The 288,358-nt window shown below is 39.3% G+C and overlaps 2 protein-coding genes, 3 long non-coding RNA genes, 1 other non-coding gene and 1 pseudogene across 16 annotated transcripts; 2 read left to right on the forward strand and 5 right to left on the reverse strand.

Moving 5' to 3' along the window:
* Window positions 1-29,027: 29,027 nt before the first annotated feature.
* PANK1 (pantothenate kinase 1) lies at window positions 29,028-82,318 on the reverse strand. Of its 4 annotated transcripts, none has more exons than XM_028512169.2 (7): window positions 81,385-82,318; window positions 50,681-51,033; window positions 42,604-42,857; window positions 37,617-37,793; window positions 37,004-37,127; window positions 32,672-32,797; window positions 29,028-30,441 (listed from the first exon to the last, which is right to left on the reverse strand). In XM_028512169.2, exons 1-7 carry the CDS (start codon window positions 82,085-82,087, stop codon window positions 30,382-30,384), a joined length of 1,797 nt encoding a protein of 598 aa, XP_028367970.1. In that variant the 5' UTR covers window positions 82,088-82,318; the 3' UTR covers window positions 29,028-30,381. The 4 variants fall into 4 exon arrangements, with proteins under 4 accessions (XP_028367970.1, XP_028367972.1, XP_035882870.1 ...); XM_028512171.2 differs by lacking the exon at window positions 81,385-82,318 and adding an exon at window positions 80,485-80,749; XM_036026977.1 differs by lacking the exon at window positions 81,385-82,318 and adding an exon at window positions 76,669-77,100.
* Window positions 55,018-62,041, reverse strand: LOC118500856. The gene is made up of 2 exons (XR_004903440.1): window positions 57,982-62,041; window positions 55,018-57,934 (listed from the first exon to the last, which is right to left on the reverse strand). It is a non-coding gene; the product is annotated as an uncharacterized LOC118500856 (long non-coding RNA).
* LOC118500855 lies at window positions 68,659-70,387 on the reverse strand. The gene is made up of 2 exons (XR_004903439.1): window positions 69,018-70,387; window positions 68,659-68,987 (listed from the first exon to the last, which is right to left on the reverse strand). It is a non-coding gene; the product is annotated as an uncharacterized LOC118500855 (long non-coding RNA).
* A 4,186-nt stretch (window positions 82,319-86,504) lies between the features above and the next one.
* LOC114498250 lies at window positions 86,505-86,608 on the reverse strand. The gene has a single exon (XR_003684694.1). It is a non-coding gene; the product is annotated as a U6 spliceosomal RNA (small nuclear RNA).
* Window positions 86,553-112,128, reverse strand: LOC118500857. The gene is made up of 3 exons (XR_004903441.1): window positions 111,408-112,128; window positions 87,060-88,292; window positions 86,553-86,964 (listed from the first exon to the last, which is right to left on the reverse strand). It is a non-coding gene; the product is annotated as an uncharacterized LOC118500857 (long non-coding RNA).
* LOC114498174 lies at window positions 108,520-108,617 on the forward strand (annotated as a pseudogene).
* Window positions 111,155-189,779, forward strand: KIF20B (kinesin family member 20B). Of its 8 annotated transcripts, none has more exons than XM_036026980.1 (35): window positions 111,155-111,183; window positions 118,496-118,553; window positions 121,371-121,518; window positions 123,502-123,588; window positions 123,697-123,813; window positions 124,291-124,429; window positions 124,955-125,139; window positions 127,647-127,683; window positions 128,160-128,384; window positions 129,299-129,410; window positions 130,511-130,582; window positions 130,668-130,814; window positions 131,493-131,655; window positions 132,170-132,457; window positions 136,408-136,547; window positions 137,316-137,451; window positions 138,400-138,628; window positions 139,371-139,423; window positions 141,073-141,192; window positions 145,199-145,352; window positions 150,350-151,556; window positions 152,125-152,263; window positions 154,270-154,389; window positions 156,053-156,113; window positions 165,167-165,292; window positions 166,504-166,631; window positions 168,302-168,457; window positions 176,304-176,483; window positions 177,446-177,556; window positions 179,674-179,871; window positions 180,652-180,717; window positions 182,198-182,296; window positions 182,910-183,060; window positions 188,226-188,368; window positions 189,528-189,779. In XM_036026980.1, exons 3-35 carry the CDS (start codon window positions 121,372-121,374, stop codon window positions 189,603-189,605), a joined length of 5,514 nt encoding a protein of 1,837 aa, XP_035882873.1. In that variant the 5' UTR covers window positions 111,155-111,183; window positions 118,496-118,553; window position 121,371; the 3' UTR covers window positions 189,606-189,779. The 8 variants fall into 8 exon arrangements, with proteins under 8 accessions (XP_035882873.1, XP_035882874.1, XP_035882872.1 ...); XM_036026979.1 differs by lacking the exon at window positions 111,155-111,183 and adding an exon at window positions 114,977-115,066; XM_036026982.1 differs by lacking the exon at window positions 111,155-111,183 and adding an exon at window positions 114,977-115,066 and having other exon boundaries at window positions 141,073-141,168.
* The last annotated feature ends 98,579 nt before the right edge of the window (window positions 189,780-288,358 follow it).

Here is a 288,358-nt window from a genome sequence, read left to right on the forward strand (position 1 = left end):
GGCATATATTTGGGACTCCGTTACTGGATGAATGGATGAAATGATCCACAGTTATCAAGGTGTGGAAGTCCCTGATAGAGACATTAGAAACTTCCATTTTGGGTGGGGTGAGAGGGAGTGTGTTCTGAAATTAAATTCCATTCCAGAGTTGTTTTCATGACTGGTGACCTAAAATTCCCAAGCCTATTTTCTTCCAGCCCAGTGAGGCTAGATCACATGGCCACTGGGAACATTCTGTGAAGCTAACAGGTTGTTTTTCCCATTTGGAAGAGAAATTTATTAATGTTCACCCATAGGTACAAAGATATCACAGTAAGAAATAAGAGTTTGAGCTCTTTGTGGAAGAATGCCAGTTGATTATACGGCATGCACTATTAATTCTTATTATGGTTGTATTAAAATCATATTAATTTCATATAATCTCATTTGTACAATATAGGCTTTAGGCCAAGAGCATTATGGCAATCTCATCTGGACGAAGTTGCCTCAGTGTGACTGAATTAGACTTGGCTGCTTGCCAACTACGGCACAACATTGAATTTCCCATCACTAATGGACGTGGAGAGGAGGGAGCACTGTCATCCTCTGAGGGGTGGGAGTGGGTGCAGGTGATGAGAACTAGCTCTCAGGTCCTTCCAATGGCTTCTGATTCTTCAATTCCAGCTAAGCCAACTCAGCACAACCACATATTCAGGGCCTCCTGAGTGCCAGGAACCCAGCGAAGAATGTAGACACTCGCTCTGCGCTAACAGAGTCTGGAGACAGTAAATGGGAGGTGAAAAGAACAGCTAAGTCAGATGGTGACATCAGCCCTTGGTTCTCCTCTCAGAATGTCACCTTGACACAAGAGTTAGCCCATGCAGTAAACAATCAAAGAAACGGCACTTCCTTGAATGTCACCAAAATATTTTTGTCTTCGGTACCATGAAATGACTGTTGGCTGTATTTGAAATGACCCCAGAATTAGAAGGCCCAACTGTTTGACTTGAATGTTCCTCCAACCCCTCATTCCTCTGAGCTCCTTCACCATACCTGCATGTTTATTGTGTTTTCCTGTGTGATAGTGAGTCGCTGTCTCCTAACCTAATAGCAAAATCCCTATGTACCTCTCTTATTAGATTTATGGCGTAATAGAATGTCTGACTTTCCCAGAATCTCTTGAGATGTTACCCTGCAGCTGTTTTCCAAAACACTGTTGAGTCTGTAGCTACATTTCACAGCACCATCATGGGGCCTGTTTGCAACTAATGGCAGCCAGAGTAGTGCATCTGTGTTTTCTCACTAGTTCCTCTGCAGTCATCATCACTCTTTATGTTAGGGACCACACTCATTGTCAGTATAAATCACTCTGTCTCAGCACCAACATTGCTGAGTAGCATGACTCATTTCGAGGCTACTTGTAAAGCGGACAACAGTTGCCTCACTAGTTGTCAGACATTTTCTCCACATTTTTTAAGATATTTTATGACTAAATTGAGAGAAAATGAATTATGTGGTAATGTGGGCAAGTCATTAACTTCTCTGAGTCTGTTATTTAGTCATAAAATTAGAGGATTCCCCTGGCTGGCATAGCTCAGTGGATGGAGAGCGGGCTGGGAACCAAAGTGTCCCAGGTTCGATTCCCAGCCAGGGTACATTCCTGGGTTGCAGGCCATAACCTCCAGAACCACACATTGATCCCTCTCTCTCTCTCTCTCTCTCTCTCTCTCTCCCTCCCTTCCCTCTCTAAAAATAAATAAATAAAATATTTAAAAAAAATAGAGGATTAAATTAGGTTAGAGGTTAAGCTACTGAGCAATGAGGGAAATTTAGCTCTCAGATGAGCTTGGATTTATTCTCACAGCATATTAAAACTTCTCAGCCATCAGTAAGATTCTAAAATTGGGGGGTTTCTATAAAACTCCAGATTTCTGGTTCCCTTGAAAAATAAAAATCTGAATTCCCTTGAAAAGTCTGGCTTCAGAGAGTGCCAGCCATTCTTCTCACATTCACAAATGATGAGGAAGGGAGGTGACTAAACTAACCCATCTCTTCTGATAGCACCTAAAGATAGTTATGCCCTATGCCCTTTTCCTGGTGAAATCCAAAAAGAGACTTGGAAGAACCATGCTTGGAAAAGGAAGGTCTCTAAATGGCCTAGAAAATTCTTTGAAAAAAAGAAGAAAACAGCAACCTCAGCTCTACCATAGTCATGGTGCATGTTGTGATCTTGACTTGTTCCGTATTTATCATTGTTTGGGTTGAATAGGTTTGTTTCTTTAAAATAATTGAGAGGGGTGTGGTAGAGAAAATTTAGTTTATCTTAATCCTTCACGCCTCACAGTTCTCTGAATCCACCTAGAGCAGCTCATTCTACTTGGTGACTTAGGAAAAGGAGTGTTTGTATTAAGGAGAGTGGGTCTTTTTGGGTTATAAAAAAGGAGAGAAGAACTTCTGATCAAGAAATGGGAGGCATAGGTAAACACGCTTTACCCCCTTGCAAACTACAGAAAAAATTACAACTAGACCTCTAAACAAATAACAACTAAAACCATCAGAAAAATGAGCTATATGGAAGTCTGACAACCAAGGCTGTAAAGAAGCCACATTCACCCAGACAGGTGGGGGGCTGGAGATGCAGAGACAGTGGGGAGAGGTGCAGAGGCATAGTGTGGCCAAGAGGCAGAGGAATGGGAAGTTCCATTCATAAGTGGTGAATAATAATCAGGAGGAATACCTCGGGAGCAAGGGATCCCAGCCCTAGGCCAGACCACACAGCCCAGGGTTCCAACACCAGGAAGATAAATCTCCATAACTTCTGGCTATAAAAACCAGTGGGGGCCCTGGCTGGTGAGGATCAGTAGATTGAGCACCAACTATGAACTGAAGGGTCACCAGTTCAATTCCAGACAAGGGCACATGCCTGGGTTGCAGACCAGATCTCCAGTTGGGGGATGCGAGAGGCAAACAATCAATGTATCTCTCATGCACTAATGTTTCTCTCCCTCTTTTTTCCCTCCCTTCTCCACCCCTCCCCTCTTTTTAAAGATTTTATTTATTTATTCTTAGAGAGGGGAATGGATGGGGGGGCGGTTAGAAACATCAATGTGCGGTTGCCTCTCAAGCAACCCCTACTGGGGACCTGGCCTGCAACCCAACATGGGCATGTGCCCTGACTGGGAATTGAAACTTTGACCCTTTGGTTTGCAGGTTGGTTCTCAACCCACTGAATCACACCATCCAGGGCCCTTCCTCTCTCTCTCAAAGAAAAAAAAAAGCAGTGGGGGTTGGGGTAGTAGAAGAAACTGCCAGATTGTCAGGAGGCTCCACTTAAAGGGCCCACATGGACTTAGAACTTATGCAGACTTACCCCCTCTAGGGTTCAGCACCAGAGCAACAGCTGGTAGGGCTCCAGACACATATGAGGAGTAAGTGAAGTGACTGGAAACAGGGCAAATGCTGGACAAACCTACAAAAGGCAGACAGCCACACTGTCTCCTCTCTGAGCCCTCCCCCGACAAAGAGTCACAAAGAAGTGAGGTGAAGTGGGTTGCCCTGCCTTGGTGATTACCTAAGGCTCCACCCCACACAATTTACAGGTGCCTTTTCTACAATAGGCCATGCTACTAAGATAGGGAGTCAAAGCTGCTCTACCCAATACACAGAAACAAACACAAAGGAGGCTGCTGAATTGAAGAGAGAAAGGAATAGAGCCCAAATGAAAGAACAGATCAAAAGCCCAGAAAAAAAAAAAACTAAGCAAAATGGAGAGAACCACCCTATTAGATGCAGAGTTCAAAACATTGGTTATCTGGATACTCAAAGAACTCACTGAGTATGGCAGTGGCATAAAAAAGATCCAGGGTGAAATGAAGGTCACATTAAGTGAAATAAAGAAAAATCTACAGAGCACTAACAGTGGAGCAGATGAAGCCGAGATTCAAATCAACAATTTGGAACATAGGAAGAAATAAGCATTCAGCCAGAATAGCAAGAAGGAAAAAAAGAATTCAAAAATCGAGAGTAGTATAAGTAGCCTCTGAGACATCTCCAAACACACCAACATCTGAATCATAGGGATGCCAGAAAGAGCAGAGGAACAGCAATAAATTAAAACTTATCTGAAAAAATAATGAAAGAAAACTTCCCTAATCTGGTGAAGGAAGTAAGTCTGGGAATTACAGAGAATCCCAAACAAGTTGAACCCAAAGAGGACCACACCAAGACACATCATAATTAAAATGCCAACGGGTAAAGATAAACAAAGAATCTTAAAAGCAGCAAGGGAAAAGCAGAGAGTTACCTACAAAGGAGTTCCGATAAGGCTGTTAGCTGATTTCTCAAAAGAAACTTTGCAGGCAAGAAGGGTCTGGCTAGAAATATTCAAAGTGATGAAAAGCAAGGACCAACAACCAAGATTACTCTAACCAGCAAAGCTGTCATTTAGAATGGAAAGGCAGATGAAGTGCTTCCCAGACAAGGTAAAGCTAAAGGAGTTCATCATCACCAAGCCATTATTATGTAAAAGGTTAAAGGGACTTATTTAAGAAAAAGATCAAAACTATGAACATTAAAAGGGCAACAAATTCACAACTATCAACAATTGAATCTAAAAATAACAAACTAAGCAAACAACCAGAACAGGAACAGAATTCATAGGTATGGGGATTACTTGGAGGATTATCAGCTGGGAGTGGGAAGAGGGAGTCGGGGTAAAAGGTGCAGAGATTAAGAAGTTTAACTGATAGATACAAAATAGACAGGGGGGTGTTAAGATTAGTATAGGAAATGGAGTAGCCAAAGAACTTACATGCATGGCCCATGGAAATGAACTAAGGGGGGTTATTGCTAGAGGAAATGGGCATACCAGGTGGAGGGGGCCATAGGGGGGGAAATGGAAACAACTGTAATAGCACAATCAATGAAATATATTTTAAAAAATAGAATAGAAAAGCAGAAAAGAAAATTCTACCTGAGCCGTTTGGGAGGAAGTACTCTTAACTAGACACCTGATCTTTGCTTAATGGTAGTCCCCACGTGGCCTTACTTGTTTATATTATCTCTCTGGCCCTTTTGGTCACCAGAGTTTTCACTAGAAATTTCTAAGTGCCCTTTCATCTTAATAAACTTCAACATTTTAAAAAAGTATTTCAATGGGGCTGATCCTCCACAAGCAGGCATTTTCTCCCTCTCCTGACAGAATATCACCATCTAAACACAAAGATACAAACCTTGTCTGTCTTCAGTTAAGGCTTCTGCACCTATAAAAATCCCTGGCATCTAAAAGGCACTCAATAAATATTTGTGGAATGAAGTATTCAAGGGTTAGTAATTACCTTTGGAAAGGATCCATAATGATTAACAGAGCAAATGAGTGTTTAAAAGGGCACAGAATCACCTTAATTGCAATATCATTATATTTTATGTTACCAAATAGGGAGGGATACCCAGCTTAAAATTTTGTTGTTGTTGTTGTTGTTGTTGTTTTGGTTTAAATAAGTTGTTGTTTAACATGTCCTAGGTATAAATGCCGTCAGACTTTTATTTTTTTTTTTTTATTTTTACTGAAGGATAGGTATATACTCTGGGAAGTAATGAAACAAAAACAGTAAGCTTCAGTCTTAAAGGAATAAAGAATTTATTTTTTGATTGAGATTAGGTTTAGAAATTGCACTTTTCTGAAAATCGTTACTGAAGGGAGCCGGGGTGAGGATAGGTGGCAGAACACTACCCCCTTGTGTTTAATATTGGAACTTCACCCATCTTCACTGACAGCCCTGAAAATTAATCCACACATGCTCCAGGCATCTTGCTAGGCGCTAGGGGGCATTATTGAGCAAAACACACACAGCTTCTGAAAACTCATGAGAGAAATGCTCATCAATAATGTAATCATTCAAATACATATGAAATTTCCAACTGCAGTAACTGTTTTGGAGGCAGGAATATGGTGCTTTCAGAATGATTCAGCTTTTTTCTCTGCCTCTCAGATAACTATAATAACATAATTTATTGAGAACCCTATATGCCCAAGTAGTAAGTATGCTAAGCATTCTTTTGCATTATCTCATTTAATCCTCTCAAAAATTATAGGCAGATAATGTGTAGATAAATAATTTTGTACAAGGTCACACAGCTAGAAAGTTGTCAGACTAAGATTTTTTAAAAATTTAAATTATATTTTATTGTTTATGGTATTACAGTTGTCCCAATTTTTCCCCTTTGCCTCTCCCACCTAGCCACCTACATACACTTCCTCAGGCAATCCCTACACCATGTACATGTCCGTGGATCAGGCATAGATGTTCTTTGGCTACTATATTCCCTATGCTGTACTTTACACCCTCACGACTTTTCTGTAACAAGCAATTTGTACTTCTTAATCCTCTGACCTTTTTCACCTATCCCTCTGACCCCCCTCCCATCTGGCCACCATCAGATGCTGTCTGCATTTATGATTCTGTTTCTGTTCTGCTTGTTTGTTTATTTTATTTTTTAGATTCAATTATTGATAGGTATTTATTGCCATTCTATTTGTTCACATTTTTGACCCTCTTCTTAAAAAAGACCCTTAAACATTTCATATAATATCGGTTTAGTGGTGATGAATTCCTTTAGCTTTTTCTTTTCTGGGAAGCTCCTTATCAATCCTTGAATTCAAAATTATTGCTTTGCTGAGTTGAGGAATCTTGGTTGTAGGTCCTTGCTTTTCATCACTTTGAATACTTCTTTCCAGCCCCTTCTTGCCTGCAAAATTTCTTTTGAGAAATCAGCTGACAGTTTTATGGGAGCTCCCTTGTAGGTAACTAACTGCTTTTCTCTTGCTACTTTTAAGATCCTCTCTTTGTATTTGACCTTTGGCATTTTAATTATGATATATCTTGGTATGAGCCTCTTTGAGTTCATCTTGTTTGAGACTCTGTGCACTTCCTGGATTTGTATGTCTATTTCCTTTACCAAGTTAGAAAACTTTTCTGTCATTATTTCTTCAAATAGGTTTTCAATTTCTTGCTCTCTGTAGGGTAAACAGAGGCAGCCTGGCATCCTCATCCAGGTGTCTGGGCAACTGAGGGAAGCAGTTTTCCCATAACCTTGAGAATGGGCCTGGTAAGTAGTGTTCTCATAGTCTTGTGACTGGGCCCGATGAACTGTTTCCATAGCCTTGAGTGGGCTCACTTGCATAGTATGAAGCTCTGTTGCATAAGATCTGTTGGCACCTTGCCAGCCTTGTCTGTGTCTAGTACTTAAGCAACTAGGGGGTCCCCGCTGGGTGCCACAACATGTGCCATACAAAGAGACAGCTGAAATGCAGTGTGCCACACAGAGACATGCAGGGAGACATGCAACTTGCAGTGTGTGTGGCTCACCCATGGGTGAATAAAGGTCTGTCAAGCGTCTCCACGGCTCCGTGCATTTTCTTCCATCTGCCCAAATCAGAGTGGACCTGCCAGGCCTTAACCAGCTGCAACACACTCTCTCTCTTCTTGTTCCAGCACCTCCATAATCTGAATGTTGGTATGTTTGAAGTTGTCCAAGAGGCTCCTTACACTATCCTCATTTTTAAAATTTTTTCTTGTTTTTGTGATTGGGTGTTTTTTCTTCCTTCTATTCCAAGTCACAGATTTGATTCTCAGCTTCATCTACTCTACTGTTGATTCTCTGTAAGTTATTCTTTATTTTAGTTAGCGTACCCATCATTTCTGACTAGCTCTTTTCATGGTTTCCATGTATTTTTTTATGCAGTTGAAGTTCTCCCTGAATTCATCTACTCTTCCCTTAACGTCATTGAGCTTCCTTATAACCAGTGTTTTGAACTCTGCATCAAGTAGATTGTCTCTATTTTGTTTAGCTCTTTTTCTGAAGTTTTGATCTGCTCTTTCATTTGGGCCATGTTTCTTTGTCTCCTCATTTTGGAAGTTTCTCTGCATTTGTTTCTATGTGTTAGAAACATGTGTTTCTGTTATGACTCCCTGGCTTGGTAGAGTGGACTAATATAGTAGGTGTCCTGTAAAGTTTAGTGACACAGCCTTCCCTATCACGCAAGCTGGGTACTCTAGGTGCACCCACCATGTAGGCTGTGTGCACCCTCCTCTTGTAGCTGAGTCTGATTGCTGTTGGCATGTCAATGGGAGGGATTTATGCAGGCTGATCAGTTCAGTGACTGGCTGTGATCACTGACCACCAACCTCTAACCACTGTGGAGCATCAGTTTGCAGGAGTCTACTCCACAGAGAAGAACTTACATCAGCAAGGCTCTGGTGACTGCTGAGTCCACCCCTTGATTGTGTTGCTTACAAAGGTGGTTGGGTGGTGGTATTCTGACATGATTTGTAACTGTCCACTGGGTGAACAGGCTTTGAAGCCTCCCAGAAAGTGCAGGCCAAGGTCAGCCACTCGGCATAAGCTACAAAGCAATCTGCAGATGGCTGCCAGTTTTGCTGGGCTTACAGGTGCCCAAGCAAGGCCAAACTCTAAACCAAAGCTAGCTGCTGCTAGTGCTGGGTCTAGAGCTACTTAGTGAGAGGTACAGGACTTATTGAGGCCAGATGCTGCTTGTTTGAGAGAATGTAAGAAAGTCTGAAGCATCAGCCAAGACAAGCCATTTATATGGAAAAGCCACTGGAAACAGCTTGGGTAGGCCCACAAGTTAGGTGAGGCAAAGCCTCAAGGAATCACTGGGGTGGGGCAAACCGTATGAGCCAGGCTGATGGAGTCTCAGATATGGAGCCTGCCTGCCAGTTCTGTGTAGAGAGGGCTCAGAAAGGAACAATATTCTCTGCCAGCACTTCTGTCTAGGAGAAAGCTGACCCTCAGTTCTTGCCCTGATGGCAGGCACTTCAGTTTCTCTCCACATGTTCCTGGCCTTTCAAGCTGCTGCCCCAGCACTGGAGCTCAGAGGGAGTGAGTCTGACTAAGTGTGTGTGGGGGCCCTTTAAGAGGAACTGCTTGGGATCCCATATATTTCTGTGTTCCACAGCCTCAACCCCCACTAGGTTTTACAGCCAGAAGTTATGGAGACTTATCTTCCTAACACTGGACCTCTGGACTGGGGAGCCTGGTGTGGAGCTGGGACCCCTTGCTTCTGAAATATCCCTCCTGATTTTTATGCTCCACGTGTGAGTGTGGGACCAGCCCATTCCACAGCTCTGCCCCTCCTGCCAGTTTCAGTGTGGTTTCTTCTTTAATTCCATAGTTGTAGGGCTTCCATTCAGCTCAATTTCTGGTGATTCTAAATAATGGTTGTTCTGTAGTTTAGTTGTAATTTTGGTTGCTTATGTCAGGTAGCCGGCTGTGTTTACGTATACTGCTATCTTGACTAGAAGTCCTAGACTAAGATTTTTAACTCCCATATTCCTTACTAACTGGGGGGGGGGGTGGGGGGTGGGGAGGATGGCGGGAAGCAACCCAAGATACTATAACAGTGTTTCTTAATATGAGGAATACATGAACCTCTTTTAAAGTCCTCACCAATTTTAGCCCTGGCTGGTGTGGCTCAGTGGGTTGAGTGCAAGCCTGGGAACCAAAGGGTCACGAGTTGATTCCCAGTCAGGACACATGCCTGGGTTGTGGGCCAGGTCCCCAGTAAGGGGTGCATGAGATACAACCACACATTGATGTTTCTCTCCCTCTCTTTCTCTCTCCCTTCCCATCTCTAAAAATAAATAAATAAAATCTAAAAATAAAGTTCTCACCAATTTTGCCATCGTTATATCCAGGGTCAGCTTGTGAGTGTAAAGGGGACAACACAGTAGACCCAACAAGCTCAGGAGGCCACATGCAGGGCCTGATAAGCTAAGTGATCAAAATTAACCTCACAGGCTAGTCGGATCATAAATTCCTAACTGGGCAGGTCATGGTTGTTGGTCATCTCCCAGGCCTATAGCTTCCTTAGCAAAGGTCAGTCTTTGCATTAAGTGAGTCCTACCCATTGTTCCATGCATCTAAAATAACAGAGCTTTGACATGTTAAAGTAATTTTTGTTTCTAGACCCTTTGGAGGCATAACAGCCAGGACCAAAGCACAGGACCATGAAACTCCTGATTATAATCTTGCAAATGCTAAATATTACCCACCTTGTACCCCCTGATGTAAAAGAAGCATGGATCTCTCCATTTTTACCCAATCCTAGATATTATCCCACTTTGCTTTCTCCTGCCTCCCTAACCTACCACCAGTGAATTTCATGTAACCTTTTCATCGTCTCATTTGATTCTCAATTCATAAAAAGAAATGCAAAATTGCCATTCTCAGAAGTATTTTCTCAATCCCTTAAAATCTTGCTATCAAGCATGTCTGCAGATTTGGCTCACATAAACTTTTTAAATTCTAATGCTTGCTGCTTTAGTCTGTAGAAAAAGGTTAAGTATGAACTTTGAATGTCTGTAGCTCTTACATTACTATAAAACAAAAGTAAGTGTACATGTTAAATGTAAACAAAACCATCACTCAAAGGGTATATTGTAATAACTTCTAATTAAGAGCAATGATGAGGCACTCGTTTAAAAATAAACACATATGATTTGCCTACAACAAGCCAGGCACTGCTCCCATGCTTTGGGAGCACTTGCTCCCATCTTTGGGAGCAAGGTGGCAGAGACAAACAACAAACAAATAACTAATAAAATATCTAGTGCACAGGTGGCAAACACAAGGCCCACGAGCCAAATCTGGCCCTCCACTTTGTTTTATCTGGCCTGGCACCTTGTTTCTACCCAGTGGCAGCACCAAGCTCTCGCTTAACTATTAGGGAGTAGTTACATTTACACAGCCCTAAAATTACATTCGGCCCTTTGAAGGTAACTGTGAGGCTGATGCGGCCCCTGGTGAAAATGAACTGGACACCCCTGATCTAGTGCATCAGTTGGTGAGAAGTGCTGTGGAGAGAAATACAACAGGAAGAATGGTCGTGTTGGCAAGATGGTCAGGGGAATAGTGTTTGGGCAAAAACATGAAGGAGGCAAGGGGGCATGCCTGTAGCTGTCTATGGAGAGATCATCCCAAATGAGCCTGGGCAAAGAGAAGACCCCGATCTGGGAATGTACTTGGTATACAGTGTTTGAGGGCGAGTGGTTTTTTACAAAACTAAACAAGTTTGTACAATACAATCCAATAATCACATTTCTTGATATTTATCCAAAGGAACTGAAACTTGTCCACACAAAAGGCCTAAACATGAATGCTCGTAGCAGCTTTATATACAGTTGCCAAAACTTGGAAGCAATCAAGATGCCCTTCAAGAGGTGAATGGATAAATAAATGTCGGTAGTAATACATCTATACAATGGAATATAATTCAGCACTGAACACAAATGAGCTATCGAGCCATGACAAGACAATGGGAAGAAACTTAAATGCATATTGCTATGTGGAAGAAGGCAACATAGTGTGTGATTCCAAGTATATGACATTCTGGAAAAGGCAAATCTATGGAGACAGTTAAAAGATCAGTGCTTTCCAGAGGCTTGAGGTGGGGAGGGAGGAATAGGGGGAGCACAAGGGGATTTTAGGGCAAAAAAAACTGTGCTGTGTAACACTCTAATGGTAGATATATGTCATTTTACATCTTTCCAAATCCATGGAATGTGCAACAGCAAGGTGAACCCAAGGTAAACCATGGACTTTGGTTGAGGATGATGTGTCAGTGTTGGCTCATCGATCGTAACACGTGTACCACTCTGGTCCCAGGCATTGACCGTGGAGGAGGCTGTTGCCGGGAAGGGACATGTGGGAATGCTCTGTATTTTCTACTCAATTTTGTTTTTAACCATAAAGTGCTCTAAAAATATAGGTCTATTAATTTCTTTAAGTCTAGGACAAGAAAGTTTGCTATTCAAAATTCATCAGAATGGAAGGTGGAGGTATAGTTCAGTGGTAGAGCACTGGACTGCAGATCAAAGTTCATCAGAATGCACTCCAAGAACTCCTGCCCTTGTTTGCATTCCTTGCTATTCTGGGAACAGGATTATTCATGATAATAAAGTGCAGGTTACAGGAAATTCAATAAACACAGGAGAATATGCTTCAGAATCCGGCAGACATTGGTAAAAGTTCCCATAAATAATAATCTCAGAAAAACAGCTTGAGAAAACTGCCTCACGTGACCAGAATAAACTAACAATTCAACAAATCAGCACTCAGGGCTGGTTGGAGAGCACAGATTTGTAGGTAACTGGAAATCAGTTACTTTGTAAACTCACCAAACGAATATGTACTGAACGTCTAAACAGAAGTCTTTGGAATGGAGATGGTGAATAAGATCATGGAGTTACAAAGAGGAATTCCACACTCCCCTAAATTTAGACAGTTCTCCATAGGGTTTAACTCCTCCTGCCTCTCTTCAAGACCACTTTGCCAGGGCATTTGCACTCAGGAGCTTTGTGCAGAGGCCGAAGCCTTGCCTTCAAAATTCCATGCCTCGAGGCCGTCAAAGGGTTGGCACCAGCAATTTTGGTTTGTCTGTGATTGAGAAGTGGGCTGAGTAATATCAATAGTAACACCTAACGCTTTGTGGACTGGTCCATGTGCCATGCACTGTTCTATGTGTTTATATGCATCCACTCACTTATTCTGCATAACAACCAGTGAGGTCAAATTAATTGTCTAATTTTATGAGTGAGGGACCATGGCACAGAGAGATTGCTCTGTTACTAGTAGGCTGGGAGACAGTGGGACCACTCTGTCTTACCATCTCTCAATGACAATAGACCCCAGGCCTCCAAAAGTCATTTTGTGGGTTGTTCACTAGACAAGATGGCCACCCATGGGAGCAGCAACTGGGGACAGAAATCCAGTCCCCACTCAGCTTGCAAATGATGGGCCCACAGGGCTGCATCTGCCCACAGAGGTCTTTACCTGAATAGCACAAAAGTGCTGGGAGCCTGGTACTATTTTGAAGGCTTTGTGTGAATGATCTCATTTCATCCATGTGTCCCCACACCTCTGCCTATTCTGTGTTCAAGTTCCTAGGGCTTCCTACACATGTAGAGTGTTGTCTGCACTTGCGAAATGTAGGCCCCATGAATCAGGTGTAAACCTACCTTTGAATGCCAACACCTTGTTTTGGTTTCATCTTTTAAAAGATGTTTACAGGTATTAACTGCTCAGGCAGCTTGAGGCAACAAGGTCAACTCAGGGAGAATGCATAATTTCGAAATAGGCTGTCAATAATTTAAAAAGATAACTTAAAGTGCCCTACACCTATTTTTTCTGCATTTTAGTAGTAATATGTTTATCTATTAATTTATTAATTTATATATCCAATAAATAGTTATTGTTTTGTTTTGGGGTTTCTTATTTTTTTTGAGGACCAGCCATTATTAGGCAATGAGAATTAAGTAAACACTGAAACTATTATTACCCTAAAGAAACTTCTAGTCAAAAAAGAGAAATATGGGAAATGGAACTCATGTATTTGGTTATCATTACAGACTTCATACTTATTGTATGTTGAACCGTGTGGTGCACTAACGGGGCAAAGAAGCTCCAAACTATTAACACCACACAGGACAAATGTTTCTCATACTAACATATGTTTCACTAATGTGTACTAATATTTCAGTGAGGCCAAAGTTATTTCCTCCAACTAAACTAAATAAAGCAGGCATGTCCAGTACAGAGGCCACTTAAAATTGCTACAGTTTCTTCACAGACTGCTCTCCAACTACTCTCTTCAATAATGGTCTCAGAGAGATGATCAAAATGGAATTGCTTTTGAAATTATTCAAATTCTTGATCAGCTCTGAGCTTAATTACACTGACTACCTTAAGCAGAATGACACTCTAATGAAGGATATAAATACCTATGAGTCCAAATTTTTAAATCCTCAAAATTAGGAACAATTAGCATAGTGTTTACCAGATTAAAATGCACTTCCACAAACATATTTCATTTTATGCTCATAAAACCCCAGAAGAGACATGTTACTGACTTCCATCCCTTTCTAGAGGATGAAGCCCAGGGAAGCTCGCCCACGGGCCTTCCGCTAATAGGTGGGATCTGGTCTCTACACCAAATCAAGTCTTCTGTAGATTTCACAATGACATTACAAAATCCCCTATTTTGTTATTTCAGTCTTGACAGGGACATTAGCATTAATTGACAGCGTGTTAAGATGTTTCATATTAAGATAATTCTTTCAACATGAGATAGTTATTTTGAAACCACCTGGAAAGTACTATCGACTTTCCCAGAAGCCACTGCTGCCGGTAACAGCGCCCTGGTCCGTGACAGACCGCACGCCCTGGTGGCAAAGCGCACCCAATGGCTCATTGATTAGGCATCAAATGGCTTTGCAGTGAAAGCAGTGCTCAAACTGATAGAATTTCACACTTAATTTTACTAATTACAATGGGCAATGACCAGGGAATGTCTAGGAAAATAAGGCCATCTAGTGGTGAAATCAGGCCAATGTGATGTACCCGCAATTAATTGCAAATAAAATACATAAAATAATTATTCAGCCGTAAAAAGGAATGAAAAACTGGTACCTACTACATCACTGATGAACCCTGAAAACATGCTAGGTGAAAGAAGTCAACAACATAAGGTCACCTATTGTATAATTTCATATGAAATTATATCCGGATTATAGGCAAATCCACAGAAAAGAGGACAGTACCGGGGCTTGGCTGGAGGAAACTAGGGAGTGACTGCTCCATAGGCAGGGGATTTGGGCGGGGGCGGGATACAAACGCTCTGGAACTAGATAGAGCTGTTGCATAAGGTTGTGAATATACTAAATGCCACTGAATTGCTTGTTTTGAAATGGTTAACTTTAGGACTTCTGGTCAAGGCAACATTGTACGTAAACATGGCTCATCTCCTCACACAATCACATCAGAATCACAATTAAATTATAGAACAACCGTTACGCAAATATTCGTTTGTTAAAGATTTTGTGAGTACCTACTACGAGCCAGACTCTGTACTAAACCCATTAAGATTCTACCAAGATGAGGACTTTGCGGACCTGAATGGCTGAGGTGGGGAGACAAATGCTGACAATACGCATTTTGCCTCCACACACTCTTCTGTTCAACTCTTAATCTTCTCTGATGAAGAAAATGAATTGACTTGGTTCCAGCGCTAAGACTTCAAAGAACCTGAAAGCGAGGTAAACACCACATGAAGAGGACAGAATAACTGAGCTGGAAGGGGTGGGAGGCGAGAGTCCTGTGGGTGCCGGCCCCTTCCACTCGCTCTCCTGAACAGCTGAACACATCTTCAGGATCGTTGTCTCCAAGTTCGCATTCCAAACCTTCTTTGTGCTTCCTGAAGGACAGAGTCAAAAAAGAGGGTAAATTATGTCCCCTCAAACTTCAAAGCACTGACATTTTAAGAAAACTCAAGCTAACTACGTTGCTGTTAATGCAGAGCGCCTCTGTGGTCCTGCCATGTGTTTTAAATTACGGGTGCCACAACTGCTTCATATTCTAAAATAAATATTTGAGCCAGCTGCCAAAATGAAATTCGGTTAAAAGCACATTTTTAAAGCATATAATTCCAAGTTTGATTTGTAACAGAAGAATAAAGAGTTTTTAAAAGGCCAGAGAGCCCTTCTCAAGTAGAATGGAATGTAAAGGTCAATTATATGCTTATTTTGCTTCTCCACTGAAACCAGGAGAGTTTGCCCTTCATAATCACGCCAGTTGACTTTCTTAGTCAATGTGTGCTATTAATCACCACTATAGGCCTGACTTAATTTAAACACAAAAATGTGGTGTGGTCACATGATTAGAATGTTCTTTATAGTCCCTGCCTTCGGTTGATTAAAATACCAACTTTAACTTTTTTTTTTTTTTGAAAGAAGTGGTCTCTGTCTACTCCCCTATTTCCCATATTAGTACCTTCATAAAAGTGGAGGTTATTGAAAATAAAGTAATGGGGCGGGGGCCAAACAAACAAGAAAGAGGGAGAGGGAGAGAGAGGGAAATGACCACTCTGCAGTCGGTGTTGATTTTGGAAGCAGAATATGTGCCTCACAACTCTTAGCAAACACTCCTGCTCCGGGGGCCAGGTGGGTGGCCAGCTGTTAGAACAGCCAGCTGAGTTAAAAAACAATGAGTCTTGGTTCAAGTAATGTGATTGGTTCAAATGTCAAAATCATCTGGGGATGTGTATACCCCCTATTGACTCTTTGTTTAAGTGCTACAATGAAGCTCTAGAAGGTCATAAGTGTACAAAATGTAACAATTAATGAAAGTTTATTTTGAGCCCTGGCTGGTGTGGCTCAGTGGATGAGTGCCAGCCTGGGAATCAAAGGGTTGCTGGTATGATTCACAGTCAGGGCCCATGCCTGGGTTGTGGGCAGGTTCCTAAGTAGGGGGCACGTGAGAGGCAACCACACATTGATGTTTCTCTCCCTCTCTTTCCCCCCTACCACCCCCTTTCTAAAAATAAAGAAATAAAGTCTTTTTTTAAAAAATGCAAAAAAAGTTTATTTTTAGTAGAGTTTTAACACGCTATAAATGTTCATTAATGATAGGATATAGCAACCTGTGCACACACATTGTAAGTCCATGAAGCAGTGGCAGAGATGTAGATAGAGAGAGCTCTCTGTCTTTGCAGTGAAATGATTCATGCAGCTTAAGCTTTCAACGTGATTTTATATTTTCAAAATAACATAGTGTATACAGAGCAAAAAAAAAAAGACTAGGGTTTTTTCCTTTATGTTTTCACTTTACTATAACCTCACTAAGTGGGGAAAAAAACATGTCTCTAACTCTGTATAAATTGCATGACCCTGGAAAGAAATATTTTAGCAATTGTATAGTAAGAGTTAAATAAAATGTTTATCTTAATGATCTTTAATATAATTCAGGCTTTTCAAAGCATCATTGTTTCTGGATATACTGGAGATTAATAGAGACTTCTAAAATACCTACGCACCTAAATGAGTAAGTGATTTGCAGTCATTTGGGAATTTTGACATTCCAAGAATTGAAGAATTTATAACAATCCCTCTCCTCATGGGGACACTATTTGTTTGAAGAAGAATGAGGAGGAGGGGAAGGGGAAGGGAGAGGAGGAGGAGTGGTGGAGGATGAGAGGAGGAAATAGTAATGACTTTCAACTACTTTTACATTGAAATTTGAGGAAAACGGAAAGACACCTTTCAAGATGATGAGAGGGCTCTGGCAATCCAGAGATGGGATTTGGGGCTAGACTGTGCCAGGCTTGTGAGAGGTGATTAGTCAATACTTACTGAATTTGGTGAGCCTTCTGTGGAGTGGAGATTAATAAACAGGGTTTAGCTTAACTTCGGTCACGGAGACCTTCATAAACATGCTCTGTGTTAGGAGACTGAGTTTTTTGGAAATAGATTTTTGGTTGCTGTCACCAGAGGAAATTTGGAAGACCCCTCAGTGAAGAAGGACTACATGGTTGTAAGGTATGATCGCTCTTTCCCATAGCCCAAAATAATTCTACCACAATGCTGCCTCTGCTGTTCAGTATGGAATCTTTAAGTTTCCATGCAAATTGTCTGTAAAGTTTTTAACGTGTTTTCAGAGCACTTCAAAAATGCAAAGCATTTGAGTAATCGGAGTTGACAGCAAAAGTATGTGCAGGCTGACCTTATGAAGATATCTTTTGTCACTTCTATACTTGGAGAGAGGGTAGTGGCTCACCCAAGATGACCTTCAGACAATCTGAAGCCCAGTAACTGCCCAGATAAGAGATTCCTTGTCCCCTGCAAACTAATCTCAGAACATTCCCTTCTTTTGCCAAAGAAAGTATTAGGAAAACATGGAAGTGGAACAGGAACAGAAAACTAGACTCCAAAACTGAACTGGCAAAACCAGAGTCAACATAAGGGAAGGACACCTTTGCCTGTTGTTTGAAGGGGTACCGGTCATCAAGCAGTAGCCGTAGTTGATTGCCTTCTGTGGGGTGCCGCCATTTTTACCATAAAGACAGAATTGGTCTAATGAGTAGTTGATCATGAAACAGTGCTACTTTCCTGCACATGAGTATGACTACCAGAGAATCAGGAAGGTTTATTTTAAGTATGGGTATGTTTTTTTAAGTGCACAATTCTATAGTGCATCATCTGTATATCGCATGCGCACCCATCACCTAAGTCTCGTCTCCCTCTGTCACCCACGTCATTCCACCACCACCCCACCCCTTCCCCTGTGGTAACCATCATAGTGTCATCTCCATCTACAAGTTTGTTTGTTATTGCTTGCTCATTTGCTGCTGTTTTACATCCCTCATAAGAGTGAAATCATGTAGTCATTGTCCTTTTTTTACATGATACTCTCAAGATCCATCCGTGTTGTCTCAAATGGTAGTATTTCATCCTTTGTTACACAGCTGGAATTTATTCCATTGTGTATATGTGCCATATCCTCTTTACCCATCACCAGGTCTTGGCTACTATGAATAATGCTGCAGTGAACGTAGGGGTACATATCTTTATGAATAAATGTTTTCATGTTTTTCAGCAAGATCCCCAGAAGAGGGACTGCTGAGTAGTATGGTAGCTCCAGTCTTAATTTTTTGAGAAATGGATATGGTTTTTAATGCTGGTAGTAATACAACCTTAGGACAGTGGTTCTCAAATATAAGTGTATAAGGATCACCTGGGGATATTGTGAAAGGCCTTCTGGGACCCCACTCCCAGGAATTCTGGTTCTGAAGGTCTGGGTCCTCACACAGTCATTTGAAGCAAACTTATTCTGAGGCATGTTAACCTACACCACACTTTAAGATATCCTGTATTATTGAAAAAAATTACAATGAAAAATGAACTATTTATTAAAAAAGATAATCTGTATTACATTTCATAATGGATATATTTGTCTAATCACCATGTTGTACACTCAAAATGAATATAACACTGTATGTCAAATATAAAAATAATTTTTTTAAAAAGATACCTGGATTATGAGCATCTTTTTCAATTAAAGCCATCTGACATCTGAAATGCTACAATTACTTAAGCACTTGCACTGGGCTTAGCTATTGAGAACATAGGATTCCATTTTTTTAAAAGGACAACTTCATACAGCTCTACATCATTTCTAGGCACAAAAAAAACTGAAAAGAAATAAAAATAACTCAATAAAAAATTTATTTTTAACCAATGGATTTAGAAGACAAGCTCTCCTAAATTGTTATATAAGCGGTAGTCAAGCAAAATGATAGATCATTTAAAAATTAATTAGCTGTTAAAAAGAGGTTTACTTGATGAAATTAAAATTGCATCACCACTAAAAATTTTAAATGTAATGAGAAACACCAAAAGCCAAATACCATAATTTCCAAATACCTCTCTCCCAACATTTAATAACTGAAAGATTAGTAAACACAAAAAAATCAAGATTAACTGGTTTCATAAGAAATATACAGTTTGCAAAGCAACATCACAACTAAGACACATAATTTATTGAGAATAGAAAGTGTTTATCTCAAATCATAATAGAGAGAGTTGATACAGAAGTCAATAATTATTCTAATTTTCAAAAGTAATTTCAGCATGTATCTTTGCAGTGACAGGTCAGTGTTTCATAGACTCCAGTATTTTTTCCTGGACAAGATGAAATATTATTTTAACCAAATACAGGTTTTAGCTAAGCAATTTAAGCTATTGTTTGTTGTTCATGGGTACTCTGGAATGCAGGAGTCTAGTATCAGTGTCTGTGCAGAGTGTGGTGGAAGAGGAGGAAGGTAAAAAGAGAAAAGGCCAAATGGGGGGATGTTAGCATTTAACAGAATAACAAACAGGGAAAGCACTTGAGCTAGGAGTTCAGACCAGCCAGTGGGAAATCTTGAGCCAGGCGTGAAGAAATTTCAATGAGATGAATACTGGGAGTGACAGTTAACCAGTCAGATATTGCCTCTCTACACAATCCCTTTTGGGTGGTGGAGGCAAACACATGGATCAGACTGACCCAGAGAAGCTTTGACTTTCCCCAGAGGGTCACTTCAGGTGTCTGGATTTCAGGTAGGTGATCAGGAGCATGTTCCTTTACCTCTCCAAGCCTCAGCCTTTTCTCCTGTCAGATGAAGACAGGAATTCCCACCTCATTCACTGCCTGGCGGATTAAAGGTTACTTACCTACACAGAGTGCCAAGCATATGAAAGTCTTAACCCATCAGGGCTGTCATTGTTATGAATTCTCTTTTGCGTAAACACCCCCTATTTCCATGGGGCACTTTGTAAAGGGCAGGCTCAATGCCTAATTATTAGAGCCCCAGAGGCTCAGGTTTGGAAGAATGTCAAAGGCCGTATCTATTCCAAGCTCTCTGCCTTCCTCCAGCACCAGGTCAGAACCTCTGAGAGTTCAAAGCAGGCTAATAATTTGGCACCTTCCTAGTTGATATTCCCTGAACAGTGGTTCAGCATTCATACGGGAATTTAAAAATTAGAATAATAGCAAAAAGTGTATTTTCCACTTCTCATACTTGGTAACCTTGCTTTGGGCAAGCCTTTTAGCATAGTTTTGCAACCTATCACTTGAATGATCATGATTAACTCCTTTGGAGTTGTAACAGAATTACGAAAGAGTCAGTCTCTTTTGTGGCTGACATTACAACATGAGTATTAACTCATCAATAATTAATATTATATGATGAGTTAATAAATCTCTGCATCTTAATATTTGCATGCCAGTGTATTTAGATTTTGCTTGGCATCCAAAAACTAGGCAGAGTGGGTGGGGTGATTTATTTTTAAAACAAATCTTAATGCCATGTATGCTTTTTAAAGGTTAATTTCCTACATCCAAGTGAGGTTATGTCTTGGTAATGTTCTTCCCTGTTGCCACTAAAACAGATAAAATGATCCTTAAGGTTCTCTGAGACCAAGTTTTATAATGGACAGGGATCCCAACAGCTTGATTTTGCTGAGAGAGTCCTCATGGTTAATTAATGACCACAGCCATGATGGCCACTGACAGCTGAGGTCAGACGTGACCTGCAGAAACACGGGCTAAAGAATGGGAAGAACTGTGCAATTAACTAAATGTTTAGGGTATAGCTAACAAAACTCAGTTGTTCTGGACAGCCAAATCATTTTCTTCACAATTGCTGAAAGCTGTGTGGGTAGGATCCACAGACAATCGTCTCCCTTCTCCATTTCATTTTGCTTGTCTAAACATTACATAAGTAACTACTTGATAAACTCGGTATTGACGCTGGCCCATGAACAAACAGACAAGAGTGACTGCTTTTAAAATTTGTGAATCCAGTATAAATAGTAATCAAACCCCAAAGGAGAATGCTTTAAAATGTTCCTGTTTAAAACTCAGTCGCATTTAACTTGCCTAATTTCAACCCACACAAGTATGGGGCTTAATACAAAAACATTCTTGGTCTATATTTAAAGGAAAGTGACACTTGACAAATGATTCAAGTATTAAGTTTAAAAATATACTCTGCCTAAATTATGGTTTTCATAGACATTGTCTAGATCCATTATTTGCAGGATTAACTTGTGGTCTCTCTCTTCCCTAACACAGCACATATACATGAACGAACAGTCACACGCAACACAAATGCTAGAAAACATAGTCTGAAAACATACTATGAAAAAAATCACTTTGTCAGGGTAAATCAACTTGAGTAGTTAATGGGAAACCATTACTTTAAATTGAAGTATCTCTTAAAGACACACAAGAAGACATGGACCACCTGCCTCACAAATGGAACATGCTAAAATAGACATAATTCATGAAGGGTCTCTGAGCCGTGTCATGGCAGCCAAATGGTATAAATTCTTCAGATGCCAAACTTGTTTAAAATAGCAGAAAATGTCATGAACTGAGTGAAGGGGAGGAAGAGAAGAAAGAAGTCTCATTTAAAAAGTCTATTTTTTTTCTAGTTGCTTTATAACCTAAGAGAAAATTTAAAGCTTTTCATAAACTATAACTGAAAAAATTTTAAAAAGAAATCCATTTGTTAAACAAAGGAAAATTTAGACAATTGGGCCATCATTTAGATCACAGTGGCCCTACTGTAACCACATTAATTTTGGACCACACAAATTGACTAAAGGTGCTTGGTGGTTGTGTCTAATAATGTGAGTATTTAAGGAAAGTACAAGGAAAGAAGGTGAGAAAAATCAAAAGCAACAAGTAGAATATTTTACAAAATTGAAAAATGATACATTAGCTTTGTAAAAAAATCTAATTTACATAATTTCACTTTTGCACTATGTTCAAAGAATTTTTTTTGATCTTCAAATTAACTTGCTTTTGAAAAGCAGCTTTATTGAAATATAATTCACATATCATTCACTTATATATTTCAATCATTTCTACTGAGTTATACAACCATCATCTCAAGTTAATTTTAGAACATTTTTATCCCCCCAAAATGAACCTCATAACTATTAGCAGTAACTCTTCATTTCTCCAAATCCCCAGCCCTAGAAAACTACTAATCTATTTTCTGTCTCTATAGATGTGCCTGATCTGGATTATTTCATATAAATGGAATCATACAATATGTGTTTTTCTGTGATTGGCTTCTTTCCCTTAGCACAATATTTTCAAGGTTCACCCATATTGTAATAGGTATCAGAACTTCATTCCTTTTTATGGCCAAATAATATTTACAGCTATAAATTTTCCTCTGAAGTAGTGCTTTAGCTGCATCCAATAAAGTTTTAGCATGTTGTATTGTCATTGTCATTAATTTCAAAGTATTTTGTTTTTCTTTATAATTTCTTCTTTGACACACTGATTATTTAGGAGTGTATTGTTTAATTCTTACCTAATTATCAATTTCCCATATTTCTTTTGTTATTGTCATCCAACTTAATTCCATTGTCAACATAGAACATAACTTGTCTCATTGCCATTCTTTTAAACTCATTGAGACTTTTATATGGCCTAGTGTATTTTCTTTCCCAGAGAATACTCCACATTCATTTGCAAAGACACATTCTGCTGTTGCTGGGCGAAGTGCTTTATAGATGTCTGTTAGGTCTAGTTGGTTTATACTGTTCTTCACATCTTATATTTCCTGGTTGGTATCCTATGTCTACGGAAAATGGTGTGTTGCAATCTCTAGCTATTGTTGAATTTTCTATTTCTCATTTCAATCTATTCATTTTTGCTTTATATAATTTGGGACTATGTTATTGTTCTCTAGATTTAAAAAAATAGTCCCCCCAGATTTGCTGGTATATTCTTACCTAAATTCTTATAGGTGATTTTCAGAAAGTTTTATATTATAAGAGACTCTTGAGATTTTTTTTAAGGATCAATCCTTGTTATTAAACAACAGTACAAATTAGGTTGATTTGCCTTTTTTACAATACAAATATAATGGAAGCTTAGTTTATTAGTTTGCAGAATGGATGTACTACTGATATTAACTCCAACACATTTATAAGGAAAATATTTTAACTGTTTTGCATAGTTTTCAAAAACCATTAGACATTTTAGGAATGAAGTATGTTCATCTATGAACAACTGATATCTTAATTATGATTCACCCACATTTATTCATTAAAGTGTTTATATACTATACCAAGTTAGTTCACCTGGAATAAAATGACACTTTGGCACTTGTTCACTTTTAAAACCTAAATTTTTATCCAAGACCTGCAACCTACTCACTCTTAACCTAGACAAGTTGTTTTGGCTTTGTCTGTCTTGTTTTCGTCAACTGTAGAAATAGTGTTTAGAAATAATACTACCTGTTTTCCTAGTTCATAATGATACTAATAGGTAAAAAGTGCTAATACATGGGACATTTTGAAAATTGAATGTACTTAACACATATTTATAACTACAGATCTTGCATGAAAAGAAACTAATTCATCACGCAGAAAAAACCAATCAGCATTTGCAGAAGACAATATGCAGGTCGCTTCTACAACTCCTGGAGGCAGCGGCGGAGGCAGCCTGAACGGGTGCACCCCTCTGGGGTTGCCTGTCACTGACTTTTACTAAGCACCAAGGCCAGGAGGTTCTCTGCTCTTTGCCTATCATTTAATGCTCACAATCATATGTGGAATTTATTTTCTCCCCATTTTACAGATGAGCTAACTGAGGGCTTCAGAGATTGAGAAACTCAACCCAGGGTCACACAGCAACCTGAGAGTCAGGCCTTGACCACAGAAGATTAGAGCTTCTGCTAACTCTTTCAACTGCATTACCTTCCCAAAGGCTGCATGACAGCTTCTCTTTTGAACCAATAAATTCCTTTTAATGGCCAACATTAGAATCAAAACATCAGGAATAGGAAGATCTTGAAGACTTTTTATTTATATTAAAATTAGGTATTTTTCACCTATAAGACTGGCAAAGGTAAAAGAATTGATAATACCTAGTTTGGGTGAGTAGGAAGGAAAATAGGCACTATTAACATTTCCAGTGTATATACTCATACTTTTTGGGAGGGCAATTTGGCAGTAACTGCCACAGTATAACATGTGAAGATAGAGAGTCCTGGACTGATGTAGCTGTTGACAGGGTCTAGTGTTGAAAATACATGTTGGAGCTGAAACGGGAAGTTGAAAAGTGTCTAAAAGCTTCCAGGAAAGAGGAGGGAAAATAGCACTCACACACAAAGATCAGGAGCCAGAACTGTATCAGCTTTCTCACGACATGGGAAGCTTGGCGATAATAAAACTATACCTTCAGAATCCTGACGAAAAATAGTATCTATTCTAAAATTCTATACCTTGCTAAACTATTAATTGGGTATGAGGGTAGAGTGAAAATATTTTTAGAAGTTTTTACACATGCAAGTACTCAAAAAAAGTTCCCTCCCCACCTTACCCTTTTCTGGGAAGCTGCTTTGCCCCAAATGATGAAATTAAAGAAAAGAAAACATGGATACTGCTATTTTTCATAGTCTTGTGGAACTATTTGACTTTATAGATTATGTGCATATAAAAGTTGTTGAAATTTTTTAAAATACTTACCCTTTAAAAAAAAGATGAATTCTCATTGAGAACTGGTTGAGAATTATTTGGTAACATGAACTGGAACATCAATTAATTCTAGTTTGGAATGTTTAGTGTTTACTTTATAAAGTGAGTATAAAAAGAGGCCAAGAGTTTTAATACAAATTTTCTTTTATTTTTGTATTGCTAGTGATGAGTACTTGTAAACTAGCCTTTTAAAAAAGGCTCCACATAAATGGTTACACCGTGGCATCACCGATATACACCTTTTGGAAAACGAAACAAGGAACAGAGCTCATTATAGGAGTAGGTGCCTGTGGCTTGGTTAAAAAGAATCCAGTGTCAGTATCATACATGGATGCAAAAGTGCTGTGTGTCAAGCTTAGTGCACTCTGGAAACTACTAAATGACTGATCATGACAAAGACATTGACAATGAAGATTCAAGCGAATGGTTCAAATAATATTGTTTCATAAAATGAGTAGTAAAAATGCATTACTAAATATATTTCATGTAATATATAACTTTAAATGTATATGCAAACTAAATTAAATATTCTAAGTAAAATAAAAAAGAAAATAAGTTAGTTATCAAACTGTTTTCCCAAAACTTTCATTTTCATTAAGGTGAAAATGAAAGCAAGATGAATTTGACTGTCATTCTTCAAAAGACAAAGCTGTAACTTACCCCTATTTATATCACATGCCCATCTAAGAAAGTCCTTCTTCCTCTCTATCATGCCACCTGTTTCTGTCCTTTAGAGCTTCTATTGCTATCTTTTATTTTGGCGTTCATTTACTGGTTTGTATACTTAAAAGTCTTATCTCCCTGAAGAGAATGTAAACCCAATGAAAGCAGGGAACTTGCTGTCTTAGTCACAACTGAGTGGATCCTAAATGGTACCCAATGCCTCCCAGACCATAGGCATATAGTCAAAATTAAATACATAAAAAGTGGATGAATGAGCACCAGGTAGACCCAGTTAAAAAATGTGCATTAATTAAATCTTCCTCACAAATTCGAGGTCACCTTCTGACCAGAAGGAAAAGTGCCTTCTTTCCAAACAATTCCACAAGTAATGCAGTTTATGGTGCTCACTAGTGTTGAAACCGTTCTGCACACTGGATAGAATCATAGTAGACTTGTAGCTTTTAGTAGCCTTTGTCCTGTGAGAAAATTCTCAAGAGTTTATGTAACAATCTTAGTTACAGAGAAATGTGGTCCACGAAGCAGATTTGGCACGACAGAGGAAATAAAGGAAACACGATAACGGGGTGGGTGGAGCTACGTATTCAAAAGCGCAGTCACTGGTTTACTACATTGACCTCGATAGGACGTTTTGCTCGAGTATCACTTTTGAGCCAGATTAATTCTAGTTTCACTTTACCTGGAACTCTTTGATGGCTCCACAATGACTACAGAAAAAAAACAAAATCTGCATCACGGAATATGAGACATGAGACCTTCCATAATCTGCTTGGTTTCCTCTCTCCAAGTGTCTGGTTTCTCTCTCTCTAACCAGGCTCCAGCTCACGCAGTGTCCAGTTCCCTGAATAAGCCAGGCTGTTCACGCAATGTTTCCCTCGCCCTGCTCTCTGCTTGGGAAGCCCACCCACCCTGGGCCACTCCATGCATGGTCTCTAAATGTTGGTTAAGACTCCGGAAACTTTTCTAGTCCCCTCCTCAAGAAGTAACCAATGCCTCATTCTAGGGCAGCCTTCCACCCTCACTTACGGACTTCGGACGTCGTGCAGGACCTCCTCCATGGCTATGCCTAAAACTGCATTTCCCACCACTTTCCGCACTGTTTGGTCCAGGCACGCCGGCCTGCTTTGCAGTTCCTTCAAACCTCCGTTCTTGTTTGCCAGGAATGAAATATTTTCTGCCAGGTGTTTACATGGTGCATTCCCTACTCCATTCAAATCTACTCAAATGTCACCTCTGAGAGATGTTGTCTTTGATCACTCTAACCAAAAAAGTAGTTTCTCTCCTCGTGGTCTAAATAGCATTACCCGCCCCCCCACTCTAGCCCCTTACCTTACCTTTCTCTTTGGAGAAGGGTAAGTGTTAATGCATCTGTCTTCCCTTCTAGGAATGCAACCTCTGTAAGGATTGGTTTTTGTTCACTACTGTAAATATTTGTGAATGAATGAATGAATGACACCTGAGAGAATTTATTATGCATTGGCTTAGGACTTCTACCCTCCCCTTGCTGGACAGCAGGGGCTGTATTCTAGTCTCCTTAGTTCCTTCCTGGCAAAGTAACTTCTTAATACTCCTTGTGTGACTGAATGATGTCAAGCATATTACCTGTAACCACAGTTCCCAACAAAGGCACTCTGAGTCCATGCTTACTACATAAACTGAAGAATACAATTATATTTCCACAATCTGTTTATTGGAAAATCTTGGGACCAGATGAACTTCAAAATTTAGAGTTGTTCACTACTTAACACCCCTAGCAGTATTTGGGGCAGTACCATGTCATCAAATACATTAATAGCTTTGCAATAAAATGTGTGAAGAGTCCTACAAAGTGTGATAATTAATGCTCCAGTAACTTTTTCTGTCAACTGAGTTATCAAGATAAACTTGAAGAATTTGGGATTTGGAATTGGGGCTGAAGGCTAAAGATATGTACTAGCATATGGAAATCTGTGAAGAACCTCTGTGCTAAAATAAGTTCACCACATTCCAAGCCCTGGCTGGTGTGGCTCAGTGGATTGAGTGCTGCTGGCCTGAAAAGCAAAGGGTCGCCAGTTCAATTCCCAGTCAGGGCACATGCCTGGGTTGCGGGCCAGGTCCCTAGTAGGGGGTGTGTGAGAGGCAACCACACACTGATGTTTCTCTCCCTCTCTTTCTTCTCTCTCTAAAAATATATCATCTTAAAAAAAGAGTTTCCCAGATTCCAGAAGGCTAAAAATCACTGATTTAATGCATTAGTTAAAACTTCTATTTTCTTTTCAGTATAGCTAACATTAATGAAGCATTTGTTACGTGTCAGCCTCGGGCTAATCTCTCTCTTTTTTAAAGATTTTATTTATTTATTTTTAGACAGAAGGGAAAGGGAGGGAGAAAGAGAGGGAGAGAAACATCAGTGTGTGGTTGCCTCTTGCATGCCCCCCACCGGAGGCCTGGCCCACAACCCAGGCATGTGCCCGGACTGGGAACTGAACCAGCGTCCTTTTGGTTCGCAGGCCCAGGCTCAGTCCACTTAGCTACACCAGCCAGGCTTAATCTCTTTAAATATGGAGGTGAAAACTACTATTTGCCCCATTTTATGAGTGAGGAAACTAGGGTTTAGTGAGAGGGCTAGTGACTTGCCTGCACAGCTGGTCAGTGGCTGAGCTGGACCCAGACTGAAGCTGACTCACAATCAGAAGCTGTGCTCGGGACCACCAGACATTCCTGACTTCATGTGGTTCAAGATAAAAATTCTCCCTTCTTCCCAAGTTTCCTCATGACATTGAGACAAAGGAAAGTTTCTGTAATTCAAGTAAATGTAAAAATCCTCAGGCTACAAGTCCCTCGTTGTAAAAAAAAAAAAAAAAAAGGGCTGGCTCTATGTAGACAACATTTAACTGATATTTGTTTTAACAGAATAATTTACTTCCTTAGCTGAACCAATGTTTTAAACATTGCTAATGACAGATCAAGTGGTTCCAGATAATTAACAAAATTATTTAGTCACATCGACCTGCCCTGATTTCTTTTGCAGAACCATGACCCAAGGCGTGCTATTCCCTGGCAGATGAGAGTAGGAAGGGTAGAAAAGAGCAACTTTTTTAAAAAGGCACTATCATAGATAATATGTAGATTTCTATACCTGCCTTTTTCAAGAACACCTTAGTTGTTTGAATTTTTTAAAGCCTGGTGGAAGTTGATAAAATATATTTGTGATGACCAAATTCTGAAACTTTTTTGGAGTTAACCAGTATAGTAGCGATTTTGGGGATAAGGAGTTAATTATATAAGAAAAAGAAAACTATTTTAAAAATTCCTACATAGAGCTACAGCGTCAATTGAAGACACAGTGTTTCGGACTTTGCCGTGACTCACGGGACGGCTTCCATCTACCAAATGCAGAGTAGCAAACATGCAACACACGTCCATTTCATGGGACAAAAGCACGAAAGGTGAACATGAAGATTAGGAAATGAAAATAACATATACACTAAAAAATCACAACAGAAACAGGCTTTATTTCAACCAGACAAGTGAATACTTCAATTAACATCAACTTTAAGCCTTGATATGGAAACTAAAGGGGTGCTCAGAAGGCAGAGAAGGAAAGCTTCCTCATGGAGCAACGCCCTTGCAAAATCCCTTTTGACAAGACGCTCAATTCACACTATTAATTAGTTCTTAATTGTTAGGTCGAATGTGTTTCAATGTCCATCTAGATTCACATTTGAAAGTTACTCATCAGTTCCAATGATGTCTTTAAAAAAAAAATATGTACCAGCATCATTTTTTTTAAATTTTAGCAACTAGGACTGAAACACCATTTTTAGTTGAAAATATTTGAAATGAAATAACTTTATTATTATTTAAGATGACATGTTACAAAGCTCCTAGGCATATACATGTACAAAACAAAAAGATGTTACTACCTGATACCTCGATCCACGACTTCCCCTCAATCTCCCAATGGGAGCAGTTAATCTCCTGGGAGACTGTGTTCTGTGAATGCCAATGTCTCGCACCAGGGTTTGCTGCCCTTCATATGCTGTGCATAAATGAGGACATTTCATCATAGGGCAGATTCATGAGGGATATGACAAAATTGCACATAATTTTCAACTTTTGCCAGACTCCTTACATTTATGAACACTTTCAGAGTTTCCCCTTTGAGGGCACTTTTGAGAGCTTTAGGTCTCATGGTTAACTTTGTATTGAGTTGGACAGCACCTTGATTAATCTGAACAACTACAGTGAAGGAAGGCATGGCGGCGAAGGGGAGTCATCCAAGGACAGAAATGGGGAAGACTCTTTCTCCATAAGACATTCAAACAGAAAAAAAACAAGACAATAAAAGATACACAAACACAAACGAAATAGTGTTCACAGTAAAACATGCTAGATTTGTAGTTTCATCTGAAACCAACAGCAAATCATGAAACGTCATGAAAAATATAAGTAAAGGTAAAATCTCCTAGAGTAATTACTAAACGAATTTAAAATTACCACACTGATCAGTAAACCCCAGAAGAAGTATAAACAGCACTTAAATTTTCAGGTCCTTCTTAAACATCATACAACTTTGCAAAGTTAATGCATAAAATTGGTAGGTTTGGCCACGCTGCACAAAATGTTGTTTTTTCTTAAAAATACGGTATACAGAAAAAAACTCTTGTATTTCCCATTTTGAATCATAAGCTCAAAACTCAAGAGTAAAAGATCAGCTAGAAGGATTTTAGGTTATTTACAAATCTAGCAGGTACATCTGCCATGAATGGCTTGGCTTCCGTCCCACAGCAGCTTCCACCTTTTCCAGCAGCGGTTCTCAGGTCTCTGCCCCATCTGTGGCTCCTCCCTACTGGTCATCGGTCATTTTGAACAGTTCCAACAGTGCCCCAACAGCTCCAAAGTAACCCTACAAAAACAATGGGAAAACTGTATAACTACCTCGTAACTGAGCCAAATACCTATGGTTCTTAGTAACTCTCAGAATGCTGCCCCCTAATGGTGTAGCTGAGAAAAATTTAAAACCTTGACTCTGCCATGAGACACAGTGGAATAATAATGCAATTTATTGAATATGGATTTGTTTTCACGTATTAAATAAGTTAACTGATGTAAAGTGCTTACAAAACTGGCACACAGTGAGTGCTACAGAAGTGCCATGTATTGTTGGTATTATAATGATTTCTTTTATTTTTTTATGTGCCCCAGGCATGAAACAGCTCTGGCCACCAACATAGGCATCAGGCTAAGATAAATAGTCCAAGAGAATCTGGACTTAGGGTTGCCAGAGAAAAGGTGGATAAATGCCACGTAAAATAAGTTTGTCCCATATTTTTAATCAGTAAATATGGCAACACTAGCTGGACTAAAACAGTGGTGTTCATTTTTCATTTTAACTATTTTTTAAAGTTGAGGTGACTTTTTCTTTTTCAAATAAAATCTTATATGGAAAATCAGTAAGTAAGCAGATAAAAAGGGAGCTGCTCTGCTTGGGGGAGGGAAAGTGAAAATTATGGAACTCCATTCCCCTCACCAGGGAAGAAGGCAAGAAGCTATATTGCTTCATGCCTTAAGCTTGCTTTTTAAAAAAAAGAAAGAAAAGAAAAAAGGCTTTCTTTAGTATTAATTTCTATCATTGGCCTTAACTATTTAGTATTTAAGTTCCTATTGTTTTACGCTTTAATGAAAACAAAATAGGAGCTTCGAGAGGTCTAAATAACTAAAAATCCATCAGCAACTTTTCAAATAAATGATTCAGTTTGACAATGAGAAAAATGCAACAGGTTTATTCATTACAATGGAAATTGGTGATACCACTTCCCTCACCATTTTTTCTGCTGCAATATACCCAAGTGATTAGGTACCTCCTGTGATACACAGCTGCTCTCTACAGTGCTGAATTTAGAGGTAGGGATAGAGAAGGTGGCGAGAGGGGTGCCCCTCACACGCTCTCAGAAGCCTCTGACGGGCACTCGTGTGTAAACTCGATGCAAGGGACTCTGAACTAACCAACACTGTCCATTTCCTCCGTAAACAGGCTGGCTGACGTTCAGGTACACCAGTCGATCAGGCCACGCAGCTCCTCTCAGTAGCCTAAAGGCTTCCGTGCTCACCAATTGAGTTGTTTATTTGCCAAAAGTCAGCTGTGTTTATCCTCACATTTACTTATGACAATTTAATTGTTAGTGTAACAATCTAACTTAATTATATGCCAACTTGACTAATAAAGAGAATATAAAATGGTCACTTTTATAAAAATCCAGTAAAATTCTTGAAAAAGATTGAAAAAGGTAGTTAATAGTAAAATCTGTTATGAGATAAGAGAGTAAATATTAAAAATTCTCATCAGAAGGAAGAATTATCTTAGTAACGACGTGTGGTGATGAATAACTAAACTCACTATCGTCATCGTCTTGTAATATATACACATATCAAATCTTTATGTTTTAAAGTGCGTGAAAAAAAGAAGAAAAAAGGCTTTCTTCAGGATTAATTTCTATCATTGGGCCTTAACTATTTAGTAGGCCTAAAACTTATACAATGTTACAGCTTTTAAAAAAATCTTCCCTGTATTTTTTTCCATTATCACTTAGTCCCGGTATAGCCCCTTCCCCTCGGCAATCATCACACTGTTGTCCATGTCCCTGAGTCCTTTTATGTCAACTGTATCTTAACAAAATTGAAACCAAAACAAAACAAAGATTAAAAAAGGTAGTCACAAACTTAGTTCTTCAGACAGGTGCCACATATGAAACCCAGAGGGGGACACCTAGAGTTCTACAACCAAAGTGCTTATAAGTATCTTTAACTTCTTGATCCACTTTAAAGAAACAAACCAGAAATCAAAAAAGGTGAATATGAAAACAATTATGAAAAACAAGACAACTACAGAGTTCCAATAAGCAGAACTCATGCCCCAAAACTGGCCTTGGTCTGACAACAAAAAAATGGTGAGTGAATGAACATTTGCACATTTGTGTTACAATAAAATGATTAGAATAGAAAGATGCTTTTTAATGAGCAATTACCAGCCCTCACTGTTGGGTAAGAGAGCTTCCATTTTAGATATTGTTCTTTATCCTCTGCATAATAAATACAGATTAAGAAACCCCTCATATGCTAGACAAACTGGAACTTACCTCGTGTTCCAAAAACAGAGCTTTTAGCTGTCCTTTGGACCAAAAATCCATGGCATATGCTAGTAGCTTCATGGAGACCATATTGATTCTGAGAAAATTCCCAACAAAGACAACTCTGTCAATATTCTGGAACAACAAAACAAAAGAACATAATTGAGCCATGGCATAGAACAATGGCAGTTAGCAAAGACCCAATGTTCCATACATCACTGTACTTCCAAAACCTTGCAAAGTAAATTTCTTTATTAAACATGGAATTATTTTAGCATTTCCAAGATGAAGTGGAGCAAACCTTGTAGTGCTTTGCACGAGAAGAAGAGGGTGAGACTTTGTTTGGAGGAGGCAGAGACTGACACCGGATTTATCTGCAGGGATCGTTAGGTTGCCTTAAGTCTGATATGAAATTCATGTCCCAACATTCATACATAAAATTGTAACTGGAGTTTTAGTTCAGCTAAACTGGCTTGTGCGCTTCTTCAATCCTCCAAACTTCTGACTATGAAATATTATTACAACCAACTCATAAATAAAATGGCCATGGCATGGGTTATTTCTAATGTATTTGCTCAGTTTGCTCTGTGCCAAACACTGGGAACAAAAAGAAACAATATTCTTTACCTTTAGAGTATGTGGGGGAATATCCTGTCTGGTCCATACATGGGCTAAAATACAGTAACAGGATACATTTGTATTTTTGTTGTCACAGATACAGTCTGGTGTTCTGGACACCACACAGCACTGGGCTGGGCCTGTCTATCTGCAGAGGCTGCCACCACTCACTCCCCGAGCCAGGTGCTATGGTCACTCACACCATGGGGAAGAGTCTTGGAAGCTGCTATTATTTTCTTTTCAGTCTGTCAAGAGTAACAGAGTTTTGGAACATCACCTTTTAACCGTCTCAAATTTTAACAATGCGTGTTCATGAACCCATTAAGCACTCTGAAAGAATTCCCATGGGTAGAGGGGTGGGAGGTTGTACTAGTAAATTTCCACAAATAAGAACTGTAACCACAGACCACCCAGACTGAGAGGTGGCAAAGAACACTCAAAGTAAGAAACTTGGATTAAAAAGGAATTTAATTAAATTTGAGAGTTTCACCTTTTACCCCAGAACAAGGGGGTCCAAGGTAGGACTTGCTTAAAACCCCAGTCCTGCATTCCTTAGGTAGAAAGCCAGAGGAATAATAGAAGTGGTATTAAAAGCTGATGGACATTCCTTATTTCAAACAAATCTCAGGTAAGCGAAAAGTATAAATGTTAAATTAAAAAAGAGAGAGAAAAGAAAGAAGAGATGAGAAGAAAACATGGGAGGGTTCTTTTTATAGAAAGTGTCATACTCAGAATTCATTAAAAAAGGCATATATTTACTTTAAAAACTCATTTATTCTGAAGGACCCAAGAACAAATCCAAATGGAAAGCAATTATCAGAAAATATTTTCAGTACATATAACATAAAATGTATTATCTACCTACAAATCAGTAAGGAGAGATCAACAACTCGGCAGGAAAATGCACGAAGAGGACTGAAACGGACAGTCCACACACACTCACAAAGGGAGAAATGCTTGCGGCTATTAAACAGATTTAAAAAATGCTCAGCCTCACTTATAATATGATACAAATTAAAACCAAAATAAGGTAGCATTTTTTACCCAGGAGGTAGAAAAAAATAAAAAGGTGTGATAACCCTATGTGGAGAAACTTATACTCTATAGTGGGAAATTAATTAGAACCATCGCTATCTGTCAAAATTACAATCAACATATCTTTGCCTCAGCAATTTCTCTTCCAGGAATTTATCCTATATGTATAATTCCATGTGTGCAACATGTTGCCTGTGTGTACATGTATATATTCACAAAATCAATTTTAAAAAAATAACAGCAAGGTCTAGAAAAACCTAAATATCATTAGGAAAATGAACAAATCTAGAATAGCCTATCTACAAGTTAGGATACTGTATGACCATTAAAAATAAGGCAATTCTAAATGTATGTATATGAATAATCTCAACATGTATTATTATGTAAAAAAGTATGAGGCAACATTTCCCAAAGTGTATATTAAAGCATGTAGGGTAGACTGATACATAACGTCTGGGGCTTGCTTTCTAATATTTTAGCAAAAAAGAGAGGAGGGAGAAAGCAGAGATAGATGAAACCTGTATGGCAAAGTCTTAATAACATCAGTTACTTAATAACAGTAACTGATATCTCAGTTGATGGCTACATGAGGATTCTTTATTCTCTGTCTCTCCTTTATGTATTCTCAGCATTTGCACACTAAAAGTTTGATAAACAACCAAAGCGAGATGTAGAATAGTCTGTAGAAGGTGAATGGCTTGGTGTATCATTATATCTCAATAAAACTATTGTTAAAAAAAAGAATGTTATATAGAGTTTGCTACCTTTGAAAGGATGTTTTTCCTATAGTGCATACAATACAGAGTAAAAACAAAAAAACTAAAAACAATGGCTGCCTCTAGTGAGGTCAACACTGAGTGCCAGCTGTGGACATGGAGTCTCACTTCCCTGTACCCATCCGGTGTCTTCAGGACTGTGTATTATGTATTTGCATTGTTCTCTCTTCAATAGTATGAATAAACATTTGAAGTTGATGGAGAAGGATTTCATAACGTTCTGATAAGCACAGCAAAAATATTTTATATTTAGTGCACGTGGTTGAAACCAAAGATTCTCCCGTCAGTGACTCCGGGGAGCAAAGCCGTGCCTGAAGAACTTGCATCACGGGTGTTGGGAACACAGGGTGCTGCCAGTCCCCGTGTGTCCGCCGGGAGCCTGTCCCCGGCGGGGCGCTGGCTAACAGGGCTTTTGCCTGAGGCGATCAGTGATTCCTCCCATTCACTCAACTCCACAGAAATCTCTAAAATAGTTACTTAAATGATTGTAGAACACTTTCCAACAAACACTTTTGCTAAGGTTATAAAATAAATGGTATTGAACTTGAAATCAAAAGTTAAAAATAAAATCATTTGTCCTCCCTCTCGAGTGCTTGTGATACCTGTGAAAACAAACCGGCTGGCTTACTCATGCTCTGTGGAAAGCAGGGGAAAGGGCATCTATTGCTCAGTTCCCACTGAACTGACCTTTGAGAGTCCGTGAGCACAGCCACCTACACACATATTAGTCTTAGGGCTTGTGTGTTTGCTTGGAAAAACTCTGTTTAAAGATTAATGTCAAAAAAATAAATTCTCTTGTTCCAGTGAATCCCATGACTGAAGTGGACTTTGAAAGGGTATGTCTCTGGAATACATTCTTTCATCTGAGTGTCAGCTTCACATTTAATCTCCGTCTGAAATGGGGACTTACAAAAAGTAGGGCCCTGACCAATGGGACCAGCAACATATTCTATTCAATAGGGAGGCTGTGTCTCGTAAAACCCCAGAGCTCAAAGGCAGGGCTGCACCTGCCTGTCACCAAAACTGCCTCACACCTAGTTTGACACTCCACCGTTCAAGGAGGCAGGACTTAGAGGGGTTTCTGCAATACCTGTTATGTTCTATGTCTTGATCTGAGTGGTGGCTAAACAGATGTGAGTGTAAGAACTCCTCAGGCTGCACGCTTACGGTCTGGGCACTCTTCTGTGTGTATGTCATATTTCTGTTAAAAATTAAATAACTGATGCCATGATTCTTAAACCCCCCTTCGTCCCCATCACTTGTTGCATGCCCAGCTCCCCTTTCTTGTCTTCCTAACACTGCTCAGTAAGAGCCGGTGCACTTCACACGGTTTGTATCTCAGGAAAGGGTTCCCTTCTCTTTTCCCAGAGGAAATTTACGGTATTTCAACCACGTTCCCAAAGCTTTGTCTGTGACCAGCTCTACCTCTTCCTGTGCCTGGGGCTCTGGAGGCCTTAGCTGTAGCAAGCTCTCTGTGCTTTGATAGCCCTGTACAATGCTGCTTGAACTCCATGCCACAAGGCAACACTGTAAAGAAGCTAAAAGCAGAGAGAATATCAAATATTGCAAGAGGAATGCTTCACACACAAATATTTGCAAGGGTGCACAAAGCTTTCCTTTCCTCATACTTCAGGAGGTACGTGGTAATAACGGCGGTTAGAGAAGCTAAGCCATGGGCTGTTGTTTTACCGTGTTTCTTCCGTGGTTGGGTGGTTCCATCCGTTATTATCCAGGGCCTACTTAAAATACGTATTTTTCCTCCTCCCCCACCACACACCCTTCCAGTTCTACAAGGTGTGACTGCAACAAAGGGCAGGTTTCCCAAGGGTGTTAGTTTTGTAAGGGTCAACAGTTAACTTCCAGAGGTGATGAACAGGAATGACACGTGGCTTTCCCTGGGTTAAGGCCTTACCTCATTCAACGCACACATCCGAGCAATGGAACCAATGTTGTTGGTGATGGTGACCAGTGTGGCTCGGGCGAGGTCTTCCTTGCTGATGGACTCTCGCTTTTCCTTACTCATCATGTTGCCAAAGCTATGTTGGAAATATTAGCGAGAATGTTCAAACTCATCCTCAGGCAGGCCCCACACTTCCACCACCGAGCTGTGGAAAGCTGTATGAGTAACTGTTCCACCTCACATGACCTGACTTCACTGCCATGGTTTACAAGCAGACAGGATTACAGTATGAATGGTTGGCTGCTCTTTTCTTAATAGGAACAAAATAGCATGGCTATTAATGGGGAAATTTTTTTTAATGCCTCTAGATATCTGGACAAGAATGAAACAGGAAACTTTTGCAGTTTTCCAGAACCTTCTTTCAAAGCTGCCCTATTTTAAGCACAAGCATCAAGAGCTAAACATCTCAGTGCTTCATAAAGGGCAGGAGATCAAATCAGAACTCCAATCCCACAGATAGTTGCACCTGGTGGGTTAAGATCTTTAAAAATAACTAGATGAATAGCCAGGGTGGAGAGGTTGCCTTGTGTTGAATCTCTACTGTTCCTAGCTACTTAGTCTCTACCTTGATGCTACAGCAGATCCTTGAAGGCCAAATCGTTCATAGTCTCCTCCGTAAATGTCCTTCACCAGCTTATCAACATTGGTGCTGTCGCCTTTAGCTGCCATTTCCAGAGCTTCTTCAAAGGTCTCACAACCAGTCAGCAAGCAACATAGGCCTAGGAATGTTCCACCTCCAAGACTGAAGGAACAATAAGGTTTATTTTTAAATTTTACTTAAAGATATGCCCATCCAAGTCCCCAGTGACATCAAGACTACTAATATAGGTAAATAAAATCAGGAAAAACCAAGAGGCACTTGAATTCAAGTGCTAGGGTACAAAAGAGCTTTAGGGTAGATTGGATACAAAAGAGGGCAGAGACTAAAAAGAAACATCAAGGAAAACTTGCCCCTGAATTTAAGAGCAAAACCAGAGAGATTCTCACTGATTTCTGTTGTGAGACCTTCAACTTAGCCACTAACCTAAGGGATCCATTCGGTCTCCCTGCCTATGAAATGAGGCCAAATCATGGTCGCTCTTATTTAGGGGGTCTGAAAGCAGCAAATAATCAGAGAAATGACTATTATATATTTAATATATATACAGGATTGGGCAAAAGTAGGTTTACAGTTGGGAGTATGTGAAACAGAGTTTATTCTCATTATTTATTAATTATGGCGTTATTTGCCATATGAACAACTGTAAACCTCCACTTGCCCCTCCCTGTATGTAGCAGGAACACAAATACTTAGAAGCAGCAGCTGTGTGGACCTGAAGCACAGTCACGTCTACGGAAGCACTCTGATGACAAAACTGGCCTAGGACTGAGTCAGGAATAGCCAGCTCAGGAGCTGTGCCTTTCACCTGACCTCACTTTAGCTGAGATAACCTCATTCAACCTCCCTGGAAATTTCTGAAAGGAAGCCACTGATGGGTCTCATATTGTGCTTTTTTCTAGTAGACTCTGGAAAAATTATTAATATTTTACTTATCACCAAGAGTCAAAAACAGTAACAATGGCCATAAAATGGCTCCAAGGTTAAACTATTTCAAAAGCTTTTGATCGTTGCCCTGGCTAATGTGGCTCAGTGGCTTCAGTGCCAACCTTCGAACCAAAGGGCTGCTGGTTCAATTCCCAGTGACGGCACATGCCTGGGTTGCGGGCCAGGACCCTAGCTGGGGGCCCTCGAGAGACAATCAATGTATACATCAGTGTTTTTCTCCCTCCCTTCCCCTCTCTCTAAAAATAAATAAAATCTTAAAAAAATGCTTTTGATTGTTTTGGGGTGGGGGAGTTCCCCTAAAAGTCTCTTTAATCAAAACTGACTATGGTAGTTGAGGATTACCTCAGGGAAAGAAAAGCAGATCTGGAGTAAAGCTCTGAGCAGGGAGCTCCAGGCAGGACAAGGAGCACTGGCGTTACTGTGGGTTTTACTCTCCATTCACCACAACGAATGGTAAATGTGAAGAGCAAATTGCTCACATCAATTTGTTCTGAAACTCCAAGAGCTGTCAGCCCTAAGAACCCCTGATTTGTTTGGATCCTGGCTTCTAACTCTAAGAGAAAAATGCAGGCTGACAGTGAGGTGATTTTTAACTTAAATTTGAGAAAAGAAAATTTAGGGTAAAGTGTATTTGCTGTCCAAAACCACTAACAAGAAGGTACCAGGATTGTAGATAGGCACATTGTCCTTTAAATCACATCTAAAGCAAAACTGTAGGTAATACTTCTTAACTAATGATTCTTACTTGGTGAAAATTAAGGGTGAAAATTAAGGGTTCTCACAAAAACTTTGAAGCTAGGCACCTCCAGTAGCAGCTATCCGAGCTGGAGGTGCCGTACCATGAGGACATGAAGAGCTCCATGGTCACTGTTGCCTTGACAACACAGTCACAGTAGAAACTGTGGATTTCCCCTAAGAAAGTCTTGTCTTCACTGAGTTCTAACATGGTGGGCTATGCTGTGTTGTCGGGTTCAGTCTACCCTATAAAGCTACTGTGTTTTAATGGGGACACTTTTGTGTGCCTGCCAGTTGGATTTGCCTTGTTTTCTCTTAGCGTATATTTTCAGTTTTTGCTCCTTTTTCTAGCTTTATCTTTCATCGATATAACCTTTCTTTGAACATCAGACATTGGTATTAATCAAGGCATTTAACAACCTACTCCCAACATAGGCAACTGAAGATATTGGCTGACTTAGAAAGAAGGCAACTCATCAACTGATGTGTTGGTATGAGTGAGAAAGAACAAGTGCTTTGCATGACTGGGAAATGACAGGTGACTCCAGACAAAGACTCGGAGCCAGATGGGGAAAGCAAGCATGCATTTGCACAGCTGGCACCTGCAGAGAAGAGGAAAGAATGCACAGTCGCAGAAGAGCACTTTATTGATATCCCCAGCCTGCTAACTTGATTATTTAATCAAGTGATTCTCTTGCCCATGATCAGACACATCTGATTGTTTTAGCAGACACACAGCCACACCCTCAGCATACTGCTAGAAATAGCTACTAAGTGTGATCATTTTTTTTTTAAACCCGACAAGCTTATAGTGAGGGATTTGGAGGAGAAGTAGAAGAAAGCTTCAATTACTGACTGCTTATGTTCTTAAAATAGATTCCCAAACAATGCTTATTGCAACTCTCCCAAAGTTTCAAAATATTCTACATTCCTTTCTTTAACAGACTACACATTCTAACATCAGTTGTAAAGTCCTGTTTTTTCCATTGACTGCTGTAGTAAAACTGGAGTTGTGTCAATAGAAAAGAAAATGTTGCTACCCAATCTAGGATGTAATAAAATTACACGTAAGACTGAAGCAAAGCATTAGAAATCATGTTTAAAAGAAACCTGATACTCTGCAATGATGTGGCTTCTTAAAATAAAAACATTTAATGAGAAAAGAGGGTATAAAACCGTAACAACCTGGAGTTAAGCTATGATTTCACAATAGTGGCAGAACTTAAAAGCTTAAACCCTGTGCTTACACCAGTGATTCCCAAAGTGTGTTCCACACACCGATGCACACTGCTGACCCTAACCGTTTACGTCAGTGGTTTTCTGACGTGGATCCCAAAGCAACTCTGGTAGGACAACTCCAGTGGAGTGAGGATGATCTGGGGTCCAGAACTGATGTCTCATTCCCCTCCCCTGCCGGTGGCAGCCCCTGAGCAGGCTCTTTATTCACATTCAGTTTCCTGTATCACGCTTCCAAAACCACTGGTTACAGGGAGCTTGTAGCTAAGCTTGGACATCAAGATGGGTCTGTTGATGATCACAAAGCCCTGGTCATTAGTGGGCATTAGCCAGTAACTAAAATTTATAGGCATTATTGCACGTGGAATAGAAGCCAAACACCACAATTAGTTCCTTAGCAGCTATTCAAGAAGCAGCTATTTTGGAAGCTTAGTGGCTTCCAAATCCCTGGGAGCTCCAAGTTTGAGGAACTTTACTTGTGTTGTAATTCATGAATTTAAGAACAATTTATTTAAAATTATAAATATCTCTAATTGTGGAAAATGTTCAGTTTGTTGTTACATTGGGATTAGCTCTGCCAATTAAAATTGTACCTCTATGAAGAGGTCACTCTCTAAGGTAAAACCAGCTCCACTGAAATGTTCATTTGTCTCTAATGCACCTCACAGTCCTAATGAGGCCATGGGGGTCAGTTGTGATTCTTGTGTGGGCAAGTGGGCTTAGCTCTGTGTTCTCAGTGAGCAAATGCATGCCCAGTGGCAATCAACTTACACACCCAACCTATGTTCTGGACACAAACAGGATTCAATCAGAGTGTGTGTGTATGTGTGTGTGTGTGTAAGCCAGGGTTTCTCTACACCAGTACTATTGACATTTAGGGCTTAGTATTTTTTAAGTCATTGTGCGGGGGGGCTCCCTAACCTCTAGCTTTAAGCTGCGAGTTGCACCCCACCTCCAGGTGTGACAACTAAAAAATGTCTCTAGAAAATGCCAAAATCTCCTGGGGAAAGAACTCTTTCTTTTCCCAGCAGTGAACCATAGATGTATAGAGACTCATCACAACTCATGGAAATAGAGCAGAAAGCAATACTGCCACCCTAATGGGTGAATGTACTACAAGATTTCAGTACTTGAAAGCCTGGAGAAACTAAGAAACAACCCCATTCATGACACAAATGAGGATACTGAGGCCCAGAGAGTTTACATGATATTGTCATCTATCAAAACCAGTGGTTTCAATACCACGTCCCAAACCACATTCCACATGGCATTCCAAATGGGTTGGGTGGTCCAATAAGCTGGAGAAACATTCAAACCAACAGTTCTCTTAGAAGCAAGAAAAACCTGTTTAATTTTGTTTCTACCAGGATTTCTTAGATTTCTGAGCCCAGATCCTTTTCCCATGTTGAATCCCCATGAAGAGGAAGCTGAGCCCACCTGCCCTTGGGTGTGTCTGCGCTGAAAAACAAGGCGCTCTACCCAACTGTGGCAGCAGCGCTGTTTGCCTGTCTGTTATAGTCCAAAACTCCCTGTGAGATACGCCAACTACTCCATTTTCCAGCTGGAGCGTTTATCTGAGGGTAACAAGCATTCCTTATAAACCCAGTTTGTTTGACTTATTGGAATGATGTATTATCCCAAGCAATTCATCTGGAGCTAGGCGCCAAGGTGGCTCCAAAAGACGGATTCTTTAGAAGCCCCCTGGCCTTTCCCTGTGTTCTTCCATCCAGATTCTACTGGGCTGACTGTCCCTGCCATTCATAGGGACTTAATATGTACTGCATTTTGGAAAAACTTCTGATGTGTATGACCCTTCACCACTCAACCTGATCAGTTTCCAAGAGAGTAAGGACTGTTTTATTAACCTTTAAATACATCACCCTCATAACATATCTAATACATCATTTTTGGTTGGTAGAGGGTAAGAGCTTTCTTTTAAAAATGTATTCAATATAAATAACATTTTTATAAGCTGGCCTTCAAGGAAGAGACCTGGGCTTAATAAAAAGGCTCTCCTAGTGAAAACCATGTTTACCTGGTCCCTGTAACTCTTTTATAGTTGTCCTTGGAGTACACGGCTAGGATGCTGACACCTGAGCCCATGTTCACCAGCAGCATAGGGTACGGGTTATCAAGGCAGTACGGCTTTTTTTGACACAATTCGGGATTTGTGGGATTTTCAAAATAGTAACATTCCGGCTTGCCGTTGAAGCCAACAGAGTCGACGTAGAGCAGGCCCTGAATCAGACAATCCAGTTCGTCCAGTTTATGGAGCTGCAGGTCCGCAATCTGCAAGAGAACAAACCCTGTGAGAAAGGCTGCCCCAACCTCAGGGGGAGTGCCAGAGACTTCTAGCTGGACCAAAAATGTGTTATTAACATGAAAAGTATAGAAACACCCTGAAACACCAAGGCGTAAAATCTTGTTGGTAATTAGCCTTGGCTAGACATCGGACATCCCCTCTGTCCACAGTGCAAGCTAGAGGACGGTAGCTTGTCTGGCTGCTGAAAAAGCATCTCATTAGTATGTGTAGTGGGCTGAAGGGTAGCACCTGAAAGATAATGTCCATGTCCTAATTTTCAGAATCTGTGAATGCTACTTTATCTGGTAAAAGGGTCTTTGCACACATCATTATTTTAAGGATGCTGAGATGAAGAGAATGCCCTGGATTATCTGTTGAGGTTCCAATAACAAGCTTCTTTATGAGACACACAGGAAAGACCTGATGGACACAGCGGAGAAGGCCACGTGAGGGTGAAGGCAGAGACTGGAGGGCTGCACCGCAGACCAACGAACGCCAATAGCCACCAGAAGCTGAAAGAGGCCAGGAATGGAATCTGCCCAGCAGCCTCTGAAGCAAATGTGGTCTTGCCAACCCCTTGAGTTTGGTCTTCCAGCCTCCAGAACTACAAATGAATAAATTTCTGTTGTTTTAAGACACTAAGTTAGTGGTAATGTATTACAGCAGCCACAGGAAACACATACAGCATACCACTGAGATAGGGGCTTCCCACAGGGAAAGGAGAGTGAGAATATTCCGAAAGCAGCTGGAATCCTGTATTCCTTGGCAGGACATGAGGTCCCGAGGGTGGCACATTGAGCCTGAGAGTGGAGGACAATCTCCTTAGCCCACAAAGTCCACCTCTCCTTTTCCTAGGCCTGGGCTTTGGAGTTACACAGACTTGACTTTGAAATCTGGTTCCAATACTTACGTAACTAAGGGATGTGGGGCTTGTTACTTCACTTCTCAAGCCTCAGTTTCCTCATCCGTAAAATGGGTATAATAATACCCACTGCCTAGTGTTATTGTGAAAATTACATAATAATAGCAGCATATGTGAAATGCTTACACAGGGCCTGGCATGTACAAATGCCTCAACAAATGTTGGCTCTTTTATTAATAGTTAGGGTGGCCTCAAAGTGTCCTTTCATATTCTAATGGCACAAAACTCCTATCCTCCTAGGTACAGAGGGGAAAAGGTAAAAGGGAGTGAGTTGGCTACAGGCTAGCCTTAGAGGTGAGTGGCCACTTTGCATCCTCAGAAGTCTAACTCATGATCCTCAAGAATGGCATTACTGCTGGTCCAAACGTCTGGGTGATGCTCATTTTCCATGGACAAAAAGAAAACAAAAACCTAGCAATCACCAACAGAATATAATCAGTCAATGAGAAAAGATAATTTATAATATCTAACTTAAATTTTTTAAAAAATCTCTGTAAGAAAATAATAACTGGTATTTATTGTTCACTACATGCCAGGCCTTGTATTAGATCATTTAACTCTCACAAAAACCCTGTAAGTAGGTACTATCATCCTCATTCTATGGCTAAGGCTCATAGAGCTTAAATAACTTTCCCTACGTGATACAACCTGCAAATATCTCCCAGAGACGTGCTATTCCTCTCTTGTCTTCATTCACAATAGATACTACTCTGAGATCTGGAAACCACTTATACACTCAGATATTTTGCCAAAAGGGGCATCATCTTTGTCATAAAAGTTAACAGCTAGAAGAAAAACTTTTGACTTTGTGTCACTGATCTGAATTTCCCACTCAAGTTACCCCTGCAGAACAAAATTAGAACAGGTTACCAACAAGGTGGTAGACCTTTTCCTGGTACACAGAAACCATCATTCTAAACAATAACTGGTTAGAAATTAAATGCATCCCATAAGTAATTCTAAACATTTCATTTTTTACAAGTGAAACTTCAGTGTGAGATGCATGTAACTATGTACATTTTAAGGGGTAATGCTAGAAGTATAAAATTATCTGAAGACCTAAAAGACTAAAGTACAAATGCTCCTTTCTTAGTCCTGGCTTCCTCAGCATCCTTTGTGTTATACTTAGAGCACCAGTCACTTTCTGGCTTGTTTTCTGGTTCACTGAGTGCCCCTGAGCACCATGTTCAAAGGCCTGTCCATAATGATTGCTCAACACTTATTAAACTGAAACAGTAAAGTTATCACCTCTTGGATCACCCCAAACTGAAAGATAGCAATTTTATCAGCCAGTCTTGCAATCATAGGTTAACCTGTTTAATAATTACTCTGAGATCAGTCAACAATATTGATAGCCATGTCCAGAGACAACATCACAAACATGGACAGAGACACAGCCTGTCCTGCTGGACATCCTGAAATTATGCCAGGGGGAAAGAAAAGCCTCTTACAGCAAATTAAGCAAACAAAACATTGCTATCTCACCTTTCCCCGCAAAATCATTTTCAAAGAAAGCACTAGCAGCAAACAAACATCTTTTCTACACGTTTTACTGAGGGATGAAGATTTCTGAAGCCTGAGGCTGTCATACATCCCCAACCTGGAAAACAAAACTATGAGTCACTTTCACTGAGACCCTTAGAGACCTCCCTCAGAGGTCTTTACCATCCGGGTAAAAGGATGGGTTTCCCCATGTAAGCAACGAGTCCTGTCATTACATGGACTTTTATACACGCCATCTAAAATGCAAAACAAGATGGAATTACTGTTCAGACTTTGCAGGTCATTAGTCAACTGAACCAGCTTTGGGGAAAGCCTAGAAAGGCATGTCGAGATCCCAGCTACAGAGAAACATTTGCTCTGGGCTGAGTTTTCTTTGTTATCAGTGACTCCCTGCATGGTAAAATTAGAACAAATATGGATCCCAAACACAAAGCTTGGTCAGTATACAACTGGAAAGGGCTCACTTTATGTGCTCCAGCTCAGTCTGTCGAAAATAACTAAGTAGCTACATAAATAAATGAATCTGCTAAAAACCACCCCCAGAGGTTCCATACTCCCATACTCCACATGGGGTATTCTATGGACCTACCCCTAACCAGTTTTCTCAGTCTCCTGGAGCTGAGAAGTGAGTCTCCAAATTGTATTTCAGAAATGATAAAATACACATCTGTATGACACCTTATACTTCTTGAGGTGCTTTTGCTGACACTGGCTCCATAAATCATTGGAAATAGCAGAAAAGTTATCTTAACCAAGAATAATTTGCATATAAAATCGTTACCTCTGAATTACAGATTACACTCAAGGAAATTTCTCTGCACAGAGAAGACCTGAGAGATGAATTTCAAACATGTTTTGTGAGTGAGAAATACAACAGATCCCCACAGATGGCTTCTTCCCCCTCACACACACAGTTATATAAAAGGGGCCACACACCAGTGGTCAAGAGTATAAGGCAAGAACGAAGTGGAAAATGACCCTGTCTACCAAACCTTATGCTCTGCACTATCACAGATCAGTCCGGACTAATAGCAGAAACTAAGCTAAAAATATTCTTGGATGGCCGATTTAGATTTAGAATGTCACATATCCACAATTACCCTACTCCCTCCAGATGATTTTTCGCCATTAACTTTTTTTAGATTGTTCCCTCAAGAAAGGGCAATTCTTAAGTCTTCACATCTTAAAAAAAAAATGTGATGAAACAATCAGAAAATCTTTTTGTCTTCCCTAAATCTCACGTCTAACAAATAAGATTGTCGTTATATCCTGTTTGTTCAGAGGGCAGGCTTTTTTTTTAAAGTAATTAAAAGAATAACTTCTAATTTCAAATTCATGTTCGTTTTGGACTGAATAAAACCTCACAAGGAAAGCTGTGTATTCTAATGAAGAGCTAGGTGGACAAAAAAGATAATTTTTTTCTTTAATGTTGCTGTTGTTAGAATACTGTGCCTCCTAAAGAATACTTTTATGGAAGTCCAAGAGTGTAGTTGTGGGTGAAAATATTAGGGTTGGTACGTAAAGTACTCTGGTAGGCTCTTCAGTCCCGGCAGTGGGGGGAACACAGAGTAACTGAAACACGTACAGTGTTGAGTGCCTGGGTGCACAGCCCATCGGGCCTCCCCCTGGAGGGTCACTCTGAGTGCTGGCATTCCTCACTGGCTTACCAATTCCTTACCAATTTTGAAGGCTAACTTTCATCAGCTGGAAATTTTTGTGATAGTGACCCCAAAATCTTAGAAGAGAGGGAAGAAGGGAGAGTGGGAGGGAGGAAAGGGGGTGGGGGGAAGAAGGAAAGAAAAAGGAAGAAAGAAATGCAGCTTTGTTCAACCAAAAGTATGCTACACTGGGGTCTAATTTCATGTTCGTCTCATGGTTTATAGCTCTTTCCTGTACCTTCTAAATTGGATGAAGAATAGTTAAGTTCAAGCGCATTTACTATATATGAAAAGGACACAGTCATTAGACATAATTGCTAACTGTTCAGGGTCTGCTAAACATCTTTAGTTAGTCCTAATTACTCAGATTTTTCAAACACGTACCTACAAAGATGTATTATACCAAAAACAGTGATTTTATACAATAACAATGATAGGACTTCACAAATATGCTATTTTGTTTGTCAGGCTGTTTAATATATACAGTAGTATATACTGATCCTTTACAGCTCAGTAAGCACCTTCAATTTCCTATTCCGGAAAGGAGAACTTGGATTTAGCATACCTAAGGGACTCTTACTGTTCTCTCTACCTGAAATGCTCCTCCCCAGATGCTGGCCTGGTTGTTTTATTACTTCTTCCCGTCCCTGCTGCGACATGAGCTTATCACACAAAGACCATCCCAGCAGTCCCTTCCCCCCTTGCCTTGCCTGTCTCGCCACTTACTGCCCTTTGCTTTATTCTATTCACTAGCTTACTTGGTGATTGATCATTTCCCTGTACTAGAATATAACTTTAAGGAGAGCAGAGGCTTTGTTTTGTTGTTTGCAGTACTTGGCACATGAGAGCATAGTAAGTACTTGCTGAGTGAGGAAATGAATGCTTAGGAAAGAAGATGATAAAACCTATTCTTCCTTAAAAAACCTTGGAAGGATAAAGGCACATCATGTAGTGCACAGACAAAAGGCTACGGGAAGAGATTGGTCTTCTTTAATTCTGCCTTCACTTTGGCCAAGACTGAGCGTGGAAACAGAAGGTAGCCACGCACTTTCTTTTAAAGGCGAAGGTTCCACCTGGCCAGGCTGTTTGGCTAACACAGTCATGTGGCGCATAACACTTCCGTCAGTGAGGGGCAGCATGAACGATGGTGGTCCCATACGATTATAATGGAGCTGAAAATTTCCTATTGCCTAGTGACACCATAACCGTGGTAATGTGCTAGTGCGACACACTACTCACATCTTTGTGGTGCTGCTGCTGCTATAGGAAAACGCACTGTGCTGCCAGTCATACAAAAGTATAACACATACAATTATGGACAGTACATAATACTTCATAATGATAAAAATGACTGTGTTCCTGGTTTATGTATTTACTACTCTTATGCTATTTTAAAGTATATGCTTTCTACTTATAAAAATAGTAAGTTTGCTATAAAACAGTATGCCATGTTATGCCAGCAGCAGCCTCACACATCTGGTACTTACCACATCTCAAGATTGTATCATTTTCTCTTGTGCTTGATTTAATCTCATGTTATTTTATACAGCAACATGCTAAACAGGCTTGTGGCCCAGAAGCAATGGGCTCTTAGACCATACAGTGGTAGGCTACACTGCATAGATGTGTGTTAAGTGCCTTCTACGATGTTTTTGCATAACAATGAGATCGCCTAATGATGCATTTCTCAGAATGTGTCCCCATCATTAAGCACACGTGACTGTACTTCAAACCGGCTCCCTGCTCCAGTCTATTCATTAGGCTCCAACAGCCTGCCTGAGGGAGCAAAGGCTTTTTTACCTTGGTTGTAATAATGTATGACCTTTCTCAGTTCAGGACCTTGAGAAACACGCTTGCTCATGGCCAACGTTTATTGAGTAACTTCCTCCCAAACACACATTACCCCAGAGGAGGGATGGAGGCATTAACAGACATTGCATAAATGATCCGGGTCACCTTGGTTCACTTCGGGCTCCCGAGGGTAGATGGACAGTAGGGTGTCCCTGAGTGACCCAGAGAGTTCACAGCATGAGGGCTGGGTCAGCATTCCTTCTGTATGAATCCGAAATGAGGTGATGATAGCTCAGCTCTTGCCTAGGGGCCACTCCTAGGATCTCTTAATCTCTCTTTAGCTTTAGCTTTCTTATCCATATGGCACAAGAACGCTATACTTCCTGTACTCCAGAGATCACTTCTAGTTCTGAAATCAGATGATGAAACTCAGGCCCAGAGGAGGGACTATCTCACCCAAAGTCACCTGGCTAGTTAATGAAGACACAAGATTAGAATTCAGGTTCAATGCTTTTTTTGCTTATGAGCTCAAATTTAATTTTCATATTCCTGGATCTCAGTTTTAAAACTCTTTGATCATTGGGCCTCTGTGATGGGGAAAAGATCCTATGAATCATTTAAGTGGGTGGCAGCGTCAAATTCTACTGCTAGGTAGGGAAAGGGGACATAAAAGAAAGAAGCTAACACATGAGTATAATCAGTCTCACTTAGGGTACTGTGGTAGGACTCCTCAGGAGAAACTACTTAGTATATAATCAAAGAGATAAACGATGTTAGCTTTAATGACAGAAATAAAATTTTCACTTACAGCTTAATACCATGAATAACGCATTGACTCCTTAATTTATTCATTAATGATAGACTTTGACAAGACTGGATTACATTAGTTCCAGGACAGGGTTCCTTTCAGCAGCCCATATACATTACTTCCATGACAAAATGCCACTAATTTGTACGCTAGGCTCTGAGAAAATGTATTTTACATCTTACATCACTACGTTTTCAACTTTCTGACAAGACTAATCCCCAAACTATCCAACCTTTCCTTCTCCTATGTTCAGTCACTTTGTTAATCTGGTTCCCTTTACTTTCTCCACCTATTTTTTTTCTCACTTTATTCCCTGTGAGATGAGGGTGGACAGGACAGAGATGGCCTTGGCTGTCGAGATGGGAAACTGGAACACATAAGTGTTAAGGGATTGTTAAATAAAAGAGAAAGTTTGGACTCCATGGCACTCACTCATATCTTCCATTTAGCCAATGTGTCCAATCCAAATGGGCAACCCAGGTTTGGAAAGCAGTGCCAGTCAGAATACGGCATGAGTCTTATTATGCAGCACCACACTCCCCAAGTCATGTTCATTAGTAAAGGAATTCACCTCTAAATAATATCAAAGAGTTCATTTTTGTTTGTGAGTAAAACTTCTGAATGACATTCATAAAATAAAAAGACAGTGCAAATGGGTACACAGAAGTAATCATTTTTATCCCGATTTATAGAAGGGTTTTCCTGTGGGCTTCAGTCTATATATCTATAAAACTGGCACAGTGATTACGCTCTTCAAGGAATGGTAGTATTTGTGGAAAACTCTAAAATACTTCAGAAGGGAGTTTTGTATTATCTTCTCTTTAGCGTACTGTGCAGCAGTAATCATAACAAAAGTGGTGATGATAGCTAATATTTATTGAGCATTAACAAAGCACTAGGTACATATTATCTCATTTAATCTTTCACATAACAACCCTATGAGGTAGTAATTATTCATATAAATGAGGAAACTGAGGCAGAGACGTAAAGTAAACTTAAAACAAAACCCCAAGGATAGTAGTAGTCTAGTTCTTTGGTATGAGACACCATGATTATGGACACATGAGAGGTTTTCTTTCTTTCTCTAAGAGGTGGTTTTGTTGTTTTAACAAGATTAAACCTACATACCATTCTGAAGTCCTCTTCGAACTTGAAAGCCCCGCCTCCCGTGGCACAGAGAGTGGTGTGAAGGCTGGAGAAGTTCTTTTCGCTGCCCATCTGAATGAACAGGTGCATGGCACAGGTGGGGAAGCGGATGAAGTGCAGGTTCCCTTTGCGCCCACACATGGTCAAGTTTTTCAGTTCCAGGTGGACATCTCGGATCCCAGTTTTCCCATAAGCGGTGTTAGAAGTCAAATACTTCCTGATGCTCTTCAGGTTCTCCACTTCCTCTTGCTCCTCTTCAGCTGTAATGTCCTTCGGTTCAAAGTAGACCAACTTAACCAATGTTCCACCGATATCCATGCCAAACCATGGAAATGCTAGAGGACAAGAAAGATAGAGTGCCGATTAATTCTATACATACATAGAAATACTCGATTTTTTAATATTCAGTGATGAAATGCCACTGTGTCACATCCAAATGTGCATTTAACTTTCAGTTTACTTGATTTCATCTTTATGTACAACAGGCAAGGAGAAATGCACAATTTAAATGGTGCCTGTGATTCTGCCCACACTCCACTCAGTCAGAGCCTGCGGCAGGACTGACTGAGATGAGAAATAGCAGCGTGCAGTTCCCTAAGCCAGTCTCAGCTCCCGTGCGCTTCTCAGAGCTTGAGAATCTCACCAAGATGCCTGCAGCTCCAATACTTGAAAGGTACATCTGTCCCATACCTCATGGCTCCCAAAAGCTATTTTATCAGAACCTTAGCCAAAGAAACACTGACCTATTCTGATGCCAGAGAAGCTGGCTATGCTAGGTGTACCAAAAGACACTGCATTGATTTCTAACCCTCATGGTGCCTTCCTAGGGCACTTTTCAATGATAATTTTTATAGCATTTGACTTTTGCCTCTGTGAGCTGACTTTATAAGGCATGACTCCACTGTTTTAACCTACCAAATAGGAAGCAGAAAGGGAGGAAAAGTGGGCTATGAGAGATGCTGGGCAGACAAGACAATCCCTACGGCAGCTGAATCCTAAAGAGAACAGCTCCTGTTACATCTGATCTCTTTCTTTGTTAAGCAGAGACACTCACTCCATCTCAACTGGCCCACCCAGAATTCCCCAACCAGCTGCGTGTTACAATTGCCTTTAACGTTCCAATTTCTAGTCTCCTCTGCCATGAAGTCTGATGTAATTCAGGGGCAGGACCTAGGCATGAGTATTTTTTTAAAAAGTTCCCCAGTGGTTCCAATCTACAGGCTGAGAACTACTGAACTGGAAGAACCACAGCCACTGACAGACAGGCCCACGAATAAGCATAGTTCCTGACCAGGTCTGCAACACAAAGCCATACCTCAGATGTTGGTACACAGATGTACCTCACAGATGACATTTTGTGGCCCATTTTCTAAATGGGTTCACTGCATTGTGTAAACACATATACACACACAGTGTGTATTTGAATAACACTGTTCTGTTATAATGTTGATGGGATGTCATAGGAACTTAACTCTTGTTTTTATCAATTAGCCTGCAGTAAAACTGGTTTTATTATATGCCATTTCACTTAAAGTCACACAGAAACTATGGCCATTACATGAGTACTTACATCTGCTAGAACTGTTGGCTTATGACAAACTGAATCTCCATTGATTGCACTTATTTTTACTGTTGTTAAGAGAACTGGCTGAGCTTTTGAACCAGCCGGACTTTATTTAGAGGCAACCTGGAAAGTGGATGCTGTGTTGTCATATTCTGCGCAATGAACAGAAAGCAAACCCAAATGTGTAGCCCAAATCTGGAGCCTCCCTTTTCCTTCCCTCAGCAGACACCAGGGGCTAAATCTGAAACTGTAATATTAAAACTGAGTGAAGACCCAGGGAGCTAAATGACTGTTTCCAAAAAGTTAGTTTTATGTAACCCTAGAAAACATCCATACAAGCCCTGGCCAAACTGTGCATATTATGCCTAGAGACTACATTGACAGGAACATAGGTAGGACCTGCAAAAGTTCCTTTTTCTAACCAGCCCACTACCCTCACCATCCATGTGTTGGGGAGGGAGGAGGGAGAGGTACATGGGAGGAAGCGGTACAGGTACATCCCTGTACACTGAATCTTCTTTCCTGCATATCACTGCTGTCATTTAGCTGTAGCTGCACCACACTGGGCAAGCAGTAACTCCAACTGTATAGAAAAACAGAATTCCAAACTCCCGAAAGATTAAGATCAACAAATTCCACTGATCAAACCAAGTTAACAACAAATGGCTTATTATCTTTGCAAAACAAATCCCACGCAGCCCAGTGCAGGCAGGGAAGAAGCTTGCTCTTCCTAGCAGAAGATAACAGAAAAGTGGAAACAGTTCATCCCTACTAGTCAATTTAGCTCCCAAATGATGTTTCTTGGTCCACTCTCTAAAACTCACTGTGCCATCAGCATGGTCCACAGGGTAGGTAAAGGATGAAGCCCAGAACCAGGATTCAGAACAACTGCTTTCCAGAAACAGCTAGCTCACTGCAACTCCCTCTACCTCTCTGGACCTCAGTTCCCTTAGCTGTGAAAAGTGGATTACATTAGAATGGCTTCTAGTTCCCTCCCTACTATAAATTTTCTATGGATTCTTTAAGAAGTATAAAAATTAATCACAACCACCCTTCATCATATAGGTTAACCAGAGCCCTACTTTCAAACTAATGAAATACGCTGTGGCATGTCAACAGATGGCTGGGCTATGCAATCAGCGTTGCAGTTGCAGTCCATTCTTATCAAAGTAGGGTAGAGTAGACACCTACGCCTGGGAGGCTGGGGAAAGGGTATTCCAGAATACTGGTAGGATGACCATTTTGGAAAGACTCTGGCAACACCTGTTAAAATTAAAAATGCACATACATTTTTCACCCAGCTAATCCCTCTCCTGGACCTTATTTTCAAAATCACCAGTATTGAAGGATAGGTATCAGAATGTTCATTGCTGCACCCTTAACAGCAGCCAAATTAAAAATAAACAAAAACCAGAAACAAAAGTGCATGCTCTTTAACAAGGAAACCGTTCAATAAAATGTGTATCTTCCAAACCATGGAATACTGGGCAGCCATTAAAATAGAATAAGTGAGACCTATACTAGCTCCCTGGAGAGATATCCCCAATTTCCTGCTAATGAGAAAACCAAAAGATTCATAGAAGTATAAATAATTTATTTACCCTATTTGGTCTGAGAAGAAAGGAGGTGAGGAAAACAGGGGGAAAGAGAAGAAAAAGGGGAAGGGACAGAGGATGGAAGGAAGCCCCCAGTGTGTTTATGATTACATGAGCCCACAGAAGGGTAGACAAGCCCACCCTCCAGACTGTTACTATCATTAGAGGGTGCCAGGATGAGCGAGCTGCATGGGTGGCGGCTAGAGATCGGGGAGGGGATGGAGCAAATTCTACACCTAGAACACACAGAAGTAAATTTAAAAAGAATTCAGTGATAATGTACATTAGGAGACATCTCAGCACAGAATGGACAGAACAAGCAGTGTGAAACCCAGAGAGTAATCTAGTTCTGTACCAGAAATCCAGTATTCACCCAGCCACAGCTGTCATCGGCCCTCTGGAATGAAGTCACTACTCGGCCTTTTGTTTGGCTGGGTGTTGGTAAGCACGGGCCACTGCAAAGAAGTCTCACTTTTGAAAACGCAACAGGGGACACCTAAACATTATGTAAGTTGTTTAGAGTCCTGGTTTCTTCTTCCTGCTTCACCTCCAGCTCATTTTTCAGCCATTTCAAAGCTTTCGTTGGCAACTCAACAAAAACAGTGGGAAAAGTGTCAAGTTTTAAAAATGCAGTTAAATGTTATATCAGCAGTTTTGGTTAAGACAAAAAAGAAATAGGACTGGAATACTGTGTTAGTTTAAATGGCAGTAGAAATTGCTTCCACTTACCTATGTTCCTTTCTTACCTTCATGAAAAACTGAGTGATCTTATATTCACATTTTAATGCTTTTATAGAAGTGTCATATTTTTATTGATTGATTTTTTTTGAGAGAGAAAGACATCGATTTGTTGTTCCCTTATTTATTCATTCATTGGTTGATTCTTGCATGTGCCTGACCAGGGATCGAACCCACAACCTTGGTGTACTGGGATGACTCTCTAACTGATTGTGCTACCTGGCCAGGGCAGAACAGTGTCATATTTTTAAATGTACAATTTTATTTAGTTCTCTTCCTGATATCAAGAGGTCTCCCTAAATCTAAGCTTCCCACACACAAGCTGCCAATGGAGACAGAAGAGAAGGGGAAGGAAGAACATCCCAACGCAGCTATCACTTACGACTCATTTTTCCTTTAACCCAGGATATCCAGATGTTTCCATAAATTCAGCTGAACCACTGATTAAGAGTCTGTTCCATGTTTGCCAGAAGTGATGGTGGTTCTAGACACAGAGTGTCTGCATTCATCCTCTACTCCTCCACATTACACCAGATGTCATGATTTAAAATTTCTAGAATATTCATCAAGGATGTTCGGAAGGAGGCGAGGTTCAAACTGCATGAGAAGATGCAAACAAGTAAGCTGATCTACTCATTCAAAATGGTTTCTTCCATAATGAGGTGTGTCTAAACCAGAAGCTGACATTCATAAAAGCAGGTGCTGTAGATAAGTAGTTGAATCCTAAACTACAGTTACAGGTCTCAACATGAATAAGGCTCAAGAACAATGCTGAAGAGCATCTGCTTAAACGGTGAGAACTGACGAGTAGGTCATCGCTTCCAGACCAGGGCATTAAGTTGCAGGCATGAGACCCTCTAGCAGTGGTGTCCAACCTGTGGCCCATGGGCCACATGCGGCTCGGGACACCTATGAATGGGGCCCTACACAAACTCATAAATTTACTTAAAATATTGAGGGTCTTTTTTGTGATTACATGTCACAATGTATTTAACATGTGGCCCAAGACAACTCTTCTTCCAGTGTGACCCAGAGACACCAAAAGGTTGGGCACCCCTGCTAGAACTTCCCCATAGCGATGGGAAGCATTCCAGATAGTGGCTGACCTGTCAGCCTAGGTCCTAGAGTGAAGACGCAACCAATCCTCAATAAATACAGCATGAGCACAAAATAAGCCTTTGTTCTTTAACCACTGAGATTTGGCAGTTGTCTGTTGCTACAACAGAACCCAGCCCATTCTCATGGCTGCTTGACATGGAGTGCTGCCTCAACAGCAACGAAAAATGCGACACTGGCTTAGAGGCCAGGCGCCAAGGAGGTAACAAATTTTGGAGGCTGGCAAAGCATTTGGTAAAACCATCATGTATGATAACTTGGAAGGCAGATAAATACCCAAAGAACTGGGGGATCTCGTGTAAAAGGTTCAAGGTCAAATGTTGGTAGCATGTGTTGGTGACTGTTGGCTGAATTTGAAAAGGCGTGACCCAGAAAAGAGTGAGAGATGGGCTCAGAAAGTCATTGACTGCTTCACAGACAAAAAGGAAAGGGAATAGAGTCCATCAAGTCAGACTTGCAGGGCTGGGAAAAAGCACCTACTTCTCTTCCCCAACATTTATTAATAAATGATAAAACTCAGAAAGCATTTTGAGTGAAAAAGATAAATTAGCACTTAGTGTTGGCATGAGGTTCAGAGGAAGAAAATGACTATCACACTCACTCTTAACATGGTTAATATGTCTCCAACTAAAGATGCAGTTAAGGTTGTGGCTTCTTAGTTAATTCTTTCAATTATAATAGTTCAGGAGAAAAGACATTGGAGGTGTGGATTCCCCACCAAAGCCTGACAGGTTCAAAGTATCATTGACTAAATCAATTAAGAAAGGCTAGAGGCACAGCACAAAGGCATACAGTGAATGTAAAGTATGACACCAAGAACAGAGGCTGGGCATATGGAAATAAACTACAGTGAAACCGTTAAGAAACGTATTTCCTTTGGAAAAGAGTTGTACTGGCAAAGGAACCAAGAGCCTCAACCTAAAGTGGCTGGGAAAAACTGTTCAAAGCCTGAAAGAACTCGAGAACCCCCAACCCTGTAAAGTCAGGAAGCAGCACAGAAACCTGCTCAGCCTCCACGGAGGACACACCTAAGACGTGATAAAACTGGCTACTGGGAAAAGCCAAGGGCTGAAAACAGCCATGCGGTGGGGAGGCCCTCCCAAGAGGAGAATCGGGACCCCAATGGAATATTCTCCACCGACAAGGCAGGAAGCCCTGAAGATTTCAGAAATTCTTCAAAATTAGAATGACTAAGGTCCAAGTGGATGGTCTCCTACTCACCCCCTTTCTGAATAAGAGTGTACATTGGGTTTTCCAATCTTTGTCTCACCAGTATATATTAACATACAATGGATGGGGGTGGTGAACAGCAGGTAACTTGCCTCTTTTATTTCAGAAATTTCTAGATCAAGAGTTGACATCAAAATGAATTTACATCATCCCCTAATTTAGAGCCTCCTGTGTACCATGCAGATGCTGTAACTGGGTAGGACTTCGGGGTTGTTTCCGTTGGGGAGGGGACAGCTGTGTCTCCCCTGCAGGTGGGAGAGCGGGCCAAATATCTGGTAAACAGACACACAAACTGTGGTAGTCACTAGTGCTACTGGCCAAATACTTCTGGCCCTCTTCCTTCAGGCCCATGGGGTCAGACTGCCACTCCTGGCCATTTTATAACTGAGATACAAAGTGTGCCTCACCTAGCCAGTGAGTTGTGAATGAAAATGGTGCCTGTCACTTGCAGGCAAAAGCACCTAGAGCTCGTGTGAGCCTCTTCAGAATTCGTTCTCTATTCCTGTGACTAGCAAAATTCAAGGTTAATGACTGCTCCATCATTTGGGTCAGAGTGAAGATGAGCCACAGAGGAGCCCCTAGCCACCCCTCAATGGACTTGTAGTGTGAAAGAGAAATAACCTTTGCTATTTTAAGTCATTGGCATTTGGAGGTTATTTGTCGCTGCAGGGTGATCCTAACACCCCCTCCATCAAAATCTGTGGCTGCTGTTTTCCCTAAAACGCCCCCTCTCCTGCAGCACCAGACCCAGGGACTGCCAGTATCGCTGATAAACATGTGGGAGCTGAGCGCTAATAAAAAGGTATGTAGGTCCTGCTGCATTCATTTCGGTCTAAAAATTTCTCTAAACACAATCCAGGACTGGCAATCTGGTAGTAGTTAAAACCATGAAATGACTCCGTATTCCAAATATTGTGGTGAAAATAATAAAAAATTTTATTGGTAGTTGATGGCTTTAAAACAAAGCCTGCTTCTCAAAGGCCTTTCACAACACTAGCATAGTCTCTGAGGGAACTTACCCGTCCTGCAGTAAATTTCACAGGTTACAAGTGAACTCTAAATAGCAAATATGAGGGTGCAGGGTGGGGGGTGGGAAGCAACCACCAGAGAAAAGGTTTCCTACCAGTCAAAAAAAAAAAAAGCCAATTTTAAAAAGCTAAAGGAGCCTGACATTAGAAAATCTACCTCCTCGTGGACAACCAGCCCCAAAGCTGTAAGGTGTTCCTGGTGAGGCTAAGTTCCCTAACACTAACATTTCTTCCTGTATGTAAATTAGGCCCCAAGAGCTCAAGATCAGCTCTATTTGTTTGGCACAGAAGTGACTCACCAACAAGTTGCCATCACAGAAAGCTGAACAGATCTCCCAAGTTCTACCATGCTGGAATTTATTGTCATAACATGTTGTGAATAGGGGAGTGGCAGGATGGAATTCTTTTCCCACTATTTGTGAATAGATTTGCTAGGCAAAGTAGTAGGTGGGAAAGATGTCTGAGGATTGTGTAACCAACAGAAAAAAAGACTTTTAAAGCACTTTGGAGGTATATTTACACTATGTAAATAATAATCACGTTGGAGTTGCCTAAGGACCTCTACATGTTTAAAAAAAAAAAACACAACTTTCTTCAGTTAGGTCCAGGTGTGTAACAAAATTGTATTTCTTTAAGAACTTGCTCTGAGGGCTAGCCTTCCCCTCACCATGTCTAAATTTGGTTGCTAGTAAAATGTAATTCTTGGCTAATATATTCATAGAGAAATTTAACTTTAAGAACTGGAATGGACCTTCCATAGAGTCCAAGACACTATTTACAGATAAAAAGCAGGGCTTAGAAAGATCAAGGGTTACCTAAGGTCAGCCACACTGGGTATCATCAGAATCCAGTTTCAGTATCAGGAGACTACAATACACCCCCGTCCTGCAAGACTGGCTGGAGTGGACTTGTCTGTCAACTGCTGCTGAGAACATCCCAACAAACGGAGGGAGTGTGAGTAAGTTTCTTTATTGAGCCACTAATTAAGTTGTAAGAGGGGTGAACCAACTAATCACCAAGATTCTGTTTAGTCCATCATCCTAAACACATATACACAAAGCCCTCCCAAACCATATTTTTAACAGCCTTTTAAAAAATAGAGTTGAAAACCTAAGAACTATTTAAGATTCTTGAAAAAAGTGGTAAATGTAAAATTTAATAAAAGGGTTTCCGTAACACTGTAAAGAAAGCCATAATTATTACACAGAGAGCAATCTGCTAAACATTAAATACTCTGTGCAGAGAAACGTGAGTCACAGTTTCTTTCAAATTAATGCATACCAGATTCCTTCAGTTTGAATTTTAGTCACATGGCAATGCCCAGTGTTGGCAAGGGTACAAGGACACAAGCACGCAGAGTACTGATGGGAATGTAAACTGCTGGAACCTTTCCATGGGGCTATTTGGAAATATATATTAAAAAGCTCCAGATTGCTCTACCCTTTGATACATCAGTTCCACTTTACACTAAGTAAATAATTATGCATGCATTCAAAAATTTACCTTAAAAAATCACTGAAGGTTTGCCAACAATGAGAAAGCTAAGTTATTGTCTAAAAATAAAAGGCAGGTTAAATAAATGATTATCCATTTTGCAGGATGGCATTTACTAATGTGAGAATGCTCATTATGTATTATTAAGTGCAAAGATCAAATAATTAAATGGTATATGTCACATGATTGTGATTTTGTATAAAATTAAATGCCTATTTGCAAAAAGAAAAAAAAAATCAAAACACAACAAAACAAACATGAGAAACTTTAGGCCAAAATGGTAACAGCCTTCTCTGGACCATGAATCAGGGGGACTTTCTTCCTCTTCTTCTGGATATTCTGATGGTGCTTTTCAATTCTCTACAATCAATATATTTAATCTTCATAATCAGAGTTACTTTAGAATTCTCAATCAAAATTTCTTTGTAACGATGCAAAATAAAGAACTGTCTTAGCTTGGCTTCAAAGGACAAACAGCTGGTTTATGGCTCTGGCCATGGAAGTGAGCACGCCTGCATGCCCCCATCTCACGCATTCCTTCCCTTCCCAGGCAGGACCCTGCCTATAGGAAGCATGTTAGCCTTTAGGCTCAAGCCCCAAACATGGCAAGGAAGAGCAGGGTGGGCTGAAGGTCTGGCCCAGTCCCCTTGGTGCTGGGAAGAGAAAGGTAGAATTAGAAGATCATGTGATGTTGGGGTGGAAGCCTTATCTTGGCAACCCTAGGCTGCTGGTTCCATTGTCGGGATAATTATGCAAAACTAAGAATAAAAAAAAAAGTGCCAGAGAAGGAAGTAAAAACAAGATTTTACACTAAAGTACCCACCTTGGCCCTGAAAGAAAACAAACCAATGGTAACAGCAGTAATTGAGCTGTCTTGAGAATAGAAAACCAAATACAACTCACTGAAGTCAGCATGAGCAAAGCAGAGATCAACTATGTAAAACATCATACATACCATAAGAAAGCTTTCACTCAAGTAAATAATATGTAAGTTGTATTGAGAGAGAAAGGGAGAGAGATAAGGAAACCTGACACCCAAGAGCAGAACCGTCTAGCTGGTTAGGTGGCCAACACCACCAGGTCTCCCTCAGGTAGGAATTTAGGATAGGATGAGAAGTGATTGACCCACCTGCATTCACTATTTTCAGGGCAAAACCCTTAAGTTAAATTTGGCATTTCAAAACCCGTTTAAAGGGACAGAGGTATGTTTTCAGGAAAGGATCACTGTGGGAAAGGTCATACACCCCTGTGTGACAATAGCCCTTCTCCCGCTGACACAGCCTCAGATTCTGATCAACTTTCTCCCTCTCACCCACACAAGGGCGGGAACAAAAGGGCTGATCATATTCTCATATTCGAGGGGGAAAAAGAATAGTGAGGATTGCTTTCAGGACTTCTGAGGCAAGAAATATTATCACATCAGCCACCAGAACTGAGCCTGGATTTCACCGCCTTTGCCATGCCCAAATTATGTGTGGGGCACACTTGGCTCAGTGCCCAGGGCCTACAGTATTTTTTTAACAATCATGAAAATACTTTAATTTCTTATAAAATCAGAAGAAAACATATAAACTTTCAGCTCAAAAAAAAATGCTATACTATATATCATATCAATACAGTAATCTTTATACCAGCACAGTGGTAAGATATCATTTTTATTTATTTCTTATGGAGGAAGAGGGTCCATGAAAGCTGGCCTGTTTCACATTTTGTTTCACACTCAAGCCAGGTTAGAACCAACAGGACACCATACCAGAGCCAGCTTTGCATTTGCAATTTACACTGGACCTTCAATGGTTTGTTTACAATTGTAGTTCCTTAAAGCAACTTCAATTTTAATATTCAGTGCAACTAAACTTTAAAGTCAAGAATTTGATTACATTTATTTTAAAAACTATTAGCTATACCCACACATTATGTCCCAAATTTGCCTCATGATAAAAACCAGACTACCGGGCCCTTGCCTGCAGGTTCTGATGCAGCGGGCCTGGAGAAAGCATTTTCACTGAGAGGCCTCTGTAATTCTCACTGGTCAAGTTCAAAACCACTGTTCCAGTTGAATCAAAATGAATACTTTGAGCTGGACCACAACATCAAAGTGAGAAACTGGAATTTGAATGATCTGTCCTTGCTTGTGACTTCGAGGGACTGAGGCTGGCAGCCGAGGACAAGGCCTGGAAATGACCTGGTAGACGTTCCTATTCCCATGAGTGCCCTGAACACATCTAATTGCTTGCTAATGAAATTACTTATGGACAATTTATTACATGAGTGCTGCAGGTGATTTTCAAATTTTAAGCACAGCTTTTGGATGGATGATACAGCTATTATCCATCCATGACTAAACCCCATGGCTATCGCTTTAGAGACATTCCACATATAATTAAATTTTGTAATTGTGCTCCTCTCTCCCAGGGGCTCCCATTTTAAAGATAACCAGGCATTCCTCCATAAAGAAGTTAGGTCTGGCCCTGGCTGGCTAGCTCAGTTGGTTAGAGTGTTGTCCTAATATGCCAAGGTTGGGGGTTCGATCCTCAGTCAGGGCACGTATAAGAATCAACCAATGAATTAATAAGTAAGTAAATGAAGAAATCAACATTTCTTTCTCTCTCTTTCTCTCTCCTCCTCACTCTCTATAAAATTAATTTAAGAAGGAGGAGGAGGAGAAAAAAAGGAGAAGTAGTATTTAGCTCTGGCAACAGTACTCATGTATTTCAGTCAGGCAGGCAGACATTCTTTGATTTGAAAACCATGTGATTGACCATGATACAGATAGAAACACCAACTTAAAAGCTATGTTACTTTTTTTGTTTGTTTTCTAAGGTTAAGATTTGAAAGAGGAAAAGAAATGCTCTTGCAGGGAGCCCTCCTTAGATCTGGACCGGGAGGAAGCAGGGGTAAGATGGAGCCAGAGATAAGGGAATCTGAAACGTCAATTACATGAGGTCAAAAATATGTTCCCATGATTCTCTGCCTCAAGTCCCTGAGCAGCTCAGTGAAGTACAGTTTCTTTCCCAAGATCCTGGGAGGTCTCCCTACCACCCTTATGAGAGAAATCAGAGTAGAAAGAGGGGGCCACTCTAGTGACCACTGAGTTAATCTTCTCCCTCTCAGTCAAGCCCTATGTTTCTGCTCCAGGCCTTCAGAAGGGGAAGTGGAAGGCAGAAGAAATTTGCTTCCCATTTTGAAGTTACGTTCTCAGGCCAAGGAGATGGGGGGAAAACACAAATACAGATACTAATGGTCATCATCCCTATTCCCCACCAAGAAGCTGCCTGTCCTGCCGAATCTAGGGGCAAGGGATGGTAAATGTCAACCTTTTCTGTGGTCCTCACCTTTAATTATACCACCTTCCTCAGCAGAAATACAGTCCCTGGACTAAAAAGAAGAGATTTGACTATGCAGAGACATGCCAAGAGATACAAGTGCACCTGTGTGACTATCTCCACTGTGACTACGGCAGCCACCAGAGCTGATCACAGCTTCCACCAAGAAAGGCTCCTCCAGCTATCCGACACCCTACACTGCGGCTCAGGATGGTAATCTCATTACTTGCTTACACAAATCCCAGTTTAAACCACCAAGAGGTTTAGCTTTCTGTCTTGAGAAACCACCAGAGCATGATTCGTTACTTCAGGGATGCTCCCGACAATTCAACATCAGAGAGTAGTTAATTAAAGAGGCTCTGGGGAGAGCAGCACTGCTAGTCGGCACTGCCAGGCAGAACAACAAGGTTTGTTCGTTTATTTTACGTTGACAGCAAATGTCTGGCAAATCTCTAAAACTGAGCTGAGTGGGAACCAAGGAAAGATGTGCCAACTGCTCGCCTCCAATGCAAGCTGAAATAAAGAGGTCAGACACATCCTCACCAAGTAATCTGAGAACTATGGGCTCTTGCATCCATTGATTCATTGAACAGGTATTTATTTTGTTCCTAGACAGTGTGAAGCACAGTGGCAGAATTGGGAGGCGACAATGAACTCCAACTGACATTCTAGTCTGCAAGGACTTACTGTCAATCAAGAAGTCTGGAAAGGAGTGACAACTCTGCTGAGTGAAATTCACATTGCCCTGGTACCAGACACTACTTAATTAAAACAATCCTTTAATATTTACGAATGGCAGCTCTATGCAGGCTTCCCCCTTAAGCACAGTAACTGTAACAAACTAAAACCTGACACCTCCTGGCCATTTAAGGACCTTATAATTAAACTGGAGATGACAGTCAAACCCAAAGAAAGTTTAAAATCATAGGATGTTACTGTTGGAAGGACATGAGAGCTCTTTTAGGGAAAATGCACATCAAAACCACAAGGAAATACCACTTCAAACTCTAGATGGTTATAATCTAAAAAAATGGAAAATAACAAGTGTTTGTGAGGATGTGGAGAAACCAGAACCTTCATACACCACTTGTAGGAATAAAAAATAGTGCAGTCACTTTGGAAAAGAGCCTGGAAGTTCTGCAAGAGGTTGAACATAAGTTAGTTTATTATCTAGTAAGTCTACTCTTAGGTATACACCCAAGATATATAAACACATATGTCCACATAAAAACGTATATGCAAGTGTTCATGGGCATTACTCATAAATGCCAAAAAGTGGAAGCAACCCAAATGTCCACCAACCAATGAATGAACAAATAACATGTGATATCTCCACCAATGAAATATCATTTGGAAATAAATAGGAACAAGATACTGATACACGTAAGACATGAATGAACCTTGAAAACACTAAGCGAAGTGAAAGGAGCCAACCACAAAAGACCACATATTACATAATTCCATTTATATGAAATGTCCACAATAAGTAAACCTATGGAGACAGGAAGATTAGTGACTGCCTAGGGTTGGAGAGTCTAGGGGTAAAGAGAGAGTGGCTGCTAGTAAGTTTTTTGGGGGGATGCCAAAGAGTCCTAAAATCGTAAGGTATAGTATAGGGAATAAAGTCAACATTGTAATAACCATGCATAGTGATGGACGGTTGCTGGCCTTTGGGTGGAGATCACTTTGTGAGGCTTATAAACGTTGCATCACTGTTTTGTACACCTAAAGCTAATATAACACTGTATATAAATTTTAATTAAAAATAAAATTGTGGTCATGGTTGCACTCAATATGCTAAAAAACTATTGAACTGTACACTTTAAATGTATCTCAATAAAGCAGATTTTATACATATACAAAGCTCTGGTTTTCACAGATAACTTAACATTTAAAATATAAATGCCAGCCCTGACCAGAAAGGCTCAGTTGGTTGGGTGCTGACCTGCAAAGCGAAAGTTTACCAGTTTGATTCCTAGTCAAGGGCACATGCCTGGGCTGTGGGTTCGGTCTTCTGCTTGGGGTGCATGTGAAAGGCAACCAATTGATGTTTCTCTCTCACATCGATGTTTTTCTCCCTCTCTTCCTCCCTCCCTGCCCCTCTCTCTAAAAATAAAGTCTCTTAAAAATAAAATATAAATGCCAAATTATAATAGTTTTTGAAGGAATTCTTTCTAAAATGTATGATCCAATTTCCCATATCCTTAAAGAAAATTTTAGCTCTTTCTGATGACTCAGGGCGATATAAGAATCAGTTACTGGGCCTACCATACACTGATGTTCTCGGAAACCACATAAACCCGTGCTTCCCAGGCTGCTGCAGTTTAAGTATTCTTTTGTCTTTATATAGCTTTCTATAAATGTCCACCAACCAATGAATGAATAACATGTGACATCTCCATCAATGAAATATCATTTGTAAATAAATAGGAACTATTGGACTAACTGTTCATTTCTCGCTGCTGTTGGTATTACTGCAGTCTGTCTATCCCAAACCTGCAATGAATACAGAAAAATCAAGTCTGTTAAACTGTGAGTTTGATAAGAATGGAGAGACTCAGAGAGAACACAAGAAGTATTCCAAGCATGAAATGCATAAGCAGATCCAATTTTATCTACTTTCCAACACTGATTTTGGTTACTCAGAAGTGTTTACTTCCTTCCAGGTTCTCAGCTGCCTTCTGGGTTATTGGTGACAAGTTGCCAGAAGTGATGATCACTGTAATTAATAATAAACAGGTTTTTTTTTTTTACTCTAACAATCTTTATCAAAGGCACAGCTAGATTAACATTTAACTGGGAAGAGATTAAAACTTAAAAGTATAAATATGAATTTTAAAATATTTTATTTATCTGGCACCACTTAGTTTGGGGGCATATGTCCTTACGTTGTTGAGATTTTCAAACTCTTTAGCATTGGAACTTTTTTGTCCTATTACTTCTTAACTGTGGACCTCACATATGAAAGAGATAAAAAGCAACATCTTATTTACATTGGTTTATTTTACCCCCAAAACTCACATTTCGTGTAAAGTCAGTGAGAACGATGCTGTTTCGATGAACAAAAGGACTGGAAAGCTGTCACTTCCATGTGACAGCCGTGGTCCCGTGAACTTGCTGCACCCCATCCGTTTGGACTCCACAATGTGGGGGAGCCCACTGCCCAGAGAGTATGTGCCCATCCTAGCTGTTTTTCAAACAGCTTTCCTTGCCATCTTAGGGACTTCCTGAATCAAAACTGATTCAGTAGCTTGAAAAGAGTTACTGAAAGTGTTCCACAAAAAGCTGAATACTAAAATTATCTAACAACTCCTCGCTTTGCTTATAGTAGATATAAAAATCAAACAGAAAGCATCTAAACCTGATAAGTGTTAAAAATCTAAGAAGAGCATTACCAGGACTTGACAGGTTACCCATTTACGTGTTATTACGTAACTGACCCAAGCCAAACAGAGAACATTTGCTAAGCAAATAAACTTAAGCTTCTCCTAAAAATTAATCAAGTTTGGTACACATGAGCCGAAGTGGTGTACTGGCTTATGCAATTTTGTGTGGACATACACACAGAGGCCAAACTTTTTAAAAGACTTCATGAAGTGCTACAAACTCACCAATAAATAATCTGTTTATAAGAATTCAGAAGCTTATTCCAATGTCTATAAATAATGTGTTAACCCAGCAGCAGCACTGTACCAACTAACACTCTGGGCTCAGTACATGCCAGGCGCTGTGCTGAGAGCTTTCCATGCAATATTTAATTTAATTCTCATATCCCAATGGGGTCGGCAAGCACTAGTGTTATGCCCATTTTACAGCTGAAGAAACTAAGGCTCAGAGAGATTAAGGAACCCACCCAAACCTTAGTTAGGTGGTTGCCCACAGGCTTTTTAATTATAGCTTTTAAGTAGACAAAATTATTTTTAGAAGAGAATTTTGAGCGAATTATTTGAATCCCTTAAAAGTTCTATCCTTTACATAGCTGATGCATAACAAACACCCACTGACAGAAAAATGAAAGAGCAAACCCGAACATTTTGTCCACCATGACCTATACAATCTGGTAAAAAAACTGATATTAGTGATGTCCCTGTGTTATTAGAAAATATTAAATGATGTTCATTATTCTGTCAAAGAAGGCAGGGGTGTATAAAATGCATGTGAAGCCCATTTTGCATAAAACTGAAAAAGTCATGAAACTAATAGAAGTAAACCAGCTCTGGCAGTTATCTAGATGAGAATTCCATGATGTTTAATCGGTCTGATCCCCAGGAACACCTGACAAAGAAGAGTGACACTAAACAGACTCAGGTCTTTGTCTTAGTTCCAGGTTCCACCCTGGACCACTAGGCTGGCAGCCTCCAGGGCCTGCACCCAGGCAGTCCTAGGTGTTAGCTTGCCTGCTCACACCAATGACTCTTGTCCTTACTAACGACTTTTGAGGAATGGAGAGGAACAGAATTCTCTTAATATTATTCCTAATTTCTCAATCTCAAAACAAAAACTACAGAGGAGATACTGATTGCTTGCTTCTAGCCCAGTGATTTGGGAGTGATCCCAAAGCACCTTTTTTGGTAGAGGGCTGTATCATTCCAAGAATGAGGTTTCAAATCTCAGACCATGAAGAAATGGTTAAATTGATAATAAACAAAATGCTAAGAGGTACTGAAAAACAAATGAATCCTCAGAAACAACCCAGTATCAGATTATCATCTATATCTATCAACAAACGGAATGTAATAATGTGAATTGTGTTTAGAGAACAAATTTATTATCTAATTGTGCATCATAAAATTCTATGGTTTCTCAACTGGATACAACACATTGTTCACTTTTTCAGCAAGTAACAGATTACAGTTATGTTCTTTAAGAGAGTTCTTTTAGGACTTGAACAGACTCTTCTCCCAGGAGGACATACAGAGGGTCCAGAGACATGTGAAAAGATGCTCAGTATCTCTAGCTATCAGAGAGATGCAAATTAAAACCACAATGAGATACCACCCCACACCAGTCAGAATGGCTATCATAAACAAAGCTATAAACAACAAGTGTTGGAGAGGTTGTGGGGAAAAGGGAACCCTAGTGCACTGTTGGTGGGATTACAGACTGGTACAACCACTGTGGAAAACAGTATGGAATGTCCTCAGAAAACTAAAAATGGATCTGCATTTTGACCCAGCAATTCCACGGCTAGCATTATATCCTAAGAACACTGAAACACCAATCCAAAAGAACCTATGCACCCCAATGTTCATAGCACCACAATTTACAATAGCCAAGTGCTGGAAGCAACCTAAATGCCCATCAGTAAATGAATGGATCAAAAAACTATGGTACATTTACATGATCTAATACTATGCAGCAGAAAGAAAGAAGGAACTCCCACCCTTTGCGACAGCATGGGTGGAACTGGAGAGCATTAGGCTAAATGAAATAAGCCAGGTGGTGAAAGACAAATACCATATGATCTCACCATTAACAGGAACCTAATCAACAAAACAAAGAAACAAGCAAAATATAACCAAAGACACTGAAATTGAGAACAGACTGACAGTGACCAGAGGGGAGAGGAGAGGGGATTATAGGGGAAAAGGGTGAAGGGTTTACAGGAACAATTATAAAGGACACATGGACAATAACAGGTGGAAATGGGAGGGGGGTAGGGAGGGATGGGGGGGTTTGAGCTGGGTTGGGGGGAAAAGGCAGAAAATTGTACTTGAACAATAATATAAATAAATAAATAAATAAATAAATAAATAAATAAATAAATAAAAATTTTAAAAAGCGTTCTTTTAGAAATACATATGAAAACATTTACCAATGAAATGATATGATATCTGAGATTTGCTTCAATATCATCAGTTTGGAAGGGGAAGGGTCCCATGTCATAGATAAAGTAAGATTGTACATGAGTTGATAGTGAGAGAAGCTGAGTGATGAGTAATTAGCAGTTATCTATACTCTATACCCTGGTTTCTCATAACTTCTAAAATTTTCCCAAATAAAAAGATTGTTTTTAAATTTCAACACTCCCCTCATATTCGCTCAGGGCAGTGAGAGGGCCAATGGAGCACAATGAGTTTGCCTTTGGACTTAAATTCCAACGGGTGTGAAGGGGAAGTCCCTTTTTGGCCTCACGGCTCCTGTGTACAGAACCAAACCTACCAAGCTCCTTCCCTCTTGGCTGGGACAAACTTCAACCTGCCTGTCCTAACTGGGACAAATTTCAACCTGCCTGTCCTACCCAGAAACCTGCAGTGATGATATTCTGGCAACTCCACCCTGACATTTCAGCAGCAATACAGGCACTGGAAAGGTGCCCATCTCAACTGGGGCCAGATTTACACCTAGTTAAAGGAAACAAATGTTGGTCTTCCCTAATCCCTAAGTAATAAATGTGGAACTCAAAATAATCCAAGTCATTTAAAATAAAAACAGTGAATCATGAGATAAGGATAAAGAAGTTCAAAGTTATGAATTTCCTATGATTAATATGTTGTTGCATGTATATATACATATATATCATGAAGACATGTAGTATATTCTTTTCTTCTTCTTTCCTTGGTCCCTGCTACATTGCTGGTACACTTAACACCTGCTCGTTTTACTTACTGGGCAATTCAGCACTGGGGCCAACTGTATTTGAGGTAGGACTTGAAGAGGGAGAGAGGGAGGCAGATAATATGATTCTAAAGTCTACCCTCGTACCTTAGTGGGCCCTCAAATATTTATAGAACACACTATTTCCTGAGAATGAGGCTCCCTCATCTAACTGGTCTTCTGGCATTGTCCTACTTAGCAGAGGACATGTTGACCTTTCCTCCCATGCTCTGCCTCCTGTCCTTTAATAATTCAGTTTGCTGACGCTCTCTGGGACTTTTCTCTGAGTGACATGTGACCTGAATCCCAGTCAGTGGTATACTGGTAAATGCTTAACAACTGGCTCTCTGAAAATAAAGCCCTAATTTTCAGCATTTGCCAATTTTCATTGCATAAATACACCCGCTATAGCCATTTTGAAGCTACAAACACAAGGACATTGAATGCAGAGTTGGGAAGTAATGCATACAACCAGCTCCCAGAGCCTGTAGGAGCCAAGGCCAGCATACTACCAGGGATCCTGTGGTACTCCCACCACTCTTCTGAAAGTGTGGATGAAATAGTATGTGGTCACCACAGAGAATAAATCACATTTTGGCCAGTTCCTTATAGTAAGAACCTTCCTTTAAAGGTAGAAAGACATGATGTTTCCTTGGCTAAACTGATACTATTACCTTCCTTCCCTAAATGTATAGTATCACTTTAGATGTTTTCTGTCAAACACAGGCAGTTGGGAAAGTGTAAATAGTAACACCCTCAACTATGCTCAAGTCCTCTGACTCAAATGCCCACAGCACAGTGATCTGTGGAGCCACCAGAGCATTTAGTGAAATCAAGCCAGGCAATAGCGTCAGGATGCCCTTCAGCTCAGAACTACATGAGACCAAGTTTGTCACCCAAAGTTGAGCATAGTGCCTGGCCCAAAGGAATAAAATCCAGTTTGCCCCTGTGGGATCCATAGGGATTATGAAATCTCAGTGCTCAAGACCTCCCAGGTCAACACTTACCTGATCCCTTTATGAAAACCCCAAGAAGCCATCCTTCACTCTAAACTTTAATACTTTCTAGCACTCCAATACAACCCGCACTGAATCTCATGGGTGATGAAGTGTGGCAAGGGAGGGCTTGGGTCTTGGTTCTTCGGAGGGCAGGACCCCAAGAAAAGTCAAGATGAAACAACTGTTTTAACTACCTAACGAGCTGTCATGTAGAAGACATTAGGTATACTGTATTGTCAAGGAACACAGGGTAAAATGTAGGCGGGGCAGATTTTGACTTAATATAAGGAAGGACAGCTAACACCAGCACCCATAAAAATAGCTAACATTTACTGAGTGCTTACGTTTTGCTGGAAGCCTCACCACACTTACGCATATCAAGCTTGAGGTTAACTGAGTCCATCCCAGTCTCTTTCACTCCTGGACTGCTCACCTCAAGATGGAGAGAAGCTGTTTGTCCAGAAGCCTCAAAGGGTTCCTGGTAACCTGCACTGTCCAGGCTGGCCGCAGGCCACAGATGTTGACAAAGGGCCAGACTGTCCTGAGCTGCAATCTGAAATCCCTGTGGCCTCAGATTCAGCATAGGGTCAAGGCCAGACACACCAGAAGGTTCATATGCTAGTCTCGAAGGCAACAGGTGCCCAGAAATATCTGTGTCCTCATCTGCCAGAACGAAGTTTGCTTGGCTGTGGGTTAAAACTAAGGTCCAAGAACTGGATGCAGCTGTTCTGAATTCTGAAGCCCTGTTCAATTCATTCAGCTTTCATAAAGGAAACACGCTCACTTTCCAATCCTTATCTCTTTTGTGCATATCTGCCTCTCTCAAGGCCTGAGATACCAAACAGTAGAGATCAAAGGAAGATAATAATTCCTTCTTAAAAGGAACTTGGTCCTGACATTAGATTAGCAGTAATGTGAATTATACTCTCTTCTTAACAAAGTTGCCAACATCACTCTCACGCAGGGTATGCTCACTGTATTCAGTAGTCGTAATGGAGCAATCTGTGAAAGTGACAATGAGGTCAAGACTTGTGACACAGGTCAGATATCCTTCTAGAAATGTCAGAGGGAATTAGGGGAGATTCCATTGAGCTGATGTCAGTTCAAGTTGGAGGATATCGAGAAACCCAATCTCAAAAAGGTTCTCAGTTGGAACAAGATGAGCTCATGGAAATTCTGAGACTTAAGAAAGTTTTAAAAGCCTCTGTAGCACCCTGGCCAGGTAGTTCAGTTGGTTAGAACATGATTGCCATACACCGAGGTTGCAGGTTCGATCCCTGGTCAGGGTGCATACAAGAATTGATTGATGAATTGATGCATAAATAAGTGAAACAAATTGATGTTTCTCTCTCTCTTTCTCTCTCTCTATCTCTCTCTCCTTTTCACTCTCTAAAATAAATACATATGCATATATATATCTATGCCTAACAGCAATAACATTAATAATAAATGTCCTTTATTAATAGTAGCTAGTATTAATAGTAAAATATCCTTTACTATGCACACACGGGGTCCAGGCATTCTACCACACAGTTGATGTTTTCTACATTTCTACACAGGCACCATTTATTTCTACTCAACAAAGCAAGCTTCTAAAAAGTTAAGAATCTCACATTTAATAATTACTAGAATGAGGATCAGAATCCAGGCCTGGTGGCTCCACTCCAGAAACTGCCCGCACTTCCCAGGAACCCACCAGAATCTCATGGCCCAGCAGAGTCAAAATCTGAACTTAGGTGGTTTCACCCCATGTAATTGAGCTCTCCCTCAGCTTCTTCTCCTGCAGAGGAAGATCATGATAGTACCTGTCTCACTCCATTTGGTCTGCTTTAACAGAAATACAATACACTGGGTAGTTTATAAACAACAGAAATTTATTTCTCACAGTTCTGGAATCCAAGATAAGGTCCTGGCAGATTTGCTGTCTGATTAGGGCCAGCTTCCTAGATAGCCAGCTGTCTGTTCGCTGCAACCTCACTCGGCAGAAGGGGCCAGCTAGCTCTCCGGGGTCTCTTTTATAAGGGCACTAATCCCAATCGTGAGGGCTCAAACATCATGACCCAACAATCACCTCCTAAAGGCCCTACCTGTTAATACCAACACCCTGGGTTTCAGATGTAGTATATGGATTTGGAGGGACACAAACATTCAATCTACAGTGATACCTACCTCACAGGGTGCTGGGAGTGTCTGCTGCTACTGTTACTTCCACACACAGATGAGCTTTTTGCCAAAGGTGTAAAAATTTCATACACTTATCTCTTCTGAAATTTTTACAGAACATACTTTTTTCCCAACATATATACATAATAGTCTCATTGGGGCAGAAAAGAATGTCAGCTAGCTGGCCATGGAGTTGGACTTGTGTTGGTATTTTGACCCTGCCAGTCACTGACTACAGGTTTACGGCAGGTTGCTTCACTTCTCTGAGCCTCCTTTTCCCCATCTATCAAATGCACAGTGGGAGTAGTAATTGTGTGCTTTTGTAAAAACACATACAGAACAATAGGCACATGGCTGTTGCTCAATAATAGCTACTCTAATTACTCAATCAAGCAAAGTGACTACTGTAGGGACCCACCATTGTCCTAATTTTTCTATCCTCTTCCCAAACTATAAAGAAATCTGTAGAGGATACAAAATTAAAGACCAGAAATTGATGGCATTTTTATATACCAATAATGAGCTATTAGAAAGAGGAAGAAAACAATTTCATTGCAACAACAAAAATAATAATAGTAAGGTACCTAAGAATAAAGTTAACTAAGGAGGTAAAAGACCTATACTCAGAAAACTATAGGCCACTAAAGAAAAAAAAAATTGAAGAAGATACAAATTAGTGGAAGCACACACCATGTTCATGGACAGTAAAAATTAACATCATTAAACTGTCCATACTACCCAAAGCAGTCTTTACATTCAACACAATTCCTATTAAAATACCAATTGCGTATTTCACAGAACTAGAACAAATATTCCAAAATTTTACATGATACCAAAAAAGACCCTGAAGAGCCTCAGCAATCTTGCAAAAAGAAGAACAAAGCTAAAGAACAATATCACAACTCCTGATATTAAACTATGCTATAAGGCCACTGTAATAAAAACAGCCTGGTGCTGGCATAAGAATAGACACATAAACCAATGGAACAGAACAGAGAGCCCAGAAATAAATGCACACCTGTATGATCAATTGATATTTGACAAAGGTGGCAAAAGCATACAATGGAGGAAAGACAGTCTCTTCAGTAAATTGTGTTTGGAAAACTGGACTGGTACATGCAAAAAAAAAAAAAAAAATGAAACTAGACCACCAATTTATACCATACACCAGAATAAACTCAAAATGGATAAAAGACTTCAATGTAAGTTATGAAGCCATAAAAATCCTAAAAGAAAACATAGGCAGTGAAATCTCAGATATCCCACATAGCAATATTTTTGCTGATCTATCTCCTAAGGCACTAAAAATAAAGGAGAAAAATAAACAAATGGGACTATATCAAATTTAAAAGCTTCTGCACAGTTAAAGAAATCATCAGCAGGACGAGTAGGAAACCCACTATTAGGGAGATCATTTTCACCAATGACACATCTGATAAGGGTTTAATCTCCAAACTAACAAAGAACTAATACTAGGAAGACAAACAACCCAATTAAGAAATGGGTAAAAGACCTGAACAGACACTGCTCCAAAGAGGACACACAGAGGGCCCACAGACATGTGAAAAAATGCTCAACATCACTAATCATCAGAGAAATGCGAATTAAAACCTCAATGAGCTATCATTTACACCTGTCAGAATGGCTGTCATCAATGAGCCAATCAACAAGTATTGGTGAAGATGTGGAGGCAAGGGAACCCTCGTGCACTGTTGACAGGAATGTAGGCTGGTGTAGCCACCGTGGAAACAATATGGAGTATCCTTAAAAATTTTTAAATGGAAATCCCTTTGACCCAGAGATTCCACTTCTGGGAATATATCCCAAGGAGCCCGAAACACCAACACAAAAAATATATGCACCACTATGTTCGTAGCAGCGCTATTTACAATAGCCAAGATTTGGAAACAGCCTAAGTGCCCAGGAGTAGATAAGTGGATAAAAAAGCTGTGGCATAACACATTTGCACAGTAGAATACTATGCAGCAGTAAAAAAGAACCTCATATATTTTATAACAACATGGATGGACCTGGATAGTATTATGCTAAATGAATTAAGCCAGTCAGTGAAAGACAAATACCATATGATCTCACTCATATTTGTAATCTAATTAACACAATAAACTAACCAACAAAATAGTAACAGAAGCTTAGATACATGAAACAGACTGACAGCTGCCAGAAAGGGGTGGGGGGAGATGGGATGAAAGATGGTGAAGGGATTTAACAAAGAACCTTTATGCACAACCCATGGACAGAGACAACAACGTGGAGGGGAGAGAGTGGGGCAGGGTGGGGGTGGGTAAAGAGAGAAAAAGTGGGAACAACTATAATAGTGTAAACAATCAAAATAAAGAAATTAATACAAATAAATAAATCTGGAGAGGTCCAATTATTTTGAACTGCCTTTAAAAATAATGTTCTGTCAACTCTGAATTATTTGCTTCTTTCAAATAAATTTCCAAGGAGAAATACACACACACATACACATGATTAGCCAACTCTACACATCTAAAAGATGTCATAAATAAGTAATGAGATACTAAGCTTGACACCTGCACTATCTAGAGAAAGGGTCTACTTAGAAATTCTGGCCCTGGCTGGTATGGCTCAGTGGATTGAGTGCCAGCCTGTAAACCAAAGGGTCACTGGTCTAATTCCCAGTCAGGGCACATGCCTGGATTGCAGGCTAGGCCCCTAGAAGGGGACGTACCCTTCAAAGGCAACCACACATCGATGTTTCCTTCTCTCCCTTCTTTCCCCTTTCTCTAAAAATAAATAAAAACAATCTTTAAAAAAAAAAAGAAAAGTTCTGTGTACCATGTTGGGTACACTGAACAGTTTCCATACCTGGTTCAAAATACTGTTTTCCCAACATGAATATTGGCTTACATATTAAAGCTAAAGCACATGTAATTAAATATAACAGAAGTCAAACCATGATTTATTTTTATTTTCATGGTAACTGGTTGGTATTAAAACACACACACACACACACACACACACACACACACACAGCCTTGGCTGCTGTGGCTCAGTGAATTGAGCACAGGCCTACAAATCAAGGGGTCACTGGTTTGATTCCCAGTCAGGGCACATGCCTGGGTTGCGGGCTGGGTCCCCGGTGGGGGACACATAAGAGGCAATCACACATTGATGTTTCTCCTCCTCTCTTTCTCCCTCCCTTCCCCTTTCTCTAAAAATAAATAAATAAAATCTTTTAAAATAATAATAAAATACACACAACTAAAAGCTACACTATCACACACAAATACAAAAACCCGTAAAACCTGTCAATTAAAACCAACATTCCTTTGTTTCCCTACTAATTCTTTCTCCAAAACCATGATGGATTTTGCTTTATTGGCTTGTTTAATGTCCCACATGTTAAAAATTAACAGCACTCTTTCAATCTTTGGTTACTATGCCAAACAAAATATGCTTTATATTAATGTTGAAATCCACTTACTGATCTTTTGAGGAAAAGTGGTGTTCATATGTCTACCAGACCCTGACACCTAACTTAACCACTTGGACGCTGAGTGTGCTCTTGCTTTCCATTTTGGTCTTTTGTTCTTAAATTTGCGATGCTTCTCATCCATCTAGTACTGATTATATATTTAAAAATGCAGCCCTGGCTTGTGTGGCTCAGTGGATTAAGCACAGGACCACAAACCAAAAGACTGCCAATTCGATTCCCAGTCAGGGCACATGCCTGGGTTGCAGGCCAGGTCCCAAGTTTAGGGCACACAAGAGGCAACCACACATTGATTTTCTCTCCCTCTCTTTCTCCCCCTCTCTTTCTCCTTCCCTTCCCCTCTCTAAAAATAAATAAATAAAATCTTTTAAAAAAACTTTAAAATTTTTTAAAAAATGCACACGTATCCACACTCAATGCAGATTCAACCAAAAAAATGCTATCTATGTATCTCTTATTCTGGTTTTTCTAATTAGCCTGATTCAGAAGTTGTGGAAAACACATGTGCCAAAGCTAAATTCCCCGATATTTAGAATACTGAAGCCTTATTACTCTCACATTGGTGGCTCACTAAAACTGGTAACAGATTTGGATTTATTCTGTTTGTACCCACGAGTGTGTGATGTGCACAATGAACTCTCACCTATTTTCTGCTGGTGTTCTATCTGGATGATCTGAGAAGTCAGATCTTCCCTCCCCATGAGGCCAACGCACTGATGCAGCACTTATTCCTGCTCGTTTGGACACACTGAGAAGGAGGAAGGCAGCTCACATTCCCCAGCATTCTCAAGATGCTCCAACATTTGCCTTTCTGTTAGCATACTGTTCAGCGAGTGGCTCAAACAATGATCTCTTTTACTTTTCTCTCCTCTCCTCCAGTCTGCTTATCTAACAGTGTCCTTGGGGTCTAAAATATCCAGGATTTCAAGGCAACATCACTATACTATTTCGTGTCATTTCTTCAAAAGGAATGCATGTATTTATCAATTTCATCAAAAATCACACTGGGTGAAAAGAGTCATGTTCACAGGTGGTACTGTAGCACTAGTAATGACATAGAGACCCAATTGCAGCCTGCAGTTATGTGATAGGGTGGGTAAATCATGGCATATTCACATAAGGGAATATTGAGGAAACAATGCAACCATTAAAAATGACATTTTCCCTGGCTGGCGTAGCTCAGTGGATTGAGTGTGGGCTGTGAACTAAAGTGTCGCAGGTTCGATTCCCAGCCAGGGCACATGCCTGGGTTGCAGGCCATAACCCCCAGCAACCGCACATTGACGTTTCTCTCTCTCTCTCTCTCTCTCTCTCTCTCTCTCTCTCCCCCCCTCCCTTTCCTCTCTAAAAATACATTTTTAAAAAATGACATTTTCGTACTCGAAGAAAATGCTTATGCTAAATTTTTTTAAAATAAAAATGTAATTGTGCCCTGGCTAGTGTGGCTCGGTGGACTGAGTGCCAACCTGCGAACCAAAAATGTAATCAAAGTGTCATTTTAGTCCTACCTTTAAAATATGGCACATTTTAAGCTGTTTTCTGAGTGATGGGACTGTGGTCCCTGCTTTTTTGTGGTATATGTTTGCATTATCCAGTTGAGGGGGGAGGGCAAAATAAAGTACTTATGGGAGTAGGAGTGTTACAGCTAATCAAACAAAACTTTTTGGTCTTTCTTATTCTAGGACTTTTTTTTTCCTAACTGAGAAAGTCAGTCTGATGTTCTCTCTGCCAGCTCAATTGTCTTGTGCTATGGATTAATGATGGATGGTGTTCTGTGTGGTAAAGAGAGCTGGCATTTACAGAATAACTGCTATGTGACAAGCAGGAATCTAAGTTCTTTGTGTGTATTACCTCATTTAATCTCCACATCAACCCAATGAGGCAGTATGATTATTTCCATCCTACCGATACTAAAACTGAAACATGGAAGTTAAATAACTGGTGCCTGGTCATCCGTCTGCAATTGAAACTCAAGCCCTCTGGGATTTGAATGACTACAGCATTTACAATACTACATTAGGCGCTCACTGAATCTTACTAGAACTACCATTAGTTTCAAAATATTTGGGAAGTGAGCTGATTCCTTAAGTTGCCATTTATACAACATATGCTTCAAACAATCAGCGCACCAAAGAGCAGACCAAAGGAATCTCCCTATTGATGCCTGATGGGAAACTCCACTGAAGACTTTGCCAAAGTCTGTCACCGAGATGGAAACAGCTACCTTGATGAGATGATAATCCCACTGGTCCCCTTTTTCTGTGACATCAACCAAATATTCATGTACAAGGAATGAGAGAAAAAATATATCATCTATTATCAGTCTTCCAATTTAATTGGAGGGGTCAGACAAATGACATGAAACAACTGGAGCAGGGCTAAAAAATGCATTAACTAAATACTAAGTCATGTGTGTGGCAGAGTGAACAACTTCGTGTACAGGTCAGGCAGGAAGGACTGTCAGCTCCAAAGCACTTTAGAACTTTGAAGGTACAAGAAACACTCGGAGATCACCTAGCCAAGTCCAGCATTTCAAAATGAGAGCTAACAACTTAAGGTCACACAATTGCTAAGTAGCAGAGGCAGGTAAAGTAGCCAAGAAAGGAAGCTATGCTGGAAAAGCTTTCCAAAGATAAGGTTCGGTGAGGTGATGGTCCTTTAGATGGAAACAGTAGACAGTATTTCCCTTTCCTTGATTACCAAAATCAGTCTGCCACTGGTCTCATTTTTATGTTGAACTATTTATTTTTATTCCACTTATTGTGTTTAAACATTAGGCATTTTATTGAATATTGTATTCTACCAAAGTACTACCAGACAGAAACACATCCACACACAGGTGCCTGAGAAGCGATAACCTGACTGCCCTGACATACCTCTTGTTTGGACAGAAGTAGGTGTCTGATGTTGTAAACTGGTAAGGAGAAATTATTTATCCAGCTTTAATGCTTCCACCAGTGACGTACTCTTCAATTTCATTAAAAGCACTTAAATAAAGTGGTGGGGGGAGGAACGGAGGCAACTGTATTTGGATATTAATTAAAAAATGATTAATAAAAAAGCACTTAAATAGTCTTTGCAATAATTGCTCACAGAAAACCTATCAAGCACAAGAAAATAGGGATATGCTTAACTTTAAGTAGATGGATCTTACAGTACCTAAACAGCAACTGATTGAGCAATATTTTTTATAAAAAGATTCCTGAATGTTAATAGGCAATGTATTAAGATTTTGCTAGTTTTGCTTTGTTTTTAAGATTTTATTTATTTATTTTTAGAGAGAGGAAGAAAAGAAGAAAGGGGGGGAGAGAAACATCAATGTGTGGTTGCCTCTCACATGCCCCCCCCACTGGGGACTTGGCCTGTAACCCATATATGTGCCCTGACTGGGAATTGAACCAGCAACCTTTTGGTTCACAGGCCCACACTCAATCCACTGAGCTACACTAGCCCAGGCAAAATTAAGTCTAGTTTTAACTAAGAAATTTCAGTGGTGGATGAACCCAGCATATGTGATTCAGAACACGTGCTATTTACTTTAGAAATGTTTGTTCGAATTGGAGAAAAGAAAACATGATAGGATAATCAAAGTCAATTTTGATGAGTCCTTTTTAAAAGTTCATAAGTAAGTATCATGGTCACTAAACTTAAAATAACTAAAATTTTTATTTTTGTAAAAAATACAAACTATTTTCTGACACAAAGCACAGAGGCATAAAGTTATATTTTCTTGTATTCTAAAATAATGATCCCTGTGGATTTGCAAGCATAAGTGAAGGCTCAAGGTTATTTTTACTCTGCCCCCAAGCCATTATTAAGAGTGTATTTTCAATTCCTCATAAATTATTTTAAGATGTGTTATACCTTCAATTAAGCACAGACCACTCACAAGCAATACTAAACAAAAACTCAGTACAGTTCTTTCATTATAGTTAGCTATTTACATTTCAAGCTCTCGTACAATTTGTTAATGTAGATCAGAAATAACTAAAATGTAGTTTCAAAAGAAGTAAAACAGGTTAATAAATCATAAGTAACAACACTACGTGCGTAGTCATTTTCCTTTAAAAAAATCTCAAAAACAAAAGTAAAGACAAATTCAGGTACCGTATGTCTTCCTTAGAACCATAGCCAAATCTGCTGTGTGGCTTCAAAGTTCTAGAGAAGATCTTAACATCCGTTCTAAACATTTCAGACCTACAGAACACAGTATCAGTCACCACATTCCAATCAGGTTAAAATACTTTCCAAAGTCTCAGGGACTTTAATTGAACGCAGAAAAGCTAAGAGTCTAAATTGATAAATTGACACAGAAGAAACTGAAGCTGCTTGCCAAATACCAAGCTTTTACAGACACATCCCAAATTTATCTAGCAATTTCCCTATATCAAACAGAATAATCTATACGCAAAAGGTGCACGTTTTAATGCAATTATTTAGTAGCATACATTCTACTTACTTTGTTTTTTGCCATTTTTAAGCTTCATTAAAGACACCCAGAAAGAGGTAACTAGTTGAGCGAGGTTCGTTCAGATAGGAAAAACCAGTTCTAAGTTCGACCTACAAACTTACATCCCAGAACGCCCTGCTGGGAAGGTACTCTACAAATTAACATTATATATACAAGCTTTAGATTGTGAAATAATGCATTTCAGGTTTCTGCGCTGGGTATTACCATTAGAAACCCTCAACTCTACCTCTCCACTCCCGGGGGAAAAAAAAAAAAAAAAAACCACCTCCAATCCTCATTGGCCCACAGAGTTCCGGCCCACATGGTATCAGTGGGTGTGTCTGGCCCAACAGGTCCTTTCATTGGCTGTGAAGAAACAGCGTTTAATAGGCTGTGATTTGGAGGTTGTCAAACTCCACGCCTCCAGATCTAGCTCGCCAATAGACCCACGGTTCTGGCGGCTACTCTACGATTCAAAGGGCAAGCTGGCTGCCGGAGCGCCAGCCCCAGGAAGACAAGCTCTGAGAAAGGAAAGGGGAGCTCCGACAGTTCCTCCAGTTCTATCTTTATTCCCGGAACCCATGAAATGTTCACACGCGTGCATTATTCCACCAACAAACTAGAAAGCCAGACAGTGCCTTTGCCTTCTATAGAGCCGCGACCCAAGTAGCAGCTCAGGCTCTGTGTCCAATCGCCCCATTCTACAGATGCAAACAGGCAAAGCTCAGGCTCCAGCAGCGACCTTTAGTACTTAGAACCGCTTGGGAGAAAACTAGTTCCAGACGCGCCCGCCCGCAGTTCCCCGACCGACCGACGCTGGGGCGCTCCGGCCGCCCCGCCGTTCGGGGGTGTCTGGCCCCGCGCGCTGCGCCTGTCTCGCGCTGGCACTCCCCTCCCGGGGGTACTTACGCGGCCTGTTCTTCTTTCCGGAGTCCATCCTCCTCCGGAGGCGGCATTTCTTGGCCGGGGAGTCGTGCTGAGGGGGAGGCGGCTGCGGCTTGAGCTCCGGCAGGAGCGGTAGGCGCGGGGGCGCGGCGTCACCGACGCCCGCGGGGCCCCGGCTGCAGAGGCGCGGCGGCTGGACGGGCGGTGGGTGGAAGCCGTTCTGCAGCAGCCCGTTCACCGCAGCAGCGCCAGCGCCCGGGGGGGTCGCCGGGGCGTGAAGGGCTGAGCGTTCAGCCTGTCCACCGTAGTCACCCATACTGGAGGCTGGTGGGACAGCTCGCGGGCCCCGCCTCAGGCGGCCTCGCTGGAGGTCATTCTCGGACGTCTTTATTTCCCCGGATCCTCCCTGCGGCTTCCGATTCAGCAGCCGCAGAGCCGGCGCCGGGGGATGGCGAGCTGAGCGCTCCTCCCCTCCTCCTACCGGCTCCACCAGCTCCTCCGCGTCCTGCCCCCCGCATGCGGTCTCCGCCCCACCCGCCTGAAGCATGCCCGCCCCGGGCGCGGAATCTGAGATTTCCGCGCACCCCCAACCGGGGCCCCCGCAGCCCACCTCCCTCCGATCCACGAGCCGCGCGACTTCAAACGCGGCTTCCTCGCTTCCCAGACCTGTCCCTGCTACTGAGCATGCCCAGTCCTGCCCGCCACCGCCGCCGACGACTTTCAACATGGGGACTGAAGTTCTCTGGGTTTGCAAAGAGATGGGCGGGTTGGGCTTTGTCTAGCCGAGCGAGCAGAGAGGAGGCTGGACGAGGTGGGCGAGAGAGAAACGAGAAGCTTCCGGAGGAATGCAGGAGGAAGACGTTAAATATTTGTAGAGGTTTCGGGTTTGTTAATCTTGTCCCTGGTGGGCTAGATACCTCTGCAAGGTCATTCACGTCGTTCCCACCCTCAAACCTTAGTGAGTGTGCCTGTGTTTGGTTAAGTGACTAAACTACTCACAGTCCTGAGAGGAGGGAGGAGACCGATTATTTTTAGAAGGGTAGGATGATTTGGAGAGGGAGAGGAGTACATTTCTTTGCTGGCACAAACACAAGCACCATGTGGTCTCGTGGAGTTGTCTTTTGCAGAGAGGAAACCTAGGAATACAGTGTAAGGACAGTGAAGGACACAGCTGTAGGCAGGATTAACAAGTGCTGGAAGAGACCAAGTAAACAGAAGCAGTCCCAGCTATAAAAAGCACTTTCCTCACCCAGAAAGGACTCGAAGAGACAATGTCATGCTATTTCCGCACCGAATGGTGGTGAACTCCATAAGCGTTGGAGTCGAAACTGGGTTCAAATCTCACTTTAGCCACTGAGCAATCCCAGGGAAAGTCATTGCTGAAGTTAACACACCTGGCCATACAAAACAGGATTGGGCATGCTTAATTAAAGGCAGGACAAATTTGGGCGGTACAGACCTTCCCAAAATTGTGTAATCCCCGAGGCCTAAATTTTTTAATCTAAAAGTACCTGGTACAATGTCACAGGGTAAATGCCCAGAAGAGGTCATTATTCTTATTACATTGTTAGTAGTTCACCCTTCATTTCAAACAAGAGAAACAAACCATGCTTGCAGCCATATTTATTGTGTGATTTATTGTGCGTGATGTTCTCCATCATTTGTGCTTAATCTAGAGAGGAGTCAGGGGCCTGCGTGAGTTCAGCACCAGCCAGGGCCTGCATCTCAGATTGGGCAGTGCCTTCCAGCAGAGCCTTATCTAGCTAGAATCAGAGATTTAGAACCAGTGCCCACTGGAGAGTCCATCCACTCATTCTTTTTCTCCCCAGAAAAGGAAACTGAGCCACAGAGAGATGGCGGCTGAGGTTATTAAGAGCAAAGCCAGCTCTGGCTGGTGTGGCTCAGTGGATTGAGTGACAGCCTGTGAACAGAAAGATCTGGTTGATTCCCAGTCAGGGCACATTCCTGGGTTATGGGCTATGGTTCTCACTCTCCCTCCTTTCCCCTCTCTAAAAATAAGTAAATAAAATATTTTAAATTTTTTAAATTTTATTTCAATTGTTGCAATATAATTTTCTATCCAATTTTACATTTTTAAGAAGAACAAAGCTAGGACTAAACCCTAAATCTCCTAATTATTTGCTTCCCTAACCTTATTATATTTGAAGACAGAAAAAAACCTAGGTGGTGTGGCCTCTGCCTACCTTTCTTCCCTCATCTTGGGCTCCCTGTGCTCTCTGTCTGTAAAAGAGACAGCCTTTCTGTCCCTCAAATGATCATCCCTTTGCATCTGCTGTTTCCATTGCCTAAAAATCTCTTCCCCCAGAACTCTGTCTACTGGATTCAAACTCAGGCCTCAGATCTCCACCTCAATCTCTTATGTTTAGAGAAATCTTCCCTGATCCTTACGACTAGATTAGGTCTCCCTGCTCCCTACACTTTTACCTCCCTGACTCTATAGTTTTAACTCTATAGTGGGAATAATAATAGAACACTACTGAGTTGCTACAATGATGAAATAAACATATACCTTTAAAGTGCCCAGCACATCATAAGTGCTATGAAAAAGTTAGATAGTATTATTAGGTTGTCCGTCTCCCCCCACTATACTGTAGTCACCATTAAGGAAACTGACTTTTGTTCATCACTGTATCCCTAAAAAGCTCTTACTAATTATGTGTGACAATAAATGATAGGTGATATTTCACCCAGGGTATCTCTTACTTTCTATTGTAAATTTGCTTAAAAAAAAACCCTCTATTGCTACTCCTAAATATTCAAATATATAGTTTTCAAATTCCTACATAATTTAAACTGAGTAGTTTAGGCAGCAGTTTACATCAGAGATGCAAATAGAAGGATTAGCAATGCAGAACCTCCAAGGACATAATCTCTCCAACTTGATGCCCAGGCATGGTGAGGAAGGCCGGAGCCAGGTGGCTTAGAGCCAGGCAGGGCAGAAGTGCTGGTGCTGGGGACAGAACGTCCTCCGCCTGCTTCCTTTCTGCCGCCCTTGTCAGGATGGTGTCCTGGATCAGTTACACCCAGCATGGACATGTGGTCAGGAGGAAGCCAGGTGGCATCTCACAGGTTTATTTGAAGGTGGGGGGAGGTGTCAGAGGTGTAACTTTGAGCATGAGCTATCCTGCTCCAGCAGGGGATGAAACAAATAATGTTTGGAAGGGAGTGAGAGAGAAGGGAACCCACAGCCTCTTCTCTCCCTCTGTTCATTCATTCATTTATTTGCCAATTACATGTCAAGTGTGTACTATGTTGCAGACACTAAGACAGATACCTTCACTGCCCTAGGGCCATACAATTCTTGGAGAGAGGTAAGTCAAGTGTTCTCCAGCATCAGTGTATGTAAGAATAAACCAGGGAGCCCTGGCTGGTGTAGCTTACAGGATTGAGCGCAGGCTGTGAACCAAAGGGTTGCCAGTTTGATTCCTAGTCAAAGCATATGCCTGAGTTGCAGGCCAGGTCCCCAGTACAGGGTGCGGGAGAGGCAAGCACACACTGACGTTTCCCTCTCTTTCTCCTCTTCCCCTCTCTCTAAAAATGGATAAATAAAATCTTTAAAAAAAAAAAGGAAGAAGAAACCAGGGAGTTTTTCCTGGTCAACATTTTGTTGAAAATCATACATGTAGAAATGTATCCTAAGGGTAGAGCTCAATGAACTTTGCAACAAATAAATGCCCTGTGTAAACTGCACCTGATCAAGAAATAACATTACCAGTAACCTAGGAGATTTTTTAAGATCAGGTCTTGGGCTAAGGCCCGTAGACTGATTCAGTAGGGTTAGAGCATAGGTATCTGCATGGTGATGATGATGATGAAGAAGAATATATGTTAAATTAAATAAAACTAACAATTTAAAAAAAATGGGATTATGATGTAGATGGTCTTTGCTCAGAGAAGCAATGAACGAAGTAAAATATATCACCTATGCTATAGGAGGTGTGAACAAAAAAGGGGCTGTGTAATAAGTAAATGTAACCAAAAGTAACTTCACAGGCTTATCTGATGATAAATTCCTACCAGGGCAGGCCATGGTGGGTAGTCATATCCCAGGCCTATAAAGGTTTTATATTCACCTTAAGCAAGCCCTGCCCATCTAGTTTTTAACATGTAAAATAAAATATACAGAAAAGGGGCAAGACCTTCTAACTATATCCTCTCTGGGTCTTATACCTTAAAAAGGACGGCCCTTTACAATACAGATATGATGATGATATTCTGACAGCAAAAACAAAGTCCCTACCCCTTACCTAGATTACAGTAAAGACAGGTCTTAAGCACACAATCACCACAGAAGCAAAGGTGTAAGCACAATCTGTGACGTGCAGGAAAGGTAAGGCTCCCAGTGTCCTGAGGACACGTACCAGGGTGACCTGGCCTAGTCTTAAACTTTCACAGATTACATGATATTTAAGCTGAATTCTGAATATTGAGTAGAAGTTAGCCAAGGTGGGTATGGGTGTGAGTGTAGAGGAGGTATTGTTACTCTGTCCTATATTTTAACTATGGTAGGTACTTCCTAAATACTTGCTGAACAACAGAATAAGTTGACTCTGAACTTCTCAGTAGGGCAAATCAAACGTAAAGAAATTATTCACTGGAATAAACCGCTGGAGAAAGGTTAGGCCAGTCTCTTTCTCTTTACTGCCCTATTCAATTGCTTTTCTCTCTGGTGATGAAGTATTTTCTACTCAATATTATTGTTGCCTATTTAAATTTTATTTTTTTTCCCAGTCAACAGAGATGGAAAAATAGCATCAGCAGCTGCCACTACCAGTAATAACTTTGTGTACAGGAATGAAACACAGCCCACAGGAACAAACTTCCTGTCAGTCACTAATAGTCTTTGAGCACCTACTAATTATGATTTGGTGAAGGTCGGGGAGTATGGCTACCTAGAAGTTCAATAAGCTATGATCAGAGTAACCCCAAGCATAATTTTAGGAATGGAGCTGGGTTTAGCAAAATTATGTTACTATCTAATATTTATTGAGTCCTTCTATGCCATATACCATACTAAGCACACTAAGTGCCATCTTCATTTTTATTGTTATCCTAATACAGTTGCCCAATTTTTCCCCCTTTGCCCTCTTCCACCCACCCCACCTCCTGCTCCCACAGTCAAAAAAAATATGGAATGCTTCACAAATTTGCGTGTCATTCTTGCACAGGTGCCACACTATTCTCGGTATCTTTCCAGCGTCAGTGTATGTGCTGCCAACGCAAGCACCTAAGTGCCACCTTTTTCATCGGCACAGTAGCCATGTGAGCTGGGTCCTGTTATTATTCTCATATTGCAGATGAGGGAACTGAAGGTTTGAGAGGTTCATGAACTTGCTGACGTTCACGCAGCAGAAAATGTATAACTGGCATTTGAACTCAGGTCTGGGTGGCTCTAGAAACTGCACAATTCCTAGCTGTAGTGCCTCCCAAAAGGTGGTGTTCATCCCGTTACCGGCAGACTTTGCACCTTGGCTGCAGACACCTGCTATACTATTCCCCTGTCTGCGTAGCATTGCCTTCCATAACAATTATTGGGTCCCTTTATTTCTCACTGAATTTTTTTGCAGTCTAACATCTTAGATTCTTCCGAAAGAGTCTTTTTTCCACTTTTTAAAAATGTTTTAGCTACAACAATCTCTACTATGGCCATCTCTCTTTTGTATATCTGTTCAACGAACATTTTTAAATGATGCCACTATGTGCAAGCTACTGTTTCAAGTGCTAAGGTTACAGTGATGATCCAGGCAGAAAAGTCCCGCCTGTCATGGTGCATACATTCTCAGGGGCATGGACAGGAGATGACAAGGAATAAGCAGGTACAAGTAAATAAGTATAGACTTTACTAAGTGACATAAAAATAAACAAGGCAAAGGGATAGAGAATGACAGAGTGGGGGCAGTTTAGATGGGGGTAGTTCAGGAAGCCTCATTGATGCTGGTACCACAGGGTTGAGAGATTGAGATGAGATCTGTCACGTAAAGCAGTTTGGAAGAGCATTTCAGCATGCGAAAGAGGGAAAATCGTATGTATAATCTGCGTGTGTGTTTGTGTTCATGTCTCCAAAACTAAAGTCCCAGTGTTTGGGGGATGCTGGTGACAACCTTTGAGCGTGATAGCAGTGGTAGGGCGAGTCTTATGTTAGGGCCCCAGCATTCAGAGCGTTCAGATTTGTCATATTGCTTCCCTGTTTTCCAGGTAGAAGTCCCTCTGAATAGTGAAGGTTCTGTAGCTGCAAATAATAAAAGTGACTTTAGGTCATGTCAGCATTGAATGAATTAATAGAGGGAACTGCATGGAAAGACTGAAGGAATAGCCTCTAGCCTGGGCTCCCTGCAGTGCCTCCCCAAATTTTGCCAGAATTAGCTTATTAGGGAAGGAGGCTGCTAGTTCAGGTTCAAGAGCAAAACAAGAAGTCGGGACTCACTACTCTTACATTGCCAAAGCTCTGTTTATTGGCCAAAACTCATTGAATTGTGCACTTACATTGATGAAATTGATTGCATTTAGGTTATATCTTAGGAAAGCTAACCCAGAAAATAAAGGATAGACTTGGAGAGAGCTGGATGTGGAGGCATATTAATATGTATAATGTTTTAACATTATACAATGCTTTTTTGTATACCAATATTTTCACATAGTCTTATTAAAATGAAAACTATGCCCATTTCAAGAAGCCAGTGAGATAAATAAGATACTGTGTCCATTTTATATATGAGGAAAATAGGCCTGCAGAGGCTGATTAAGTGGTTTGTCCAGTATCATAGGGCTGCTGCATAGATGAGGCAGAATCTCTTCCACATGTCGCCTCTGCAGTTTTCAAATACTTAAAAGTTGCTTACAAAAACTGAAGGAGAGAGAAGCAACACTTTCACAGAATACAAAAGTTCTCCCACATGCTGGTCTTCCATGACCTGGAATAAAAATGAAAAAAGTGATACCTTAAATCACAATAACTAGAACAGAGCCTCTGAGAAGCAAGAAAAGTTTTAAAATATCCCATCTTTGACTGCAATGCTCTTTTAAGTTGCTCTAAGACTTGAGCTTTGACTCTACTGAGAATATAATGTTCTACATTTCCTGTTTTTACCAGGGTCTGTGTTCCCGACTTTCACGTGTGCTCAGAGCCTTTGCCTGCTGTCCGCTTGCTGTGCTCAGTCAGGCCAGAGGTCCGGCTCCTGCAGGCTGTCTTTCTCAGGTCCCTGCGGTCTTCCTGCTGGCTGAAGTCCATGGGAGGCACTGGTGAGGGAATGGCAGGATCCTCCTCTCCTCCCTTCTTTACCTTGGGAGGCATCTTCCAAGCCGCTGCCGCTCTTCTGGGGTATCCTTGATTCTGTCTTTTACTGGGTGATCTTCACTCCTGGGGTCCAGTTACGCCACTTTGTCTTTTCTTTTTTCTTTTTCTTTTTTTAAAGAATATTTATTTATTTATTTATTTATTTATTTGTAGAGAAAGGGGAAGGGAGAAAGACCCACAGTCCCTCCCTTTGTACGTCCAGGTTGGTTTCTCTTCTCCTGATTGGACCTTGAGCGATAGACAGTCTGCTCTGTTGACTCAGGATTAGATCTACGACTATTCCTGGAAACAATGTGAAGGCTTTAACCACTTCACTTTACATCCCTTTACAGCCCACCCCTGAGGCACATTTAGACTGGAAATCCATTATTCCATTCCGGGTTGGGCCAGGAATTCCATTCTATTCGTGTCAGAAATACAACCCTTAGAAAATTACAATTTATTTATCAAATCAGCTGGTCTGTGATCATCTAACAACTGAAATAATGTATTTAATAGGTCTGGAATCCCTGAATAAACATTTAGTTGCCCATTTGTCACACAACATTTAGCATGTTAAATTAGTATAGTGGAGATTTTATTAGTTGGCATAATTAACACTAATTTCTGTAATAAATAACTCCAAAATCTGAGTAGCTTCACATAATAAATGTTTATTTGTAGCTCACAAAGAGTTGAATGTGGACAGCTGGGGCTTTCTGCTCCGGGCAGTCACTTGGGAACCTAGCGTTGCGCTGGATGTTGACACCCAGCTAGCAGACGAGGAACAGAGAGCACACAGAGGGTTGTGGGCACGTTTTAGGCAATAGGCCTGGGAGCAACGTATATCAACTTGGTCCACATCTCACTGGCCAGAACTCAATCATGTGGCCCCTACCTAACTGCCAGAGAGGCTGAGAAATGTAGTTTGACTTAATGCATACAAGAAAAAAGAAATGACCCTGGGAAATACATGGTCAGTCTCAGCTGCCCTTCTGGTCAATAACTTTGTTTCACTCCTCCTTCCACAGATGAACTAAACTCTTCCACCACCACCACCCCTAACCCCCAGAACATTATCAAAGCTGGTGGTGCTCAGTCATCTCCATCTGGTCCACATGTGGTAATTTTTTGGTTGATTAAGTTATAAACTAAAAAGAAGAGGCATTTGGGAAATGTCTTTTATTGGATTCTGTTTCCCCTCTATGATAGGAATTATTTTGTCCATACTTTTCTCTGTTCCCTGGTTCCACTCTTTGGGACTTCCTTTTGTTGATTATTCTCCATGGCAATACCCAAAGTGGTTGATGAGAAGTCAGTTATCTCTGGGGCTATGCAGGTTTTAGAGTCAGCTTCCTCATATGGAAAACTATGAGCCTGAGGCTGTTTGTTGTTTTAGGCCTTTGTTTCCTTTAGAAATACTCTTTCTTCATAAACTTGACAGGCTTCTCATTGATTTCCTTCTGCACGGTTCTTATGGCACAAACTGTACCCCAAATACTGTCCTAGACATAGCTTCTCAGTCTTCTTTGTCTTTTTTCCCCTTTTCCTTAAGTTTCTCTCAACTTAATGGCAGTCACCTGGATGCTGTCTGGATTGAGTGGGAGGGCCACAACTTGAATGACATCTTTGCCATAATGTGGTCCTCTAGCAGGCCTTTGCTGCTACAGTTTTCTCAATATTATTTCCTACTACTTGGGGTCTAGGAGACTTCGAGACCTCAAATTTATGTAATTTTCCTGTTTTATTTCTTCCTGCACACTGCCTAAAGTCACCAACCAATAGCAGCCAATGTACACTGACAGTTTGATTCTTTCCAGCTGCTTCTCTTGGAGCTGACAGATCAGTGAGAAGATGGCTGACTCTTATGTTATTACAAGTGAGGATTTTTGTCAAATGTTTGGCTGTTGCACAGCATGGATTGCCACCTTCTCTGCCTCTGCAGTCAGTTTCCTTTGTTCCCACCACTGGCATGCTAAGCCAGTATCACTTATTTTAGATTTGTGTTTTCCTAATGCCCTACTTTAAGGTCCCATTTGGGGTGTTTTCATTATAGTAGTAATGCTAGATCTGTAAAATGAACTTCCAAATCTTGGTGTTTTAAGACAAAGACATGATGAAGTTAATTTCTCACTCTGTAACCCAATGTAGGTAGGAGAAGGGGGCTGAGAGGAAACTGCATCATGCAGTCAAGCAGAGCCTAAGCTAACAGAAGCTCCCTCATCTTCAATGCCTGACTCCCGGTTTCTCTGAGCATAGATGTCCAGCTAGCAGCTGGGAGAGGATAGAGAGCGTGGACGATCACATAGGATTTTTCAGAAGCCAGCTCTGTGAGTGGCACATACTTCAGTAGTTTCAGAAAAAGCCTTGGGATTGGCTCTGATGGTCCTGTGGAGTCATGAGTGTCCTTTAACTGATCCATGTAACTAGGGAGTTCAGGCTTCCCTTACCAGGACTGTGTCGCATGCTTAACCCTAGAGCTAGAGGCCAGGGTTAACTCCCTCTGAGGTTGTACTGAGAGATACAAGATGTAGTTCCTTCAAATAAACCACCAGAAGAAGGGAAAGGAGGTATTGGAAAGTCAACCCAATAGGTGTTTATTAGACAAGCTTAAAAACTTGACTGACTTTGATTGACAGGAGGAGCACAGGAACAAATAGGAGAGAATGATGGAACAACAACCCCCCTAAAGCAGGGCCAAGGCATCATTTCCCACTTTCTCATGAGTACTTCCCTTCACCTACCTGGCCTCCTGTATCATGAAACCACCAGGGCATATATTTGAGTCCCAGGACATTTATGTCAATTCCCTGCCTTGAAAAGATTATGTACCTTCTCTCCATGAAAAGTCATCATGTGGAATATTCTTCCCTTTCCCACCTCCAAGCTTCTCTAGGAGTTATGCTTAGCAACTCCCAAACACAGTCTCATGGACACAGTAATTCTCACATAAAGCAAAAGAGATTGAAAATGCAAGTGGCAGGTGGAAAATAGGAAAGAATGATAATACAATCCAACTGAGGGAAACATGGGGCTCCCAGAAAAACTTTTTACTTTATTTGGCATTTTCCCCTTCTGTTATTTATTAAATTGCCTCCCAGACCTGCCAAAAGACAGGAAAATCTTGGACATTACCTTTACCACAAAACAGAGGTTGAAAGATCCAAGTAGGTTACATGAATAAGTTGAGAGGGAACCAGTATGAATGCTGGAAGAGCATGCTCTTTCCAAAGCGAGCAGTAGCTATTGAACTCCAGTGAACTGTTGTCAAGTGGGAATGAAGACCCAGGGTTGCCAAGTCTGACTTTTCAAGAGAAGTCAGAAATCTAGATTCTTAAATAAAATCTCATGATGTTTAATGTTCATGCGATAGTGTCAGAGAATGTCTTGGATGGTCCTGTCTGCATAGTATCTGTGCCCTGGTGTAGCCATCTAACAAAGTGCATTCATTGCATCAGGGCTGGTCTGAGTGGCCAATAAAATATGGCAAAATTGACGGTATGCGACCTACTTCTGAGGTTAGGCCGTAAAGGATATGGAAGGCTGCCTCCCCTTCTCTGGGATTAGGCACTCTGGGGGAAGGCAGTCACTCTGAAACGAGGACACTCAAGCAGCCTTTGAAGAGGCCCACATTGACTCTGGCCAGTGTGGCTCGGTTGGAGCATCACCCTATATACCAAAAGGTTGGGGGCTCAATTCTCCAGGTAGGGTGTGTATGGGAGGCAACCAATTGATGTTTCTCTTTCACATTGATGTTTCTCTCTTTCTCTCTCTCCCTTCCTCTAAAATTAATAAACATATTTAAAAATTTTAGAGAGGCCCACATGGGGAGTAACTGAGATCTCCTACCAGCAGCTGTTACCACCTTGCCAGCTACATGAGTGAGCCATTCTCCAGTCAAGCCTCCAAATGGTACAGCCCTAGCCAACGTCATGTCTGAAAACTCAAGACACTAAGACACTGAGTAGAATATATGTTTATTGCTTTAAGCCACTGAGTTTAAAGATATTATGTTGCAGAGCAATAGGTAACTGATTTTTAAGATTAAAAAAAATTTAAACACTGTGCAAGTAAAAAAAATTTTCTTGGGCTGAATTCAGGCTGCCTGCTTATAATATCTATAAAGAGGAAAAGAAGAAAGAGTAGCCTCATGTTTTCTGATTCTTGCTTGCTTTGAATTGAATTTTTCAACCACAATGAATCCAAGAAGGAAACTGATTTAATAAACAGAGTTATTTTTTTCCCAAATTCAGTTATATTTCCAAATATGATTACACCACTTAGTGGTTATGAGACTTTGGAAAATTTACTTAACCTCTTTTGGGCACAACTTCCTTATTTGTAAAAGGGGAATAATGATAGAAGTACTTCTGACAAAAAATTGTGAAATACTTTGAAATAAGAATAAAAAAAATTGGTGGGTGTTCTATCTAGTTTACCCATTCAAATTATCTCTGCATTTTACTGTCTTTGAGTTGTCTGTGGTCTATAAATTGTAGAAAACAGGGTAATGCAATGATTCTAGGACATGGATGTCTAATAAATTGCTTGAACTAATATCACGTAAATATCATGTAATTGTGTCTAGTGGTGTGTAATTGATTATTGTCCTTTGACTGTACATCAGTTTTGCACCTGTAAAATAAGTTCATCTTAGCATTCTGATGGGTAAATTTATCTGTCTGCTCTTTGGCTTCTCATTTGAACTGGTTGTAACATCTTATTGAATTCATCATTAATTGATATGTTAAATAAAATCACACACATGTTCATTTTATATTTGTATGTGAATCATAATTCAACTTTTAAAAATTTATCCCCCAACAGACTTCAGAGTGTTGTTATGATGATTTATTAACCAGTACAGGCATGCACATGGGTATGCACGTGGGTGTACAGTGCTGTGTCCTGAAACCATGGATTCCATTGTACCTTGAGGGAACTTTCCCTGGAAAGTGAAAAGTTGCATTGAATACCATGCTGTCTCGTACCATTAACTGTATTGTCCTGTTCTTCATTATGTTGATTAGTGACGTTCACTGAAAATCCAACTTGACTGCATGCTCCTGCTCTGAGGCCTTCACGGCCATAGCTGGGCCCAAGCACCCCAAAATAAAACTACTAAGGGTATGACGGTACAGTTCCACCACAGCATGGGCTGATTAGTCAGTAAAGCCCTTAGCATACTGCCTGGCACACTGTGTTCAACAATATTAGCTCATTTTATCATGATAAGGAAAAAGGTAGCAAAGAAGCATTGATAATGCAAGGTCACAATTAGGTGAGTCAGAGGACCATTGGCCTACCTGTTCTACCTCTTCTCATTTTCTGAAAAATAGTTCTCTGAGACAACAGCTTTGTAAACAAGAACAGCAGTCAAAATTCTAACATAGCAATTATGAATAAGATCTCAGAAAAGTCACCTAACCTCTCCCACGCCCATGCCAGTGGTAATACTGCAGTGGTTGTTGTGAAGGCAAAAGTAACATCTGTGACCTAAGGGTAGTATGAATGAGCTAGACAGGCTGTTGATCTGCAAACAGATTTACAAAGCACATGTGTGAGTGTTCTTCCAAATTCTGAGGCTACTAGCAGGTAGCAGAAATTTTGCCTTAAGTGGGCCAAGTATAAGAAATAGCCAGATATCCATCCACTTTTGTTTGAGAAGGAGATCAACTATTTGATAGAGATAAATATTTCTTTAAGAGCAATAGAACAAACCTGATGATAGACAGAGATAGATGCTCTGGCTTGGCGTCAGAGAAGCAGTATGGAATGGGGTGGTGCTCCGGAGGGGTAGTTCCAGGTAACTGTTGCCAAATCCAGAGTTTTATAAGAGCCATAAGAAATCTTAATTGTTGCATGATATTTATCAGTTTGAGCAATTTATTAAACATGCCAGCTAGTTAAAACATATCTGCCATCTTTTGTGACCTCTGCCTTAAGCCATGATGTTTTGGATGTGCTCTTTGGGTGGCAAATTCTTGGTGACACTCAGCACAAGTTGCATATCACTGCTGAAACCTTTTTTACTCGTGTGAGTAAAAGATGAAGTGCCAGATAACGACCTGGTCATTTCTGTTGGTCAGGCTGGAGTTGTTAATATGGGAGTGAGACTTGTGGCTCTCTTGTCACTTTGTTTCACCTCTCACACTAACCTTTGTCCATCACGAAGTGTAAATGTGAAAAGGTTTTAACTATGCTCATCCTTTCGGGAAGCTTTGTACTCTAGAAAATAGATGTCTTTGGAGTCACACAAACATAGATTCGAATCCCAGCTTCACTGCTTGAGAGCTAAGTGACCGTGGATAATCTGCTTAGAGTCTCAGCTTCCTCACTTATAAAAAGAGATTAACAGCTGCACAAGAAACCAGGATCCTTTTATCTTCCTGCTTTATCATCTTTAATGTGTGGCTTTTAGCCCTTAGGTTACAAGGTGGCTTCTGCATCTACAAGCATTGCTTTTGAGTTCAAAGCAGGAAGAAGGGAGGAGAGTGAAGGCTAAAAGGCATGTGCCAGCATGTAAAAGTATGTCTCTTTTATAAAATTCAGTAGTTTTCATAGCTGTCACACCTAGCAGACTTTTGCTTATTGGCCATATTATCCAGTCTTGGTTGCAAGGACACTTGGGAAATAGAGATTTCTTTTTTTAAGCTGGGTGCATTTACATTTACATATGCAGCAGAGTTCTACTGCTTTGAATAAAAAATTCAGCTTTAAAAAAATCAGCTACTGGGTTATAAAAAACTCCCAGCACTATCTGTGGAAGGGATTAATAATCCTAGATATTATATTTACATTAACTTTTATCTCATCTAGTCTCTCTCTTTTGTCATCATATCCAAAACGCTGGGCACATGGGGTGGGGGTGTATGTCCATTCTGGTTTCTTTCCCATTTAATTGGTACATCAGAAGCATATTCTTCCCAGGTAGATTTTATAAAAGGCTAAAAAATTTTTTTAAAGGAAGAAAGGACTTTTTTACATAAGTAACTATGTCAAGAAAGTAATTTTGGGTTTTCTTCTTGCTGAATATTACTACAATAACAATAACCATTTTTATTACAATACTAGCTACAATTTACTAAGCATTAACTGTGTGTCAGACACACAGTTAAGACACACAGACACACATAAAGTACAAAGTGCTTTATGTTTATTTTATTCATCATAAAATCTCTATAAGGCAGACTCCATAATTCCTACTTTGTCAAAGTGGCAACTGATGCTCAGAGAAGTTAATTTGCTTGAGGTCATACAGCTAATACACAATGGAGACAGTATTTGAATTTGGATCTTTCTGATTGCAAAACTCCTGCTCTTAGTCACCAGATTATACTCAGAGTGCAAGATGTGTCTCACCTACTTCTGGGGAGCCTTTCCAAACTTATTCTGAAGTTCAAATCTTGGTCTCAGCATTTGGCCAAAACTAGAATAATAATTTTTGGAGGTAAGAATCATTAATGTATGTAAAATTAGTGGCACAAAGTCTGATGACTAACAGGATTTATGCATATTTTCACAGTATCTTCACAGAAGATATTTGTTAATTATGAAGAAAATAGGAGTGACAGTGGAGAAATCAGGTACATATGACTATAATCTAATAATCATAGTTAACTTCACTAGTAATTAGACATAGTTACATCACATTACTCTTTAACTGAGGATGTAAAAGATCTGTAATTAAAAAATTATAAGACACTGAAGAAAGAAACTGAAGAAGATACAAGTAAGTGGAAGCATATACTGCATTCATGAATAGAAAGAAGTAACAGCATTTGAATGTCCACACTACCCAAAGCAATCTGTAGATTCAATGCAATTCCTAATAAGATACCAATGGCATATTTCACAGAGCTAGAAAAAATATTCCAAAAATTTATATGGAGTCACAAAAGACCCCAAATAGCAACAATAATCTTGAGAAAGAAGAACAAAGTTAGAGGAATCATGCTACCTGGTATCAAACTATACTACAATGCCATAGTAATCAAAACAGCATGGTACAGGCATAAAAGCCAACCTATACATCAGTTGAACAGAATAGAGAGCCTTTAAATAAATACACACCTTTATGGTCAATTAATATTCCACAGAGGAGGCAAATAGGCTGAAGGTAATTTATTCAATAAATGGGGTTGGGAAAATTGGACAGATATATGCAAAAAAAATTAAACTAGACCACCTTCTTACTCTATACACAATAATAAACTCAAAATGGATTAAAGACTTAAATGTTAGACTTAAACTATAAAAATCCTAGAAGAAAATATAGGCAGTAAAATCTTGAACATTTCTTTTTTTAAGATTTTATTTTTATTTATTTTTAAAAAGAAGGGAAGGGAGGGAGAAAGTGAGGGAGAGAAACATCAATATGTGGTTGCCTCTCACATGCCCCCTAATGAGGACATGACCTGAACCCAGGCATGTGCCCTGACTGGGAATCAAACTGGTGACACTTTGGTTTGCAGGCTGGCAGTCAATCCACTAAGCCACACCAGCCAGGGTTTGAACATTTCTTGTAGCAATATTTCTCATATAGCTCCTTGGGCAGGGAATGCAAAAGAAAAAATAAACAAATGTAACTACATCTAATTAAAAAGTTTTGGTACAGCAAAGGAAACCATCAAAAAATGAAAACACAACCCACTGAATGGGAGAACATATTCACCGATGATATATCTGATAAGGGGTTACTATCCAAATTTTGTAAAGAACTATGGGCCTGGTTGTGTAGCTCAAGTAGTTAGAGCATCCTCCTGATACACCAAGGTTGCAGGTTCAATCTCTGGTCAGGGCACATACAAGAAGCAACCAATGAATACCTAGATAAGTGGAACAATGAATCAATGTTTTTTTCTCTCTCTAAAATCAACAAACAAAAAAAAGGTTTAAAATTTTATAAAGAACTTAATACCAAATAAATAAACAATCCAATTAAGAAGTGGGCAAAGGATCTGAGTAGATGATTCTCCAAAGGGGACACACAGATGACCAATAGACACATGAAAAGATGTTCAATGTCATTAATCATCAGAGAACTGCAAATAAAAACCACAATGAGATATCACCTCATACCTATCGGAATGGCTATCATCAATAAGTCAACAAATAGGTGTTAGCAAGGGTGTTGAGAAAGGGATGTGGGAATGCAGACTGGTACAGCCACTGTGGAAAACAGTATGGCGTTTCCTCAAAAAACTCCTTATGACTTAGTGATTCCACTTCTGGGAATATATATCCAAAGAAACCCAAACAACCAATTTGGAAGAATACATACGCCTCTTGTTCATTGCAGTGTTGTTTACATAACCAAGATTTGGAAGCAGGCCAAGTGCCCATCGGTAGATGAGTAGATAAAAAAAGATGTGGTATGTACACAGAAAGCAATGCTATTCATCTGTAAAAAAGAAGGAAATCTTATCTTTTGCAACAGCATGCATGAAGGCTAAGTGAAATAAGCCAGTCAGAGAAAGACAAATATCATATGATTTCACTCATATATGGAATTGAATGAACTAGGTAAACTAACAAACAAAATAGAAACAGACTCATAGATACAGGAAACAGGCTGATGGCTCTCAGAGGGCAGGGGGATAGGTGAGCTCAGTGAAAATGGTGAAAAGATTAGGCAAAAAAAAAAAGACCGTTAAAATCCCCTCATAGACACAGACAGCAGTATGGTAATTACAAGAGGGAAAGGAGGTTGGGGTAGGTAGGTAGCAGGGGGATAAATGGTGATGGAAGGAGACTTGACTTTGGGTGGTAAACACATTATACAATATACAGATGATATATTATGAATTGTATACCTGAAACCAATATAATTTTATTAACCAATGTCACCTGAATAAATTCAATAAAATTAAAAAAAATCATATGACTTCTGAAATGCACTGAGAAAGGCACAGTATCACTGTTGTCTATTCTTGCCAAAAAATACATAATCTAAATGTAATCATGAGGACATCAAAAACACCCAATTTGATGTCAACTTCTGGCCAAGATGGAGGTGTAGGTGGATACACTGTGCCTCCTCCCACAACCAAAAGGGGGACAATGACAAATTTAGAAACAAAAACAACCAGAACTGACAGAAAATCAAACTGTATGGAAGTCTGACAACCAAGGAGTTAAAGAAACATGCATCCAGACTGGTAGGAGGGGCAGAGCTGCGTAGCCTGGTGGCAAGGACTTGCAGCAAGGCTGCAGCTGGTGGAGCAGGCAGTCCCACATTTTTATGTGTATAAACCAGGAGGAACAACTGGGGAGTGACACAGACCAAGCAACTCAGGGTTCCAGAGTGGGAAATAAAGCCCAAAACCTCTGACTGAAAAAATCTATGGGGGTTACAGTGCCAGAAGAAACTCCCAGCCTCACAGGAGAGTTCACTGGAGAGACACACAGGGTCCTAGAATGGACACAAACCCACCCACCCAGGAAGCAGTGCTACAAGCACCCAATTTGCTTGTGGGTAGTGGGGGAAGGGACTGGAAGTCGGCAGAGAGTCCAGCTAGCAGCATTGTTCTCTTTGGGACTCCTCCCCCACGTACAGCACCACAATGAAGTGATATGGGTTGCCCCACCCTGGTGAATACCTAAGGCTCTGCCCCTTACTCTGTAACAGGAACACCGAGACCAAAAAAAAAAAAAAGGCCCAAATGGAAGAACAGATTAATACTCCAGAAAAAGAAATAAGTGAGGAGGACATGGCCAACCTATCAGCTGCAGGGTTCAAAACACTGGTAATCAGGATGCTCACAGAAATGGTTGAGTGTGGTCACAAAATAGAGGAAGAAATGCAGGCTATGCAAAGTGAAATCAAGAAAAATATACAGGGAAGCAATAATGAAGGGAAAGAAACCGGGACTCAAATCAATGATTTGGAACAGAAGGAAGAAATAAACATTCAACCAGAACAGAATGAAAAAACAAGAATTTGAAAATATGAGAAGAGGCTTAGGAACTTCCAGGACAACTTTAATTGTTCCAATATCAGAATCATAGTAGTGCCAGAAGGAGAAAAGGAAGACCAAAACATTGAAAACTGATTTGAAAAAATAATGAAGGAGAACTTTCCCAATCTGGTGAAATGAAATAGACTTCCAGGAAGTCCAGGAAGCTTTGAGAATCCCAAACAAGTTGGACCCAAGGAAGCACACACCAAGACACATCATAATTACATTACCCAAGATTGAAGTAGGAGAGAATCTTAAAAGCAGCACGAGAAAAGGAAACAGTTACCTACAAAGGAGTGCCCATAAGACTATCAACTGATTTCTGAAAAGAAACCTTACAGTCAAGAAGGGGTTGGAAAGAAGTATTTGAAGTCATGAAAGGCAAGGACCTACATCCAGGATTACTCTATCCAGGAAAGCTATCATTTAGAATGGAAGGGCAAATAAAGCAGTTCCCAGATAAGGTCAAGTTAAAGGAGTTCACCATCACCAAGCCCTTATATGAAATATTAAAGGGACTTATCTAAGGAAAAGAAGATAAAAAACTATGAACAGTAAAATGACAACAAACTCACAACTATCAACAACTGAACCTAAAAACACAAAAATAAACTAAGCAAACAACTAGAACAGGAACAGAATCACAAAAATCGAGATCATTTGGAGGATTATCAGTGGGGAGGGGGAGGGGAAGAACGGCAGGGAAGTACAGAGAATAAGAAGCACAAATGGTAGGTACAAAATAGACAGGGGGAGGTTAAGAATAGTATGGGAAAGGTGTAAGCCAAAGAACTTATATGTATGACCCATGGACATGAACTGGGGGGGAGGGGATGCAGGTGGGAGGAGGGCAGGGCAGAGGGGGATAAAAGGACAAAAAATGGGACAACTGTAATATCATAATCAATAAAGTATATTAAAAAATAAAAACATAAAAAAAAAATACCCAATTTGAAAAACTTTCTGCAAAGTAACTGGTCAGTACTCTCTAAAAGTATTAATGTCATAAAGGACAAAGAAACATTGGAGAACTTAAATTGAAGGAGACTAAAAAAACTTTTGAGTTAAATGTATGTGTGATCCTGGATTGGATCCAGGACCATAAAAAAAAAGTGAGACAGAAATTTGAGTAAGATTTGTATATTAGTTAATAGTATAGTATCAAAGTTAATTCCCTGATTTTCATAATTTAGTATCATTATGTAAGTTGTAAACATTTGAAAAGCTGAGTAAAGGATATATGAGAACAGATTTTGGGTTTGGGTGGTGAATTTTGTTTTATTTTTTTAAGCCTGAAATTATTTTAAAATGAAAAGTTAAAAATAAAAGCTGATATCCCCAGTCTACCTGTTAAAGTTGTTTACCTGTCAAAATTGTGGCTGACCTGAAAGTACTGTAAGTACATTACCAGCTTTCTCATCTGCTCTGCATTCTGTGTTCTGTCTCTCTCTAATAAGCTGCCACATTCCTTTGTCCAGATGGCACCATGCTCAGTGGTGCCAGACCAAAGAGAGAGCTATTTATACCCTAGATAGCATAGACTTGTCTATTCATTATGACAATTTTCTGGCAAATGAAAGAATGTTTTGTGCTAACAAAATCAATGTATGTATTATAGCAGTTTACCATCATATGGAAGTAAAATGTCTTGGGAAAAACACTTTTTTTTTCTAATTCACATAAAAATACAGGATTGGCTAGCAGTAGCTGTGTATCCCATCCTCTCCAAAGCCACCACCTAGGTACAACCTCTCCTCCTGTAGGTTAGGTCTAGTCACAGGCCATCTCCTTATAGGAGGAATAACCACTTTCTTCATCCAACCTTCAACAATAGAATGGAAACCTTCTCTTGGATTTTAAAATGTTCTGAGATGTCATGTCCCTCGGCTGGTTGTGGGAAGACTACATTGACCAGCCAACGTGTGAAAAGGAAGTACAACCAGAGCAGTTGTTAGACCTCAGGTTGTAAGATAGATAGGTAATTCTCAAACTTTTCCCCAAAGGTCTGAACAGCAGAGGAGAGTAACATCAGATAGGATACTTTGGGCTGCACATAACTGAAAACCCAGCTCAAACTAGTTTAAACAATGAGTAAGTTTATTAGCATGCAGTCTGGAGTTCAGAAGGGCTCCAGGTCCAATAGCATAAGGGCTTCACTCTATTTCTTTGATATTCTCTTGCTTTAGTCATCATTTGTGTATCAGTTTTGTCTCCTGATTAGGGTCCTCATTGTTAATAAATGGTTTAGAGGAGAAATGGGGACATACTGTTTGTATTCATGTTCTACAAGAGAAAAAGAAAACCTTTCACTCAACTGTGCTACAGAAACATTTCCCTTGAGTTCCCTTGGGCCAACTTAGGTCATATGCCCACTCCTCTGCCAATAAGAGGTAACCCCGCAAAGGAAAGCTGTACCCTAAATGGCTGAAGTCTGAGTTCCTACACCATTCAGTGGCAAGCTGGTGGGATTACCATGAGTGGTTTAAAGTACGCAAGACACACTCCCAAAGCTGATGTTGAGGTTAAATTCCTTTGAGTCATGAGCCTTCTGCAGGAAGAGTAAACACCTGAACAAAAATCAGGGTTTGGTCAGGGAAAGGAGTGGGGGCAGTGGAAGCTGAAGAAGTGAATTCCTGTTGCAAATCTAAGGTGTTGATCCAACATAATCCTCTACAAGCTGGATATTTGTTTGCCATTTCTTCTTTTTAAAAAGTGTTATACTGCTATGGGAAATAGTATGGAAGTTCCTCACAAGCTTAAAAATAGAACCATCATATGATCCAGCAATCCCACTGCTGGGCATATATCCAAAGAAACTGAAAACAGGATCTCAAAGACATATTTGCATACCCTTGGTCATAGCGGCATTATTCACAATAACCAAGAGGTAGAAACAACTCAAATATCCAGCAACAGATGAATGATCTGACAAAACTTAGTAAAAATGAAGGAAATCCTGTCACAAGCTATAGCATGAATTAACCTTGAGGACATTATGCTAAGTAAACCAAGACAATCACAAAAAGACAAATATGTGATTCCATTTTTTATGAGGTATCTAAAGTAGTCAAATTCATAGAAAAAGGAAGTAGAATGGAGGTTACCAGTGGTTAGGAGGAGGGGAAAAGAAAAGTGGTTCTCTACTGGGTATAGGCTGTCAGATTTGTAATAGGAAAAGGTGCTGAAGATGTCTTTCAGAACAATGTAAATATACTTAACACTACTGAGCTGCATACTTAAAACTATTAAGGTGGATAGTTTCATGTTATGTGTTTTTTTTTATCACAATACATTTTTTTAATTTTGAGAAAAAATGGGTCATAAAAGTTCCTTCATAAATCCATTTTAAACATAAATGTCTCCCACAAAAAAGAAATAGGTACAGAAAAGAAATAAAACTCACTTCAAATAATGCAAAAGAAAAATAGGAAAAATAATGCCAACATGATCAAGAGTAAAGAGCTGATTGCTTGTTTTATTATATAAAATACAAGCCAAGGATAGACATACTTAACATGGAACAGGGGAGCAGATACTGAGTCCTGGAAATTCTTCAACGAAAGCAAAGAAAGGTTTGGTTTGGTTTGTTTTTTTTTAATGTATTCACATGGCACTGCTTTCTTATAGATGTATACTTCCAAAAGATATAAAATTAAGTATTACGAATGACAATCACACAGTCCTACCAATGCAGGCTGCACCTATAATTCACAAATATGTCAACAAAACCATTTTCTCTCCAACCACATTTCATTTAATTTTTAAAATCCTTTTTCTGCTTTATCTTAAAAATTCATGCATATTGATAGCTCCATTTCATAGTATGTGTAGGTTGGATTTATTTTAGAATGAATCTCCTCTTTTAATTTTATGAAAAATTGACTACTCTAAGAAGATATTTATCCTGTGGAAGTAGAAACCCCTGGCACTTGGCCACATACACCAGTGTCAGCTTGAGAGGCAGAGCATGGGATCCAGAAAAAAAGATTTCCTGGAAGATGACCCCTCTGTGTCCAATAATAGGGAACTATCGTATTTTTTGGACTATAATACGAACGCCCCCCTCCCAAATTTGGGAGGGATAATGGTTGTTAATGTTGCCATTGAGTTCTGTTTACATTTACATTGGTGAAATATTATGTTATTTATGTTATTAAATATTTTACCATATTTTTGCTTCAAAATTTTTTTTCCTATTTTCCTCCTCTAAAACCTAGGTTCATCTTGTAGTCTGAAAAATACGGTAAGTGAATTATAATGTGGCCACATGACAGATTATTAGACAGCCATTAAGGAGGCTCCTGAAGAGCCCCTTTTATAAAGGTGGGAAGGCTTATTCTATAATAATAAGTAAAAAAGAAAAGAGGGAATGCAATGTCGACCCTGACTATAAAAGAAATAGGCAATAGTAACCACAGTGGAAATTTGAAACATGTTTGTATGAAATGAACCCCACCCCCCGACAAATGAAAGAGATGAAAAGGTTAACAGTGGTCTTCTTTGGGTGGTAGGTCATCAAGAGAGTTTTTCTTTGTACTCTCAATTTTCTTGGATTTTTTAAAAAAGATTTTATTTATTTATTTTTAGAGAGGGAAGGGAGGGAGAGAGAGAAACATCAATATGTGGTTGCTGGGGGTCATGGCCTGCAACCCAGGCATGTACCCTGACTGGGAATCGAACCTGCAACACTTTGGTTCCCAGCCCGCGCTCAATCCACTGAGCTATGCCAGCCAGGGTGGATTTTTTTCATAATTTATACAATATTATCTAAAATGTTTAGTGAGGGAAAAGTGAACTGTGGTAAGCACAAGTGGGTCCAAAGTTCTCACTTATGAAAAGTGGGACATAATCATCCCCATTTAAACTGTTCAGAGGACTTGTGCCCCCTCCCCCATTCCTGCTTTTTTATTTTTAACATGTTTTGACAGTTGAGATCAATATAAAAATATTACTGTAAACATATAAATAATGATAGAACTAAATTTAAGAGCTGGGTCAGTTTTCTCAGTAATTTAACTCCTTAGCTATTTAAAATTTTACTTCTGAGTAGTAACAAAAAGTGCCTATTAGCATTGGAAGTAAATTGATTTAAAATGAAATGAAATTCTTGGTTGTCTGAAACAGGGTTAAAAGTTTTCCACCTGGAAATATGAAGTTATCATTCAAAAAGATATAATACAAAAATCCCCTGAAAGCCCATCTATATGTGAAAAGTCATTCTTATTTTACCTCTCCCTTACATAATGCATGTATTACAATTTGAGAAAATGCCTGGGTTTGTTTCATTTAAATGCTCTTAAAAAAGATTTTTTTTTTTTAATTTTTAGAGAGAGAAAGGGGAAGGGAGGGAGAAAGAGAGGGAGAGAAACATCAATTGTTTACCTCTCATACGCACCCTGACCAGGGACCAAACCTGTACCCAGGCATGTGCCCTGACTGGGAATCAAACCGGGTACCTTCCACATTGAGGGTTGGTGCCCAACCGAGCCACGCCGTTCAGGGCTATAGGCTCTTAATAGAGTTGTCATCCTGTTTCCAGCAAGCACAGGTTTGCATAAGCATAAACCAAGTGGAAATTCCAAGATTAGAATAATTTAGATTCTGTCCTGGAACACATTGTGTTTATCCAGTTTAAAACTATGGAATGTTCCCCTGTAGGTGAGAGAGTCCTAGGTTTGGATTGCAAACTCCAGTCCCTTGATCTCATCCACTTGTGATCTCCACCACAGGGGTCACGAGGCCGTTCTCAGCTGAGACCTGCAGCTGCCGCTCCCCGCTGTCCAGGATCACTGCCCTGCAATAGTGGAGGCTGACCTTCACTGTGTGCTCCACTTAGGTGGAGTGCATAGCTCTGCCTCTTACTCCTGTGGGACTTCGGATCAGTCTCTTAATTTTGGTGGCAGGTGTATTTATTGGAAATTTATTTTTCATATGCTCCACATCCTCTGCTCACCACTTCCTTTTTTTGGTTTGTTTCTTATTTTGAAGGATAGTTACTTTATTTTTATGTATTTGTTTTTCATTTTTTTAAAATTATTTGGGTAACAGGTTAACAACATATAAGTTTCAGGTACACAATTCTTTTTTTTATATTGCTGACACTATTACAGATGTCCCCCAAACCCCTACCTCCCGTGTTGCTCCCCTCCACCCAGCCCCCACCCCTCAACATCTCTAATCAGCAGAAAGATGCAAATTAAAACTATAATGAAGTACCACCTCACAACGGAACATTGAGGGTAGGTGAGTGTGAATATTCAGAAGGCTGGCTCCAGAAATTTAAAAAGACTCATGGGATCAAGTATCTTTTTTGTTTTTTAAAAGATTTTATTTATTTATTTTTAGAGAGAGGAGGAGGGAGGGAGAAAGAGAAGGGGAGAATTATTGGTTGCCTCTCCCAGAGCAGGAATAAAACAAGTGACCTTTCAGTTTGTGGGATGAAGCCCAACTCACGCAGCCACACCAGTCGGGGAGGGATCAAATATCTTCAGATCTGTGGTGAAAAAGCTTATTTTGAAACTGCTGAAATTATATTGATAAATTTGCCAAGATGTCCCCAACCTCTTCTTTCCCTAAACAAATGAACAGTGCCGATGAAACAGCTCTGTACTGCTGCTACATTCATAGAGAAACCCTAACAATGGCTGACAAAAGGCACCAACAGATTTCACAGATGACAAGCAAAGACTGAGTGTTCCTGGTAGTGTAAATGCCATAGGCACACACAAGATAACATATGCAGTGATTGGGAAAAGCCCGTATCCAAGATGTCAAAAAGGTGTTTGCAATTTACCTGTGCATTATGATGCAGACAAGAAAGCAGCAGGCTCTGAATGGTGTGGCTCGGTTGGCATCAACCCCCAGAGCAATAGTTGTTGGTTTGATTCCAGGTTAGGGCATGTGCCTAGGTTGCGGGGTTTGGTCCATGGTTCCCAGCTGGGGCACCTACGAGAGGCAACTGATGGATGTTTCTTTCCCTCTCACCCTTCCTCTCTTCCCCTCCCTATAGAAGCAAATAAATAAAATCTTTTTTTTAAAGCATCAGTTATAAGAGACGTCTTTTCTGATTGGTCCCATAAACACTTTGTGTCAGCAGCATGAGCTCATTGCAAGTAAGCTGGACTGGAAGACAATTGCAAGATTTTATTGTTTCTAGACAACTGTTGTATATACATCTGCCTCCTGAGCTCTCTGCCTCTTCTGTGAACCATGAGTGGTATCTTTTTCTGTCTTTCTGTAGACCAAATACCATATAAATCACTCTGCTGTTTATTTTAGGTCTTAGTAAAATATTCCTGTCCCAGAGTCTCATACACAATGTAGAAACGTTGGCAGCTTCATTAGCAAAGGTCAGAGTTTAGTGCTCAAAGATCCTTGACAAACATCCACAAATTGCTGGTGGAAGTCAGTAATTATTTATTCCCTTGTTACCAGGATCTGTCTGAGGACTAAGCAGAGAGAAGCATAGTGTTAAAAAAAAAAAGTGAATCATTAGTCTTTCTTCACTTCAGAATAACATTTTTTCATAGCATATGTGTAATGTCTGAGAACAACAAAATGAATAAACCCATAGCATTAGCAAGCGTCCCCAAGACCCAGACTCCAAGTGGAAATAACAGCCGGTCCCTGAGCCAGAAACTGCACATCTGAGCAGAGAGGAGAAGGGGTTTCTTTACCGTCCCTCCCCTGCTCAGTCCTTTTCGGAGTTTGTCGCCAGGACAAAAGTCTCCTGAAATTTACTGTACTGGACAAAGAAATTTTGGGAAGGGTATTGTCTGCCCAGATTTGAGTTGGGGTATTTCTAGCAAAAGAGTCTCACACCCTTGGCTGTTGGGCTGACACAGTCAGTAGCTGAGCTTCATGGTGGACAACATGAAGAAGTCTTGGCAAGAAGAGGGTGGAGATGCTAAATTTATAGTCATTGAATGAATATAGATGTTCTTTTTTGTACCAAATTGTCTGTTTGGTACTTATCTGCCTAGTCACATATTGCCCCACAATGAGCAATCAAAAAGAAAAAAAAACATGAAAGAAAACAGCTCATTTCAAATATATCCCAAACACTCCCACAAATTTCCCCTGCATATCCACTCATTTGAAAGGTTTTCTATTTGTTTTTCCACAAATTGTACATCACAACTGTGACTCATAATTAAAGTATATTTTGGGAACTCTACTAGAATATTTCCTTCAACTGAGAATTCATTAGAATTTTGATTGACTTTTAAGCTTCTGTGGCTTGGGCCCTATTTTATGTGTTATTTTATGAATTCTTTTTGGAGAGCAAGCTTTTCTTTCTCATCATCCCTATATTTGCTTAGCTCTTCATCAAACATCTAACATGAACTGTTGTGAAAGGCTGAAGACTATTGATGCAGTCCCAAGTCTCTCTCTCCTTTCCTGTTAGTTCAAGAGCAATCCTTTGGGCTAAGGGACTTACAAAAATGAGTGAAGCACAGTTCCTATAATTCCAAATGGGTCTAAAATCTAGCAAATACACACAAGATATGCATAAAATCCAGTGAGGATTCTTTCCCTTAGGAGAGGAAGAGATTATATTTGTTAGGTTGGGGCTAGATCACTCTACTATTTTTCTACATTGGGCTCTCCTGTTACATTGTAATATAACTGCCATTTATTGGGTATCTCCTGTACCTAAGAGAAACTGGCACTTAAGAAACATCACACTCAGAAAGGTCTGTTGAGCTTGCCCAATGTCACAAGCTTTAAAGTGACAGAGCCAGGAATCCACCCGTGTATTTGACTATGTAGCCTGCTTAACTGCCTGCTCCCCACCCATCTGTTACTTCAACATATTCTTTCCTCTGCTTAGAGCACACATTTTGTATTCCCACCTTTCCCTTCATTATAGTCCATTCTCTTACTTTATGAAAAAAAGGTGTAAAGGCTGTACTTTCAGGGATCATTTCTATAGTTCATTACTAAAAGAAAGGTATACCCTCACTTCTCCGGAATCTTCTACGTGTATTGTCCCAAGGGGTAAATTCTCCTTACTGACCATAAAAGGAACAATAATTCGAACAATTGGTTTTGGGGAAGCCCCTTTGAAAAATTAGCCAAAGCGCATAAAAATCTACCTAATGCTTGTCTTCTTTATACATATTTCCATTAAGGGCAAAGTGTTGCTTTAGAACCAGGGTATTTTGCCCAGCGTTGGGATATTCTGAATTAAGTTAGAAGGGCAGTGGGAGTGACTGTGCCTCTCTCTCTTTTGGACTACTATCCAAAAAAAAAAAAAAAATGCAATGCTTTTGAGAGAGTTCAATGGTAGCAAAGCAAAGACAGCACAAAAAAACTTTTTAAGGAAGCAATTCTTTTCAGCTATTTTAAAGATACTCATCCTAACCCTGACTGGTGTGGCTCAGTGAGTTGGGCATCGTCCTGCAAGCTGAAAGATCACTGGCTGGATTCCAGGTCAGGGCACACACCTCAGATGCAGGCTGGGGCCCTGGCTGGGAGTGTGCGAGAGGTGACCAGTTGACGTTTTTCTCACACATTGATTTTTCTCTCTTTCTCTTTCTCCAACCTTTCCCCTTTCACTGAAAATAAATAAAATCTTAAACAAAAGTTCCTCACTCGAGCACTTGTCATTAGGTGAAAAGAGAGGCCCCTGCAAATAGCCCAGACGGTAATGGTAGCAACGCTGATTATTTTTTTAGTGTAACTAGAATGATTTTTAAGAATACTAACTTTTAAAAAAGATGTTGGTTAATACCCACAGGTAAACTTCTTATAAGATTTCTTTCAGGTTATTTGTACATAATCCAATAAGGTAGTTAAATCCTATTTTATCAAATCAGATTATGTAATATTTATTCCAATTACAGTCAATTTCCATTTTATCTTCTGGATTATTTAATTTTTAGTATCTCCCAATAACAGCCCTTGAATCTGCTAGTTGCTGGACTAATCAATTATTAGCTATGTGATAGAGAGTGGCTATATGCTCTTCCTCAATGCACAGAAAAAACACATTTCCCATTCTCCCTTGCAGTTAGATTAGGGCTGCATGCCTGGGTTCCTAAGGAATATGAGCAGCAGTAGTGTACACCACTTCCAGGCCTACCTAGTAATAAACCCCACTGTATGATTATTCAATCCCTCTCTTTCCCTTCCACAAGGTCAATACTGCAGATAACCACATAAAAGGAACCAAGTCCTTGTTTTGAAGGCAGCTACACAGGAGAGTCACTCCACTTACACTGGGGCCACGAAGTGAACGAGAACTAAAAGTGTGTAATTATGTGGCGGGTTTCCCATATAAGCCATAAGACATAAAAAATTATTTGTGTGACTATTTTTTTAAGATAGTAAGAACTAGTACCTTTCTGGATGCACAGAAGAGAAATTGATATATTACATGCTACGGGTGCCTTAAGGAATTAGGGGTTAATTCTCTCTGGGAAACCCAGATTGAGAAAGGCTACTTTAGACTGAAGGCTTTTTTTCCTTTAAATTAAAAAAAATATTGTATTTATTTATTTTTAGAGAGAGGGGAAGGGAGGGAGAAAGTGAGGGAGAGAAACATCAATATGTGGTTGCCTCTTGCACACCCCCTACTGGGGACCTGGCCTGCAACCCAGGCATTTGCCCTGAGTGGGAATTGAACCGGTGACCTCTTGGTTCATAGGCTGGCACTCAATCCACTGAGTCACACCAGCCAGGGCTAGACTGAAAGCTTCATAAGGACAGAAACATCTGCCACATGGTAGATGCTTGACAAATATTTGTTAAACCTGTTATACAAACCTTTGTAATCTATATACTCAGTTTTTGGATTGAGAAAGTAGCTATGTTATTCCTGCTTTTGGAGGTGGCTTTGCAGCAGGAGCTACATATTCAATCTTCTTCCCTTTTTTAGATTTTATTTATCTGTCTCTAGAGAGAGGGAAAGGGAGGGAGGAAGAAAGAGTGAGAAACATTGACATGAGAGAGAAACATCTTTCGGTTGCCTCTTGCAAGAACCCTAACAGGATGGAACCCACAACCTGGGCACGTGCCCTGACCAGGAATCAGATGGGTGACCCTTCCCTTTGCGGGACAACACCCCACCAAGTCAGCCACAGCAGCCAGGGCTCAGTCTTCAGCCTTTTAATAGAATTTCAGGGTTTGTTGGGTCCACACTTCGACGAGACGGGCGCAGCCAAGGTGGTGTGACGGGTGCCAGGTCCACATGTTGAGAGGCAGTAGAATGCAGTGGTGAGTCACACAGACTCTGGAACCAGATTTCAATTCCAGTTCCCCTCTCTATTTTTTATACAAATTTAAGAAGTTATTATTTAACATGGGCTAGGTACTTTTATAAGTACTTTACAAATATTACAGGATTTAAACTGCTTAACACCTCCATGTAGTAGATACCTTTACTATTCCTGAATTGCTCCATGCCTCAGTTTCCTCCTCTGTTAAATGGAGATAATAGCAAAATACCTCATAGAGTTACTGTTAGAATTAAATGAGTATAAAGTGCTCAGAATAGTATCTGGCACATACAAAGTTAGCTATTGCTACAGGTAGAGACTGACCAGGATAGGAGATCAGCTTGAGGTAACTCAATCTTTTCATTTTATGCTCACTTCAAGGGCAGAGATGAAGTTATTTTGAATGGGAAGTAAATCTTGAGCATCTTCCAATCAAGTTGACTCTATTTTTCTACAGGAAAACTCAGTAGCTGGTGTTGAAATAAAAAAATGTAGAAAAGATACCTCTGAAATCCAATTTTCTACATCTGCTCTGCCATCTCCCAAGTCCACATTATCATCCTGTCTTACTAGGATGGCTACAACAGCTTCATAACTGGTTCAAGAGCATCCTCCAGTTGAGTGGTTTCTCATTTCTCCTAGAATAAGGACTCAAGTCAGTAACTTAGCTAAACCTTGTAGGATCTTGCTTTGGCCCATCCCTCCCCACTCACTCCTGGTCATCTGCCCGAATGGTCTCCCCCTGGAAACCCCCTCCCCACAACCTCCCAGACACATCCGCCTTCATTCGTTATTCAACAAATAGTTTTTGATCTTCATGTACTTGAGGAGTCATTGAGGGTGCATCAATGACCAAGAGAAATGTAGTTCTTGTAGTCATAGAACTTACATTTTAGCAGGTGGGGGAACAACAATGATAATACCACCAGAGAAATGCGATAATTGCTACTGGTAGTATGTATGAAATAAGAATTGAGCCGGTTAATAAAAAGGGACCCACTTGAAATAAAATAGTTGGGAAATTTTCTCTAAGAAGGTAATACATACAATTTTATTCTAAAAAGTCATTAAAGGGTTGTAAGCCAGGGAGTGACATGATCATTTCAATTTTGAAAAGGTTAGTTTGGTCATTCTATAAAGAATGGTCTAGAGGGGAAAGGGTCTGATTCAGGAGATGAACTGGGAGGGTATGGTATGGTCTGGGCGATGAAAAGAGTATTTATTTTACTTATAATGACAAAGTACAACACATATATTTATGAACTATATTAGGGTGGGGAAGGAAAAGGAGACCTCAAAGATGATTCTTGTGCTGACCAGCATGGCTCAGCTCGTTGGGCATCCTCTTACAAAGTAAAAGGTTGCCAGTTTGATTCCCAATCTGGGTACATGCCTGAGTTGCAGTCTGGTCCCTCTTTGGTGTCATGTGAAAGGCAACTGATCAATGTTTCTCTTACACAGAGATGTTTCTCTCCCTCTTTCTCCCTCCCTGTCTCTCTCTCTAAAAATAAATTAAAAGATGGTTCTTTTGTCTTGAGTAACTGGGTAGATTCCTGGTGGTGTCATTTACTGAGAGGGAGATTAGGGAGAAGAGGATTTGAGTTTTGGAATGAAAAATTAGGTCCCACATTGAGTATATTAAGTTAGAGATGCCTGCTATACACCCAAGTGGAAAGATGTTAGGTGGGCACTTAGATATTTGCATCTGATTGGAGCTCAGAGGAAGCTACTCCCCTTATTCTGGGGAGAATAAGGAATTTAGGGGGTCACCGGTATAAAGATATTTACATACATGGGAGTTGATGATGTTGCCAATGGGAGACTGTAGAAAAGAGAAAAAGGAGGACTCAGAACCAAGCTCTGAGGACTACCATAATTTAGAGCTTAGGCAGAAGAGATAGAGAAGGAGACTAAGAGACCTGGCTGGTGTGGCTCAGCAGATTGAGTGTTGGCCTGCATGTAAGGGGTTGCTGATTCAGTTCTCAGTGAGGGCCACAGGCCTGGGTTGTGAGCCAGGTCCCCGGTAGGGTGTGTGCAAGAGGCAACTACAACCATACGATGGTGTTTCTCTCCCTCTCTGTCTCCCTCCCTTCCCCTCTGAAAATAAATAAATAATTTTTTTTTTTTAAAGAAAAGGAGACTAAGAAGGGTGGTCAATGAGGTTAGGAGTAAACGAGGAGAAAATGACTTTTTGATAACCTAGAAGACAAATGAAGAGTTTCAAGGCTGAAACATTTAACTGTGTGGGTATTACATTCAACTCTGGAATGCTTCTTGGAGCTAGAATAAGGCAGAGAATCCACTGAATTTTGTATTTATTCTCCCCCCAGGTATTATGTCCCCTAGGCCTAGAATGCTTACTCCTCTCTTTAAAAACAAAACAAAACAAAACAACAAAACAAAGCAAAACAAAAGAAAGCAAAACAAAATGTAGTTAAGTCCTAATGTCCCTTGGAGATCCAGATCAAACATTATTTATTCAGGTTCCCTGTGACATAATAGTCTTACAGCTCTAAGAACATTCCCTTCAAACCACTTAGTATAGTTGTACTTTCAATTATTTGTATTTTTTTAACTTGATTGCCTCTCCCATTAGAAAGCAAGCACCTTAAAGGTTAAGCGTCTGTTTTGCTCACTCCCCTCCACCGTTTCCCTAACTCCTAGCCTACTGTTCAGAACATAGAAAGTTTTCCATAAATGTGTGTCAAACAATAAATAAATGTAGTGCCTCAAGGGTTCGAGATCTGGAAATCAGTTAACAGCTAATAAAAGCTATAAAGGCAGTATATAAGGTTTGACAGGAATCATGGTCTTAAGGGCAGACTTGTCTGAAGGAGCAGTGGAGACTGACACAGAGCCCACTAAAGACTTTAGTTCCAGCCTGAGTAGGAAAAGTTTTAAAACTATCCTGCTTTCTTCCCTTTTACAACTACTTTCTTTTGCTCATTTTTACCCCTGGCCCTGAATCCTCTTCCGTAATCCAAACTGGCTCACCTCAAACATAATTATTTTGTGGGGAAAGAAGGCAAGCTGAATGAGGAGACAGCAGGGAGTTAGTGAGGGGAGGAGGAGATTATGGGAGATATAAATACAGAATGATAAGGAAAGGGAGACAGTAAGCTCATGAAGCTACTAATTCTAAAAATGCTACTAACCACGAAAAGTAGTTGGAAATAAGACCACATGTAAAAGCTGAGACTCACTCAGCTGAGTTTAAATCTCAGTTCCACCAGTAATTTCCTTTGAGCAAGTTACTTAACCATATGAACTCAGTTCCCCCGAATCTATTAAAATGGGGGATAATAATAGTACCTGCGTCAAAGGCTTGTTCTTCTCAGGATCAGTAAGGCAATCCATTTTATAAGCTTAGAACCATGACTGGCACAAGGTAAAATAAATGTTCAGTTAACGTTAGCAGTTATTTTTCTTTAAAATGAAGTACAGCCGGGAGAGACGGCCTAAGCAATATTTGCTGGTAATACGGATGTAATAGCACCACACTCAAAATAAGTGGATCACTTTAACAAGGCAGAGAAGGATGTACTGGCACTTAAATTTTGGGCACTGCAAAGACCTTGATTATGTATGGAATTTTGATTGTCACAGTCCAGCACCTCGCAACGGTGGCTACTTTATATTTTCAGAAAGGAAAAATAAAGATAAATGCTTATAAAAATCTATCCTGGGACAAATTTTCGTACAGCAGGGCCGCTGGAGACGGTTGGGCACCGAGAAAAGAGACTCTCGGGATGCGGACAGCGCTCGCTCTTAGAAATTCTCCGGATGCCAGAGAGAGGGCCGGGCACTGACCAGCCCGTCATTCCTCCACCGGTCCCTAGGGGAGTCGCGGGGCTAAGTCTGGTGGCAGCACCTCACCACCGGGCCTTCACCACACCTATATTGTCAGTGTGCGACCGAGAATGGTGTGCTTAGTAGTCACTAGGCAACGCCATTCGCCGCGTGGCGCGCCCAGCCTCGTGGGAAGCTCCAACTTTCTACACTCCCGGCCCCTCCTACCCCTTCGCCCGTGGGTCGCTCGGCATTTGAAACCGTCTTCCGGGAGCGGGTGAAAGGCCCACGGAGCGAGCCGGCGGCGCTCGTGACGTTTTTTCAGGAAGCTCCGCCCACTCCCAGCGTTCAGTGCGGTGTCCGGCCGCCATTGTTTGAATTTGAAATCGAAGGCTTCGTGGTTGTTCTTGCAGGTTGGGCAGGCTAGGCTATATTTGCAGGTGAGGAGGTGGCCGTGGAGTGGGAGGAAGGAGGTAGTGGCTGCGCACATACCAGGCCTGAGGCGGGGAAACGGCTCTGGCTGTGTAAGCACCTTCCCAGGGGGCTGTAACGCCCCTGAGGTTACTCTCTGGAACGGGTTTGCAGAGCGACGGAGTCCTCTAGGGTACCTAGTGCGGGATGGAGGGTTGAGCCGCATTCTTTGGGGTAGGGTTTAAATTTCGTCTCCACTGCTGTTTAGCTGAGGGGCGCAAGGCAACGTATTTTTCACAGGCCTCAGTTTCCTTATTTGTTAAGTGGGGATGATAATATTAGTACCTGCTCATAGGTTTCTTGTGGAGATAGTGATACTGTGCAGAGTTGTTAGAAATAGTGCCTGTATGTAGTAGGCTTTAAGTGCATGCAGTAATTAATGTTTTATTGTTGTTATTGTTCAGGCATAGGCCTCTATTGCCAAAGCTGTCTTACTGAATTCCCGAGATGAACACGTTGCTTGGCAGGTGACACAGCCTCTTTTGCGGGGAGCCCTGTTGTGGGCCTCGAAGCATTTATTTAGAGCTGCTGCCGGTGCCTGGGGCTTGTCCTTGGGCTTTGCAGTGTCAAGCGGAAGGGGGTGTGTGTGTCTAGTGCAATGACTGTTGTCTGTCATCCGCCTGGTTAGAAGGTTTTCCCCATCTCATTCCACCTTCTGCTTCAGTGATCCTGCCTGGCACAACTCTAATATTCCATGCTGAAGGTCTGGTTGACAGAGTTCGTGGCTTTAATTAATCCTTGCTTAAGGTGGTCAAATTAAAGTTTGTTTTTGTTTTTAAAACAAGATAGCATTTTACCTAGAAGCAGTGTAGCTGTGTATATATTTTATTACATGTCCAAGACCCAAAACTTCAAGTTGCAAAATAATACCATATAGAGGACTCATCACTAGTTATGAAGACTTGTTTTTGAGGCTATATTTTGTTAGTGACATTCAGAAACATCATTCGGTAGCAGATTTTTAAATTTTTTCACTAATCTTCCATGGAATCTCCTGGAGCAAAGATAAAAATTCAGTCATGGCAACAGCCTTCTGAAATGAGAAATGAGGTCCTGAAATCTGCTATTGCTAGATATCACTAAAAGAGTAGGACCATTTTTTTCTTTTTGGTATAGAGGATTTTATTATCATTATTTAAGTCACTAGACGGAGTTTTCATTACTTCTACATCTCTGAATTTGTTGTAGGGGATACAGAGTAGTATAAAACAAGGTTCTTGATGTCAAGAAATTTCTAGTCTATTTGGGGAAGCCACAAACTCGTAAGTGAAAGTTAACTAAAAGTACAGGAAATGACAGTATATTTCAACAGTTTTATAATTGTTAAGAGACAATTTATTCAATGAAAACTGACCATATGAAGAAGTACAATCTACTATAACCTTACTTTTTAAAGGAGATAGACATTCTTTTTAATTCCAGGATTTTATAAAGGATTTATGAATACATTTTTGGGGGGAGAATATAATTAATTGAAGGCAAAGATTGAAGCTTACCTTCCAGTTTCCTGAGCATTTCACGAAATCTGAGTTATGACATGACAAGCCAGTACTTTAATGTTTCTACAAGCATTTCCCCTATGTTCTGAATCAGAGGTTATTTTTTTACTCTATCACATACCCTTTTCTTAATTTTCACCCATAAATTGCATATTTGAAATATTCTATCAAATTATACTTAAGTGATTTCACTATTTCCATTACATCATTGATTATACAATAAAAAGAGAAAAAATTAAAGACATTAAACTTGTTTAATTGTATGGTTGAGCCTGTAGTTTACTGGGCCTTGTTGAAAGTAAATGTATAATTTCCTTAGTGTTTTTTCAATTTAGAAAAATAAAAAAAAATGAAAACCTTGTATTGAGTTTTGGGGTTTCAGGGCTTATCAAGGAAAGAGGTATGACCACAAAGTGTCAGGAGCACACAAGGAGCTTTATTGGGGTAGCACTTAGCAGGCAAGAGAAGTCCCTCACAGCGTGAAGCCTTCTGGAGACTAGAAACAAGGCCCACCAAGTGGAGGAGGGCAAGGACCTGGGGGCAGGGAGAGGAGAACCACAGCGGGGACTTAGGTATCTCAGTGATGTTGCTCCGAAGCACAGTGTGGAGTTCCTGGGTCAGAACTCCAAAGGGCAACAGTGGCTTGGGTTTTCAGTTCTGTGGCTAGCAGATGCTGCATGTAGTTTCATGGAATGTGCAAAGAGTTAGGTTCTAAATAGCTAAAAATAAGATTATTTGAGCTTTATTAAAAGCGAATGGATATGTAAAAATTTGGGTTCCCCACCTCAGTAGGTTTTTGAATTAATGCTCCTGGTGTGCTGTGGGGAAGAAAACAACGTAGGGGCAGTGTACTGGGACCATATTCGACTCATTTATATAACACCTGTGGATGCCCATACTGCTTTCCTGAGCCTGGAACCATAGTGTGGGAGTCAGTGTTCTGCATATTTCATAATATTATCAATAAACAGGGAGCTCTCTTTCTCCCTCATGTTAGGTGCCTAGTAGAGTCTCAGTAAATATTTGAATGTTAGTATTTTTTCAGTTAAGGTTGCTCCTAAATTTAAGCTTAGTGGCTTGATGTTTCATTTAGTTCTAATAGTTTACTGCTGCATTCCGTATTGACCTTTACTTTTAAGACTTATGATCTGTCAGGTACTGTTTTGAATATGTCCACATACTTTATTTGCCTTTTCACTTGCATTATTTGGGAGAATTCAATGGAAAATAATTGTCTAGGTAACTAAATTATGTTAAAAAGTCTGTAAGTAATTCTTCAAAAGAAACTAAATAACTACAGTAACACAAGGTTATAATTGATTCCACCCTTACTGTTTGATTTCTTTTCTTCTTTTTTTTAAACATTTTTAATTGTTGTTCAAGTACAGTTTTCTGCCTCCTCCCCCAGCCCTCCCCACCACCCCAGCCCTCCCCACCTCTGTCCCGTTTCCATCCCCCATCGTTATTGTCCATGTGTCCTTTATAGTTGTTCTGCAAACGCTTCACCCTTTTCCCCTATAACCCCCTCTCCTTTCTCCTCTGGTCACTGCCAGCCTATTCTCAATTTCAGTGTCTTTGGTTATATTTTGCTTGCTTGTTCGTTTTGTTGATTAAGTTCCTGATAAAGGTGAGATCATATGGTATTTGTCTTTCACCGCCTGGCTTATTTCACTTAGCATAATGCTCTCCAGTTCCATCCATGCTGTTGCAAAGGGTAGGAGCTCCTTCTTTGTTTCTGCTGCATAGTATTTCGTTGTGTAAATGTACCATAGTTTTTTGATCCACTCTTTTACTGATGATTTCTGAGAGGATTTTAGGCAGAAATATAAATGCCTTATATTGTCTTACTTTATGGATTACCTTTACTTAAGAAATTTATTCTGATGAATTTGTCCATAGGTTGGATCATATGAATAATAGTGGTCGGCTGTGTCCAGTTGAATTTGATTCAGAATCTGTAAGTAATTTGATCTTTTGTTTTTTTTAATGGGTCATCATGTTATATATCATCAGTTCCCAACCTTTTTGGTACCAGGTATCAATTTTGTGGAATACAATTTTTCCATGGACCAGTGGGGGTGGAGGGGTAGAGGGGTGGAGGGGATTGGTTTGGGGATGATTCCAGTGCATTACATTTATTGTGCAGTTTATTTCTATTATTATTACATTGTAATATATAATGAAATAATTATATAGCTTACTATGATGCAAAATCATTGGGAGCCCTGAGCTGGTTTTCCTGCAACTAGATAGATGGTCCCATCCGGGGTGATGGGAGACAGTGACACCCGAGGTGTGTTACTTATGTCTGGTCTACTCTGTAATTTCATTTTGGTTGCTGTCACTGCAGAAAACCCTGCTTTCACAAAAATAGGATGCTGGAAATAGAAGCAGGCTTTTCACTGCTTTTGTGGTAATCTCAAGATATTCTGCCTTGACTTTAATTTAGAACATACAGAGATTTGAAGTTGTCTCACACATACTATTAAGGCCACTGTCATCTGTGATCTAAAGCAGTTTGATTGTCTTCTAGCCAAGACAAAGTCGATTCAACTGGCTTATTCACAAATGGGCCACCAATCCATTCCTTCCCAGTTCGGGGGTCTTTTGTGGTTGGGAGTCATGCTCAAACTCTTCTGAAAGCTGAGGTAGGCGATTGTGCCCCAGCTGGGAGAAAGAAGGCCCTGGCTCAGTCTCTTTCAAAATATCTGCTGTTTGAAACATGTCAAAAATCCCAGTGTTCACTTGTCCCCATAATCCCAGTTTGACTTTTTTTTTTTTTAAAGGTTTTATTTATTTATTTTTAGAGAGGGAAGGGAGGGAGAAAGAGAAACATCAATGTGTGGTTGCTGGAGGCTGTGGCCTGCAACCCAGGCATGTGCCCTGACTGGGAATGGAACCTGCGATGCTTTGGTTCTCAGCCCACGCTCAATCCATTGAGCTATGCCAGCCAGGGTCCAGTTTGGCTTTGAATGCAGCCGCTTTATCTGCCGACTTGAACACAGTTGTCATTCTCCCCTGAAGTGACAGACCGAGTTCCTTGAGCAGGTTGACTGTGTCACACAATAAGCAGGTTTTGTGATGCATTCTGTGTCACTGAAGTGTGTTGCCAGTGGTGACTGTTTTTCTAAAAGAAATCTCTGGAGTCGCTCTTGTTAACTCAAAAACTCTGGCCAGTGAGTCCCTTTTAGAAAGTCACCTCACTTCAGTGTGTAAGAGAAGACATGTGTGCTCTGGGTCCACCTCCTCACAGAGCTGTGTGAATAGGCATGAGTTAAGGGCATGTACTTTAATGTTGATGATTTTAATCACATCCTGCAAAATGTTGTTAAGTTCAGGTGACATTTTTCGGCTAGCCAGCATTTCTCTATGGATGACAGTGTGCGTAGGCTCACATTCAGAAGTGACCTCTTTGACCCGAGTAGTGAAACCCGAAAGCCACCCATGAATCTGCTCCGCCCATGCATGTGCTGACACAAAAATGACCAGTTCAGTTTTCCTGATATGTAATCATTCAAAGACTTGACTAGTTCTGCAGCTGTGGCATTGGTTGGCAGCAAAGTGCCCATAACATATCCTCCTGTACATCCTCCTATAAATATATTGCACAAAAACAAACCTTGCTGACTTATTGTCAACATCAGTAGACTCGTCAACCCAGATTGTGTTCCATGGTGACTCAGTCGTCTCTAACAATTGTGCCTCAATATCCTCTTGCTATTTCATTAGTTTGTCTAGTTATGGTGCTGGTCGAAAGAGGAACTCATGCCACCTTTTGAACTGTAGCCTCCTAAAAGTTCACAAGAAACGTCCTTAGCAGCAGGCAGGATCAACTCTTCACCAATAGTAAAGGGCTTCTTAGCTCTAGCAATGTGGTCAGCCACTAGGAATGATGCTCTTAGTGCAGACACATTTGATCAAGTGGTGATCTTCAGTAATTGCTTCTGTTCTTTGTGTTCACATTTTTTTCTTTTGAGAAACTCCAGAGGCTTGTCTTTTAATGCAGGGTACTTGGTCTCCATGAGATGAAACAGTTTTGAAGGTTTGGATAGTCGTTCCCCACATGTTATACAAAGCGGGTTTGGAGAATGGGAATCACCTGTTGCAGTGTAGCATCACTGCTTCAGCTCCACCTCAGGTCATCAGACGGTAGATTCTTATAAGGAGTGTGCAACCTAAATCCCTCGCATGCACAGTTTACAGTAGGACAGTAGGGTTCGCACTCCTGTGAGAATCTAATGCCACTGCTGATCGGACAGGCGGGTGGAGGTCAGGCGATGGGGAGCAGCTATAAATACAGATAAAGCTCCCTTACCCGCTGCTCACCTCCTGCTATGCAGCCCAGTGGCCCAGGTGTTGGGGACCCCTATTCTAGATGAAGCAGTTTCATGTTTTCTTCCCTGGAAATCTAGTTATATGGGGGAAGTGTTGGGCTGGACTCAGACTTTTTAAATTCCATAGTCTTTTTAAGACTCCATAGTCATTTAAGACTATGAGTCTTAAAATTTGATTTACTTATTTTTAGAGAGAAAGGGGAAGGGAGGTGAGAAACATTCATACATGAGAGAAACATTGATTGGTTGCCTCTCAAATGCCCCCCACTGGAGACTTGGTTTGCAACCCAGGCATGTGCTCTGACCAGGAATCAAACTGGTGACCTTTCAGTTCACAAGCCTGTGCTTAATCCACTGTGCCACATCGACCAGGGCTAACCTCCATAGTCTAAATACTAATTTATTAAGGATATCTAAAGAAGTTGCTGTTATTCTTGCAGAATGGAATCTAATTTAAATCAAGATGGGATGCCTAGACCATCATATGTTTTTAGTGCCGATCCAGTTGCAAGGCCTTCAGAAATCAATTTTGACAGCATTAAGCTTGATCTCTCTCGTGAATTTTCTTTAGTTGCTTCAAGCACTGAGGTAGGTATAAGAAAAATTTTATGTTCATTATCATGATTGAGTAGAAATGTGTGTGGTACACACACACTTGCAGATAGGTAGGACTAGAGCTTTCTAAACTGTGGGTTTAAGGCAGCCTTTTGAAGGGAACTAAAGTTTTGCCATCTTAAGATGAGCCTTTTGGGATATTGATTTTAAGGTTCTTTTAATTTATTGATTTGAGAGAAAGACAGAAACAGACAGACAGACATCAGTTTGTTGTTCTACCCCATTTGCACTCACTGGTTGTTTCTTGTATGTGCCCTGATCAGAGACTGAACCTATAACCTTGGCTTATCAGGAGATTTTCCCATTAACTGAGCTACCCCTACCAGGGCGTAAGTTGGTTGTTAAAGAAATGGTTCTGAAAGAATCTTTGACCCTCCCCCTTTTCTGCCTAGGTAATTTGAATGGAAAAGCTTGCTTCAAGAAGTGAATCTTAGCATATTCCCCTTGAGAATTTTTATCTTAGACTAATTTGAATTAAATATGGTAGAGAGGAAGGATCCAAGTAAGGAGGGGCCTATTAGCTAGATTGCCCACTCCCCCATTGTTTCTGGGTTACCTGGCAGTAATTGTTTGCATGTGTTATGCTCTTTTGCCTTTGCCTCTTTCCCCTTCAAAACCTCTGCCCCCCTTTCTTTTTTCCCGTAATGCCACATAAATTTGAACTACCCAGTGCCTCTGGGGGTTTTCATGTTCTTATGGACTTCAAATGTACATTCGTGTAAAAAGCTCTGGATACTCTCTCCTGTCAATGTGACTGTTAATTTTATTTTGGACCCAGCTAGAAGAACTTAGAAGGTGGGAAGAAAATAATTTTTTTTAGCTTTCCCACTTCTTGTCTTCGTAATTTTTTCATGGTGCCTTAAGTACATAACAGTTCCTTTCCAAGTAATAGGTCCAAATGACTTAACTATCTATGACCTAATGTAGTAACCATTTGAAAAAAAATTGACAAGTAAAAACAATTTAACTTTATTCTTCAATTACAACATTATTTACTAATGGGATATGTATACCTTTTGGGCACTGCACAATTTCTCAGGCTTTGGAATTGGAGTAGACATTACTGTGCCTCATTGTTTTGGGATTGTACATGTTTCTTGTTATCAAAGCAACCATTGAGAAATCTAGCTTCACAGAGATACGACATCAAGATAAATAATTGATCTAATATTGAAACTGAAATACTTTGAGCTAATAGTTCATGGAGGTACTATTGTTATTGGCTCAAAAATGTAAAGTACTCTACTATGCCTCTAGGAATTGCAGGCCTTAGTTTAAAAAAATAATCCAGATTTTAAAATGTTAAAGTAATTCAGTAGTGTTTAAGAAGTAAAAGTCCTTTCACCACTCTACCAACTACCTCTATAATGTTTGCTTTGTGTCTTTGTAAACTTTTTGATTCAGTCCATATATATATATTCTGTTTGTTACCTTTTAGATTGTTAATTGCAATTCTTTAGAGAGATGGATTAACCCAATTCATGGGAGTATAGGAAACATAGATGAAAGAAAAAAAGAAAAGACAGGAGGGATGGAGGGAGGAAAGAAAGTTTCCTTGTACCTCCTTATAATCCCTCCCTCACATCACACCTAAATGCATGATGGAATGGAGCATGTGAGTTGATAGACTATTCTGGTTCCTTGTGATTTATTCTAGAGTTCTATGTTTTAGTGACTTAGAGCCCTATTATTAGTAGTTAGAAAAGTTAGGATTTTATGGAAAAAAGGCTCATTGTAAACTTCAAGTATAAAATATAGAAGGTAGAGAACATTTTGTTATTCTTTTTAAAAAGTTTTTCTTTATACATGTAAAATGTTTAAAAACAGAAGAATCACTGTTTGCTTAGAGTTTCTATGTAATCTTGTTATATAACTATCAGCCACATTAATGAAGGATGATCTCTGAAAAGCCACATTTGTATTTTATAAATACAATTATTTGTTCTTCATTTTTAGGCAAACAGTTTGGAATCCAAAGATTATCTCCAGGTTTGTCTTCGAATAAGACCATTCACACACTCAGAAAAAGAACATGAGCCTGAGGTTTGTGTTGACTTTAATTGGTTTTTAACATTATACCTTCATTAAATGGACAAAATATAATTGTTTGTATTTATTTATTTTGGGATTATTTCTATTTATTTTTTCTAGGGCTGTGTGAATATGCTGGACTCACAGACCGTTGTGCTGAAAGATCCTCAATGTACACTTGCTCGGTTAAGTGAGAAAAGCTCTGGGCTGATTGTACAGAAATTTAGTTTTTCTAAGGTAAGTACCCATGTGAAACTGAAGATTTTTTTTTTTAGGGAAAAGAGACTTGTCTTAGGCTAAACCACTATATAATTATATATAATTAACTATATACATCTTGTGCTAATGGAACTTAGATATTAGGCAATTATACTTTTTCCTAAAGGGTAGGACTCAAATTTCAGGTCTGTAAATATATATTTGAAGTGAATAAATCACAATTTAGCTCTTTATAATCTTTTTTTAAAAGAAATTTTTTTTTTCAGAAGTCAGATGAAAACTTGTTTAGCTGGGTCAGATTTCTTTCTTGAAAACGTGATGAGAGTAGGTAAACTATCAAGTGTGTTTGTGGGAGTTGGGCTTGTAACGCCTATTTTAAGAATGAATCTTATAAAATCATTAAAAAAATTTTTAAGCAGGAGAGATAGGGTAGAACTTGTGGTGAATATTAACTTGAATTTCCTAAAAAGATTTGTTTTAAAAATTCTTATTTAGGTTTTTGGTCCAGAAACTACACAGAAGGAATTCTTCCAGGATTGCATTATGCAGCCAGTAAAAGACTTTTTGAAAGGACAGAGTCGGCTGATTTTTACTTATGGGCTAACCAATTCAGGGAAAACATATACATTTCAAGGTAAATTGTTTTATTTTGGCTGGAAAGGAAAAGTGAAGCACTAATATTCGCTCATATAAAACTGGCATGTAGTTGTGTTTCCATTATGTAGTCCATTTGCTCCATTTTTAATAGTAATAGCATAATTCACTGTATACTGCTGATGGCTTTTAATTCAGATCAGTTTAATTCATTTGTGAATCTGAAAAATTCAGAAAAACAATTAATGTGACACAGTGAATTAAGCATGGATAACCAGGGAAATACTTGATTTAATTTTACTTTTACAGCTTGCAGTTATGGGTGATTGCAAATCTGTGACTGGATAGGAATGTAAAATTTCAGGTTTTGCATCAGAATAATAGTTGATAAAATATCTATTATACAGTGAAGACCAAAGTTATCCCTGAGTAATTCTTCAACTTAACTCACTTTTGTCCTAGCTGTTTACTCCTGCATATGGTGGTATAAAAGGAGCCTTGGGAGTCCAGGGATGTTTTGATTTCTCAACTCTGAGGGAGCGTAAAACAAAAATTCTTTTTACAGGCACAGAAGAAAATATTGGCATTCTGCCTCGGACTTTGAATGTATTATTTGATAGTCTTCAGGGAAGACTATATACAAAAATGAACCTTAAACCACATAGATCCAGAGAATATATACGGTTATCACCAGACCAAGAGAAGGAAGAAATTGCCAGCAAAAGTGCATTGCTTCGGCAAGTGAAAGAGGTAAGGAACTATTTTAGTATGTAAAACACATATAAATCATGACCTTTTATAAACTCCTTAGTTTGTTTCAGCCTGTATTGGAATGCTTATGGTGGTGGTGGTGGTTGTGTTTTTGAGAAAGTATTAAAAGCTTGTTTGATGACATTGATGACCCCCTCTTATTTTATATTGTATTAACAGCAGAAATGTTTAAACAAAACAAGTGTAAATGTTTTTGAAAACTCTTTTGGTTGTTGTAGAAGCAGCATTGCACTTATTATGTAATGATTTTTTTAAAGTATATTTTATTGATTATGCTGTTACAATTGTCCCATTTTTTTCTCCTCTTGTCCCCCTCCGCCCTGCAACCCTTCCGCAACATGTTCATGTCCATGGGTTGTAAATATAAGTTCTTTGGCTTCTCAATTTCCTATACTGTTCTTAACCTCCCTCTCTCTGTTTTGTACCTACCAATTATGCTTCTTATTTCCTCTACCTTCCCCCCACCCCATTCTTCCCTCTCCCTTCCCGTTGATAACTCTCCATGTGATCTCCATTTCTATGATTCTGTTCCTGTTCTGTGTTCTGTTCTGTTCCTTAGTTTGCTTTTTAGGTTCAGTTGTTGATAGTTATGTTTGTTGTCATTTTATTTACATAGTTTTGATCTTCTTTTTCTTAGATATGTCCCTTTAACATTTCATAATAAGGGCTTGATGATGATGAACTCCTTTAACTTGACCTTATTTGGGAAGCATTTTATCTGCCCCTTCCATTCTAAATAATAACTTTGCTGGATAGAGTAATCTTGGATGGTAGGGCCTTGCGTTTTATGACTTTGAATACTTTTTTCCAACCTCTTGCTGTAAGTTTTCTTTTGAGAAATCAGCTGATAGTCTTATGGGAACTCCTTTGTAGGTAACTCTCCTTTTCTCTTGTTGCTTTTAAGATTCTCTCCTTATCTTTAATCTTGGGTAATTTAATTGTGTGTCTTATTATGTAATTGTTTTTAAAAATTCTCTTTTAATTGTAAAAGTAATATGTATATACAAAACTAAACAAGGGAATATGAAAAGTAACATTTGAAAATTTCCTATAATTCCTTTTCTGAAGAAAAAATGCTGTCATTAACAGATTAGAAAGTATTCTATATGTTTATTATAAAATCTATAACGGGTTTCTCTATATTTGTATGTATATATACATACACAAATACAGTCATATATTTGCATATATCTTTGTATGTAGAATATAGTCTTTTTCAAATAAAAATAGAAATTTTACTATATATATGTTCTATAACTTGCTCCTTCATTTAATGCATTTTAAGTCTCTTACTGCCTTAATTCATTCATATGTCTCTTATCTACTAGGTTATGTTTTTACCTTCCCTCTTCTTTTTTTTTGGTCTGTTTCCTTTTCTGGATTTTGTAATGTTTTGAGAAATTTATTTTATTGAGAGTTATTTAAAACTATAGCCCTGGCTGGTATCATTCAGTAGATTGAGCATTGTTGGCCTGTGAACCAAAGGGTTGCCAGTTCGATTCCCAGTCAGGGCACAAGTCTCTGCTGTGGGTCCGGGTCCTTTGTGGGGCAGCACACAAGAGGATGTTTCCCTTCCTCTCTTTTCCCCTTCTTCCCCCTCTCTAAAAATAACTAAATAAAATCTTAAAAAAAGGGATTTAGAAATCAAGGTTTCAAGGTAGTAAAAATTCTTGATTGGTAGAGTTCAGAGTTCATCATTTTGGTCTGGGAAAGTAAAATAGTATTTTAATAGAAATTATGGAGATTGGTAGATAATTTCATAGATAATTCATAGTGAAAATTAGTCATTAATAATGAAAAAAATTCCCCCAGTTATTTACTTTAGAACAAAACATGATTTTACCTGTGAAATTTAAAATGTAAAAAAAAAAATGAGATACTCAGTTTCATATATTGATTGTAAAGTGTTTTTTTAGAAAGCAACTTGTCCATACTATTAAGAGTGAGATTTACATATGTGTTCTATGGAAATGACTAGCATGCAGAAGAAAAATAACACATTAAGATGATAATACATTAAGATACTTACATTTACATTATTATTATTATTTTTTATTTTCCCTTGAGGACTTTTTTTTCATTGCTTTTAGAGAAGGGGTGGTGTCATTTCATTCACATTTATTCAGATATGTGGCCACCAAGTGTATACAAATTAATTTTAATTAGAGAAAAAGCTTATAGTGTAATAACTGTGGAGAAAAGAAATTGATGAGAATATATTGAAATAGTAATAGTAATTGCCCCTGAGTGGCTGGGATTAAATATGATGATACTCTTTTTAATACTCTTCTGTAGTTTGCCAGATTTCCTTTGTGAGAATGTATTATTATAAATAAGAAAAATAATTAATTGACAGAGGTCACTGAATTGAGTAGATGAAAGGGATGTGATTTGGTTGTTGATTTATTTGAATAGGTAATTAATATTACTGGTTTTTTATTCTCAACTAAAAATGGATTTTAACTTCTAAAATGAATCTTTTTTAGGTTGTAATGCAAAATGACAGTTATGATGCTATTTCTGGTAAGATTTCCTTTCTCACCTTTAAAATGCTTATTATGTGAAATGCATTTGAAAAGCTTTTAGGTTTTAGAAACACTTGCGATTTAATTCCTTCAATAACATAACAATATTTGGAAAATGGTATATAACTGTATATAATGCATTTACTATAAAGTTTTATTTGATTATCACAGATAACTGTTTGACTGGTTGTAACTTCCATGTAAAATCCAAAGGAGGTACTATTTTTTTCTTTTATTGTGCATTTAATTTCAGTTTAGTTCATTAGTATATTTTCCAAAAGAAAAGAGGAAGCCAAACTTTGGTTAATACAAATATCATTTACATCTGCTTTGGTCCAAAACATTTAACATTGCGTGTCAAAAGATTTAAGGATACTTAGTTTTTCAAGTGTAGGAGACTTGATCTGTTCTGTTGACTTATTTTTTTAGTCAATTGCTTAATTTTGTGATTATCCTTTTTTATTTTTTTTGCAGGAAGTTTAACAAACTCTTTGAATATCTCAGATTTTGAAGAATCTATGAAAGATTGTGAACAAGCTAGCTTGAATATGGATAATATAAAATTTTCTCTGTGGGTTTCTTTCTTTGAGATTTATAATGAATGTATTTATGACTTGTTCGTTCCTATATTATCCAAGTTCCAGAAGAGAAAGATGCTACGCCTTTCCCAAGATGTAAAGGGCTATTCTTTTATAAAAGGTATACTAGGTACTTTTTATTTCATTGCTCCTGAGTTCTTTTCTAGGCTTTGTTATAACTATATGAAAGCAAACTGGAAATTGAAAAATTTATTATCAATTATTAATATCAAGATAATAAGTTTGTGCTTTGCAGGTATGTTTTGGTATGTTAATTAAATCTGAATATAAAGGGGTTTATTTTAGTAAGTGTTGTGTTTGAGTATCATTGATTGAATTTTGAAGGACAGGAAAAGCTGTGCATGATGATAGTTACATTATTATGTTGCTTGGTAATAGCATCCAAACTTTGGGGATTCAGAAATATTTCTGTTATTCCACAGTGGCATCTTTCCAGCCTTTTTAAACCACTATTCACAGTAGGAGGTACATGCATATTAATAAGATGGTGACCCATTAGCTCTGTAAATATGTTTATGTATTTACAACTCAAAAGTTTCATTTATTATACCTACCCTTACTATAAGGAATGCACTTTGATGTTTTCTATTTCTACTTCATTTTTACAAAATGCTGCTTATGACTAAAATTGATTTTATGATTTATTAATGGGTTGTAATCTGGAATGTCTCACAGCTACATAATTTTGTAGATTTAATCTATACTCTTTTTTTTTTCTGGATATTTATTCTAAGTAATTTTATCCATTTAAAAATTTTCCCTTTGGTCAACTCTGTAAAAGAATTTACTTTGCATGTTTGTATAACTTACATACTGGAAAATTATTAAAATATTCTTTTGTGTACCTCTTTTGTAGTGGAATATGGAATAGCTGAGTTGACTCCATCTAGGGCATGTTATTAAAAGAAAGATTTCATATATTTCTTTGAGCAAAGAGAGTACAAATCTTCAAAGAGATTACATTGTATAATAAATCCTGAGTTTTTATTGATGTGTCCTCTTTATTTTTTAAAGATCTACAGTGGATTCAAGTATCTGATTGCAAAGAAGCATATAGACTTCTAAAACTAGGAATGAAACACCAGAGTGTTGCCTTCACAAAACTGAACAGTACTTCTAGTAGAAGGTAAGGAGTATATCCTATGTTGTAAGCCTGAAGCATCCAGGCTATTCTTTGCTAATGTAAATAGAATTAATTTAAGCTTAAAGTGGGCAGTAGCTTTTCTGATATGTTAAATGAGTTTATAGGCATAAAATCATTTTGTAAACTAAAGAGTGCCACACATATAAGACTATCAGGACTATTTCTTGTTCTGACAAAATATTTACTAATCTGTATAAAGTCTGAGGCATTTTACTCTTTTTGTGAATATTAAGCTTAATATGTTAAGAGTTGCCTATAATGGTGGGCTTTGCTCTGTGTGTTTTCCACTTACCCCCAAAACACAAATACTAGGTGCACACTCTTAAGACAGCATCTCAAGCATTTAGAAATAGAATGTTTTTTTGGGATTGATTGGAAGATGAGAGACAGAAAGAAATAAGATTAAGCAATGAGATATCTAAACAGGCCTTCTCTTAAGTGGGAAAGAGCCCTGTCCCTCCCCTACTCAGTATGACACAGGGATAATCCTACATGTAGGCTAAATATATGCTTTGCTCTAGGTATATATTTAAAGAAGATTAGTTGTACATAATACTATTTTAACTAATAATATGGTTTTTATTATAAATGATTATATTAGTAGAAGTTGGAATGTTAGGAGAAGGAGCCCTGACTGGTGTGGTTCAGTGGGTTGGGTGTTGACCCGCAAAGTGAAAGGTCACCAGTTCAATTCCAGGTCAGGGTGCATGCCTTGGTTGCAGGCCAGGTCCCTGTTTGGGGGTGTGCAAAAGGCACACCTTGATATCTCTTTACCTTTCTTTCTCCCTCCCTTCCCCTCTCTCTAAATATGAATAAAATCTTAAAAAAATAATGTTAAGAGAACGAGTAGGTTCAAGAGATTTTGGGCTAAGTGAAAGATACGATACTTGGTTTTGGATAGTCAGGTATTTAGGTGGCAATGGAACATTGGATTGAAGTATCTTGACAGCTAGTTGGAAAATGTACTGGAGCTTTGGCTAGTGTTAGGATATAAATAGATGTGGATTTAGATGCTCTGTCTCCTATTTAGAATGCAGAAATTATAAATGAAACAACGTTTGATCTTTGTGTATTTCTTTTAGTCACAGCATATTCACTATTAGATTATTACAGATTGAGGATTCTGAAACACCTCGTGTAATCCGAGTCAGTGAGTAAGTTGAGCTTTCTTCAAATTGTAATTATTTTGAATTGTTTTATTTTGAAGAACTTGTAAAGTTTTTTTGTGTGTTTATTCAGATTGTCTTTATGTGACCTTGCTGGTTCAGAGCGAAGCATGAAGACACAGAATGAAGGTGAAAGGTTGAGAGAGACTGGGAACATCAACACCTCTTTGCTGACTCTGGGAAAGTGTATTAATGTTTTGAAGAACAGTGAAAAGTCAAAGTAAGTGTTGAAAGTGTTATTAGTATATTAAATATTGTAATATTTAAATTTTCAGCTCTACTAGCTTAGAAATTTCTTTGTTGTTTTCTACCTGTTTCTTACGTAATGACTGTGTATAGGTTACAATTAAAATATGCAGAGATCTTGGGTTAAAAAAATGATAGAAATAAAAAAGTGTCAGTTCATGCCAATGACTCATCAAGAAACCACAGTATTTTTCATAGCAAATATAGATCAACAGACACTTTACACAATAAGCCTCTCTAAAATAATTTTATTCTTACTAGTGCATTGTGTTCTAGATGTGATAGATTTCTGCATTAGTTAACCTTTTAGGCTAAATAAATTCTAAATCAGTCTTCATCATTTCTATGCAGTTAAGGTGTTTCATGGCAAATGTCATATAATTGCTCTACAGTAAAGAACACAGTCCAGTTCTGTGTAATTTTCTTAACATTTTAACCTAATGGGTTATTATTAAAAATATTAGTAATAATGGTAGTAGTATTTAAAGAAAACAACATAAACAGAGAATTACTATCACAGGCAGAACCAGTCATTAACCTAGAATTTAAGACCTTGTTAGCTAGGTTAATTATTTCTTTGTAAAATGTATCAGTATACTGACTTCATGGGATTTGTTTTAACTTACAGTTATTTGAATATTTTTTTCCATAGGTTTCAACAGCATGTGCCTTTCCGGGAAAGTAAACTGACTCACTATTTTCAAAGTTTTTTTCATGGTAAAGGGAAAATATGTATGATCGTGAACATCAGCCAGTGTTGTTTTACCTATGATGAAACACTCAATGTGTTGAAGTTCTCAGCCATTGCACAAAAAGTAAATATATTCAAGGCTCTTATTATTAGAATATTAATGATATTTTTCTTGGGCTAGAGAATACATTTTGCAGTTGTAACTATAAACCTAAGAAATAATTAAAAATTAAAAATGTAAATGTTTGACCAAGTAGGAGGATGTGGGTAAAGATTGAAAGATTACCCTGCTAGGGTTAAAATGATAATAGACATCTGTTGCAAACTTTAGTACTGTTCTTGCAGTAAATTGCCAGCTTTTCCATACTGGTTCCTTTAGTGGCCAACTGGGTCGTCCCCTGCTAGGAACAGTACTAAAAATGTAGCCCAGCCCAGTAAATTTACCTGTAGTGTGCATATGTAATTAACTTTTCTGTTACTGGAATGTTCACTGAAGGATGCTAATTTCTTCTTGAATATTTGCATAGGTTTTATTTTAAACACTCTAGTTGTTATTTGACTTAATAATATATAAATTACTTTTTAGTGGACAGCTTTTGCCTTTCCTGTTTTAAAAGTCGCATTGGCTATTTTAACAGGTTTGTGTTCCAGACACTTTACAGTCCCTTCAAGAGAAGTCATTTGGACCTGTCAAATCTTCTCAAGATGTACCATCAGGCCTGAATAATTCAGATAATAAAATATTAAATTTAAAAAGATCTACAATTTTATGGGAAAGTAGACTGGAAGATCTGGTGGAAGATGAAGATTTTGTTGAGGATCTAGAAGTAGCTGGAGAAAACCAAAATGTTGGAACTGAACTTACTGATGAAGATCTAGATGAAACATTAGCAGAAGACAAGGCTTTCATTAGCTGTGAGAAGAGGGTATGTATTAAGAACTCATACTTTTAAGTTTCACTTATTATTATTCTGAAGATAGGGTTAACAATACTTAAGGCTCCCTCTCTAGTTTTTCCATAATACACTAAATTTTTTATATCTCAATTTTATATTTTGAAACATTTCAGATCTATAAGAAGACTAGTCCAATGAACACCCATGTACACTGGTTGCCATTTGTTAACACTTTGCCTCATTTACTTTATTCTCTTTCTAAGAATATTTGAAGACACATTTCTTTGTACCTTTTGAAAGTAAGATTCAGACATAATGACATCTTATGTCTATTTCAGCATATATTTCCTAAGCACATGGATATTTTTCATGATCACAGACCATTTTCATACTTAAGTGATTTAATATTGATACAATAATTATCCTATCATACTGTCCACATTGAGATTTCTCCAGTGGTTCCAATATGTCCTTTATACCCAATTTGTTTTTTGATCTATAGCTAAAATTAACACATTGCTTTTGATTATTACTTTTTTTAATTGTCTCAAACGTGGCATAGGTAGTTTTGAAAAGTTGAGGCCAACTGTCTTATAAAATGCCCCCAATCTGTATTTGTTTATTTCCTCATGATTTAGGTTTTAGACTTTAGGCAAGCCTGTTACATAGCTGACTTTGTGAATTTCCCATTGCATCACATCAGGGGACACACAATGTATGGTTTTCCCATTCTTGGTGATGCTAAGTTTTGCTCACTTGGTTAATGTAGTATGTTTCAGATCTCTCTCCATTGTAAAAGCATGTCATCTGTGGGATGATACTTTGAGACCACGTGCATATCTTGTTCCCCAGTATCTTTTTACCCAATGATTTTAGCATAGTTTGTAGTCTTAAGTACAGATACTTAAAATGTCTGCCCAGTATCAGTTATTTTATTTCTTCAAAAACGTGAATTGCTTGGTTCTTTTAGGTAAATAAGATTTAACAGCCTCTGTTTAAATACAGTAACCTTGTGCTCATCCATGTGCTTTAATGTTGCTAACACATCTCCCATCGTAGCAGTCATTTGGACTTAAGAAGTCTGAATAGATGGGCAATGTATTGGGTTAAATACTCATTTTTTTAAAATATTTTATTTATTTTTAGACAGAGGGGAAGGGTGGAAGAAAGAGAGGGAGAGAAACATCAACATGTGGTTGCCTCATGCACATGCCCGCTACTGGGGACCTGGCCTTCAACCCAGGCATGTGCCCTGACTGAGAATCGAACCAGCGACCCTTTGGTTTGTAGTCTGGCAACCAATCCACTAAGCCACACCAGCCAAGATGGGTTAAATACTCATTTTTAGTAATTTATTTCAGTGTCCCTGAAAGCCATTTTTGCACCTGTTTTGGAAATTAGAATGAAAACATTTACCTCGGTGAGAAAAGGAGCCATTAAGAGTTCTGTTTTAATTTGTAATGATCTTAAAGCTGATGGTTGTGTATAATGTCAATTAAACTTGAAATGTTAGCAATATTTCTGAATTTACTAGGGAAAAATGATGCTACAATTTATAATGAATTAGTTTATAAGGGATAGTGTAAATGCATATCTTGTAACATTGGTAGGTGCTTTAAGAGAAATATTTCATCAAAGTTTTTCCTAATTTTAAAAATAAAAATGATTAGGCCTTGCAAAAAGCTTTATATTAGCATTTTTGTTGGAGGATTGTGAGTATTAAAAATTGTTATGAAACTTATCGATTAGCATGTTTATACTTATAATTTATTTAACTAGGATAACCAACAAGAATTATCAACAAAATCTTTATCAGATACTAATAATGATAAAAAACTTAATGTTGTTCAGAATTAAGATTATACCAATCTCCCAAGGTATTCCCACATTCAGATTTCTCTAAGTCTCCCACATTTCTTCATAGTCACTATTTATTAAACAGTGGGAAAGTTTGTGGTTACTTAAAATTATAAAAGTACTATATAATGGTGGAACCTGGAAAAAGATACAGATGGAAAAAGTTAAATATAAAGCTGTCTCTGCCACTTAATGGATGTTTACCATACATCTGTTTTAAAACCTTATTTTTTTCATTTAAAAATGAGAAGCATGGATTGTTAAAATATAAACCATAATTTTTTATTATAGTAGTTGACAGTACCATAATTGAGCTGATCTTTTATGTATAATTATCAAATTAGGTTTCACTTTTTAAAATTTTAAATATAACCACCACTGCAAAACATCAACACTGTAATAACCATTCTTACAACCAAAACACTGGGTCCTGTTATATAATTATTTTCTCAGTATTAACTTTTTAGCAGTGTTTCAAAGTCAGGATAGCTATAAAAATATTGTCAAATAGAAAATTGAGGCATTGAAAGGTATCTGGCTTTGAGACACTTTAATCAGAAACTTTAAAAAGTGATCAGGCTGTAATCTTCATTTTTTTTTAAGATTTTATTTATTTTCAGAGAGAGAGGAAGGGAGGGAGAAAGGGAGAAAAACATCAATAAGTTGTATCTTGAGTGCCCCCAACTGGGGACCTGGCCAGCAACCCAGGAATGTGCTCTGAATAGTAATCAAACTGGTGACCTTTAGCTTTGCAGGACAATGCCCAACTCATGAGCCAAGTTGGTCAGGGCAGGCTGATATCATAATTCCATAGTTTACTGTATTACAAATCTATGCCGGCCATGTCAAGTGTTAATTGATTTATTTATTGTATTACATGCTTATATGAGGTCTGTCCAGAAGGTATCTACCCATGCAGTTTGAAAAATAGAGACATGTATTGATGAAGATACAAGAAATATTGTACATAGGACAATGATGGGTCATCCCTTTCAAAGTAGCCACCTTGGGACCTCACACAGTTCTCCCAATTGCCATCAGCTGTCCCATCGTATTTTCCCAAGTCTCACTAGTGGTCTGAAATCTCTTCTTTTTCAAAGGTTATTTTAGTTTTGGGGAAAGCCAGAAACCTTGGGTGTCAAATGTGGGCTCTAGGGGGGCTGAGTCACCAGGGTGATTTGATGTTGCTCCAAAAATCTCTGCACGAAACATGATGCACGAATAGGTGCGTTGTCATGATGAAGCTGCCAGTCACCAGTTGCCCATAGCTGCGGACTTCTGAATCATCCAAATAGTTTCTTTGGAGGAATGTTAAAGCTTAATATAAAATTTAATGCTGATTTGTTGCTTTACTCGCTCAGTCATTTTGAATGTGATGGCCACACAGTATACATGCTCATTCAACTACATCTACTGCCCCCACTGACTCGACAGTGAAATCATCATTGTTCACACATGCACATTCTAATCTATTCCTGACTGCCAGGTTACTTTGATGCTGTGCAAACCGTTTTCGTTATATTAACAGTGGACTTCTTCTAGACAGATCTTGTATATGTGTGTTCAAAGGCTATGAAGTTATTGCTCACACTTGGATAGTTATCAAAACCCCATAAGTTAAGTTTATAAGTTTATGTAACAACTCTTTGTCATTTTGGAAATTGTTTAGGGGTACTTAGCAACTACTCTAACATTTAGGCTTTAGCTTTTGACAGACTAATTAAAAACCCAACCTTAAATATTTACTACAGACCTGGTTTTTTCTTTCTCCTGCTAGAAAATGTAAATGCTCATAGAAGTTTGTGGATTGAACGAAATCAAATGTGAACTCCCCAAGTAGTTGCTTAGTGGATAATTGATGTTTATACTATCATTTCCTTTCTTATTATAATTTGGCAGTGAGACATTTCAGTTACTATAAGTCTGTTTCTAAAATTTGGAGAGGACCACTGATTTTTCAGATGAATGAATCTCTGCAGATAAATAATTTTCAGTGAGATTATTATCACTGCTAAAGGATGCATTATTATAATTGACTAAATGAAAAGAGTTTTATTCTGAACATTTGGACAGTATTGTCTTGGGATACATTCTTTTATTAGAATTTTAATATTATGTTTTAGAAACTATTGGATTTAATAGAAGACTTGAAAAAAAAACTAATAAATGAACGAAAAGAAAAATTAACATTGGAATTTAGAATTCGTGAAGAAGTTACACAGGAGTTCACTCAATATTTGGCTCAACGGGAGGCTGACTTTAAGTAAGTTATTTCTTCCATGTCCTGGCTAAAATTGAGAATATTATTTACTTGTGTAAGTTTTTTTTTAAAATTATTTTAGGTGGCTTCTGAATTCATACCTCTTACTTAAAAATTTTTTATTCTAGAGAAAGGGGAAAGAGAAGGAGAAAGAGAGGGAGAGAAACATCAATGTGTAGTTGCTTTTTGTGTGCCCCCTACCCACTGGGGACCCACCCCCAAACCCAGGCATGTGCCCTGACTGGTAATTAAACCTGTGACCCTTTGGTTTGCAAGCCGGCACTCAATCCACTGAGTCACACCAGGCAGAACTCATACCTATTTTGTTTTGTTTATTAACTTATTTTTAAGATTTTTACTTATTTTTAGAGAGAGGGGAAGGGTAGGAGAAAGACAGGGAGAGAAACCTCGATGTATGAGAGATACATCAATCAGCTACCTGTCACACACCCCCAGCCTGGGACCTGGTCTGCAACCCATGCATGTGCTCTGACCGGGAATTGAACTGGTGACCCTTTGGTTTGCAGGCCAGCGTTCAGTCCACTGAGCCATACCAGCCAGGGCCTTTATCTCTTTTTATAGGCTTGAAAAATAGCTGGTAGTAATCTCCATGGTGATTCTGTATTATACATGAGTAATTAATTAAATCTGCTTTTAACATACCATGTCCTTAATCTTAGAAACTAAAACAAAAACAAAAAGTAGTGATTTTTTAATTTTTTAATTTTTTATTCTTTTGGTTTCTTAATGGGATTTATTTGTGTTATGCAGGGAAACACTCCTTCAAGAACGAGAGACATTGGAAGAAAATGCTGAATGTCGTTTGGCTATCTTTAAGGATTTGGTTGGTAAAACTGACACTGAAGAAGCAGTAAATCAAGATGGTGCCATGAACATTGAAACCAAAGTATGTTAACTGAAGTATTAAATTCATTGAGGATTTTGGTACCAGAATTTAGTGTACCGCATCAATGATGTCAAACATTAATATACTTTAGAATTTGAAAACTTACTCTCTAGCTTTTTATAATTAAGTATGCTTTATTAGGAATGTAAGGACACATAATTTAAATTAGCTATTAGACTTGAAAAAATTTGTGTCTGTTATATCTCATTGTGGTGTTGCTTGAGTTATTGTGTTGGTTGTAGTTAAGTAGGTTCATTTTTGTCTGATTATGCAACACTTCCCTCTCAGATTTGTCTTCAACTTAACGAATTTTAAGGTTATAAGGAATTTAATGGGTCATTTAATTACTGCTCTGATTAAAACAAAAACCTGTATATAGAAAGGATTGCTAGTCTAGCCAACTAATCATTCCCTACCATTGAAGAAACATTATTCTTTTCTGCTGCTTCCACTGATGCCGAAATTGATCATATCCCTTGGGGTTGTTTGTGGTTTTATTCTTTAATTACTCAGTCTGGGGGCCTGGGTTGGTGATGTCTGGCCCCCTGCTGTCAAAGCATCATGATATGTCCCTGACATGTTTTGGGTCTTGGTCTAAGCTGGGAAATGGAGGTTTTCTTGGCTGTCTCAACAGCCAAGAACCTTTTTAAAGACATTATCTAACTGAAAGTACACCTAAACTAGCTAATCGTAATTGTTCTATAATGACTTATCACAATTTACAACATTGTTTGAGTGGGGATCTGTTTCTTATGTTCCATAAAGCAGAAAATGAATAATGGAACACAACTTTTCCTAATTAGAGATACTTGATATAATTTATTTTTTAAAACATTTCAAGTTACCTTTTTTGCTACGTGTTTTTAAAACTGTCTACATCAAATGGTATCACGCTGCAAGAGTGAAAGCCACTGTTAACGTTAGCCATGTGGTTTTTGCTATTTTTAGGAAGCACATCATTATGTAGGCGTTGAAGAAATTATTGATTCTCTGCAAGATGATGTCACTGATATTAAGAAACAGGCTGAAATTGCTCACTTATATATTGCATCTCTTGCTGACCCCCAGGAAGCTATTGCTTGTTTAGAAATAAAGTTTAATCAAGTTAAAGGTGAATTAGCTAAAACCAAAGAAGAATTAATCAAAACTCAAGAAGAGTTAAAAAAGAAAGAAAATGGTAAGTAGATGTATTTTACTCATATTTAGATGATATAAATGCATAAAAAGACAGCTGGTTAGTATAAGAGATTTATGCAACTTATGTACCAAAGTGACTAGAAAATTATTTGAGTAACAATTAATACTATGGCTTTATAGTAACTTAATATTAAAATATTAAGAAATCTCAGGAAATTAAAAAGCTGTAAACACTGGTTTTGTTTGTTTCTTTTGTGAACTCTTTTATATTCTTTACAAACTTATATGTAGTAGATTTTACACTTGGCTTGCAAATTTGAGATAGAGTGACCCCTGTGAATGGTCTTAAGACTGTTAGATTGGTGCTTCATTCTAACTCTGATTATCATATCTGAGTTTTAAGAGAGTTACGTAGATAAAATACTCCGTCTTTTTCTCTGAAAAGAGATGTGTAGGAAATAGCAGGTAAGTGGCACCTCTACTTTATAAAGTAGTTTAGAAAGGTAATAGTTTCTCTCCTCTCTGAAGTTATGCCAGAAGATTTTTACTATTTAGCATATGTCATTCATTTTTATTCTGAGTGTTGAAAGTAGCTTTTTCAGAACATTACCCTCTGGTTAGAATTAGTAGCTCAGTGCTATGTACTTCTAGTGCTGTCAAAATCCTTTTTCCTAAATAAAATACTAGTTGGAGTGTCTACTAGAGCAGCTTATGTTTTGTGATTACTCAATGATAATTTTTTAGGTGCTATATGGTTTTTCAATTTATTTATTTTTTTGCAGAATCAGAAATTAACTTAAATTCATTGGTTCAAGAGCTTGAGAAATCTAATGAGGTAATACTTTAAGCTTTATTTTTGTGTTGATAAGGAACTTGATAAGTAATTGAAGGGGTATAAATTATGAGAAGGTAATATTTTGAACATAATAAATGAATGTGATAAAAATTGAAAAATAATGTGTCTTCACCCTTATACTTCTTTTCAGTGATGGCCGCTGGAAAGTGTTTTTAGTGCTTCCAGAAAATATTTACTTGTATATGTAGAACACATACACACATTCATATACATTTTTAAAAGTTTACACCAATGGGATTGTGGTTTTGTGTGTTGGCTTTCTTACTTTAGAAGATGTGTTGGAAGTGATTATGTATTGGCACATACAGATCTATGTTAGTTTTTAAAACTAGGTGCGTGGTGATGATTAGATGATTTAAACTGTTTATTTTATCTGAAATTACTGAGTTTTTTTTTTTTTAAGACTTTATTTATTTTTAGAGAGAGGGGAAGGGAGGGAAACATCACTCAGTTGGCTCTTGTATGACCCCAACTGGGGGGACTTGCATGCCTGGGTATGTGCCCTGGCATGTGCCCTGACTGGGAATCGAACTGGTAAACCTTAAGTTTTCAGGCCAGTGCTCAATCCACTGAGCCACATCAGTTAGGGGTGAAATTACCAAGTTTTTAAATTACAGAATATTACCTGAGCAGCACTGGAACTCTCAAGATCTCTGGCACCATGTTCTTTTAGAGCAGATAACCATTCCAAATAGTTGTAGATAGATTTGACATTGATTGATCTAGATAATGAGATTTCAAGTATACATGGAGTAAATTACAAAATTCAAATATACAAATACATTTATAGCTCTAAACTTAGTATTTTTCTTGTCTTTTTCTGGCATGGGTCTTACTTTAACTTACATTTATCCTAGTAAAGAGCTAAGCATTTTAAGATATAATCAGATAGAAATTCAAAATCTCGGTATCAAATACCCAATATTTAAAGAGGTAACCCCAATAATGCATTTAGCAGAAGACATTACAGCTACTGTTTAGATAATTTCCTAATCTTTTATTTTTTCTGATTATACAAATAGTAGATGCCAGTTGTAAAAATTCAGTTATATTAAACTATGTAAGATAGAAAATGAAAAGTCCCCTGTAGTCTTTCTCCTAAATTATGAAAAAAGAGAGAAAATCAATAAGTTGATTGATAGTTCTTTTAGACTTTCACTTTATATATATTTTTATGGAATACTTACTATGTACTCTTTTAAGTATTTTACATATACTAATTCATTTAAATCTCAGAACCACTTTATGGTGTAGATACTATTATTTTTTTATTTGTACAGAGACATTAAATAACTTGCCCAAGGGTCCCACAACTAGAAGGTAGAGAAACTAGCATTTAAACACTGAGAATATGATTACAGATTCCTCTTATCCAGTATTCTGTATTACAGATTCCTCTTATTCTGTATTCTGTATTCTGTATGATTACAGATTCCTCTTATCCAGTATTCTTTTTCCTTTGTTTTTATAAACATGTTATTTTTTAAGCAAAATAAGGTCATACTCTGCGTAGTGTGGGGTTTCTGGTATTTTTGCTTAGTCATTAATGGAATTCTAAAACTGCATCATATTTGCATTTTAATTTTCCTAAAACATATTTACTAAATATTGCTATTTTCTTTTGAAAGAAAATAATTATGCAGAATCAAAGAATTCAAGAGTTGAAAGATGTAATTGATCAAAAAGAAGATACTATTAACAACTTTCAGAACCTAAAGTTTCATGTAGAAGACACACTTAAAAGCATTGTAAGGATTTAACTTTATTTGTCTGCATTTTAAATTACATTAAAAAGTATGTTTTGGTTCAAAGTAAAATAATTTAAAATAGCCTAAATAACACCGATTTTCTAAGACTGTTGAATTGTTTATTCTGGTGTTGAATTCAATTTACTATTGTATGAATCTGAATTTTTGAGGACTTAAAAGAGGCATTGGCTCCTTTGAACATATGTAGAAGAATATGAGAGGAGAAGAATGTGTACCCCTTGCAAGTTTAAGCCTCAGCTAGTTAGTTGGAAGGGGAACTCTGGCATAAAAGGAACTTGGATACTCCCAGATATCTGCAGATCATAAAGATCCCCATCTCTTTATCTCTATACCTGTATCTATATCTAGAATGGTAAATGAAAATTGGTAAAATAAGATCTTTTTTCCTTACAGACTAGTTTTTATTATATGCACTTTAGATAATGTTTATATATTTAATAACTAGGATATTTTCTTAAAAAATTACATTATCTACAGTGGCATATAAAGCCTTTAAAGGTTTCATAAATACAAATTTAGAAAATTCCTTATACAGTTAGTTTAGTGTAGGATGATTAGCCTTTTAATCTTTTTTTTTTTAACGGTTGGTTTTGGTTGTCGTTATGAATTTTATTGTAAGCTTTAAGTTATTTTTTAAGTAGAAATGGTAAAATGCATGGTAATAATGTAATAGACTGAGTAACTTAATAGCCAGGCATCTCTTCTTGGTTAGAGGTGCTTTTGTGTATATTTTCTCTTGCCAGAAGAAGCAGGAGTGGTATCTTATAAAATGTGACTGTTGACCCTCCTTTGTATCTTGAGAGTTAAACTCCCAATATCCATCAACATTTTCTGAATCATCTCAACAGTGGGTAGACTTGGGATACTACAAGAGTAAATAGGCATTCTAGAAGAGTAGTAGCTCACCTCTGTTCTAATCTCTGGTAGCAGGCCTGTGTTTTGCTTTTTATTCATACCTGAGCTGGGAGAAACACTGTAATAAGGTAGAGAGTAACGATGAGAAACATAAAATGATTATTTCAGTTGAGAAACACTTGAGTGGCTACTGTGTGCCAGGTACTATACTAGATTCTGGGAATTATATAGATTATTAAAACCTAGTCATCTTAACAACTTCCCAATAAGAGAGAAATCACATAAACATAGTAATGATGAAATGTGCAGTGGCAGTTAGTATATGCAAGAAGTTGAGAATTAAATGGGTGTTTATGGAATATTTTCTGGAGATGAAAATGATTAAGTTGAGCTTTTTAAAAGGGTGATTAAAATTTAGCTTGTTTAAAGTAGGCAGAGGGTGCAGTTTGTTGCCACAAGAGACAAGAAGATGCATTGACCTTCAGCTATAAGGATCAGAATGCACAAAGCCATGGAAATGGAAAGCCTCTCAGTCAGGAAAGTACACGTAATTTGTTGTTCAAGAAGAAAGTTTGAAGTAAGGCGAGGTGATAGATGAGAAATAGTAGAGGAGACTGGGTAGGATGGTGGAAGGCCTACAAATAGTGCATTAAAGAGTTTGGGTTTTACCCTATAAGCAATGAGGAGTCACTGATTCTAAGGCAAGGAGTAGCAAAGGTGATTTTTTTTTTTTTTTTTTGAGTAGATGTTTTTGGAAACTTGGAGGTTGGCATTGAGATGGAATTAGACTGGTAGTAGGGAAACCAGATAAAGGTCTCTTGAAAGAAGAGTTCATGAGGGTTTATGAGGACTTTGATTTAAGGTAGTTGAGTAGTGTGGTTGAGATTAAGAAGAAGAAATCGATTTGTGAAATAAGAGGTGGGTAAACATATTGGAACTTGGGCTTGACTTTGTTCTTTTGAAAGATTTTATTGATTTATTTTTAGAGAGAGGGGAAAGGAAGGAGAAGGAGAGTGAGAGAAACGTGTGGTTGCCTCTTGCATACCCCCTACTAGGGTCCTGGCCAACAACCCAGGCATGTGCCCTGACTGGGAATTGAACTAGCGACCCCTTGGTTTTTAGGCCAGAACTCAGTCCACTGAGCCACACCAGCCAGAGCTGCGGCTTTTTTCAGTAACTGAATTGTTGGATCTCAAGGCTCTCAGTGTTTTTATTTGGTTATTTACCACATGCTTTTGCTTTGATCACTTAATTTGGAATTTAAATCTGATCTTTGGTTTGGGCAAGGAAAATAAAAACAAGAAAAAGAAAAACCAGAGACATCATTCTGGTGACTACAACTTTGAAGAAAATTATTGGAAATTATGTTTACTTCTGTAGTATGTTTGCATACCACAGTGTGCTAGTAAGTTTAAGTAGTAGTAAAAAGGTAACATATATATAAAACAAGCAGTATTCCCAATTTAGTAGTTCTTGCCTATAAATAAACTTAAGATACGCTGAAAACAGTGCTAAGTTGTTCACGTAAATGCATAAATGAACAAATAGGAAATAATTTGGAACTTAACCTGACTGTGTTCATTAACTGTTTATCTAGGATCACTGTTCAAAACTGGTCCTGAAATGGACACTAGTGATGAAAAAGTTTATTTTGAATGATGGTTCTTTATTGTTCTTCCAGCCAAGCATACCCTAGGGGCAGAGAGCACTCCTTTCAGTAACTCTGGTCTGTAGAGGAAAGATTTTTGGCTGAGGATTGTATAATTTGAGGTGAAAAATATAATCAGGTCATTATGATAGGTCTAGGACTGAGGGAGGGAGACAGCTTGAATCTGCATGGAGTTGAAAACTCTCCGCTCTGTCAGAGCTGTGATCCATGTATCCTAGGGTTTTGTCATTTATCACTGATATGAAGGTAATTATTGTGAGAAAGCATGGAGATTGTTTTTCATGACATCCTTTGTTTAAGGTTATCTCAAAAAACATTGCCTTTATTTTTAATAGTCCATGACTTTATGATTTAAAAAAATCATTTTTCTTTATCTCTTAAGAATAAAGTGTTTGCTGATTTTATAATGTAAAATGGCATTTTATTTTTTTCATAAATGTTTTTCCAACACAAATTGCTACCAGGAATTTATATACTGTATTTTTCGGACTATGAGATATATTCCCCCTCCCCCACATTTGGGAGGAATAATGGTTGTTAATGCTGCTGTTGAGTTCTGTTTACATTTACATTGGTGAAATATTATGTTATTTATGTTATTAAATACTTTACCACATTTTTTTGCTTCAAAAATATTTTTTTCCTGTTTTCCTCTAAAACCTAGTTGCATCTTATGGTCCAAAAAATATGGGTATATATCTCTGCCTTTACCATAACTTTCATTATTTTATAGACTTGCATTTAACTGCTGACTTTTACCCTTCCTTTTTTCTGGTTAGTACCATATTGCACCTCCTTACTGCTAGCCTTTTAGGGTGACAGAGTATCTGCCTTACAAGATTTTTATCATTTAGATAAACTAAGAACTCAAATTTAAACCTGTATGTAGACTGTATATCTTTGAATATACAAAGACTAGAGGCTAAGGTCAAAGCTTTTTATGGGAGTTCTTAAAGTGTGAAATAATACTACTTATCTTTGAGAGGCATTGGTTACAAAACAACTGTTAAATTTCTAGAGTTGACCTCAAGATTTTAAGTAAAAGTATAAGAAACAATTTCGTCTTACTGTTTTTGTAGTCGTCTTTTCAAAGCACATTACAATTGTGACTTTGGCATATTTTAGGGTTTTATAGATATCTCCCAACAAGTGTCCAATCTACCTGATCACCTTAGGAAATCTAAAGATGAATTTGTTTTTTACGTTTTAGATTAAACCACATGCTTACCTGATTTTAAGGCAAGTTTTCTTCTATCTTTAGTGCGTGCACACATTAGTTAACATTACTCCTTTGCAGAGCTATCAGTTATTTGAGGGTGAGGCTTAAGAAATAACATAGAAAACTTCCAACAAATCTGAAAATAAAATTTTTATGATACATTATTGAAACATAATTTATATAGTTTTTACATTTATTGTAGCTTTTGGTATGTGAACTAATCTGAATTTATTTTATTTTAGGACAAGGCTGGTACATCTTCTTTAATAATAAACAATAAGTTGGCTTGTAATGAAACAGTTGAAATGCCTAAGGACAATAAAACTAAAACTTGTTTAGGAAGAAAAAGATTAAATGAAAATGAACTTGAACAAGGTGACCCACCAGCAAAGAAAGGTACTACTTCATTTGCCAATAAGAGGCCTTTAAGGAAATTAAATTCTAAACCAGTAAATATAAAAATTGCAAGTGGAAGAAATTTACTTGTCTAAAAAAAAAGAAAGAAAACCTGATGAAATCTAAATGTCACTAATATTTATGCTAACATGTTATGAACTTTTTAGAGGATGGATGTATTTAAAGCTGTTATTAGAATAAATATATTTTTAGGTATTATGCTTTTATCACCTTCTTTTTATTTATTTATTTTTAGACAGAGGGGAAGGGAGGGAAGGAGAGGGGGAGAAATATCAAGTGTGGTTGCCTCTCACAGGCTCCCACCTGGGGACCTGGCCTGCAACCCAGGTATGTGCTCTGACTGGGAATCAAACCAGTGACTCTTTGGTTCACAGGCCAGTGCTCAATCCACTGAGCCACACCAGTGCTCTGCTTTTATTGCTTTTGTGTGCCTTAATCATTTTACTTCTTTGCTAATAATAGTTTTAAAAAAATCACTTTTATTTTCATAAGGATAGTACATTTTAATTTCTAAATCTCTCCACATTTTTTTCTATCTTCGCATTTCCTATTCATTTGGAGAAAAGGACGTTTGCAGGAAAACTTTTAGCTAAATATTACTAAAGACAACTGTGCTAGAGTTCTTGTATTTACCAAAAAAATTAGTGGGTGCCTGCTGTTTATATCCCCTTTTATGTAGAAGAATATACCAGCATTTACATTCTTTCTATGCTATTCATCATTTCTTTGGAAAAATTTTGTGGTATGATACAGGGAGATGGGGCTTTCTAAGAGAAAATGCATAGCTTTAGAAACTTGATTAGTTGCTTCACCTTGACAAAAATGGGTAAGTCTTACTTTGGTTATTAGTAAAATAAAATAAATAGTACCTATGTCCTGAGTTGTCAAGAATGACAACAATTAGGCAATACTTTAATATAATAAACATCTCAGTAAAGTGAATGTTTTTAAAAGTAGGTGCCTTAAAGGATAATATAGAATTAGGTAAATTGTTTATAGCATGTACAGTCCTTGTGTGAGCTAATACAGGAGACTAATGCATATGCCTTCTGTTGTCCATTGAAGGAGGGGTACTTTGCTACAGGGAGGATGACCTTATTATTATTTCTATAGCACTGTTCCTCTCTTTCATTCATCTTGGTCAGTGTCAGGACTAGTTGAGGCTAGATAACTAGGAAGTGACCAGGAGTAAGTGTTATACACACTATGACCAATCCTAAAGGTAACCCATGAAGAATATTTTAAGAAAAATATAGTGGTATGCCCTCCTTGTGGCATGCCCACTCCAATCTCCTTATTCAGTGAATTTTCTTTCTCTTAAACTCTAAGGATACCATGAGACTTATAACCAGGGGAGCAGTGGGCAGTGATAGAACCTGTTTCCAAGGCTTTCTTTTCTCTGACTTTCCAGTGAGCTGACAGCAGCCCTACCCTGGCTCACTTCTTTCTCATAATGTTCCTAGCGAGCTAAACCTGCCCTTCCTTGTTTCACTGTTCCCAGCTTTAGAAATTAAAAAACACAAAACAAACAAAACCTAAGCTAAATAATTTGGATGTGAGGAGATCTGAGTAAGTTTAGGCAACAACAAATTTGTATTTCTTCCACTTACAACCACTTTGGCTATTTCTACATTTTGTATGTTATTAGAAATTATAGGGATTACTCAAAGGATCATATGAAAATTGTAGATATAACCACCTTCTTTCCCCTCTGCCTGCTGCTAGAAAATCTCCAGAACAAAATATGTGACTTCTATAACCACTAGGATAGTAGGGAGTAGACGGTTTCATGGGAAGCATGTTTTCTGTTTTTAAAAGGGAATGCAAAGCCTTTTCTTTCTTTTCCCAAAGATTTTATTTATTTATTTTTAGAGAGGAAAGGGAGGGAGGGAGGGAGAGAGAGAGAGAGAGAGAGAGGGAGGGAGGGAGGGAGGGAGGGAGGGAGAGAGGGAGAGAGAGAGAGAGAGAGAGAGAGAGAGAGAGAGAGAGAGAGAGAGAGAAACAAACATCAATGCGTGGTTGCTGGGGGCCGTGGCATGTAACCCAGGCATGTGCCCTGACTGGGAATGGAACCTGCGATGCTTTGGTTCTCAGCCCATGCTCAATCCGCTGAGCTATGCCAGCCAGGGCAAGCCTTTATAAAAGGGAATTCACTCATTTGAGATCACTGTACCTATACTTTGGGGAAACTGGCAACCATGTAAACAGTTCAAGAAATAAGGCTTCAGATAGTGATAAAGGAGACAAACCAGAGGTATGATACAGTCTACTTGTGATTTTTCAATCAAAACTAATTTTTAACAACAAAAAGGAGTAAGCTGTATAAAGTATAGGTTGCATGTAGTATAAATATTGAATTAAAGTGTTAACTTCATTTTTCATTGTTTATTTTTTACTTTTCTAATATACTCTTAAATCCTCAGCAGAGGATATGTTTATTGATTTTAAATAGAGACAGAGAGAGGGGTATAAATATGTAGAAAGAGGGGGTAGGGGAGAGAAACTCGGGGTGGGGGAGAGAGAGAGAAACATTGATGTGAGGAAGAGACATTGATTGGTTGCCTCCCATACACACCTCGACCAGGGATGGAACCTGCAAGCTAGGTATGTGCCCTGACTGGCAATCAAACCACAGTCTTTTTGGTGTACAGGATGACATTCCAACCAACTGAGCTACTTGCCAGGGCACTCAATTGTTTACATTGTATAAGTAAACTGTAGGTGTGTCAAAAGTTTTTCCTATGTTTATTGCTGCACTCATATTTTAACTTCCCCCAACAAGGCTATCCTGAATATGTTCTGTAAATCTTTTGATATAAAACATTTAAAAATTTATGAAAAAATATTACAAAAATCTGAAAAAATCAAGTATAAATAAATTAGTTTGGTTTACCTTCTCTTATGTAATTATACCCTGGTTCTTCTTTTAATTAAAAAGATTTTTTTTCAGTTACAGTTGACATACAATTACTAATTTCAGGTGTACAAGAGAGTTGTTAGTCACTTATATAACTTGAAAAGGGATCATTCTGTGTATCCTGGTTCTTTATTTTTTAAAAAAATATTTGATTTATTTTTAGAGGGGAAAGGAAGGAGAAAGAGGGGGAGAGAAACATCAATGTGTGGTTGCTTCCTGCGCACCCTCAACTGGGGACCTGGCCCACAACCCAGGCACGTGCCCCTACTGGGAATCGAACAGGCAACCCTTTGGTTCGCAAGCCATCATTCAATCCACTGAGCCACACCAGTTGGGGCCTGGTTCTTGAAATATAGTGACATTAAAGCAACAACATTGCTTAATCACAGAAGCTTTTTGTATTCACTTCAGAGTTCAGGTACTGTGTCTTACATAGTATGCATGACTCAAATCTCTTCACTCAGGATAGTCAGGATCTATCTGTGAGCTTTGAATTTTTTATAATTGTCATTTTTAGGTTGCTCAGATCCCATATCTTTCCTAGTAAAGGATTCAGACATTTTTATAACTTGTATCTTTATAAAGTAAGAGGATTTTTATTAACATGTCAATTATAAAAGTCCAAAACTCTTAGTATCATCATTAAGTTTTCTCAGTCATTGCCACCGATAAATTCATAAGTGTGAAAATATCATAATCAAGAATAACATTAAATAGAAAGGAGAACAGAAGTCTGAACCAGTGGAGAAGACCAGGTTATTTCACGTTTGGATGACTTGACACATTTTTGTATGATTCTGGGAGACAGTCCACTAAAAAATAATAAATTGGTTCAAGATTATTTAAAAAAAATATATATGAGTTCAAGGGCAGGTTTGTTGTAAAAGTAAATATGGGCAGCTCTTTAAGCTTTCAGAGTAGCTGGAGTCCTTAGGATAAACTGAGAGTCTAAGAAAGTGACACTCTGCAGTATGGGTAATGTTTCTTTCATTCTCTTCCAGGCAAGAGACAGCCGTGTAAATTACAGATAATATAGCTTTGTCCAGGGAGCTTTTAAAATTAGTCTGAATTAAAGAAAAGAGATCTTGGGATTCCCAATTACAGCTGATCAAAAGCATTTAGACAGTTGGGTGAAGGAAAAGAAAATGGATAGTTTTTGAAAAGTAAAAACTTAGAATACAGCTTGTTTTTGCATATACGTTGAGGAAGGTAAAACTGGATAAATATTTGGATGAAGTAAGGAGGGGGAGATGCCTTGATTATATAGTGATTTTCGGATGTGGCTACTCTCACTGGGGCAAATAGAAAGCTGGGATTATTTTCGGGTTTATTTTGGTATAATTGACAAGTCATACAGGAAGGCTTACAGAAAGTGTAAAAGTAGGCTTACAGTTGTGAGTAGGTAGAAACAGTTTATTCTTGTGTAAATAAATTATTTTATTTTCCATACGAACAACTATAAACCCGCATTTAAAGTATAAAATGTTGATTTTTTCCCAGGTTTATTAAAGTATAGTTGACAAGTTACAATATATTTAAAATATAAAATGTGATATTTGATATACATATAGGATTACCACCATTCTGCCATTAACATTGTACTTTATGATATCAGGTGTCTGTCTTGTTGTATCTCATTAGGTAATCTCTTTGCCTCTGTCCCATGTTATGATGATGATAAAGATTTGTGGTAGACGTATGGTTTACCACCTGCTTTTGCTTTTTCACTGAGTAGCTTATTTGTGTGTGTGTTTTTAAGGTTTTATTTATTTATTTTTAGAGAGGGAAGGGAGGGAGAAAGAGAGAGAGAGAGAAACATCAATGTGCGGTTGCTGGGGGCCGTGGCCTGCAACCCAGGTATGTGGCCTGATTGGGTATTGAACCTGCGACACTTTGGTTCTCAGCCCACGCTCAATCCACTGAGCTACACCAGCCAGGGCTTGTGTTTTTCATTAAAAGTTTGCATCCATATTTTATATGTTTGAATTTTGGCTTATCTGATTACTTTTTGGTTTTATTAAGGATTGCCAGATTAATAACGATTTTCTTATTTTTAAAGGACCTGTACACGTTAGTCTAACTACCACTGAAGACCAAAAGAAAAATGAAGAAATGCAACAGAGCAGTTCAGAAGATGAACAAAACAGAGTTTTACAAGAAAATGATTATGAAGAGCTGAAAACACGATTACTTGTTGTTGAGAATGAACTTAGAAATGAAAAGGAAGAAAAAGCAGAATTAAGTAAACAGATTATTGGTTTGCAGGAGGAACTTTGTTTTTCTGAGAAGAAGAACTTTTCTTTAAGTATAGATATGCAACAAATTCAGTCAACTTATGACCATGCAGTTTCTGAATTACAAGTGCAGAGAGGTATAAATCAAGAACAGGAGGAAAAGATCATGAAATTATCAGAGGAGATAGAAATTGCTAGAAGAAATATCACACATAACGTTTCACAAATAAAATTAATGCAAGCAAAAATAGATGAACTACGAAACCTTGATTCAGTTTCTCAGATCTCACACATAGATTTACTCAATCTTCAGGATAGTGTTTCTCAAGAGGATACTTTGCTAAATACACAGTTACATCCTTTGGATAATGATTATTTGGCAAGTAAGCAGGTTAAACTCAATAGGGAAAGTTCTTTCTACTCTAGTATTGATGCCATTTGGAAAGAATGTAAGGAGATTGTAAAGGCCTCCTCCAAAAAAAGTCATCAGATCCAGGAACTGGAACAACAAGCTGAAAAATTACAAGCAGAAGTAAAAGGCTGTGGGGATGAAAATAAGAGGCTAAAAACAGAGAATAAAAATCAAGATGACCTACTAAAAGAAAAAGAAAGTCTTATACAGCAGCTGAAAGAAGAATTGCGAGAAAAAAATGTTAGTCTTGATGTTCAAGTACAGCAAGTAGTTGAAGGAAATAGGGCACTTTTAGAAATTACACAAGATGCTGCTTCCTATAAAATGAAAATAAAGGAGCTTGAAGCAATCTTAGAAACTCAGAAGGTTAAATGTGGTCATTTAGTGAAGTTAGAACAAGAAATTTTGGAAAAAGAATCTATCATCTTGAAGCTAGAAAAAAATCTGGAGGAATTTGAAGCAAATCATCATGATTGTATCAAAAATATCAAAGATTTAAATGAAAGAGAAATCAGGTTGAAAGAAGAAATCATACAATTAACAAATGATTTGCAAGATGCAAAGCATTCACTTCAATTAAAGCAAGAAGAAAAAGAAACCAGCAGGCAAGAGAAAGAAAAGTAAGCTAAATATTCAAATGTTTCTAATGTGCAAAGCACTCATTTTATTGATTTTCTTATGTAAGTTTTTTTTTTTTTTTAAGATTTTATTTATTTTTAGAGAGAGGGGAAGGGAAGGAGAAGAAGGAGAGAAACATCTGTGTGTGGTTGCCTTTCACCCGCCCCCTACTGGGGACCTGACCAGCAACCTAGATATGTGCCCTGATTGGTAATTGAACTGGCGACTCTTTGGTTCGCAGGCCTGTGCTCAATCCACTGACCTACACCACCCAGGGTGATTTTCTTTTGTAACTTTTAAATAAGTTAGGTAGGCATAACTTAATCTGGTGAATTATAGCATGTATGATGAATGAAGAAATTGACCTTTGTTTATATAAACTTTTGGAACCAAAAATCATGTGAAAAGATCTTTTTATAAAATCTAAAATCCTCTCCAAAAGACTCATTCATGGTTTGAACATTCTAAATTTGTGAAAAGGTGTAATTATGTGGATTGTTACTATCTCACATGTATGATCCTGAGTGATTAATGGTGCGTCACTATAGAAAAGTGGTTTGTGTTTTATAGATTGAAAGAGGAGCTCTTTGCAAGCTCTGGTCTTATCCAGAATCTGAAAGCAGATCTTCAGAGGAAGGAAGAAGATAATGCTGAGCTGAAAGATAAACTGGCTGATGCTAAAAAGCAGATTGATCAAGTACAGAAAGAGGTAGGCTATTGGAAAAGCTACATATCCAATTTAAATGATGAAGATGGTTTTCCTTATATGTCAAGTTTAGATACTAATTTTAGGATAGAACAGAACATTTGTCAACTTCATAATTTTCCTTAAAATAATGAGAACAGTACTTCACAAAAGAAAATTTAGCTTAAACTGAAGAATGTCAAACATTAAGAAAAATATGTGCCTCGTGGAGGATTGAGATCTTTTGTTTCTCTTAAGGAATGCTAAGTTCAAGTTCTTCCCAAAAAGTAAAAAACTTATTTTGCAGATAGTATTTAGGAGAGTACGCAGTGCAGTTGTAACAAGTTTTTATTATAGTTTAAATTTAAAATAAGAAATACAGTCACATGATTCCAAATTCAAAATATACAAAAGTAATAATACAGTGAGAAAGAAACTTTCCACCCATTGCAGCCATTAAGTTTCTCTGCAAGACGTTGAATATTATCAATTACTTCCTTTTTACTTCTTTTGCCTTCTTTCCTTTCTCTTCCTATAAAAAATAAAAATATCTTATAAATGTTGTTGTATATCTTGGTTTTCAAAAAAAATTTTTTTAAAGTTTTTATTTGTTTATAGAGAGGGGAAGGTAGAGAGAAAGAAAAGAAGAGAACATCAATTGGTTGCCTCTCACACATGCCCCAAAAAGAAATTTGTAGGATTTCTTTATTCTTGATTCTAGTTGTTAGTTAAATATGCGTGTACCAAGCCTGCAACCCAGGCATGTGCCCTGACTGGGAATTGAACTGGTGAACTGTTGCTTTGTGGGATGGTTCCCAACCAACTGATTGTATAATTGACTGTTCATCATTACTCTAATGATGGTATTAAGAGTGTTTTCTATTAAACAATGCATAGTGTCAGTGCTAATAATAACAATAGCAGCATATTCTGAGTTTATACGTATCATCTCATTTAATTCTCAGACAAACATTAGGGGTAGGCACTTTTTTTAACTTCTTTTATATGTATAAAGAAACATGCTTTGAGAGAGAGAACTTGTTCAGTTCACTTAGCTAGTATATGGTAGAACGAGGATGGAAATTGAGGCAGTCCTGTGTGCATCTTGGTGCAACACATAACTCTGTATTTATTATTGGCTGACAATTTATATCTGTAAAATCAATGTGGATGTTGTTTATTACTGGAAGTCCCATATTTTTAAACAAAATAAGCTGATAAAAAGAAATATTAATGTATAAAAGAAATAATGAAGTTATTGTCATATATTTGGAACATACAGAAAGCCTGTAAAAGGAACATAAAATCTCCTGAAACCAAACAATTAGAGCTGTTATTATTGTGGCATCTTCATTCTTGTTATGAGGGGGAACTTTCAAAAATTAATTTTCTTTAGTATTTGAGATCTGAAGGAATGGCATGATGGAAATTGGCTAAAGATGTATACAGATTTCTCTCTCTGTCTTGGAACATTTTTATACTAGTTCATAGTGCTTTTGATTTCTATAACAAGTTTGTAGAATTAGGTACCACTAATACCAAAAATCAATGAATTTTCCCTTGCCTGGGTGCCTTCTGGTCATGTAATTGTTCCACTTTTGCCCTCTAAGTGCCATTATTAGCTTTTAAAAAATTTCTTGTATTGCTGGATTCCATTACTGATTAAACCTTGGAAATGTGAGCCATTATTTTCCCTCTGGAATGTTTCTTTAATTTTTCCATGATAATGATTTTGCTGTTGTATCCAAGATGCTATGTTGATTCTTTTCTGAGAGCTTACAGAATTTGAAATTTTTAAAATGTAAGAAGAAAATGATTTCTTCATATGCATTCTCCTTTGAAGTATTAAGAAATATTGTAATAATTTGAAGCTGTATTTTATACCATGTCAGAATCTGTACTCTCTCTCAGAATCTGTAAAATAGGTTTTTAAGGGCATGAATCTTTGAACCAGTGGCCATGAATTTTAAACAAAAAGCAATTAATATTTAGAAAAATGATTAATTTGTTTTATAATCATTACTTTGTAGGTAACTCTAATGCGTGAGGAAGAAAAATTACTGAGGATTAAAATTAATGAACTGGAGAAAAAGAAAAACCAGTGTTCTCAGGAAATAGATATGAAACAGCGAACCATTCAACAACTCAAGGTAACAGTTTTTGAAAATGATTGTTTAAGTAGAATCTGTATATTTTAGTGTCTAAAAAAAAATCAGTTCTTTATACCAAATTCTCTTTTGACTTTTTCTGCAATTGAAAAATAAATTGGTTAAAATGAAGTTAATAGTGATTTGCTTCTAATGATTAGAGTATGGAAAGGAAAAAATAGGAACTTTACAGTGGAGAAATCTGGCAGATACCACCTTAACCAAGTATTCAAGAAGAGCCTCATGAGTGGTAAGGCATATTTGTTAATATGTATTTTCTGATTTGATGTGACCAGAAGGGCACGTCTTCCCTGTGGTATTCTTCCTCCAAATCCATGAACTCAGTCTAATGGTGAGAAAACATCAGACAAACCCAAACTGAGGATGTTCTAACTATGTGACCAGTAAAAAGTGTCAAGGTCACTAAAGAAAAGCATTACTGAGAAACTGTTACAAATGTGATACTAAAGAAACATGATGACTAAATGCAGTTTTGTATGGTGTGTGGGGTCCTAGAACATCAGTGGAGAAACTGGTGAAATCCAAGTAAGGTCTGTAGTGTTGATAATATTATACCAATGCTAATTTCTTTTTTCCTTACAAAAATGATTAATTCCATTTTCTAAATAATAGCTTTGAGAGTCAACTGCTTATTTTTTTGTGTCTTATGTTCATTTCTTGATTTTTAAGTATATATACCATGGTAATAAAAGATGTTGAAATTAGGGAAGCTAAGTGGAGGTTTTTATAGGAAATCTCTTCTATCTTTGTTATTCTTTTATTAATCTAAAATTATTTCAAAACAAAAAGTAAAAAGAAAAAGCGCAGATCTTATAAAAAGTTTTTTTAAGAGGACACTTAAGCAAAGAGGACACCAAAGCAAAATCTCTTTGTAAATCGATATATTTTACTTGACTTCAATTAATTGGTTAAGGCAACAGTAAAGAAAGATTGTCATATCCTTCGCATGTTTATTTTTAAAGGAAGCAAACTAATGAATATTCAGGCATAAACATGTGATTTAAAATTTTAACTGAATATAATCCTAATAAAGCAATCTGTACCTTCATAGTACAATTCAGAGATTTTCAGGTTCTGTAATGATTCATTCTAAGACTTAGGAAGTTAGAACATAGTGCTCAAGTCAGATGAAATAATGAATGAGGTTGGATTACCTGACAGATTAAAATTGGAATTGGAGGATTTTCAGTACCCATAATTTAATATTGGCTTTTAAGGCTTTGGTTATTTTTCAAACCTTCCACCTACTTTCTATCTACATAGAGGGGATGGAGGACCCTATTTTCCTACATTTTGAATTTACCGATATGGAACTTTCATACTGTTTTTTTGCTCCTGCTTTGTTAAGTACACAGTAAACCTCCATTTCCTTGTTTTTGCTTTTTGTGGAGTGTAAGGGAACATAGTAACTTAAAATCTTGAGTAAAATGAGGTAGATTATAAAATTATTATTACTGTTTTTTTCCATACTAAACTCTCACTCTCCTCTTTTCTCCAAGGTGAAAGACACTGGAATCTTGAAAATAGTAGCTTTGTAGGAGAAAGATATCAAACCTAATACTGAACTCTGTTTTCAGGCCCCACTATACATTGTTGTTGTGTTTTTGTTACATTTGCATTTAAATCATATTCTTTCATTTTGTAGGAGCAGTTAAGTAATCAGAAAGTGGAAGAAGCTATCCAGCAGTATGAGAGAGTGTGCAAAGGTCAGGAACAAACTTATACTCCCATTATTAAAATGACTGGCAAAATTGTTGCAATAACAATTGGTTTAGCATTTTCCTTTGAAAATTCAAAAGTAAAATAAGGGCAACATAAGCTGTAACATTATCAGAACAGAAAAACATTGATTCTAATGAATAACTTATCAGTGTAAGGTTTATTCTTGAAAATATAAAACATTAAAAAACACTCGGTCAAAGCTACATTCATCTCTAAGTAATGCCTAGTATTTTGTGAAAAATAAAGTCAAAGTTACATAGGTCACAATGAATGGAATAGCATTTTAGACAAAATTATGTAGAGTATACTTGAAATAAAATAGCTTTAAAATTTAAAAAGTATGAAGTATTAAAAAATTAAAATTTTAGGTTCAAATTTTGTGTACTGAATTATGCTTCTTAACTCAAATTGCATTTTTTTAACTTCAAATATAAAAATAGGTTTATAGTTCTTTGTATGGAAAAAGACATGCAGGTTATGATTATTACAGTAGCTTTATTAACTCACAAGAATATCACAATGGCACAGTGCATTTAGGTACAACCTTGTAAGTGCTCAAATCGCCAGCCTTCATTATTTACATATTTTTGTAGTCTACTTACTATATACTCAAGCACACTTTGGCACAGAGTTCTTACCCACTTTTGCCCACCCCTTTATTTCTGTTCACAAATTATGCAGATTCCTCTTCTTCCCATCACTCACTCCTGAACAAAAAGGTGTATTTTCAGTTTTCGAGGCTTTCTCTGGCTTATACATTTCTATTTACTGAATGCCATTCACTTAGCTATCTTAGTAAATTTGTTTTCAAAATAATTGAGATATATACATATACCATAAAATTTACCCTTCAAAATTGTACATTTTAGTGGGTTTACTGTATTCACCAGTTCCTGTCGACCACCAATCTACTTTCTCTCTCTCTGTGGATTTGCTTGTTGTAGACATTTCATGTAAGTGGATTCATACAGCACGTGTGTCTGACTTCTTTTACTTAGTGTGTTTTCAAGTTTCATCCATACTGGAGCATGTCACTACTTCATTCTTTTTCATGGCCAACTAATAGTTCATTTTATGAGTAGGACATTTTTTTTAGAGAGAGAAAAATGTGGCTGGGGAGAAAGAAACATTGATGGTTGCCTTCTTGTACATGTTCCAACTGGGGATCAAACCCACAACCTGGGTATGTGCCTTGACCAGAAATCGAACCCGTGACCTTTTGGTCTGTGGGACAATGCTCCAACCAACTGAGCCACACAATCCATGGCCACTTTTTATTTATGTATCAGTTGATAGGCATTTGGATTGTTTCTACTTTTTGGCTTTTATGAATATTTGTGTACAAGTTTTTGGGTGAACATATGTTTTCAATTCTCTTGGGATATATATCTAGTAGTGGAACTACTGTATCCCAAGGTAACTGTATGTTGAACTCTTTGAGGAACTGTCATATTTTCCACAGTGGCTGTATTATACTGTGTTCCTACCAGCAGTGGACGAGGCTTCCAGTTTCTTCATGATGTTGCCAACACTTTTTTTTTTCATTTTTAAAGTTATAACTATCTTTATTAGTTTCCTACAACTGCTGTGACAAAGTACCACAAACTGGGTAGCTTAAAACAACAAAAACTTGTTCTGTCACAGTTGTAAAAACTAGAAATCCAAAATAAGATATATTGATGTGCTTCTTAATGAAGGTTCAAGGGAAGAATCTTTCCTTGTGTTTTCCAGCTTCTGGTGGTAAATGGCAACCCTTGTTTTCTTTACTCGTGTCAGTGCATATCCAGTCTGTCTTTGTTTTTAACATGGCCATCTTCCCTCTGGTGTGTCTGTATCAGTGTCTTCCTATGTGTGTCTGAGTTTCCCTCTTTGTGTAAGGACACTTGTCATTAGATTTGGGCCCATCCTAATCCAATATGACTTTATTCTAAACTTGATTACATCTGCAAAGACCATATTTCCAAAGAAGGTCATATTTATAGTGGGTGGACATGAAATTTTTGGGAACACTATTTAACCTTACAATTTGATGAATATAAAGTAGTATGTCATTGTGTTAGTGATTTGCATTTCCCTAATAACTAAAGATATTGAGAATCTAGCTTTCAGTTGTTGGCCATTTGTATATCTTCTGTGGAGAAATGTCTATTAACTCCTTTGCCCATTTTAAAATTGGGTTGTCTTTTTATTTTGGAGTTGTAAGAGTTTTTTATATATTCTGGATATTAGACCCTTATCAGATAAATGATTTGCAGATGTTTTCTCCCATTCTTTGGGTTGTTTTTCAATTATTTGGTAGAGTCCCTTGATGTATGAAAGTTTTCAATTTTGATGAAGTTTAGGTTATCTATTTTGTTTTGATTACTTGTGTTTTAGGTGTTGTGTCTAAGAAACCACTGCCTATTTCAGAGTCACCTGGGTCACCTTAGAGTTTTTAGTTTTGCCTCTTGTATTTTTAGATTTTTGATCCATTTTGTATTCATCAATTGAATATAATTTTGTATATTGTTTGAAGTAGGTGTCTATCTTAATTCTTTTGCATATAGAGGTCCAGTTGTCTCAGCACCATTTGTTGAAAAGACTGTTCTTTGCTCCACTACATTGCCTTTCCACTTAACGCTGGAAATCAGTTGACTGGAATATAAAGATTTATTTCTGGAATCTCAGTTTTTCATTGATCTATATGTCTATCCTTAAGCCGTACCATACTGTATTGTTACTTGTAGCTTTATGTAACTTTTGAAATATGAAGTATGAATCCTCCCACTTTTGTTCTTTTGCAAGAATGGTTTGGCTATTTTGGGTTCATTGGATTTCTACATGAATTTTACGGTTAGCTTGTCATTTTCTGCAAAAGAGCCAGCTGGAATTTTGATGGGGTTTGTGTTAAATCTGACAGTCTGTTTGGGGAATTGGCCAGCCTAACAACATAAACCATAAATGTGGGATATCATTTCATTTAGTTAGACATTCTAGAATTCTTTTCAGTGTTTTTTTTTTTTTTTCCCTTCCTTTTCTGGAGGGGGGGGTTCCTTAGGATTTTCTATATACAAGATCATGTCTTCTGCAAGTGGAGATAGTTTTACTTCCTCCTTTCCACTCACTCTGTTTGTCTTTCATTTCTCATTCTTGCCTAATTGCCTTGGCAAAACCACCAGAACAGTGTTGACTAGAAATGGTGAGAATATCCTGTTTTTGATGTTAGGGGGATGTTTTCATTCTTTCACTATTATGTATAATGTTAGGTATAGGGTTTTTGTTGATGCCTTTTATCAGTTTGAGAAAGTTCCCTTTTGTTCCTTTTTTATTAAGTATTTTTATCATGAAAGGGTGTTGGATTTTGTTAAATGCTTTCTTCTGTATTTATTGAGATGATCATGTGATTTTTATTCTTTATTAATATATTGCATTGCATTGATTGATTTTCATATGTTGAACCAAACTTGCATTCCTGGGATGAGTTTCACTTGATCATGGTGTGTAATGCTTTTATATGTTGCTAGTTTCAGTTTGCTAGTATTCTGTTGAGGTTTTGCATCTATACTTATAGGGGTTTTGGTCTGCCATTTTCTTTTCTTATGCTGTCTTATCTTCTCTCTGTTTCTACTACTGATTTCCACTGTTTTCAATGTTTGGACCAGGGGTTAACAAGTGGTAGCCCTCTGACCAAAGTCAGCTCACTGCTTAATTTTGTAAATAAAGCTTTATTAGAACATAGCAACACATTTTCTAATGTATTGTCTGTGGCTGCTTTCACATTATAGTAGCGGCAGTAAGTAGTGACAGACCTTAAAATAGTTACTGTCTGACCTTTTACAGAAGATGTTTGCTCTCCCTGGTTTAGACTTTAAATAATAGTTTCCGCTTATCCTCAGAATCAGTACCTAACTTCTGTTACATCTTTTCCTAGTGACTCCTCATATTTTTCCTATCCCTTTGCCAGGCCTTATGTCAAACTCATTCTCTTGTATAGCCATACAGCTAGATTAAAATTTTCTGAAACTCGTATTTTATTCTCATATTCCTATTAAAAGTATTTGATCATTTCAAACTGCCTACACAATAAACTTTCACACTGTATCTTGACATAGTGGCCTCCCTTTTTATAGCCTAATATTGTATAACTTTTCAAATTTTATCCAGACTAATTTGTTTTGTTTCCTAATCTGCCTTGCTCCATTTTGCCTCTATTCCCATGATAGAGAAGGCAAACAAAAGACCACATTGTCTGTGAAAGTGCATGATTGCAAGAAAAAGACCCCAGAGGAAATTGCTAATTTCTGTAGATTTGGCACATATACAAGTCTGCCTTATCTTTTTATTGATTATGGTATTATAGTTGTCTCATTTTTTTCTCCCTTTATCCCCCTCTGCTCTACATGCTCTCCTTGCTTCAGCATTCCTCTCACCTTAGTTCCTGTCCATGGGTCATATACATAAGTTCTTTGGCTTCATTTCCTATACTATACTTAATTTCCCCTTATCTACCAATTATGCTTCTTATTCCCTGTACCTTTTCACTTATTCTCCCCCCTCCTCCTCCCCACTGATAACCCTCCATGTGATCTCCATTTCTATAGTTCTAGTTGTTTGCTTAGTTTTTGTTTTTGTTTTTGTTTTTTAGGTTCAGTCCTTGATAGTTGTGAGTTCGTTGTTATTTTACTGTTCATAGTTGTGATCTTTGTTTTCTTAGATAAGTCTCTTTAACATTTCATATAATAAGGGCTTGATCATGATGAACTCCTTTAACTTGACCTATTCTGGAAAGCACTTTATCTGCCCTCCCGTTCTAAATGATAGCTTTGCTGGATAGAGTAATCTTGGATGTAGGGCCTTGTCTTTAATGACTTCAAATACTTCTTTCTAGCCCCTTCTTGCCTGTAAGGTTTCTTTTGAGAAATCAGTTGATAGTCTTATGGGAACTCCTTTGTAGGTAACTGTCTCCTTTTCTCTTGCTGCTTTTAAGATTCTCTCCTTATTTTTAATCTTGGGTGATGTAATTATTATGTGCCTGGGTGTGTGCTTCCTTGGGTCCAACTTCTTTGGGACTCTCTGAGCTTTCTGGACTTGCATGGCTATTTCCTTGCTAGATTAGGGAAGTTCTCCCTCATTTTTTCAAATAAGTTTTCAGTTTCTTGCTCTTCCTCCTCTCCTTCTGGCACCTCTGTGATTTAGATGTTGGAATGTTTAAAGTTGTCCCAGAGGTTCCTAAGCCTTCTTCATTTTTTGGAATTCTTGTTTCTTCATTTTGTTCTGGTTGAATGTTTATTTCTTCTTTTTGTTTCAAATTGTTGATTTGAGTCCTGGTTTCCTTCCCGTCACAACTGCTTCTCTGTGTATTTTTCTTTATTTCACTTTCATAGCCTGCACATCTTCCTCTATTTTGTGACCGCACTCAGTCATTACTGTGAGCATCCTGATTACCAGTGTTTTGAACTCTGCAACTGATAGATTGGACATCTCCTCCTTGCTTAGTTCTTTTTCTGGAGTTTTGATCTGTTCTTTCATTTGGGTCTCTTTCTTTGTCTTGGTACACCTGTTAACATTGGAGGGGGTGGAGACTTAGGTATTCTCCAGGGTGGGGCAACCCACTTAACTCTGTTGTGGCACTGTATGTGGGGGAGGGGTCAGAGAGAGAACAATGTTGCTTGCTCAGCTTGCCCACTTTCTGTCATTTCCACCATTACCCCAAAACAAATGGCTCCTTCTGGTGCTGATTCCCAGGTGGGTGGTTTGTATATGTTATAGGACCCTAGGACCCTAGGGTCCCTCCAATGAACGTTCCTGTGAGACTGGGAGTTTCTTCCACTGCTGCAACCCGCACAAATTTTTACAGCCAGAAGTTTTGAAGCTTTATTTCCCTTTGCTAGAACCCTGGGTTGCATGGTCTGTCTCACTCCCTAGTTGTTCCTCCTGGCTTATCTGAATGTGGGATATCCCGGTTGCCAGCCACCTCCTAGCCCTCCCCGTCTGCCAGCTGCTGTCTTGCCTCCAATCCTCCCCACCCTGGTTGCCCATCTCTGTCCCTCCTACCAGTCTGGATGAATGTTTCTTTAATTCCTTGGTTGTCAGACTTTCATACAGTTCCATATTCTGGCAGATCTGGTTGTTTTTTGTTTTTAAATTGGTTGTTGTCCTTCTTTTGGTTGTGTGAGGAGGCAAAGTACATATACCTACGCCTCCATCTTGGCCAGAAGTACTCCTGTGTCATGTTTACCTTATCTTTTCCCCCCTCTGTTAACCTCTTTATTTTTAAAGGCTATTTATGATTCTATAATCAATTGGTTTAATATGACTTTTATTAATGGAAGAAAAAATTTATTATCTTGAAAGAAAATTTTCAGTATATGCCAACATTGATTAGGACAGGGGAGATACAACTGATTATAATGTGCATAGAAGAGAACACACGGCAAGAAATAGAGTCCTTTTTTTCACCAAAGACATGGTGTTGATCATAAATGAAACATAATTTCAAAGTTCAGTAGAAGGAATATTAATGCTAATTTAAGGTACAGTTTCATTGCTTGTAAAGTTCAGGTAATGATTTCAACTTTTTCCAAATTTTAATTAAAAAGAAAAACAGTTGCAAAGGAGTCAAAAGGTCAATGTAAAGAACACCTGAATACCCTTTATTAGATTTACAATTTTTAATCGTTTGCCTTATTTGCATCTTTGTTTTTCTCTTATGTATGTATATATTAAACACAGTGACTTGAAAGGTATTTGCAAGCATCAATAGTACCTTACATGTAAATACTTTATCATGAAATTTTTAATGTAAAACCCTTGTCTTTCATGAGCATAATACTATATCAGAAAATTAATAGTCAACACATTTTATAATCTCTGTTAATATGATCCCTATGATTAAATTTTTTGGTTATTTCAGTCATAATTTTGTTATTATAGATAATACCACAAATATATTTGCACAAAAGTTTTTGTGCATACATGTACTAGTAAATACATTTGTAGGGGAAATTCCTAGCAAAGGAATTGTTGGCCCAAATGATGTATACTTGAAATTTTTATAAACACTGCTTTTCTGTTCCCCAAAGTGCTTGTGGCAGTTTATACTCACAGTAATAGTATGTAGAAGGCCTGTTCACCCACATTGTTGCCAATGGGAGCATTGGGTGTTCTCAAACTTCAGACTTAGGTCTGATGGTAGATGAAACAGTATCACGTGATTTCAAGCTTTTCTACTTGTTTTGTAGACATCTGGTAACTGGTATTCTGAAACTTGAACTGTCACTAAGTGAGTTTTTCTAATCTGGGATTTTATATAACATTTATGTGTCATTTTTGACCCTAGATTTTGTAATGTCCCTTCTCCTACCGGTTCTCCAATGTTATGCTTAAGCCTTTCCTCTTTGAATCTTTTCCAGAATATTATAGCTCTCAGGGATCCTCTTCCCTGAATATTAAGCTCCTGATACTTTTCCCAGTGATTTTCAACCTTTTTCATCTCGTGGCACACATAAACTAATTACTAAAATTCTGCATCGCACCAAAAAGTACATTTTTTGCCCATCTGACAAAAAGAAAATAGGTATAGTTTTGAGTCATTCACACCAGATGGCTATTGTTGTGTTGGCTGTTGTCGTTTTTTAATTTGACAATCTAAGGGAAAAGAGGTCCATGCACCTGACTAAATAATCAGGTTTGCATATTTTAAGAATTCTTATATCACACTGGTGTGCCTCTTTGCAGCACACCAGGTGAAAATCACTGACCTATTCATTTGATAGTATTTTTTTTTTTAGCTATGATGAGATATCTGTTTAATAGTTGTCTTTAAGTGCTTAATTTTGTTTTGTTTTTGTATATTTCTGGATTCTATCCTGAAGCAAAATGTAAATTATTGGAGGCAGTGACTGATGAAATAATTCTTTTCCTTTACTGTATCTGCCTTTCAAATAATAGGTGGATAGCCATTGGTTAAGTTACCATCGGTGCCCTGGGACTCTCCTAGTTAATAATTAGATACTTAAACTCTTGTTCTAGCCCTCTAGTTTTGTGCAAAATATTGAATGGGAAAGGAAAGGGATTCTTCAAATAAATTTATAATTAATTGCATAACATGAATATTTTGCAAGTCATGCATTTTGAAAGAAAGAGTTTAGATGATAATACTGACTACTTTAATCTTGGGAGAAATTCTGTTTGGTTAGCACTCCTAGCAGCTTACATTAGTGGACAGATATACTGAAAATTAATCATATAATTTTTTCTTATTTTTTATTTGTGTTAAGCTTGCTTTATGTGCATGTTGAGGGAGCCACCTTTTGAGATTTTTGTCATTTAATGTTACTTTTAGTTACCTGAGGTTGACCTATATGTGTTTATAGGTTTGTCACCTCTGACACCAGCAATAGTTTTGGTAAAAGGTATCCCTCAGATGAGCTTAGGTACTATGTGGCCAATACTAGAGGGCACAAAATAATCTTTCCTCTTCCTGTCTTTCTAGCAGATAGGATTAAAATAGATTTCTAAGACATTGTCATTTTTCAAGGGCTGGTTTTAAAAACACTAGAAGTAAATATTTAGCTTTGAAAAATTTTCTGTAAAAACAGTTACTTGAATTTTAAGAAAATAAGTCATATTGGGATGGATCCTTTTTTGTTTTTAAGAGGTAAAAGTTTCAATTTTGGTTTGAGAATATTAAGACTAAAATTATTTTGCCAAGTAATACATCTTCTAAATCCCAAGATTTGTGCTTATTAGTATTAATAGTTTAATATTATAAAAATTTGTTAATTTTATTTGAAAAGATTTCTTTCCATTTGTGCATTCTTGTGATCATCCAAGTGTTCATCTGTACATCAGATATTTATTTGGGGTCTCATCTGTGCCAGTACTGTTCTAGGCATTGGCGGTATAGCAGAGAACAAGACAAAGTACTGTCTGTATGGAACTTATCTTCTGTTATAGTTAATAAAAGTATATTTTAGTTTTTAGAAGAATTCAAGAAACATTGGATAGAAGAAAATGGATGTTAGTAATTTCTAAAATGTTCACCCCCAATTTTTAGATCTAAGTGTTAAAGAAAAAATAATTGAAGACATGCGAATGACACTGGAAGAACAAGAACAAACTCAGGTAGAGCAAGAGCAAGTGCTTGAAGCCAAATTAGAGGAAACTGAAAGACTGGCCACAGGTAAAACAAGGTTGCTTAAATATCTCAAGACGTACTCTTGCATTTTTTAATTTTCCTAGATGGCTTTCCTTTTTAAAGTATTGTAGTATTTATAATAATTCTTTTCTTTTTTTAAGATTTTATTTATTTTTAGAGAGGGAAGGGAGGGGGAGAGAGAGAGAAACATCAATGTGCAGTTGCTGGGGGTTATGGCCTGCAACCCAGGCATGTACCCTGACTGGGAATCGAAGCTGCAACACTTTGGTTCTCAGCCTGTGCTCAATCCACTGAGGTACTCCAGCCAGGGCTTATTTATAATAATTCTTAATGAAATAATATTCAGTATGATATTGGAGCGCCCTGCCATTTCTCTTTCTCCAGTGTGATGAAAATTGTTTTATCTAAGTAAAATTGTGTAAAGAAGGAGTAAGGACATGTTCATAATAACTGGATGATTACCTGCAATGTTCCCCAGATGATAAGAATAAACTTTCACGCCCAGGCTGGCGTAGCTCAGTGGATTGAGCGCGGGCTGTGAACCAAAGTGTCGCAGGTTCAATTCCCAGTCAGGGTACATGCCTGGGTTGCAGGCCATGACCCCCAGCAACCACACATTGATGTTTCTCTCTCTCCCTCTCTTTCTCCCTTCCTTTCCTCTCTAAAAATAAATAATATATATATATATATATATATAAAAGAATAAACTTTCAACTAAATTTTACCTCTGTCTAGCTCTTAGTATCATCTTGTATAAATACTCTGAATCCATCCTTCAGAACACCATTGTACACTTTGAGCATTATTCATTGGTCCTTGTAGTTCCTCTTTTCTAAAATTTGGTAAGAACTCTTTAAAGTGCAACTCTTAGTATAGTTCTAGTTGTGTCTTTTTAAAAAAAATTCATTTATTTTTAGAGAGAGGGGAAGGGAGGGAGAAGAGAGGGAGAGAAATATCGATGTGAGAGAAGAACATAGATCAGTTGTCTCTTGTACACACCCTGACGAGGGTCTGAGCCGGCAACCCAGGCCTGTGCTCTGACTAGGGATTGAACCGTTGACCTATAGGTTTGCAGGATGATACCCAACCAGCTGAATCACACTGGTCAGGGCTCTAGTTCTTTCCTGATCTCTCTTTTTCTGGGCTCTTCTGAGTCTTGTCTGTATCCCATACTATGTATATCTGTAAATGGTATAACTTTTGCACATGTTTTTAAAGCCAATTTTTTCAAACAGAATTGGAAAAATTGAAGGAAAAATTCAAAGATCTGGAAGCAAAAAGTAATCAAAGGGCAAATAAGGAACTTGAGGATTACACAGATGTACTCAGTAAAAAGCTCAGGGAACTTCAAGATGAGTTACAGGTATGATTTTATTTATGTATGTAATCTATATGTCTATATATTATATTTCTTATGAGAGAAGAATTCAGTAAGTAGTTGATAATTAATTTAGATATGGGTGAAATAACTCTTAAGAAGTGTTAATATATTGATATAATTTTTTCAGTATATATTGAAATGACAGGGAGAAAATTCCCAAGATACAAAGTAATTGATAATGAAAATACAAGGGTTTGAGTCTTCAGTTTTATATTCTATAATTTAATAATTAAATTACCGTGTCTTACCTATTTTTCTAGCCCTTAAACTTCTTATTCATTAAAACCTGCTGTGGAGAAAATGACTGTTAGGAAAATTATTTTGATTATTGTAAATTTTTTCAATATGTAATTATTAAGATGGAAAAGAACAGAGTTGTATATTTAGAAACTGAGATATATTCAAAACCATAGTATATAGAAGATATTAGACTTGGTGTTTATGTATTTTATGTTCAACTCCAACATGCTATGTATAGAAGACAACATGTGGAGGAAATATGTTTTGAATAGGATTTACCAAATACCACTTAAAATTTTGTATATTAAGAGTTGCATTCATAACTAGATTTGAGATGGAAGAAAGTGTAATAATGATTTTCAAAAGTTGCATCTAAATTTTTTAAAATTTAGGTTGTATGTAACTGGGTATTGAACAAATACAAAAACATTGTTACTTTTTTTACTTATTAATTTTTTGACATATCTTTATTGTATTTTTTCATTACTATTTTGTTCCCTTAGATCTCCCTCACCCCAGCAATCATCACACTATTGTCTGTGTCCATGAGTCCTTTTGTCACTTTATTTTGTAATTGTTAATTACATAGTCTAGACTTTATCCTTTCCATTGTGAAAACCCCGAGTAAATACTCCATTAATTATGAAAAAAAAGTATTAACTATATTGAGAATATTTACACTAAGGAGCCAGTGGTGTGTTTTCATTGTTCTCAAATGATATAACCATGTATCTTAGATGATAACATTTGTAATTGTGGAATGGACTGCCATAGTTCATGTAGTACAGTGCTTTTAAAAGTTTTTAGAACAGTGGGACATACATTTTAAAGTGGGATATTGTCTTTGTTCACTTGGATTTTGAATGTATAAATTAGATGCTTTTGAACCCAAAGGATCTATGGAAGCCACTGTAGAAGTTATTGGTCAACTATAATCTCTGTCCAGCTGTTTTCAGTGGTCCTTAAACTAATAAATATTTGTCCTATTGCATAAGTTGTTTTTATTTGGCTTCCTATATACCCAGGAATATTTTACTTTTGGAACCATGTAATTAGATATGACCAAATAAGCCAAGTCTTTGTTTTGTTTTCCTGACATTTAGGAAGACTTGGGTCTTTGTAACACTTTCAGGAATTCAAATTGCTCGTTTTTTTTTTCTTTTTCTCACTGATTAAATCAAGTCCTTAAAAGTAGGTTTCATAGAAAGTAAAGTTTATAAAGGAAATACAGTTTAGGAAAGCAAACCACCAATGTTCATTTTATAATCTGAAATAAACTCTGGTGTTGTCATTGTTGAAAGAAAACCACTTTAAAATTTTTAGAATGTGATAAGTTTTATGAAAAGAGTATAAAAATAGATTTTTTTACTATTTAAGCATGTGATAGTTATTTGTACTGTTTATGTATATAGGAATCTGAGCAGAAATATGAATCTGATAGAAAGAAATGGTTAGATGAAAAAATGATGCTAATCACTCAAGCAAAAGAAGCAGAGAACCTACGAAACAAAGAGATGAAAAAATATGCTGAAGACAGAGAGCATGGTTTAAAGCAACAAAACGAAGTGGTTGGTGGCAATTATACTTTCTCTTTGATGTATTTCACCTGCTTTCTTTGGTTTGTTAAATCTATCTCGGGGATTCTTATGAGTCTCTACATGGTTAACTGTTTTTCTTTCTTTTTTTAAAAAATAGCTTTTCTATTTGTATTGTGAATGAAAAAGGGATATATAACAAACCTGACAATCTGGGGCACATGGCAGCCCTGACAAGCTTAGTGACTAAGGACACAGGATGCTCTGGTCACATATTTCTAACAGGCCATGGTGGGTAGTCATGTCCCACGCCCCCTTAGCAGAGGTCAGTCTTTGAGTTCTGTCCATTGTTCTTGTGCATCTAGGATAACATACCTTTGAAATGTCAGAGTAATTTTTAAAATTTTATTTATTGATTGATTTTCAGAGAGAGAAGAGAGAGAGACATTAATTTGTTTTTGCACTCATTTATCCATTCCTTGGTTGATTCTTGTATGCACCCTGACCAGGGATTAAACCCCCAAAACCTTGGCGTGTTGGGATGATGCTGTAACAAATTGAGCTACCTGGCCAGGGCCAGAGGAATTTTCTTTTCTAGATCCTCGAAGGCACAACTGCAGGCACTAGAGCATAAGACCATCAGAGCAGGAGACTACAGAACCCCTCATTATTGTCTTGTTCCCTGCATACTATCTCTGTGTGCTGTATATGTTCACAGAGATATGTTCATTGTTAACACTGCTGTATCCACCAATATCAAAGAAAGAATTTCTCCATTTTGCTTTTTATTTTTATTTGTTTTATTTTTTAAATGAATTTATTGGGGTGACACTGGTTAATAAAATTATATAGGTTTCAGGTCTACAATTCTATAACACATTTTTACATTGTATTGAGTGTATACCACCCTAAGACAAGTCTTCTTCCATTACCATTTATCCCCCTATATATACAGTCTTCTACCTCCCATTCCCCTTCTTTTTATTTAATCCTAGAGATTTCCCTACTTTGCTGTCTTCTGCCCACTTAATCTATCACAGTGGATTTCATTTATCTTCTTTTGTTTTCTCCTTTGAGTCTAATGCATAAGAGTAACTGCAAAGCTGCCATTCTTCTGAGCATTTTCTCAATCTGTTGAGATCTTGCTTCTGGGCATGCCCTGAGAAATTTGACTCAAATAAGCTCTTATAGAACTTTTTAATAGGTTTTGGATGTTCTTTCACTGACAGTAAGATGACTCTTCTGTCTCAATTTACCTTGCAGTTCATTTATATTCTTATTTTATTTTTTTTCAGTTTATTTAGCAAATTGGGGAAATATCTAATTACATTTCTATCTAGATACAGAACTTAAATTTCCACCTTTTGACTGCAACAGGGTTATTCCTACTGTATTGTGAAACTTTTCTTGTATCTTGAACTGTATGTTCTAATAACAGGGTTTGTATATTTCATCTCATACACTAATTTTATCATGAGTTTTTAATAAGTCAACTAAATCATTTCTAGAAGAGTGTAGGTAGAAATAACCTTCAGTTTTGCCTAGCTTTATGTCCTACCAGTCCTATCTTAGCCTGTTTTATTTCCTCCTGTTTTAACTGAGACTTAAGTCTGTTTGAAACCCAATGTTGCCAATCAGAAAAAACAAGTTAAAAAGGCACCATTGTTCTTATGGGAGGTACTGAGCAACATAGTAACATTATCTTTAAATGAAAAATGATTTTTCTATTTACAATAATAGTGACTTGGCAGTATCACATTGTCACCTGTTGGTATTTCCTTTGTTTATGACAATTTTACTGATAGCAGCTAAACATTTCAGTGAAGATAGGAATGTTAATTTTCAGTAAGTTAAGAATGATTTCCAGGTGATTTTTAAAAGCATTTTAAGCTTTTATTTTGAAATCATTTTATTTGCTGAAAAGTTGCAAAACTAGTATAGAGAATTCCTGTAGACCCATCACATACCTTCTGATGTATCTTACATAACAACAGTACGGTGATCAAAACCAACATATTAATGTTATTATGGTAGGGTTAGCTAAATTAATGGACCGTTAGAATTTCACCTGTTTCCCCACTAATGTTTTTTTTTCTGGGCCAGGGATCTGATCCAGGATGCTACACATTTAGTTGCCACATTTCCTTAGAGCCTTTTTTGTCATCTGCCAGATCATGTGAAACTAATACTTGTCATCACTACAGCTCCAAGATGGCAGTATATTTCATTTCATGTGCCACCTCCGCATGATCAGAGGAGTATACCTTCAGGAAGTGTTGGTTGAGGAGGATTCTGATGATAACAGGAAAGGTTGTTACAGGTTCTTTGTTTCTGTCTTACAGCCCAACAAACTATTCTGGGCAATAATAAGATGCAAGAAGTGAAACTGAAACTATTGGCTGTCATAGTCACTCCAATTCCAAACCAGAAATGGGGCCACTTTGTTTTCTTACTTAGTGGTCCCTTGGCAGCAATGCCAGCCAGTAAAGCTACTTTGAGTGTTTAATCCTAGAGAAAGCTAGCTTCTTCCTTTTGCCTATGTATTTCTTTACAATTATTATTGCAAAGCCAATACCCACTTTACCACCCAGTGCAAGAAATAGAAACATTGCCATCACCACTGGGGTCCCTCCTGCTTCTTTCCCAGTGGTACTACTCTTCTGTCTTTAATGTTTCAGTTTAATGCTTTAGTTTTGACCACTGTTGAATTTTATGTAAATGGAAATATACAGAATGCACTCGTTTGTGCCTAGTTTTTTTCACTTAGTATGATCTTTGTAAAGATCATCAATGTTGTTGCATGTAGCTAGAGTTACTCCATTTTCATTGCTGTATATTTCAGCACATGAGTATACTATAGTGTATTCATTTTAATGTTGAAGTTATGTGGACTTATTTCTGTTTGGGGCTGTTGAGTAAATTCTGTAAACATTTCACACATTTCCTCTAGTGCATACATGCATGTATTTCTGTTGTGTGTTTAGTCAAGAATGGAATTATTAGCTCATAGGGTATACAAATGTGGAACTTTAGTAGAATGCCACACTGATCTTCAGAGTGTCACTGTAAAGGGACCAGGACAGAGACCAAGGTGTTTCTGCCCTGATACAGTCTGGAATGTGGGTTTTTGACTTCTTACTGGAAAGATTTCATGACACAAGTCCAAGTGACTTTGAAAGTATGTGTACTAAAGCTAGGGAACAAGGAAGGGCTTAAGATAGAAGAAGCAAGATCATAGCAACAGGAGTGAACCTAGGTGGAACTGCTTTGGCCCTTTGGGAACGTGAGGAAGATTGAGCTTAGGTGAGGCTGACTTGGCCCTTTAGAAAGAAAGTCACAGAGACAGAAGAAGTGAGTCATACTGGGTTGAGTAGACTCCGGAAACAAGTTACAGAGGCATAAGGAGGACCCTTGAGGACAGGTTCAAGGGGTTAGCATGGGATGACCTGCCACTGCCTGCTGCTCCCCTGGTTGTAAGTCTCCTGGGAACCTTTAGAGTTTAGAAAGAAAGCAAAGATACACACCTGAGACAAGAAAGGGATGGGGGGAGGCACACGTGTGCTCAGGAAAGCACAAAATGGGTCCTTTGTCTTAAGGGTTTTTATCTGTTTTCTAAAGGTGGGAATTTTAGGGGAGTTCTCGATTAGAATATTACCAGCTTTCCTGGTGTTTCCTTTGATATGCTGATGGATCAAAAGGAGCACATGGGGGACCAGGGTCTATTCTCTGGTCAGCTTAACCTTTAAAGAATGTCACCAGAGAGGGACCAGGATCAAGTTGGGTCTGCCCCTGCGTGGTCTGGAATGTGCAAACTATTTGCTCTTGTGTCCTTGGTTATGGAAGATAAATTTTAGGATTTATTACTTGGCTGTAAATTGCTCCACCTTGTTCAGCTGTTTCAGTTTCCCCATTCCAATTGCCAAGGAATTTTCCTGGCTGCTTACTAACCTGCCTCAAAAGTAGTTGTATCCATTTGTACTCCAGTTAGTATTGTAGTTGCTATATATTTCTGCCAACATATGGTGTTGTCAGTCATTTTTTATGGCTTTACTGTGCTTTATCCTGATTACTAATGAGGTTGAAGATGGTTTCATTTTTCATTGGATCTGCTTAAATGTGCCCCCTTGTCCGTTTTTCCCTGGACTTTCCCTCAGCTTTTTCTTGTTGGTATGTAGGAGTTGCTTATACATACTGGATAGGAGTTCTTTGTCTGCAAAGTGTTGTGAGTACCTTCTTTCAATCTCTACTTTTTTACTCTTACTACTTGTTCTATGAAGAATAAGTTCATTTTCCCAGTCTTTCCTTAACAAACCTTGAGAACAGGGATATCCAGTCTTTGGGCGTCTCTGGGCCACACTGGAAGAAAAAGAGTTGTCCGGGGCCACACATTAAATACACAAACACTAATGAAAACAAAAAGGTCTCACAATGTTGTAAGTAAATTTACAATTTTGTGTTCAGAGCCATCCGAGGCTGCATGTGGCCCATGGGCCGAGGGTTGTACCTCTCCTGCTCTAGAACATGTAGATGTTCTCTTAGGCTCTGTTTAGGGTTTTACTTTTCATATTTACATCCTAGAATTGGTTCTGGTGTGGGAGTGAAATAGGGGCGAAAGGGAGCAGAGTATGCCTCTTTGGGCTATTGGTTATTTTAGGCTGCTGGTTAATTTTAAAAACATCGGCTCTGAAAACCAGGTAGAAGTTACCCTTTATAAAAGGACACATATTTATAAGGGAAATTTCCGTTTGTAAGTGAGTTTCCTTCATTGTACTTGGACTGCTGTCTCTCTGAGTAGAAAAGGTAGGACTTAAGTCCATGTAACAGTCTTACCCTTGTCCCCTTGACTGATTCTCTATGTCTTCAGCGGAAGGAGGTGTTGAAGGTGATGGCGTCCACCACTCCGCCATTTTGGCAGGTTACTATTCGTGGGTCTTCCCCATGTGTGCAGGAGGCATTCAGGTTATTAAATTTCAATTTGCTTTTCTCCTGCTTTTCTGTCTTGGGTTAATTTGATTATTAGTTGAACTGGAAGAACTTAAAAGGTAGAGGATAATTTTTCCTCCCTGAATGGGGTCAAGGCTTTTTTTTTTTAAACTTTGGGTTAACAAATTATCCTGGTAGTATTTACAGAAAAAAAATTGCTTTTGCACTATTCTGCAACTCTTGTCATATAAATCAGTTGTCCAAGAGTTAACTTGGAGGGTTGGGTTTTATGTTTTTCTTTTTTATTTGGCTATTTAGTTGTTCTAGCACCCTTTGTTGAAAAGACTGCCCTTTCTGTTAGGGTGGTCAGTGACTCAGGCTGTGAAAGGATTCACAAAAAGAAGAAAGTGTAGAGAGGAAAGATTCTATTCAGTTTTGAAGGAAGGAGAGGGGCGTGGTGTGGACAATTACACAGGCACTGAGGGGCAGGGCCTTGAGTTTTTATTGAGTTACAATTGGATTAAAAAGGGTGGAGTGGGTGCTGTTGTGTGGCCCATGGGCTGTTAACCTTGTGACTCGAGCCTGCAGTTTGTTCCAGTGTTATCTTCTGCCTGTGGCTGCTGGGAGCTGTTAGTCCTGTTCTTGCTTTCCAGTAATTTCCAGTCCTGGGACACAGGCTCAGAAGAGAAAACTGGCAGTCATGGTTAACAAGATCACAGGCCTGCTAGGCAAATGGCGCCACAATGGCAAGTGGTGCTGGCTTTGTCCTTTCACTTTCCTCCATTGAATTTATTTGGTGTTATTGTAGAATTCCAGCTGACTATAATTTGTGGACCCTCTCCTCTGTTCCATTGATCTCCATCCTTATGCCAGTATTACACGTTTTTGATTATTATAATAAGCTTTAAATGATACCGTGTGACTGCTCCAATTTGTTAATTTTCAAAATAATTTGGACTATTCTAGATCTTTTGCATTTCCATGTAACTTTTAGAGTCAGCTTTTTCATGTCTTCACATACATACATACAGATATACACACACACCTGCCCTGATTTTTATTGAAATTTCCTTGACTCTGACAAAAAAATTTCTGACGTATTCTAAACTATAATACAGATTCCAGAGAGTGAGAGAAAAAGAAGTTCGCGTGTTAATAACTGTGGGCCAGCTCTGACAAAGGACTGCTCACATTCCTGTATATCTGTAGGAATTCAGGATTCATGTTCAGGTGATTATTTACAAGATTATCCAAGAGATCATAGCCAGGCACCATTGAACCCCAGGGGCCTCTGCTTCTTGTTTATACATGAACTTTTCAATCTAATGCCTACAGCCAATCTGTAGGAACAGACGCATTTCTTCCTTGCTTGATTCTGTGCTTATCCCAGAGCTGGCCCTGGTTTAGCTTCTCCCACCGCCCCCTGTTTGTCTATCACTAATGTAATCCTTTCAGAAGGCACCCCCGCCTTGCATGTACACACACACGACATATAAAGAGCTCAACAGCTCCAGGACTGTGGACATGTTGTCTTCTCACCTGGCCTTGCTGTTGGTTGTTCAGACTTCATGCCCCACGACCAGGTTCACATTTGCCTGCATGCATCAAAGCTAAACATAAGATGGGAGCTTGTAACAAAGAAAGTATTAATTTTTAGGAAGTGGCTCACCTGTGGAGTTACAGGTGAGTTAATGCTCAAAGACCTGGCATTTGGCTGCTAGGGTACGGGTTTTATAGAGGGGAAATCATTAATCATGGTGACTATGGGAGTGAGAGTAGTGGGTCTCTACTGATTGGTTGGTGCTAGGTGGGGTGGGGGAAATTGATCATGCACCCGAATCTGAAATCAGCATGGCCGTGCTTAGTCCGGTTTCCCTGCCTTTCTGGTCCTGGAACTGAAACGCACAACTGAAGCCTAGATGTTATCTTTAGTTTGATTAAAACTGTGTCTTTGTGGTCATTAGACTTTGTTCCTAAGATTATTTGGTGCTAATTAGAAGTCATTGTCCTGAGCACTTAATGATTCAGGGGGTAGACATGCAAGGGAGGAGACAGGTGAGTCAGGCTGCTGTATGAGGCCAGTTTGAATCAAAAGGGAAGGAAGGAGAAAATGTCATGTTAAAGAAATGAAGTTTTTATACTGTTACACTGTCAATGCCTAATAAACCCTCTTTAAATTAGACTTAAAACTGTGGAAATGAAACATTTTTGTTTAACAACTCTTACAGATCTATTTGGAGAGAATTGAAATCTTAACAACATTGAGCCTTTTGATCTTTTAACAAATTATCTCTCTATTATTTAAGTGTTCTGTAATTTCTTTCAGCAGTGTTTTACAGTTCATTTTAGGTCTGCACATGTTTGTTTTATTTTCATTATTGTTTGTTGCTATTAGTTTTTTTATTTGTTTTACTGTAATTTTACCCTCTTATTTCTCAATACTGATATTATTTTAAGAGCTATAATTGTTTATTGAAAGAGGTGACCAGCATGTTTTTTGAAATGATTTGGGCTAGGGTGCCAGGGGTGTGCAACATTTTGGTTTCACTGCACCACACTGGAAGAAGAAGAGTTGTCTTAGGCCACATATTAAATACAATGAGACATGAAATCACAAAAAAATCTCAATATTTTAAGTTAGTTTACGATTCTGCGTTGGGCTGCATTCAGAGCCATCCTGGGCTGCCTGCGGCCTGTGGGCCTCAGGTTGGACACCCCCAGTAGGCATAAATGACAGCATGTGGACATTAAATACATATAAAGACATTATGCATTTTGTTTCAAGGGTACAATAAATATTTTTTTATTTTTTATACAATAAATGTTTTATTTAGGCTATTTGTTATGCATCTTGTTCACAGTTATATTTATTGTTACTTATAATAAAATTTCAAAACAATTTTAGATGCATAATGTTTCAAGATATGCTCTAACATTTTCTCTCTTTCCTGGTTAGGAAATACTTACAGCACAGCTGGCAGAGAAAGACAGTAATCTTCAAAAATGGCGAGAAGAACGGGATCAGCTGGTTGCAGCTTTAGAAATACAGCTGAAAGCATTGATGTCCAGTAACTTACAGAAAGATAATGAAATTGAACAATTGAAAACAAGAGTCACATCAGAGGCTTCTAAAACAGTCAGTAGAATCTTGTTCTCTCTATGCCTTTTTTTAAACAAATTTTTCAAAATTGTTTGATTAACTCCTTAAAGGTTAAAGAAGTAAGTTTCAGTAGATCAAAGGGGAATCAGTGTGAAAATTTATTTGGGTATTTCTTGTGAATTTTGAGTTTTTAGACTTTATGATTGATTCAGAGATATGTTGTCTTCCTAGTAGAGTTGTGGAAATTAATTGAGAGCATTTATGAAATCAATTAGCACAATTTTTACCTCAGTGCAAGTCAGTACATGCTATAATCTCCCCATTATAATTCAATAGAATCTTTTTTATTTGGTAGCTGTGGGTAAGTGACACAGAGATGTATTTGGCTTTTGATTTTGATGGCAGTGATGAGAAGGTCCACATTGGAATTTATCAAGTTTAAAAATATAATCTAACACTTCTTTAGAGATTCTTAAGTAGGGTTTGGGAATAGAATACAACCCGTGGCAGAAGGTGGCATGGACAGTGTGCAGCAGAAGAGGTTTCATCATCAGCATAGCCTTTTCTACTGTGGGGCTACAGCTGCATTTCCAAGACTCTAGATTTTCAAAATTGTGTCATCAAAGTTACATCCCAACTCAGTACAGACCTTGAGCGTGTAATTTTCTATTTCCTCATCTGGAACAAGGATTCTTAACAAATTTAAATTTAACTCAGTTACAGTGAAAGTAAAATGAGGGTATATATGTAAAACACCTTGGAAGTTGAAAGTAATTTTCCCAGTTCTCTATATCAGACACAAAAGAGGCTGGAAAATTGCCCAGCCTTTCCTGAGTCTCTGAGAATGAGAGAGAGGAGGAAGCAGAGTTACATGGGCATTGAAGTCTTTGATTACTTCCCCTATTTAATTCACCTACATCTTCACTTTATGTTCTTTAGGTGAAGTGTTTTAATTTATTTTTGGTTACAATGGCTTGTTGCTCTAATATTTACTTTAGGAAAAAGAAACTGTGGATATCAAGCCCAGACCTATGAGTTCAATAGATCTTGATGGAGTTAAAACTGTACCTCAATCAACAAGTGTTGAAATTTCCCGCAATGAGGTAGAGGTGGGTATTTGGGAACACAGTCTACCTTTTTACTCCCTTTACCAGTGACCAAACAACACATACAAATATAATGTAATCAATTGTTGGAGGTACTTTGCTGTACAATTAGTTATATATGCTCTTAGCTGTGGGAAAGAAAGCTAAAGGCTTTTGAGGAGAGGTGAAGTTCTTCTGGGAGATTAGGTCTCCAAATACTAATTTCCTCTCAAAATGATACTGATCTCTTTTTTTTTAAATAACTTTTTTTTTTAGATTTTATTTATTTTATTTTTAGAGAGAGGTGAAGGGAGGGAAAAGCCAATGTGTGAAAGAAACATCCATTGGTTGCTCTTCTCACACCCTCACCTGGAGACCTGGCCCACAACCCAGGCATGTGCCCTGACTGGGAATCGAACTGGTGACCATTTGGTTCACAGGCTGGCACTCAATCCACTGAGCCAGAGCTCAAAATGATTCTGATCTCAAACAACAAATCTGTTAATGTAAACAAACTTCTCAGTCAGAAATAGGAAAAAATGGATGCATGATTATTTGGCCTCATAAGAGATCCCTTTAGTTAGCATTCTATTAAATGTGTTTTTTTAATCATTCCCATTTAATAACTTTGTCACCAAATCTTAATAACTCACAATGAATTTCCATAATTTGTAGTGAGTTTAGGCTTCTGTGAATCACTTTGGATAATAGCTTCTCAGATTACATATGAAATAGATAAAAATTCTATGTCATTTAAGGTTTTGAAAATAAAATTAAATATTTTTTAACACATTTATTGGAAGCATTTAGTGTTGGGAACCTTGCTAGATACTGAGAATTTATAAAACATAAATAAGATACGATTGTGATCCTCAGGACGAAAGAATCTAGTAAGACAGATATATAAATGACTGCCTTGTTGTACTTCACCGTTTGGGCTAAGTGTTGTGAACAGAATGCTGAGAAGAAACACCGACTAAGGAGGATACGATGAATTTTGTCTGAGTGATTGTGAAGGCAGTAGCAAAAGCAACATTATCCAGGGTCCTGAGGGTGAATGGCATTTTACCAAGCAGAGAATAGGAAGAGAAGGGCATTTTAATCTAGGGAAATAACATGAGCCATTCCTTTTCTCTTGGCCTTTCCCTGATAGCTTTTGGTAGAGTTTCAGATAATTAGCATTGACCTTAGAGACTAATGCAAATTATATTGTTTGTAGAAAAGATTGAAGTTGATCCATAAACAAGATTAATTTTCGATTGCATAGGCAATTGTGTGGACATTTCTTTCTCTATAAAGTTACATATTCTGTCCTAAAACACCCTGATTCCAATTTCCTATTAAAAACTCCAGCAGTTATATACTTGATGGTTTTGGAGAATGGTATTGTTAGGCTATTTTGCATATTTTTCTTGCCTTCATGAAATCAGTATGCTCAACTGGGCTGAGATTCCAAAATGATTCATTAACCTAGCTGATTTGGGGAGGTCAGCTGGATCTGTATGTGGCCTCTTCCTGTAGCTCAGGCTTCTCCCAGCACACTGGCTAGATTCTGAGGCGGGGCGTTTTGAGGAGGGGAATGTTCTGTAAGTTAGTGTTCCAAGAGTGCGGAGTAGAAGTTACAAGGCTTCTTAGGATTGACCCTCAAGAAGAAGCAGGATGTTACTTCCACCACATCGTATTGGTTATGGAAGTTATTAAAGCCAGCCCAGATTCAAGAAAGGAGAATGAGACTCCATCTCTCAATGGAAAGAGTAGCAAAGAATTAGCAGCAAACTTTAATCTACTATAAACTAGGTGTTTATTAAAAATTCTAGACATTTTCCTTGTAGAGTTCTGATTTAGTAGATTTGTGGTAGCATCCAAGAATCTTTTAAACAAACACTCTAGATAACTTTTAGGATCATGCAAGTTTGAGAAATACTTATCTCTAAGTTTCCCTCAATTTTAATGTACCGTGTATAAGCTTGGAGAGGGTAGCCGATAATGCAGCCTCTGTCCTTGCTCTGGGGAATTCGACCTCGACACACTTTTTTATCTTTTCTAATTCATTATCTTTGATAGGTATTTGAGAGTTAATTTTTTGTGATTTATAAATTCATATTCTGCAAATAAGGTTTGTCTTTTTAATTCTGTTGTAGGATGAATGTATAGTCCTTGACTCTTGTGAAGTGTCAACGGAAAATAATCAAAGTACTCGGTTTCCAAAACCCGAGTTAGAGATTCAGTTTACACCTTTACGGCCAAACAAAATGGCAGTGAAACACCCTGGTTGTACCTTACCAGTCACGGTTAAGATTTCCAAGTCTCGGAAGAGGAAGAGTAATGAAATGGAGGAGGTAAATACTTAACTGATGAGTGAATTTAACAAGCAGACATTATTATTAAGTTCAATTATATAGTTAAACTCTCTACACTGTCCTCCTATTCATAAGCACTGCTGTTAGAGACCAAAATCATAACTTATGGCATATTCTGTCCTCTTTAAGAATATCACTGTAGTTTAATAATCTTCAAACAAAAGGCTTATGAATAGTAAAATACATAGCTTATCCCCTATTTCAGTGCAGTTGTGATAGTTCAAATGATGGTGGGTTCTATTGGAGAACTGTTGCAATTTATCAGTCCTGTTCAAACTGAGCCACTTTCCCTCCAAGGGAAGAGAAAATGTATGATTAAAAAAATTAGAGAAACTGAAATGGCTATCTTGCTTCAATGTAATCTTTGTTCTTTAACTAAAATTTCAGGCCTTGTCATAACTCTGTATGTTCTCTTAGCAGTGAAATTCTTTTTCTAACAGCCAGTGTATTGAAATTTGGAAAATTTGGACCTCTATTTAGTGGCAGGCTAAAAACTGTTTGCCCCTTCTTATTGTAGCTTTTTAATTATAGGGTTATCAAACCCTCTACCATGTCGCATAAACTTTCTGCCCTCAGTTTCCTCCTTTTGGAAATAAAAGAGTAGATATGTTTAAAATGCTTAGTTTTTCCTCTACATGTTGTAGATAGGTAATAAGTGGTAATGTTTATTTTAAAAGCAAATTGATAATAAGTTTAAAACTATGTATAACTCCAGCATAATAACTTTATCTTCAACATTTGTTTTTCACTTCTTTAAAGAGTACTATATTTTCAAGTCTGTGGAAGAGAAATAGTATTAACTATACTCCTGAGGCTCTCTGTCAGGTAATAAATTTACTAAGTGGATATTATTCATAAGTAAATATTCATTTCCTGCTACACCTAGAACACCTTTAGAGGTTGTTTTATAGAGCCTTAGTTAACTTTTATTCTATATTTAATTTATATTTAATACATTTTAGATACAATTAAAGTACTAAATACTTTAATTTTATCATCTATATTGACTTTTCCTTGATTTGTTCTTTTCTTAGGGAAAAGGGAAATTTGTATACACAGTGTGTTAAAATACAGTTATCCACTTTACTGTTGGTTTGTACTCTCCTGTACTCTCCATGTGTATTTAAGAGTAGATGTACAGGTTGTTGTAGGCAAATCATGTAAAACTTGGAAGTTTTCATTGATTTTGCTGGCTCTTCACTGCTGTAATAAACTGAGGTCCTCATGAAAGTCATCTGCACAGTGCTGTGTTCCGTTCCAGGGAAGACAACAAAGAGCTGTTTATCGATCATACAAGTGTGATGGAATTACAGCTTTTCTTCATTATCTGCTTCCCACGGTTCCATCTGTCTTCCCCTTTAAGGAAGTCTGTTTCTTATGATCCTTCACGGCTTCTACTTGATGACTTGAATTCTGAGGTTCAGTCGTGATCTTTTCTCTGCTACTCTTCTTGCCTTTTTTCTTTTATGCTTATAATCTTTGGTATAACTAGGATTTGTACAGTTCAGTTCAGGTAATAATACCACAAAAGGCTCTTCCTAAGATGCCATGCCTGTTTATTAGGGAAGACAGTGTGTTTCTTAATTTTCACATTTTACCTATGTTTATACTGAAGATTTTTGTTTGTTTTGATTTTACTTTGTTTTCAGTGCTGCCAAATTTCAGTTAGAGATCTTAGACACAGATGCTTTGTGGGATTTGGGAGTTGGAGAAGGGGCAGGTATATTGCTGTGCTATATTTTATAGATGGGGTTCAAATAAAAGGTGTTATCCCTTCTAATCTGCTTCAGTTAGCTTATAATTTCATTTTATATGGTGTGTGAAAAATCCATACCTTCAATCATTTTGCAATATATACATCTATTAAATTTGCACATCATGTATCTTAACCTTACATATGTTATATGTCAATAATGTCTTTATAATGTTGGGGGAAAATTCATACTTTTAGTCAGGGTTTCTCAACTTCAACACTATTGACATTTGGTACTAGATATCTCTTTCTTTAAGAAGGCCGTCTTGTGCATCATAGAGGTGCTTAGCAGCATTCTGGCCTCTACTCACTAGTTGCGAATAAAACTCCACTCCCCCCAGCAATGACAACCAGAAACGTCTCCAGACATGCCAGTGTCCCCTGGAGTCAACAACCACCCCTGGTTGAGAACCACTATCTCCCTTCCTTCCTCCTTTCTTCCCTCCCTCCCTCTGTCCCTCATTTCCCCTCCCTCCCTTTCTTCTTTCCTTAGTCTACAGAAAGAAAAAAATTGTCAAGAAATTAACCAGTGCTGAAATATATTATTTTTAGGACTTGGTGAAATGTGAAAATAAGAAGAATATTGCAACCAGAACAAATTTGAAGTCCCCTGTTTCTGAGCATATAAATTCTCCCAAAAAAGAACAAAAGGTTTGTCTTTTAATTTGTTCAAAATTGACCATTTTAATAACTTACATTTATAAAGTAGAAGATGAAAATAAAGATGTCAAATTTGGTTAGTAATTATCCAATTATGTCCAATTATAACTTATTTATCTCCTTTTTCTGTTCATCTAATTCAGATGAGAATGTAAGCTTCAGCATTTGGTCGGTAGCAGGTACTTCCTGAAGTGTTCACTTCTCACTTAGCAGTTCGTCTGTCACACTCACTTTGCCATTCTCGGGCTCTTTTATCCTTCTCCTCATATTCTATTTTTTTTTCTTTTAATCCTCACCTGAGGATCATAGAGAGAGGGGAAGGGGGTGGGCAGAGAGAAAGGGAATACCAGCTGCTGGCCCCCCTTCCCCATCCTGCAACCTAGTTATGAGCCCTGACTGGGAGCCGAACCCACGGCCTTTTAGTTCACAGGAGGACGCTCCAGCCAGCTGAAGCACACCGGCCAGGGCCTCCTCATGTTCTTAATCACAAATTCCCCGCCTGAGAATTCATAACCTGTGCCTGGTCTCTTTAATTCAACTGTGGCTGTAACTATTTCTTTCTAAAATTCCTCATCAACAATAACCAAAAATGTTTATTTATTAGGCTTCTACACGATCATCATCTCAGAAAACATATTCTTTACGGAGTCAGGCATCTGCAATCAATGTAAACTTGACCACTAAGAAAAAAGAAGGAACACTGCAGAAATTTGGAGACTTCTTACAACGTTCTCCTACAATTCTTCAATCAAAAGGTGTGTAGAAAATTAATTAAATGTCCTTTAGTGTTCAGTATAGGATATTTCCTAGTATCTGATTGGTATAAACTCAACAAAGGTTATTATATTTCAAGTATACATTATATTATTCTGTGTTAGGTACTATGGGAAGAAACAGGAAAGGATGATATGCCTGGGTGTTCACTGTGTAATAAAGAAAGTCCTGTATTTAAGTAATTGATCCAGAGCAGGCTGCTTAGTGTAGTTACTGGGAGACAAGTAAAGTGCTGTGGTAGTACTGGAGGGAAATGAGCTACCACATTTTTTGGACTATAAGATACACTCCCCCCAATTTGTGGGGGGGAAGAGGGGTGCATCTTATAGTCTGAATGTAGCTTGCCTGGTGAGGGTGTGTTCTGTTACTTATGTTATTAAATATTTCACATTTTTGCTTCAAAATTTTTTTCCCTAATTTCCTTCTCTAAAATCCAGGTGTATCTTACAGTTGGAAAAATTCAGTATTCTAATTAGGGGCTATGGGAAGGTTTTATAGAAGAGATGGGATTTAACCTAGTAATTGAAATGTTGGCAGGGTTACACCTGCTAGAGATAATCATTGTTGTTCGTATAATAGTAAATATTCTTCTAGTGTTTTTTTTTCTATGTATAGATAAACATTACCTATTCATATAAATCAAACAAATCTATAAAACCTATTGAGTTTACTTAATGCTTTTTTCTTAGCTACATTAATACCTGTTATATTAATATATGCTCAGGTGTACACTTCATATCTACATGTATACATAAACAGAAACATTGTGTGTGTGTGTGTATACACATACACATACTCATACATCTACAAGAGGGAACAGTTTTGACACAAGTAGAATACTAGAAAAGTATAGGGAATGTGCAGGCTATTCCAGGTAGCAGTATGTGTTTGGCAGGTAGAATGTGGAGAGATTATTGGGGAGACGAGGCAGGTGGAGGAGTCGGTTTTCATGAGATTATCTGAGTGATAGCAGTAGGATAAATTGGAGAATAGAGATAAGGAGAATAAGGAGGAGTAGGGATATAAAGGCAGGGGACAGTTGAATTGATTCAGATAGGTTATGTAAAAATACTTTCTGTAAAAATTTTTATAGAGGTTCCCAAACTTTCGTGGTTCCTTAATAACTCAGTAATTTTTTTTCATTGTGCTCCTGCACCCAAAGAAAAACCTACTAGTTTTATCCATTTAGTACTTAATGCCAAACAACGACTGAAAATTCAGCTTCTGAAAATCCAGGTTACAAAGATATGTCATCATCAAAAGGAATGTGATGTAGTACTTTGAAACTGACCTACCCTGAGCTACTGTCTCTGTTAGTATCCAGAGCAGGCTGCTTCACGTAGTTGCGGGGATGGAGAGAGGACCTGTGCTCCTCTGAGTTTGCGGCAGCCTGTGTCAGCCCACAGCGGGAACTTCCGACTTACCAGGCCCTTTTGTATATATTTTTCAAAAAATATATACATCATTTAAAAGCATAGTTTGCATAAGCATAGATAATATCTGGAGGGACAAATAGCAAAGTGATAAATGTCTAAATTTGGAGGGGCAGAACTTGTCGTTTTAGGTTTTTTAGATTTTCATGTATTTTATTTAAAGTATATTGATAATTACTTTGATGTTAAAAAGAAATATGTTTACAAGGAGAGGGAGGTACACAAACACTAACTGGCTCCCTTACCTGCTTGACTCAGTTCCTTAACAGCTTTTCTACCTATATACCTGGCATGGATTTTTTTAAAAAAATTTATTTCTAGGAATATAAGACATCCCTATTTTGGATTGTAACTACAATATATAGCTGTTGTTAATCAGTTGAAAATATAAGGAAAAAAGAAAATTGAAATTCATTATTTCATATCACTGGTCTTCCAATTTTCTCGTCTATCTCCTACCCATTCAATATATGGGAAACTGATCTTTTCAAAGTGCAAATTGAATTATTTGAGCTATCATTTCTTGTTTTCTTTTTCACTGGAATAAAAGTGCCACAACTGCAAAATGTCTGTCTCGTTCACATTCTCAGTTCTTAGTATAGTGGCTCCAGGCCAAAATCCTATGTGTGGTTTTGTTTTTGTTTTTAAAGACTGACCATTGCAGTGGCTGATCATTGTGTGGCAATTGCAAAGGTTTTACTGGTTAGGCCTCCTGGGGGGAAGTGGCACTCCCTGCACCAGTGCGCTGCCGTCTCTGAAGGGAGTTACAGTCATGGGCTCAGGCCGGGGTCCAGCCAGGCTCTGGCACATGCCTGGATTCCCAGCCTAGGTGCCTTCATTTGGAGCCTTTTATTTGGGTGCCTTGAGCAGAGAACTTCCTCAGGTGTCTGCCAAAGACCTTATGACAGGTAAGGGGAGGCAAACTTGAAGACACCTTTCTTCACCCTAACTCCAATTTCCCTCTCCTAGCCCTTCCCTCTGGCCTCCAGCCCCGACGCCCATGAAACAATAAGTGTATAAGCCTTTTGTTCTTCTGGCAGTGAGACGGCCCTCACTTCTGTGCTAATCCTCCTGACCTAGACCACACAGTGTGCTATGGGAAATAGGGAAAAGGGGGTGAGTGGGAGCTGGTGATTCCTCAGGGGCAGCTTCCTGTTCATTCTATTGCTGTAAGTGCTTAAGGCCTTTAGTGTTACTTTCATTTTGGCTTGTCTTAATTGGCTACTCACATCTGGCAACTCAGCTCTCAAGCTCAGCTGAGCCCTGGGCAAGTAGACTCTCAATTGAGCATATTTCCTTAAGTGTTTTTTTTCTGTATTTTTAAGTATATTTTACTGATTATGCTATTATAGTTTTCCCTCCTTTATCGTCTGCCCTGCACCCCCCAACCCTCCAGCATTCCCTCCCCTTAGTTCATGTTCATGGGTTGTACATATAAGTTCTTTGATTTTTTCCTATATCATTCTTAACCTCTCCCTGTCTATTTTATACCTACCAATTATGCTTCTTATTCCCTGTACTCCCCCCCCATTCTTCCCCTTCCCTTCCCTGCTGAAAACCCTCCATGTGACGTCCATTTCTCTGATTCTGTTCCTGTTATAGTTGTTTGCTTAGTATTTGTTTTCATTTTTTTTTAAGTTCAGTTGTTGATAGTTGTGAATTTGTTGTCATTTTACTGTTCATAGTTTTTGATTTTCTTCTTTTGATTTCTTAGGTAAGTCCCTTTAACATTTCATATAATAAGGGCTTGGTGTTGATGAACTCCTTTAACTTTATCTGGGAAACACTTTATCTGCCCATCCATTCTAAATGATAGCTTTGCTGGGTAGAGTAATCTTGGATGTAGGTCCTTGCCTTTCATGACTTCAAATACTTCTTTCCAGCCCCTTCTTGCCTGTAAGTTTTCTTTTGAGAAATCAGCTAATAGTCTTATGGGAACTCATTTGTAGCTGTCTCCTTTTCTTTTGCTGCTTTTAAGATTCTCTCCTTATTTTTAATCTTGGGTAACTTAATGATGATGTGCTTTGGTGTGTTCCTCTTTGGGTCCAACTTCTTTGGGACTCTCTGGGTTTCTTGGAAGTCTATTTCCTTTTCCAGATTGGGGAAGTTTTCCTTCATTATTTTTTCAAATAAGTTTTCCATTTCTTGCCCTTGTTATTCTCCTTCTGACACCCCTATAATTTAGATATTGGAATGTTTAAAGTTGTCCCAGAGGTTCCTAAGCCTCTCTTCATTGTTTTTTTTGAATTCTTGTTTCTTCATTCTGTTCCAGTTGGATGTGTATTTATTTCTTCCTTTTGTCCCAAATTGTTGATTTGAGTCTCAGTTTTTTTCCTGTTACTGTTGGTTCCCTGAATATTTTGCTTTACTTCACTTTGGGTAGCCTTCATTTGTTCTTTCATTTTTCGACCAAGCTCAATCAGTTCTGTGAGCATTTTGATTACTAGGGCTTTGAACTCTCCATCAGATAGGTTGGCTATCTCCTCATCGCTTAGCTCTCTTTCTGGAGTTTTGCTCTGTTCTTTCATTTGGGCCTTATTACTTTGTCTCGGTGCACCTGTTAAGTTGCAAGGGGGCGGTGCCTTAGGTATTGACCAGGGCAGGGCAACCTTCCTTGCTGTGCTGCAATGCTGCCTGTGGGGGAAGGGCCAGAGATGGAACAATGCTGCTGGCTTGCTCTGCTTTAGCCCCACTTTCCAGTGAATTCTTGTGTGAGACTGGAAGTTTCTCACACTGTGACAACCCCTGCTGTAGTCCACAGTCCGCTCTGAGTCTCAGTTTCCCATTCAGCCAGCCCTGCCCACTCCGTCCACTGCCTTGCCACAGGTTCTCTCTGTCACCTGTCTGCCCCCACTCACTCCTACCGATCTGGTTGGTCTGGTTGACTGTTTCTTTACTTCCTTGGTTGTTGGAGTTCCATGCAGTTTGACTTTCTGGCACGTCTGGTTCTTTGTTGTTTTTAAATTGGTTGTTATCCTCCTTTTGGTTGTGCGAGGAAGAAAAGGGTTTCCACCTACACTTCCATCTTGGCGGGAACTGGCAACTTTTTTTTTCTATTGTTTAAAAACACAGTTTAGTATATGTATATGGTTTTTTTTATCCAGGAGTTTCCCCAAATGGAAATATACTTTATTAAAACCAATATGTGCCTATTAAAAAACTAAAACAAATGTATAAAATAAGAAATATAAAAATTCCTATTCCACTTCCCAGAAGCAATAAACTGTTAGCAATTTGCTTTCTGTCTTTTACTGTGTGTGTGTATATGTATGTGTTAACTACAAGTAAAGGGCTCACGATTAAAAACTACCTTTACTTAATAATTATGTGGGCATCTTTACATGTGAGTACTGACCTAGATCTACTGCCTTGTTTTTAATGCTGCATGGTCTACTCTTATGTATCCTGCTTCTTTATTTAACGTAACATAAACCTCTTTCAAGTCATTAAGAATGGATGAGTTTTATTGGTGGTACTATAATTTATAATCAAATGATATTTTACTTATTTGCTTTTGCTCTTAATCGTTACTTTATGTTTATTGGGAATTTAATTTTTTGTTTGTGAATTGTCTATTCATGACCTTTCACTGTTTACAAATTACAGAGGTTTTCTTTAATTTGGTATGGTTTTTGCTTTATTAAGAATTTTAAACCTTTCCAGTTAGAAAATTATTTATTTCAGAAATTAACTAATAAATATAATTTTTATAGCAAAGAAGATAATTGAAACAGTGAGCTCTTCAAAGCTCTCAAATGTAGAAGTAAGTAAAGAAAATGTATCTCAACCGAAACGGGTCAAACGGAAGTTATACACAAATGAAATTTCATCTCCTATTGATATATCTGGCCAGGTGGTAAGCTGCTTTTTCAGTTTTCTTAAACATAAGAGTGTTCGTGTTATTTTTAGTTTTGATACTCACAACAATTTGAATTTTTGTATAATTTTGTATAATTTAAATTTTTACTCTTTAGATCAAATCTCTTAAAACATGCTTTAAATATTATATTTCTGATATTAAATGTGTTAAATTCATACTAATTAAATATAAATGTGGCATTAATGCAAATTCCATACATTTACATTTATAAGCTAATCAGGAAAATTTTAATTCCATCAATAAAATGATCACTGTTTAGTAATTTATTTGCTCCCAACATCTGTTTTTCTTGTTATCTTTACTACAGAGTTGTACAAATCTGGGCATATTTGTGCCTGGTAAAAACACAGACTTGATGTTCAGTCATTTCCTCCCACCTTTCCTCTAGGGCTTCCAGGTTCTGTTGAGAAGAGACTGTAGTTTGTCCCTCTGACTCATTCTCCTCACTCAGAACAGGCTGTGCTGTTATAGGGAAAGTTCTGATTTTTTGTCATGCTTACATTTGCCTAGTGGATGAAAGTGAAAATAGAAAAGTAATTAAAGGAATAGCTTTCAGCAGCAAATGGCCAAGAAAAATCAGGGGAGAGAGGCTTTTTTTTTGCAGCAGTAGCTATCAGATATAAGGTAGACGCTTAAAAGCAAGTGGCAAAGAATTGGGGTCAATTAGGACATGCTGTTAGAAGTACTGTTCTCTTCATCATTTTTCGCCATCTGTCTGATTAGTACATAATTTCCTCCCTTGGCTGAAATTATTTCTTTTTTAGTTACAATATAGTGCTCTTTCAACTTTGAAAGCTATATAGTTGCTGCAAAAGACCATTTCTTAAAAATTATTTAGTCACAAGTCACAAGTTTCCAAACATTTTAGTAAGTATTTTAGGCTACATATGGCCTGAATTTAATATAGAATGTAGATTATTTTAATTCTATAATAAAGTAGTGTTGAAAGAATCTTTTACAAAATCTATGACTTTAGGAAGCTTTTTTTGGCAGAAGAGAATATTCCTGTAGCCCAAGAGGACAAAACAATATAATGTACCTATTTCAGTTACTAAGCACATGAACATATCTTACTAATTATAAATATAAGTTTTTATTTTTATTTATTAAAAAATTGTGTAATTGTTGATTTCAGATTTTGATGGACCATAAGGTGAAGGAAAGTGATCATCAAATTCTCAAACGACGACTTCGAGCTAAAATAGCCAAATAATTCATTTTGGAGAGTGTTGTAATGTAAATTTTATATTCCTAATCATTGTAACTTGCATCCTGATTTTAAAGATACTTGTATATATTATGGTGTGTAATCCCTTTGTATATACAATGCTATTTTATACATAGTGTACTTTTAATTCAATAAAGAAGATAAGTCAACGATAAATTGCCTGCTTTTCTAAGGGTTTTTTGTAACAGTTTCTTTTTAAATTGTACGTAATTTCTTATTATCCCAGTGGGATACCATCCTAGGAAAGATGGTATTATTTTTCATTTGTTTTTCTAGACATAGATGCCATAGGTTATTCAATTTACTTATATTTAACAGTGTCTTATGAATTGGTTTTAATCTGTTAGGAAGTACAACTGATTTTGCATATCTGTTTGAATTACAGCTAAGATCCAGGGAATAAATGTGTATAGACCTCCTATTGACCAAATATGTATAGTAGTTCACCCTTATCCACAGTTTTGGTTTCCTTGGTTTTAGTTACCAGGGTCAGCCGGAGACCAAAAATATTAAATGGAAGGTTTCAGAAATTGTTATTCAATAAATCCTAAGTTTTAAAATTGCACACCATTCTATATAGCATCATGAAATCTTACACTGTCCCATTCCACTCCACCCCATCCCACCTGCATGTGACTCATCCCTTTTCCAGCATGGTCACAGTGTGTCCTTTCGCCTCCCACTAGTCCCTCCGTAGCTGTCTTGGTTATCAGATTGACCCTGGTGGTATCACTCTGCTTGTGTTCAGTAGTCCTTTTACTTAATAATGGTCCCAAAGTGCAAGAGTAATGATGCTGGCAGTTTGGATAAGCCAAAGAGAAGCTATAAAGTGCTTTTGTTTAAGGAAAAGGTGAAAGTTGCAACTTAATAAAGGAAGAAGAAAATCATATGCTGAGGTTGCTAAGATCTACAGTAAGAGTGAATCTTTTAGTGAAATTATGGAGGAGGAAAAAGAAGGGGCGGGTGTTGCCAACACACCTCAGACTGCGGAACTTTTGCCCACGGTATATGGGAAGTGCATAGTTAAGATGGAAAAGGCATTACATTTGTGTGTAGAAGGAAACAGAAAATGTGCTCCGACTGACAGCAAGGAAGCACTAAGCCGATAAAGATTTCAGCAAGGGATCCCCTGAAATGGGTGACCACATTCACATAACTTTTATTACAGTGCATTGTTATGATTGTTCTAGTTTATTTTAAATTTTTACTTACTGTGCCTAATTTATAAGTTAAACTCTATCATAGGTATGAACATAAAGGAAAACACAATGTATATTGGATTTGGTGCTATCCCTGGTTCAAGCATCAACTGGGGTCTTAGATTCCCTACAGACCAGGGGAGCTAATGTATATGCATAATTTAGAAAAACAATCTTGAGTCTTTAACTAGAATATCTTATCTTTTATAATCTAATAGAGTTGGCTTTCTTATTTTTCCAGGAAATAGAAGATCAGAAGTAGAAAGTTAAAATAACTCTAGAGGTCAAAAAACTGATAGCTAGAAATAACAGAATTTTAGACTTGCAGGCACCTTAGGAATGTGCTCTGTTAATTTCATAGGTGAGAAAACAGACCTGTAAAGTTTACTTTTTCTAGATTATATAGCTGAAGTACATTGAGCTGCTCATTTGAAAAAGGCAAAAAGCATAGAGACCTCAAGAATTATTGCCAAATGGAACTTTTTAATCTAGGAGCACAACCTTTAAAACCTTAAATAAAGGCTTCATTGGATTTTAGCATTGTTTACTTTATTGAATGATGATCCTAATTCAGCAAGAAAAATTATATTTGTTGTTTTGTTTAGGAAATAATACCATGTTCAGAGAAACTAGCCATCAAAATAGTTAATTATGTAATCTCTTTATCACTGAAATGTATTTATTATGTTACCTGGTTTCATTATGCTAAAAATATATACATAGTTGACCCTTATTATTCAGAGAGTCCATCTTTACAAGTTTTCTTACTTGCTAAAATTTATTTGTAATCCCCAAATCAGCACTCTAGGTACTTTTGTAGACATTCTAGGACATGCACAGTGTGGCAAGAAGTTTGAGTGGCCCGTCATGCATGTTCTCTGTGAAGGTCGAACAGTGTGAACAATGCCTTTTTGTTCCAGCTCTCAGACTAAACAAATGTCCACGTATCTGAAATAGACTGAAATCGCTGCTCAACAAGATCTGCAGGGGAGACAGTTTGCCAAATGACAGGGCTTTAGAAACACCTTGGGCTTTCCACAGGTTTATACAAAGCACTCATAAATTGAAAGTAGGAATCAAAATACCCACTGGAATAAAAACACTTCAGAAGAAGGTGCAACACAGTCTCTACAACTGTGTTTTATAGTGTGTGATATGGAGTCAAAAGTGAGTTCATATGGAAAGAAACAGCAGAAGAAGTCCCATAGTAAAAAAAAAATGTCATGAAAAGCTGACATGGCCCAAATTGTGTATATTGCAAACAACTTTTAAGTGACTATTAAGTGCACCTTCAAGAATTTAAAAACAATGTTATCTCAATGACCAGGGAATCTCAGCAGGGAAAGGAAAGTATAAAGGAAATTAAATGGATGCCCAGACTGGGGTGGCTCAGTGGGTTGGGTGTCATCCTGCCAACTGAAAGGTCGATGCCTGGGTTTTGTGCCAGGTCCCTGGCTGGGGGCATGCAAGAGGCAACCAACTGATGTTTCTCTCACACATCAACGTTTTCCTTCCTCTCTTGCTCCCTTCCTTCTCTTTCTAAAAATAAACATAATCTTAAAGTCAAATGGAATTGTTACAATGGAAGAGTACCATAAATGAAAATCTTGGATAGATTTAACAGCAGATAAGAGATGGCAGAAGAAAGTGGTAGTGAACTTGAAAATGGACCAATTCAAATCTAATCTGAAGAGAGATTAAAGAAAGAATAGAGTCTCAGGGTCTTAAGGAAAAATATTACTTGGACTAGCACACATGTGATTGGAAATCCAGAAGAATAAAAGTGATGAGAGAGCAGAAAAAGTATATTTTAAGAAATAATGGCCAAGCATCTTACAAATTTCATGAAGAAATGTTGAAGGCTCTGTATATCCTAAAAGAAATCTGAACAAAACTATACCCATGAAGATAGTCAAACTACTGAATACCAACAATAAAGAGTAAATTGGAAAGCAGAATGATCAGCAAAATGTTGAAAATCTGCAGAACAACATATTGCATACAAGCTGCTTACTGGGAGAAAATGTTGCAATGCATAAGTTATACAAAAGACATACTTAAGAATATATAAGAAAGAAAATTTTAATGAGAACACAACCAACCCCATTAAAAATCTGGTTAAGACTTGCATAGATGCTTCACTAAAGAAGACACAGGCAGTTACCATGGGGAGGCAAATTAGAGCCACAGGCAGAGGCAAAATTATAGTGAGAGAATGTTCTGGTTTCCCTACTCTTAAATTGTGCGTCACCTCCCAGCTACCTGGCTTCCCTAATCTTGATCTTCCTCCCATTGCTACTTTGGAGCAAGATAAAACCATTCTGGCTATTTTGAACTGTTTGCAGCCATCATTGCAGCTATAATTGCTGTATTTGCAGACATATATATTATTCAAAATGGACATTTTTCTTCCCTTTCATATATTTTGTAAAGCATGGGATCTGTCAGTATATCTGCTTTGGCAAAATCCCAAACAGTGACCAGATTGGCTAATTAGATTCTTCAAAGCCCTTATCTGAACTGTTTCTCAGAGTTTCTGTCTCACACATAGAAACTAAAGTTTGGGAATTCTCTAGTTTCCCAAAACATGGAACTCATTAAGGAAATTTAGGCTTTCCTTAGATGTTCAATGGCTACATTTCCATAAATGGGAACTTTTACTTTGGCTTTCTGAATCTATGGGTTGAGCTACCAGCTTAATCTAATGAATAGTACACACAATAGAAATTTCTTTTTGGCTATAATTAGCTACAAATTTGGTCAGTTTAGTCTTCTGGTTCTAAAACTAATTTATTCCATGTGCATCAAAAACAAATCCACGTATAATAGCAAACAGGCCTCATGGTAAGGATTCAGTATGGCTAGGAGGTTCTACACACGATTTAGCTTGGATTCATAATTTCTGAGTAGTTTGTACACCAATTTAGCAATGTGATGAGTGACAGTTGCTAGTCCTGAGAAGCCAGAGCAGATAGGCCAGTGACCTAGCAAGTGTGTGATTCGAGAATGCCATTTATATGCTGACACTTAGTCTCCTCCTCTGTTTCCCTCCCGTACCCCCCCATACTATCACTCCATGTATCATTTATTTTGGGACTCTCCTAATCTTTAAATGGCCAATTTAAAACTTATTTGGCCATGAACAACTACAGATAACCATTTGCAACATCAAAAGTCATTGAGACATTCAAATGATATTAATTCTTCCTATCCATGAACATAATATATACTTCCACTTATTTGTATTTCAGTTTTGTTGGTTTCTTATAATTTTCTGAGTACATGTCTTTCACACTTTGGTTAAATTTATTCCTAGGTTTATACTACCCAAAGCAATCTATGCATTCAACACAATTCCTATCAAGATACAAATGGGGTATTTTACAAAACTAGAAAAAAGACCTCAAAAATTTATATGGAACCATGAAAGATCTTGAATAGCCACTGCAGTCTTGGGGGAGAAGAACACAGAGGAATCATGCTCCCTAACAATAGAGTCCAGAAATAAACACGGTTTTATGGTCAATTAATATTCAACAAAAGAGGCAAGAACATATAATAGGGTAAAAAGACAGTCTCTTCAATAAATGGCGTTGGGAAAATTGGACAGATAAGTGCAAAGAAATGAAACTGGACCACTTTCTTACACCATACACAAGAATGAACTCAAAATGACTTGAATACTTAAATGTCAGACTTGAAACCATAAAAATGCTAGAGGAAAACATAGGCAATAAAATCTCAGGCATTTCTGATAGCAGTATTTTTTCTGCTATATCTCCTTGGGCAGGGGACACAAAAGAGAAAATAAACAAATGGGACTATAAAAAGATTTTGCACAGCAAAGGAAACCATCAACAAAATAAAAAGGTAACCCACTGAATGGGAGAACATATTTGCTAATGATATATCTTATAAGGGTTAATATCCTAAATTTATAAAGAACTTACACAACACCAAAAACACAAAAACAAAAAATCCAATTAAAAAATGGGCAAAGGGCCTGAATAGACATTTCTCCAAAGAGGACATACGGATACTCTATAGACATGAAAAGATGCTCAATGTCACTAATCATCAGAGAGATGCAAATTAAAACCACAAGGAGATACCATCTCACACCTGTCAGAATGGATACCATCAATATATCAACAAACAAGTGCTGGCAAGGATGCAGAGAAAAGTGAACCCTTGAGCAGTTTGGTGGGAATGCAGACTGCTACAGCCACTGTGGGAAGCAGTATGGAGTTACCTCAAAAAATTAAAAGTGGAAACTATGACCCAGTGATTCCACTTCTGGGAATACATTCAAAGAAACCTGAAACACGAATTCAGCAGAATATATGCACCTCTATGTTCACAGCAGTGTTATTTACGATAGCCAAGATCTGGCAGCAGCCCAAGTGCCCATCAGTCGATGGTTGGATAAAAAAGCTGTGGTACATTTACACGATAGAATACTACTCAACCATAAAAAAGAGATCTTAACTCTTTTTGACAACATGGATGGACTTGGAGAGTATTATGCTAAGTGAAATAAGCCAGTAAGAGAAAGACAAATACCATATGACTTCACTTATATGTGAATGAATAAAATAAACTAACAAAATTGAAATAGACTCGCAGATAGAACAGACTGACAGCTGTCAGAGTAGAGGGGAGTTGGGAAGCTGGGTGGAAAGGTGAAGGGATTAAGATAAAAAAAATCTCAGACTGACAACAGCTTGATTGATTACCAGAGAAAAAAGGGGGTAGGGGAGGTAGAACAGTGTAAAGGGGGGATAGGGGATTTCACTTGGGGCTGTGAACACAGTACAATATACAGATGATGTATTAGAGAATTGTACACCTGAACCCTTATAATTTTATTGACCAATGTCACCCCAATAAGCTAAAAAAAAAAGAAAAAAGTCATTGGAATAAAATATGCATATGGATTGTTAGTCAAAATTAAAACTATTTTTTGAAATGTTTAATAGAAAACAAATGAGACTGAAAATGTTAGCTAACTCATTATGTGTAAGTTTTAAGACAAGATACGTATCATTAACCCAGTAGACCAGGGGTCTGTTGTTTAGACCACAGCCATGCCCTTCAGTTGTGTATTGTCCGTGGTGGCATTCTTGCAGTAGCTACAGAATTGAACTGTTGTGACACAGACCATGGGTTACAAGCCTAAAATATCTACTATTTGACCTGTACAGGAAAACGTGTGTCAACTCTTGCAATAAACAATCCTATGTAGATATGGTAGCAGAACTGGTCTTTTAAAAATAAAATTTTATACCAGTAATGCATGTATTATGATGGAAACTGAGGTGTTATTGGTAGGAATTAGTTTGAAAATGTAAAGACCAGTTTGAACATATTTGTCGCTATTTCAATGTCTTCTAGAATACATAAAAAATAATGTATATACCTTCCATGCTACATGTATAGCAAGAGCTTTTATAATTATTCAATATGTGCATTTGATACATTTTACTCTTAAGACTATCACCTGTGCTTGACAAAGTATTTTTAATAATGTTTTTGAAGATTTTATTTATTTTATTTTTTAGAGAGGGGAGGGAGAGAGAAAGAGAGGGAGAGTAACATCAATGTGTGCACCCCCTACTGGGGACATGGCCCACAATCTGGGCATATGCCCTGACTGGGAATTGAACCTTCGACCCTTTTGTTTCACAGTCCATTGCTCAACCACTGAGCCACACCAGCCAGGGCTTGACAAAGTATTTTAAATTGATCTAATCAGTTGAAAAAATAGAGATAGCAAGCTGAAAAAGAAACAGATCTCAGCAAAGTTTTAAAAATTATTTTTAAACTACCTTTTTGTTTGTAAATAACTTCAAGGTTACAGAAAATTTGCAAGAATAAAAGAATAAGGATATTTTATGGAACACTCATATATAATCTATACCTCAATTCCCCTATTCTTTTTATGGCTTTATTGATATTTAATCAACAAAACAGCAAGATGTTTAAAGTGTACAAAGTGATTGCTTGATATACATATATATTGTGAAAGGATTCCCCACACTGCCTCGAGTTAACACATCACCTCACACATTTCTCCTTTTTTGTGTTTCAGAAAATTAAGCTCTACTAGCAAATTTCAATGATACAATATGATGTTATTCAGTATAGCAAGTTTTAATGAGAAGATGAAGGAAAAAGCGAGAGTCTGAGTGAGCACCTAGATGCTGCAGGGCTCTGTTCTTGGATGATGTTGACACTCATGGGAAGAAGGAATACCCAGCATCCTAAGTTCTTGAGAGAATTACATGAGAAAATGTATATCAAAACCAGATTGAAACTACTGGGCAGTTTTGCCGAGGGACCCACTGCTTGTGTTTTCTCCGCACATTCTAGCTCATTGCAGGGAGAGTCACACAGACAGTAATTCAGATTTAGATGTAAGTCCCTTATATTCTTAGCAAGTCCTTGATGATTTCTCCTCTGGCAGCTGTAAAAGAGCCTCTATTAAGACGACAGAATTGACCCCAGCGGACAGCTCTGTCCTTCCGGGCAGTCTTGGAGGAGGAATGATCGTCCAGTCTCCCTCAGAGAGTTAGAGCTTCTTCTAACTCAGTGGTTCTTAACCCTCACTGCACATTAAAATTACCTACAGATCTTAAAAAAAAAAACCCCACGGATGCCTGGTCCTACCCCAGACCTGACTGAATTAGCTGCGGAGGGACCTGGGCACTGGAGTTGTTTACAAGCACCCCTGGTGATTCTAAACGGCGGTCGGTGCCAGAACCGCTGCTGACGTTGCAAAGATAAGTTTGTCCACCAGATGGAGACAAAGCACTTCTCTTTGAAAAGGCTCCGCAGGCAAAACCCCAATCTCTGACTTTAAGGCTGCAGCAACTCCAATTTATGTAATGTGCCAAGCAGGGCAAACATGTGGGAAGACAGGTAGAATTATCTTTGGTACTGTTGCTTGCCAACCAAAGATATTATTGTCACCACTGGGGAAAATTCCAGGAACTAATTTAAAAAATAACATGTGGCTAAAAATATACCCTGTTCACCCAATTACCTGAACTAGCATCTAGAAATATTTGCAATCCTTTCCCTAGTTCATTTTGACGAAATAGACTGTATAAAAAAGGATGGCATTATTGTTCCTGTAGAGTGGAAGATTTTCACCTAAGATCATTCCAAGAACTAGGCAAAGGGAAGTCAACATGGGCATGACTGAATTATCTTAAGATATGCTCACAGGAGTTTAGGAAATATGCAGATGTAATAATGTAACTTACATTTATTCCTAACTGTGAAGCACTTGATTGGCAGCTCCCAACTTCCCTGGCTCCCGTTGCCTAGCTCTCTCACAGAAGCTCTGAAACCTTGACCTCTGCCCCCTTTTAGCTACAGATGGTCAGTGAGATCAGGTAAAAACTGTTGCGGAGGGCTTCCCTTCCAGGATGAGATGACAAAAAATTCTTTCTTTCCTTTTCCTCAACCCTCTTTCCTCATCTTCTTGGGGGCATGACACTTGGAGGTGGGGCCCCTGTCCACGAGATGACAAGTGCGAGGACGAAGCCAGTGTAACTAAGGAAGGCAGAGAGGACGAGCAGGAAAGCCCAGGTCCCGATGAGTCCCCCTAGGCAGCTACTGTGCTGCCAAGGACTGCCTATGTCCTACCTAGTAGTTATGGGGGTGGGGGAAAAGCTTCCCGTGATTGGCAAATACATTTATTCCTAATTCGTCCATCACTGAAAAGTTATTATATTGGCACATATATATGTATATATTATATTATATTGACCTTAGACCTTATCTTTTTTAGTTATCATTATTTTTAACCTTTGTAGTTAAAGAAGCCCTGTGGGCTTTAGACAAAACTAGGAATTTAGAAGCTTGACTTCTCTTTTTGGTTGCTATTTCTTTTTTTAAAAGAAAATATATTTTCTTTTTATTATGTTATTTTATTATGTTATTACAGTTGTCCGAATTTCCCTCTTTTCCTCCCCTCTGCCTGGTACCCCTTTTCCATACAGCAATCTCCACCTTAGTTCATGTCCATGGGTCATGCATATAAGTTCTTCGGCTTCTCCATTTCCTATACTGTTCTTAACATTCTCCTGTCTATTTTGTACCTACCAATTATGCTTTCTAATCCCTGGACCTTTTCCACCATTCTCCCCTTCTACCTCCCAGCTGATAAACCTCCAAATGATCTCCATACCTATGATTCTGTTCCTGTTCTTGTTGTTTGCTTGGCTCATTTTTTAAAAATTTTTTAAGATTCAGTTGTTGATAGTTGTGAATTTGTTGTCCTTTTAATGTTCATAGTTTTGACCTTTTTCTTAAATAAATCCCTTTAACATTTCATGTAATGATGGCTTGGTGATGATGAACCAAGGTATGGTTCATCACCATACCTTGTCTGGGAAGTGCTTTATCTGCCCCTCCATTCTAAATGATAGCTAGGCTGCATAGAGTAATGTAGTTTGTAGGCCCTTGCTTTTCATCACTTTGGATACTTCTTGCCAGTCCCTTCTTGCCTGCAAAGAATCAGCTGCCTTTTGAGAATCAGCTGAAAGTCTAATGGGAACTCTTTTGTAGGTAACTATCTGCTTTTCTCTTGCTGCTTTCAAGATTCTCTCTTTAACCTTTGGCATTTTATGATGTGTCTTGGTGTGGCCCTCTTTGGGTCCAACTTCTTTGGGACTCTGTGCTTCCTGGACTTGTATGTCTATTTCCTTCATTAAATTAAGGAAGTTTTCTTTCATTATTTTTCAAATAAGTTTTTGATTTCTTGCTGTTCTTATTCTTCTTTTGGCACCCCTGTGATTCAAATGTGTTGGCATGTTTGGAGATATCTGAGAGTCTTCTTATACTATCCTGTTTTTTTTGAATTCTCATTTCTTCTTTTTTGGTATGTTGACTGTTTATTTCTTCCTCATGTTCCAAATTATTGATTTGAATCCCAGCTGCCTTCCCTTCACTGTTGATCCCTGTAGATCTTCCTTTATGTCATATACTGTAATCTTCATTTCTTCCTTTATGCTGTTGCCGTACTCAATGAGTTCTCAGGGCATCCTGATCATCAGTGTTTTGAACTCTGCATCTGCTAGGTTGGTTATCTCCATTTTGTTTAGTTATTTTTCTGGAGTTTTGTTTTGTTCTTTCATTTGGGCCATATTTCTTTGTCTCCTCAATGGCAGCCTTCCTCTGTTTGTTTCTGTGTGTTAGGTAGAGCTGGTTTGAATCACTATAAGAGGCACCTGTCAATTGTGTGGGGTGGAGGTTTAGGTAACCCCCTTCACTGCTTTGTGTCTCTGTGTTGGGGGAGACTTTAGAGAGGGAACCGTGCCACCGCCTGGCTTCCTGAGGTTTGCCCAGTACTTGTCCCATTTCTAGTCACTTCACCCACTCCTGTATGTGACGGGCGCCCTTCCAGCTGTTGCCCTGGTGTTGAATCCCAGAGTGGGTGCGTTTGCATGTTTTAAGGCTGTTCAGGCCCTTTAAGTGAAGTTTCCTAAAAATCCAGTAGTTTCTTCATCTGCCCCAAACCCCACTGGTTTTTACAGCCAGAAGTTGTGGGGATTTATCATCCCAGCACTGGAACCCTGGGCCGTGTGGTCTGACCCGAGGCTCAGATCGCTTGCTCCCAAGGTGTCCCTCCTGATTTTTATCCACTGCACATGAATGTGAGCCCAGCCATGCCCGTTCCCCTGCCACCGCCACCTCTCTGTGCCATACCATGTCTCCTCATCTCTCTGTCCCATTTCTGCATCTCTGCCCCTCCTACCCATCTGGAAGGCTCTGGCTTTTTAAAATCCTTGGTTGTCAGACTTCCATACAGTTCGATTTCCTGACAGTTCTAGGTATTACTTGCTTTGTAGTTTAGTTGTAATTCTTTTTGTGGCTGTGCGTGAAGTGTGTCTACCTGCGCCTCCATCTGGCCAGAAGTTGCTTGTTACTTCTAAGCAGCATACATTAAGTGCCTAATTGTGAACACCAGACAATCTACTAGTCATTCTTGCCCTAACCAATTTTCCAAGTCAAAATGCATAATTTGGCAAATCACATGGTTATAAGGTGACAGTTTTCAACAGAGCGATGCTAGACGAGCCACACGCCCTTCCACCCCACCTGACACAGCCCGTGATTTCTCCCGGGGACCCACCAGGTCAAAGCACACAGAGCCTGCCAGGGCCCGACACACATAGAACTGAATAGAAATGATAAACCAGGTAGCAACAGACAACAGTATTTATAACAACACAGGCCTAGTTTTGTCTTAAAGAACTGGGAAAGAATAAAATCCCTACATTTTGTTTAAGCAGAGCAGCAATTGGATGGCCAGGACTGTCAGAATAATTTCTATTCTATGGTCCAGTGAGAGGATTTCATGGAAGAGGATTTCACAGATTTCGGGGGCTGTTCAAAGGACTCAGCCAAACTGAGCTGATAACACGTGGGGAAAGATACAATTGGCATACAACGTCTCCTTGGAAAGGTCCAGAAGACCAGGTGGGCCTCCCTTGAGACAGCACAGAAATGTGTTTCCTGTGGTCATGGGGGGGTGTTATACGCTGGCTCTGTGAGCAGCCCAGGGACAGTGACGCCGGACCTCTGGAAGGCAAAGGCAGGAGGCAGTCAGTCCCCTGAAGTGATGAACTGCACTAGGGCTGCTGCTGCTGCTCCTCTTGCCTCCCTGATGTTTGTCACAGGCTGGTGACGCTCCCATCTGATCTCCAGGCCTGGTCGCTCTGTTTCAGACTCATTTCCAGCTGCCTCCCGGTTATCTGTTTTCACAGTCATTCCAAACTCACCACTTCTGAAAAGGAGCCCATTAAAGTCTCTTCTTCCTGCACATTCACCCTCTCATTCTGTACTTTTTGGCATCTATGTGCCTATTTTATTTATTCAGCTTTATTAGGGTGCAATTGACAAAGAAAATCATGAGATGTTTAAAGTGTACAGTGTGATGGTTTGATAAACATGGACATCATGAAAGGATTTCTCCTGTCAGGTTAATTAACACGTCTACCACCTCACACGTTTAATTTGTTTGTGTGTGTGTGAGAACATTTAAATTCTATTTTCTCAGCAATTTTCAATACAGTATCATCAACTAGAGTCATTAGAGATCTTTGTTTGTCTTGTAACCTCAGGTTTGTACACTTTTTTGACTTCTCGTTTCTCCTACCTCCTCACCCCCAACCAGCAGCACCCACTTTGCTAGTTTCTCTTTCTTGCTGGGAGTTCAGCCGTTTATAGGTTCCATGTATCTGTGATACCAGGCGGCACCTGGTTTTCCTCTTTCTCCCTGACAACTGTTTATTGGTGCTGACTCCGTGCCTGTCACTGTGCTGGCGAGACAGGGTGTGCGAACCCAGGCGTGGTTCTCCCCGCTGTGTGTCTGGCGGGGGTTGGGGGTGGGGTGGGAGACCGCCACTCCCCAAGCAGGCGCACACACAGCCACGCGTTTCAGTCTGGGATGATGAAGAACGGACCCGGGGTGCTATCTGAGAACCAACGGGGAACTTTGTGTCTAATGAGGCAGAATATTGACCACGTGGTCACCCAACCTGGGAAAATGAATGTCACCTTTTCCTGTCCCTCCCGTACCATTGAAAGTAACCAAAGGTGTGGCCCCCTCAAGCTGCCTTTGAGATATTGATTTTAAACTGTTTATTAAGAAACGAGACTGAGAAAGAACATTCAATCCTCCCCCTTCCAACCTAAGAGATTCAGATGAAGAGGCCTACCCAAGGAAGGAAACCTTGGCATGTTCGCCTGAGCCTCATTTGAATTGATGAACAAGGAGGCTTCAGGCAGCGGTCTGTTAGCTAGATGGCCCCTGCGTCCCATTGCTTCGGAGTTGCCTAGGAAGGATTTGCCTGCCCTGCGTGTTCCCCTCTTCCTCAAGTACCTGTAAACTGCCCACTCTCACTTCTGAAATCTAGGATGCCTTACCCGCCTACTTTTCTCCTTTGTCCAAAATGTCTTATCTACCCAATGTTGCTTCACTGTCTTGGGAGTTTTTATGTCTATGCGAACACCCCGTGCACATGCAGTAAAATTAGTTTCTCTCTCCTATTGATCTCTGTTAAGTTGATCATTAGCCCAGCTAGAAGACCTTCGATGGTGAAAGGGAAAGTATTCCTTTTTTTTTTAGCTCCCAGACCATTTGTGTACAACCAACCACCGCATCGTGCCTGTGTGACCTCCTAACTATTTCTCAGGCTCATGTCCTCTTTCTGCTCCTCAGCACCCTAGTTGAGACTGTCTTCCTCTTCTGTGTGGACCCTGCATCAGTCCTTGAGGCCAGGGTTTTCATGCTTTCCCCTGCCCTTCACTCCACCCCGCCACCCTCTCCATGCTGCCTCCACACAGCTTCATCCAAAACCTGCATGTGGCCATATTTCTCTCCTGCCCGAAGCTTTTCTGCTGGTTTCCATTTCATGTTATAAAATTAGCTCAGATTTTTAGCCTCATTGTCATTTTCTTTTATCCCCTTGAGTTTACATTTGAGGGTCACCGTACTACTCACAGTCCCTTGAGCACGTCGTTGTGTTTCAAGCCTCCGAGCCTTTCTTTGATCATACTGTCTTGCCCCCGTGGTTCCACCTTACCCTCCATCTGCTTCTGACTTCCAATTTGCTTCTGTCTCGCATGCCCCTCCTGTGTTCATAGTGGTTCACGCTTATTTACCCTCATTAGAGCACTCAGCACACTGCATTCTATTTGCATATTTCACATTTGCCTCCCTTCCCAGAAGGTGGGCATATCAAAGAGGGGGCCTTCCTTCACCGGTCTCTGTGTCTAGCAGTGTGCTTGGCAAAGGCAATTGGTAATGGATCTCATTATACAATGGAACCAGAAGTAAGATATATTGGTTTACCTGGGAAGAAGTGTAACTTGATGCCAAATCAAAGACGCAATTTATGATTTATTGTTTGATCGTCCAACTGGCCTCAAAAGTCAACAGAACAGATGTTGTAACGTGACTCCACTACACATACATGTAGTCTCACCAACCCCAAGTGGACATACCCATTCGATCCACTAGATAGTGAACATGTGCAGGACATTGTTTTCAAGGTAATACCGACCAATCATGCCTTCCACTTCCCCAGGGAAAGCCCTCATTTTACCCCACTGGGTGGTCAAAGTGGTCGTGGTTTTCTGACAGCTGTTGGACCCCAACTCTGTCTATAATAGCACATTGGGGAGGAGGGTTTATGGGTTTATCATCTACAGTAGGAGTTAAAGAATAGTTTTCGAGAAAGAGGAAGCAGAGCTTGCTACCCCAAAATATGTCTTTTGCGCTACTGATTATTTTAAGCTGGTTATTTTTAAGAAACAAAGGACTCAGAAAAAAGCCTTTAACCTTCCCTCTGAACTTTTCCTTAGCTTCAGATGGAAGACAAGCCTTAACTGCGCAATCTGCCCCGGGGCCTCATACCCTGATGAACCCCTGTGTGTACATATGTAATAGTTTGCTCAATTTCTCCTGTCAATCTGCCTCCTGTTAGTTTGACTATTAGCCAAGCCAGAAGCATTTAGAAGGGTAGAGGGACAATTGATTTTTCCTCCCCCACAATAGCAATACACTGAAACCTAGGTACTGGAAGAGAATCAAAGTTTTGCCACCTCGAAGCTGCCTTTTTGAGATGTTTATTTTAAGCTGTTTATTAAGATACCAGACTCAGAAAAATACCTTTGACACTCCTTCCTTTCCTACCCAAGAGATTCAGGCAGAAAATCTACTTCAGGAAGGAAAGCTTAGGATGCTTGACTTTGCCTAACTTGAATTAAGTATGGTAAATAAGGAGGCTTTGGGCAGGGATCTCTGAGCTACATACCCCTGAGTCCCATTGTTTCCGAGTGACCAAGCAAGAATCTGCCCGCCCCTGTGACCTGCTCTTCCTGAACAACGTGTCAACTTCTCCTTTTCACTTCTGAAATTGAAGGCTCTGTTGCCTCCCTTTCCTCCTTTGTTCAGAATGACACATATACCCAACATTGCCTTACTGTCTTTGGAATTTATATGCTTATGTGAATTCCCCATGTGCATGTGTTACATATTTTATTTTCCATTATTAATCTGTCTGTGAATTAATTGTTAGCACAGCTCAAAGAACTTCGAGGGTGGGAGGAAAAGTGATAATTTTCTAGCCCCCACATGCTGCAGCAACTTCTAAGGTGGAAGATTTATGGACCTTAATGCTTGGACGGCTGAACAAGCTGTATTTCAGACATACTAATACTACATTTCATTGTTGCTGCTGTTTTAAATCTGATATTCAAATGTAATGGGTATCAAGTGGTTTATGTGGCAACTCTACATGGAAGTGGCTTGAAAAAATATACCCCAAATTAGGGGCTGATTGGCGTGGGGGCAGTAACCAGATACTCAGAGCTCCTCCTGGAAATGCCATTTGCATTATGCCTCTGATTTTTGGGAAAGAAGCATATGGGACATCCGAAGTGGAATGGGGACTTTCTCCAGGTTTCCTGGTAGCTGGGAGAGGACGCAGTCCTCGGAGGGAATGTTGGTCAACTGTAAGTTATAAAGTAGGTGGACAAAAGCTCTATCTGACGCAAAAGCCAGGGGAAACTTGTGGATGTGGTGTTTTGTGGGGTTGCATAGATTAGTTCCTGACTGAACTCTAGGGTCTGATGAACAATAATATGTGGCTTATGAGTATGGACTGACCAGCCAGGTTTTTGTATAATATATCCGTCAATCTAGATAGAAACACCACTTTTTTTCTTAAGTCTTATAAAAAGCAGGGGCAGGATGGGTGGCGTGGCTCTAAACGAATAATGTCAGGTGCAGTGAAACCACCTGAGAACCCTCTGGAAACATCCAAGAACGGAAACAGTAGAGCAGGCAGGAGGGTAGGAGAAGACTGGCACCGGGTGAGCAGGTAGCACCAGGAGCCTGGCAGCATGGAGTCCCTGCCCGAGGCGGGAACCGACAGGTGCGAGGTGGGCTGCTTCCTGGGCGTTGAAGTCGAGACAGTCCCTGCGTGCTGCCCATCTGTCTAACATTCCAGGTGCTGCTCAGAGGATGTGAGATCCTGGGAGCTTCCGTTGCCGAACTCCGGGTTTTCAAGAGCTTCCTCCTTCCTGCGCTGTGTTAGTTAAACTGAACATGGCAAGGATTTTCCTGCCCTGTGTGCTCCCCTCTTCCTCAGCTATCAGTTAATCACCCATTTTCCCTTCTCACATCTAAAACCTCATTCCTCCCCCACCTTCTCCTTTGTCCAACAATGTCTTATATACCCAATGTTGCCTCACTGTCTTAGGAATTACCATGCCTATGTGAATTCCCCATGTGTATGTATTAAACTTTTATTTTCTCTTGTTAATCTGTCTGTTAGTTTGATAGGTAGCCAGGCCAGAAGGATTTAAAAGGTTGGAGGAAAAGTATGAATATATTTTTTAGGCCCCACATGTCACTAAAAGTCTGAGTTCGCATAAACCTCTCTGTCCTGAATGAACCAGGATAGTTATTCACTCTACTGGGACAGAGCAAGACAAATCACTGAGAACAAGACAGCCTCAGTGAACTCTGGAGCTACATGCTGGGATCAGGTAAGGGAAGTGCAGATTCCCTTATAAGGGGGCTGGTCCTCATTGTAACAAAGTAGAGCCCTTCCATTGTTGGAAATCCAGAAGTTGGAGAGGTCGCCGAGGCCACTTTGGATAACCAATAAGCAACCTGTTTATGGGGCAGAATAGAAAGAAGTTAGGGAGAACTCCTGACAAGTGGAATACAGAGGTAGGAGTGGATATCACGGGATAATAAGCTTCTAGACCAGGGGTGCCCAACTCATTTTCACTGGGGGCCACATCAGCCTTGAGGCTGTCCTCAAAGGGCCGAATGTAATTTTAGGACTGCATGAATGTGACTACTCCTTAACTAGGGGCAAGGAGCTCGGTGCTGCCGTCAGGTAGAAACAAGGTGCCAGGCCGTATAAAACAAGGTGGAGGGCCAGATTCAGCCCTTGGGCCTTGTGTTTGCCACCTGTGGGCTAGGTCTTCTCACCAGAACCCCCACCTCCACACGTGATGAAAGGGAAATAGTTTATGGCAGGAAATGCCTGAACTGGTCACAGAAGGAAGTCAACAACAACAAGGACTAGCTAAAACCGCATCAATCCAAGATGGAAGGAAAATCGACCAGAGAACGACACCAAAGCTCATTATACCATCATTGTAATGAAAACTGACACCCCAACTAAAAGGAGGGCTGCGGGGGATGAACCCCGTGACACTTTTTGAATGGACCATACTAGGCACAAGACCCTATTCCCAACCGGAAGGCAGAGTCCGAATTGGCACCACAAACTTCAGAAACAAGCCACCCTGGGAAACACATAGAATCCCAAGAACTGACTGATCGTGCACACAAACTCACATGTGAGTTCTCCTGTGTCCACTCGGACATGCACTGTTGCTTCTGTGACCATGGGGCATCCTTTCCTCTTTGTCTCTACCTGAATAAAACTTGCTTTCGCTCTCACTTGGAGTCTCACTTTGTCTCGTTCTTGAATTCTTTCCAGCACTATTCAAGTGCCTGGAGGTCCTGGACTGTGCCGTGGCAGGGGGAGCCCCTGGCACAGAACTGGTCCAGGGGCATTCAAATGCCTCACAAATGCAGGAACAAAGAAAATGTACTCCTCACCCTAAACTGAAGTGTGGGCTGGCCTCAGACAAAGTCCTTTTTGGGGACTGAGGGCAGAGGAAATAAAGTGGCTTTCTAGAGAAGTTGTCTGAAGAGCAGGTGTCATTGAAATCACACGGAGTGTTCATTCAGCTGTTTCCTGGGCCTCACCCCAAATTTACCAAACATCATTATTAGGGGCAAAACCTGGGAATCTTTTCTTTTAATAAGCACCTTGGAAGATTCTTATGTGAGGTGATGTTTGCGGATCCTTTGCACTGGGGCAGTGATGTTCAAACATTTTTGATTACTCACCTCTAGCAGTGAAAAAAATTTTAAACATGTATCCCCCAAGATGTATTTATTTATAAAGTTCTCTCTCTCTATCTCTTCCTCTCTCTCACTTCAACTCATCTTTTAAGTCACATCTTGGGAAATGGCTAAATGGGCTTGGTTTATGTTTTTAATGTACCTTGGATCTTTCTTTTCAGAACACACTTCAGTCTCTGGACTTGAATTTTATAAGGGCAAAGGACTATGTCTATTTCACTCACCTTTATACTAGCAGCAGCACAGTGCCTGGCCCATAGTAGGTGTTCAAGAAAATACTGGCTTGATTTGAATTTGGGATGACCCCCTAAAAGAGAGAGGTAACTTGTCTATGGAATAGTGGTGGTTAATGCTAATATGGATGTCCAAACTGCTTCATGTTTCCATGGAAACGTTACTAGTAGTTCCTGTAGGTACCTCCACTTGTCAGTGCCAGGTACCCAGAGAGAGTTTAAAATCCCATTTCCTGGCCTCCAGCTGTTTTTCTCTGGCAGTGGCAGAACTCCTGCAGCCGAGAAAGGACCGTCCATTGAAAGGGCAGCAGGAGACATCAGTAAGAGGCTTTCAATCCAGACAAGTAAGAACAAAGGGAGTGGGACAGCTTCGTTCTACAAACTATACCTCCCCTCAGGTGGCATGACTCAGGGGGGAAGCCTCCGCGACAAGGAGGCCAGAGAACAAATTCACTTTCCTCTCTTGGGGGCCTTACTGCTGAGTTCCAGTGATTGCTAACACCAATTACGCCATCACTACTTAATAATGTGTTTCAAAATAGGGATTGCTGGCTTTGGAAAAATCTCTTCAGTTCCTTTATCCACTATTGATGGGGAAGATCAACACCAAAATGAAGACTGAAAGACAAGGAACACTTTTGTGGTTATATAACTGCTTCCGGGCCTGGGGGTATAGATGCTGTGCACATACTAGATAAATTTTGAAATGCTGTAGCTGGGCAGATCTTTGAGATTCAGACCCTCCATCTGCATCATCGCTGAGGGAGGTGCTGTAAAGTGAGCCAAACAAACTTGCTTCTTTCTGTACAACCATTAGGTTCTTTTGGGCAAGTGTATGTAGTTCTGTGTGATTAGAAGCTGCTGAGGGTTGGTTGTATGCTCCTACTCACAACTAGATTATGAGGAAAGCCAGTTTTAGACCAAACCTTGCCACAAATACTCACATTTAGTAGCAAGCAGATGCCCAAATAGAAAGACCTGATCTTTGTGGTCTTCTCACCATCGTTAAAGCAAAAACTATTTATGACACTTGTTGAAACACCAAGGCAACCTGGCCGGTGTGGCTCATGGATTGGGCACCAGCCTTTGAACTGAAGGATCCCTGGTTTGATTCTGGTCAGCTGGGGCACAAGTCTGGGTTGTGGGTGGGTCCCTGGTTGGGGGTGTGGGAGAGGCGACCAATTGACGTTTCCCTCACATATCAGTGTTTCTCTCCCTCTCTCTACTTCCCATCCTCTCTCTCTGAAAATAAAGAAGTAAAATCATAAGAAAAATAAAAATGCTCTAAAAAAACAGTGAGGCAGGCTTTACTCAGAGCTCTCAAGGTTGGTATAGGGAGCAGTGCAGTGGGGTTTTGCTCTTGGGGGTGGGGGGAGATTGGGCTCAACTTCTACACAATGCAAAGTTGGAATTTATAGCCAACAAATAGTGTACACGTCCGTGTCGGGGTGGGGGTGGGTTTGGGGGTTGGTGGATGGAAAACTTTTAAGAGGAAACATCAAGGGTAAGAGGGGGATTCTGGCTAAATTGACCTAATGGGATTCGTGCTGAAGGCAGACTAGGATGATCAGACATCACCTGGGGAATTGTGGAAATGCAGAATCTGATTAGATAGTGAGACGTGGAGGATGGGGGATTCTGGCTAAACTGACTTAGCAGAATTCTTGCTAAAATTGGGCCCCTGAGGATGTACCTAAGGATGAAGCCTAGTGGAAAAAGAACTGAGAATCCCGATTAGAGTTTGGTCAGGGAGAGAATCTTTGTCCCCATACCACTGTGAGAGGAAAATGTGACACTATTTTGGAAGATAGATTTGGCTAACTTTAGCAGTTGGATGCTGACAGCAAGAATCCCATTAGGTCAATTTAGCTGAATTAGTAGTTGTTCTGTCAGGAATCAAGCTTGGGTTATATTTCAAAGGACACAGACTATCACACTTCCCAGATGTGTTTACCTTATTTGTATGAGAGCAGGAAGAACCTTTATAATACATTTAGCCAAGCCACACATTTTGAAGAGATACTAGTGAAAAACCATAGTGCATTATCACTACCTGGACTTGATGTGACAGATAGCTAAAACAGTTGTAGGAGCCACCTCTGAGGCATGGCTTTCTGTTGCAGTCTTTCAAACAACTGATGACAGACAACCTGTGGACTGGTGTTGCCTTAGGAAAATGGGCCACACCAGGAGTGTACCTTGGACAGCAGGCGATCGATGCCAAGTATGTAATGTAAATCACAGACGCGTAGAATAGTGGTACTCAGGATAAACAATAAAATCTATAACTATAACCTGAATACAACCAGGCAGTCTTGGGTTTCTTTCTTGTATAGTGCACAGGTTGTACATAGGAATGATTTTAAGGAAACCCAAGTCAATAACAAAGAAATAATTTAAAAGACTTTACTCAGTCTAATGAGGTGGCAAAGAACATTTCTTTCTTTTTTTTAAAAGATTTTATTTATTTATTTTTAGAGAGAGAAGGGAGGGAAATAGAGAGAGAGAGAGAAACATCAATGTGCGGTTGCTGGGGGTCATGACCTGCAACCCAGGCATGTACCCTGACTGGGAGTCGAACCTGTGACACTTTGGTTCACAGCCCACGCTCAATCCACTGAGCTACGCCAGCCAGGGCTGCAAAGAACATTTCTAATGTATGGTATTACAAAACCTAAAGCATTTGTTCCATACATTACCCTTCAATATTCCTCATGGACAGAAAGCTCCAAGAAACTCTCATTTTCTCTCAACTCCTAATTCTAAATATTCTTCCAAACCCAGATCTGTCTCTCTCTCCTCCTACTGTTTGCTCTCATAATTATTTTTTCCCTTTCTTGTGGAAATCTAGGCTTTCCTGTTCTCTTCAGCATTCTCCTATCTGCATAATAAAGCACAGAGCCGGGAAGTGGTGGGGACTTAGGGAAGAAGGTACCTCCTGTTTCAGAATTGTTAGAGAGGGGAGTGTGAATATCCATCCCCCTTGGTAATTTCCTCAAACCCCAGGTTCACGAAGAGTGGGATACCTCTAGTAATGGATTATTCATTTTGGATCCCTTATTTTTTTTAATCACTCCCCCATTACTATACACAATACTACTACAATTAAAATACTTTTATATTTTAGATTTACTGTAGCAATAACATATATGCCGATGAAATTATTACAAATTTCAACCACTAATGGAATTACTGTTTTTCTAGTGCTTAGAAACGATAACCATAACATTTATCCTCAGCTCTACCACTGCAATGTTTAAACACATAGAGCATGATAAATAGAGCAACGGGGGGCCTGTAGCTGTACCAATAATCCCCCTTGGAGAAGTTGGCTTTCTGCCCTCTCCTGGTGGGCGTCAGGTTATTTGGCCTGCTAATTAGTGAGACATAAGTAAGGAAAGACGGAGAACCCTCGGTCTCATGCTACTTCTTTCCTGGTCTGCTAAAAAAAATATCCAGGGAAGGCATTAGGTTTTCCTAAAATAGCACTAGCTGGTTAGCTGCAGAACCAGAACCAGAACGAGAACCTGAGCTCTTTCCTGCTGTGTCCCTGTCGGATTTTGGCAGGCAGAAAATGGTCTGTTTTGACCAGGATAGAAAAACGTAGAGATAGAAATTAATTTTTAAGCATACCCAGAATTGAGCTTTGGGTAATGGGAAAATTTTGGATGAAAGGAGAGAAAAGAACAGTGCATCCTCATGTGGCATAATGTAATTTGACATCTGTTCTCCGGTTTGTTTGCTCATGGAAAGGAACTCGAGCAATCACCTAGGCTGCTGCTGTTGGTTAAGTTGCAAATAGCCGGCTGGGAATTTGCTGTGATTGAGACTTCCCGTGGCTTGCTGAGAACAAGCTGGGCAGTGTCCAGAGCCTCAAGCAGAAGAAGTGTACTTAAAAGAGAAAGGGTTGTCGTAGGAAAATTGCATTGGACAGTTAAGCAGGCAAGGAAGTCCTTATTCAAGAATATTGCAGGAGGGGTCCAACTACTGCAATGCAGGAGAGAATGAACTCAACTCCACCAACACAAGAGGAGGGAGGATTTTCAACACTGAGGTGAACTGGTGGAAAAGTACTGGAGGATCTTAGTGTGATTAGGCCATCTGTGTTTTGTTAACTGGTGCTTGTTGAAGTGAGGCTCCTACCCTCCCACAGAGCCTGGGAGAGAGGCGTCCTATATTTCTTGATGCTTACATTTCAAAGGGCTGGCTTCCAGGTCCTGGAGGAAAGTAAAAGGGTCTGCAGGTTGGTCAAGTTGAAGTGCAGGTGAAGGCCCTCTTTGTCAGGGGCTTGTGTGGACAAAAAAGCGGCCACACACTGAAACTGACAAGCTCATGAGGTGCTGCATGGTGGCCTTACAAACTCAAGAGACCTAAAGTGTCACATAGACGGTCTGAAATTGCAACTTCCCAACTAAAAGCAAGTCATAGCGGGTAGGCATGTCCTAGGTCGGTATCTTCCTTGGCAAAGGTCAGTCTTTACCTTAATGGAACCTGTCTGTTGTCTTTTTGCATCTACAATAACACACCTTGGGAATATCAGCATAATCCCCCGCTTTTCCAGACCCCTCAGGGCACAATCTTCCACCCAAACCTGAGACCACAGAACCCCTCATTGTTATGTTCCCCGAATTCCTTCGCTATGTGCTGTAAATGTTAATTGTTAACTATCCGGTACCCAACAATGTAAAAGAAGCCAGTGCCTCATCATTTTACTCTTTATCCAACCTCAGGGGTTTCCCTGCCTGGCTTTCCCCACCTCCCTAATCTACCACCAATGAATTTCAGTTAGCCTTCCTTACGCCTCCCCCTTTGATTGTAATGTATAAAATAAACCACAAAACTGCCTGTCTCAGGAGCGTTTTCTAGATTAATTTAGGATTTGCTTCCTGGCAATTGTCCTTAGTTTGGATCAAATAAATTCCTAACATTTCTCTACAGGTTTGGATGTTTCTCCTCTTGACACCTGGAAGCAGGTAGATGGATGCAGGTGTGTCAACTGGGATAAGCTGGGTCCTCCTGGGAAGAGCCCCAGTTCAAAAATTTCTCTCCATAGGCAAGCTGCCAATACCTGAAGTCCCTCTGGAATGATTCATTCTTCTGACGTAGCTTTATGCTCCCAGCTCAGTCCGATTTTAAAAGGAAGCAGTGGGAAGGGTTTACAGGAACAAATTTAAAGGACACACGAGCAAAAACTAGGGGGAGGGTGGTAATGGGAGGGAAGTGGGGAGGGATGGGTGGGCGGGTTGGAATGGGAGTAAAAGGGAGAAAACTGTACTAGAACAATGATTAAAATAAAATAAAAAAAGGAAGCAGTTAACGCACCTAAGGAAAGGTGGAGAAACAGCCCGCAAAAGGGGAGTTAGAAGAGGGGATGGCTAAAAGGGTAAAGGGAAATGGTTTTAAAATATTTTTGAAATGTGATCTCAAAATTTACCTTCATCTTAGAGAAATCTAGAGCATTCTATTTTTGCACACCTGCATGTGGGTCCAGTGTACTTCTTCCCTCTCCAGGTGTAATTTCCTTGTATTCCCTGGCCGTGCAGAGTCAGTGACTGCTCCAAAGCTCTTCCAAAGTTTCCTGGGTCTGCTGGTCAGCAGATTCTGGGTCACACCACTTGCTGGGTCAAAGGAGCTCATGTTTTTTCTGAGACTTTGTGGCTGTGAGCGATCCTCTGCAAGGCAGCTGTATTGCCCATTCCAGGGGCCATTCCTTGTATTGTGCTTAATAGGATACTGTGCATTTTCAGTACAATGTGAATGGTGCCCCCTAGAGTTGTTCAAGGTGAAGGTTGCAGCCCTTCATGTCTCCCTTTTCAAAGGCTGCTTCAACCTCCCCCTCCTCTTCGGCAGCACGTGTGTTTATGTAGTCAAGAGTGTGTGGGGGCAGGCCTGTACTGTCCTGGCTCTCTGGATCCTTGAGATGGGTGGTCATTCTCCCAGGGAGACTGTCAAATGCTGTTCTAGAGGCTAGACTAGGCAGGACTCAAAAAGAAATCTCTTTCTGGAGCATATTGTTTTCCTCTCTCTGGGAAACTCTTTCTTACCCTCCCTGACCCAGCTCAGATGTCACCTTCTTTTTGACATTTTTGCCACTTCCCCAGGCAGGGTGAGAAAGTTAGCAGGTTTGGTCCCCTTCCTCTGGGCCTCCTTAAAGCATCAATTATCCACTGTAACAGGGAGGGTCACACTGATTAAACACATTCTCTGTATGTGGCATCTTTCTGGGTGTTTCAAATGCATAATCTCATTTAATCATCTTCAAAATGCTCTGAGGTGATGTTATTTCTCAGGTGAGGGGACAACTTCAGGAAGGTCGATTTGCTGGAGGTCACCCAGCCAGCAAGGACTGGAGTGAGGGTTAAAACCCTTAACTAACTGGGCTAAACTCCAGATGACATGGTTGTGCTTTTTCTACTGTGCTTTTCAGACCCACGGTGGCTTCTACATCCCTCTGCTCTGTAACTGAGTATTTGCAGTCAACACCAGACCAGGGTCTGTGATGTCAGAGACAATGTCTTATTACCCTTGAATCTTTGAATTTCAGTGTGCTGCCTAACCAACACAGAAGACACTCAGTAAATGCTTAAATCATCTCTAATTAGTAATTCAGCCACATTAATAAGCATATACCCTGGGGGGGGGGAATGGAGTCTCAGAGGGCCCATTACTCTTCATTTAGTATGGAATGACTTCTGTGCTGCCAAATCCCATTGTCAATGCCCAGTCCTCATCCTATTTGACTCACTGAAGGGTTACATTTGAATTACAGAAGGGTTCTATTTCCTCAATACGTGATACTAAGCTCTTCTAATGTTTGGCGTCCCTTACCTGCACATTTTGGTTGACATGCTGTTTTCTCCATTTCTTCTCTGTCATATTCCTGGAGTGCCATACTCTCTGTCCTTGGTCTGTTTCTGGTTTGCTCACTCACTTAGGGATCTCAGCCCACCTCATGCTTTTAAATACTTTCTATATGTGGGAAAATATTATTTGCAGTTCATATTTCCAGCTCTAATCTCCCCTCTAAATCTTGACACATACAGCCAACTGCCTGGGACGCACCTCCCCTCACATGCTTACTCGACATGTCAGATGCAACATGTCCAAAGCTGAACTTCTGATTAGCCCTCCTGCTCCTCACATTCTCTCCTCTCTCTGAGAAAAAGAAAAACAGCTCCTCCACAGACTTCTCCATTCCTGAAGACTTCCTCAACTCCTCTCTTTTTCTTATACCTCACACCCAAGTCTCAGGGAATTCCGATGGCTCAGCCTTTAGAATGTATCCAGAATCTGATCACTTCCTGTCACCTCACTGTTGCGAAGCCCCCATTACCTCTATTACCTCTCACGCAGCCTCCTAACCATTTTCTGTGCCTCTTCCCTTAGCCCACCTCTCACACCTCCTTAAAGTTTTCTGAATAGAGTTGCAAGAGTGATCTTTTCTCCACCAGCTTTACTGAGATATAATTTATGCATACGACATTGAATAAGTTTAAGATGTACAATGCGATGATTTGATACATATGATTTATCCTAGAGAATGTTCCATGTGAGCTTTGGAAGAATGTGTATTTGCCTGCTATAAGACAGGATGTTCTGTGTATTTCTGTTAGGTTTATTTGCTCTAAAGTAGAGTTCAAGTTCAATGCTTTTTTATTGACTTTCTGTCTAGATGATCTATCTGTTGTTGGAAGTGGGGTATTGAAGTCTCCTACTATTATTATATTGTTGTCTCTATCTGCCTGAAGATCTATTAGTTTCCTTAATATGTTTAGGTGCTCCAATTTGGAGTGCATACATATTTATAATTGCTATATCCTCTTGATGAATAGACCCATTTATGTTTATACAAGGACCTTTTTTGTCTTTTGTGACATTTTTTGACTTAAAGTCGATTTTTCTGATATAACTGCCGCTGATCACTTTTGGTTTTCATTTGCATGGACTATTTTTCACATCCCTTCACTTTGAAACTATGTATGTCTTTAAAGTTAAATGACACTCTTATAGGCAGTATTTGTTGGGCTTTAACTTTTATCTCTCCAGATACTCTATGCCTTTCAATTGGATAATTTCCTCTACCTACATTTAGAGTAATTATTGATAGGTAAGAACTTACTAATGCCATCTTTTAATTGTTTTCTGACTGCTCTCTAGTTCTCTTGTTCCTTCCCCACCCCTTCTCCTCTTGCCTCCCTGTGTGAATTCATGGTTTTCTGTAGTAGTACGTTTGGGTTCAGTGTTCTTTATGTTTTGTTTCTGTGCTGTAGGTTTTTCCTTTGTGGTTACCATGAGATTTACGTAAAACATCTTATAGATATAATAGTCTATTGTCCCCTGATAACAACTTAATTTTGATTACAAACAAAAATTCTACCCTTTTACTCCTTCCCTTTTATATTCTTGATGTCACAAATTTACCTGTTTTATATTGTGTATTTATTAACAAATTGTGGCTATAGTAATTTTTAAATACTTTTATCCTTTAACCTTTATACAAGAGTTAAATGGTTAACGTTCTATCATATTACAGTATGGGTATTCTGAATTTGATTGCATACTACCTTTATCAGTGTGTTGTATATTTTTACTTATTTTCGTGTTTTTAATTGGCATCCTTTCATTTCAGCCTCAAACACCCTTTTCAGCATTTCTTGTAAGGCAGATCTAGTCATAATGAACTCCCTCAGCTTTTGTTTGGGAAAGTTTTTATTTTTTTAATCTCCCTTTCATTTTTGAAGGTCAACTCTGCTGGATAGAGTATTCTAGGTTGTGGATATAAATATACACATTTTATGCTGATAACAACTTAACTTTGATTATGTACAAAAACTCTGCCCTTTAACTCCCCTTTCCACATTTTGTCTTGAGGATACAAGTGATCTTTTTAAACACAAGTTGAGTCAAGTCATTCCTCTGTTTATAATCCGCTTATACAAATAGTAAAAGCCAAAGGCCTTGTAATGGCTAACTACCAGCTCCCTGCCCTCATCCCTTACCTCCTTGACCTGTTTTCTACTAGTCTTTCCATCTCTTCCCAGCCACCCTGGCCTCTTACTACATCTCTAGCAGGCTTCTCCTGGCTGTGGCTCTTTGTCTGGTTGTCTCCCTTGTGTCTCTTTATGCTCAAGATCTATACCTAGATTACCTTTCACCTTTTTTTTTTTTGGTCTTCATTTGACTATCACCTTCTCAGTAAGGCTTACCTGGACTATCCTATTTATTACAGCAAACTGCCTCCTTGTCTCATCTTTAATCTCCTTACCTGTTTTTAAAAACATTTTTTTTTCCAGAGCACTTCTAGCTTTTTAACATATTGTACGATTAACTATGTTTATTATTTATTGTCTGTCATCATCATCCATCATCATCATCATGACATTATCATGTCATTGAGCATGATAATTTCCTGAGATCAGGTATCTTTATCTTTTTTTATTTACTGATATATTTCAAGGGTCTTGGCATACAACAAAAGCTCAATAAATACTTGTTTACTAATTGGATGAAAGTGTACAAAAAATTGCTTAAAATGGGAACTATGATTTGGGTTGTGCGGGGTCTGGGAGGGAAAGAGTAAGAGGTCATTCTGGTACCTCAACCACCTTGGAGCTGCAGTGAAAGCATGAGGTGGTGTCATGGACTAACTTGTGTCCCACCCCTACCTTCTCCCCTAACCCTCTAATGAGACTGTATTTGGAGTTTGAACCTTTAAAGAGGTAATTAAGGGTAACTGAGATTCCAAGGGTGGGGCTCTAATCGAATAGAATTGGTGTCCTCAGAAGAGAAAGAGACGCTAGGGATGTGTACACAGAGAGAAAAGGCCATGTGAGGACACAGAGAGAAGGTGGCCATCTGTAAGCCAAGAAGAGAGGCCTCAGGAGAAACCAAACCTGCCTTCATCTTGAACTTCTGGCCTCCAAAACTGTGAGGAATAAGTTTTTATTGTTTAATCCAGCCAATCTATGGTGATTTGTTATGGCAGCCCTAGCAGATGGGCGGTTTTGGCATGAGAACCCTTGCTCCTATCTTGGGCGGCACCATCAGGGGAAAAAGGAAGAGGCATGGGCAGAAAAATGGAGTTGGAAACTTACTCAGTCATGTGCTAATTTGGGTTTTTGCCTCAGTCTGTGTTCTCTTCATTCTGTAGAAGTAAAATGCATTGAGTGCTTGCCAGGTTTCCTTGATAAACCTCGCTCCCATTTCCAGTGGAGTGTTTATGCTGAGGATGGGGAAGAATGCTGGGTGGTTTGTTTTATTCATTCTGGCATTCATTCGTCAAGTACGTGGTAGGTACCTACTATGTGCTAGGCTCCTGAGATACAGAGACACATACAGTGTGATCCCCACCCTGAAGGTTACGAAGAGGAGTATCTCCTGAGTACTCCCTGATGGATCCTGAGGAGTTAACAAATGCCAAATTTAGCACAGGTGCAAAGAGAGTAATTTTGGTTCATGCACACTTAGAGTTTTAAGTTCGCATAGAGCTCTCCAAGGTTCCCTTTTTAATTGTTATTATATTACAGTTGTCCCAATTTTTCTCCTTTTCCCTCCTTTCCCAGCCCTCCCCCCACCCCCCACAGTTAATGCCTGCACTGTTGTCCATGTCTGTGGGTCATTCATGCATGGTCTTCGACTGATCCCTTCTCCCTTTTTTCTACCACTATCCCTCTCCTCCTCCCTCTCCAAGATTTCTATAAAATGATGGACAAAGACTCATGCAACATTCCTAAATGAGCACATCTTCATGCTGAAGTCTTCATAATTCTGAAACCACATCTACTAAATAAATGCTCTTGATGAAGTTTGGGTTTCAAATATTCTCTTTCACCACAGCAGATTATGCACACATTTGCCTGCAATATGCACAAATATGTGTGAATCTGCTGGCCATCTGTCTTGCCTGCATTTCTATGGGCACATTTAACCTTTAGGTTAAATGGTTCTTAAGTGCACAGCAAGGGGCATAATGCCATATCAGCACACTGAAATTTGCCTCTGTCTCTCCAGTGGCATTTTGTGCTTTGTGAGACCCCAAAGTGCAATTTAATGGGAACTGCTTTTGTCGTAGAATAGCAACACAGTGGAAACAAAATGAGTAGGTAGAAATGCACATTTGTTTGGAAGGAAAGGGTAAACAGCAGGGCTCCTCAGGGATTGGTCTGTGTTAGTCTTATTTAAGACTTCTATAAATGATCGTGGGAAAGGAAGAAGGTTTGCACATTGAAATCTCCAAATCTACAGCTAATACTGAGCTATTCTGAATAAGGGAAAACCAGGCTATGAGTACCCACTGCATGGAGTACAGCATGGAGCCTCTTAGGAGGTTGTGCTAATGGTTTGGAATGTGGTCAATGAGTTGAAGTGTAGACATTTGCGATGTAATGTATTTAGGACAGAAAAGTTCAAAGTATTTCGAGAGGGTGATTCTAAAATATGACACAGGAAAAAGACTCTTGTGTCCTGGTAAATTCTTGCCTAATGACACAAACCCACATGGTTCTGTAGCCAAATATGTGCGCTATCAGGAAGGAAAACAGGGACAATTATTGTCATAAGTGTGGCATTAGATTTTCTAACACAGACTCTTGGCCATGCATTCATTTAATTTATGTGTTTAAACACCTACTGTGTGAACCACGTTGGGCAGACTGCTGGACAGGGACAGGTCTCCAAGGGAGATGGGTTGGTGAGTAGGCAGTGGGAGTGATGGGAGGAGACCAGCGAAGGCCCTTTATGTTTCCAGGAGCCTGGCAGGTAGCCAGAGTGAGAAGCAGCCTAGGGCCTCAGGCATTGCTGGGGGCAGCTGTCCACGAGGAAACTCCTAGTGATGGGGTCCTGTAAAGAGTAGCTTTCACTCTTCCGTTTATTCTAAAAAACAACTGCCGTCACTGGGAAGTGACTACCATGAGCTCTCTGTCTCTGTGCGGAATGCTTCACATACCTTGTTTTGAGTGTTGAACATCATCTGAGCAGCGCCAGTCAAGGAATTTCCCCACTCGTTTGTGTTCTGGGAAATGGCTGCTGTGAAGGATAAACTGTCTCCCAGAAGTCAAAGTAGAGCCTGTCTCCATCTCTGCTCACGACTCTCGTAAAACTAGAGGATGGTACCCTTGTTTATTCAGACTCCCGTTCTTTTGCTAAAACAAACTTTTCCTCTATTACAATAACCTAAATGAAATCATCACTTTAATTGTGTGGTGTGTTTTATCTTTCATAATGTTAAGTGATCCATGATAACCAAATATTTTTTGATCCCCTATGCTCTGTACATGTGCTCTCGGGCCCTGTGCTAGGCTCCAGAGGTGCAGTGCTAAGCAAGGCAGGCACAACTTCCTCAGGAACCTCCAACTCTCATTCTAGGAGTGTAACAGGGGGTATGGCCAAATCACTGGGGAGCAGAGGTAGGACCCCAGAAGCAGTGCCATAGCCAGCACCTCCCCCAAGAGGAATGTCAAGGCAGCAGATTGAAACAGTCACAGCAGGAGGAGGCTACCTCAGGCAACTATGAACAAACCAGGGTGCGTTGCCCCAGCAACTGATCAGAGCTGCACAACCCAGCAGGGGAGGGGCTGTGGGAGGAGGCTGGCTCCAGGCCATAAGCAGTCAGCATGTGTGGCCCCCGCAGGCAGCTGAGCAGCTTGTGACCCAGCCAGAGGGAGCTTATACTGAGGCTGTGTGGGGCTAAAAAGGTAAAAATCCATGTGTATGGTGGAGGCAGTGAGCCACAGTGGGGGCCAGACACCCGCCTCCAGCCACGACGCTTGCGCACCTATGCGTGGCTGGGAAACTTCTGCCCCCGTCTGCAAATGAAGACCGGAGGAGGGGCAAAGACAACTGTGACAACCATGGCAGTCACTGGCCCACACTGGTTGAAAAGTGGGACACTCCCACAGCACGTGGGATTTTTTGGGGAGAGGATTTTCAAACAGAATGTGCACAGAAGCCTCTCGTCCTTGCATTGCAATCCCGGTTGGGGAGCGCTCGTGGGAGTGCTTGTGGGACTGGCAGATGTAGGGCCTGCTTGATGCTTCAGTCTGGTATGGCGGGAAGCCAGCTCACAGAGGCAGAGCCCTGTGCTAGGGTGTGCGTCGCCAGGCGCCAACCCTCGGGAGGCTATGACCCTGTGCAGTGCAACACGTGGGTCCTGGGCCGCTTCCATTTTCTCACTCAGAGCAGCACAGGGAGGCTGGGAGCCAAACAGGGAGGTATGAACTGGGAATGTTCCTTGGCCCCAAGGATGAAGCTTCCCCTGCATGACCATCTCCAGTGACCTGGCAGTGCACCCCAGGCCTGGGAGAGACAAAGCCTCAGGAGGTGATGGCAACGTTGAAACCCACAAGTGCGCACCAGAGAGAGAGGGCCTGAGGATGGAGACCTGTTTGCGTAGCCGTCTTGAGCTCCAAAAGGACAGATAATCAATAATGGGGAATTTCTGGGCATGGATTTGGACTTCATTCTCTCTGGGAACATGGGAATTTCTGTGCTTTGCTGAAGAGGTTGGCTTAGAGCAGGAATGCTCTCGTTCCCCCCAAATTGGGTACCCTGTTAATAAAAATCTGTTTCCTCCCCCCACAAATCTTCATGTTATGCTTGTTCATGGCAAGTGGTGGGACCCCATGCTGCCTGATTCCAGTGAGAGCATCAGATGATTGAATAAGGATTTACCATAGACTATGAGTGTTCAGATAGGTGCGTAAGTAAATGATTGTAACATAGAAAAGGATTGAACCCAGCACTTAGCAGTATAATATTTGCATTCTTATTAACTGTTTCTTTAACTTACATCTTAAAACACAGACACTGCTATTGTTGAGGAGAAACAGGAGTAATCATACAGAGGCCCGCTGTAGTTGAGAGAGGTCTGTCTGGACCTTGGTCCTGGCAGTTCCTGGGACTCCCAGAACAGACAGACAGAACACCCCCTTTGCTCCTGATGCTGGGGTGGACTCCGCCGTTGAACAAGTAGCACACCAAACCTCAGGTTCGCTACAGTCCCCGGACACAAGTTGGAAGGTAAAGGAGATTAAGACAGTGGTTTTCCTTATGTGATGTAGAAACCTGAGTTGGTCTGGATTGTTGATGTCTGGGCAAGGGCACCAGGAACTTGTTAATGGTCTACTCAGGAGACAGAAAGACCTTTGAATCGAGGCCTCTTAACAACAAAGCATTAGAAATATCTCCTTTGATCCTGTTTTATTTAGTGGCTTACCATGGCAAGAGCTATTGGGAGAAGTCAGTCAATTTTACTTATACATTTTTTCTGTGTGTGAAACATCACTCAGAATTGGATTTGATTTAGGACTGCCTGACTTCCATAGTGTGTAAAACTAAATGTTTCAGTATTTCTGAAGATTTTGGTACCTAAATATTTTGTAAATTCTTAAGTCACATCAGGACCTTGAAAGGATCTAGGAAACATAGGTCCTAATTCCTAGTTGCTATAAAAATTTTATTATAATAAAAACATTGTTTATTATAATAATGACTATAAAAGTAAGCACTATGAAAGTGATCAATTGTAAAAATGCAGAAAAAGTAACAAGAATGAAATAGTATTTATTAACATTCCCTTCCCAACAAGGTAGTTATTGTCACTCTTATTTTATATATGGATATACTGATAAACTTGAGGTTGAAAACCCTTGTCTGTGGCAAAACTCAAACTCTGATTCACTCTGCTGTACTGTTTCAAATTCTTAAGATTTTCATGTGAATTCCCCATGGCGATTACATTTAAACATTCTGATTACTATAAAAGAGAAATTGCCCCTAACCTGGTATGGAAAGGACTCCTTTCAGATGAGGTAATTTGCAACCTCCTTTCTGGGAAGAAATTAATATTCTTGCTAAAACGTGCAAGCAATTTTCTGGTAAGCATTAATGAAACAAATTTTCATTCTGGGAATCCAGTCACCTATCCACTCTGCTGACTGAGACTCAACAATCTAGTGACTTTTAACAAGCTTTTTCTCTTTGTATAATCCTATAAAAATGCATTGTCATCATTATCATTGCCTTCTTAGAGGCTTTGGCCCTTGCAGCAAGATTGTAATAAACCTTATTAGTGCTTATAACTAAACGTTCTGAAGGGTTTTCATGAATACTCTAGATTCAAATCTCTGCTGTGGAATCTAGCTTTGTTATAAAGCCAATGGATAACAATCTTGTCAACCACCTACTGCTTACCAACCCCCTTCCTGCTTCTCCATCATCTCCTCTATCCCGCAATGATTTTTGTTCCTAATTGATCTGAACTGGAGATACTAAGATGGCTTAGTCTTACCTCTGTTAGAGCCTTGTCTTGGAACATCTTTCCCCTTAAATGATTGTGAGCTGCATCTCAAATGCCAAATGCAGTTTTTCATTGAAAATATCATGGGAGAAATGTCTCCTGAAGATAAACTTAATGGTCTAAGATCTGGCTGGAAAGATGAGAAGAGAGATTAACTCCTAACTTATCTATAAGGTCAGCAGTCTGATCTGGATATTAATAGAGACTGTTTTACCAAATCCTGAACATGAGAGAGCAGCCTCTTTTGCAACTTAAGTGAGGTATACTTAGGATAAATAAAAGGAGATTCTACTGCATGCAGGAGATAGTAAAGTAAGCCAAGAGAAATATTATATTTAAAATGTTTGATTTATTCACAGATAAAAGAACCACAATTACAGAACCCTAAAATGCTTGGAAAATGTTTTTCCTGTTAAGATTGTAATCAGAGGAAAACAATCCAAATCCATTCCAAATCCATTGTTGAAGATGCTGTTGTGCTGAACGGACCATTCATTATCCAATCTAGAAAAGTTATCATTTCTTGTTTTTGTTTTGGCTGGAAGTTTCTGTTTCTGTCATTTTGATAAAAATTACAGAGGAAGAGGCATATTATTTACATAGCATTGTGCTGGATTTCCCTGTGATAAAAGGAAGTGGAGCAGGTTGGCCACAAAGAGAGCTCAAATAGTATTATGTGCCATTCCCTAAGGTCTTCATCATTAAGACAGTTGAAGAGTCCATAGCTTAGAGTTCAGACTTGAGAGTCTGAATCCCACCCAGCTCTGCTATGCCTATGTCTATCTGCTATTCCACCCAGATAGGAATTTTTCAGCAAGTCTGTTAAACTCACCCAGTTTGTCTCCTCTTATATGAAATGGAAGTACCTTCTCTATTGTATTTCTGAAATTACTTGCTCCTGTTTTTTTTTCCCTCATCACTTCCTTTTTTCTTTAGTAATAATTTTCCTTTAGGGAGTAATCTTTTCTTAACTTCGATCCCAATAGTTCGAGTAAGACTGATCTTACCTTTCAGCTCAAAAGGTTAGCAGATGACTCAGAGAAACTGCCGCAGTGATTAGTTCAGTGGTGGTCATGTGAGCTGATCAAGGCTAATCAGAATTAATTCTGGGACTTTTGCTGAGGTTGTTGGGTTGTATATTAGTCAGCTGGGCTACTGTAACAAAATAGCATAGACGGTTGGATTAAACAATAGGAATTCATTTCTTACAGTTCTGGGGGCTGAGAAGTACAAGATTAAGGTGCTGGTAGAGTCAGTTTCTGTTCAGGACTCAACCAAGCTTGTAAGTGGCTGCCTCCCCACTGTGTCCCTGCATGGTGAAGAGAGCTCTCCAGTATCTTCCTCTCCCCTTATAAGGACACCAATCCCATCAGATCAGGGCCCCACTCTTACACCTCATTTAACCTTAATTACCTCCTAAAGGCTTTACCTCCAAATACAGCCACATTGGGGGTTAGGACTTCAGTATATGGATTTGGGGGCAGACCTAAGTCAGTCCATGGCAGGTTGTTGTGTTGATAAAATGTAAGCATGGAGCTAATGGCATTCATCTCATAAGAACACAGGGATAGCCTGAGAAGGAAGCAATTTAGAGGGAAGAAGAGCTGAGAGAAAAGCAGTGTGTCATGATGATGTCGCTGAGGCTGTGGGTCCAGCCATGTCTTAGGCCAGCTATGTTCCAAGGCCTCCAGATACCCAAGCTTACTCCTTTTCTTTTACTTAAAAATTTCTGAGCTGGATTTTTGCCATTTGCAACATGAAAATTCTTGACTAATAGTGAGTTATTGGGAAGATAAAATGAGATTGCACATATGAAATGCTTAACACGGCACCTGGAGGAGAGTAAGTGCTCAATAAATACTGGCTGTTATTATTATCAGTGATTGCATTCATGACAGAGTCAAATGATTTTGGAGTTCCTGAGACATCTAATGAAATATGGAACAACTTATCATCTGAAAACCGTTACGAGGGTAATTTAGAGAACTTTGAATTTTGTGGAAACTTGTTTTTTGAAGGGCATAGGGTTCTTGAACAGATTGCTCTCAGCAAAAAAGAAACAGCCACAGCAGCACACAATTCATAAGTTTTAGACAGTGTGATTCGTCTTTCCAATGAGTTGGAGGAAAGGCCAGTGGAGATACTCTAAAATGGAGAGACGAAGTTACAGAAAGTGACTGCTTTTGGTCTTCAAATCAATTCCACAAAGTATGATGAGTAGAAGGGAAAGGAAGAAAAGTAGGAAAATATATAATGTTGCATCAAATCATTTAGCTATTCTATTTAAATAAACAGAGGAAAAAAACTAATAGTCTGATGTTTCAGTTTTCATACTTGGTGATATTATATCGATGGGGAAAGAAAGCCATCATAACATCAGCTCTGTCCAATTTATAATTGACTTTCGTTAATGTCAGGGCATTTACTTTGCTTTAATGGCAGAAAATAAGTATTTTTACTGTTTTCCTTATGGAAATATTTTCTGTATAGATTCTTTTTTTTAAGGAAACTATATTCCATTTAAAATTTTTATCTTGAACTTCACATTAAGTCTAAACTGATTTCTCTTTCTCCCTCACTGAAGAGAAGCATTTTCAAAAAGGGTTCTAGTGTTTTCACCTAGAGTTTAGATAACTCTGAAGTACTTAGAGATACTAAGCAGAGTGCAGCCCTTACCAAGTGAAGAACCCTATTAAAATCTGTGTTTGTGTGTTAATGTAGAACAAGAAATTTTCAAAGCAATAAAAACATATAATAATGTGTAGAGGTGGAGAGCCTGGAATTTAATTTTTGGAAGTGACTCAGTTCCAATGTTTCCTGTCAAAATGTAGAAGGTCCAGGGCTTTAGAAGAGTCTTTGGATTTGATAACCTCAAAAATAAGAAAATAGCTGCAAATCCTCAAACTTTTGCCATTTCAAGGGATAAGGAAATATAAAACATAAAAATGAGATATCTGGAAATACAGGGACATGTTGGGCTGTATCTTCATTTTAAAATTACTGACATAAAGCAAAAATTTCTGTTTTGTACTAAGCACCATGTTTGCTGTGATAAGAATTTTCAGCAATGTGGTCTGGATTTATTTTTGGTGTTGACATGAGTAAAGACAGACCACAGAAACATACATTTTGGAGCATCTTGAGTTTAGTAAAAAGCCCATGGGGAATTGGGGTCACTGACATCGAGGTCCTGACCCCTTGATGGCAGACCTATAATGGCCTAGATGAAACCTTTTTGTATGCTTCTCAAAACTTTCAGAAGTATAAAGGTATGATTTCACTTTCTATTTGGTCCATTAGTAGAAAAGGTGAAGGTTTGCTTTAAAGTCCACAATCATGTGCTAAATTTATTCAGAATCTGGTATGTAAGAATTGGATGTGTCTTCACATTTATCTCACTAGAGTATCTGATATTAAAAACCAACCAACCAACCAGCAAACAAGCAAAAAAAAAAAAAAACAAAGGAAGAAAAAGTCTGTCAGTAATGGTGACAAGGGCAGTTCATTCCTTGTCTTTCATCATTGGGCAAGGATTTCTACAGCACCGTAATATGTCGCAACCATTAAGATAGAGGGCATAGAATCACGTGGAAGGCAGGCATCTACCTTACTTTAACAGGGCTTCTAGTCTAGCAGGGGAAACAGACCAAAGATACAAAGGCCTAGAAGACAGAGGAAGAGGATCTAAGTTGGTGAAATGACATTAACTGGTGGAACCTGTGACAAACAAAAAGAGGATGTGCTGATTAAAGTTGTTCAACTTTAATTAAAAAAATACTGTATGGGCCATGGAATGCATCTGTAGGAACTTTAGATGGATAAGGACACCATGTAAAACCTCTACATTAAAGGAATAATTGCACAAATAATTGTGTTGGTAAGGACTAGAGAGAAGTGCTCCTCACTATAATTCCTTAGGAAGTTACAATTTTTTTTTCAAGTGGAAAAACACAAATCTTACTGCGTATATATTTATTCCCCACAAAAGATGCTATTTTCTCATTTCATCATCTTCTCCCTCTCCTTCAGCATCTCTGAATCCCTGATATAAAGGACATTGTTACATCTTATTAAAACTTCCCCCAGATATCCAGACAATGCTCCATCTATGTATTTTTCTGTGTTTGCAAACTGCATGTTCATAGAGTCATTTACAGATACCAGGGAGCCTCCATAATCCATTCCCTATTTATGTATCTCTATTACTGGCTTTCTTGTTAATCCATTGAGGGAAGGTTTGGGATTGGGGGCAAACTCATCACAACTCTGGGCAAACGCTTCAGGCTACTGACAGCCCACCCAGCTGGTCCCCCGTGATGCAATGGCTACAGCAGGACAGAATCACGGTGATTCAAGGCAAATCAGAAGTTACAATTTATCAGTGACTGGAAAGATTAGTAGGAGTTAGTCAGTGGAGACTGAGGAGAAAAGATTTAAGATGATGCAGCAGTAGAGGGAACAGGATATTTGAAACTTTAATGTAGTTGCAGCCTGAGAATGAGAGAGGAAGAGAGCAAGGAGTGAGCTGAAGTTTTAGGAGCCAGAAAATGTACGATTGAGTAGGTCATCTTGTGAATGTAACACTCAATGGGAATTCATTAAACGATTGTAAACAGAGGAGTGACTTATTCACATGTGTGCTTTTATAGGGGTGTGCTGGTTGGCACGTGTGGAATTGAATGGATGTGGTGGGAACAGGTGGGATGCTATAGCAGTAGTTCAGGGAGATGGATTGGGCTTGGGTTGAAGGTTGGAATGGAGAGACATTTTATCATTCGAGATTAAGGATAGCTGTGCCAGAAAAACTCACATTACAGTAGCTGGACAGAGAGATGTTTATTTTTCTCACCCATAATTTAAGTCTGCAGATAGCCTAGAATTAGATTGGTGGCTTCACAATCACAGAAGACCAGATCCCTTACATTTTGTTTTTCAACATGTGGTTTCTGCCTCCTGGTCCAAGACGGCTGCTCTAATTCCATCCTGTTGTTTTCATTACAGTCAATGTGAATGAGGAAGGGAGGAAAGAGTGTGTCCCCTCCATTTAAGGACATTTCTAGAAATTACACCTGACACTTGCCATTGCAGCTCATTGGACAGCACTTAGTCACATGGCCCCATATAGTTAAAAGGAGTGGTGGAAAATAAAATAAAAGGGCTATTCTAGGGACAACAGACCCAGTTGAAGACCTGGGATTTCATGACTGAGGACAAAGGAAACAATGAACATTGGGGAATGGCCAGTATCTGCCACAGAAGCTGACGAAGCTGACATGTGTTTTGGAGGTAGAATTTGCAGGATTTGATAATTAATTTACTGTAGGAGTGTGGGGGAAGAAGAAAGAAGAAACCTGATTTCCACTTTTCTGACACAGTTAATGGGATAAGTAGTAGTACCTTTTTAAAAATCAACAAATGAAAGGAGGGGCAAATTTGAGGCAAAGAACAAGAATTGATTAGCTGCTGGATCTTGTCTACCTTATGCTCGCCATTATCAGGAAGCAATTTGTCAGGGTTTTTTTTTTCCCAATTATATCCTTCCAGAGATGTTTTGTGCCTATACAGGTGTGGATGTTTGTGTGTATGATGATCTGTGTGTATACACATTCACACACATTTAATTTTTTTTTACAAAATGGTGGTGTTTAATCACATCACTATATATCTTGAATTTTTCTCTTTATATACTTTCAAGATGTTTCCACATAAGGAGTGAAGAGGTGCCATCTTACTTTTAACTGTTATAGAATATTACATTGTATTGCTGTGCCCTCATTTGACCAGTCCCTAAGTTGTTTCTAGTTTTTTCCTATTATGAAGAATGCTGCAAAGCCTGTCCTTATATATACGACATTACCCCATGATTGAATATAACCACGTGATAAATTCCTTTAAGTAAAATTGCTGGGTTCAAAGGCACACACATTTAACATTTTGATTTGCCTGTTTTGCTATTTGGAGGTGTTAGCAATTTATACTCCCACCAGCGAGACACCAGACTGTCTATTTTTCTATACTCTTGACAACTCAAATATGTCAAGCTTTCTGATCTTTGCCAAATCTGTAGCTTAGAAAATAGTCCTTGATTTGGTTTCAATTTTTGTATCTTACTATGAGTGAGACTGAAAACTTCATGTTTAGAAATCAGCTTTTTTCCTTTTCTGAATGTCTTCATTTTTGCTATTGGATCGTTAATTCTTTTCTTGCAGATTTGAAGGAATTGGCACTATACTGAAGAGAATATCTGTTATGTTTTGCAAATATTATCCTGTTTGTTTTGTTTATTATATTTATTTTATCCTCACAGTACATTCCTTTCTGTAAATGAAAGTTATTTGATTATTATTTTATTGACATATAATTGACATCTAACATTAGAGTCAAATGTACATTATGATTAAATACATGCACATATTGCTAAATGATCACCATAATAAATCTAGTTAACATCCATAACCATATATATTCACATTTTTTTCCTTGTGATGAGCCCTTTTAAGATATCTTTTTGCAACCATCAAATAGACAATACGGTGTTATTAACTATAGTCATCGTCATCATGCTGTACATTACATCCTCAGGATTTACTTATTTTATAACTGGAAGTTTGAACCTATTGACCACATTCATCTACTTCACTCCTGTTCCTGTTCCCCTTCCCACTAATCTGTTCTTTGTTATCCATGAGACTTAAAAAAATTCTCTGTATAAGAGCATACGTATTTGTTTTTCTCTGTCTGATTTATTTCACCTAATATAATACCCTCAAAGTCCATGCATATTGTTGAAATATGGCAGGATTTCCTTCTTTTCTATGGCTGAATAATACCCTATTTGATTATATTAATGGTGTCATGTTATTATGTAGGTCCAATATTGGTACCTTGTTGGTGCTTTCAATCATTTTTCTTTTGCATGCTTAGTTAGAGAATGTGTTCATACCATGCACATTAGTTCAGTATCTACTTTTGTTCCCATTTAGTAATGGAAAGCTTTCTATGTCATTCAATATTTAAAAAAATCATTTTTAGTAGTTGTATGTATGATTTTGTCATTTGGAGGTATAATAATTTACTTAACCAATCCCATTATGGTTGGGTGTTTAGGTTGTTTTCATTTTTTAAGATCAATACACATCCATGGTCATTTCATTAGGCTAAAGTCCTTGAAAGAAAACTGATGGGTCGTTGTGCAAAAGTCTCTCCTATGCTTCAGTGCCTCCTGCAGTTCTGCCAATCTCTGCTGCCCTGAGTCCCGGGAGCTGGGGCTTCAGGCCATGACCTGGGAGGCATCTGGGTGAGGCCAGTGGGTAGCGGGCATTTGGCTCCTCTGCAGCCTTGCCAATCGCAAGCATCACAGCCACTAAGGGCATTGATAGGTTACCAAGCCTCCATCTAGGAAGCAAGTCTTGATTTGGACCTCCATCAGAATTCATTCATATACTACAGGAGGAGGCTTGGTCCTAATTTGGGTACTTCCCTTGCAAATTATATAATACCAACTCTTTTCTTTTTTCCCATCTTCCCATTCTATTACTAGTGAATATGAAAAGTATTAATAGGAGTTCAGCTTATCTTTCAGGCTATTAAAAGTGGAGAGTGCCTTGGCTGGTGTGGCTAAGTGGGTTGTGCACTAGCCTGAGAACCAAAGGGTCACTGGCTCAATTCCCAGTCAGGACACATGCCTGGGTTGCAGGCCAGGTCCCCAGTTGGGGGTGTGCAGGAGGCAACCACACATCGATGTTTCTCTCACTCTCTTTCTCCTTCCCTTGCTTGCTGTTAAAAAATAAATAAAAAAATAAAAAAAATCTGAGCAGGTGCTTCTTATTAAAATAAATAAATAAAATGGGAGTGTGGTTTAGTAAGAAAGGAACGGACATTCCTCAAACATAAAGTGACATGGGAATTCATTGTTCTCTTTTGGGGCGAGGAGAATGAGGGTGTTTTTGGTTGTACCAGGAATAGTTGGGTGATTTTAGGGAGCAACATTTTGCTTTTGGAAGTTAAATATAGCTAAAAGAGGTGAGTGGGATGCCACTATGACAAGGGGTGGAGGAATGCTGGTTTTGTATGGTGTCAACAGGACTAACGTGGAACTACATTTCTTTTACAGTTCCATGTTAGAGTTGGCCAGGAGGTGCCTGTGTAAGGTCGGGCAGGTGGAAGTGAAGCAGCAGCCATTGTTCCCTGTAGGTAGTTGGGTGCGGCGAGAGGCAGATACAGATGTGCTTGTGGGTCTAATTTGTTCTCGCCCTCCTGTTTTGCCAGCAGTTCTGTCTCCTTCCCTGCCTGTCCGCTGATCCACGGCAATCCCCAGCTCACTTTCAGGTGCAGAGGCAACAGCCTTCCGTGCACTGGAGCTCTCCTCTGCATCCCATTCTTACAGCTGGATGGACTGTCTCTCTGATTTCCGTGCAAGCTCTGAGTTCCCCCCACATGACTACCTCTGGAGGGCTGGATCCTCACTCTCCACAGTCTGGACTTTACTTCCCCATCTTCCTCTGTCATTCTATGAGGTCTAGGTCCACAAGTTATTAGACTTGACTTCCCCATCTTCTCCCATCATCATATAAGTTCCATGAGTTTTTAGACTATAAAGTCTGGGAAGGTAGCCATAGTGTCTGTTTTGTTCACCACAGCATCAGTGCTTGACACCTAGAAAACAGTCAATAAATATTTGTTGACTTAGTAAAAGACCTAATACATGTACTTAGACTATACTAAGCACACAGTTCATAGTAGCTCTAATGATTATTTTTCCAGTGCTCAGATTCTCAAATATGAGGGTACGGCCTGAAAGAGAAGGTGCATGAGCAACTTGTTTTCACTATCTAACTCTAAAAGTTTGTTAGGGATGCCTTGGCTGGTGTAGCTCAGTGAATTGAGCATTGGCTTGCAAACCAAAGGGTTGCTGGTTTGATTCCCAATCAGGGCACATGTCTGGGTGGAGGGCTGGGTCCCCAGTAAGAGGAGTGTGTGAGGAACAACCACACACTGATATTTCTCTCCCTCTCTTTCTCCCTGCCTACCCCTCTCTAAAAATAAATAACGTATTTTAAAACAGTTTATTGGGGAAAATTATTTTTTTAATACTTTGGGCAGCACGTGAGTAATCTCCTGGGCTTCTAAACTCACACCAGTCCCTGACAAGTTTGGATTGCCTTGAGGTGGGACGGTGGGTGGCCTGAAATGATTTGGCTTGTACTGCACTCTTCACTGACACCTTTGTCATAACTCTTCTTTGCTTTCCCTGGATTTTTGTTTTCTTCATATGCTATGGTCAGCGGAATTTTCTTTCTTTACTGTTGTAAACTACATAGATTTCTTTAAATACTACATTATTTTATATAGAACTAAGTTTTTGATCCATATCTAAAAAACAGAACTGTTTTCTTTGATTTTTGTTTTGGCTAACAGAATATTTTCCATTTTCTTTCTTTTCTTTTCTTTTTAAAATCACACAGTTCAACTATCCCCGAATTAGTATACAGCACTGTGGTATGAACATGTTAGAAAGTTGTTACGGATTTAAAAGAATCTACGAAACACACATTTTGAATATTTTGGGAGTAATTTTATGAGAATAAATTTTCAAATATTTTCAAGGCTTTTTATATACTGATAGCCTACCTAACATGTCATTTTAGCAGGTTATAATATTTTCTTAGTAAATAATAATGTTCATATAATAAAAAAGTGTTTATTAATAAAATATCACAGTATTTATTCTATTGCTTAGTTCCTCCCTCCATGTCTTGTCATGGAGAGTTCATATTCATAACTTATTTTTTCCCATACTGAGTGTACCATATTCACTGTTTCTGGCATTTCTGTTTGATTAGATCTGGAATGTTTTCTCTTTCCTCACTTTCAGTTATTCTTCTTGTTCTGAACTATTTCTGTTCATCTCCATCACGTTAGAATTTCCCTCTGGCCTTGCAGTCTACTCAGTCTCGTTAATGTCCCATCAACATGTTCACAGTTTCTAAGTTCTATGCAATTCAGTCATTCTTGCCCTTTTTAAACTTTCAAAAATTTAATACATACTTAGAAAAATAGAAAAAAATTCCAGTAACACTCAACAATGCTTATAATTGCTTTAATTTTAAACTTATTAAGGTAACATTTGTTTTCCTTCCTGACGTCACAGTTGGGGAAGCCTTGCAATGCCAGGCGGTGCCTTGCAATGCCAGGCGGCGCCCTGCCCGGTCTCCACCTCCACCAACTCGCACTCCGCACAGGCTCCGACTGGCATCTCTTGCAACTGTTTTCTTCTACTACTTACATTTCTTTTTATGTAACATGTCTCCAATACTGGCTCTGAATTTTCCAGTTTACTTTTAAAGATTTCTTCCTGCTACTGAAGATGAAAAGTTGTCTCTCTTACAACTAGGAACGTAACCCTCCCCCATCTGGCTGTGTAGAAATACAGCATCCAGCAGAAGGACTGCCTGTTTGAGGGTGGTTGGTAGGCTAATAATATGGGTGTTGGGAACCGCCCTGACTGGTATCAGAAGCTGAAACCCCCACCTAGGCTAAGGCTAAGGGAATGCCCTTGGAACCGTAAGCCGGCAAGGAGACAAAAGCTTATCTCCCTGGCAGGAATGCTGCTTCTGCTGCTTTATTCATAACTGAACCCCCAAAAGCTTGGTCGGTTAGACAAAGACGGGTAAGATTCCCCACGGGGGGAACGACCTAAGCCAGGCACGATCACTTTGGGAGGCCCCCCCAAAGAAGGACTTGGGGGGCTGCAGCAAAAGAGGGTGACAGACCCTCGCTCCTCGGCTTTGACACAGCCTGAGTTCTCATCGTCTGGGAGAAAATCTCCTTATCTCTTGGTGGCCTTAGTTCCTGTCCTAAGCCTGAAACAATGACAGGGTGGTGCAGCTCTGTGCTGAAAAGGGCAGATTCCCTGGGTGATCAGGCCTAAGAAAGAACATGTAAATTACTGTGAAACCTTCTTTGTTTAGAATGCTCTCAGTTGAATGAGAGGGGTCCAAGGAGGAAGTTTGTTCCTCAAAGTCTTACAGCTCTTTGACCCCGACTCAATAGACCAGCAGAGTTCCTTCTTTTCTATAGTTCCTTACTTCCCCCTGATAAGTACTGTACTTTATCTGAATTATTAGGCAAAATGAGCCCAATAAAAGCATGTATGGACGGTAAATCGAGGTGCCCCCCACTAGGGGGGGGTGGCCATTCTGTCCCTACTTCCCCACAGAAACTAGTCTTGTCTCTGTGCATGTTTGTTTGTTTCTCGCGTGTTTTTCGGCGAGCCATCCACAGCGTTCCATGGTCACTGCTGGCCAGTGACCCACGCGCAACATATGGGTGTAATGATTTATTGTTTTAATTGGAATATTTCACCTAAAATGTCATATGGTGTGCTTGAGTATGATACTGTTATGTTACAGAATTACATGTTTATGATTTTTTAATAAAAGATTTTGTGATAAAAAAGGGGTGTTATTTGTGCCGGACCCTATATATCTTTTACTGCATCAATTTTAGCATTTATCCTGACAATATATTATTTTCACAGCTGATCTTGTATACATTAAGATGGCATCTCTTCTACACTTTTTTGTTTACCGTTTATAGTGTACTGTCTTAATTTTTTCCTTTGCTTAGTTTTTCTTATCACTAATCCATTCTGCCAAATTCTGACTGAAATCTCAATCACCTTTCCACAGGTTTAACTAAAGCTGTTTAGTTTTTTTCTCCCCGGAGGCCAGGGCTACCTTACAACTTTATAGGTAATAGGCAGTTTTGCCTTTGTGAACCCTTTTCTCCATAAAAAATAAATTACAAAAATTATATTTTACAGCTGCACTGGTCTAAAGATGAATACAATCTAGGCTGGATTCATTGTTATATATTCAGTGTTACATTAGATTACTCATCCTGACTCATCCTGATTTAAAGGGGAACTAAAACAAAAACGTCTCTGTAGGTTGTTAAAAGTGGCATGGGCCCTGGGCACTGCGCGGACGTGTCTCGGGAAGAATCTGACCCTTCTGGAGCACCCACTGCTCTCGGAACCCTCTTGTTCCAACAGGGACTTATTCTCCGGGCCCTGACGGCTCCTTTCACCTTCATCCTGAAAATTCCATTTTTTCCTCATGCATTGGCTCTTCAACTGTTTGAGAACTCGTGCTTCCCGTCCCATTTTGCTGGAGCGTGTCTCTCAGAAGGTCCCTGATATGCGGTGTCTGGATGGTAAATGTCCACATCAGATCAGTGTTTCAATTTACCCTCGTAACTGTCTGGTAGTATGGCTGGAATATAGAATTACAGCTTGGAAGGAATTCACCTCCTAAATTTTGTTACACACATAATACATGCTCATTGTAAACAATTAAACACATAAATATAAACAGAAAGACGAAAGTAAAGGTAGCCTGAAAGCTGCATCTTACTTAGCCACCAGCATCGGGGGAGCCCAGTGGAGAAGGGGGCCGGCGGGTCGCACCGCTCGGTGCGCAGACTCCCACGTGCTCCCGAGTTTTCAGCGCAGCCTCACTGCGCAGGGGGGAGGCTGGGCCTGGAGTCCAGAGCTTTGCGGAATGTTCATCTCCAGGGAGCCGACCTCCGGTCTTCTGCTAGTGGGGCGGGAATGCGGGCTTCTGGCCATTCAGTCTTCGGACTTCCAGGGACTCCCCGGATTTCACGCACCTGTTCCATGACAGGGGCCCTGTCACCTCCAGGTCAGAGCTTTAGAGGGACCTGCAGCAGGAATGAGCCGCTTGCACTTCTGCCCCTGCCAGCTGAGGTTTCGGCTTTTCTGTGTTTGCTGAAAAGCTACCACTCCTACATCTGAATTCTTGCTTCTCAAATTTTGCAATTGTCTCCTTGCCACTTTTATTTATCCTTGTACTTTGACCTTTTAATCTAATCCTTTTATTACTTTACTGGAGTTTTGGAGAGAGTGGAGGTAAGCATCCATGCTCATTTTTTAATGATTAGTGGGAAGAGTCTCATGAAATTCTTATATACATTTTTGTGCACTATTGAAGTTTCAACTAGCATCCTAGGACCCTCAGAGCAATCTTTTCTGCCGTGTGTGTGTGTGTGTGTGTGTGTGTTTATTGAGGATTAGAAGGCATTAGCACTAGACTCAGCTGCTTAGTTGAGGCTTAATTTTATTCTATTGCTGTATTTATTTCAATCACAAATTTAATCATCTTTACTCATTTTTCCCACATACATTATACATAGCTTAAATTTTTAAATCTATTCTTTCTGCCCTGGCTGGTGTGGCTCAGGGGACTGAGCACTGGCCTGTGGACCAAAAGGTCATTGGTTCAATTACCAGTCAGGGCACATGCCTGGGTTGTGGGCCAGGTCCCCAGTTTGGGGCATGGGAGAGGTGACCAGCTGATGTTTCTCTCTCTTTCTCCTTCTAGTCCTCTCTAAAAATAAATAAATAAAATATTTAAAATCTATTCTCTCTTTCACATACTGACATTATATCTATGTCAAAACAAGTTCCCTTTAAGGAATGAATAGAACCTGTCTTGCTTGGAACTTAAAAACAATTTTTCAAAATACAGCAGGTCCTTTTTCTTCTTTTTGTTAAATGTGCTTGTGACCCACCTTCACATGTTAAGAAAAACTAAACTTTAAAACTATGGGAAAATTTTAAATATAAAATTTGTCATAGCTCTAGATATGAGGGTTAAAATAAATCTGTCATCATTCCAGTTTTTATTACCTCATCTACTTACAATACTAAAAATTCTCTCATATAAATCCATTTATATCTACAGTCCAAACTAATAGAATTAACACGTTAAGTGTCAATAATACTTAAATACATGTATTTTTCCTAGGACAACCATTTTATGTTTTATGTATATTTTATTGATTATGCTATTATAGTTGGCCCATTTTTTCATCCCTTTATCCCCTTCCACCCTGCACCCCTCCCTCCAGTCTTCCTCCCCTCCCCTTAGTTCATGTCTATGGGTTGTGCATGTAAGTTCTTTGGCTTATCCATTTCCTATACCATTCTTAACCCTGTCTATTTTTTAAAATATATTTTATGGAGCCCTGGCTGGCATAGCTCAATGGATTGAGGGCAGGCTGCAAACCAAAGTGTCGCAGGTTTGATTCCCAGTCAGGGCACATGCCTGGGTTGCAGGCCACAGCCCCCAGCAACTGCACATTGATGTTTCTCTCTCTCTCCCTCCCTTCCCTCTCTAAAAATAAATAAATAAAATCTTTTAAAAATATATTTTATTGATTATGCTATTACAGTTGTCCCATTACCCCCACTACATTCCCCTCCACCCTGCACACCGTCTCCCAAACACATTCCCCCCCTTTAGTTCATGTCCATGTGTCCTAAGTTCTTTAGCTTCTACATTTCCCATACTATGCTTGCCCTCCCCCTGTCTATTTTTTCCCTACCGTCTATGCTACTTATTCTCCATACCTTTTCCCCCTCATCTCTTCTTCCCACTCCCCTGTTGCTAACCCTCTATGTGATCTCCATTTCTGTGGTTCTGCTCCTGTCCTGTCCTCTTAATTTGTTTTTGTTTTAGGTGTGGTTGTTCATAATTGTGAGTTTGCTGTCATTTTGCTGTACACGTTTTTTATCTTCTTTTTCTTAGAGAAGTCCTTCTAGCATTTCATAAAATAAGGGCTTAGTGACGATGAACTCCTTTAACTTGACCTTATCTGAGAAGCACTTTATCTGCCCTTCAATTCTAAATGAAAGCTTTGCTGGATAGAGCAATCTGGGATGTAGGTCCTTGCCTTTCATGACTTGGAATACTTCTTTCCAGCCCCTTGTTGTCTGTAAGGTCTCTTTTGAGAAATCAGCTGATAGTCTGATGGGAACTCCTTTGTCTGATGGGAACTCCTTTGTAGGTAACTGCCTCCTTATCTCTTGCTGCTTCTAAGATTCTCTCCTTCATTTTAATCTTGGGTAATGTAATTATGGTGTGCCTTGGTGTGTTCCTCCTTGGATCCAACTTCTTTGGGATTCTCTGAGCTTCCTGGACTTCCTGGAAGTCTATTTCCTTTGTCAGACTGGGGAAGGTCTCCTTTATTATTTGTTCAAATAACTTTTCCACTTGTTGCTCTTTCTCTTCTCCTTCCGATACCCCTATAATTTGGATGTTGGAACGTTCAAGATGTCCTGGAGGTTCCTAAGCCTCTCCTCATTTTTTTGAATTCTTGTTTCTTCATTCTTTTCTGTTTGGTTGTTTCTTTCTTCCTTCTGGTCCACTCCATTGATGTGAGTCCCACTTTCCTTCCCATCACTATTAGTTCCCTGTGCATTTTCCTTCATTTCACTTATTGTAGCCTTCATTTTTTCATCTAATTTGTGACCAAATTCAACCAATTCTGTGAGCATCCTGATCACTAGTGCTTTGAACTGTGCATCTGATAGATTGGCTATCTCTTAGTCGCTTAGTTTTGTATTTGCTGTGGAGCTTTGAACTGTTCTTCTGTTTGAGCTATTTTTTTTGTCTCGTCTCGCCTGTTACGTATGAGGGGCATAGCCTTAGGTGCTGTTCACCAGGGCAGGGCAACCCACATTGCTGGGTTGTGACATTGTATGTAGGGGGCGGCGTCTGAGAGGGAACGATGGTGCTTGCTCTGCTCTCTGTTGGACTTCAGTCCCTTCTCCCTCTTCCTCCAAGCAAACTGGGCCTTTCTGGTGCTGATTCTCATGTGGGTGGGCTTGTGCATGTTCTAGGACCCCGTGGGTCTCTCCAGCGAATTCTTCTGTGAGGCTGGGAGTCTCTCTGCACCTTGTCCCCTACAGGTGTTTTCAGTTAGTGCCCCTAGGCTCTATTTCCTAGTGCTGGGACCCTGGGTTGCATGCAGTGCCTCGCTTCACAATTGCTGCCTTGCTGGGTCTGCCAGTTGCCAGCCTGCACCTGGGGTCTGCCTGCCACCTGTGCACCCAGGGTCCACCCGCTGTGGTCTTGCACACCCAGGATACCTTACGCACCCGGTCCCACCACTCTTTGTGCCTAAACCCCTCTCTGTCCGGCTCTCCGACTCTGCCCCTCCTACCAGTCTGGATGAATGTGTCCTGGGTTGCCCAACTTCCATACAATTCAATTTTCTGTCAGTTCTGGTTGTTTTGTTACTAATTGTTGTTGTCCCTATCTTGGTTGTGCAAGGAGGCACAGTATGTCTACCTATGCCTCTATCTTGGCCAGAAGTCAAATACATGTATTTTTTATTCTAGAAAATCTTGGGTACAAGTGACAGAAACTCATCTCACACTGACACCCAAAAAGTAATTTATGTTTTTGAATACTCAGGAATTCCAACAGTTTATTCAGCTCTAATGCCAGCTGGATCAAGATGGGTATTAAAAGATATCATCAGAGTTTTAGTGTTCTCTCTCTCTTTCTATATAGATATAGACAGGTTATATCTATATATATGGATACTAATATTTGTATATCTATGAGGTCTGTCAAGGAAAAAGTCCAGACCTTGTTAATATAAGGAGAACAGTTTGTATGACATTGATGTAACCTGGCAGCCAAGGAGAGTGAACTGCAAATTACACGCATGAACAATGATGACTTCACTGTGCTAGTCAGTGGGGGTGGTAGATGCCATTGAGTGAGCATGTGTACTGTGTGGCTGTCACATTCAAAATGACTGAGCAAGTAGAGCAATGATTCTGCGTCAAATTTTGCATTCAGCTGGAACATTCCTCTGTGAAAACTATTTGGATGATTCAGAAGGCTGCAGCTATGGGTAACTGGTGATTAGCAACTTCATCATGACAATGCGCCCACTCACGCATCAAGTTTTGTGCAGAGATTTTTGACAAAACATCAAATCACCCAGGTGACTCAGCCCTGCTACAGCCTAGATTTGGTGCCCTGCAACTTCTGGCTTTTCCAAAAACTAAAATCACCTTTGAAAATGAAGAGATTTCAGATGATCAGTGAGATTCAGGAAAATATGATGACAACTGGGAGAAGTGTGTGAGGTCCCAAGGTGCCTGCTTCGAAGAGGACTAAGATGTCATTGTCCTATGTACAATGTTTCTTGCACCTTGTATCTTTTTCAAGAAATGTCTCCTTTTTTCTCTTACATGGCTGATACCTTCTCAACAGGTATATTACTTGGCCTCAACAGGTATATTCCATTCCAGTAAAAGAATGGAATTTTACTGTTTGAGACTGCATGGATGGACCTAGAGAGTATTATGCTAAGTGAAATAAGTCAGACAGAGAAAGACAAATACCATATGATTTCACTTAAAATTTTTTCATTTACAGTCGACATTCAATATTATTTTGTATTAGTTTCAGGTGTACAGCATAATGTTTGGACAATCATATATGGGTATTCTGTAAAGTGGTCACCCTGACATTTCCAGTACCCATTTGCCACCATACATAGCTGTGACAATATTATTGACTATATTCCCTATGCAGTGGCAGGAACATGGCCATGGCCGATGAAGCAGGGAGAAGACACCGTGTGTGCACTCCTGGGTGCTCCCTGACGTTTAGGAGTCAGGGGGTGGGCTAGGGCAGGGCTGGATTCTGCTCTTGTGAGTGAAAATAGAGCTGGAGAAACAGGGTCTCTTTGCTTCTCTCTCCTATCTCTGTTATGGAGACACTGGTCTGGACTCCAGACTGGAGTGATCTGGGAAACACTAGTGACAGTGGGGGTATTAAACCAGTTACATTCATTGAAAGCCTGTCATTTGTTGGAGCTTATTGAAAAACAATTAGCTGATTTTAAGATGCCAGTGAAAGGACTTATAAAAAACTGTTGCCAGTTAGCAAAATTGATCAATAAAGATAATTTAGTTTGCATAGATGTGGATAATAAATGTAAGTTACAAAATAAATCTCCAGGATCAGAACCCATTGAGGACATCACAACCTTTCTTCTATTCCCATCGTAAACTTGAGCTCATATGGCTAGAAGCTGCATCTACAGTCAGAAAACAGCTTCCGTCATCTCCCCCCACCCTTCCCCCTCCCTGGACCAGCTGCACCCCCAGCCCCTCCCTGGACCAGCTCCACCACAGGACGTATAATGCTTCAGGGCTGGAGCTACACTCAGTTCAGGGGCCTTCCTAGTTCTTTGAGTCAAGGTCCTACTCCAAGGGGCCTCCAGGAAATGGGAGTCTCTGTGGCCCTCGGCGCTGCCCTCGGTCTGTCTCTCGTATCTCACACCTGTTAGGAGGCTCTGGTGTCTGGGAGCGTTTCAGCAGGTCAGGCCTCCGCTGAACTAGTGGCTGCTCTCTTCTTGGAAGAGAAATCCAGCTGGGAATCTTGTAGATCAGGGACTCTCCCTGGGTCACCTTTAGTCAAGGGGATATGTTCCACCTTTTCCATCCAGCACTGTGGTTGCTGAGTAACGCATGCATGCCCTGTGCTGGACAGGGGTGGGAGATCTGGGGACTCCAACACACTGGGTTTCCACCCTTAAGAGTATGTGGAGAGAGAATACACATTGAAATTAGAAAAGGAAGAGAGAAGAGAAGAGAAGAGAAGACCAGTGTCGGAATGTCTGAGCACTTGGGTTCTGAAAACCATTATATTCAAATTTCTGCTGCTGTGGGGGACTTTGGGGAAGGTCTCTGAATCTCTTTAAGTTTCAGTGCTCTTCTCTATCTAATGGCAACCATAACAGTACTTGCCTTTGCCTCAGGTGCAAAACCACCCCTGGGCTGTGCAGGCCCTCAGAAACATTTTTGCGAGTCCCCCTGTCTATATAAACAATTTGAGTCTTTCCAAATTAGCAGCCCAGTACCATTCAGGTGGCCCAATCTCACACTGCCCTGCAAAACAAATACTGCTTTGGGCGGTGGGAAGTATTTACTCACTAGGCTGCCCTTCCAGAGCTGGGGTCGGGCCAGTGGCTCTGGGATGACCCCAGAGAGGTGGGTTTTGGAAGTCCTCGGCACCTGGGTGACCCTACCTTTGGGTAAAGGAACTGCCAGCCCAGCAGCAGTGAGGGGCCAGATACCCGTGAGAGACCTACATAAATGTGAGGAAGGTGCTTCAGAGAAACACAGGTCCTCTGAGGTGGGGGACAAGGGTGTGGGCCCTTCGTCTGTCTGTAACTGCTCCTAGGTCATCGTGATGATGACAAAAGCTAATTCATCAACAGCATCTAGGCAATTAGTGTGACAACTCACACCTAATGATTTCTCAAAAATTGTGCTATTGTTCCAATTGCAATAATTGCCAGACTCCTGAGGATGGACAGCAATCCCTGGGGGGATTAACTAAAAGGAGGAGATTTAGGGAGCAAGAGGCCACTGGGGCGGAAAGCTGAGAGAAGATGCCATCCAGCACATGAGCTGAAAGATGACCTTGAAAATGCATCACCAAGTGACAGGCCTTGAAACAATGGAAAGCAGCCTTTATTAAGGAAGTGTGACTTGAGTCCTGTAGACCAAGGAGAGGAGGAGGGTTTTCAGGGGCTGCTTGCAAGGGGAGGGTGTGGCCTGGGGAGAGCCAAGGCCCCAGAGGCTAGAAAGTTCAGGGGGTGCTCTGGGAATGGGGGGTAAATTCTACCTTTCTCCCAGTTGGCACAGAGGTTTGGTGCAAACTGTAAAATTGCAAAGAACTGTCTTAGATTTTGATGAAGGGAGAGGAGAAGAGCCGCTGGAGGCCAAGAGCATACCCAGAGAGAAGCCACAAGGAGGGCGGTGTTGGGTGTGTGGGGTGGGTGGCAGGCTACCTTCCCAAAGCAGGACTCACCAGGAGAAGTATTTCTCTCAGCCCCTCTGGACTGTGTCCTCCTCTCCGACTAATTTGAAACTGCCCTGGACTGCTGAGCCAGAGGTGGGGAGGCCTGAGGCAGTGCGGTTACTCTGTAGCAAACAGCCGAGTATCAGAGTTAGTGAATCCTGAAAAGGATTTATGCCACAAATCAAATTAAAATTTAGGAAACACACACACTTTTAAAACAAGACCTTTCAATTTGTAACCCCTAATAGGCAGACTGCTCTGTTCAAGCAATTAAGCAGCTGTGAAGATGACTGGCAGCCAAATACTGTAACTGCACTCATTACAGCTCAGGTTCATGAGCGTACCAGGTCAGGACAGTCTGTTAGGAAGTGGGCTCTGTGCCCTCCTGGCCGCCAGCGCCCCCTACACGCAGGATGCCACAGCCTACCCTCTTCCCTGTCAAGAGAAGGCTAAGGTGAAAAAAGGTACTTCGCTGGCTTTTGAAAGGGTGATGAGGTGACCTTTGCAAGGGCAGCTTTAACAGACCCTGGAGAGTAGAGGGTGCCCAAGGCTGCCCACTGGGGGGCGCGCTTGGTCTACTCACCAGCTCTCCTGAGCCTGGCTGAGGCGGCCTGACCACTTTCCTCCCCCACAGGCCTCACACTGTCTTTCAGAACTGACTGCACTATGCAGCACCGTTTTCTTTTGTGTCTCTTATTTGAAAAGGAATATAAGAAAATTTGGTAAATACAGAAAACCACAAAGGGAAAAAAAACGTTCACAGTCTCTGAGTGCTAACTCTGGAATTCCTCTGTTAGCATTTTACTGTGTAATCAGTTGATTTTTTTTTACACCTAAAGTAACAGTTGGCATCAGAATTCCTGTTTGAGGTGAAATTTTCCTTTCTCTCTCTCTGTGTCTTTTTTGTGTGACAAATAAATGAATACATTTTGTGGATTTAGTGTGGGAGAAGATCTGAGATGAAGTCTGGGGCTGGGTGTCCTTTTACGAAAGGAATTCAGAGGTCGGGGGTGGGTGGGGGGAGCTGGATGGCGTGGGGAGGCATTTGGTGCAGTGTGTGAATGGGTATTTGGGGGAAGCTGTGAAGAGGTGTTAGTTTCTTGTCTAGGTCAAAACAAACAGCGTAAACATGGTGGCTGGGAAGCAGGAGCTCAGGGGGCCTTGCGCACGGATGCCCACTGAAAGTCACAGAGATTCAGGACAAACCTTTGGACCTCCATGGGCTCTGGTGGAGTGAGGGGTGAGTCAGCTATACCGAGAGATGTGGGGGAGGGAAGCATCCAGCTGGGTTATCGGTGTTGAGCTAGAAATTTATTATTGGGATCAAATTTGTAGTGTAAGCAACTGACAATTAACTTTTTTGATTGTAATATAAGTGTCCGACATTAAGCTTTTGATTGTAGACATTTAATTCAAAGATAACTATCTCTAATAAACACATTGCCAACCACACAGCTAGATAAACAGCCAGGTCATCCCCACCATGAAGTCCCCCCTTTTTTAGAGAGCTCCACTTGACCTAGATAACTGATCATTTCACTGACTGCTTGCTTCTTTCCCTTTACCCTAGTGGGTGCATTACCTCTCTCTCTCTCTCTCTCTCTTTCTCTCTCTGGGACTTCACTGTGTGGCCATGGGCGTGTCATGTACTCTAGGATTTGTGAGTAATAAACCTTCATTTTTTAAAAGTTCCCTGATTGCTATCACTGAGGGTGTTTTGCATTCGTAATAAGAACCACAAGGGCTGGTCCAGCTGTGACGTTGGCTCTGAAGGGGAAATGTCTGTGGGGCTGGCCACGAGTGCTACAGGCTTAGGTCAGTGCTCCCAGGCATTTCTAGCTGATGGCATCACTATCGATAAGATGAAACTGACCCCAAACAATATTGTTGTTATATTTTTTGTCCTGTTGTAATTTTTTACTTTATATTCTTATATATATTTCCTCTGTCCATTAAATATATGCATATTTAATGCCATAAATTAAATTAAAATTTGGGAAACACACACACTGGAACAAGAACTTTTTTGTTTTAAGATTTTATTTATTTGACATGGCTGGCATGGTTCAGTGGATTGAGTGCAGGGTCTGTGAACCAAAGGTTTGCTAGTTCGATTCCCAGTCAGGGCACATGCCTGGGTTGTGGGCCAGGTCCCCAGTTGGGGGTGCACAAGAGGCAACCACACATTGATGTTTCTTTCCCTCTTTCTCCTTCCCTTTCCCTCTCTCCAGAAATAAAATAAATAAATAAATAAATAAATAAATAAAACACATAAAAATAAAAATTTTATTTTTAGAGAGGGGAAGGGAGGGAGAGAAACATTAATGTGTGGTTGCCTCTCACATGCCCCCTACTGGGGACCTAGCCTACAACCCAGGCATGTGTCCTAAACTGGGAATCAAACCAATGACCCTTTGATTCGCAGACTGTCACTCAATCCACTAGTTGCATCAGCCAGGGCTGAAACAAGATGTTTTAATTTGTAACCCCAAATGAGCAAACCGCTCTGTTCAAGCAATTAAGTAGCTGTGAAGATGACCGGCAGCCAAATACTGTAACTGCACTCATTACAGCTCAGGTTCATGAGCGTACCAGGTCAGGACAGTCTGGTAGGAAGCAGGCTCTGCACCCTCCTGGCCGCCAGCGCCCCCTACACACAGGGTGCCACAGACACACATATGCATATATGCTGTATATATGTTGTATATGTACGTATGTGTGTAAATATAAATGTGAACCATAAAATGTTTTAAATTTGCAATATTCCGTCATTTAGATGGAATGCTGATGACTAACTTTGGATGTTGGGGGTGCTTCGGTGGCTTTGTCTGTGAAAGACCTGTTGGTCTGGTTTTGAGTTCAGGCCCTGAACATTCACTTCCGACACATCTTCCTCAGCTCTGGTCTTCCTGCTCCAGAGACCATCCAGGTGTGCCAGACACCGCGACGACAATTCTCACACAGCACTGGGATATTTTGGTGGCAGGTCTCCATTTCCGCCATTGAACTGGGGATTCCCTGAACTTGGAATACCTCACGTTCCATCTTTGCGGCACTGTACAGGTTCAGTATGTTTTTAAATAAACATGAGATTTTGAGCCAATGGGCAGCCACAAGAAGTAAGTAAGTGTTGGGGCTCTTCCCCTCCCCCTGCCCTTCCCCACCTCCATCAGGCTTCTCCCATCCTGGTGAAGCGGTCCCCTGCTCTGACAGTTAAATCTGCTCCCACACTGCTCAGAGGAGCCCGGAAGGAGGCAGCAATGCTGACTCCAAAACTGGACTTACATAGATTGTTTTCTTGTATGACACCCATTGGGTTTTTCCCAAAGTGTTTTGTATTGGCCATTGTTCTGTCTTCTGAAGCAGAAAGTGAGTGTGGGGAAGTGTGGAAACCATGGGGGAAGGAGGGGGCAAGCTGAGTTTTCCATTGGTGTGCCTTGATATACTTTATTATTTTGACTTTAGGTAGAGAAACACTTTAAAGATCTCAATTCAATTGTGAAAGAACTTAAATACCTCTAGTGGAAGAATGTGAGGACAAAACCTGTGCTTTGCTATTTGAAGAATTGAGCTATTAACTAAAAAATAGGCTTCATTTTATTGGCAGCTGAGAAGAGCTACCTTCTAGAACCATCACATCTTTTTTTGGGAAATAAGTATTTCCTTGTTTTCTTTTTCTTTCTTTCTTTTTTTTTTTTTGCCAGTAGCTTCTGTTAAGAAAAAAGTAAGTCCTGGTGCCTGTGTGAAGCAGGTCTCTTGCAGTGGCAAGTAGAGTAAATGGAGTGGCCATTGGGAAACATGATTCCTTTCTCTCTCCTAGACCACTTGCTGAAGATAATGCAATACCTACATATATTAAGCTCAGATAAAAGGAAAACTGTAGATGTTTTCCTGACATCTTATTCAACAGATGTTGGCCTTTTCCAACTTTTTCTCTCTCTTTCACATTCTTATTTCTTAAACAGAATTTCAATGAGTTAAGATAGTTAAGACCAAATCAAGTGCATGACTATTATACTCTCCATAACATAAAAATAGAAACTAATATTAAGAGCAGAGAAATAAATGATGTGTTCAACAAAACGAATGCTTTTCAGAGTACATGGATCTTAGAATGTAGAGTCTGAAAGCACTAGAGTGCCTATGGTGGTGACATAGCTAAATACCTGGGAACATACACTAGGACACCTTTTAGTGACCATGGTAGGCATCATTAACTGATAAGAGCGTTTTTCATACTGTGCGGAGACATGGCCTCACAGTCCTCAGCAGACCATTCCGGTCCTTCTCTATCAATTCATGAGAGTTGGTACTCAAGAAGAAAGCTCTTTGCCCAGTGTGATGTGTGACTTAGACATCTTGTTACCGAACAGGAAGTGGGTTTGATGCCCCCCCCCCCGCCCCCCCCCCATACGCAAATTCTGGAGGCAGAGGTTTGGTGAAGAAAGAAAAGGGTCTTTATTCAAAAGCTAGACAATTTGGAAGAATGGCAGGTTTCTGCCTCAGAGCCCATCCCCTCCAGAACACCCAGAGAAAAACCCTACCACCTTCTGCCAGTCCAGTCCAAGGCTGCGCCTGGAGAATGCCTTCTCCCATTTAAAAATACGGGTTTTTGGAAACTGCAGGGGCCTGCAGCATGACCATCCAGGTGGCGTAGCTTGTTCCTGACTACACTGTAACTTCATGCGGCTCCTTGGAGTCTGTGCATGTGCCCCTGTGGCCACCCACCTACTGGTGCTTCTCACGCACAGGAGCTGAGGGCCACTGCTGATCACTGTGGCCGGCCATGCGGGGGCTCTGTTCTGCATGCTGTTGGGCCCCAGGACCTGCCTCCTGGCCACACAGCTTCCAGGGCCTAGGCTGCAAATGCGCCAGTCCGCACTTCCATGCCATTGATCCAAGAAGAAGAGTGCCGGTTTCTCCCTTCCTCCGTTTAAATCTCCGGACCCAAACTTCCAGGTGCTCAAAAAGTGTTCCGCACCTCCAGCCAATCTCATCCTTTTCCCAGACTAGACTGGTTGGTGTTACTCCAGTGTAGCACCCCCCGCTTCCTTCACTCACTGGAACAGAGGAGGAAGGCTTTTCCCTTATCGAAACATTTCTGTAGCCTCCCACATGCTCCATGCAGGGCCTTTTCCTGCCATGTCTCTGCCTGGGGTTAGGGAATCTGTCTCTACTCACTTCACTAGCAGCTCAGTTTCACCCACGCGGCCTAGGGCATTTCCTGTGACCCCTCCCTCACTTGGGACACCACACCAGTATGAAGCCAGTTTCTCTTATAGTGCCTTGTATAGGTGATTCAGGGCTTCCTACACTTGCTTCCAACAATTAAATGTACCGTGAAGTTCAGCCAAATGGAATCCTCTCTGGTTCCCAAACAAAGCTTTCATTGTTCTTGTACTGCAATGTAAGTCTTTGGACGTGTCCGACATTGTTAACATCCCAGAAACATTCTAGCATTTTTCGATGAGCATCCAAGAGCCGCCTCTGCAGCAAAGTCTTCTAACCATTCATGCCTTGTAGAATGTTATGTTATGTGATTCTTTTTTTTTTTTTTTAAATATTTTATTTATTTATTTTTTAGAGAGGGAAGGGAGGGAGATAGAGAGAGAGAGAGAAACATCAATGTGCGGTTGCTGGGGGTTATGGCATGCAACCCAGGAATGTACCCTGGCTGGGAATCGAACCTGGGACACTGTTATGTGACTCTTTACTTAAATCCTCAGTGCTCTCTACATCTTACAGCAAACCCTTGCAGGTGTTTTGTTTCTAAGACTTTTACAATTTTAAGCTGCTTTAAAATTTTCTTTTTTTAAAAAAATTACTTTGTTGTTGTTCAATTACAGTTGTCTGCATTTTCTTCTCACCCCATCCATACCCACCTCTCTCCCATGCTTCTACCCTCCCCCTTGGTTTTGTCCATGTGGACTTTATAGTAGTTCCTGAAAACCCTTCTCCCCGCTGTCCTCTATCCCCTCCCCTCTGGCTATTGTTAGATTGTTCTTAATTTCAATGTCTGTGGTTATATTTTGTTTGTTTTTTTCTTTCATTGATTATGTTCCAGTAAAAGGTGAGATCATATGGTATTTTTCCCTCACCACCTGGCTTATTTCACTGAGCATAATGCTCTCCAGTTCCGTCCATGCTGTCACAAAGGGTATAAGCTCTTTCTTTCTCCCTGTTGTGTAGAATTCCATTGTGTAAATGTACCATAGTTTTTTTATCCACTCATTTGCTGATGGGCACTTAGGTTGCTTTAGCACTTGGCTATTGTAAATTGTGCTGCTATGAACATTGGGGTGCAGAGGTTCTTTTGGATTGGTGTTTCAGGGCTCTTAGGGTATAATCCCAGCAATGGAATTGCTGGTTCAAAAGGCAGTTCTGTTTTTAGTTTTCTGAGGAAATTCCATACTGTTTTCCATAGTGGCTGCACCAGTCTGCACTCCCACCAACAGTGCACTAGGGTTCCCTTTTCTCTGTATCCTCTCCAACATTTGTTTGTTAATTTGTTTATGTTGGCCATTCTGACAGGTGTGAGGTGGTATCTTATTGTAGTTTTAATTTGCATCTCTCTAATGGCTAGTGATGCTGAGCATCCTTTCATATGTCTCTGGGCCCTCTGTATGTCCTCCTTGGAGAAGTGTCTGTTCAAATCTTCTGCCCATTTTTTAATTGCATTTTTTGGAGTGGAGTTGTGTGAGTTCTTTATATGTTTTGGAGATTAAACCCTTGTCCGAGGTATCATTGGCAAATATGTTTTCCCAAATAGTTGGTTCTCTTTTAATTTTAATGCTGTTTTCTTTAGTCATACAGAAGCTTTTTAATTTGATGAGGTCCCATTTGTTTATTCTTTCCGTTGTGTCCCTTGCTTTAGGTGACATATATGTGAAGATGTTGCTGCATGGAATGTCTGAGATTTTCCTGCCAATGTTTTCCTCTAGGACTTTTATGGTGTTACAACTTATATTTAAGTCTTTTATCCACCTTGAGTTTATTTTTGTGTATGGTGTAAGTTGGTGAATGAATTTCATTTTTTTGCATGTAGCTGTCTAGATCTCCCAACATCATTTGTTGAAGAGGCTATTTTTGTTCCATTTCATATTTCTTCCCCCTTTGTCAAATATTAATTGACTGTAGAGATTTGGGTTTATTTCTGGGCTTTCTGTTCTGTTCCATTGGTCTATGTGCCTGTTTTTGTGCCAGTACAAGGCTGTTTTGATTACAGTGGCCTTGTAATACAGTTTTATATTAGGTATTATGATCCCTCCTGCTATGTTCTTCTTTCTCAAAATTGCTGCAGCTATTCGGGGTTGTTTATGGTTCCATATAAATCTCTGAAATGTTTGTTCTATATCTGTGAAATGTGTCATGGGTACTTTAATAGGGATTGCATTGAATCTATAAATCTCTTTGGGTAGTATGGCCATTTTGATGATGTTAATTCTTCCAATCCATGAGCATGGTACATGCTTCAATTTGTTTGTGTCTTCCTTAATTTCTTTCTTTATTGTTGCATAGTTTTCTGAGTATAGGTCTTTTACCTCCTTGATTAGGTTTATTCTAGGTACTTTATTCTTCTTGTTGCTATATCCAATGGGATTTTTTTCCCTGATTTCTGTCTCTGATGTTTCATTGTTGGTGTACAAAAAATGCCTTTGAGTTCTGAATATTGACTTTGTATCCCACTGTTTTTTTCCAAATTCATTTATTAGGTCGAGTAGTTTTTTGGTGGGGTCCATAGGATTTTCTATGTACACTATCATGTCATCTGCAAACAATGAGGGTTTTGTTTCCTCTTTTCCTATTTGGATGCCTTTTATTTCTTTTTCTTGTCTGATTGCTGTGGCTAGCACTTCCAGTACTATGTTGAATAGGAGTGGTGAAAGCGGGCATCCTTGTCTTGTTTCTGATTTTAGTGGGAAAGCTCTAAGTTTTTGTCCATTGAGTATGATGTTGGCTGTAGGTCTCTCATATATGGCCTTTATAGTTTGAGGAATGCTTCCTCTATTTCCACTCTGCTGAGTGTTTTTATAATAAATGCGTGCTGTACTTTATCAAATGCTTTTCCTACATCTATTGATATAATCATGTGATTTTTTCTTTTGTTTTGTTTATGTGGTCTATTATGTTTATTGTTTTGCGAATATTGTACCATCCTTGAATCTCTGAGATGTATCCCACTTGATCATGGTGTATGACCTTTTTAACGTATTGCTGGATGCGGTTTGCCAATATTTTGTTGAGGATTTTAGCCTCTATGTTCATCAGCAATATTGGCCTGAAGTTTTCTTTCTTTGTTATGTCTTTATCTGGTTTTGGGATTAGAATGATGCTGGCTTCATAGAAAGAGTTTGGGAGTCTTCCATCTTCTTGAATTTTTTGAAATAATCTATGGAGGATGAGGGTTAGCTCTCCCTTAAGTGCTTTGTAAAATTCTCATGTGAAACCATCTGGTCCAGGGCTTTTGTGCTTCAGAAGCTTTTTGATTACTGTTCAATTTCACCAGGTGTTATTGGTAAAATTTTCTTTTTGCCAACATTTTCGCATTTCAGAACATCTGGATGAAATATAAGACTCAGATAATCTTCCCAATATTTGGCCAGCCCAGTGCCAAGGCAGTCTGAAATTTTTCCATTTTCCTGGATTTAATTTATTGGAATTTGATGTTTTTTCTCACTAGTGTGAAATCACTTATTCTTGTTTTCATTGCCCCAGTCAAATCTGTATCTTAGCAACTATTCTAGAGGCACTTTTCAGTAGACTGTGTTTTTGTGCAAAGGTAGGTAACTATATCTTTCTCAGAGCATAATAAATATATAGACAGCTATGGGCTAACTGGCCTGATGATCATAAATTTCATGGTAGAAAATTATTGAAATCTCTATAATATTATTATTTATAATAAAATAAATGTCAGAATAAGGTGAGTCTCTCCTAAGGGAGCTCAGGTCATGGTATAATAAAAAAAATCCAACTTTATTATATGGTAGTCTCTGCCCTGGAAGTCTCATGACCAAATTCTACTGCCTTGTATTACAAAGAAGTTTCTACATATGTAGAACTGGAACATTTTGAAAAGTAACTAAACACTTTTCTGTCTGAAAACATAACAACAGAATCAACAGCATCAACAATAGAATCTCTCTTTTTAAATATATTTTATTGATTATGCTTTTACAGTTGTCCCATTTTTTCTTCCCTTTGTTCTCCTCTGCCCTGCATCTCCCCTCCCACCATCATTCTCCCACCTTAGTTCATGTCCATGGGTCATACGTATAAGGTCTTTGGCTTCTCCACTTCCCATGCTGTTCTTAACCTCCCCCTGTCTATTTTGTACCTACCATTTATGCTTCTTATTCCCTGTACCTTTTCACCCGTCCTTCCCCCTCCCCCTCCTTGGCTGATAACCCTCCACGTGATCTCTATTTCTGTGAATCTTTTTTTGTTCTGATTGTTTGCTTAGTTTGTTTTTGTTTTTGTTTTTGTTTTAGGTTCAGTTGTTGGTAGTTGTGAGTTTGTTGTCATTTTACTATTTGTATTTTCAATCTTCTTCTTTTTCATATATAAGTCCCTTTAACATTTCATATAAGGGCTTGGTGATGATGAACTCCTTTAACTTGACCTTATCTGGGAAGCACTTTCTCTGTTTTTCTATTCTAAATGATAGCTTTACTAGATAGAGTAATCTTGGATGTAGGTCCTTGCCTTTCATGACTTTGAATACTTCTTTCCAGCCCCTTCTTGCCTATGAGGTTTCTTTTGAGGAATCAGCTGACAGCCTTATGGGCACTCGTTTGTAGGTAATTCTCTCCTTTCCTCTTACTGCTTTTAAGATTCTCTCCTTAGCTTTAATCTTGGGAAATCTAAATATAATGTGCCTCAGTGTGTTCTTCCTTGGGTCAAACTTCTTTGGGACTCTCTGAGCTTCTTGGACTTCCTGGTAGTCTATTTCCTTTGCCAGATTGGGGAAATTCTTCTTTATTATGTTTTCAAATAAGTTTTCAATTTCTTGCATGCCTATGATTTGGATGTTGGAACATTAAAGTTGTCCCAGAGGTTCCTAAGCCTCTCCTCATTTTTTGAATTTTTGTTTCTTCATTCTGTTATGGTTGAATGTTTACTTCTTCCTTCTGCTCCAAATTGTTTCTTTGAGCCCTGGTTTCCTTCCCTTTTACTATTTGTTCCCTGTACATTTTCCTTTATTTCTCTTTTCATAGCTTTCACTTATTCCTCTATTTTGTGACCATACTCAACCAATTCTGTGAGCATCCTGATTATCAGTGTTTTGAATTCTGCATCTGATAGGTTGGCTATCTCTTCATTGCTTAGTTGCAGTTTTTCTGGAGCTTTGATCTATTTTTTCATTTGGGTCACATTTTTTTTTTATCTCAGTGAGCCTGTTATGTAGTAAGGGGTGGAGCCTTAGGTATTCATTGGGAGGGTAACCCACTTTGCTGCGTTGTGGTGCTATATGTGGGGGAGGGGTCCGAGAGGGAACAATGTTGTTTGCTCAGGTCTTGGCTGGGCTTTCAGTCACTTCCTCTGCTACCCACAATCAAATTGGGCTCTTCTGGTGCTGATTCCTAGATGGGTGGGTTTGTATATGTTCTAGGACCCTGTGGGTCTCTCCAATAAACTCTCCTGTGAGGCTGGGAGTTTCTCCTTCCACCTCAACCCCTGCAGATTTTTTCAGTCAGTGGTTTTGAGGCTTTATTTCCCCATGCTGGAACTCTGGGTTGTACAGTCTGTCTCACACCCCAGTTGTTCCTCCTGGTTTATCCACACGCAAATGTGGGACCGCCCACTCTGCCAGTTGCCACCTCACCCCATCCTCCTGACAGTCCTTGCCCACCCCAGTCCTCCAACCACTGTCTTGCTGGGAGTCCTCTCCACCCTGGTTCCCCATCTCTGCCCCTCCTACAGGTCTGGATGAATGTTTCTTCTTTAACTCCTTGGTTGTTGGACTTCCATACACTTCAATTTTCTGGCAGTACTGATTTTTTTAAAATTGATTGTTGTCTTTCTTTTGGTTGTGTGAGGAGGCAAAGTGTATTTACCTATGCCTTCATCTTAGCTGGAAGTTGGAATCTCTCTTATTACGTGTGTCATGTAAACAGACTTCCTTAAATGGATACATCTGATTATTCTCATTAGTTCAACCACAGTTCCTGTCATTTCTTCCGTAGGTTAAATGCAAAACTCTCCCTCTTTAGCCTGTCAGCTTCCCGTTTTTCCATCTTTAATGGAAGTGGCTTTAGCTAACTACCATTGTTTATATGATACTCTTTCATTGCTTCAAAATTTATAGTCAACTTCTGTACTTCTAGTTGAAATAATCGTTATTCTTTTAACCTTTCCTCAGAAGTTCTGTTTACTCACACTGTTTTTATTGTTCTCTTCTGATTTCCTGTGAGTTCACTAGATTTTGTTCAATTCTGAATTGAACAGAGTAGTTTAATAAAGGTTGTTTTCCATTGTTACAAGGCAGGTCACTTGGTGATACCCTGACAAGGGACTGACAGGTGAGAAAGCACTTTGTGGACTCTCACGTAGCACCCAAATGGGAGAGATGATTATTGCTTGATTGCACATCTTGAGCAGAGGCCCTCACTTCATTTGTTCAGTCACTGTTTCATTTATTCAGCAATATCTTCTTAGCAAATGCTAAGTGCTGTACTAATATTAGAAGCCATGTTATATTTATCTCAAGAGTCTTTAGCTCTGAACCCTATGTGACAACTTTACTTGCTATTTCTGATTTTAATCTCTAATAAGTGATTAGAGATTAAAGGTGTGAACAATTTTTCAGGAGTTGGGTCAGAGCAATTTTGAATGAGCTCCCTTTACCTTAGTTAAAAGCAAACTTCCTCTGCTTGTAGCCATTTAGTACCAGAATTCTGGAATACCACCTGTCTTCCTTCAACTCATTTCTACATGAGGGCAAGTTTACTGTTACCTGGGCTCTACTCCCTCAGACCAAGGGCATTATCTTGATGTTCTGGTCTTTAATTTTTTTCCCATCATTTTTGTCAGCTAGTTCGAAGAGTTTTCATTTGAGTTGGACACTTGTTAATTATATAAATAAAGGGTGCTATAGTTTCAGTGAAAAACCTTTATCCAATTTGCTTTAAAGATTATTACAGTGCATTTATTGAATGCTTCTTTCATTCCATACCATTCTAGTCAATATCCACTCTCACAAGGGGCCACAGCCTGAGAAGTAGAAGCAGAGATGTCTATAAATAAAACTACTAAGTGTTTTATATGATGTAGAGTATGGGAACCAAATAATCTGAGTTTTGCCAGGGGTCTAAGAATAGCAAAAGTCTGGTGTTGAGTCTCAAAAGATCTGAAGACATCAACTTGGTGTTCTGGTTATGACAGAGTAACAGATATAAAATTTATCCTCTTGTCATAAAAATGTATACAATTATAAAAATAACATAAATCAACTGTTTACAACCACAGGGATAGATTTGGGAATAGGGAAATATATAAGATAAGCTTCCATTCACCTCAGCATTTCTCCTGAGGGCACTTTCCAAACCTCTGCACTTAGGAAGGGAATCCACACACAGATCTTGAATCTCAGAAGTAGCAAGCAAAGGTCAGAGTTTGGTGCTATTGGGTGACTGGAATTTGCTGTGCAGCATAACCAACAGGAGGAGGAAACTGCTTAGGAAAGGACTTCCAGAAACCTGCATAAGAATTCTCTTCAGTTTTTGGACAGATTTTAAGCTGTGCCAGTGCAAGGTGAGACTCTTGGAGAACTGGCAGAAAATAACAACTAGGCTGGAGTTGACTGGAGCTCCTAGAGGGTTCATGGTGCTGGGAGATATCAGAGTTCTGAAAGCTAGAGCTGGAGGCCTTGCAAACATTCCAGACATTTAACTGAGAACCTGGAAGGGCTATGCCTTATGGGGAGGACTACTATTGCCACAGACAAAGGGCTGTTTATAGATGCCCCTTTGCAAAGTCTCAATAAGGTAAATCTGGTCAACCAGTGTGGTTGAACCATAAGAACCTCCATATAGTTTTCCATAGTGGCTATACCAATTTACAACATGGAATATGCATTTTATAATATTCAATACCCATTCAAGATAAAACTTCTCAGCAAAATATAAGGCAACTTCCTCAGTCTGATAAAAATCAACTATGAAAAGCCCACAGCTAACATCATACTTACTAATGATTGATTGGATACATTCCCCTTAGAACTGGGAACAAGGCAAGGATGTCCACTCTCACCATGTCTTTTCCATATTGTCCTAGAGACCCTAGTCAGTCCAATGAGGCTGTATAGGAAGTATACAGATTATAAAAAAAAGTAAAGCTGCCTTTATTCCCATTTGACATGACTATACACATAGAAAAATTGAAGGACTCTACCAAAGGCAAAAAAAAAAAAAAAAAAAAAAAAAAAAAAAAAAAAAAAAGAAAGAAAGAAATCAAACCAATAAATGAATTTAGCTAGGTCAAAGAATACCCAACCATATAATTAATTGTATTTCTATATACTATCAGTGAACAACTGGGGAACAAAATTAAAAACACAACATTTGTAACAGCATAAAATACTTAGGAATAAATTTAGTGAAAGCTATGTAAGAATTTTCCACTGAAAACTACAAAATATTACAGAGAGACTTTAAAGAAGTTTTCTCTCATTAAGGAAGAAATATATTATGTTCGTGAATTATGACATAGTATTGTTAAGATGTCAATTCTCTCCAAAGTGATCTATAGATTCAATATAATCTCAATTAAAATTTTAAGAAGCTTTTCATTTTAGAAATTAACAAGCTGATTCTAAAAATTATATGGAAATGCAAAAGACCTCAAATAAGTAAATTAATCTTGAAAAAAACATAGAAAAAAAGTTGTTCAAAACTTTGTAAAGTACACAATAATCAAAACAGCGTAATATTGGTATAAGAATAGGCAAATAGATAAAGGGATAGGCCAGAAATAGATCTATGTTAATATACTCAACTAATTTCTGACAAAGTAATTAAAGGAACTAGGTGAGAGAAGTAGTGCTGGAAGAAATAAAACTTGCCCCCCTATCTCACTCACACCATATGAAATAATTAATTCAAGATGGATCATACACCATATAAAAAATAAATTCATAAAATTTCTAGAAGTAAGCATAAACGAAAACCCTCATGAAAGTTGGGCCAGCAATGATTTCCTAGATAATTCAAAGAAAGCAGAATCTATAAGGGAGAAAAATGGTAAGTTGTATTCATCAAAAATAAAAGCTTCTGTTTATCAAAAGATGTCATCAAAAATAGGATAGGCATGCCATTGATGGGGAGAAAATATTTACAAAACATATATCTGACAAAAGATTCCTTTTGAGAATATACAAAGTACTCTTATTCCTGGATATGAAAAAGACAAAAACTCAGTTAAAAATGGGAAAAAATTAGAAACCTCATACTAAAAGATATATAAATGGCCAAAAAAACATATGAAAAGTGCTCAACATTATTAGTAATCAGGGAAATGAAAATTGGAACCCCAATGGGTAATCACGAACACAGAATGAATGGCAGACACAAAACACTGATGAAACCAATGTAATTAAGAGTGTGGAGCAACTGGAACTCACATATTGCTCATATAACTGTAAAATGTCACAACCTGTCTTGAAAAAGAGTGGCAGCTACTCTTATAAAATCAACCATATACCTATTCTTCAACTCTCCAAAATAATGTAAACACAAAATAAAGTGGGAACTCCAAAATAAATAGGAACATAAGTCAACCAAAATTCTTTTTTAAAAGCATATTTTATTGATTATGTTGTTAAAGTTGCTCCAATTTTTCCCTCTTTGCCCCCTTCTGCCTTGTACCCCCTTCCCTCCAGAAATCTCCCCTTAGTTCATGTCCATGGGTCATGCATATGAGTTCTTTGGCTTCTCCATTTCCAGACTATTCTTAACATCCCCCTGTAAATTTTGTACTTACCAATTATGCTATTTAATTCTGGTACCTTTCCCCACATTCTCCTCCTTCCGTCTCCCAGCTGACAAACCTCTAAATGATCTCCATACCTATGGCTCTGTTCCTGTTATAGTTGTTTGCTTATTTTTTTTTTTAGATTCAGTTGTTGATAGTTGTAAACTTGTTGCCTTTTTAATGTTCATAGTTTTGATCTTCTTTTTCTTAAATAAATCTCTTTAACATTTAATGTAATAATAGCTTGGTGATGATGAACTCTTTTAGCTTTACCTGGGAAGCATTTTATCTGTCCTTCCATTCTAAATGATAGCTTTGCTGGATAGAGTTCCAGGTTGTAGTTCCTTGCTTTTAATCACTTTGAATACTTCTTGCCAGTCCCTTTTGGCCTGCAAAGTTTCTTTTGAGAAATCAGCTAATAGTCTCATGGTACTCCTTTGTAGGTAATTCTCTCCTTTCCCCTTGCTGCTTTTAAGACTCTCTGTTTATCTTTAACCTTTGGCATTTAAATTATAATGTGTCTTGGGTGGTCCTCTTTGGGTCCAACTTGTTTGGGACTCTCTGTGCTTCCCAGACTTATTTACTTCACCAGATCAGGGAGTATTTTTTATTTTTTTAAAGTAAGTTTTCAATTTCTTACTCTTTCTCTTCTTCTGGAATCAGTACGATTTGGATGTTGGCACATTTGGAGATTCTCAGAGTCTTCCTATACTATCCTCATTTTTTTGAATTCTTGTTTCTTCATTATATTCTGGTTGAGTATTTATTTTTTCCTTGTGTTACAAATCATTGATTTGAATTCCAGTTCCTTCCCTTCACTGTTGGTTCCCTGTAGATTTTTCTTTATTTCACTTAGGTAACCTTCATTTCTTCCTTTATATTGTTGCCATACTCAATGAGTTCTTTGAGTATCCTGATTGCCAGTGTTTTGAACTCCATGTCTGATAGACTGGCTATCGCCGTTTTGTTTAGTTATTTTACTGGGGTTTTGGTTTGTTCTTTCATTCAGGCCATATTTCTTCGTCTTCTCAATTTGACCACCTCCTTGTGTTTGTTTTTGTGTATTAGGTAGAGCTGCTTTGATTCCATGTCTTGGTAGCATGGCTTGCCTTATAGAAAGGCACCTGTAAATTGTGTGGGGTGGAGGTTAGGTAAGCACCAGTGTGGGGCAATCTGCTTCACCACTTTGTGGCTCTGTGTAAGGGGACTGCTTGGAGAGGGGCCTGGGCTGCTGCCTGGCTTTTGGAGGTTTGTTTAGCACTTGCACCATTTCCAGTGACTTCACACACTCCCTATATGTAACTGGTGTCCTTCTAGCTGTTGCCCTGGTGTTGAGTTTTAGAGTGTGTGGGTGGGTTTGTGTATGTTTTAAGACCATGTGAGCCTTTTAAGTGGAGTTTCTTGAAAATCCAGCGTTTCTTCTGCCACCTCAGTCCCCACTAGTTTTTGCAGCCAGAAGTTATGGAGATTTATCTTCTTGGGGATGGAACCCTGTCCTGTGCAGTCTGGCCTGGGACTGTGATTGCTTGCTCCCAAGGTATCTGTCCTGATTTTTATCCACCGCACGTGAATGTGGGACTGCCTGTGCCTGTTCCACTGCCACCACCGCCTCTCCTCACCACACCATTCTCCTCACTGTGTCTGCATCTCTGCCCCTCCTACCTGTCTGGATAAATGTGGCTCCTTTAAATTACTGGTGGTCGGACTTCCATACAGCTCAACTTTCTGACAGTTTTGGGTGTTATTTGTTTTGAGATTTAGTTGTAATTCTTTTTGTGGTTGGGTGAGAAGGGGAAATGTGTCTATCTACACCTCCAGCTTGCCCAGAAGCCATTCTGAACAAGAATTCTTATATGAGGATATTTGTAGCTGCTTTATTCATCCTAGCAAAGAAGTAAAAACAATAGAAATATCCATCAACAGTAAAAACCAATTACTATATAAATGTACAATGAAGTACTATTTAGCAATAATAGGGATGAGCTATGGATGCAGACAACTACACAGATGCATCTAGTGGCATGCTGGTAAATGCTTAGTAACTAGCTCTCCAACCACAAGTAGAAAAGGTTATGATTTGTAGTGTTTGCTGATTTTCATTACACAGCTACTTCCACCGTGGCCAATTTTAAGCTACCATGTAATGGCACTGAGCGCAGTACTGGGAAGAAACATATAGCAGAATGGAGTGAATGTAGATAACCTCAAGAGAACAGATAATAGTGAAATGCAACAAAATATTAAGAATTGATGTGTTTTGAGATAAAAAATGATTTTTGTTTTAAAACACAATTTATTTAATTGTAAATTTATATAGTTTAATTTTTAATAATAGTTGTTTTTAACAGCAGGTTTTTAAAACTTCTGAAAATTGAGCAGTCGGCTCTTGTGAACAGATATGAGCCAGCTCCAGCACACCAGTGGATGGATTGCCAAGCGTGCTGAGTGAAAAAGCCAGTCTCTGAAGAGTAAGGAAGTGCCGTATGGTTCAATTTATTTGAAACTTGATAGCAGGCAAAACTAACATATGGAGATAGGAACTCAGAATATTGGTTATCTCTAGGCCTGGGGTAGGAATGAGATTGATTGGAAGGAACAGGAGGGCCTTCTCTGGGGTGTTGGAAAAGTTCTGTGTCTTGATAGGATGTATGTTTTCTTGTTAAGATTTTTATGAACAATAAGATAATTAATAAAGTAAGGCCCAAATACACTCACATATACACCATCTGGCAGACCAAAGAAAGGACCCACCACAAACAAAGAATATGGGGGAATGAAAAAGTCTGCTGCAGATGGTAAATTCTTCCTTGAGAATCCAGCTTAGTAAGAAGATGACCAGAGACACAGGTTGGGGCCTGAATGGCTTCATGTAGTGATCCACGGTTGTGCCCTTCCTATCCAGGCTTCAACACATATTTTCTGTAAGGGGCGAGATAAATACTTTAGACTTTGCAGGCCATGTACAGGCTCTGTTGCATGTTCTTTTTCTTCTTTTACTACCCTTTAAAAATATATAAACTATTCTTAGCTCAAGGGTAAAATAGATTTGGCCTACATACTGTAGTTTGCTGGCCTCTGTTCTATATCCTAAACTCTAGAGGTCCTTCCAGCCAGAACTGCCACACAGTGTTACCAGAGAGACTTGGGAACACACGGAAGAAAATGAGTAATTCTTCCTGGAGGAATATTCTCAGAGGAGATGGCATTTGAGTTGGGTTTTGAAGGATAAGAAACAGTTCATGTGAAGAACAGCAAGTTACAGGGAGGGATGTTTCTACAGAGAGTCAGGCTCTGTCATTTGAAAGTCACATGACATGAACTATGGCTTTGCCGGTCCTGAGTTTCTTCATCTTTAGGATGGGTCTTATAATACATAGCCTTCTAACCTGGGAAGAAATGCAATGAAGATTAAAAGAAAAATCACCAATAAAAGCAAAAAATCCTTCTTGAAAGTTTAAAATGCCTCAAAAATGAGGTTTTTACCTCAGAGCCTTCATCTTGAGGGAGCCAGGATGACTCAGACCACTTGTGTGTGCACAGTAATTGCTGAGATTACTGGGCTTAAGCCGAGTGTTTGGAGCCTTCCACTCAGCTCTCAGGAGAGAACCAGTGAGTCAGGAACAGGCCTTGATTATGAGAGCCATTTGCATATTGATCTAAAAGTGAATTTGTTTAGTTCCTTGCTTCTTGAAAGTACAAGTCAGATGATTGCCTGGTGTTTTTGAGGGACAGCATCAGGACATGTTCCTCTCTCCCCAGCTACTAATTTTTTCTATCATTCCACAATGCCTGACCTTCCAACCCCATGAATTCAAGTCCTCCTTTAGAATGAAAATAACTTCCTGGGGGCGGGGGCAAAGAGCCATGGGGGTGGGGCGGGGAGTGGGACACCATAAACTAGCTACTAGGCAGACAAATGATTTAGTGCATCAGATTTCTGGAAGTAATGGGATGGAGATGTTTGGCTTGGAGTAGACTTCCTGGGGTCAAATTCTGTGCACAAATTATTTAGTCTTTCCGTTTCTTTGTTTCCTTATACATGACATGGAGACAATGACACTACCTAGTAGTAGGCATTAGGATGAAACACACATCCTTGTACCAGGAGCATAGTGCAGGGCCTGTCGGAGAATAATATGTGTTAGCTATTATTGTTATTTTTAGTTAAGGCCAACTGGGAAAAGAGGTATGGTTTTATAGCCAAACCTACAAGTGGGAGGAAAACTGAGATGGGACTAAATATAAATATTATCTAAGTTGTTTTTTTCACGTGCTGGAAGAAACAGTATTGTCTAACATGAGCCGGTATTTCAGTCTAGAATGAAAGGTGTCCTTGTCCCTCTACTTTGCATGATAAAGGCTTCATCATAGTGTGACTTGGAGAGATCGATCATTCTTCTGTTTCCTACCCACTGTATCTGTTTGTTTATTTAGTTGTCTTTGCTGCTCTAGACAGTGAGCTACTTGAATAAAAGGATTCTGTTGTTCATCTTTTAATTTTTATAGCTAGCATATGGCCACTGGGTACAGATTTGATGCTCAATGAAATTTTTTTTAGTGAATGCATAAATGAATATCCATATGCTTAATTATTGGGGAATATTGTGGCCTTTATGTGTAGGCAGAAGTATTTGCATATTTATGTTGACAGCTAAGTTATTTGAGTTGTCAAAATTAGATGCCAAGCACTATACGAAAACTTGAGCAACTTCTAGAAATACTTAATCTTTTACTGGTCAATCCAATTAATTTCTCCTTTAATTGTAGAGAAAATAAAAATTCCAAGCAAAATAAGACAAACCATTTAAACTTTTAAAACATTATAGAAAGTAGAAATATTACCCACTGGAACATAAGATGAACCTAATTAGGAGGAGATTTGGGAAAAAAATGTTCTACTGTTATTGACAGTGAACTGTTATGATATTAAAACAAAAGAAGAAATTCAGTAAGAGAGACAGCCAATTCCACCTTTGAGAATTCAGTTAAAAAAGAAAAAAAACCAAACCAGATTAACTGGTGATTTTCCTAAAGTGACCTGTCAATTTGTTCAGAAAGGTTAATTTGGCAGAATCAGCCTTAAATTGGTTTCCTGGGTCTAGCTTAATTGTCTTACTTTTCAGCAAAATGTTTCTGTCAATCAGAAAATGTTTTTAGAATTAACATGCTTGCAAAGCTGAGGTCAAGGAGACCTGAGTCTCTGCCAGACCACCAATAGGGACCTGTATCATCATGCCTCATGGGAGAGGCAGCGCCCCATGTGGAAATGGCATGCTGGGATGTTCAGAGAGCTCATTGGCCAGTAAATTCCTATGGCCATGTACTCTTTTGCGGGTAGTCCTGCTGTACTGGAAAGAGTAAGAAGTCCTGGATTCTAGTCTTGGGCCTCTGAGTTTCTTTATTTTGAAGGTTTATCACTTTGGGCACGGTACATCTTTTCCCTGTGCCTTGGTTTCCTTAATTAGAAAATATAGCCCTGGCTGTTATAGCTCTATGGATTGAGCACCAGCCTGCAAACCAAAGGGTCCCCGGTTTGCTTCCCAGTTAGGGCATTTGCCTGAGTTGCAGGCCAGGTCCCCAGTAGGGGGTGCATGAGAGGCAACTACACACTGGTGTTTCTCTCTTTTTTCTTCCTTTCCTTTCTCTCTAAAAATAAATAAATAAAATCTAAAAAAAAAAAGAAAATATAAGAGGTGAACCAGGTGTTATTAAAGAATGTTTTTTTAAAAAATATTTTTAGTTCTAAGCCTATGTGAATATACAAATTATTCCCCCAAATCTATTTTTGAGATATTGAGGGGGATTTAAAAGATATTGGGGGATGTTTACAAAGTCAGAGATATTTAGAACTGTTTGGAATCCAGGGATACCTAAGGCACTGCATGTAATATCTAGCCTTGGGGCTGGGGAGCAAACAGGGAGACTCGGGAAAGAAGCATGGCATGGGTTAACCATCTCTTCCATCGGCTCTCCCCCAGCTGTGGTGAGATCACTGTGAGCTGATTATGCTGATGTTTGTGCTGAGCAAGACCCATGTGACCTGTGTGTGTGGACCACAGACCCCGAAGACACTGGGGAGCGGGGAGCTTTTTGGGGCCACGGGAGAGTGATAAAGGACTGAAAAACTTTCTGCCTGAGGGAAAGAGAGATGTGCAGATGGATTTCAGGCTGTTTATGTCATAAATACCTACTCAGCACCCAGTTTGTCATAGACATGTTGAATATAATGACATTAAGCAGCACAGATCGGGTTCCTGCTCTCAAGGAGCTTATAGCCAGTGGGGGAGAGGGACATGTAAACAGGCAATCCTACCACATATGGGTGGGCATCTAACTCAGGGTTAGGGTGCTTGGGAGGTTTTCCCGAGAAAGAGGTGTTTATGCAGAAAACTGAAAAATACAGGGATGGGAAAAGTGGAAGGCAGTGTTCAAGGCAGAGGGAACCAGAATGTCCATAGGCTTGGAAAGTGACAGACGGCAGTACTTGTTTGGGCATGTGTGGTGTGTTGTGGCTGAAGGGTAGGAAAGGGAGGCAAAGAGTGGGGGGGGGGGGGACAAAAGTCAGATTCTGGGGACCTCATGGGCTATAGGAAGGAATTGGGTTATTAATTTATTTATCCATCATCACTGTAATTTATTGTCTTATATAAAACTTTTTTTCAGTTATAATTTACATGGATCTTTTACTGAAATGCAAAGGGAGCCTCTGAACAATGGTTAAGCAAGGCAGTGGTAGTATCCGATTTGTGTTTTAAGACATTCCTCCTGGCTGCAGAGTGGGGAGAGATTTGAAGGGAGTGAGACTAGAGATGAGGAAAAATAGGAGAGAGGAGGAGAAGGGTTACGGAATAGAGAGAATGATGGTTTGGGTGATGACATCGGCAGGGGACTTGGAGAGAAGTAATGGATTCGAGACATGTTTAGGAGGTAGACTAGGCAGAACTCAATGAATGATGGAGACGCACAAATATTTAGTCCATAACAGGTAGTATAATAGTTTTCACAGTGTAGCTCTACCATGTTGAGACCCTGGTACAAGGTAGGTTCTGAATTAACACATGTTGCAAGGTGGCTAGTGTGTAGAAGTTTTGGAATTGTTTTCTGGATGAACAGTTAATAACCATCTCTTTCTTTGAGAATGGCCTTCTCTTTGATTCCTTACATGATTCATCAAGAGTGGTTTGCAAGTTGCATTTTTTGTTCTGTGGGACCCTAGTGCAACCACAGAACAAGCTCAGAATAGTCCTATCCTGTTTATGAGATATACAGAGTTGTTTTTCAGAGACAACAGGTGAAAACTGCAAATCACGGAGCAGAAGCATGCGCATAGGAGAGAACTTTGACCTCTGGCTGCATCCAGAAATGAAGTCTCCCACCCCTCCTTCCCCAATCCTATCAGGACGTAACCGGAATTTGAACAGAACCCTTTCAGAAGCCAAAGGTCTGTTGTCTAGGAAGATCCTGTGTTAATACTTCTTTATTACAAATGACCAAGTTCCAAGATCCTCTGATTAAAACTTATTCCAACAGCACCTCCACATACCTGTTTTCCTAACTTTTTCCTTAAACTTTTTCCTTAAAAAGTTTTAACCCTGTCCACTGAGCAAGGTGGATTTGAGGCACCACTAGGTCTCCCACCTCTCTGTTGGCACCTTATGTCAATAAACCTTCCCTTACTCCAAACTCTGGCATTTTGAGTGTTGGTATCTTGAAGTGTCAAGCACACAAATTTTGGTTAGGTAACATTAGGTCTCCTGGTCTTGGGTGATTGGACAAAAGATAAATTAATATAGAAAAAGTTGTTTTTTATTTTCTCCTGCATATTTAAGATTGAGACTGTTGGTGTGGCTGGGTCTCTCACATATTAAGTTGGGAGCTGTGGTGTGGATATATTTCCTACTGTATAGATTGGGAAGCACAGAAGGGTGGGGAGCAGAGAGAAGAGTAAATGTTGTACAGAGATGAGCGTAAGTCAGACATGGAAAGAGAGTCCTAATGTTCTTTCTGTCCTCTTTTCAGACCCAGCTTAGTTTTGCTGTTGGGTTCCTTGCAGTTCTCTTTTATCCCTTGTAGAATTCCCTACCTCTACCCTCCCCACTTTTTTCTACCCACTTTGAATTAGTTTCTGCTACTTGCAACAAAAGAGTCTAAGTAAAACATATAACACACTAGATTCCTGGCAAAAACATAGGTCTTAACATAGCCTTCTTGACTGTACAGCCCCTGAATATAGTTCTCTTTTCATGCTCAGCTGGAGGTTGACATTTTGTATAGAAGATTTCAAGAGGTGCTGTCCAATTAGCTCAGTGGTGGCTCTGGACAGCTATACTTTGGCCATTACTCACAGGGTAGTTCCCTTTCTTGGTGGGTATCAGAAAAAGCTTAGAAATAATTGCATCCAGCTTCCTTCTGAACCAAAGACACTTTGATTTGGTATTGTGCCAAGCATAACAGCTCAGCTCTGATGTCCTTTTAAGAAAATTATGATTAGCATCAGGAATACTGATAACATTTTATAACCTGCTGAGGGCAATGTTTTTCTACAAATAATGCTCATAAAATCTTAAATTTTCTGTAAACCTAACTATGAACCCAAGATGTTTTTGGCAAGATTACAGAGCATTTTGGGACTTTTATCACATGCTGCTCTCTGAATTTAGTAACTGAGTGAATGCATTATGTACCAAATTCTTCTTGCTTAAAGAAATAAAGGACTATGTTTACAAACTGAAGTCAGTTTAAGGTTTTGCAGCTGTTAAGTTGAAAACAAAACAAAACAAACACCAACCTAGCCATATTTGGGCCAAGTCTGCATAGCATAAGAAAGTCAGGGAGTTGAGGTAATTGGTGATCAAATCGTGATGGTGAGAATTTAGAAGGGGACATTCTACTTAGTGGTTAAGACATCTGGTATTGGTATTAAAGACACAGGGATTGAAACCTCATCCTGACCTTTTTCAGCCAGGTGGGCTTGAATACATTTTTGGTATCTTTTTACACTCCAGGCTTCTTTTCTATAAAATGGGGATTGAAATAGCACCTTTCTTAGAAGGTTTTGTGAAGATAAAGTGAGATGGTGCACATAAAGCACTTGGAGTAGTGATGAGGCATGGTGAAACCTCATTGCATGTTGGGTAATTATTTGCATTTAGTTCTGGGATGAGGCAGATTGGGGGAGGGGATATACACAATAGGTCGTCCCACTGCAAATTTAACTGTCCTCTGGAACAGGGTATGACAACAACATGCCTGAGAGCCAAATATGGCTGGCAGGCTGTTTTCATCTGGTCCACCAATCTAAGAGTTGTTTTTACATTTTTTTAAACCAGTATTTCTTTTTTTTAAAAAAAGATTTTATTTATTTATTTTTAGAGAGGGAAGGGAGGGAGAAAGAGAGAGAGAGAAACATCAATGTGTGGTTGCTGGGGGCCGTGGCCTGCAACCCAGGCATGTGCCCTGACTGGGAATTGAACCTGCGACACTTTGGTTCGCAGCCTGTGCTCAATCCACTGAGCTATGCCAGCCAGAGCGGTTTTTACATTTTTTAAAAGTGATAAATTTGAATGTACTTCACCTGAGCCATGTGTTCCTAAAAAAAAAAAAGCAACTGTTTCCTGAGGTTTACTGCAGACAACCACTGTACCCTGGAATATCCTGAGATAAGACCTGTCTCCATTCTTTCTCAAGACTTCCACAATACTCATAGATGATTCCTCAGTCACCTCCCCTTTCTCTGATTCATTCCTCATTGACAAATGTTGACCCTGTTCTAATAGCCTGAATAAAACTGTCACCTTTAATTGTCCGGTACATTTTTGTCTTTGCCACAGGCCTGTTAGACAAAAGCAAACAACAACAACAACAACAACAAAATAAATGCAACAGAGACTATTGCCCTCCACACCTAAAATATTTGCTATATGAATTTACAGCAAAAAATTGCCAACTCCTGTGTCTAGAATGAAAGGGTCCTGGGCCAAAGCTTTCCATCAGCCGTAAGCAGTCCTTTGCATGCCTGTTGAACATATTAAGTGGTTCTGGCTATAACTCAGATATACCATAAGAGCATTAGAATGGGGTAAAGAAAGGAGCAGCCTGGAAATTGTAGCAGATGAAGAATGGTCAAAGATATTTGTGCTAATGTTTCCCCAATATTATCTCATTTAATTCGTTATACATGAAGGATAACAGAATATGTACCCCCAAATATGCCTCTTTGGCATAAGGGTTATATTGAAATGACTGTTTTGAGAAATGGCATATATAGGGGAAGTTTTGAAAAATGAAAAGTTACCCTTTTGTAAGGGATATTTATAAATGAAATCTCCATTTGAAGGAGTGACTCCCTCTCTGTACCAAGAAGAAAATAATGAATAATAAATCTGTGGAAACTTTTATCACCAGAGAAGGCACTGACTTAAATCTGCATAACAAACCGTACTCTTGCTTACTTTAATTTTCCTGGCAACCTCTCTGTCACTGGCCTCCTACCCTGTCCAGTAATTTTTTTCCTCTTTTATCTGTAGCTAAACATGGTATTTAAGCTGGAGTTCTAAGCCATCTAGGAGAGTTACTCATTTTCCTCTGAGTATCTACTATGTCTACATGAAGTATAGATGCTAATAAACTTCTTTGTGTTTTTCTCTTGTTAATCTGCCTTTTATTACAGAGATCACACCTAAGAACTCAGAAGGATAGAGGGAAAAATATTTTTTGTGCCCTACACAAACTTGCAGTGTAGCAAGTTAACATTACAATTTTTCAGAGTAGATAGTTGAGTAGAATTTGAGTCATGTGACCAAGATCACAGCTAATAATTGGAATATAAATCTTGGGCTCTTTGACTCTACAGTTCATATCCCTTCTACTAAAATTATATTATGTCTAAGAATTTAAACAACCGACTGGTATACTCTGCTAGGAGGATGGAACTAAGCAGATTCCAGCTCACTCTGTAGAATTTCTAAGAATAAGGGGCCCCCAACAAAAGGCCAGGCCTGTGACATCTCTCATCTGGCACTTTGCATATCTAAGTATGTGATCCTAAGATTCTGAAAAGTTTGGAATCTTGCTACAGAATATTTTGATGTATGCAATATAGACTTTTGCAAGATTTTGATCAGTTTTCCTCATTTATTAGGATGGGAGAATAGGCAACCCCCCCTAGAAAAGGAGCACAACAGATTGCTAAATTCTCTAATAGGCTTCACCACCTGTGAGACTCACTCTTGCTTTTAGAAGTGTGTCTTTAGGTTTTGGGGAAAAATATTTCAGTAGAATTGTTTAGATACAGGTGTCACAAGGTGTAACTTAAAAATATCACATCTGAGAGCATTTTGCACCCTAATGCAGGGAATTAATGTAGTTTTTCCACTTAAATATTTTTCTTTTCAAATATCCCCATAACCTGAAACTATTTTTTCTATCCTCACCTGAGGAGATTTTTTTGTTGCTTTTGGAGAAAGAGGAAGGGAGAGAGAGAAACATTGATGTGAAAGAAAAGCAATGATTGGTTGCCTCCCATACTTGCCCTGACTGGAAATCAAACTCACAACCTTTTGGTTATGAGACAATGCTCCAACCAACTGAGCCACACCAGCCAGGACCCCCTGGAAGTATTTTTGAAGTGGAGATAACTTTTTTCTCTACCTGCTCAGCTGTTGCAAGCAAGCAATTGATTTGAATTTGATACTACTATTTCTTATTCCCAGAAGTACCCCACTATAAGTTTCCTTTATAAATTAAAAAAATCTGTTAAATACTGACTTTGTTCTATTCCCCCCATTTTTTTCCTGGAAATAAAAATGATTTAAGAGATCCTAGAATAGGTCCTTATATGGATGTGTTAATTTGACATAAAGTATTTACACTTCTTGTCATGCCTTGCCGCCCACTTAGGCTGGGACTTGGGAGTCAAGAACTTGCTGTCACTGCTCTTTGAAGTGGTGATTACAGGTCAGTCTCTGCAGAAATAGCATAATGTGAGAATATTGGCTCTGGAAAACAGAATAACGTCTTTTGTTCTTAAATGTAAACATTTATTTTTGAATTACAAGATTAATGTTTTATGATATTCTGCAAGCTTTGCATGTGCATGAAGGAATTACTTATGGTTTAAAATTATTCTTCTTCACCGTGTCAGAGGAGGGACTATTAATTTTGTATAGCTGGTGCCCTAGGCATAGAAATCTCTTTCACATTCAAAAGCTATTTTAAAAATTAGTTTGTCTTATGTGGATGTAACTTGACTGGATTTTCAAAGAAGTTTTAATTTCAATAAAAATGACTAGAGATTAATATTCAACATTGCCTGAAGGTTGCAATTGGGAACCATATTTGTCATCATTTTGAGCTTTTTTCTTAAACAAAATTCTGGTTTTAACTTACTAAAACCTACAAGGAAAATATTAATTAAAACACAAAAACTATAGAAGGGAAACACACACACACACAGACACGGAATGGATGGACTAAGACCCATCTATTTTTTTATGTTTGTATAAATGGCTTTTTAAAATTTCAGCATGAATAGTTTTCATTTCTTCAATGTCAGTACAAACAGCTTTCATTTCTTTAGATGGTTTTCTGTATCTACTATATACTAGGTATTAAATATACTATCTCATTTCATCCTCTTAATAGTTCTTTTGTATAGATACTATTCTCCCTATTTCATAGAAAAAAAAAGTGGAAACTTAATGAGATTAAAAATTTGCCTAAGGTCACAAAGCACTTTCTCTAGTAGTACAGGACAGTATTTGACAATGGTTCTGACTTCAATGTGAGAGTTCTTTCAACTACTAGTTAGCTGTCTCCAAGGCCAATTAACAGCATGCCATCTCTGTAGTGGTCCAGCATGATGTTCTGTAGAAAAGTAAAGATGATCAAGGTCCTTTTAGACTCCACCATGACAGAGAGCAAGAGGTGACTTGCTTGGGGGCAAGACAGCAGATGTAGAGTGCTGTCCTCCCCATACAAAGGCAAACCGGTTTTGATCTCTTTATCAGTGGCGACTGTGGAGGGCACATACACCAGATCAGTCACCTGAGACTAAGGTCCAGAGTCTGCAATGCTCTGTGTCGATGAAGATAATTCATCCAGTGTGGCAGCTGCAAATGCAGGTACTACAAAAGATCCACTCTCATCTGCCATAACCCTTTTTTTCCATTTGTTCTTTCTTTTTTAAAATGTGCTTTATTGTTAAGTTGAATAGGGCCATAGGATCACCACTCTGTTTACAAAATAATCCTCATAACAATCTTGAAAGGTAAGTGTTGCCCCATTCAACACCGGAGGAAGCTGAAGCTCAGTAATGTCACGTGACTTGCTCAAGGATGCTTAGTGACCAGTGGTGAAGAATGGAATACACTCTGGTTTGTCTCTGAAGTCAGAGCATTGCTCAGTACATTATGTGAGCTTTCTACATGGCTCCTGCCAGGTCATTCCATATGGGAGATACTTCAAGTGGGAGACACTTTAGTCTAGCAAGTGGTCACTACCATGAAAAAAGTGGTAAAGCAGGATACTTGTATTGACCATTTAATTTTATCAACAACTTTGTGATTGATTCAGTTAAAGATTTTATGAAAATCTGGGAAGATTATGAAATAACTATAGAGTGCTTATTATTCTTTTGGAGTCCCTTAGTCTATTTTGGGTAAATGAATTTTTAAATTACAGAATGTAAAGTATGGACAGGTGAGGAGTTAGCTTGGACCCAACTTGTTTGCTGAAACTTCAAATAGCATAAATTCTGACTTACTAGTACCGTGAGTAGTGAGAAGTATATCATTTTGAGCCATTAACTTTGTGTGGCACCAACACAACCTTTGAACTACACATTGATTTTATTATCTTCTAAGCACTCTTATTCATTTCTTAGAAGTGAAGGGTAAAGCAAGGTTATCTGGAGTTTAATATTAAGGTTTATAGATTATATTCATTTCTGTAATCTATTGGTTTGTTTTTTTTTCTGTTCTGTTTTGCTCTGGCATTAAAAGAGACTTATTAATGTGACCCCAGTCCATCCAAATTACATACTATAATAAATAATGTGTGAATAAAGGGGTCTAGATCTGTATCAGTAAAACCACTTTTAAGCAGCAGTAGTTCTGTAAGTGGATACCTTACCTATTAAACAAGATGTAATTGGAAAAATAAAATAGACTGTTCAACAAATAATAGCTCCTATTAGAAATAATCAATTTGGATGCAACTACAAGATTTTTCTGGCACAACAGTAAATTAAACACTTCAATAAATTTGTTAAACTAATGAAAATCCCCATCCCATATGTTTTGTTTTAGTGATGTAGGAATATGGACAATAAGATGTTTTCTTTTTTTTTATTTATTACAGTGAACAGAAGGTTAATTTCACAAAGGAAGTTCCTAGTGTCTTCCTGGGAAAATGATATTATAGCAGTTTAGAAATGTCATTAGTTAATTAAAGCAATAGAGCTTATGAAGATTCCCCCTGCACAGTTGGCATTTCAGGTGTAGGCTTCTTACCCTCTCAACTGTGTCACCAGGGATCCAGAAACTTCTGTCTTTCTGTGCTGTCATATTTAGCAAATTGGTTTGCATTCTCCTGTTTGTTGTGTCATGGTTGCAACAGGTTCAGCCATCAGGAGAAAGGAGGAAGGTTCAGGATATCTATGATCTTTCATTAGTCCACTTTCACATGTGTCTCTTAGACCACAATTATGTCACATGTCAATGTCTGATTGCAAGGAAGATGAGCAAGTGAGGGACAGGATTGCCATCGCTGGTGTGGCCAACCACGACTAACCTTGGGGGCTAGGCAATTGCTGCCTCCAAACAAAACTGGGGTGCTGTTCAGAACAAAGAAAGGGCTGGCTGATGGTTCCACTTCAGAGGTTTATATTTGTTTTGGGCAGCAATCTGCTGGTGTTTTTTTTATTTTCTCAGAGATAGTCTAGTCAAAGTTACTGTCTTACCAATAGCTATTCTTAATGGGCATGCATACTGAAGTGTAAATTGTAAGGATTCAGATATGGAGGGATCAGTGAGGACGAGAGTGGTCATGGAGTATCTCATGAAAGAATAAAACTGCAGGGCCAGTAGGATTAAGGCCTTGGGGAAGGAAGCAGCATTCCAAGAAGAAGGATTGTGCAAATAAAGGCAGGGAGGTCAGCACTTGTCTAATGAGAGAGAATGGACTCACCTTCTGAGGAGAAGAGTTGAGACTGTGTTAAACGTGTTTTATTCTGATTCTTTGATATCTGGGACCTTAGTGACCTGAGAGACTGTCCCTCCCAGGCCAGTCAATTCCTAGAGACAGTAAATGACTAGCCGGAAAACCCATGCAAAGCAACCGAGCCAGAGCCCATAATAGTGGCCATTGTCCACCTGCCCTACTCATACCAGGGCCAAGTATGAGACACTCACACCCCAGAGCCAGCTGAAATTATTCAAAGGAGCCAATCCTGTCAGCTTCCGAAGCCTCTCCCATTCCTACCATGGAAAACATAATAAAAGCTCTTATTCACTTCTTCTGCTTCCTGACTGACCCTGTGCTCCCTGCCGCTGCCTCCTCCCCTCACCCTGCCATGCCTCCTGTTCCTAAGAAGTCGTGAAATTGTGAGTATAAAATTCTTTCTTCATGGCAGACATTTTCATGTCCATGTATCTTACCACACCTGATTAAAACAAAGGAGTGGGGTACACTCCACAACATTAACTTTATTTGAAGGATCACCAGCTGGATGGAAAGCAGTGATAAATACAGTGTCATGTTGTGCTTTGGGACATCCGGTTGTGGTTGGGTGGGGAGTAAGGAGGAAGCTTGGTGAGGAAGGGAGACTTAGGAGTGTGCATAATCTTGCCATGAAGATCACAGGACTCTATTGCTTGGTAGTGTGTGGATTTTTCTTTTAGAGATTCCTCAAAACATACCAGTGTTACTATGCAAAAGTTAATTATCTTTCAAAGTGATTTTCAGTTTGATTAGTGTCTGAGAAAGAACAGTGAGATTACTAGGAAGATTGAGGCTAATAAGCTGCTGATGAGAACCAATGAGCTCATTTGTAACCTCGTTTCTACAAATGACAAACGTTTTTATTTTCTAAGAAAAAAGAGATGTATTAGGAAGACAAGGAAAACTAGTGTTTTCCCTTCAAACAGAATCTCTTTCTTCTTTTACTCTACCATGAAATATTTTTGTGGACCATGTTAATATTTTGTTGTTAAAAATCCTAGAAACCCCTCTTTGGAATTCTAGAACCCAAATGATTGTTCATATTTTATGATGAGATGGAGGACAAACCAAAACTAATGGAACTTGTGGTGATTATCATATTTACTAGCATGGTTTTTCTACATAACCGGCCTGCAGTTAAAATAAGAAGAGGAAGCTGCGCAGTTACGCGGCCCTGGCAAAGGTGGACCTTAGCAGAGTTGCCTCTGGGTGCTGCGTCTCCAGAGATTTCCCCTGGCACATTGCCCTGCTTAGAGGCAGGAGGGGGACCATTTAGAGAAGAGGCTTAGAAACCCTGCAGCTGATGAAGAATTGTGTTAACTTTTAACTCTTTAACTTACTTAAGCAAATGAGATTCAATTAAAGCCAGTTCACACACCTTTGGTAAATCTACAGTTTTACAACCCTTGCTGTTAAAATTCAGCTTACCGAGCTACCTCAAATCACTTTCCCCTTCCAAATTATGTGTGTTGAAATATGTGAAAGATAGAAAAATGACTTGAATAAATATGGTAATTAGGAAAAGACTCCCATTCTCCATTTTCTTACGTGTTTGATAAAAGCCAGAGTGCCTGACAGAATAAGATGCTGAGAGAACCAGTGTAGCCATCTGAGACAACAAAACAACCATTTTAATTCATAAAGAAAAGAGCTTCATTGTAATAGCCTTCATTATTTGGTGCTCATTCTAAAGTCATTTCAGAGGAAAGGGAACATGTTGTTCAGATGTAGTAAAAAACAGGGAGGCAGAATCCCTTTAAATGAGGTTTGGAGATTTTGTTTTTCATTAAACCCATTTTGTAAATGGGGTTCCCACCTGATTTAAACCAACCAGTTTGTTCTTCAAAAGTCTGGATGGTTGTTTTGCATTTAAAAATATAGCCATTCTGCAGGACACTGTCTCTGTGATTAGAGGGAGAATTCTAGATCCCTTGTGCCGCAGAGAGGTGTGCAGAGGAAAGAACACCAAACTGAAAAGGCAGCTTGGCTTTGCCACCTAGCAGATTAGGTAAACCCAGTGCCTCTAGGCCTCGCTCTTCTCCTCTGTAATAAGGGTACGGTTGGACTAGACAGTCTATCCAGTCTCCGGCCGCCCCAGGATTCTGTGATTCCAAGTCTCCATGAAATATGACTGTATAGCCCAGACGGGTAACTTAATGGGAGAAGAGGGGAAGCTGCAAACTGCAGGAGCAACCGAGTGGTGTGTTCCTAGGCTAAGGGACACAGCTGTGGCTCCGTATGAGTCCACAAGTGCTGGCACAGCCCCAGGGCCAGTGGTGCACACTCTGACTTTTTCAAGGGAGGCTGCCTAGTAGTCTGTCCTTTCTGCTCTCCAATTTATTCCTCCACTCTCCCCATTTCTGCTCTAAGCTGTAGGGGCTGGCTCCTACTGGCTGTGGTTCCTGACTCCCACATCAGCTGGCTTTGCCTGGATCCTGCTAATGGGAGGAATTGGTGGGGTTGAGGGTGGGGAAAAAGGGAGAAGCCAGAGTATTTCTAACCCTGCCTCTCTGCCTTGGACAAAGCCTCTCGTGGCAGAAATAGCTCTGCGAGATCCCCAGCCTTTGGGAGACAGTCCCACCAGGTGTCCAGCATTCACTGGGTGACTCTAGTCCCCTCCTCATTCCCTTTATGTGTCTCTCTTCCTCCATCTCTGCCTCCTCCTCTCCCTTCAGTTCTTGACATGAGACTGTCTTCAATGAAATCCTTCTGAGAAGTTCTAGAGCACAAAGTATAGAGCCCAGAAGTTCTAGAGCCCAGAATCAGTCTCATATTGAGGCAAGTGGTTGACCAACTCTATCTCTATGTGTCAGTGACTGGACAACTGCCCAAGCCTCAGAAAACCCATCCTTGTTTCAGCCATGTTTAGGCAGCTATGATGATTTTAACCATATTGCCTGTGGTAAGGTGTGATGAGGTCAAAGAGAGAAACTGGGGTTTTACAGTTTTGTTATAATGAGTTGGAAGGAGCACAACACACCATGCAGGGCCACACTGGGAGCACCAAGGGAGGCAAAGGGAGAGGAGAACTGTGGGTAAGTGTCTTTATTATGGTTTCTGTGGGAAGGAATGGGTGAGGCATGGCAAGCAGGCTTAGGATTGGTTCATTTGAATAATTTCAGTTGCCTATGCTGGCACAGGGCCTGCCCCTGCTTGTCTGGTACCTGGTCCTGGGGCAATTAGGGTGGTTGTATCATAGCCTGGAGTATAAGAGCCCCACATGGGAGGTGCCTAGGGTATGCAATTAACCTGCTGCTCAAGAATGGGAGCGGACAAACCTCCAGTCAGGACCTCAGAACTGGGTCAAGATAATGCACACACATGCACAAAAAACTATACTATAGTGATCCGCACAGAAACTTCTCCAGGAAGATCTTCCTGGATTGCAGGAAGATGTTGCCTCTGCATAGAGATGGGGAAGCTGACTAGTTCTCATCTTTGCAGAACTGCTGAGTGATGGTTCCAGCACACCTTGCTCAGCAAGGAGAGAAGTTGTGGGAGGCCAATATTTGGCCGAGGCGAAGGGCAGGGCCCACAGCAGGTCCCTGGCTACCCATGGCCACTTTTATCACTTCTCACAGCCTCACTGAAGTAAGCTGTGCTCTGGGCTTGATTGACAGTTTTCCCTAGACTCCTCGGCGTGACACACAAGCATATTTCGCCTAATGATCTCTCTTAGAACATTTCTTTGAGAAAGACCTTTTGTATTTCAACACACTCAGAGTTGAAAATGAGTAGCTTTGTGGTTATAAAAAAGCATCATATAATTTTTCTCCTTTACCTAGATTTGTTCAAAGTGCAGAAGTAGCACACCAGACTGTGAGCATTACAAAAGGAGCCTCACCTTCTTCTGTCTTTGGAAACAGGCTCACAGAAACAAAAGGACTTGCTAAGGTCAGGCAGCAAGTTTGGTGACAGGGTCACAATTAGAATCCAGGTCTCTTTATTGTCTTGCAGAGGCTGGATGCTCCTGTAAACCAATCGCCCCACTGGATAGCACACACGCAAATCTGACTCAATGCATAAGTAGAATTAGAAAACGAAGGTTGTTCAAGCTGAACTTTATTTGTTAAAGGTTGTAAGAGTGACCTTTCCCTGCTCCATTTCTCAATGAGGGCAATGAAAATGGCTTGAACTTGCATCAAACAGTGAGTGTGTGCAAAATACCCTGAATGTCTGCTCCTGCAGGTGGTGTTGAATGCTCATAGACAGTATTGTGTTTGGCCCAGTCTTGGTAGCTGGGTGAAAAAACCCACTGAGCACGATGACAATTTTAAACGACTGCTCACTGGTTCTCTATTTAGTGGATGCTGCTCTATTTAATAATTGCATCATCCCCAGGAACAAAAGGTACTGCTTGAAGAATCCCTGAAAGAAGACATTATCAGAAGGGTACCCCTTGAAGTGGAGTCACACAGAATCTCTGTGAGCAAGAATGGAATGAAAGCACACTTGCATACAGTCTACCCAGATTCTGTTCACGGCCAGGTGGATTGAAAATTCATAGTCACCTTCAGTTCGTCTAGCTTAAATAATCTTTATTCTTTTTTTGTTTTTCTCTTTTTAACACTCGCCTGAGGATATGTTTATTGACTTTAGAGAGAGGAAGGGGGAGAGAGAGAGAGAGGGAGAGATGGAGAGAAACACTAATGTGAAAGAGAAACATTGATTGTTGCCTCACATACGTACCCCCACTATGGATCAAACTCACAACCTAAGTATGTGTCCTGACCAGGAATCAAACCCACAACCTTTTGGTGTATGGGATGATGCTACAACCAACTGAGCCACCCAGCCAGGGCAATAATCTTTATTCTTTTAACCTTCCCAACCTTCCTCAAATACTTTTCAGTGGTATCAAGTATGTATTTGTAGACAGGCTTATCATTTTTAGCTGTTAAGAATTATCTTGAAGTGAATAATCACCAATATCATTTTGCTTTTATAGATAAAGATAAACTCTTTTTTGGAAAACTTCAGTGGCTACCACTGCTTACAGAATAATGCCAAAACTCCTTGGCTCCATGTGGGAAGCCCCTCTGTCATCTCCCAATGAGGAGGTATTATCATCTCATTCCTCGTAGGCCTCAGCCAGTTTGGACTCATTCATTCAGCAGGTATGTGTGAGCCCCCGCCATGGACCAGGCACTGTGTTGTGCATCAGGGACAGAGTGAATCAGAAAGGCATTCCTTATCCTCAAGGTTCTTGCTGTCGACATTCTCTTTTCCAAACACACTATGGATTTTCTAATCCTTGAGTCTTAGCTCTCCCTGTTCCCTCACCGCAGTGCCCTCCTTCATCCTCTCGTCAGAAGAATGACCGCTTAGCCCTTCTGTTCCCTCCTCTGAAGTTGTTGTTGGCCTCCCTCTTGTGTTTCTATAGTACTTACCATATAGCATCCTGCCTTCTGACCAGTTTACAACTCAGATGATTCAAAACACCCCGTTATAAATCTGCATGAATGGGAATCATATCTCATTCATCTTTCAGTCCTTGCTGCCTGGCATGGTGCCCGGCAGCTGTGTAGGATGAATAAAGATTTACTGGACCGATGGGGGCAATGAAACCATCTTTGGCCTTCTGGTGCTGTCATTAGGCCCCTAATTCCATCTATTTGTGTTTTGCCTCATTTATAGTGACTTATGTCTCCATTAGGTCCAAGAAAATGTTCATCGCCCATGATTTGGAACTCTTAGAACAGCTTGAACAGAAATCAGCTAGTGGGAGTTCCCTCCGTGTTCAGTGAATCAGTGACTGGGAAACAAGGGGTTAAGGCCCTCTTGCTTCGTGAGTGTTCATTTGTTAATGTTTAGTAGTATTCTCTGTGTTTGTTCTGATAAGGAATCTTGGTTATTTCCATTTATTTTTATTTTAAGCTTTCAGCAACTTCTTTGAGGAGAGTGAAAAGAATTTATTTTCTTCTTCGAGAGTAAAGTGAATAGTGTGTGGAGGATAATCTCTGAGGTGCACTGCTCATATGGTTGCTCAAATGACCTAGTTATTAATGTAAAACATCCTTTTCATTTCAAAAACTGTTGACTGGACTTAATTGCTTTTTGATTATAGAGCTAGTGAAAAATATTAATACTAATCACCATGGATTTTATCATTTGAAAAGGTGACACATTTATTTCTGTTTCAGTCTTGAGCTAAACAAGGATATGTCCTTCTGTAGGATTTTTCCTTAAAAAGGTCATAGTTGCATATTTAATTTCATACATAATTCAATTACAAATTACATGGGACCTTCTTTATTTGAACATTTTTAGGATTTTGGAGATTGGAGCTTAAAACTAAAGTCATCTATCTATCTATCTATCTATCTATCTGTCTATCATCTACCTATCATCTGTATATCTAATCTACTGAATATCTATATCCATCCATGCATCCATCCATTCAATTTTTCTATAGAACTAGAAGCTGTAGAATGTGTTTTGTATTTATTTTTGGTTACAGCATGTGGTTGGATTATTCATCTCTTAATTAATTTTGGTTTTATAGTTTAGGGCTCCACTAGAACTCATAGATGAGTTTGCTTACTCGCTATTTCTAGTCTTTGAGGAATTACAGGAAATGAAAGGATGCCAAAATAAAAATATTCTGGGGAAAATTTAATTCTTATATAAAGGAGAGAAGATGGAGTTCACATAGCAAAGACTGGTGCCCTTGAAACTAATATTGGGAATAAATTATTGGAAGAGAATTATTGAATATTTAGAAAAGGAAACCATATTCACTAAGATTCTCAAGGGTTCATGAACAACACATTTTGTTAAAACAATAATTTTTCCAATTGCTTAAACAGAGCTTCTCATCAGTCATCGTTTCCTGGATGGTTTTATGCTACTGCACTGTTTCTTCTGCCCTTTTTGGACCTCACCATACCCTTTCTTCCTCCTCTTGTCTACTTAAAGTTTACTCATGTATTAAGATGCAGCACAATGCTCTCATGAATCCTTTTCAAATTCCCCAATAACTATCGAGTGCAACATCTCATAGTATGAATAGTATATCCGTTTTCCATTTTTAATTGGGTTATATTTTAGTGTTTACAAATCTGTTTTTTTTTTACCTGCTTATTAAAGACCAAACTGCCCAGCTGTGCCCATGACTGCCCTCTAGGACAGTTGTGAGCTTGCACAAATCAGGGCTGTTTTCTCCGAGGGTTCCATCGCATCTTCCTTTTCTTTCAACTTCTCCCAATTGGATAAAACTAGCTGTTCAGTTGTCTATCCTTCCTCTCTTCTTTTACGTCAAAGGAATTGTTCTGGGACAGCAAGCACGTTCAATATTGGTCAGAATCTCTATTTTCAGCAGAATGTCACTTTCATCTCGTTTGGTTATCTCTGTGCCAGAATTGTGATTTGCATCGGCAACACACATCTTTTGTTTTGTCTGTAGAGCACTGGGAAGCTGGCACTTTGCTGCAATCTCCTGTTGCTTTATCTTGATGGTGCTTACCAATGGCTTACACATATCTTTTTTCTTTGCTTCTTCTTATAAAGACCTGCTTGCTGCAATAAAAATTGAGAATCTCATTCATTCAATCATGCATGTGACAAACATTTAAGTCACAGTATGTGCTAGGTACAAGGATACAAAAGTCAATAAGATATTTTTTTTTCCCTAGGAGTACTTTGTCTTCTCAACAAGATAGATACTCAACAGGGGCATTTCAATATAGTGTTTTAAGACAAGGCCAAAGAGAGGCACAGGCCTCATGGAAACCCTTAAGGATGGAGTGGACTCTTCCTGGCTAGTTGGGTAGGATAAGAGAAGGTTCCCAGAAGTTGTGATCTTGAAACTAACCAGTCAGACATGAGTGAATATTAGCCCTGAGTAGGAATTAACTACATAAAAGTGGAGGGTGGAGTGTGGGGCTGGGGAAATGATATTCTGGGCAAAGGAGAAGTCATGAGCAAAGGCATAGACGTAGGAACATCATGATGTGGGCTGGGAAATAAAAGCCATTTGGTGGTTTCAGCATGAAATTCAAGGCAGAAAGTGTCAAGAGATGAGGCTAGAGAGTCAGTCAGGTCAGATCTCAGAGAACCTTTACACTTTGCCAAGGGCCTTGGCAGGATTCTTCTCTGAGTTCCACCCCAGCAATTCTCAGTAATAACTCTATTATTGTATTTCATTCTTGGGTGAAAAACTTATCATATTTTGCCATGTGTACCACACACCCACATTTTGTGTGTGCTATACATGGGATTATTATGCCCATGGTATATAATCATTATGCCCATGTATAATACGCATCCTTATTTTTCCCTCAAAAATCTGGGCAAAAAGCAAGCATTATACATGACAAAATACAGCAAATTTTCTTTGCCTATTTTACACAGGTATGTAAGGCTGAAGTTGGTTTGTACTGACTGTTGAATTTTCAGGAATTTTGCAGTTTGATTGTTAAGTGTAGCCATTATTGAAAATTAAATAATATAAACATACAATTAATTAAATTAAATACAAAGTTATTAAATACTCAAAGTATACCGCTTTACAATTATATTAGTACATATTACTGTACAATACTCTTCAGGTTATTCACGTCCCTTGTTCCTGAAATACTACATAATGATGTGCTACCCCTGCACATCCCTTTCCAGCTCTGTATTTTTTGTATCGTAATGGAACGAGCCATGTTGGGCATATTTACACCATGAAAATGAGCAAACACTGTGAATCAGAGTTTGACTCATTATTTTGTCCAATGTGTAGACTTAAGAAAGCAATGGAACAAATGTAAATAAAAGAGATTAAACATAAAAGTGTGTTCTGTCTGTAGCCATTCCACTGGAAATAGGGTAAAAATAAGAATATATTATTTTAGCATTTGAAAAGTGTTTTCCACTTCAGTAAAGAGATCACTCACATCATTGACAAGTGCTTGTTGTTTTTGCCTTTGTCCTTACTTGTGAAGCTGAATAAAAACATTGAAATTTATTTCAGACCTATGCTCATTTGCCATTTGCAACTGTAGTTTAGATAGAGCTACAAGAGTTTAGCAAAATTCAACAGAAACATTTGTGAGAATCAATTGACTATATGGAATTTACAATAAATAGTATCAAATATTTTGTCATTATTTGTCAATTGTGAGGTATCCATCTTTTATATTGGTAAAATTTATAATTAACTGCTATGCTGTACAATTTTTCAAAGAGCTGATTGCAAACATTTACCAGTATACTATGGGCTCAACTTATCCCTAACTTTGGTCTAGCTTATTTTCTTCTGGTGATCACTGAGTTCTGTCCTATAATTGTTCTTTCTATTTTCCTATGTCACACGTAGAACTTCTTATCATGTTTGGTCTTACAAAACATGCAGATTTTCTTTCTCCTACCTAATTTTAAGTTTAAATCACTGTTAATAACACCGACAACTCCCCAGGAAAATAAGCCTTTCCTGTCTTTTTGTGACACAAATCGGGGCCTTAGCTGTCATTCTATTACCAGATCCAGAAAATGGAAAATTATTTTGCAACTTTTCTGTATGCTAATTGTTATTTACCACTTTTTCCATTTTCATCCAAATTCCCAACTCTAAAGTATAAGTTGAAATATATAAATTCCACTTAGGTTTGTAGGTTCTGCAGATTTTTTCCCCTTGGACTTCATAGTACTGAGAGAAGTTTTCTAAGCATTTTATGGCAGAATTGGCAATTTCCATGTGAATTATAGAATCAGATAGAAGGTATCTGTCCAGGCCTTCATATTCTTCATAGGAGGGGTGGCCACTAAGCAAACATGTCAGATTGATGACAACCAAATCTGTCATTCCAAGAGTCTTCTTGTTACCAAGAAACAGGATTCTCTGAGCCTTCTAGACCAAGTCTTCTTGTCATAGAAAAGCATAAATCATTGCTTCTTCTCTGGGGGTACCAATCTCTGAGAGGCTCAGCTTCAAACTGTCGTAAAGCTTTATTGCTCTGATCTCCTCTCGTCATCTTCTTGGTCACATTCTTCCACCCACCAACCTCTCCTCAGGGTCCTTGATGCCATCAGCTTCTTGGTTATTTTACCTTTTAGGTTAGATGTCTTGATCTCTAAGAAGTCTTCCCTTGAGGGGTATTACTTTTAAGTAATTCTGCAGCGCGCTGTATTCTTTTTATTTTAAAAAATTTTATTTATTGATTTGAAAGAGAGAGAGGGAGAATCAGTTTGTTCCATTTATTGATGCATTCATTGGTTGATTCTTGTATCTGCCCTGACCAAGGATCGAACCTGCAACCTTGGTGTATCAGGATGATGCTCTAATTAACTGAACTTCCCAGCCAGGGCAGTACCTTGTATGCTGACTGCAGAAGTACTGACGTTGTACTGTAACTGCCTGACTTCCCAGCAATCTCTCACACTGCTCTCTGAAGACAGAGACTGTGCCTTTTCTCTATGGTTTTATTCCCAGCTCCCAGCACAGTACCTGGTTAAAGGGTAGGCACTTAATATACATGCACCGGATCAAGCAATAAGTGAATAAATGAATGCTCTCAGATCTGGAGAAGGCTCCTGTTGATTCAAAGACCTACAAACCAATAAGGCAAGTGTTTTGCACTCCAATATACAATACTGAAACATTATTGCAGTGCAACAAATTCATCCATTCCAGAGGAGGAAAAATGGTAGCCTTACAGTAATCACTGGTTTACTGCAATTTTGAAGCTTCACCGTCAAATGCAGCAGGGACCTTCCACTTTCAGAGTGGAGAATATTCTCAGAGCAGGCTTGGGTCCTGCTGTCTTGGTGTGGCTCCCAGTTCATTGTTTCCTGTTGGGCCTGGCTTCTCTCTCAAAGGTAGCTTTCTTTTGCCACAAACCTCTTGGCCATTTCAGAAAATGGGATTTGAATTTGTGCTTCAAGTGCATTTTTAGCCTTCTTTGTACCCAGAGAAAGCTGGGGACCTACAGACTCTTTCACAACCTGACCAGGGTCAGTCTCGTGGAGGGCAGGCTGTCTGTGCGTCTACCAATGCAGCCATCTCTCTAAATTTGCAGGTTTTCTTATAGTACATGATTTGAGTTCACTTTATGTGCCAGAGGCCACACCAGCACTTTATTTTTTAGACTTAATTAATCCTATTTTCAGCATAACTGGTTGCTGTGGGACCATCTCTTCCCCTAAGCTTTATAGAAGCATTTTTGGTGCAGCTGAGAAGATACTTTATTTTTTCCGGAGGTTTTAAGAAGGGATGTGCGAACTCTTGATTTAATCTTTACCCTGAGGGCATGTCTTACTGCAGTGCCCTAGATCTTTGCCCCAGGATTTATCTTAATTTGAGACTCTCTTACCGGTTGGAAAGACTGGAAATGAGAAACTATTTTATTTTTCAGATCAGCAGGTCCCTGCATTTTTGGGCTCTGTTCCCTCTTAGTTTATTTTGCAAATCTACTGCTTCTTGATTGCTTTCATCTCTCTCTTACAGCTGGTCATAAACAGCTAAAAGCGACCAGCTGATGCTTTTAACATTTTGTCTACAGCATGGATAAGTTCAAAAGTTCATTAGATACGTTTTCTACCTTCCGAGTCACTGTAGGTGACACTTTAATGAAGTGTTTTATGTCTACATCATAGAGACCACCACTTCTCTTTCTAGCCTTCTGTAAGTTTTCTAACCTTTTTCTAGCTTTCTTTCCAGTTTCTTTGCCATTTTCCAGCCTCCATCCACCATTAAGTTCCAAAGCCTCACAATTTAGGTTTTCATTACAGCAGCACTGACTTCTAGGCACCAACTTCTGTATCACCAGCTATTTCTGTGTGGTACACTAAACTCATGGGCTTAAAACAAAAATGAGTTATTAAGTTTTAATTATAAATAGTTCTGATCCACATGGCAAAGGGAATAGATACAGACAAGGGTGAAGTGTGACCCTTAATACAAACTACCCGAAAGATTAAGGCTTTTTACTTTGAAATTGTGGAGAAAACCCTTTTATTTGTGTGTTAGATAGCAGTGTTACTTTCTTTTCACACATTAATACATACTTTGATTAAAAGGGACTGTTTTTTTCCTAAGAAGAAATCACAGATTTTAAGTCTGCAAAAATCAGTAAAGAAAAGGAACCGCGGCTTCAAAGTTATAAAGCCAAGTTCGAAGCAACTAAGATTTCTGTGAGCTCTTACTTCAAATAGCAGAGCACTGAGCAGGGCAGCTCGATGGAGAAAAATCTTTTCTTTATCGGCAAAGTCACTCTAGGAACCAATACGTTTTCTTTCTACGGAGGCCCATGAAAGGAACGTATCGAGCTTTGAAGTCAGATGAACTGAAACCTTTGGGGAAATTATTTAACAAGGCAGAGGCCGATAATGAAGAAACTGGACACGGTGGGGAAGCTGCAGACTGATATGACCTTAAGACTTGGGGGCTCTGGGGTCTGGTGAGGGAGGGAAGGCAAATTAAGGGTTCCGTCCTTCAGTGTTTTGTGAAAAAGAAAGTAAGGGTTAGAGTTCATAACGCTAAAGAGGGTTGCAAATGTAACGTCTTACGTTTGAAATTTTAAAATATTGCTCTGGATATTACTTTTATAAATACAGTAACTAGCTAATGTGTGCATGCTGGAAAATGGCTTTTGCAAAATGGAAAACATGTGCTCTATTCTTTGTAATTTAGTGAACTAATCAGGGAGGCAGCGGTCCCTCCAACGGAGAGTCTTAACATAAAAGAAGCTTGTTTCTCACTCACATCACAGTCTCGAGTGGACAGCAGGGGGGGTCTGCTCCAGGAGGTCCTTCTGGAATCCGGACACCTCCCATCTATATTACAACTCCGTGTAGCCCTCTCTCTTCAGCTGGGAGATGGAGAAAAGAGTGAAAATGGCCACATATCTTTTGTGGTCTTTTGATGTGCACATACCTCATATGTACTTGAAGAAGTGGCATCTTCTTCCCTTCCCCTTGAATGTGGATATACTTAGTCACTTGCTTTCAATGGCTAGAAAGAAAATGGAAGTGACGGTGTGTGGCTTTGGAGACCAGGTCATAAAGGCACTGCAGCTTCCAGCTCGCTCCCTCTCTCTCAGATTGTTTATTCTGGGGGAAGCTGGATGCCATGTCACAAAGACACTCAAGTAGCCGTGTGGAGAGAGAGGCCCACAGGGTGAGCAGCTGAGGTCTTTTGCCAATTGCCAGCAAGGAAATGAGGCCTTCTGCCGACAACCGTATCAGGAAGCCACCTGGAAAGTCAGTCTTTCAGATCTAGTGGAGCCTAAAAATGACACCACCCTGATTGGTGGCTTGACTGTAACCTTATGAGAGACCCTGAGCCAGAAACATCCAGGAAAACCACTCCCAGGTTTTTGACCCTCAGGAATTGTGGGCGTTGATAAATACTTGTTACTTTAAGCTTCTAAGGTTCAGGGTGATTTGTTACACAGCAGTAGATATCTAATACAGAGTGAAGAATTGTGCATGGGTTGGGGGTTGGTTTCTATTCTGAGCCCGCCAGAAGTATAAACTACTTCCTGCTTCATTCTTTTGGCTACAGTTGACTCAATAGTCATACTTAACAGCCTCCCTAAGAGAAAGGTTGGGGAATTAGTCCAGCTGTGTGTCCCATAGGAAAGAAAACACTTGGGTGCACAGTTGGCTAGCCTCTGCCACATTCAGTGAGTTGATATTTGGGAAGGTTTGGACCACAAGGATCTGGTGGCTGTTTAACCAAATTCAGACAAAATTCTTAGGGAAAATAAGTAAAGCCTTTGACACATTAGCATTTAATATTAGTTCCTCTTCTGGAGAGATGCCAGATACCTCTGCAGTTACTCAGGAAAATATTAAGAGGCTTTGGTTTGTCTGATTTACTAGTGTTACGATAATAAAGATAATAATAATGATAATAGTAATAATAATAGCAGCTGCAACAACAACAGTTGTATCATGACCAACAATTAATGTTACCAAACATCCAGGCCTCAAAGGAGGAATTTTATCAATCATCACAGAATAGAATGAAGTAGGCACAGTTATTTCAGTTTTACAACTGGGGAAAATGAGACGCAGAGCACCCCAGGCCACGTGCTCAAAGTCCCGTCAACATCCGTGAAAGGCACAGATCCAGCTCTTTACCCTGAATGTGTATTCCTCCAGACTCTAGACACTTGACCTCTAATTGGGTGGCAGGGTGTTGAAAGGCGAGACCGAGCTCCTCCGAGACTGTTTTTGGCAGATGGTACAGCAGGAGCCCTGACTTGCCGCCCCAGTGCGGTGCAGTGAAGGTCTGGCCTCGCGACTCTGCATTGGGCAGCAGCACCAGGGATACCTCGGATACAGCTATCATCCTAAAGGCAGGCAGGAAGACACAAACTAAAAGAATAAAACTCCAACGTGGCAAATACACACCTTTTTCTTCAGCACATGTTAAGTTAAATAAACATGAGCTCAGATGTATGTGAGTTTGGTATGTTTCTTCTATATACCAGGAACAAAAGTACCTGCCATAAGGGCTTGTCATAGGCTTGAAGGACGTGATTTTTGTGAAAACATTTGGAATATTTTAAACAATTTTCATGAAATTTATTGGGGGAGACATTGGTTAATAAAATGATAGAGGTTTCCAGTGTACAATTCTGTAACTCATCATCTGTATATTGCGTTGTGTGTTCACCACGCAAAGTCAATTCTCCTTCTGCCGCCACGTATTCGGCTGCATTTACCTTTTATCACCACCCCCCGCCCCACTCCCTCTGGTAACTACCTTACCGTCTGTGTCTACAAGTGTTTGTTTGTTTGTCTTGTTTGTCTATTTGTTGCTTACAGTGTTATATCCTACACATGAAATCATTTGGTTCTTGAATTTTTACATCCAGAACATTTTTTGGCAAAACTACAGTTTTTTTTTGAATACTTCTATCACCAATGTCATTATGTGGGACAGACTAGAGGCCACATCTTATTTATTGCTATATCCCCAGTGCCCAGTAGAGTGACTGGCACAAGTGATTATACAACACATTTTGGTCGATTGAATCATTTCGTCTTCATTCTGCCTGGGAAGGAGGGGGCGCAGTCCCAGTTGCATGGGATGATAATCATCTCTTCCCTTCGGGTGCTGCTCACGAGTTCACACAGTGCTTTCACACACAGTGTGCACTGCCAGTTCCCCTCCAGGAGGTCGCCCCTGCCCACTTCTAGGGCAGTGGGAAGCAA

The sequence above is a fragment of the Phyllostomus discolor genome, chromosome 5 (genome assembly GCF_004126475.2).
Source record: "Phyllostomus discolor isolate MPI-MPIP mPhyDis1 chromosome 5, mPhyDis1.pri.v3, whole genome shotgun sequence".
Taxonomy (NCBI): domain Eukaryota; kingdom Metazoa; phylum Chordata; class Mammalia; order Chiroptera; family Phyllostomidae; genus Phyllostomus; species Phyllostomus discolor.

Excerpts from the sequence above, each read along its gene's own strand:
- PANK1 (XM_028512169.2), bottom strand. The coding sequence starts at position 82,087 with ATGTTGAAAGTCGTCGGCGGCGGTGGCGGGCAGGACTGGGCATGCTCA. Across the intron at positions 51,034-81,384 it reads CGGAAAGAAGAACAGGCCGC|CATTTCCATGGTTTGGCATG; the intron begins GTAAGTACCCCC and ends CTTGTCCTCTAG. Across the intron at positions 42,858-50,680 it reads TCGAAGAGGACTTCAGAATG|ATTGCGGACCTGCAGCTCCA; the intron begins GTATGTAGGTTT and ends GTTCTCTTGCAG.
- KIF20B (XM_036026980.1), top strand. The coding sequence starts at position 121,372 with ATGGAATCTAATTTAAATCAAGATGGGATGCCTAGACCATCATATGTT. Across the intron at positions 129,411-130,510 it reads AACAGTACTTCTAGTAGAAG|TCACAGCATATTCACTATTA; the intron begins GTAAGGAGTATA and ends TATTTCTTTTAG. Across the intron at positions 176,484-177,445 it reads CATCAGAGGCTTCTAAAACA|GAAAAAGAAACTGTGGATAT; the intron begins GTCAGTAGAATC and ends TATTTACTTTAG.